Genomic DNA, 288358 nt, shown 5'->3' with positions numbered 1-288358 from the left:
CATGTGTGGCATTAGAACAGAATCGAATCTCGTCCAGCTGCAGCGCTGTAACCCCCTCTTAACACGGCAGCCGCTTGCCCAGACCAGACCACAGATGGGCCAAGGAGGTTTGTTTCCATCTCTGAAATTAGTGTCAAGTTGACCGACCCTATCAAACATGTTCATTCTTCTATTCCTCGGTGTGTATTAGGAGAGCTCCCTCTTCTCAGGGAAGCGTGTCATCCTCTCCTATCGTTTAATGCTGCCGAGTTTCAGAATAAAAGAGCACTTTTTTTAAGTGCTCTCAAAATATAACCCCAACCTCCATTCATACTCAAAGCCTAGATTGCTGGCTTATACTGCTTTGTGCATTCAAGTTGTTGTTGTACAGAAGTGAGGGACAGAGGACAGGCCCTAGCTACTTTGTTAGGCTTTTCGAGGTTGGTTCGGTTACAGTTTGATTCTAAAAAAATAATAACAGATTTTTCTTTAAAAAAAATTAACATTAAATGTTTGCATTATCAAATCAAATCAAATGTATTTATAAAGCCCTTCTTACATCAGCTGATATCTCAAAGTGCTGTACAGAAACCCAGCCTAAAACCCCAAACAGCAAGCAATGCAGGTGTAGAAGCACGGTGGCTAGGAAAAACTCCCTAGAAAGGCCAAAACCTAGGAAGAAACCTAGAGAGGAACCAGGATATGAGGGGTGGCCAGTCCTCTTCTGGCTGTGCCGGGTGGAGATTATAACAGAACATGGCCAAGATGTTCAAATGTTCATAAATGACCAGCATGGTCAAATAATAATAATCACAGTAGTTGTCAAGGGTGCAACATGTCAGCACCTCAGGAGTAAATGTCAATTGGCTTTTCATAGCCGATCATTGAGAGTATCTCTACCACTCATGCTGTCTCTAGAGAGTTGAAAACAGCAGGTCTGGGACAGGTACCATGTCCGGTGAACAGGTCAGGTCATAGCCGCAGGCAGAACAGTTGAAACTGGAGCAGCAGCACGGCCAGGTGGACTGGGGACAGCAAGGAGTCATCATGCCAGGTAGTCCTGAGGCATGGTCCTAGGGCTCAGGTCCTCCGAGAGAGAGAAAGAGAGAGCATACTTAAATTCACACAGGACACCGGATAAGACAGGCTCCGTAGACTAGACGGGCACATTGCGCACAGCTCCCGAGCATACTACTCGCCAATGTCCAGTCTCTTGACAACAAGGTAGACGAAATCCGAGCAAGGGTTGCCTTCCAGAGAGACAGAGACTGTAACGTTCTTTGTTTCACGGAAACATGGCTCACTCGAGACACGCTATCGGAGTCGGTACAGCCACCTGGTTTCTTCACGCATCGAGCCGACAGAAACAAACATCTCTCTGGTAAGAAGAAGTGCGGGGGTGTATGCCTTATGATTAACGAGACGTGGTGTGATCATAACAACATACAGGAACTCAAGTCCTTCTGTTCACCTGACTTAGAATTCCTCACAATCAAATGTCGACCGCATTATCTACCAAGAGAATTGTCTTCGATTATAATCACAGCCGCATATATTCCCCCCCAAGCAGACACATCGATGGCCCTGAAATAACTTCATTTGACTCTATATAAACTGGAAACCACATATCCTAAGGCTGCATTTAATGTAGCTGGGGATTTTAACAAGGCTAATCTGAAAATAAGGCTCCCTAAATTTTATCAGCATATCGATTGCGCGACCCGGGCTGGCAAAACCCTTGATCATTGTTCTTCTAACATCCGCTACACATACAAAGCCCGCCCCCTTTTGGAAAAGCTGACCACAACTCCATTTTGTTGCTCCCAGCCTATAGACAGAAACAAAAAACAAGAAGCACCCGTGCTCAGGTCTGTTCAACGCTGGTCCGACCAATCGGATTCCACACTTCAAGATTGCTTCGATCACATGGACTGGGATATGTTCCGCGTTGCGTCGAACAACAACATTGATGAAAACGCTGATTCGGTGAGCAAGTTTATTAGCAAGTGCATCGGTGATGTTGTACCCACAGCGTCTATTAAAACATTCCCCAACCAGAAACCGTTGATTGATGGCAGCATTCGCGCAAAACTGAATGTGCGAACCACTGCTTTTAATCAAGGCAAAGTGACCGGAAACATGACCGAATACAAACAGTGTAGCTATTCCCCCGCAAGGCAATCAAACAAGCTAAGCGTCAGTATAGAGTCAAAGTAAAGTCGCAATTCAATGGCTCAGACATGAGAGGCATGTGGCAGGGTCTACAGTCAATCACGAACTACAAAAGAAAAACCAGCCCGTCGCGGACCACAATGTCTTGCTCCCAGAAAAACTAAACAACTTCTTTGCTCGCTTTGAGGACAATACAGTGCCACTGACACGGCCCGCTACCAAAACCTGCGGGCTCTCCTTCACTGCAGCCAACGTGAGTAAAACATTTAAACGTGTTAACCCTCGCAAGGCTGCAGGCCCAGACGGCATCCCCAGCCGCGTCCTCAGAGCCCAGCCGCGTCCTTATCCCAGTCTGCTGTTCCCACATGCTTCAAGAGGGCCACCATTGTTCCTGTTCCCAAGAAAGCTAAGGTAACTGAGCAAAATGACTACCGCCCCGTAGCACTCACTTCAGTCATCATGTAGTGCTTTGAGAGATTAGTCAAGGACCATATCACCTCCACCCTACCTGACACCCTGACCCACTCCAATTTACTTACCACCCCAATAGGTCCACAGACGACGCAATCGCAATCACACTGCCCCAACCCATCTGGACAAGAGGAAAATCTATGTAAAAATGCTGTTCGTCGACTACAGCTCAGCATTTAACGCCATAGTACACTCCAAACTCATCATTAAGCTCGAGACCCTGAGTCTCGACCCCGCCCTGTGCAACTGGGTCCTAGACTTCCTGACGGGCCGCCCCCAGGTGGTGAGGGTAGGTAACAACATCTCCACCCCGCTGATCCTCAACACTGGGGCCCCACAAGGGTGCGTTCTCAGCCCTCTCCTGTACTCCCTGTTCACCCATGACTGCGTGGCCAAGCACGCCTCCAACTCAATCATCAAGTTTGCAGACGACACTACAGTGGTAGGCTTGATTACCAACAACGACGAGACGGCCTACAGGGAGGAGGTTAGGGCCCCCGGAGTGTGGTGTAAGGAAAATAACCTCACACTTAATGTCAACAAAACAAAGGAGATGATCCTGGACTTCAGGAAACAGCAGAGGGAGCAGCCCCCTATCCACATCGACGGGACAGCAGTGGAGAAGGTGGGAAGTTTTAAGTTCCTCGGCGTACACATCACGGACAAACTGAAATGGTCCACCCACACAGACAGTGTGGTGAAGAACGCGCAGCAGCGCCTCTTCAACCTCAGGAGGCTGAAGAAATTTGGCTTGTCACCAAAAACAGTCTTTTACTGATCGACTGACTGTCTCACCCGAGAGCATCCTGTAATGGTGTATCACCGCCTGGTATGGCAATTGCTCCGCCCACTACTGCAAGGCTCTCCAGAGGGTAGTGAGGTCTGCACAACGCATCACCGGGGGCAAACAACCTGCCCTCCAGGACACCTACACCACCCGATGTCACAGGAAGGCCAAAAAGATCATCAAGGACAACAACCACCCGAGCCACTGCCTGTTCACCCTGCTATCATCCAGAAGGCGAGGGCAGTACAGGTGCATCAAAGCGGGGACAGAGAGACTGAAAAACAGCTTCTTTCTGAAGGCCATCAGACTGTTAAACAGCCATCACTAACATTTAGGGGCCGCTGCCAACATACTGACTCAACTCTAGCCACTTTAATAATGGAAAATTTATGTAATAAATGTATCACTAGCCACTTTAAACAATGCCACTTTATATCATGTTTACTTACCCTACATTACTCATCCTATATGTATATACTGTACTCTATACCATCTACTGCATCTTGCCGTTCGGCCATCACTCATTCATATATTTTTATGTACATATTCTTATTCATTCCTTTACACTTGTGTGTATAAGGTAGTTGTTGTGAAATGGTTAGGTTAGATTATTTGTTAGATATTACTGCATGGTCGGAACTAGAAGCACAAGCATTTCGCTACACTCGTATTAACATCTGCTAACCATGTGTATGTGACAAATAAAATTTGATTTGATTTGAGAAATACTCCAGATATAAGAGACTAACCCTAGCCCCCCGACACATACTACTGCAGCATAAATACTGGAGGCTGAGACAGGAGGGGTCAGGAGACACTGTGGCCCCATCCGATGATACCCCCGGACAGGGCCAAACAGGCAGGATATAACCCCACCCACTTTGCCAAAGCACAGCCCCCACACCACTAGAGGGATATCTTCGACCACCAACTTCCATCCTGAGACAAGGCCGAGTATAGCCCACAAAGATCTCCGCCACGGCACAACCCAAGGGGGAATGGGGGGAATGCTGTAACAACACAGAATAAAACAAAACAGTCCCATGATGGTAGTGACAGCCCATTTACTGCTGATCACTTATTAACCACCATTTATTCACATTACTTTACTTTTATAAAATATTGCAGTTGTTGTGTATATTACATTGGTTTTATTTGATGACTTTGTTATTTCATCCAAGTCATCATCTCATCTCTATAGAGCTGCTGCCAATGCTGTCCGACAAAATCACTATTTTAGTAGTTCTTACTTTTATGACTGCATACTTTTATAACTGCTGAATACAAACTATCAATCACTTAGATCATGTATTTTCAGGAAGAGATGCCTTGCGTAGCAACTGCTGTATTCTGTCTCTTTTACGTAGTAGGCGTAAAAGAAACACACAAGTAGGCACGCAATCTATTATGGTCATTGTAGTTAATTACCACATTTCTGCGCTAAACTATGTACAATATTGGCCTGTTGGAAACTACAACTCCCTACTACTGTCACGTTCTGACCATAGTTCTTTTGTATTTTCTTTGTTTTAGTGTGGTCAGGGCGTGAGTTGGGTGGGTATAGTCTAGTTTTTCTGTTTCTATGTGGGGTTTCTTGTTTGGCCTGATATGGTTCTCAATCAGAGGCAGGTGTTAGTCATTGTCTCTGATTGGGAACCATATTTAGGTAGCCTGTTTTCTGTTGGGTTTTGTGGGTGGTTGTCTTCAGTCTTTGTGTGTCTGCACCAGATAGAACTGTTTCGGTTTTCACGTTTGTTGTTTTTGTATTTGTAGTGTTCAGTTTTGGATTTATTAAAATAAGATGAACACTAACCACGCTGCGCTTTGGTCCTCTCCTTCTTCCACCGAAGAAAACCGTTACAGAACCACCCACCAAAAAAAGGACCAAGCAGCGTGGTAACAGGCAGCAGCAGCAGGAGCAGCGGGCAAAATCTGAAGAGGAATGGACATGGGAGGACATTCTAAATGGCAAGGGATGTTATACATGGGAGGAGATTCTGGCTGGAAGGGATCGCCTGCCATGGGAACAGGTGGAGGCGCCAGGAGAGCGGAGGCAGCAGCTAAAGGGAACCGGCGTTACGAGGGAACACGGCTGGCAAGGAAGCCCGAGAGGCAGTCCCAAAAATGTCTTGGGGGGGAACACGGGGGGTGTGGAAGAGTCAGGAGTCAGACCTGAGCCAATTTCCCGTGCTTACCGTAAGGAGCCGAGGATGGAACCAGAGCAGTCGGCGAAGTTGAGGTGTGAGTCTGAGATTGTTGAGGAGTTATTGGACAAATTGGAGGAGAGTGAAAGGAGGGGAGATTATGAGATATTCGAGGAGTTGTTGATAAAATTGGAGGCGAGTGAAGAGAGAGAGCTGTTGGTTTGGCGTAGAATGCACGGCATTCGCCCATAGGAGCGTGTTAGCTGTCTGATGCCACATGTGTCAGTTCCTAGTACTTATCCTGAAACATGTGTTAAAGTTCCGGAACAATTGATGCCGGCTATAGACACCAGGTCTCCAGAGTACCTTCACAACCCGGGGTGCCCTATTCCTGCTCCCCGCACTCGCCCTGAGGTGCGTGTTCCCAGTCCGGTACCACCAGTTCCGGCACCACGCACCAGGCCTACAGTGCACCTCCAGACTCCAGTATGCCAAGTTCCTGCTCCCCGCACTCGCCCAGAGGTGCGTGTCCTCAGCCCGGTACCACCAGTTCCGGCACCACGCACCAGGCCTCCTGTGCGTTTCCAGAGTCCAGTACGCCCTGTTCCTCCTCCACGAACTCGCCCTAAAGTGCGTGTCCTCAGCCCGGTACCACCAGTGCCGGTACCATGCACCAGCCTTCCTGTGCGCCTCCAGGGTCCAGTATGCCCTGTTCCTGCTCCCCGCACTCGCCCAGAGGTGCGTGTCCCCAGCACGGTACCACCAGTTCCGGCACCACACACCAGGCCTACTGTGCGCCTCAGCAGGCCAGAGCTGCCCATCTGTCCAGCGCCGCCTGAGCTGCCCGTCTGTCCAGCGCCGCCTGAGCCGCCCGTCTGTCCAGCGCCGCCTGAGCCGCCCGTCTGTCCAGCGCCGCCTGAGCCGCCCATCTGTCCAGCGCCGCCTGAGCCGCCCGTCTGTCCAGCGCCGCCTGAGTCGCCCGTCTGTCCAGCGCCGCCTGAGCCGCCCGTCTGTCCAGCGCCGCCTGAGCCGCCCGTCTGTCCAGTGCCGCCTGAGCCGCCGTCTGTCTAGCGCCGCCTGAGCCACCCGTCTTTCCAGCGCCGCCTGAGCCGCCCATCTGTCCAGCGCCGTCTGAATAACCCGTCTGTGTTGAGCCGTCAGAGCCGCCCGCCAGTCAGGAGCCGCCAGAGCCGTCCGTCAGTCAGGAGCCGCCAGAGCCGCCCGCCAGTCAGGAGCCGCCAGAGCTGCCCGCCAGTCAGGAGCCGCCAGAGCCACCCGCCAGTCAGGAGCCGCCAGAGCCACCCGCCAGTCAGGAGCCGCGAGAGCCTACCGCCAGTCAAGAGCCGCCAGAGCCGCCCGCCAGTCAGGAGCTGCGAGAGCCGCCCGTCAGTCCGGAGCTGCCCCTCAGTCCTGAGTTACCCCTGAGTCCGGAGCTGTCCTTCAGTCCGGAATTGCCCTCAGTCCGGAGCTGCCCCTCAGTCCGGAGCTGCCCCTCAGTCCTGAGTTACCTCTCAGTCATGAGCTACCCCTCAGTCATGAGCTATCCCCTCAGTCATGAGCTATCCCCTCAGTCATGAGCTACCCCTCAGTCATGAGCTACCCCTCAGTCATGAGCTACCTCTCAGTCATGAGCTACCCCTCAATCATGAGCTACCTCTCAGTCCTGAGCTACCCCTCAGTCCTGAGCTGCCCCTCAGTCCAGAGGCACCCCTCAGTCCAGAGGCACTCCTCAGTCCAGTGGGGCCCTTTATTAGGGTTCCCAGGCCAAGGTCGGCGGCGAGGGTCGCCGCTCAAAGAACACTAAGAAAGCGGACAAAGACAATGGTGGAGTGGGGTCCACGTCCAGCTCCAGAGCCGCCACCGCGGACAGATGCCCACCCAGACCCTCCTCTATAGGTTCAGGTTTTGGTTTTGCGGCCGGAGTCCGCACCTTGGGGGGGGGGGGAGGGGGGTACTGTCACGTTCTGACCATAGTTCTTTTGCATTTTCTTTGTTTTAGTGTGGTCAGGGCGTGAGTTGGGTGGGTATAGTCTAGTTTTTCTGTTTCTATGTGGGGTTTCTTGTTTGGCCTGATATGGTTCTCAATCAGAGGCAGGTTTTAGTCACTGTCTCTGATTGGGAACCATATTTAGTTAGCCTGTTTCTGTTGGGTTTTGTGGGTGGTTGTCTTCAGTCTTTGTGTCTGCACCAGATAGAACTGTCTCGGTTTTCACGTTTGTTGTTTTTGTATTTGTAGTGTTCAGTTTTGGATTTATTCAAATAAGATGAACACTAACCACACTGCGCTTAGGTCCTCTCCTTCTTCCACCGAAGAAAACCGTTACAACTACGTCACACAGTTCAGGCTTGATCTGATTTATCTCAAGAGAAACTGCTAATGTGCGCATTGAGCTCACAGAAAATAATTGAACTGATGTTGGCCAATTACAACAACAAAAAATGAAGAGAAATAACTGACATTTCGGTTAATCACTCAGCACTAATGAGTCCAATAACAAGGCTTTATGTTTCCCCATGTCTTTATGGGCCTGACTGGGCCACAGCTGCATTTCATTACTGATCTATTAGTTCTATGTTATGCTCTCCAATCTCCTCCACTCCCTGTTCCCACACAAGATAAGTCCCCTCGCCTCTTAAGATCAAGATTAGAGGGCAATTCCACCACTTTTCAACGTCATATTCATTATCTCCAGCACCATACCCATGTTTACATATGACAACGCCGTGTTTCTATGATCCGTGGGTAAAAAGATAAGAAGAAAGGTCCAAAACAATGCTTCTCTGTGACATCACAGGGTAGGGTTAAATGTAAGAAAAACGGTGATTTTCAAAACCTGCAGCGACTTTCTAGAATGTTCTTGCTCCCACGTCATCGCATGTATCATCGTGTTTGAAAATCACTGTTTTTAAAATGTCATCGGGTAGAACTTTTTAACTTTATATTTTTTTCTACAAATGCACCGTTCTCAAATGTGTACACACTAGTATTGTGCTGGAGATTATGAATTTAGCTTGAAAAGTGGTGGAATGGCCCTTTAAAATCACCCAAAATTGGACTTCCACTTTTAACCCAAGACCCAACCCCTGTGAAAGGCATACGCAATATACAAACAGTGCCTTCGGAAAGTATTCAGACCCCTTGACTTTTTCCACATTTTGTTACTTTACCGCCTTATTCTAAAATTGATTAAATGAAAACATTTCCTCAGCAATCTGCTCACAATACAAAATGACAACTGAAATACCTTAACTTCATAGCAAAGGGTCTGAATACTTATGAAACTCGAAATTGAGCTCAGGTGCATCCTGTTTCCATTGATCATCCTTGAGATGTTTCTACAACTTGATTTGAGTCCACCTGTGGTAAATTCAATTGATTGGACATGATTTGGAAAGGCACACACCTGTCTATGTAAGGTCCCACATTTGACAGTGCATATCAGAGCAGAAACCAAGCCATGGTCGAAGGAATTGTCCGTAGAGCTCCGATACGGGATTGTGTCCAGGCACAGATCTGGGGAAGGGTATCCAAACATTTCTGCAGCATTGAAAGTCCCCAAGAAGACAGTGACCTCCATCATTCTTACATGGAAGAAGTTTGGAACCATCAAGACTCTTCCTAGAGCTGGCCACCCGGCCAAACTGAGCAATCGGGGGAGAAGGGCCTTGGCCAGGGTAGGGACCAAGAACCGGATGGTCACTCTGACAGAGCTCTAGAGTCGCTCTGTGGAGATGGGAGAACCTTCCAAAAGCACAACCATCTCTGCTGCACTCCACCAATCAGGCCTTTATGATAGAGTGGCCAAACGGAAACCACTCCTCAGTAAAAGGCACATGACAGCCCATTTGGAGTTTGCAAAAAGGCACCTAAAGACTCTCAGACCATGAGAAACAAGATTTTCTGGTCCGATGAAACCAAGATTGAACTCTTTGGCCTGAATGCCAAGCGTCACATCTGGTGAAAACCTGGCACCATCCCTACAGTGAAGCATTGTGGTGGCAGCATTATGCTGAGGAGATGTTTTTCAGCGGCAGGGACTGGGAGACTAGTTGGGATCGAGGCAAAGATGAAAAGAGCAAAGTACAGAGAGATCCTTGATGAAAACCTGCTCCAGAGCGCTCAGGACCTCAGACTGGAACGAAGGTTCACCTTCCAACAGGACAACAACCCTAAGCACACAGCCAAGACAACGCAGGAGTGGCTTCGGAACAAATCTCTGAATGTTCTTAAGTGGCCCAGCCAGAGCCTGGACTTGAACCTGATCGAACATCTCTGGAGAGACCTGAAAATAGCTGTGCAGCAACACTCCCCATCATACCTGACAGAGCTTGAGAGGATCTGCAGAGAAGAATGGGAGGATCTCCCCAAATACAGGTGTGCCAAGCTTGTAGCGTCATGCCCAAAAAGACTCAAGGCTGTAATCGCTGCCAAAGGTGCTTCAACAAAGTACTGAGTAAAGGGTCTGAATACTTATGTAAATGTGATATTTTTTATTCTTTATATAAATAAGCAAAAAAAAATTGAAAACCTTGTTGTCGCTTTGTCATTATGGGGTGTTGTGTGTAGATTGATGAGGGGGAAATATTATACCTTTTAGAATAAGGCTGTAACCTAACAAAGTGGGAAAAGTCCAGGGGTCTGAATATGGAGAGGTGCAGGGGGCTTCCACACTGGGTGCCAGGGGAGCTGCTGTTGTGGGGGGTTACGTGCCTAGCTCAAGGGCACAAAGGCAGGCAATTGCATCTAGGATTTGATACCAGCAACCCTCCGGTTGCCAGCTCACTTCTCGTCGGAACCCGGGATTCGAATTGGCAACCCTCCACTTGCTGGCTTGCCTCGCTAACCGCTAGGCTACCTGCCGCCCACTCACCACACATACATACACAGGCACGTACAAACACACATTTAAGAGAACACCCACACTTCAGAGCACAAAAAGTTCCGGTGCATTTTTTCAAACAGAGACGTACGCTCATATTCATGGCCTCTATGTGTCACTTAAAAATACATCCTCAAACTTATTTCCTTTTCATTTGGAAACACAGAATGTCACAATTGTTAATATCCTGCTCTCTCTGGTCGCCCAACGCACTCATCTGTCTCCCCAACCCCAGCAGATTCCCTGATGAGGGGGGCAGGGAGAGAGCCTGGGGGTGTGTGTCTCAAATGGCACCCTATTCCCTATGTAGTGCACTACTTTTGCCCAGGGCCCATAGGGATCTCTATAGGGAATAGGGTTCCATTTTGGACAGCTTAGATTAGCCTAGCTGTGGGGGTGTGTTATGTGTTGTCTGCTGCATAGACAGGGTTAGGGTTAGTGGCCCTGTAAGGCTGGAGCTCCCAGACATTGCTCTCTCATTGAACAGAGGTTTAGCCTGAGGGGGGAAATACTGGGTAGCCTCATGAGTTTAAGGACCAGATTAAGGCTTTGAATGTGTATAGAACACCCCCCTCCTCCTCTCTCTCACTCTTCCCACAGTGGATTCATGGGAACCTTCCCTGACCTATAATTTATGACTCTTTTGCATTTGAACACCACTGGGCTGGTGAGAGTCAAATGTTTCAATGCTTGGTACAAACCATGCAATAAATGCAAAGGGTTATTTATTAATTTATTCACCTGAATAAATGAATAAGTAAATAGTTTGTGTTGAAGTGGATGAACGAGTGTATGTGAGTCAGAGTGTATGTTTCCCCCGTGTGTCAGTTTTTCCCACTCCCCCCTCTTTCTTCTTCTTATTTCTTCTCCAGCAGCACACACTGTGGTTTCTCTCTCAGTTGGTTTTTTGGCAGCTTGTCCTGCCCGTTTCTGGCTCCAGCCCTCATTGTTTTCCATTCTGTGCGGCTGGATCTGCTGCCTCTCCCTGTGTTGCGTAACAGAGGAGTGAGTGAGGCGCTCCTGACTTCTCTCCTGAGTCCCGATGCTCCACCCTTCTGCCAAACTTTACACTTGCACACTGTCTCGCATGTATTTAGCAATAGTGGAAACTCACTCCAGCCAATGTTTACGGCAATCATATGCTTTTAAATCCACGATGGGGAGTGTGCATGTGCACACTTATGAAAAAGGGTGGAGGATTGTGACTAAGCCGCTGTGGTTCCTGGTGAGCTCAGCTCCGTGACTCCCTGAATGGGCGGCCTCTTATGTAAGCCAGGGAAGGGGTTGGTTTAGGATTTGTTGACATGTTCCCCTCAAATGAGAGAAGAGTCTGAAGTCAGAGGACAACTTGGTGAAGTGCTGCTGCACTTTTCAATTTTCGGTACAGAACCTGAAAGATAATTCTGAAATCTTGAACATGTTTGTCTGAATTCCTCAAAGCAGTCGGCAGGAATAGGTGCACTGTGGTAGGTGCACTGTGGGTCTGTGGTAGCTCTCATGTAGGCTATTCAGATAAAGCTTCAGTTGGATTTTGTTCCCAGGTTTTACCCTACAGTACTACAATGAGAGCGTCACAGGAACACAAGTGGACGGGATGTTTGACCTTCTGAGACCTGTGAGTCACATTCAAATGAGAATGGAGCCCTGTTATTGGTGAGTGACCATCTGAGCGGAAATAGCCCTACCCTGACTAAGGAAGTGACTGTGTCCTGAGTGTGTATGTTGTGTGTACTGTGTAAAGTATAGTCAGTGTATAGCCTGCGTGCCTTGATGTGTGCGTGTGCCTGGGTGCGTTTTTAGGTCATGTAGGATTGTGTGCACTGCAGTGCACGTGAGAAAGACTCAAGAGAATGGATTTGTCCGGCCTCACCTCTCACCTCTCATAAGTGACAGGTCAGCAGAATTCCCAAGCTGTGTGTGCACAGTGTGTGTCCGGCTGGAAGCCAATCCGACTCTGCGTGCCTTGGTCTTCAGTGAGAGTCAGAGGTGTTTTTTGCATAGCCGATCAAACAAGGAGAACAGGGCTGGGCCCTACTGCCCTCTCAGATCACCATCATTTCCATGGCTGTGGACCTCTGGCAGCCATACTGCCACGCTAAGGCTGCACCGTCTACAATAGAAACTATGAACTATTAAAATAAAACCCAGCATACAATAGGGGGATGTGGTCCAGAGGTTTTTAGTTGTTTTCAGCTGCTTTACAGCACATTACTAAGTCTACTGTAAAAGTCTACGGCATTCCTCTGCGGCTAAATGGGTATTTACCAGTGACCTTCTGAACAAATAGTATTAAACTTTAAGCCAATAAATCCACTTAGTTCTACAAACGGGCCCTTTTCCCTGTTTTATGTTGGTTGCACTGGAAAGAAACCCCTTTTTGTTCTCTCATTTGGCATCCAAACAGCAGATCAATACTGTTAATGCACTCCTTTAAGACTTCACTGACCAGCAACACTGTCATTGCTCCACAGAGAAAATAAACACGGAATCAACTTAAAGCCCAAAGTACTTAGGTAGAGTCGGTGTGTGTGTGTGTGTCTGTCTGTTTGTGTGTGCGTTCTTGTGTGTGTATTTGTGTGTGAGGGAATGCATCGGGTTTGCCTGTGGAATCCCTATGTTTACATGGACTTAGCCTTAACCACCACATCCTGCTCATTAGTGCGTGTGGTGGTACATAGCGCCACACAGCTCGGACCCAGGTGCTAAGCTATTGCTGGAGCAAACCCAGCATGCCTCACTCTGACTCTGACCAGTGATGAATGGGCCAAATATGAAATTATGAAAACGTGTGCTGAATATAGCCCTTCACCGCCATATTGTAACTGAAAGACTATCATGGTCATGCTATTATGGATGTTGAAAACCTGAATAAATGTATAAATTAATAGAATAAAATAACTTGGCCCACTAACGCTTTTAATTGCCCCCTCCCAAAAAATAAGAATAAAAAACAAAATTGGGGGGTGATTTTCATTTTTTTACGTAAATTCACTAGGAACTCGGAACTCAGCTCAAATGTATTTTTATTTAGGAAATCTATTCCGAAGTATTTCCACTCATAAATAGAGAGACATATGTGACCGTGTACCAATGTAACCAAGGTTTGAAATTATTATGTTTTTATGCTTCTTGCGTCAATTTGCAGAGTACAAATTATTTCTGGTTATGTTCCGCCCCCCCTTGACCATCCGCTCACAAAGAAAATCGTCCCGCGGCTGAATCTAGTTGGGAACCCCTATCCTATGGTTTTGGGTACAGCTAAAGAACCCTTTTAGGTTTTAATCTGGATACCAACTTTTTTCTAAGAGTGTAGAAATGCACAACCTGAGGGTGCTGCTGGCATTTAAGTGGTTCCTAGCAGGTTTCTGTTCCAATTGCTATTCGCACATTCACAAAACAGCCTGAAACTGACTCAATCGCCAGCAACAGTCCATTCATTTAAATTACATGGGCATCTTTTGAAAGTATAGTTGCCAACATATGGCTCCTCCTTTCAAAGACACTGACAAGCCATCGTCACCAGCAACACTGGGGCACACCTCTCTCTCAGTGAGACTGGCATTGTGTACACAGTGTCAAATGTCTGAGGGTTGCCTTTAACCCCACTAAGCTGTACTTCCTATGGATCTCCTTGGATAGATATTGAGTCTTGGGCATTAACTACAAGATCCTCCTTCTGACCTACAAAGCCCTTCACCACCTTGCCCCCGCTTACCTTTCCGACCTTCTTTTCCCCTTCCAACCCACACGCTCACTCAGTTCCCAGAGCAGGCCACCTTGTCATTCCCAGATCCAAGCTCCGGAGCTTCGGCGACAGGGCCTTCGCCAGGGTTGCTCCTAGGCTCTGGAACTCTCCCCCTCCGGCCATCCGTGACTCTGAGCCCTTCACCATCTTTCAGTCCCCCCTAAAGCCCCCCCCCCCCCCCCCCCCACACTCTCTCTCCCACACACACTCACTCTCACACACACACCCACAACACCTGTTCGCTCACTCATGTTTCTGTTTCGACCTGCTGTTAGTCTGGACTTGTTTAGATTTCTGCTTTTTGTTTAGTTTTTACAATTGTAAAGCGACTTTGGGTCTTTGAAAAGTACCACGTAGTATTATTATAATTTGATTGATGAACGTTTCGAAGGGCAAAGGGGCTTGATGCTGGCATCTGGACTAGAGGCTGAACAGAAGAGCCCGCGCCAGGCAGCCGTCTCTGCTTTGTGTGGCCCTCTCTGGCCCCCTCTCTCTCACTTTCTTTCTCTCTCTTCTGGGACAATGGAGCTGGAAGAAAAGAGTGTGTGCTCAGTGGAGAGGGAGAGAGAAAGAGCCCTGCCCCCACGAGCACAACTACCATCCATCTCACCCCTCTCACTATGAAGGGTATGAAGATTTAGTTATTTACATCTAGATGGCTTTTAGGATCATTTCTCAATGTATTTCTCACTAGTCTGAAATGTTCAGCGCCAAAATGTAACATCAAGGCAAGACCTACGTTCTACACACAATCTACTAACAATATAGGACATACAAATGCAATACAAAGAGGTGTGCGTCACAAAGGGTTGGAGACTGTGTCATCAATCGGTGTACCAACTAACCTAACCCAAATCTGGGTCAAAATGTGCCAGAGAAAGTCACCACATAGAACCAGCCAAACACCTATGTGCCCTGGTTAAAATGAGTGCACTAAATAGGGAATAGGGTGATACTGTCACGTTTACTCCCGCTCCCACTCCGCTGCTCGACACTATCGTTACACACACCTGCGACCCATGACCCTCCCCTGGACTCCATCACCTTCCTGATTACCTCCCCTATATCTGTCACCCCCCTTGATTCTTTCCTCAGGTGTTATTGTTTCACGTCTGTACGCTATTCGTGTTCCTTGTTTGTTCCATGTTCCTTTTATTTATTCAATGATTCACTCCCTGTACTTGCTTCCCGACTCCCAGCGTACACGTTACAGCAGCCTGTGTCCTCAACTCACTCCCAGCGTACACATTACAGCAGCCTGTGTCCTCAACTCACTCCCCGGTATATTTGCTAACAACAGAATGCTCAGCTGCAGTGATGGATCAATGGGCTCCAACTCTAATTGACAGCTAACTTAGTTAGAAATTGACAGATTGAGGCAGAGGGTGGAAATGGGCTGGAGGTGGCTAAAGAGTTTGTTTCATTTCATTTAATACCAGGTCAAATATAGTCTGGTTAGCAGACAATGGGTCAACATTGTTTGGCGAACAGAGAATGAATACGTGAATAAGAGAAGCAGTGCACACTAATGAACCATGGGCTCTATTTTAACAAACCTAAGGCAATGGTACATCTATGCGCTGGCTGTAGCGCTATATGTCCAATCAGAATTATGAGAACAATAACTGGCAGCGGCGCAAAAAGGTTGGGTTATGATGAATAAACAAGTTGTAGGTGTGATGAGGGCTTGGCCACTCACTGGCCAATCAACGCGTCCAATGGCTTAATACTGCATGCGTTTTTCTCAAGTTCTGTAGGTTATTGCCGGTTTTTGTGTTGTCATCAACTCTAATTCTTCTGGGGGCACGGAATATTTTCCTCCTAGTCCATTGTTGATTATACTACAATACAGTTTGTTAAATGTCATAGGCATAGCAACAGAAATAAAGGTCAACATTGTAATTGGCGTCAATAAGCCTAGCCTACATGTCAATCAATACACATCGCACTTCTCGTAAAATTAAAATACTAGGCTCCTGTAATTTGTATTGTATGTGTGAGACAGGTTCTTACTAAGCAAGATATATACTAGGCCTACATTTGGTACTGCATTATGGGACTGAAAATGTTAAATAAGTTTGGAGGAGTGCGTCTTCGGTAACTGGATGAGAGGCACTCTTTGGGGATTGGGATGGATACTTGACCAAGCAAATTAAAGTATGCAAGTAGGCATATGTGTGTATGTTTTAGGACGCGCAATATATTTTCAATTCAAGGCACTCTGACGGAAAAAAAAATGTAAACACTTTTTATAGATAGACTACTTTGCAAGGCCATGATAAAAAAATACACAATGCATTGCTGTTGAACCAGCCTTCGCTATAGTAGCCTAGTCCTAGGGTAGCCTATGGAGGGCTTGGTTTCTAATCATATGAAATGGAAAACAAGGAAACAGTTTTTTTTAAACCAGCAACAATATTTATAAATAGAGTGGGGTCAGAAGTGCAATATCTTAAATGACTTATCTTGTTCCATGGCACTGGGTGGCCTAGTCTTTACGCATAACAGTCGTATGTCTATACAAAATACTAGACTCCTGTCAATTGTATCGTTATCTATGTGAGAGGCAGATGATCATTATTTTTTATCCACTGTTGATATGGCATTATAGGAGGAGGGAATAATTTGGAGCTGGAAGTGTGTCACGTTCCTGACCTATTTCTGTTAGTTTGTTGTATGTGTTAGTTGGTCAGGACGTGAGTTTGGGTGGGCATTCTATGTTTTCTGTTTCTATGTTGGTTTATGGGTTGCCTGGTATGGCTCTTAATTAGAGGCAGGTGTTTGGCGTTCCTTTAATTGAGAGTCATATTTAGGTAGGTTGTTTCACAGTGTTCGTTGTGGGTGGTTGTCTCCTGTGTCAGTGTTTGTCGCACCATACGGGACTGTTCGGTTTGTTTTGTACATCGTCATTTTGTGTAGTCTATTTTTTTCCCTGTTCGTGCGTTCTTCGTGTTGAATGTAAGTTCGTCGTCCAGGTCTGTCTACTCCGTTTGTTATTTTGTTAATCATCCAAGTGTATTTCGTTTCGTGTTTTTTCCGTCTTGTTTATTAAAATTATGTATTCACAACCCGCTGCGCCTTGGTTCCATCACCACTCCTCCTTTTCGGTTGAAGAGGAGGAGGACCACCGTTACAAAGTGTGTCTATGGTAATCAGACAAGGTGCGTTCTTTGAAAATGGGGATGGGATAGCCTACTTCAACAAGTGAAATGCACTTATGTGAATAATTAAAAAAAGGGGGAAAACCTGAAATACTTCAAAGCACTCTCAGTAGACCATTTAAAACCTGTTTATTCATAGACTACCTGGCTAATGACCAGGCTAAAAAAACAATGCAATGCTGCTAAACCAGCCTTGATTAAGAAGAGGGTAGGTTATGCTTGTTTTTTAAATAAAATTAAACTAAATGGGGGGGAACCAAAAAAAATGTATGTTTCGAAATATGAGATTCACCGGCACAAAAGGCACATCTCTTGTTCCATGGGCACTTCGTCATGGCTGGATAGGCTGCGCTTCCGCTCTCAAAATCCATGCCATTATCGACTGCGTTACCGGTCGGTCTTAAAACTTCCCATTAGCGCTAAATGAAATGGTCAATTTTCATATATTAATTTTTTTCCTTCCTCGGCGCAAGCGAGCTGATGTTAGACAGGTAAATTGCCAAACTGGCATTAGGGCTGGAGAATGCCAGTGCACTCGTTTTTACATGACTAAATTGCAAACTAGCGTGCGTTTGACACTTGCTCCTCCTTAGCGCCAGACGAAAATAGAGGCCAATAAGTCTCTAAGTCCCAATGACATCAATGAACAATTTAGGCCTAAATCTAAATTGCACGTGCTTATCTCAACTCTGAATCTGGCACTATATGAGTATGAATAAAAACCCCAGACCGCATCTGGCCTGAGCAGTCAAACTCAGATGTGTGGACAAATCAAGACAGACCAGAGCACCCTAGACCAACAGTTTTATCAAGACAGAACAGAGCACACTAGACCAACAGTTTTATCAAGACAGAACAGAGCACACTAGACCAACCGTTTTATCAAGACAGACCAGAACACACTAGACCAACACAGTTTTATCAAGACAGACCAGAGCACACTAGACCAACACAGTTTTATCAAGACAGACCAGAGCACTCTAGACCAACACAGTTTTATCAAGACAGACCAGAGCACACTAGACCAACAGTTTTATCAAGACAGACCAGAGCACACTAGAACAACACAGTTTTATCAAGACAGACTAGAGCACACTAGACCAACACAGTTTTATCAAGACAGACCAGAGCACACTAGACCAACAGTTTTATCAAGACAGACCAGAGCACACTAGACCAACAGTTTTATCAAGACAGACCAGAGCACACTAGACCAACACAGTTTTATCAAGACAGACCAGAGCACACTAGACCAACACAGTTTTATCAAGACAGACCAGAGCACACTAGACCAGCACGGCTGGTTTCCTGTGGCTGTGCAAGAGGATATGATGGAGGAGTTATATCTGCTTGCCTACACACTGCTGCAAGATATGACTTCATTTGAGTGAGAACCATGCACTGCAGGAACACTAAATATGCGTCCAAATGGCCCCCTATTCCCTAAGGGCCCTGGTCAAAAGTAGTGCACTGCATAGGGAATATGGTGCCATTTGGGACAGAACCTAAAAGTGTTTGTAAAACTGTTGTTGGCTGTTTCATTAGTATGATGCTATTCGATACTTATTTTATCTCTGTTGTTACACAAGCTGTCTGCCCACCCTGACAGCTAGGCAATTGTTTGGAAATTAATAAATGTACTGAGGGATGGACTTTAACCACCCCTACCTTGTCACAAGACAACTGATTAGCTCAAACGCATTAAGAAGGAAAGACATTCCACAAATGAACTTTTAACAAGGCACACCTGTTAATTGAAATACATTCCAGGTGACTACCTCATGAAGCTGGTTGAGAGAATGCCAAGAGTGTGCAAAGCTGTCATCAAGGCAAAGGGTGGCTATTTGAAGAATCTCAAATATAAAATTTATTTTGCTTTGTTTAACACTTTTTTGGGTTAATACATGATTCTATATGTGTTTATTTTAGAGTTTTGATGTCTTCACTATTATTCTACAATGTGTATGTATGTATGTATGTATGTATGTATGTATGTATATCACAGGCGGCAGGTGGCGAGGGGAGAGGAAGAGGATGGCGGGACAACAACCTCAATATACTTTAAAATGACAAATATATTCATACAGTTTTTTGGCTGTGTCCAGCTCGCTAATAATCACTTAAATGAAAGCTAGACAGTCAGGGAGCATCGGAAATTCCCAAAACGATGGATAGAGGACTATCCATTTTGACAGCGAGGAAATACAACCAATTTTTAATACTGCCCTCGGGACCTCATTAAAGACCGAATTCGGCCCCCGGGGCCAAATGAGTTTGACACCCCTGATCTAAACCATCACAGCCAAACAACAACAAAGGCCCCCCCTTCTTCACTCTCTATTCTTCTTCCTCTGACTCCCTGATCCTCCTCCAAGTGTCTGCCGTGTGTATGTGTCGTCGACTGCACTATTGCCTGCATGTGCGTGCTCTCCTCTGCATTCCTTCCCGAGTGTGGCGTGGTAGTTTGTATGGTATGCTTGGTCGAACAAGAGGCCCAGTCACGGCTCCAGCTCCCAGGTGGCCAGCTGCCATTAACCACCAGCCCTCCTACCTGCCCATGCAGGCAGGCAGGCAGGCAGGCAGGCGGGCGGGCGGGCAGGCGGGCGGGCGGGCGGGCGGGCGGGCGGGCGGGCAGGCAGGCAGGCAGGCATTGGGTTGTTGGTATGTTCTTGCGTTCGCACTTGCCACCATAGCATAGTGTCAGTCCTGAGGGAGGTGTCTCTGTTTCCTTCTCTTTATGATCTAGCTGTTCTTCCTGTTTCCTCTATCCGGCTGCTGAAGGAGAAATGATGCACTGGATTTTGGCTCCATCCATACTAGGCTACACACGCTGCTGCTGACACAGTGTGGGGATTTGAATCTACTGAACCTCTTTTTCCTTTAAATAAAACATCTACATTCATGCCTCCTGCAGTTTTGATCTGTTTGAAAAAACTTTCTAAGGTCCATTTATTTAATCCTGTTGAATTTTGCTATGAAAGTGACCGTTTACAATGAACAATTCCATTGTACGATGACTCATATGTACTGCAGTCATAAACTTGGGCAGTTGGGTTATTACAATATTAGATCATAGCAGTAGATTTTCAGTTGGGAATTCTCTAACGACATTCATGTGACAAACATAAAGTGGACGAAGAGAAGGGCCTGTACCTTTTTTTTAACGGTCCGTTTTAGAACACTGTCAGGATGCTCTCTCTCTCTCTCTCTCTGTGCCAGCCCTTTATCCCCTTATGGAAAGTTGTGTGAAGTATGTAGGGCCTGGCTGATACAGTGGTTGCTTCTCAAATGGCACCCTATTCCCTATATAGTGCACTACTTTTGACCAAGGCCCATGCCCATATAGTGCACTACTTTTGACCAGAGCCCTGGTGAAATGTAGTGCACTATATAGGGAATAGGGTGCCATTTGGGACGTAGTCAGTGTTCAGCAGGCCCGTGTAAGCACAGCAACAGGAAAGGGGTCAGGAGGAGGAAGAGAAAGGCAGAGACTCTTGCTGGAACAAGAGAGCGAGCAAGATAGTAAAGGGGGATTCAGAGGGAACTTGTTTCGTAGTACTGCATTTGGTGAACAAAAGGAAAGACGATGAAGTTCAAAACTGAAATAGAAATTAAAGGTTTGAACTGTTGGTTTTGAACTGCTCTGATGTCATGGAATAAATAGGATGTGACTGTGTATGTCAAGGGCAGGTGGCATTCCACGCACCCCCCCCCCCCAAAAAAAAAACTTCAAACAAGAGCATTCAGCCATCCACAGGAGCACGTTCTCATTTTCAGCCCTGATGCCTTCCACTGCAGTATGGCTGGCCTGGAGTTCTGCACGGGGGGCTCATTGTGCTTGAAGAATGCCAGGGTCGAGAGTGACAGGGCTTCCCCAGCGAGGGAGCAGATGGCCTATCGGAGAGGCACAACAAAAGTGTCAACCACCGCCTCTACCTTAAGCCATTCACGGCCTACTTGTCTGCAGCGCAAGCCGACAACTGTGCCACAAAGCGCCCCGTTCCACGGTTCCGCCCAGCCCACTGCACAGGCCCATAGTCTGGCTCCCCGGCGGAAAGGGTCCGTCTTCTTTTTACACACACACAGCGAGTGTCGAATACAACCTGTCACGCTGCTGGCCGTTCTTCTGTCCTCCTCAACATTCTAGCTTAATGACGGGGGACAACCGGTTGCTCTTTTCTCTGCCGTCTGACTGGGTGTTTGGGCATCCAAGGTTTCCCCATCGGTGCTTCCTGTTGGGTTTAAATGAAGGGGTCAAGGGTCGTTAATGTTTTTCGGATAAGCAGTGTGATGTATTCTCACCCTGCTTTGTGTAGCCAGGGCTCTGTCCTCCTCTTCTCTTCCTTTCCACTCCTCTCCTCCCTCTTCAGTATGAATGAGCCCAGGACAGGATAGGCGTAGTGCTGCTTAAGTTTACTGCTGGAACACAGTGAACCCTGGGCCACTGTAACCTCTGACCCCTCTCTGTCTCTCAGGAAAAAGATTACTCTGGGCAAGATGTAAACAGTCTCTGAGGCTTTATCTGTTTCAGGAAACACTGGGGTTGATGTCATTTTTCATCAGTGTCACATTGTATTTCAAAATGTCCATAAATGTTTTACCTTAAGGATATGTTCTCTTTCGTTCTTTTTGGCTTGAACTTGATCTGACGCGAGATTTCTGTTTTGAAAGTTTAAATCTGACTCAATGAAGAACTCGGAGACATTGCTTTGTGGTGACTCTCCAAATAGCCTTGTCTGATGACTTCAACTCAACAGTCTTTAGAGTGGAGGATTATTTATTTTTTTAAAGAAGAGAAAATTGCTCAGAATTCCTGAGAACCAAAAATAAACATGTGACAGAATGAAGTCTGCTTTTAAAAAGGTCCCTTCGGCAGCTCAGTAGCAGTATGTCATGGAAGGAGGCTGAGTGGAGTGGGGGGATGGCCAAGCCAAGGAAGAAGGGGTGTTTAGATTTGGGGTGGGGCTCTAACCACAGTAGGCTCACACACAAGGCAGACTGTGTGTGTGGAACTGACCGAAGCCCCTCCCTCCTCTGTTTCCCTACAGATGAGTTGGGGAGAGAGAGAGAGAGAGCGAGCAGCTGTGTGAGTGTGTGAGAGAGAGAGGTGCTCAGTCCTGAAGAGATCACACAACGACATAGAGCCTAGCTAGCGCTGCTGAGACATAACCCATAGGAGTATGCAGAGTAGTATCTAAGTTTGTCCTGAGGACAGACACCACAACTGGTAAGATAACTTTACAGCTGGTGTGCGTACAATCGTTTTTTATGTGCTTTCATTTCATTTAACCTTATGTAATTTCATTTTGTTTTATTTAACATTGTCTTTATGTGATTTTATTTTGTTTAACCTGATGTGAGTTCATTTCCTATCATTTTTTTTTTTTACCAGGGAAGTCAGTTAACAACAAATTCCTTTTTCATTACAATGAAATACATCCTGTCTTGATTATCTCTCATCCTGATGTTTTGTCTTCTGCCCAGCAGATCAGAATGGGAAACACTGACAGCCAGTACAGCAGCTTTAACGTCCCTGGGAAATCAAAATCCTGCTCTCTGAAGTTCTACTCCACTAAAGAGGAGGCCCTGTCCCCCCATAGCTGGTGGAGGGGCAGCGAGGGGAGCGGCCAGGGATACAGAACCAGAAGCAAGGGAGGGAGGGTCTGCCTGCCCCAGCACAAGATCACTCACAACCAGCCTTATGGCTCTTCGAAACACTATGAGCACCACATCACTAAGGAGGGCAGGGGACTGGGGGGGCCCCCGGGAGCCAAGCTGAAGCCCATCTCTCCACAGAGGTGTGGCAGAGGGGACAGTTCCCAAGTGACCAGGAAAAACGTCTGTCGTACCGGTTACAGTTACCTGGAGAGTAGTGGGGAGAGTGTTAACGGTCTCAGGGCTATTGGACAGCGTACCCCCGAGAGGACTTCTCCGTGTGAGCACAGGGGTCCCCTAGAGAGCCGCAGCAGCCCCAAGGTGCTTCTCCATAAGGACGGCAGCATGCGTGTTGAGTTCACCAACGCCATGCGAATGTCGCTGGAGCCCCAGGATCTGTCAGGCCACAGCCACCCTGTGGTAGCCGCCCCAGAGCCCTCTCTGACTAAGACCAGCAAGGGCAGCTCCCTGAGCTCCGAGGGCTCCTGGTACGACTCTCCCTGGGGGAACCCCACGGAGCTCAACGACAATGTGTTCACCTGTAGTCAGACCGTAGCGCGGGACAACAGCAGCGGCTACACCACCTACTCCTCCACTCGCACCGAGGAGACGGGCTGTGGCTTCAACACCTTCTCGTCCGCCCACACTGAGGACATCTCCCCGGGGTTCAACCCCAGCCTCCTCTTCCAGACTGTGGATGGTAGGGGTCAATATACAAGCCGAGGGTTTAACAGCAACGGGTATAACACTTGCTCTTCGGGCCATACTGAGGACAGTGGCATCGGGGACTCCATGATCCTTCTACCGGAGAAGAGTCCGTTTAGCCTCATGTCCCCTCCTGTGTCCCTGTCTGACCTCTACTCTAACCCCAGCGTGGCGGCTGTCATCCCCACTGCTCAGTTCCAGGACGTCCCCCAGCAACGGGGGTCGCTTACTTCGTTACTGACCCTGGATGCGGTCATCCAGGAGGAAAGCTCGGGGTCGTACGACCAGCGCTACTCCTCTCACAGTCGCACGCTGCCATGCAGGAGGGTTACTGCCATGGTGGCCACCGAACCCTCCGCCATCGTGGTCGGTAACAGCAGGAAGGACAACCTGAAGAGCCGCATCAGGCGCCTCGGCGACTGGACGGGAAGTCTGAGCAGGAAGAAAAGGAGACTACAGGTGAGGAAAGATGGGATGGGAGGAGGGAAGGGTACACAGTGAAGGAGGGAAGACTGGGCATGTAGTGTAGACTCTTTATCATATGACGTGTCCCCAGTTGTCGAAGAGATGCGATAGGACTGCTCGCTGAGTCTGTGTGGTGGTAATCTCATTGTTTAGGTTGTTTTGGTCAACGTGATTGGCTGATGGCCGTTGGCTCTTAAATCCAGTCTGACAGCAGTGCCACATGAATGTCTCTCTGTCACACGTCAACCTATGGCCCCTAAATATCCTCAGACTTAACTGACAGACTGGATACTTGGAGATACTTTTGTAGCTTGTTCTGTAATAAACAAAATCAAGCCATTGGGATTAACACTACTATGAAAGGAAAAAGCACCACAAAATAAATTATTCTAACAATAGTTATAGTTAGAACATTTTCAGAACCTTATATAATTTTTACAGATATTATGTAAGACTATAGGCCAGTCTCCCTAAGACTTTGTGTAGAATTATATCATTTTTACATGGGATTTCAAAGATCGATGATGTCGGTTCAGAAAGGAAACCTTCCCCTCTGCTTTTGCCGCTGGAGAACATTACATTGGTATTTCATTACTTCCTAAAAGTTCAAACATGGTTACATTTCATTTCAATTGCGGTAACGTTCTCCAACTGGTTTGACGTTGGGATTTTCGAAAACAGTTCAGAGAACGTTAAGAAAATGTTTTCTTCTGTGGGAATTTCAGTTATATCGAGTACAGCCTTAACTGAATCGACAACAAAGACAGAATGCAATATGGCATTTTTATTAAATAGATTGGGGTAGGCCTTGTCTCTGGGAAATGCTCCTCGGAACCAGATGTGGATGACAGGTAACCCTTTGCTGGGTTAGCTGGCATCGACTAATTCCACGGATAGAAAACAGAAGATCCCGGTTTGAATCTCACTGACGCCGTGCCACATTTTAAAATTGAAATGTGTTTGCATGATTAATCCCTAAGCAAATTAATTTCCATGTGTTCTGTGTTTAGAGTTCAAAACAGTTAACCTAAGCTAGAAGTGTTATTAAAAGTCTTATTGAAACATGTTCTCGACATGTTATTTAATTACCTTCAAATAACCTAGAATTTCCGTTCTCAGAACGTTAATAAAACCTCCCAGGAAAATGTTCAGGGAACTATAGTAATACGTTCCCGAGACCTCCCTGCAACCCAGAACAGGCAAAATGTTCACTTCCTTTCTTAGAACTTTCCGTTTTACCAGTCAGGAAACGTATTGTTTTCACTCCCAGAACCAATGGGAAACCAAAAACGTACGTTCCCACAACTTCCAAGGAACCAAATGTGCTAGCTGGGTAGGCTCCTACTCCTATGAGCGATTCCAGCTAGCACAAGCCAAGGCCAAGTCGCAAGAATGTTTGCTCTAGATTGGTCTGTATAATATCCATGTCTTCTGTTACTCGTACCGGCAACATTCCAGGGTATGATTGTATTATATCATGTTAGAGTATCTCACAATACATCTCATATTTTGTCCTAATACAAACAGAAAATCATGGCATCCTGTCCAGGAAATGGTAAATCGAGAAATACATGAGAATATGGCTCTTCTGTGTCCCTGATATTACCATATTGTTAGACGATCATTCAACTTTACGGGTCTTTTTAAGGTCTAGCAAGCTATTTATTCATTTTTTCCCTCTCCAACCATCCTGCTCTGTCTCTCTCTCCCTAGGAGCCTTACGGTAGTGAGACCAGTGAGGGCTTTAGCAGTGGAGTGGACCCTGGGTTAGGTAACTCTAGCTCCCAGTTAACTGGTACACTGTGGAATCCCCTCCACACCCAGACCTACACCCACACCCAGGGCCAACAGTGCCACAGTGACGCTCTGCGTCAGAACGTCTACGAGAACTTCATGCAGGAGCTGGAGACGGGACGCTACAGTGGGCCGGAGCGGACTGAGCCCTCGGAGGAGGGAGAGGAGGAGGAGATGGGAGGAGGGGGGGGAATAGGAGAGGGAGAGCAGGGCGAGAGCAGTGGCAGTGGCTCCCTGGGTTCCCTGGAGCAGCTGGACCTGCTGTTTGAGAAGGAGCAGGGGGTGGTGCGCAGGGCCGGCTGGCTCTACTTCAAACCCATCCTCACCCTGCACAAGGACAGGAAGCTGGAGCTGGTGGCCCGTAGGAAGTGGAGGCAGTACTGGGTCACACTTAAAGGTAGGGCTCCCTCCTCCTTCTACCTACACTCGCTCTAAATAACCCGTGCTACATACAGCCAATAGGGGTTACGTCCCAAATGGCACCCTATTCCCTATATAGTGCACTTTTTTTGACCAGAATCCTAGAGCACTATAAAGGTAACAGGGTGCCATTTGTGGTGCATCTTAGGTCCCCCTTGGGAAAGAAGTCTTCTGACCATAATGGGAACACCTGGTTAAATAAAGGTTAACAGAACAGCATCTGCTACAACATGTATTTTGTTTTGTATACTGTACAGTGCATTCGGAGAGTATTCAGACTCCTTGACTTTTCCCACATTTTGTTACGTTACAGATTTACGTTACAGATTTAAAAATAGTTTTTTTGACATTTTTGCATATTTCGTACAAATAAAAAAATGGAAAGATCACATTAGCATAAGTGTTCAGACCCTTTACTCAGTACTTTGTTGAAGCACCTTTGGCAGCGATTACAGCCTCGAGTCTTCTTGGGTATGACGCTACAAGCTTGGCACACCTGTATTTGGGAAGTTTCTCTCATTCTTTTCTGCAGATCGTCTCAAGCTCCGTCAGGTTGTATGGGGAGCATCGTTGCAGAGCTATTTTCAGGTCTCTCCAGAGATGTTCGATCAGGTTGAGCCACTCTAGGACATTCAGAGACTTGTCCCGAAGCCAGTCCTGCGTTGTATTGGCTGTGTGCTTAGGGCCGTTGTCCTGTTGGAAGGTGAACCTTCGCCCCAGTCTGAGGTCCTGAGTGCTCTGGAGCAGGTTTTCATCAAGGATCTCTCTAAACTTTGCTCCGTTCATCTTTCCCTCGATCCTGACTACTCTCCCAGTCCCTGTCGCTGAAAAACATCCCCACAGCATGATGCTGCCACCACCATGCTTCACCATAGGTATGGTGCCAGGTTTCCTCCAGATGTGACGCTTGGAATTCAGGCCGAAGAGTTCAATCTTGGTTTAATCAGACCAGAGAATCTTGTTTATCATGGTCTGAGAGTCCTTTAGATGCCTTTTTGCAAACTCCAAATGGGCTGTCATGTGCCTGATTGGTAGAGTGCTGCAGAGAGGGTTGTCCTTCTGGAAGGTTCTTCCATCTCCACAGAGGAACTCTGGAGCTCTGTCAGAGGGACCATCAGGTTCTTGGTCACCTCCCGGACCAAGGCCCTTCTCCCCCCCCCTTCTATCATTTAAGAGTGATGGAGGCCACTGTCTTCTTGGGGACCTTCAATGCTGCAGATATTTTTTTGGTACCCTGCATCGATGCAATCCTGTCTGAGCTTTACGGACAATTCCTTTGACCCCTTGACTTGGTTTTTGCTCTGACATGCACTGTCAACTGTGGGACCTTACATAGACAGGTGTGTGCCTTTCCAAATCATGTCCAATCAATTGAATTTACCACAAGTGGACTCCAATAAAGTTGTAGAAACATCTCAAGGATGATCAATGGAAACAGGATGCACCTGAGCTCAATTTCGAGTCTCATAGCAAAGGGTCTGAATACTTATGTAAATAAGGTATTTTTGTTGTATATTTTTTATACATGTCCTGAAATTTCAAAATACTGTACCTGTTTTCGCTTTGTCATTATGGTGTCTTGTGTTTAGATTGATGAAAAATTGGGGGAAAGACAAGGGGTCTGAATACTTTCCCGAATGCACTGTATGTTCTGTAGGTAGTGCCCTTACAAGTCTATTGTTGACATTGAGTCATTGTCTCACAATATGCTTCTAGAGCTGTGTCTTAGCTAAAACCTCCTCGCATCCCTGGTGCATACAGGGTGTACCCTCCTGTTCTATGAGACCTATGGGAAAAGCAGCTGTCCCGAGCAGGAGCTGTCCCCGCGCTACGCCCTGCTGGCCGAGGACAGCATTGTCCAGGCCGTCCCCGAACACCCCAAGAAGGAGAACGTCTTCTGTCTGAGCAACGCCTACGGAGACGTCTATCTGTTCCAGGTACGTACTACCCTAGGCTCGCACACCAGGATTCTCAAGCTCGGAAGTACCCGTGTGTGCCTGTGGAATAGACTGGGGACGAGGCTAGTTCTACACAGACCGTTGTGCCGTTAACGGAGGCACTCGTCACGGAGGTCCTCATTCACCATTGTTGTTTGAGGTCGGCAGTACGTCGCCATTTCTGATGCAGTCTTTACAAATCGGAGACTGCAATACTGTAAGCGTGTCTCTTGTTTTGTTGTGTAGGTTGATATCTTTTTCGTTGAGTAAGAGGGAACATTCTAGGGTTTTCTGCTGTATGCCCTGCTCCTGCCTCATGGACCCCTTGTGATGGAGTTGTGTTTTTTCCCAACTCAGTCTGTTGCATTCTTTTTTAGAAGGGTTGTATATTTGAACGGCTCCATATGCTATGGGACAACCACAAGTATGGACTGGGCTGAACGTCTGCTTTTTAGGATGGAAATGTGCTGCTGTTTGGTAATGACTATATCGGTTATTGGTTATGTCCTGTCTGGATGCGTTGTCAGCTTAGGAGCTCTATTGTCATACGTTCTATAAAGGGGTCAAATGGTAGGGTTGGGAAAAGCATTCCTACTGGCTGGTCTGAGTAGACCAGTCGTGTATAGGTGCGCCCTAAATGGCATCCTATTCCCTATATAGTGCCCTATGGGCCCTGGTCAAAAGCTGTGTACTGTGTAGAGAATAGGGTTCCATTTGGCATGCTGTCCTGTGTGTCTGTTTGGCAGTAGGGTTTGTTGTCCTCTTTCTCCACATTTTGAGAGGGAAAGTGTTGTCTCTCTTTATAATGTTCTTCGCACTCAGTTTTACAATCGTTGAAAACACCTTCCTCCCAGAGAGTAACGTTCATTTGATTCATTCACCAAGTGTTTACTAGACGCACAAATCACACTGCAGGGCTGTATCTACCCAACTCACCATGGCAACGAGGGGGAAAATGAGGGGAGTGAAACTTTGTAGCGTAGTCACGAACATGTAAACGGGCTTTTGTCCGGCACTTAAGGATCCCTGGCGTCTGGGAAGAGAGAAAGAAAGATGGGAAATGAGAGCCATGTTCTCCTGCCCTTCCCCTGGCCTGGCACTGTGTCACCTGGCCCCATGTCCCCCCGCTCAACCGTGGCACTGTGTCATCTAGCCCTGTTCCTCCCCGCAGGCTGCCAATCAAACAGACCTGGAGAACTGGGTGACGGCCATCCACTCTGCCAGCGCCTCTCTCCTGGCTAAGAGACAGGGGAAGGAGGACACGGTGCGGTTGCTGAGGTGCCAGACCCGCGCCCTGCTGCAGAAGATAGACATGGACAGCAAGATGAAGAAGATGGCTGAGCTACAGCTGTCTGTCATCAGTGACCAAAGGAACAGGAAGGCCATCGAGAGCCAGGTGAGGCACTGAAATGGTCTAGTGGCTGTTTGTGTGTGTGAGTGAGTGTTTTTGTTTAGCTATCCTTGTGGGTCCCAAAAGTCCTCACAAGGATATTAAAACGAGGAAAATTCTGACAAATATATTTTAGGCATAGGGGTTAGGTTTAGTGTTACAATTAGGGCTTGCGTTAGAATTAAGGTCATGGTTAGGTTAAAGGGTTTTAAGGTTAAGGTTAGATTTAGGGTTAGGGAAAATAGGATTTTGAATGGGAATCAATTCTTTGGTCACCACAAGGATAACAATACAAAATGGTGTGTGTGTGTGTGTGTGTGTGTGTGTGTGTGTGTGTGTGTGTGTGTGTGTGTGTGTGTGTGTGTGTGTGTGTGTGTGTGTGTGTGTGTGTGTGTGTTGTTTTATAATACTTTTCTACATATTTTGTCATGAGGCTATGAGGAAAATGTTGCAGTTTTAAAGCTAATTTCCTGCTATTCTACACTTTTTGCCATGGGTCAGAGAGACCCGTAAAATTGGTTGGGGGCCCCCTAGAGGTCGGCAACCTCGTGCACGTGCCCTTCGTGCCAGTTCGGTAAAATGGCCGCGGTCTTAAGATCAAGGGCCACCCTTAGACTGAGCCATTCAAACAAGCAGTTAGTTAAATTGGCCTATTAGGTCATTAGTGTCTCAGCTCCAATGCAAACCAGACTATTCTATTCCTGTAGAACCATACATAATTTAACACCTGCATGACATCTTCTTGTTTCTGTCCATAGTCTGCGAGTTACAACCTCCATGTAATGGCAAAAATCATTACGATATAACAACCTTCCTTGTGGTTGTGGAACATATTGACATGAGCTTATATGTGTTGGCAGCATCATTTGTTGTAACTGGAGTTTTAAGCTTTCCGACCCAAGTTCCCTGCCACCATGACATTTTTATTCCAGATGTTCTCAGTCTAATAGACTAGTACCATCAACACATTCTATCCACTCCTCATAGAAGTCTGTTGTAATGGGAAACCCAGATGAGGGGGATATTTTATAGCGTAACAAACCAAATGCTGATGTGTTTACAGACAGCAGTGGTTCCCGGAGCAGCATTAGGGGTAGTTAGGTGTCCTTTCTTCTTAATGGCAGGACAGGAGGAGGGGGGAGGGGGGGGTCGGTCATCATGCCCAGTTTGTGGGGTAATCAGATGAGAGGGGGGGGGGGGGGGGGGGGGGTCAAACCCCCAGAGCCTCTACTGAGCTCTACAGCAGCTGGTCTCATCTCATCTCCAGGCCCACCGGCCACTTTGATGTCTGGCGGTCGGTCCCTCTGAAAGTGATACTAGCTCTCTCTGCCATTTGAAGTGAACCTCTTAAACCTCCTCTCTAGATTTAAATCCTCATCTCACAAACAATGACACTGTTATAACACATTCACCCTCTGTGAAGGAGAGAGAGAACGGGGGATTGAGAGAAGAGAGGGGAAATGAGCGCGAGAGAGAGATAAGGGTGATTAGATGTGATTATGTCGCTCCAATTAGACGTGCGGCTCGTTCTGTAGTTGGAGACGCCCTTCTGAATGAGAGGGTGGAGGCCATTCTGTCACCATGTCACCCTCACATAGAGGTGCTCTGGTATGGTCACATCACCAAAAAATTTAGGAAAGAAGGCGCTATCATGGCAAACTGTGTCAAACTTGGCCAAACTCTAAATGGCTCTGGCTGTGACGTGTGAGTCTGTTCCTGCCCTGCCTGGTCTCTCTTTGTCAATGAGAGGGTGGAGAGGCCATTCTGTGACCTTGAAGGTGACTGTAACCCTATGTACTGTGGTGTAACCCTGGCTGCCTGTCCTGTCTGTTTCTCCCCAGATCCAGCAGTGGGAGCAGAACCTGGAGAAGTTCCACATGGATCTGTTCCGGATGCGATGCTACCTGGCCAGCCTGCAGGGCAGTGAGCTCCCTAACCCCAAGAGTCTCCTGGCCGTGGCAGGACGCCCCTCTAAGACCGCCCTGGGACGCCTGGGGATCTTCTCTGTCTCCTCCTTCCATGCCCTGGTAAGGCTTTACATCCATATCCACCCTCAGCTTGGGACATTGGATTTCACACATTCTCTGGAACAGTTCCATTGATAACACCTTTATTTATCCCCGTAGGTGCAATTAATTAAGCAATGTTATTGAATGCCAACTATGTTTACTATGATAAGAAAACATCAGCGTGCTCTCTGGTCAGATTTGTAATACAGAGTCTTGGGCTCTTTAAAGTCTCTAACCACAGAAGTGATGTCTTTAATGTCTGTTCTCAGATCTGCACCCGTGACGAGGCGACCCTGCGGAGACGTTGCCGATCTTTTTCCAGAGGGGCTCGGAGTAAGAGGGGCCTCTTCTCCTCCCTCAAGGGTCTGGACAGCTTGACCAAACGCAGCAAGGAGAAGAGGGAGTCCGTGTCCCAGGTACTGTATAACCGCCCTAGAGCATCATTACAACCTTCCTACAACCTCCCTACAGCCTCCTACAAGCTTCCTACAACCTTCCCACAACCGCCCTACAACTTTCCTACAACTGCCCTACAAACTCCCTATAACAAAGTCCATACAACCGCCCTACAACCTTTCTACAACCTCCATACAACCACCCCCCTTAATTAGGTGAACTGAACCATCAACTGGGAAAAGATCTGTGCTGGTCGTTTGTCTTTTGCCTGTTCTCCTTTTAAACAGTCCTTTACAAGGGACCTCTTGGCTCCCAACCCAATGGCACGTTTCTGGAGCCCTTCTGTTTTAAACAGAGAGCATGTTTGATAAATCCATCAGAGAAAAAGAAGCGGGTTGGTTCGTGGAATGCGTTTTAAGCACTGTCTGACTCCTCACGAGCCGTGACCCATAAATTAGCCAGACGGAGGGAGTTGAACTTACAACATTTTCCAGCGGGAGGGAGACAGGGGGTTGCTCGTCGTGAAACTATCATTCCTCTATGTTGTTTGGGAACATTCCAAATAGAGGTGATGAGTGAGGCAGATGTTTTGTTTTCCCCGGTCAGGGGCAACCTGCAGAAATTCTCATCAGTCATTGAAGTCAAGTCAGTCTCTCTAACAGTCCCAGCCCCCAGTCCCAGTTCTGTCCCATCCACTGGCCCTGTCTTAGTCCCTACCCCTGTCCCAGAGCTAGCCCCAGACCCAGCCCCTATCCCAGCCCAAGCCCCACCCCCTGGCTCTGGCCCTGTCTCTGTCTCTGATTGATAAACAGCACTCAGAGAGTGGTCTATTTTGGGATGTTGATAGGATCTTTTATCCCTAGGACTTCAGTGAAGGACAAACCACACTGGGCCCCTCTGCTCTCCCATCATTGTTTAGTTCTGTCCAGTGTGACATTACATTAGACAGACTGGCTGTAATTGTATAATGGGATGGATAATAAGATAGACATGGTAAGCCCACGTCACCCCCCCTGACACATGCGCTGTGTTGACATTCTGAAAGATACATCGCACAGTCATAGTCACAGGCATGCCTGGCGTCTGCGTACTCACATGGCATATCCATGTGCTTAACAGCATACGTTGGTAATGCCCAGGGGTGTCTGGGTAATAATCGGAACCACCGCTGTAATACCACACATATACCATGGTTATACATATTATGTCTAATGTGAACCATCACTATCTAATATAATACACACATATACCATGACGGTCCATAGATCTCTGTACACAGGTCAAATGTAGTGCCCAAATACGTACATGATTCCCTCCTTACTCGTGGGGCAGATAGGGAGAGATTTCCGAGCAGTCAAGTTCTTTGTTATGAGCCTGAGTCAGAGAAAGTCTAATCTCCCTATAGAGAGGCCAGCTAGACCACTCAATGGAACAGAGATGGAACAGACATTACTGGAAGCCACATGTGGTTAATTGTTGCAAGCTGCAGCATGCCAGCAGCGACAAACAGATGGTCTGTGTAAACCACCGCGCCGTCCACTAAACGTCCTACAGCCCCACATTTACCGAAGGGACTCTACCCCCTTCTCCGCCAGCCCAGCAATGTATTTTTATTGTAGGGTGATTGGGGGTTTGTCACTTCAAGAGCCCTGTTACTGCTTCCAGAGAGCTGTGATGTCAAGGTGAGGAGTCAGTCAGTCAATCAGTGTCACTCAACCCCCTCTTCTGGAAACAGAATAGGTAAAGATGAAAAATGACTAAAATCATGCAACTATGCAGGTCTCAAGCATTTTGTGTGCATTTTGAGTTTGTTGTTGTTAAGTTCCAGTAAGCTGTTGGCATTTGTTGACATCGGCACGACCCCTTGTCTCTGTGGTGGTCCTGCCTGCCACTGGCGGTGGGCTGAGGGCGGTGGTATTGGTAGCGGTATCTCTGCTGAGGGCAGACTGGTATCTGGGTGGAGAGGAGACAGTCTCCATCCTCGCCAGCCTGATGAGAGCGGTTCCATCTGCCTCACTGCCAGGCCTGTAATTTCAGCATCACCAAACCCCTTATTTCTTCCCATGGATCCTCCAAGTCTTATTTCAGCCTCAATCTGGATCAGAATAGTATCAAAGCCTTTGGTTTTAGATAGATAGTTTTTAATTAAATGTATTACATTGTAAATATAGACTGAGTTAGTTCTTTTTACGGTGCATTTTTCTCCTGAGTCACTGAGTAGGCTTAATGTGCATGTGCTTTTTTTCCCATGTTGCAGGTTTTTGAAGGACAGAGTATTGGAGTGCCTGCTGGCCATATCCCCAACCACTGCACCTCAGAGGTACAGTAAGCACTTTGTCCGGATTTTTCCCCTTAACATGTTACCTCATAATTTCCTGCAACCAGTGGAAATATGGCTAATTTATCATAATTCACCAGGTAACTGCATTAAAATATTCTATTCAATAATAACTTTAGGTTGTCATGGATACATTTGTCAGCAGGGTTGGGTAGTAACCGATTACATGTAATCTGATTACAAAAAAAATACCTTTAGTCAGTTGTTACCAGTGAAAATATTGTAATCAGATTACAGATACTTTTGAAAAACTAGATGATTACTTCTTGGATTACTTTTAAATTCAGAAAGGATGATTGTGAGCGACAAAAATACATTATGACACCTTTCTGTTTTCTCAATGACGTTCAACTCCGCATTGAAAAAAGGCACACGTTTAAGTTTGTTCCACCTGAGCGAGTCTGACCACAAGTCAGAGACCAGTATGGCACACCAAATGCGTTTGATGGACCCTTTTTGTCTTCTTTTAATGCCTCTTAAGGGGAAAGTAATCCAAAATGAACTGAAAGTAATTAGATTATGTTACTGAGTTTGGGTAATCCCAAAAATTACGTTACTGATTACAATTTGACAGGTAACTAGTAACTGTAACATATTATATTTAGAAAGTAACCTACTCAATCCTGTTTGTCAGGCCTCGTCAAACTTTTCCTCTTTGTTGATGAAAGTCTCCTAAAACTGCCCCTAAATTTGCACTAGAACCAGGTGCTAGGGCGGGATACGTCCAAAATGGCACCCTATTCCCTATAGCGTGCACTATTTCTGAGGGCCCATGGTGACCAGAGCACTATATAGGGAATATATAGGGAATAGGGTGCCATTCGGGACGTACTCAAGGAGTATTGTAGTCAATCAATCTCAGCCTCAGACTAATCCTTTTATAGGGGAGAATGAGGGTGGGGGGATGGAGGTGGGGGTATTTCTATTCACACAGGGTCGGGGCTAGCACAGCTGTCTCAACGGCATGCTGATCTGATGACACTGCTCCATGCAAACAGGCAGGCGTGAGGCGGCCGAGCTCGAGGGTCCGGGGGCTGGGGAGGGTTAGGCCGACGGAGGGTCTTTATTCTCCCAGAATTCTATTGTCAACCGGTGTTAATCCCTCTGTACGGCCAGTGAATGGGGACACCTATCAGTGAATGGGGGACACCACCCGACCTCCCCTTTCACAGACCTGTTGCTATGTACTTTCACTGTCTTTTGACTTTAGTTCAATAGACCCGTACGTCAGCTGAGAGTGGGGGTTTTGTGGTGCTTTAATTAAACATCTTTGACTGATAGATTTTTAACAGATGTAATGAAAGTTGTCGTTTTTTGTCATAGTGTATAAATATTTGCATCATGGGGCAGACGTCCCAGAATACACAACTTTTCACAAACATTGCCAAGAGAGATGTTACATTCCTGACATAATTATTTAGTAACCTGTTTAATATAAGAACGTATTACCAGTTAAGAAACCGAAATAAACATCATTATTCTCCATCTTTGTCTAACAGAGATTGGACGCTCTTGCCAAAATGCAGTTGATAGCACCACCTGAAGGCAACCCTTGGTACAGCAGTTTGGAAACTCCCGTCTGTGTGAATATGCCTGACAGCCAAAGCGTTACTCTGCACATCAAACCTGATTTCCTCGTATCGGACATGCTATCTTTGGCCTGTAAGGTAAGCATACTGCATCTATCGCCTAATTATTAATACATTTAAACACTCTCCTAACTCATAACTCCCATGTCAGCATTTTGCCGTGAATTCTCCAGTGATTGGTTGTTAAAGGCAAAGCGGAAATGATAGAAGATTGCTGTAAGGGTGGTACGGAACAGATACTAGTTTAATTGCTCTTGATACCTCAATAATTCATGCTTTGCCTCCGTAGAAAGTTCTCGCACTGCATCCTTTTAGCTGATAGGGAACAGGTTCAGTCGGGGTATAACGTTAGCTAGCTACCGTAGCTGAAGGCACTGAAGATATCTGACACACTGAGGCTAAATGGCACGGTATTCCCTATATAGTGCACTACTTTTGACCAGAGGCCTAAGGGCACTAGTCAGGCTTTGGTTAAAAGTAGTGCACTAAGTAGGGAATAATGTGGCATTTGGGATGCATCCTCAGTGTGTCCTGGTCAAAAGTAGTGCACTGCATAGGGAATAGGGAGCCATTTGGGACGCACTCGGACTCATCCTCTTGGATCTTGTTCTAGGAGCGGCACCTGGACCCGAGCCAGCACTGCCTGCGTGTGAGGAGGCTGGTGGGTCAGGACACAGAGACCTTCTCCCCAGCGCCCACAGACCCACTACGAGACCTGGTGAGGCCCCGGCCGTATAGTACCTATGGGAAAACGCAGGATCCAATCACTGATACAAGCATTCATTGATTGATTTAGTCACTCGTACTATCTCTGAGTCAATACTGAGTCAACTTGCTACATTTCAAGATTCAACCATAATCCACCCATTATTTGAATATAAATTCAGTGATATCTGGCCTCTTTAGTAAGTACATTGAGGTATGTGATGAGTACTCTTTCAATCTTCTGTGTGCTTTTTCTGAACAGGTTCATGAAGAGCTTGAGGTCTTCCCACTCAATGTTTTCACCGTACAACTGTCCCGCCCTGACACAGCAGTAGACTTTGGTGAGTAGGAATCATGTGGAATGAGGATCGTGTGTCTGTGTGTGTGTGTGTGTGTGTGTTTGCAGGAAAGAGCACATTTACTCTTGGGTTGTGTTATTACAGTATAATATCATGTGTTACTCTGTTTTAACCTCTGATCTCTATCGCCTGTAGGCTTTGCTGTGACAGGCCATGTAGACGGAGGCAGGAAGAGCCATGTCTACTTGAGTGAGGTCAACCCAGGGGGACTGGCTTCCACTGAAGGTACCTCAATTCATCTTTCGAATACATTTGACATATCTACTTTGTATCAGAGACAGAAAAATACAGTATTGACGCATTTTACTTAAGAGTACATACAGTAGTGGTATGCCGGGACTGGACTAGTGGTAGTGTTGCCACACCCGGACCACGCATTTCCCCCTGGAGAAAGCGGTTCAATCCCTTGTTTCGCATCTCACTTTCTATGCTCTATCCATCCCATCTGTCCCATACATTTCCATCTATAAAAACGTACAGAAGGACATGGAGTCCCGTTCTAATATAAAAAGAGGCCATGGTGGTCAACACTTTGAGGAGATAACTGTCAGGTTGGTTGATGTCTCCTGTCCTTCCCTCAGGTCTGAGAGCGGGGGATGAGATCCTGGTTCTGAATGGGACCAGTGTGTCCAATCTGGACCTGGGGCTGATACACCTGATGTTCAACCACCAGATCCTCCACCTACTGCTCAGACGAGAGGAGCAAGTCCCTGGCGATCACACCTCTGTCTGGCCAGACTGTGACCCCTGGCAACCACCACCACCACCCAGCCACTGTGTCTGGCCTATAGGTAGAGACTACAACTTTGTATTTTCACCTTGTCTTGATACAGGCTACTTCCTAAAGGGCACAATCTTCCCTTTATAGTGCACTACTTCTGACTAGGGCCCATAGACCTCGGGTCAATTATAGTGCACTATATAGAGAATAGGATACCATCCCTTCCCATAGATACAATTCTTTAGACAAAAATAATATGTTGTGTTTTGGAAATTGCAGGTGTTGTTGAGTTACTAGATTATTTTTTTTAACCTGTTCCTAATTTCACATTACATTTGGTTTACTGTCTGGAGGGCATTGTGTTTTCTCACCGGGTATAAGTTTTATTTTCCCCCACTAGAGGGCCTCAGGCCGAAGTGTTCTCCAGCCTTTGTATCTTGTAGCACAGAGCCAGTGTGTCTGCCACATCATGTTGAGGGGAATGCCATCTTGCCCAGCCAATGCTGCAGGGTGTTTAGGCCTGGGTGGAGACATTAAAATGCCTCATGTTGAATCAATTAAGAAAATGAGAAGAGAGCTGGCATATTTCACTGGGCAGCACAGCACGGTTATTGTTTGGAATGGCCACATGCTATTTATAACACCGTGGGAGGACAATCAGCATTGTCTTGAGTACATTACGCAATATTGATTTAATGGTGTGTTTATGTGTGCGGTGTAAGGATGTGTGTGAGTGCATACGCGCGTGCATGTGTTTTTACTTTAAAAAGCATGACACTGTTATTCCTGTTGGTGTGATGCCAAGTAAGCTGTTCAAGACCCCGGGGAGAGGAGGCCAAATGAATTGCTCCTGCCTGCTGGGCTTGTAGTGGAGCCAGATCAATGGTGGTTGACACCAGTCAGACGGACTTAACCTGTAAAACTGCCTACAGTGGTCTAACCAGGACTTCTCTCTCAGCACCTGTAGATATATGTGTGTGTGTGTGTGGGGGGGGGGGGGGGGTTACTGTGTGTGTGTTTCCTTTACTCCATCTATTTGATCATACTGGCCTGTCTGCTTCTCTCTCAGATATGCCACCGCCCCAGGAGCTTCCAGAGAGCTCCGTAGCGTCTCCCTTTGGTGAGGTGTCACAACAGCCACGACCTGCCGATGAGACGGAGCAGCTCGGCCAGGTGAAATGGAGGGCTCTATTTTTCGGCTGGCACTAAGCCAGCGCAATTATTAAATGCTCGTTAGTAAAAATCGACCCGGCGCTCTGCCATTTTTAAACACGTCCACCGGGATTGGTAATTTACCTGTCGTCTTGTAATGAACTCATTTGCGCTGAGGTGGAAGGGGTGGCAATATCGGAGGTGTGTCCTTAAAAACGTGCGCCAAAAGTGCCAATTTCAGTATGCGCTGGTGGGGATATTTTAAGACCAACCGAAAGCTGGTTTTAGCGGTAACGTGGTTGGTTATGGCATGGATTTTGACAGCAGAAGCGCAGCTTATCCAGCCGTAAAATACAGTGCCTACAAGTGTAGGATCTAAATTTGAGCCAGTTTGCTACTACAGAAAAAAGAACAGGAAATGTGAATTATAATTAATGGACATTTTCTTGTAGGGGTTGATCCATTTTTCGTTAGGGCAAATCAAGTCTGACATTTTAAAGTGGAAATGACAAACTTTAGAACCCTTTTTAAACCTTGAATAGACTACACGTTATTATTTCCTGCTGTGCGGGAACATTTTCAACAACAACTGAGTGATCAAATGGAGATCCTACATCTGTATATGCGTATGGGACAAGAGAGATGTGCTTTTTGTGCCCATAGAACTTGCATTGTTGTTTTTTCCCATTTCGTTTAATTTGATTTAAAAAACCAAGCAAAGCCTCCCCTCCTCGTCTCAATGAAGGCTGTTTTGTTACCCTACCTAAGTCGGCTAGTCAAGACTAGTAGCGATAAAGGGTTTGGAGAGAACATCCCCTTTTGTTCTATACATTACTTTAGCCAGCTCCTGTCAGTACTTGGGATGTGCTTAAAACCCCTCATGTAGGCTACATGTCCATATGCTAATCATGGAATGAGAGATGAGCTGATACTGGTGACCCTATTGAGAAACATTTCAGTTATTTTCCTGTAAGAATATTTGTTTGTTTAGTTTGATTAAAAAACAAACCCTTAGTTGGCTACCCTTACCCTAGTGTAACGAATGCTGGTTCAACAGCAATGCGTCGGGTGAATTTCTTATCCTGGCCATGCGTTAGCCAAGTAGCCTATCAATCAAAGGTGTCTTAATGGTCCACTCGTGAGACTTTTGCCATCATGCTTTTGCGTGAACAATTCACATAGCCCTACCTGCAGTGAATACTCCCAAAGAGCGCCTCTTGTCTGGTCACCAAAGACTCACTCCACCAAACATATTCAAATGATTCAAACATATCCTAGGCTATATCTTGCTTATTGAGAACGTGCCTCACACATGCAATAAAATTTACGGGAGCCTAGTATTTTTTCTATTTGAGGAGAAGTGTGATGTAGAACTATACTCGTTAAAACCAATTTCAGCACTCCAAACATATTGAGCAAACACAGACTTTTTTGTTGTTGACTGTTATTAGGCTACTAGTAACTGCAGCCTCTGCTATTTAATAAACTGTAGTATCAACGCAAAAGCCTGTCAATAACCTACAGAACATGAGACAACGGCATGCAGTATTAAGCCATGAAATGCGTTGATTGGCCAATGAGTGGCCAAGCCCTCGTGACACCGCCAATGTATTTATTCATCTAAACCCAGCCCTTTCACACCACCACCAGCTACTGCGCTCATAATTCCCGCTGTGAAAACCGCAAAAAAAATATTTCTGACACATATTTCTGGCACCTGTGGTGCTTCCGCCAGAGATTTACCATTGCGTTAGGTTTGTGAAAATAGAGCCTGGAGTGTGTGTGTGTGGGTCGCGTACAGAGATTTGTCGATGTCATCGCAGCGTGCAGAGAAATACTTACGTTTCTAGCTCCAGCAGTGCAGTAATATCTATCAATGTGTGTGTGTGTGTCAGTGGAGGTTTCAGAGCAGTGAGTGGTGTGTTTGATCACGTGCCGTGTGTTGGCGATCAGGACATCTGCTAAAATGAGATGAGGTGCCAGGAGAGTACTGTCTCAGGTTCAAGCCCAGGTCATACACACCTGCAATGCCATGGCCTCACCAGGTGACAACAACACCATCACACAATATCAACTGGTATCAACAACTATTGGAAGTATGAAGGGACTCTTCTGGTAGAACAATGGCCTGAGAGAGAAGAGTCCCTCACTTCGGGAATTCATTCACATCAAATAACACTGCCTTAGGGGGTCGACGAATGGTGGCGATTCAACATGTAGAATCATTGTGTAATGGACAGAAAATGGCGGCCGATGTTGTGTGGTCAGAGGCGATAGAATGGCCACCCACTGCACATTACTGACATTTATATTGGTCTGTCATGTCCTTTAGATTTGAAGGCAATTGCTTCAAAGACAATATCCTCCATTACTCGAAGTCAATAAATCCCTTTCTCTGCTTTCACTTGAAATCCACTCGGCCAAATGTCTTTCCCAGCCAGCTAACGCCTCCCTCCCTGCCTCCTCCAAGGCTCCTAAAGCCCATAGACACTTCAAGCCTTGTCAGCACACATGACCCTGAGTAGACTGCTAATCCAATCCAGGCTTACTGCCTAAGTGTGTGTGACAGAGAGAGAGAGAGAGAGAGAGAGAGAGAGAGAGAGAGAGAGAGAGAGAGAGAGACAGTGAGAGAGAGACAGTAAGAGAGAGAGAGAGACACAGTGAGAGAGAGAGAGACACAGTGAGAGAGAGAGAGAGAGAGAGAGAGAGAGAGAGAGAGAGAGAGAGGTGTAGTACGACAAACTGCAGGCTTACTCCTTAAGTGTGTGTGGCAGAGAGAGTGACATAAATAAAGAGAGCGATAAAGAGAGGGAGAGTACGGGAATTTCCAGGGATTAATGGCTAACAGCAGAGGTCAGAATGCCCAGCCTGGCATGTAGCATGTAGCTTCTATCCAGCTCCACCAACAACAGCCAGAGGTTCACCCCGGGAAAGCAGCCCCGGGTGGCCCTGTCGACCAGGGCTATGTGCTGGGTGCTGCCCCAGGAGGATGAGGGTGAGGTGGAAGTGGGCGTGGGGGATTTCATCCCTGGGACTTTCACCCTGCCATCTCTCAGGCAGTCCCTGAAGGACAGGCTGGCCGGACTGCTGGACGAGGTGGCCTCCTGCGTAGCCTGCGAGCAGGCAGCCGACGGGATCACTCTGCTGGTAGTACTGTAGCCAGTGTACTGTGGTGTCCCTCTGTGTGGTGTTATTGTTGTACTGTACTCGCTCTGTGTTTGAGCTGCGCTGGTGATGCACGGGCGCTGTAACTAGTGTTGCTTTGATGTTGTTGCCTAGAAACAAGAGCTTTTTTGAATGCATTGTTTCTACTGCTGCCATCTTATTGTAGAGTATTGTTGTATAACATCTTATTGTAGAGTATTGTTGTATAACATCTTATTGTAGAGTATTGTTGTATAACATCTTATTGTAGAGTATTGTTGTATAACATCTTATTGTAGAGTATTGTTGTATAACATCTTATTGTAGAGTATTGTTGTATAACATCTTATTGTAGAGTATTGTTGTATAACATCTTATTGTATAAGATGCATAGGCTACACGCTCATGTGAGACACGCAGAGAGCAAACGTTACGGGAAGTTAATAAGCCCATAAATGTTAACGCTTCGAATCTTTTTCCCATTCTCTGTCCGACCTTGCTTCTAGTTCAGAGGGTATTTTAAAGCTGGATTGCAGCGCAGCACAATAGTCCTAACCAAGGGGATTTATTCGTGTGTCAGCACTTTATTATAGCCTGACAGGAGACGTTGTGATGGCAAATGAACAAAGCCATGGCGGGGGTTCCGATCTGTTTAATCTGCTATTGAGGGTCGCCTCGGCCCGTGTGTGTGTTCACCGCTGATTACTCCAACTTTCTTTGAGAGCGTGAAAGCGTACGTGGTGGGAGATTGCTTGTTCATAAACTTGACACCAGGTTATTCGTTTGATACCTCACTGTTAGGCGCTCTCTCTCATGTCTTGTGGAAAATTGTTGACAAAATAAGTATTTTCTAATTGAATCTTAATTGATTCATTTTGGCTGAATCATTATGGTAATAACACAAATATATAAAACTCCTAGATGATATGTGCATCCCAAATGACACCCTATTCCCAATAGTGTTCACTACTTTTGACCAGAGCCCTATGGCTTAAACCTGGGATGCATCTCAAATGGCACTCTATTCCATTTATAGTGTGCTGGTCAAAAGTAGTGCACTATATAGGGAATAGGTTGCCATTTGGGATGTAGACCCTGACCCTCTGCACTCTTTGCCTCTCCATAAATACAGAGGGCGTGGTTTGACACCCTTTTATACTACACAAGGGGTTGATGATTTAAACTGACTGATTATTAAAGGGGAATTTCATTCAAAAACGATATTTTGGTATTTTTTTCATTGGTCCACTGTTGATACAGTCCCAACATGTTTTGCATGTCAGTAGTCAATTTGTCAAGATATTGGACTTTTAAGAAGAAAAGTGTCTCCATCCACATCATCATGATGATGCAACGTGTCATAGGATGCAAAACAAAATATTGTGATATTCCCCTTTAAGATTAGGTGCTTGTTACAGTAGATTCCATTTGATATTCAGAGCTGAAATGAGAATATCTGCTAAACTCGTCTCTCTTCTGTTTCCCTCAGAATGTGGAGACGGTGTGTTCGCTGTACCAGACCTTCCCAGAGGGCCGTGTGGCGGTGGTGGTAGAGGGCCAGAGAAACCCCTATTCCATGGAGCCCCTCGGGCCACAGGTCCAGAAGCCCCCCTGCCCCAGACACATGTCTATCTCTGAGAGGCTCCGTAAGGTCATACAGGAACTGGTAGACACAGAGAAGTCCTACGTCAAGGTACATAGTTGGCCATATTTATGTTTTTTTTGGTCATATTTAAAATCCTTCCTATTTCATCATTCCATTGTAAATTGTACTTGTAATTCGGCGTGTTGCTGTCATTTGTACAATTATTTGTTAAATAATTTAAAATACATGAGCATCATCAAAGCGTCTCAGAGTAGGAGTACTGATCTAGGATCAGTTTTGCATTTGAAATGGTAATGAATGGACAGAGGGGGGGGGGATCTGATTTTATATCAGCAATCGTGCTCTGAGACAATGAATACGGGTCCTGATCACTCACATTCTGCTGCCTCATCGGAGAGAGCGCTGGAACGCCCTCTCCGGGGATTTCAAATTGATGGTCTCTCTTTATTAACGGTAATGAATGGTCTCTAAGTGCCTGTTTATTAATGATCTCTCGTAGCATTGAGTGTAATGTATGTTTACCACCTGCTACTCTAACGTCCATGTGTCAGGCTGAGGAGAATGAGGATTTCTCTGACAGCGATGGTGTAATAGTCTGATAGCGATGACGTCACAGTCTAATGACGTTTTCCCCTGTCTGTCCCTTAGGACCTGGGCTGTCTGTTTGACATTTACCTGACCCCTCTACAGAGTGAGACCTTCCTCAGCCACGACGAGGTAGAGCACGAAGGGGGCACTATGGAAAGACATACGTGTAAAATGTCTAAACACGTGTTAAATACGATAACATTGAATTCTGGCTTGTTAGCAAGCTGTATGCTAGTGTGACTGACCAGGGTTGGAACCCTGGTCTCAGGGAATAAAAAGTGGGTCAGATCTCAGACAATGCTAACCATCACATGAGCGTGTTTCCCAACCACCTCCGCTACATTGGCTGTAAACCTCTTCCCGTCTTCTATCCTGTACTTTTTGGGCATTTGAATTTTCTATTCACAGTAGATTAAAAAAAGGGTTTCTAAAAAATAAAGAATCTTCTGTCCACTGGGTCGTTTCTAATTGTTGTTCTCTCCTCCCTCCACTAGATGGAGTCTCTGTTTGGCAGTCTGCCTGAGATGCTGGACTTCCAGAGAGTGTTCCTACACACCCTGGAGGAGCGCATCGCCTCCTCCCCCAACTTCAGCTCTCTGGAGACCCCGGAACAGTTCAAGGTAGAGTCCCCATGAGTTTGGGGTTGCGTGCCAAATGGCACATTATTCCATTTACACAGTGTATAAAACATTAAGAACACCTTCCTAATATTCAGTCGCACCCTCCCACTTTTGCCCTCAGAACAGCCTCAATTCGTTGGCGCATGGACTCTACAAGGTGTCGAAAGCGTTCAACACGAATGCTGGCCCATGTTGACTCCAATGCTTCCCACAGTTGCCTGTAAGTTGGCTGGATGTCCTTTGGGTGGTGGACCATTCTTGACACACACAGGAAACTGTTGAGCGTGGAGAAAAAAAAACAGCAGCGTTGCAGTTCTTGTGCCTACTACCATACCTCGTTCAAACGCACTTAAATATTTTGTCTTACCCATTCACCCTCTGAATGGCATGCATACACAATCCATGTCTCAAATTGTCTCAAGGCTTGAAAATCCTTCTTTAAATCGGTCTCCTCCCCTTCATCTACACTGATTGAAGTGGATTTAACACGTGACATCAATAAGGTATCATAGCTTTCACCTCGATTCACCTGGTCAGTCTGTCATGGATAGAGCTGGTGTTCCTAATGTTTTGCATGCTCACGCCTGTGGTCATAAAAGTAGTGTCCTTTAATAGGGAATAGGGTTTCATTTGGGATGCGGCCTCGAGGTCTAGTGGAAAATCTTCAAGCTTTATCAACAGGATGTTACTTAACCTACTGACTGCAGAGTTAGTCAGCGGTAGGCCTATTTGATGTTCACAGGACGTGAATAGCAAGCATTCTCTCTTTCTCTCTCTCTGCATCCAGAAACTTCTCTTCTCGCTGGGTGGCTCCTTCCTCTACTATGCCGACCACTTCAAGCTCTACAGCGGCTTCTGTGCCAACCACATCAAAGTCCAGAAGGTTCTGGAACGAGGTAAGGCTGATGCCTACCTTATGTACAGTAGACCTGAATATCCCTGCTCAGTTAATCATTAAATGCCATCTGAAAAGCCAGTGCAAAAGGCAGCCAATCAATGCCTGCATCGAAGCCTGCTTTAAGTCCTCATTTCCTGTTTACAGCAAAGACGGACCGGGCTTTCAAGGAGTTCCTGGAAGCAAGGAACCCCACCAAGCAGCACTCTTCCACCCTGGAGTCGTACCTCATTAAGCCAGTCCAGAGGGTGCTCAAGTACCCACTGCTGCTCCGAGAGCTGGTCTCCCTCACTGACCCCGAAAGCGAGGAGCACAGCCACCTCACAGGTAGGACTATATATGTCATGGCTTATGTGTGAGCCCGCATAGACACACACACACACACACAAACACAGAGAAACCATAAGACCCACAGACAGCAGTCTTTCCAGGTTTGTCTGGTGTGTTAGGGGTGAGCTCTATTGACGTGCACCTCTCTGTGTGTCGACCCGTCTCCATCCATCAGAGGCCCTGAGAGCCATGGAGAAGGTGGCCAGCCACATCAATGAGATGCAGAAGATCTACGAGGACTACGGCACTGTGTTTGACCAGCTGGTGGCAGAGCAGAGTGGCCCTGAGAAAGAGGTACAGTCATCACCACCACACATAACAGCCAAATGAAACTATAGTAATATCTTCTCGATGATACGAATATTTGATTCTGTTAGTTCAAGTAATTGTATGAACGATATGAATGTACTGATTGTAGAGTGAGTTCATTGGAGGAAACCCCTCCACCACCAGCCTCCCGGACTAAGTGTCCTCCTCTCTCTTCTCCAGGTGACAGAGATCTCCATGGGGGAGTTCCTCATCCACTCCTCTTTAAAGTGGCTCAACCCTCTCCCCTCCCTGTGTCGCATGAGGAAAGACCCTGAGCTGACAGTGTTCGGTGAGTGGGGCTTTTTCCAATGACGAGTTCAATCAGAATTACTGGACAGGATGATGTCAATATTTGCTTCTTTATTACAACAATCAAGAACGGTCGGACTCAAATCGAGTCGCTCCTGCCTCTGTCCTCAGTTTTCACGAGAGCAGTGATCCTGGTGTACCGTGAGAGCAGCAAGATGAGGAAGAGGATGGTGAGTCTCACGTTGCTCAAACACACTTCTTCCGATAACGTTATGTTGTACAATGGATACCGCACAAGTTCTGATGCGCGTGTACATTTTGGCTTCTTTGTGCGCTACAGACCACGTCACGCTCCGACCTGGACCCCTTCAAGTTCCGCTGGCTCATCCCAGTGTCGGCAGTGCAGGTCCGCCTGGGGAACACAGCAGGGACAGAGAACCCTTGTGTCTGGGAGCTGGTCCACACCAAGTCTCAGGTGGAGGGGAGACCAGAGACCGTATTCCAGCTCTGCAGCAGGTGAGAGATTACATGAAACTGACCGCGATAATGGATGTTTTATCAATCATGAAAACTACAACAGATATACATTTGAATTAACGTAGCCTAGTTGACTTGATCTCATATATGGGTCTTTTCCAGTGGTTTGGAGAATAAGGCCAGTGTAGTGAAAGCTCTTCGCTCCCTTCGAGACTGCGCCCGGAGGCCTCTCCTACCAGAGACGGGTTCTAGAGAGCACCTAGGCTCCCTCCGCAGGACCCAGCCTGCACCTGTCCGAGACGGCTCCTGGAGAAGACAACAGCGCCAATCAGAGGCCGGGAGGACTGCAGGCCACCAGCACCACTCAGACGACAGCAGTGTGTCCAGCGGCGGCCCCTACCCTGGTCCAGGAGACACCCACACGGAGCCCCAGCTCCCCAGCCGCTCCTCCACGGGCCTCCCCAGTCTGGAAGGCACCACACTGGGCAAGAGGGCCTGGCTGTGCTCCCTGACCAGCACCCTGGAAGCCCAGCTCCAGAGACTCAACTTCACAGAAGAGGTCGGGCCGAGGAGCACGGGGACCCAGCAGGAGCACCTAAGACCCACACAGACCCACCCTGCTGTCCAGAAGAGGGTGAGCAGTCTGCATGGGGGCCAGGCGAGGCAGGATAATGACTCCCAGTGTGTGGACTTCAACGGCCTACTAGGGAGGGACTTCAGTGTGCAGAGCCTGAACTCTGTGGTCAACGAGGACTGCTTCTACGATACGGTGATGGGAATTCAGAAGGCTGCCATTCCAACACTATAGTGGCCGAGGGGAAACTTCACCCCAGAGAGCTGATGAACACCTGTCTAGGGTCTTATCACACTGACTACATTAGAGCCTGGTCAAGTTGCTATGGGCTAGAGGATGAATCTCTTTATCGTGCGTACTCTGACTCTGCTGAGTAGGCTTTGACCCGAAGAACTGAGCTCTGATCACAGTGACTTTGACTTGACCTCATCCGTTTAGCTCCTAGAAGAGGGAAGGCCTGAAGGTCAAAAACAGTTAGACACCGTCACAGTACATACTGTAAATGGATGCCCGTGGGACTCTCCTGTCTGTCCCATGTTTTGCTGCACTCTTTAAACTCTAAACACAGTTGCCTACGTTCAATAGCATTCCTTTCGCTTTTTCCCCCGCCTCTCGATTTCGCCTCGTTTGTAAATATAATGCAGGATCTCAATCGCGAGTATCTTTCTGTCTTCATGGCTTTTTTTGACAAAAGCAGTTGCTAGTTCAGGACTGGAATTGCTTGATAAAAAAAACGTCCGATCTGAGTATTTTATTTGAACCTGTTCCTATTTATATGTATCTCTATATTATTTTTGTTTGTGTGTTAATATCCACAGAAAAACGAAGCTGAGGTGTCACATTTCTATGTCATTTATCTTATGAAGTTAAAGCAAAGTCCCTTTTCAAGCTCTTTCATGTTTGAAGTGATTTGATGTATCACTATCAAGTTCTATCTGCACAAAGCTCAGTTCTGAGATGTTGAGCATCAACATTTCCCCATCCCTGATCGCAGAACTGTTGTGTAGCGAATTCTTCGTTCATATTTTATATATATATATACGCTAGTTTATCACCTTACATACAATCATTTGTAATTGACAACCCAGCATTGATGTGATTGGATTGCAGATAGAACCTTATAGCACCAAGTTAGTAGGTGTTTGTGCAAATTAGTACTTTCTGATGTAGTAGTTATTTTTTTGTTTTCTCAACGTGAAATGACTTTAAAGAAAATCGGACACATCTCAGATGTAAAGGACCACCTAAAGAGCATCTCTATGTGAATAACACATTGTTTGACCAAAATGTCAGCTGGGACTATAAGGTTCTAAGGTTACAAATTGTTGAAAGGTTTGTTATCTTTATTCCAATTTAGCTGAACTGTAATTTATTCTCTAATAAATGAATATTATTTTCATATACATGACATTGTACAGGTAAAGTTAAATGATGTAATATTTAATTATGATTTTTTAAATAAAGAAAAAACAGGCTCACAATGGAGTTGTTCTGATTGATAGATAGATGCTTTGTAATTACTGTAGCTTATTGGCTAATCAAGGTCTTATCCACTAGACACCAAATGGAAGAAAAGTGACTGAAACGGGGAGCAACGACCTGACCTTGACCAATAAGAAACTCATTTTTGTTGCAAAACGTTTTCTGTTGCAAAATGTTTTGCTACACTTTGCTACGCCACTAATATTTACTGGATGAGAGAATGCATTAGAAACTCTGAGTGGTACAGAAGAATAGCGTAAAGAAAGATGCAAAATATTCCTACACTTTCTTTCTTCCTCCTGCTGCTCCATCCATTAGCTAGAGGGAGGTAGAGCCCAAATTTAGACTTTTGAGCCCTGGACCAGAGCTAACCACAACAACCACAGCCACACCACAGAGACTGTGGGGCTATGGACCAGAGCTAGCCACAACAACCACACCACATCAGTGAAGGTGCAGCATCCTTTACCCGAGCCTCAGTGTTGTGTGTGTGTGTGTAACAGTATAACTTTAAACCCTCCCTTCGCCCCGACACGGGCGCGAACCAGGGACCTTCTGCACACATCAACAACGGTCGCCCACGAAGCATCGTTACCCATCGCGCCACAAAGGCCACGGCCCTTGCAGAGCAAGGGGCAACACTACTTCTAGGTTTCAGAGCAAGTGACGTAACTGATTGAAACGCTATTAGCGTGTACCCGCTAACTAGCTAGCCATTTCACATTCGTTACACTCACCCCCCTTTCAACCTCCTCCTTTTCCGCAGCAACCAGTGATCCGGGTCAACAGCATCAATGTAACAGTATAACTTTAGTACGTCCCCTCGCCCCGACACGGGCGCGAACCAGGGACCCTCTGCACACATCAACAACAGTCACCCACGAAGCATCATTACCCATCGCTCCACAAGGGCCGCGGCCTTTGTGGAGCGATGGGTAACGATGCTTCGTGGGCGACCGTTGTTGAACCAGGGACCTTCTGCACACATCAACAACGGTCGCCCACGAAGCATTGTTACCCATCGCTCCACAAAGGCCGCGGCCCTTGCAGAGCAAGGTGCAACACTACTTCTAGGTTTCAGAGCAAGTGACGTAACTGATTGAAACGCTATTAGCGCGTACCCGCTAACTAGCTAGCCATTTCACATTTGTTACGTGTGTGTGTGTGTGTGTGTGTGTGTGTGTGTGTGTGTGTGTGTGACTCACACAGACTCTTCCTCCTTCAGACAGTGGAGTTGAGGCTCTGGTGAACACAGACACTGTAGCTAGCTGGAGCAGGGAGAGATCCTTTTTTTTTATCCAGTCTATTAGCACCAACACAATGAGTCATAATTGCTGGCCCTCTTTCCAGGTCTTTTTGTTCACAGGTCTGCGGACAACGTTAATCAGGTGTAAGGGCGTCAGCCAGTCTTCGTCAAGTAAAATGGAGGAATGGAGGGAGTAGTAGAAATTAGAAGGGGAGGAGATTTATTTTCCTCTCAGTTGGTGCAGTTCTCTAAAGGGGGGAATGTCCTTGGTCAATTTAGCTACAGTCTTGGATCTGAAGGATGAGACACAGCATTCCTGGGCCAGACACAAAAGACAGACAGACATGCGGACGGACGGATAGACAGACAGGAGAATAGACATACACACACACACAACAAAGATGGAGACCACACACAAGAAACAAAGACACACACTCAGGAGATGGAGAGGTTTTAAGGTATGTGCGTAACAGATTGCTTTAAAGGGGAAACAGGAGGCTGTGTGTGATGGCAAGCCGGTTCAGTTCCTGTTGCCACAGTAACACCTTTTGTGAAGGGCCATAAACACAGCCCACTCCACACACACACACACACACACACACACATAAATTCAACATGAGCCTCCACCACTGAACATACTGCCACACTGCCGCCTGACAGCCTGAGGAGAGAAGGAACACACTTCAGAAGCGTGCCTACTGCTTACTCTTCACAAGAAAAAGGCCTCGGAAGAGAAGCTGTGTTGGAAGAGAAGTAAATGTTGGTCTCAGCAGTGGGTGGATTAAAGAAGGAGTGGATGACAGAGGAATGGGGAATGGCTGATTTTAGAACTATCTCTGGGGGCAGAGTGCAGGAGGACTGGAGGCTGGGCTCCACAGATAACACAGCCCACTGGCAGCAGCTCCTCTGAACTGAGAAACTGTTGAAGGCAGTGCCTGGTCCACCACCTCCTCCACTTTCTCCTCTCAAAACTCCCTCTGCCTGCCTACTACAGTATCACTATACTCTCTTGTCTGCCAGCCGCGTGCTCTTTTCTCTACCCAGACCAATAGAGGGGGATTGCCATTCCACAAAGACCACAGCAGCAGCGGCAGACCGACAGACAGGCAGGCAGGTGTGCTCTGCTCTCTGGCATGCTCCAACACAGCTGGGTCTCTTCAGCCATCAGTGGATCAGCCGACTCCTGCCTCCTGCCATTCATCCATGATATGACTGGGATCCTCCTGGGGCCTCCTGGATCTACAGCGCAAAGGGAAGGGAACTCTGCCGCTACCTCACCGAGGTGCATGAATTGAGGAGCAAACTGAAGTGAAAAGAGGAAATTCAGCAACTCTTGGAGGACAGAGAGAGAGAGAGAGAGAGAGAGAGAGAGAGAGAGAGAGAGAGAGAGAGAAGCAGAGAACAGGGAGACTAGCTTCACGAAAAGGCTTGGAATCTAGGAGCTCCACCACAGATGACCAGAGCGTTGGCATACTGGGATACTGTACTTGTGACCAGGATAGTTTTTTCTTTGTTCAAGACTCAACTAGCACTCGCTGACCTGACATACTCACATACACGTGTGTGTGTGTGTGTGTGTGTGTGTCTGCAAATCCCTCAGACACAGGGGAAACGTTCCATTGTGAGTTGTCCGACTGGATGGATAGAATAGCGGTAAGTGTTTCCTTCTTTCTTCTCTCGTCACGCGAGACTGATTACAACGCATTAGGTTGACTTCCGTTAGATAATACGGACCACATCTAGCGACAGTAATCTACAGTTGGACTGAGATATGTCTATGGATGACAGTTTGTGTACACTAGCACATCTGTTAGCAACTTGGACATGTCGAGTAACACCAGATAGATTTACACGATCCTCGTTCTAATAACTTTGTCGACAGCTTGTTCATTTGCACTTTCCATCGCAGCTCATGTACCTTCCTTATTATGGCTACTCCAATCAGGTCGCCGGAAATGGGTTCCATCTTTTCCCTCATCATTCCATTACTCCGATGTCATGGCAACGAATGACATTTTTCCAGAGAGATTATAATTTCTAAACACCTAGTTATTTAACCATCCACATTGACTGTATATGCTGTGCAAAAACAGTCAAATACCTTAGGAACCTGTCATTAATAATTTCATGGCGATGCCTCATTGGTGATAAAACACAGCGTCAACTCAACTGCTGGCAGGTAATAGTGAGGGCATTGCCTCTTGACTGTGGGAGTAAATAGGTTGTTTATATTCCTGTCTGTTTGATGATTTGGGGAGAGTTGATTCTTCCAGGCTGTAGTCAGTAGTCAGTATACTGGCTGCTCATACTCAAATATTTCAGTCTATGGAATGAACTCTCAACTCCGATATCCCATTTCACCTGGTGTTGAGGCTACTGCGATACGCTGATCAGGCTTAACGCCTTTAGTTCATCCTCATTACTTAAGACGTTACCTTTTCCCACTTCTCTTGCTGTGGAGTTTTGCTATTCCAACTTCATCTGAGACTGGGGTAGTGTGGCAATGAAAATGGAAAGCAACAAATAGCCTAGTTGCCTAGTATCACAAATTAACATTCTAACAGCACTCCAATGCAACATTTCTCATTGCTGGACAGCTTGTCATCCCAGCAAACATCAGTAAATTCGGTAATCATAAAGGGACTTGTAATAATATATATATTTTTAGGGCATTTTAGATCAGAAACAGCAGGGGAGACAGATTAGGAAGGGTGGGTACAAGGATTGAATCCCAGTCTCCAGGGTTGCATACATGTGCCTAGACCTCCAGACCATAGGGCCTGCACATGAAGTGATATCTAAGAAGAAAATACGTTTCTTGCATTTGTCTCTTAGCTAAAATACTTCAATAGGTCTTTGTTAGTCTCCTGCTCGTAACCTTTCCCTTTGGAAATAGATTTGCTGAATGAGCTCAACACAGTTGTATTTTTATGTGCTTGTATGAACAAGGCTTTAACAAGAGGGAACAACAAGCAGAACAGAAACCTGTAATTAATACCAGACTAGACGTGCAGTATCTTCATTACAAGCCTAGAAAAATGATTTGGCTATGTGACCAATTTCAACATTTCTTCTTTAAAAAATAAAATACTTCAAACAAGCAGGCAATGAAAACGTTGGAATCGTGCTCGCCATTTCACATTAATAATACTTTATTTTTATTTTAAAAGAATTCTGGGTAGGCCCCCCCTTCTACACCAACATTCCAGCATTCCAGAAATGTACCTCTGGCTTTGAATTTGTATTCCTCTTTGGAAGTGCCAACAGAATAACTGCCAACAGTCTGTCTCTGCCAAACCATAGTCCTCAGTTAGGCTCATCCTCCATCATGAAACATTATGAATCTTAGATGAGTACACAGTAATGAGAAATATTGGGAAGAGCAATAAGGAAGTGAACGTCATTTATAATAAGGGTTGCATGGAGAAAATGGACGGCCCTCCTGTCAGCAAAATATATATTTACATCAACACCCCCTGAAAGCTTGAAACAAAACAAGTGACCCTCCTCTATACCCAAAATAATAATTACAACAAAGTGGATAGCAGAGAACATGTCTACCATTTTCCCTCAGTCCTAGTATAGACCAGAGCCTTAGATACTGTATGCGGTTTTAGAAACTGTTCTTCGTCCTGCAAGCATTATATGGTAACACAATCATTTTGATAGCGCACAGGGCTGTGGGCCAGATGGTTAAGGGTTTGCAGACCACCGTGGACAAGAGTAGAGGGTGGAAAAATCTCCTTTATAGTAAAAGCATTGCACGAATCTATCATCGTATTTGCAGGTCCGAGAAAATTTTTACTTTTAGAAACATTTCATGCAAATCTATATAATTTTACATATTAGCAGAAACTACCACACAAATGACAGGCTAAGAATAGACAGAGAGATAGATCTATGTGTTCATCTGATCATATTTCTCCAATGCCAAAACGGCATGTCTTGTTTGCAACGAAACGGTCCCTGTTTGCAAATAATTACAGCTGAGACATTATACATTAGGAATCTGAGCGTGGTACTTTCGAAAGTAGGCCTACCGACGCAGAAAACTGTACGCTTCAAATGCTGGTTACGCTTCTTCCGTGGCTTAACCCAACGAGAGAAGGCCACGAGCGTTTCCCTAAAAAGCTGTCTTGGGTTTAAACATCTTCTATTGTACATTAAGTGAATAGCTTAATCAATTCATAGTGACAGAATTAGATTACTTCCCAAGTGTGTTTTTGTCTCCTCGGCTATAGAAGGTTGTAGCTCAGCCTCCGAATGTCAAAGAAACTAAACAATGATATTCCCATATGTATCGGAGCAACGTCTTTCTCTGGTGTTTTATAGCTTGTTCCTGGAATACAGCACTGTGGACCAAAGTACTGTTACAACAGGGGTGTAGGCATGTCTATACAGGCCCACCCACTGGGGAGCCAGGCCCACCCAATCAGATTGTGCAGAAATCCAAATATTATACATTTTTACTATATAAATCGGATGTTTTCTTTGCTTCAAAATCTTAAGCAAACAAGGGGTAGGGCTGTGCTTTTTGCCATTTTCTTTAATAAAAGGTAGGACTATGGCATACCCCCGCATACTGCCTCCATTCGACGGTTTGAACTTAACATCCCTTCACTCACACAGAGGTAGCCTGTTTAAACGAGTGGATGGTGGAATTCAACGACAAACCTGTGGATATTTCAGCCTATGGCCTAACATCATCTGTCAAACAGGTATGCCTACCTCTTGTTTCATAAACAGGAGGAAACACATGTAGGCTCCAACACAAAACCCTCTTGTTGTTAGTAAAGTCGAATTAAAATGAGGACGGTTTTAAAGTGTTATTGCCTATTCAAATTTGCCTACTTTCAGCGCCGTGAGCTGTTCATTTCATAAAGCTGGATCATTTCATTGAGACCACATTACAGATTCAGAGAATCAGAGATGAAGGGCGGCATCGGACACACCGATACACAGCCTAAAAGAAACTAACACTGATGCAGATAGACAAGAGCCATGCGTCCTCTGAAACACCACCCTGCCAAGCCGCACTGCTTCTTGACACACTGCTCGCTTAACCCAGAAGTCAGCCGCACCAATGTGTCGGAGGAAACACCGTACAACTGGTGACTGAAGTCAGCATGCACTGCGCCCAACCCGCCACAAGGAGTCGCTAGAGCACGATGGGACAAGAACATCCCGGCCGGCCAAAACCTCCCCTAAACCGGACGATGCTGGGCCAAATGGGTCTCCCCTTCGCGGCCGGCTGCGACACAGCCTGGGATCGAACCCGGGTCTGTAGTGATGCCTCAAGCACTACGATGAAGTGCCTTAGATCGCTGCGCCACTCGGGAGGCCCCATTCTGTACATTTTCATCCATCCCTAACAACATCTCCTCAGTACAACACATTACTACTGTCCCATAGGAATGATAGGAGTGAAAAGTAAACAAGCAAAAGTAAACAAGGAGTAGTAGAATGTTCCTTTCGAAAACTAGCCTACACATCAGCAGCTACTTCTCCACTTAGTGGAGGCCATGCAATAGACCTAGAATAACACTGCTCTACTGAGAGTTGCCTTGGTTCCCATCTCCCTCCTCACTGCATCCCAAATGACACCCTATTCACTTTCTAGTGCACTACTTTTGACCAGGGGTCTGGTCAAAGGCAGTGCGCTAGAAAGTGAATCGGGTGCCATTTGTGACGCAGCCCCTCCTCTTCCCACGCTCCCGTCTCAGCCCAGGCTAAACATGCATCAAATACACTACACTACACCCTCAAATGGCTAGGCTGGTAAAGGACTTTATAGTCTGCTCATATGGTCAATATCTATCAAAAAGAGTTTATTAAAAACATCCTATTACCACAGATATCACATAACATTAATGCGAATGTTCTGTTCACCTTGTAGCGGTGTTGCGTTAGTAGATGTTTACTTGTCCTTAAAGTTACTCTTGGTAAACTGCATGACCTTGCCTGCCTGCGTACTTAGTAACTCTTGGCAACATAATGGAGGAGAATTCCATACAGTATACTGCCTTGGGAAGAAACACATTTTAGATGACAACTCCAAATCCAAGTCTGTATTTTTGAGAAATGCAGTTCTTTCCAGTCTCATTGACTCATGTCATGTGCAATAATGAGACAACAGGCTAGAAGTAATTCCCAAGAGTACGAGTAATATTCATGTTACCTAAATAATTGTCTAAATTCTGGGTAGTAAAATAATGATGACAAAACATTATCTGGTCAGGTCTTAAAGAGCTCTTTATTACTTTTTTCCATTCATGACGCCCATATTTGGGTAGTAAAAGTCCATACAGTTTTTGTACAAAGGAATATGGCACACAGTAGTAGTGCGATGCATGCAGCCCGTAAAATTCACTACTGTTTTTCCTTTGACTTTCGGTAGACAGGCTCTGTATCAAGCCCAACTTCGGTGCCCGGAAGGAGAAGGGATAAATATATGGAACTGCATGCTTTTAATAGCCTGCCATGTCCTCTCACATCACACACACACACACACACACACACACACACACACACACACACACACACACACACACACACACACACACACACACAGGTTACAATTCTACAATTTTAATGACTTCAATGTGACTTTCTGTTTGAGGCAGGAGGCCCAAAGTTGGTCCTCCAACTAGAGTCTAAGCCGGGAGGGTTCTACTAAGCAAACATATGGAATTGTTTTAAGATACTCATACCAAGGATCATCTAGCTATTTGATTTGGAATTTTAGGACCCATTTATGTATCAAAAAAAAGATTTAAAAAAAGATTTGATGAAACATTGAATTTGGCCTTACTGCTATTAGCCTATAGAAACACATTGAAGAAATTATTCATACATGGAAAAACAAATAGTCCCAAAAAATGTATCGAAAGGAAGTTTGTTTTGAAGTGTCTGTCCAATATCTGAGAGATATAAGAAAGATGAGGAAATGATTTATGTACAGTTGAAGTCGAAAGTTTACATGCACCTTAGCCAAATACATTTCAACTCAGTTTTTCACAATTCCGGACATTTAATCAAAGTAAAAATGCCCTGTCTTAGGTCAGTTAGGATCACCACTTTATCTTAAGAATGTGAAATGTCAGAATAATAGTAGAGAGAATGATTTATTTCAGCTTTTATTTCTTTCATCACATTCCCAGTGGTTCAGAAGTTTACATTCACTCAATTAGTATTTGGTAGCATTGCCTTTAAATTATTTAACTTGGGTCAAACATTTCAGATAGCCTTCCACAAGCTTCTCACAATGAGTTGGCTAAATTTTGGGCCATTCCTCCTGATAATAATCTGTCTGTAAACAATTGTAGGAAAAATTACTTGTGTCATGCACAAAGTAGACGTCCTAACTGACTTGCCAAAAATATAGTTTGTTAACAAGAAATTTGTGGAGTGGTTGAAAAACAAGTTTTACTGACTCCAACCTAAGTGTATGTAAACCTCCGACTTCAACTGTATATTGTACACATATTTATCCCCTTTTTTAGACACTAAACTACTTTCATACATTTTTATTTTATTTTGTTTATTTATTACCCCTTTTTCGCTCCAATTTTCGTGATATTCAAATTGGTAGTTGACCTGCGGTCATTCACCTCCGGATGCTGCTATTCTTGGGAGTAGGGTGGTGGGATGTAGAGGAGCATTGTCCCATCAGGAATGGATGGGCGCATAAATAGAGCTAGGGGTCTCCTAATGAGGACTACAGCTGTGGTAATGATCACAGTGGCATTTACTCTCCACACTCCCTCCCTGCTACGGTACCTGTCATCACCGGTCTGGAACAGATAATGTAATGGGCTAATGGGAAGACTGGCTAAGGTCAAATGATCTCTTCTCTTCCAGTGATATTTTCCTATTTTTCAAATGAATGTAGTCTTTCTCTCCACACAGGACAGAGAAGTGAAGTGTGTGTGTGCGTGGGGGGGTATCTGATATGGGCCTGAGGAGAAGGTGGTACATTTATATTTCTTTGCTTCCCAAATGGCATCCTATTCCTTATGTAGTGCACTACATTTAGTCAAAGCCCTATGGGCAACCTTTATGTTCAGCCCTCTGGTAATGGCTCCTGTCGGGGCAGGTCTGCCACGATAGGGTACTTTCTTTTTGCTGTCACAGTGTGTGAATATATAGACACAGGATTACTATGAGGAAAGGTTGTGTAACTGTTGTTGGGATACTGCTGTGTGTGTTCGATCGCCACAAAAGGAGGGGGCTGTTCACAGTCTTATCTGTGCATTGCAGTCGGCCATAGTTCACGCGGTCACTTGAAGGGCGACACCTTCGTATCGGCTGCAGGGCAAAAGGACGAGGATGCAGGTCTTTGTCATCAGTCGGTTTCTATTGTGCTCTGAGTGACGATTGACGAAACACACAGAGCCACCACCAAGCGAGCACCAATGTCAAATCAAACCTCAAAACTCTCGGCTGTCTAAATGATATATTGAACCAATTAAAGGAACACCAACAAATCTTGAACTGCTCATTTCAGTCAGACATTCAAACATGCCGGGATGAAAAATATTAGCTTATTACGGTCTTTAATCACATTTTCTCAGGCTGCCCATTTGCTGAGAGGACATTAGCTTGATCTGAATCAATGACCTTCAGGTTAGTCTAGCCTAGTCTAGTTCTTTAACAACTCTCACACCACATTTCTCTCAGTCCACCACTCAGTTCTCCTTAGTGGTGCTGTAGCTCAGAGGTAACAAGGCTGTGTGGCGGGTACGTCTTTTATGGGACACTGAAAAGGATGGAATTGTATGTTCTGTTGCTAAGGAGATGGAAGGAGGAAGTGCGAATCGCTAAGCTGCTCACCCTATTTTATTGTTATGTTTTCTTTCTCTCTCTTTTGTGTCCAGACAACATTGAGAAGAGACTGACGCACCATGGCACGCTGTCCAAGACACACAAAAGGTAAGGATGGGGTTTTCTTCTCTCTCAAACACTGCATTACAGACAAACTATGCACTTATTCACTTTAGCAACACATTTACATTAGCATCAATGTCAGAACGTCACTAACATAAAGAAGACAGGGTAAAGAATTTAAGAAATGACACGTTATTTTACAAGAAATAGCTGATGCACGTTTCAATTAGAAATATTGTATATTCCATTTTTGTATAGAACCAGCATTTACCTGACAGCTGAAGTGAATTAAACTAGCTGCTTGATGTAAAATAATTAATAAATAAAAAAGTAACCTACTTTCAGAGGAAGGACACTGCAGCTTTAAATGCACATAATTGCGCCTTTAAATGAACACCACAAAACTTAGTCACACAAAGCCAGGGATGCAGAGTCAAAATGCAGGCAAACAGAAAGCACCCTCACACACGCTTCTCCCCTCAAAAGAAGGAGAAAGAAAGAGCAAAGCGCAGTCTCCTCTCCCCACATTACCAGCCCTTGTGCCTCATCCGTCTGATCGTCACGCTTGCTCGCTCAGTTCAATTCTCATTTCGCTTTTTATCACAGCCCACTGGAGCCTGCACTGAGGAATTATCTGCTGTCAGGACCCGCGCCTGCACCAGGGCGATAGGGAGAGACGGAGCCAAGGAGCCAGGCTCAGGCCACCGCAAGGTGAGGGTGCCGCCGTGCCGGAGAGGAGGAGACTCGCAACTCGCCGATGGCGTCCTCCGCCATGCAGATCCTCGCCTTTGCCCTGGCGCTACTGGGCGTCCTGGGCGCCACTGTGGCCACGCTGCTGCCCAACTGGAAGGTGAGTGCCGACGTGGGCTCCAACATCATGACTGCCATATCCCAGATGCAGGGGCTGTGGATGGACTGTACCTGGTACAGCACCGGCGTGTTCAGCTGCACCTTGAAGTACTCTGTTCTTTCACTGCCTGCCTACCTGCAGACCGCCCGGACCACAATGGTTCTGTCGTGCATGATGGCTTGCCTTGGCCTCTGTCTCGCTGCCCTGGGGCTCAAATGTACCCGCTGGGGGGGCAGTCACCGGGCAAAGGGGCACGCGGCCATCGGGGCGGGGGGTTGCTTCATCCTGGCTGGCATCCTCTGCTTGGTGCCCGCTTCCTGGTTCACCAACGAGGTCATCACCACCTTCCTGGACTCCAACGTACCCGAGAGCAGTAAATACGAACCTGGGGGCGCCGTGTACGTGACCTTTGTCTCTGCCGGCCTACTGCTGGCCGGTGGGGTCATCTTTTGTTTGTCGTGTCCCGGGAAAAGAGAGGGGCAGTTGGACTACACCTCGACATCCACCTCGACCACCTTTCCTGACAAACTACTGCAGCAGCAGATAAACCAGGAGCAAATAGAGCGCGACCAGCTCCAGCGTGACCTGATACTGCGGGAGCAACTGCAGCGGGGGCAGAAGGACTTTGAACAGCAGACGTCGCCTAATGAGCAGTCAAGCCGCGAGCAGCTACAATGGGGTGACAAAGGGCCCCAGGATGAGGCCCAAGCAGCTGACGAAATCCAGCAAGAGGAGCATCTACAGGAGAAGCTGCTACATGAGGACAAGGGAACGCAACAGTTCTACTCTCCATCCAGAGTCCCTCCAAAAGACGCCCGGGCTGGCTACAGCCTGCAGGACTATGTTTAATATGTTTTATCCCTAAACCCCGCTATTGTTAGTGGGGTGGAGGGAGAATCCTGAGGCCAATCTACTGGCTGCCTTTGTGAGAGGGAGAGAGTGGAGGAGAGAAAAAAGGGTGAGGAAGGTAATGACTTTGACAGCCTTATCGCCCCCTCTCATCTCTCTTGCTTCTGTAAGCGCAAGCAGTAAAGGTATTCCCAAAGTCTTGGAGAAAGGCAGCTTGTGGATCCAGAATCCTGGGGTAAATGCCTCCTTGACTGCTGCTGTGGTGGGCGGAAAGACACAAGGGTGGGGTAGAGGAGAGGTGTCATAAAAATGCACAAGTGCAGTACAAGTATTGTATAGCCTGTGACAAGTTCCTTTAAAAACGGACGCGGAGGCTTTTCCATACCAAAGGTTTCAATGAGAAAACAGTGCTGGTGATAATTAGCTGCTAACAATATGACATCGTTTGCATAGCAAGTTACCCACTGGGCACACACTGGTTGAATAAACATTGTTTCCATGTCATTTCAATGAAATTACGTTGAACCAACTTGGAATAGACGTTTAATTGAGTAGCGTCGATGTGTCTGAAAAACGAAGATGTTCTTTGCAAGCTTGCATCTCTTCGAGCCCCATTTGCTTTGTGAGATTAAAATAATCATCCTCCATCCTATTTTCAAAAGATAAACAGACTGATTGATATTCAGTCTTCTTGGCATGCTTGTTAAATAATGCAGCTCGTGAAATTATCCGTAGCTTGTTAAATAATGCAGTGGAATGGAGAGTAGTTACTAAAACATAACTACCAAAGCATGTGCCTAAAATGTGTTTGTAGAACTTCGACTGTTTGTAAAAGGAGAATTACAGAAGACTAAAGAAATGAAAAGGAACATCGGATACCCACCAATACCATACACACACCTCCAGTCCACCTTGGAGGGGAATAACGCACATGGCAGCAGGGCAGACTTAGTGATTTGGAGAGCTAAGGCAGAGGCCAGTCTGAGCCCCTGTCCTGTAGTTTTAACTGTAAAAATGTATTACCTTTTAATGTGCCATGAACACAACCAGTCATGATGTTGCCATCTGATTGTCAAACAAATCACATCAAAAGTAGGGTCCATTCGCACGTTCATCCAAAAATAATTCCAGCATCCGAACAGTGCGCAGTGCACCCACCAACTTTCCTTAAATTAGCAAGTGGCTAAAACGATCTCACCAGAGAAAGCATCCGAGCGAGCAAAACAGCACCCCTCTGTCTTACTATATGTAACCCATGTATCTGATGCTATCTGGACAAAAAGAGTATGACATGACATAATCTTTTTATCCAGGCAGAATCAGATAGTGTCGATAGAAAGACGACAACCCCTAGGATTTCTGCACATTTTATTGTGTTACAAAGTTGGATTATAATGGATGTAATTGTTGACAAAAAAAAATCAACACTAAATGCTGTGTAATGTTTTTTTTTAATGATTACATAAAATGTAAACACTAATATTTAGTGATTTTTCCTGTGCTTAGCTCCATCCCGTTTCTTTTCATCCTGAAAAACTCCCCAGATGTCAAGCATACCCATACCATGATGCAGTCACCACCATGCTTGAAAATAAGGAGGCAGTTACTCAGTGATGTGTTGTGTTGGATTTGCCCCAAACATAAGGTTATGCATTTAGGCCAAAACTTTCATTCCTTTGCCTCGTTTTTTTGGCAGTATTGCTGTAGTATTTTGTTGCACACATATGCATGTTTTGCAATATTTTTATTCTGTTTATTTGTATTCCTCTTTTCACTCTCATTTAGGTCATTATTGTGGAGTCACTACAGTGTTGTTGATCCATCCTCAGTTTTCTCCCATCACGGCCATCTACCAATCACTGCCCTTTCTAAATGAGGCTTTCCAAAAGCTCCCTGGTCTTTGTAGTTTAATCTGTGCTTGAAATTCAATAGACTGAGGGACCTTACAGATGTTGTATGTTTGGGGGACATAGGACGGGGTAGTCATTCAAAAATCATGCCAACCCCTATTATTTCACACAGAGTGAGTAAATATAAGTTCTGTGTTTTGTTAAGCCACATTTTACTTCTGAACTAATTAAGGTTTTTCCTAAACAAAGGGGGGTGAATACTAATGCAACGACTATATTTGAGTTATTTCATTTTGATTAATTTGTACAAAATGTGTAGAATTGTCTTTTCACGTTGACATTATGGAGTATTTTGTGTAGATCAATTGAACATTTTTAATTTTTTACAATTCAATGTATTTCAATCCCACTTTGTGATGCAACAAAATGTGAAAATACTTCAAGGAGGTGTAGACTTTCTATAGGCACTGTACATGGGCTACACATACATGTCCTCTGCCTTGACGATGATAGCAGTATTATCAGCAGCATCTGTCTTTTTACTAAAGAAATGCGTATTTGTATCCCCCTAGAGTCAAAGGGCCCAGTCTTGGTTTCTACTAAGCTAACATATGGAATTGTTTTAAGATGGTCATACCAAGGATAATTTATATATTTGATTTGGAATTTTAAAGACCCCTGTAGGTATTAAAATAAACTGCTTACTGCTACTAGCCAATAGAAACACATTGAATAACAGATTCATACATAGAAAAACAGATCGTAAAAAAAGTTTCAAAACGATTCCTAACTCCTAATATGGAGTTGCACAATCCATGTCTCAATTGTCTCAAGGCTTAAAAATCCTTCTTTAACCTGTCTCCTCCCCTTTATATACACTGATTGAAGTGGATTTAACTTTCATAGCTTTCACCTGGATTCACCTGGTCAAAATATGTAATGGAAAGAACAGGTGTTCTTGAATGTTTTTTTTTCACTCAGTGTATGTTTTGAAGTGTTTGTCCTATGTCTGAGAGATATAAGAAACATCAGAAAAAGAAAAAAATAGATTTACTGTGGAATTACCCGTAAACTTTTACGTGGAAATGCCCTGTTCACCTCCACCTCAAACCTCCTCCTGGTTTGACAAACACTGCTGTAGGTCGGCCACCTTCCACCACAGGAAGGCTGGCGGATCATAGACATTAAAACCAGTGGCGAATGTGGTGGATTGAGACGCAGCCCATGCAAAAAAACAAAAAAACATCTCTAGCTTAAACAGACAAAAAAATTTTTTGCCTTGAGCAGAGCTTGGGGGGGGGCTGAAAAAAGTATGTTAAAAAAAGTATATATATATTTTTTTTTATGCCCAGCGATGATGTTAGGCCTGAGGCAATTTCCTCTTCTGCCTAATGGTAAGTCCGCCAGTGCATGGCAGCGCAGGCTGTCGGAGATAATGATCCTCTTTGCTTTCCCATTATCGCCTCGCTACGGCTAGATGCACACTACTCATTTACTGCACACCCCCCTGAACACACACACACACACAAAAGATACACACACATACACTCTCGTCCTTACTCTCTCTGCCTCGCCCCCTAGCTCCCTCCCTCCCTCTCTAGCTGCGAGGCTAAAAGGATCTTGTACCCAATAATCTTTACGGCATGTGTCCTTCACAGAGGGTTCTAATCTACCTGGAACCGAAAAACGTTATCCTTTGGGGACGGACAACCCAAAAAAAACTTTTGGAACCATTTTTTTCTAAGATTGTGGGTCTAGATTGCAGTGTTGCTCTTGTTTTGGAAAAGAGACGTCATGGCAATAAAAATCCAGATTTTTTTGGTAGGTTTTTTGTGCCATTGTGTGTTTACCTCACTTGACAGGACATATGCTCTGTTTTTTCCCTACCTGTATGTGAGAGAACAAAAATAAATACAATGGCTCCACTGGGAAAAGGTTTCCTGATTTGAGAGGGTTTGTTTCACAAAGCTGACCCCCCCCCCCCCCAAAATACAAATATACAAATATCTAGGAAGACAAATATCTAGGCTCGATTTTAGAATAATACTTGATAATGCATGTGCTTTCACTTTTTAAACAGGGAATATTAACTATTTGATGAAATATGGTTTACATGTATTTTCCCTCTTTGAGAATGGTCTGCTTTATGATGATTAAGGGCATAACTTTGATGAGTGTGAATTTACTGTGGATATCAGGTTCTTATTAAAATAATGATTCCATGTGATTGTCAATCCACAAGTCATTTCAACTTTAGCGATTGTTAAGAATGTTTTTGATTGTTAATTGCTAAAAAAAATTGCAAAAAATAAATCAATGATTTGTTAAGCTGTCAACTTGTTCCGTAAAGGATGTCAGAGAGACCAATGCTTCCTACAATGAAGATGAAGGGGATGCACTTAACTCTAACAAAACATAATGACTGCAACATCCTCGTCTGCCTCTCTCGCTCAACACAATGTATGTGCATGGGCATAATGACCAGTGCAACAAAGCAAAAGCCCGTGTGTTTCCTTAAAGCAAAAAGCCTGTCACTGGGCAAAACAAATAAAGTTGTTGCTTTTTCTCTGTAAAAGAACAGAAATAAATACATACGTGAAGGGAGCAAATACTTAATTTTTTGACAACCAGATAAAAGGATGAGATTTCAATTTCAAATCTATGATCCTCTCCTTTCCAAGCAGTTTCAATAGCTTGACGCCCCCAGTTTCCACCATAAGAAAACATGCACATCATCAGATTCTGTCAAACTTGATCTTCCCTCCCTTTAATATGGCTCTTTGTTGTCTGTCCGTGCTCTGACTTCCAACACCTACAGATAATAGGAGCATGTGATGTGAGGCTAGTCAGGCGGTGGGCTCTGCTGGGACTGGGAGTCAGGCTTGTCCAAATGAAAATCTACATACTCGTACAGTGGGTTCACTCAGGCATCAAATCAGCTCAATGCACAAACAGCTGAGCACCATGTCACACACACACACACACACACACACACACACACACACACACACACACACACACACACACACACACACACACACACAGCGTTTATGGTTCTTCATCTCGCTTACTGCAATGCCCATCTAATTAACCAATTAGATTGATTTTGTGCCACAAGGTTGCTTTTCATTTTCCCCCCTAGATACCTTTCTTCTGTGTTGTTTTCTTATTATCTGCCAGCCCTATCACCTACAAACAATACTTAGGTGAAACCAAAGAGGCATTATTGTAATTTTCTTTGATAATAATTAAAGCAATTATTTAGGCATTTAAACCCCCCCCCCCAGAATTTTTTTCTCTCAATCCATATGACTAACACCGAGCACATCCAAAAAGTAGACAAACGTATGATTACACCTATGAGAAGACATCACCAGTTCATTCATCAATAACATCCCTTGGGATTTCACCACACATCTTAGTGTTCACAAGTCTACTAAACTAACACAATCACACAGATTTGAACACCAGCAGGACATTTTGTGGAAGCTCTACATAACAGCGAAGGCGTGAAACCAAATAACAGTTAGCCATTATCGACTGTTTTCGTGCATTGAAGTGAAAGCCCCAGTGGACAAGTTCCTCACAGTGAACAGGATTGAGGCAATGCAAGTTGCAACCACCACAACTCTACAGTGTCAGGAGAATTCTCTGTGAGGTCTGATGTTCCCACAGAAATAGAATTCTAGTTCTGTGGACGTTCCACTGTGACAGACAACAGCAATAACTGGGCAGTGCCCATGCATGCAATGTATCAAAGAAACAGTAAATAAACACATCTTAAATAAAAAAAAATGGATGTTCTTGCTGCCTACACTATGTCGGTATTTCATTCTCAAGGCAGTACATATAATATATATATTTTTTAAACTTACTGTAGCACTGTGGTATAATGAGATTCTGCTCACCCTTGGGGCATTACATGACGATGCCAACGTAGTGAATCCTTGCTCCTAAGCATTTGGTATCTTGAATGACCCCAACTAAAAGTGGAGGAATTAAGAAAAGCAAAAACATGTGAGTCAGCAAATTCTATAGGATTCAAATCGAAACGCATCTATAAAGTATAAGAAAACTTGATGGCCTATATACTTTACACCACCACTACACAAATATGTTTGCATATTTTTGTTTCTGTTCTTCATGAAGACATTCAATTGAGCAACTTCCATTTAGTGGGGATACTGGAAAACATCTTGGATTCTCGCTCACCAAGAACTCTTACGATTCACCGATTACATTTCCAATGCCCATCTTGACTATGGGGTTTCATTTGGGGATTAATTGCGACAGGAAACAACAAGCTCGAAAAGTCTAATAAATGCTACTCCAGTTAGTCCAGCCTGGCTACACCAAAACACCGAGGCTCAAAACCTTCCGATGGAATTACCGCTGTTCTGCAGATTCCCGTTGCATCACTCGTGGGTTGACGGCATGTTTACTGTCGTTTTCTCAGCGGTACATGTGAAAGTAGACCAACTGAAGGGGAAGATTCCAGGTGTTTGTGATGCTCGTCGTTAGGTGCGACGCAGACAGGGTGGCGTGAGTGGTGAAATAGAAGAGTCATTGTCTGATCTTTTGAGTTTTGATGTTGAGTCTTTGCCTGACAAAGTGATGTTAGGTTATTTAAGGTGTCCCTTATGAGCTTTTGTGCCAAATCAATTATGTTGTTACAGGTGTCAAGCTTATGGGCATGTGGCAGCAGTGTGAAGGAGGGAGGTTCCTAGGTGTGAGGAGTGTGCAGTAGTGCATGAGACAAAGGAATTTGTAGTATTGGGGAAACAAGCGGTATGTGTTAACTGTAGGGGTGCCCATGGGGCTGATTCGTGTGAGCAGTAGATCTGTGCCAGTACAGAGGGAAAGGCCAACGACTGATATATGCTTCAGTAAGATGGGCTTGTTAGCGTTCATTGCAATGGTTACCTCCTCACATAAAACGTTTTGTTGAATTGTTTAACTTTTTAAAAGGATTTTGGTCATATTTAAATAGCGCCAGGCTAACCAGCTAGCAAGTTATCGGTTTTGAATAGAGGAAACGTTTTGAGTCTTTGCAGTGGATACACATTGTCAGCGTGTTTCAAAGACTAGCAGAATGAACACTAACAACCCTGGTCCATGTGGTATCTTGAAACATAGAGCAACGTCAGATGTTTAGAGCTCAACCACAGCTGATCAACCACCAGCCTGGGCAGCTGCAGTGGGCGCTATGGATCTCCACTATCGTCTGGGCTTAATGTGCCCAGCCGGTAGTACACTCGTGTCCCCCCGGCGACCGGTTCATACTTAAAACATTATCCATTCATGCTGTAAAGGCTTCGATTGCCTCCTTAACTCGATTTAATGGCGAGAAGATGGAAAACAAATGGAAAAGACAAACCATCAAACAGGCATAGCGTCAATACAGGATTAAGATTGAATCCTACTACACTGGCTCTGACGCTCGTCGGATGTGGCAGGGCTTGAAAACTATTACGGACTACAAAGGGAAAACCAGCCGCGAGCTGCCCAGTGACGCGAGTCTACCAGACGAGCTAAATGCCTTTTATGATCGTTTCGAGGCAAGCAACACTGAAGAATGCACGAGAGCACCAGCTGTTCCGGACGACTGTGTGATAACGCTCTCGGTAGCCAATGTGAGCAAGTCCTTTAAACAGGTCAACATTGAAAGCCGCGGGGCCAGACTAATTATAACCAGGACGTGTACTCAAAGCACTCGTGGACCAACTGGCAAGTGTCTTCACTGACATTTTCAACCTCTCCCTGACCGAGTTTGTAATACCTACATGCTTCAAGCAGACCACCATAGTCCCTGTGCCCAAGGAAGAGAAGGTAACCTGCCTAAATGATTACTGCCCCGTAGCACTCATGTCGGTAGCCATGAAGTGCTTTGAAATGCTGGTCATGGCTCACATCTACAGCATTATCCCGGATACCCTAGATCCACTCCAATTCACATAACGCCCCAACAGATCCACAAATGACGCAATCGCACTCCACACTGCCCTTTCTCACCTGTACAAAAGGAACACCAATGTGAGAATGCTGTTCCTTGACTACAGCTCAGCGTTCAACACCATAGTGCCCACAAAGCTCATCAGTGAGCTAATGACCCAGGGACTAAACACCTCCCTCTGCAACTGGATCCTGGACTTCCTGACTGGCCACCCCCAGGTGGTAAGGGTAGGCAACAACACATCTGCCACGCTGATCCTCAACACTGGTGCCCCTCAGGGGTGTGTGCTTAGTCCCTTCCTGTACTCTTTGTTCACCCACGACTGCGTGGCCAAACACGACTCCGACACCATCATTAAGTTTGCTGATGACACAACAGTGGTAGGCCTGATTACCGACAACAATGAGACAGCCTATAGGGAGGTCAGAGACCTGGCAGTGTAGTGCCACGACAACAACCTCCCCCTCAATGTGAGCCAGATAAAGGAGCTGATCGTGGACTACAGGAAAAGGTGGGCCAAACAGGCCCCAATTAACATTGACAAGGCTATAGTGGAGCGGGTCAAGAGCGGGTCAAGTGTCCACATCACCAACGAACTATCATGTTCCAAACACACCAACACAGTCGTGAAGAGGGCACGACAACACCTTTTCCTCCCCAGGAGACTGGAAATATTTGTCATGGGTCCCAAGATCCCCTCCGCCATTTGTTTTTACAATGCTGCTACTCGCAGTTTATTATCTATGCGTAGTCACTTTACCCCTACCTACACGTATAAATTACCTCGACTAACCTGTACTCCCGCACATTAACTCGGTACCGGTACCCCCTGTATATAGCCTCGTTACTCTTATTTTATTGTGTTACTTATTATTTTTTACTTTAGTTTATTTGGTCAATATTTTCTTAACTCTTTCTTGAACTGCATTGTTGGTTAAGGGCTTGTAAGTACGAATGTCATGGTAAGGTCTACAACATCTGTTGTATTTGGCGTATGTGACAAATAAAGTTGGATTTGATTTGAAATATGCCTACTTTCTTTATGAAACGCCATTTCCACCAACTTGCTAAATGCTATTCCCGCATGTTGCATTTAGCCTTCAGCAAGTCAGGTTACAGCAGTCTGTTTTTTCCACCGCTACATAACAGGCGTAATATAAATCGGAACCCCTGGTCTGATAGTTTCAAAATACAAGTTGTGTTTACTGAACATAGTTTTAAACATATGTATTGGATTTGTTGGCATGAGCTCGGTTTACTAAACATGATTAACAGTTTTAATAAGAAAGATTCAACATTCGTGAAGTGAAATGATGAAGTTAAAACGAGATTTGGAGTAGAATACATGTATTTTTCATCATTGACCTCGCCCTGAATTTCCATGTTTTTCTGTTGTTGTCTTCTTTCTGTTGTTGTAGACACATTTTGTTGAGGTACATGATGAGAGAGACATTTGACCTTAAAGTCAGGAACCACTACCTAAAAGCTTGATTCATTCCAGACCTTCTGGCTGTGGGTGATCAGTGCAGTATGAACCACATTTCATTACATTTACATTTTAGTCATTTAGCAGACGCTCTTATCCAGAGAGACTTACAGTAGAGTGCATACATTCTATTACATTTTACATACTGAGACAAAGATATCCCTACCGGCCAAACCCTCCCTAACCCGAACGACGCTATGCCAATTGTGCGTCGCCCCACAGACCTCCCGGTTGCGGCCGGCTGCGACAGAGCCTGGGCGCGAACCCAACCCAGCCTGGGCGCGAACCCAGAAACTCTGGTGGCGCAGCTAGCACTGCGATGCAGTGCCCTAGACCACTGCGCCACCCGGGAGGTCATGTATACAGAGAAGAGAGTCGGTAAGGTCAACCTGTTGTATTCGCCACACGTGACAAATAAAATGTGATTTTACAGGACCTTGCGTCTAAATCCAAATAACTTGGCCGTTTGACAATAACATGCCCGTACCTCTGTCTGCTTTTGATTTCCCGCTCCTTCTTTCAGATTTTGATTTTGTAATGTTTGTATTATTAAACCCTCTGTGGGTGCCCTCCCCATTATGCTAATAATCAACTATTATTTTGGAACACTTTTTTTTTGGGGGGGGGGGGGGGGGGGGGGGTTGGCTCTGAAATGTTGTATACTTTTCTAAATACAGTTTATCTGCTTCTCTTGAGATAAGTTAAACATGGTGCCAGTGCCTCCCACTGGCTGAAGGGTGTGTGTACAGCCAGGGCTTATTGAGCGGGTCTGTTTCAGGCTGCAGGTGTCATTGATATGCCCTCCACAGAACTGAAGTTCGATCAAAACTGTGCCTGATCAGAATTACCAGGGTGTTCAGCCTGTTGCGCCTGCTCAGATTCTCTAGGCTACTACAATAAATGTTCACAACTGTATGGAGGTGAGAGCAAATTGTTTTCTTAAATCAAGGTTTGGTCATTGTTCTGTGGTTAGTGTAGTAGTGGCACCACAGATAGACAAGTTTCGAGCTCTGTGTCACATGATGACACTTAACTATGGGAGTGTAGTAATACATCTTCAGACACTGAGGTAGCTTTATGTCATGGTCAGCTAATCTAATTTGATTTGTAACACTAAGGGCCAGTTTCCCAGACATGGATTAAGCCTAGTCCTGGTCTAAAAAGCACTTTTCTCCATTGAAAGTGCTTTTTAGTCCAGAACTAGATTACTCGTCGTCTGTATCCGGAAAACCATCCCTCAAGCTTTAAAAAAAAAAAAAGTACAGCATCTTTGGGTGAGGGTGGAGAGGCATACTAATTTATTCTCTTTTCATCCCAGTGGTTTCACAACTCTGGGTGGTTATTGTGAGCAAGATGGCTGGAACAATCATGTTTTAGCGAGAACCGGAGTACACAACTGCACTCACAAGCAGCTCCGACGCCAGCTAACGAGTATTTGAAGACGAGGTACATATTTTAATGCCCAGTTGTCTTTTAGCAGAGTATATTATGATGATTGATGCAGATGCATTAATATATTATTTTAACCAGCGGAGAAAGTAAGCCAGTACAGTCCGGTATGGCGTCCTTGAAAAATAAATAGCGGGAGTGAGCCATATCGATAAAACGTGAGCCTATTACAATTAACACAAAATGCCAAGAAAACTATGCGTTCGAGATGATTTATTCTTGCTCACAGATAAAACTGAAGAAATGCAGAATTTACATGACTAAGAATTGCAAAACTCTCATTTAAAATACATAACACGTGACATGGATAGAATACAGGACACTTGAAACATTAAAGGACATTTTTCATGATTGAAATTGAAAATGTTAAAGTGTGATTGTTAAAAAGAGAATTTTAAGGAAAGCCATTTAAGAGCTAGAGTTATTATACAGTCTGATAGCAGTGGGTAGAGTGGTGTTTCACAGTCGGGTGTTGGCTGTCTGTTTAAAACTACCAGCACACAGCTTGGATACCCATGCATACCCTACAAGACATGCCACCATAGGTCTCTTCACAATCCCCAAGTCCAGAACAGACTACAGGAGGCACACAGTACTACACAGAGCCATGACTACATGGAACTCTATTCCACATCAGGTAACTGATGCAAGCAGTAGAATCAGATTTAACAAACAGATAGAAATACACCTTACGGAACAGCGGGGACTGTGAAGAGACACATGTACAGACACACGCATATGCACACACAAGCTAGCACACACACTCTACACACACGTACATTGTAATATTGTTGTATGGTGGTATTATATATTTTGTATTGTAGATATGTAGTAATGTTATATGATGTACTGTTTTATATTTTGTTTTATGTGTGAGTGTGGGCATTAAGAGAAGAGTAGCTGCTGCCTTGAAAGTAGCTAATCGTGATCCCTAATAAATACAAAACGCAATACTGACTGCACCACGTGTCACCACTGAGGTTAGAGTCTAGATAAAAACCAAGATATTTGGTTGTTGTTACCGCTGGTACTTCCTGTCCTCCTATGATTAGAGGTGCAGGTTGTGGAGGGTCTGTTGAAAAACAAAGCAGAATTTCCACAGACTTTTTACCCATTCAGGAGCATGTCTGCATACCCAGTGTCCAGAGTGTCACTGAAGACAACTTTTCGGGTGGACATGTGAATAAGAAACAGAAGGGCAGTAGTAGGGCTGGACTTTGGGAAGTAGGCATACTGATCCATGCACTCGGATAGAACGGTTGGCATGAGTTTTTTTTAATTTTAAGGCATGAAGTTAGAGAGATGGGCCTCCAGTCACTCGTTGACACTTTAGGTACGGGACACACATTGGCCATCTTCCAGGCAGCAGGAACAGTCCCCTGCCAGTAGGTGGTGTTAACAATGTGTGTGATGACAGGGGCTAGATCTTCTGCATGCTCTTTTAGTAGCCAGGCTGGAATACCATCAGGCCCACAAGCTTTACGTGGGCGGAGTCTGGTCAGAGCTTGCTTTATCTGGCCAATTCTGCACAGCTCAACCAGCCTTGTAGGCATGGTGAATGTCCATGCCTCAGCAAAGAAGCCATTCAAAACATCAGCCCCGTTGTCGTCCTCAATTCTCTCTACCTGTATTCTCCCTCCGGACGTTCTTTCGTCCCAGTTCTTTGTTAACAAAGTCCTATCATTCCTTAGGGTTTTTCCGTCTTTAGGTTCTGGATTTCAGTTTTGTAGTAGTTTTTCATTTGCTTCCCTGATAAGCATTTGCACTGTGTTTCTGTACGTTCTCCATTTCATTGTTTTCACCCCATCTGTTGAAAATCTTCTGTCTTTTCCTGATGGCAGCCTTTATTCATTCAGTCATCCAGGGCTTGTCCAGTGTTGCTGTTTCTTATTTCTGATTGGCATGCATACTGTACATCAAGTGGTTTGAATGCAGGAGTTTTAACATCTCCACCTTTGCATCACTGCTCTCCACCTCATATGGCGGTCCAGTCAGTACTGGCCATACACTCTTACTGACACTTGTGGGTGCTTCACGTGATGCATTGTTGTCTCTACCTTTTTGCCATTTGTGCTGTTGTCTGTGCCCAATAATGTTTGTATCATGTGCTGCTAACATGTTGCTGTCATGCTGTGTTGCTACCATGCTGTTGTCGTCGTCTTAGGTTTCTCTTTATGCAGTGTTGTCTCTCGTTGTGGTCTGTGTTTTGTCCTACATTTGTATTTTTAATCCCAGCCTCTGTCCCCGCAGGAGGTCTTTTGCCTCTTGTTAGGCCGTCATTGTAAATAAGAATTTGTTCTTAACTGACTTGCCTAGTTAAATATAAATATACACACACACACACACACGCCAAGGCCTCCTTTCTGTTCTTGGTTACCAGACGTCCGTTTTTCCACTGCACTGCGCTTCTCCCTCCTGATGTTGTATGGGGAGAACAGCAGACATTTGATCATCAGATCTGAGAGGAGCAAGTACAGTGAGGGTGTTATAGTGATTCTTCAGATTTGTAATGATCAGATCTAGGACGGATTAAAGTCTCCACACAGGATGAAAACCACTTGGGGAGAGGACATCCTGATCACATGGACAGAGTTGATGAGATAATCCACAGTGTTCTGCTGAAGTGTTTTCTCATTGCCATGAGTACTCCCACTTTCACAGTTGAAACTGAGTCCGGGTCGCTTAGGATGAAGCTGAAGCCACACACTCAAACGCCTCTTTCTCTAGGTCAGTTCTTCTCTTCGCCTGCACACTGTAATTCACATTCATCCCCTCTTTGGACCCGTCATTACTGAACAGCTGATAGTCTTGTATGAAAATATTTTAAATCTGGGATATTTTCGTGGACCCAAATTTCAGTGACACATCCAATGTCTGCATTTACTGATTGAAGAAGCAGTTTACATGTATTCACTTTGTTTATCAATGAACTTGAATTAAAACAGCACATTCGGAGACGGGGGCATTTTGGGATGTATTTGCGACATCACATACTTCAGTTAGAACTCTGCATTCACGTGTGCGGTTATAGTTTCGATGTAATTTAGATCTGCTACCTTCTATTGTCAGTATGTTCCTCAGGCTGCCCTTGCCAGCTGTAGTCCCTCTCCACCGCTTCTTGCGCGCATTATCCCGAAGCCCTGAAGTTTAAATCCGATATGCGGTTCATGTTTTTTGTAAATCCGTAGAGAATGCAATGAGTATTCCAAAATGTTTGTACAATCCATCGTTATCAGAGCCACGCTTAATCCATATAAATAGCAAGAAAAGTACGCAGTACTACAACAACAAAAAATACACTTCAAAATTTGCAACGCATGCTACTCTCGAGTGACTGCTTGGAAACGCTACCTAGAAGCTCCGTGGCAGATTGTTGAGCAAATGCAGTTCGTTTCCAGTTAGCTAGCTATGTGGGGCCACATTTGTTTAGGATATTACATCCTTATTTAACCGCAAAAAAATGCAAATTGACTTGAAACCGGGTGGTATACGCTCCAAATTGCGTTGAGGTTCGACGAGAACACTTACATTTTGCCAAGGCGGAGATGAGTGGCCGAGACCAAGACGCGCTGACAAGGCGGCACTGTTTGGATGCAGGAATATTTTTGTTTTTAGTGTACCAACGTGCGCGGGTAGCCTACAGTGATCGTTTGACAACGGTTAGATGAAAACATCATGACTGGTTGTGTTTATGCCACATTAAAAGGTTAAAAGTCATATGACAAATCTTAACTAGGTCTAGGATAGCTACTAGGCCCAGAGAGATCATATATGAAATTCATAAGGATTCTATAGGCCTATGTAATTCAATGATTACACCGAGGCTATTTAACATATCTTGATATATACACTGAACAGAAATATAAACGCAACATGCAACAATTTCAAAGATTTTTCTGAGTTACAGTTCATATAAGGAAATCAGTCAATTGAAATACATTCATTAGGCCCTAATCTATGGATTTCACATGACTGGGAATACAGATATGCGTCTGTTGGTCACAGATACCTTTAAAAAAAGGTTGAGTCGTGGAAAAAAAACAGTCCGTATCTGGTGTGACCACCATTTGACTCATGCAGCATGACACATCTCCTTAGCATAGAGTTGTGATCAGGCTGTTGATTGTGGCTTGTGGGATGTTGTCCCACTGTTCAATGGCTGTGCGAAGTTACTGGATATTGGCAGGAAATGGAACACACTGTCATATATCCCAACATGCTCAATGGGTGACATTTCTGGTGAGTTGCAGGCCATGGAACAATAGGGACATTTTCAGCTTCTACGAGTTATGTATAGATCCTTGTGACATGGACATGCATTATCATGCTGAAACATGAGGTGATGGCGGCAGATGAATGTCACGACAATGGGCCTTTTATTGTTCCCAGCACAAGGTGCACCTGGGTAATGATCATGCTGGTTAATCAGCTTCTTGGTATACCACACCTGTCAGGTGGATGGATTATCTTGGTATAGGAGAAATGCTCACTAACAGGGATGTAAACAAATGTGTGCAGTCAAAAGTTTGGACAAACCTACTCATTCAAGGGTTTTTCTTAATTTTTACTATTTTCTACATTGTAGAATAATAGTGAAGACAAACTATAAAATAATACATATGGAATCATGTAGTAACCAAAAAAGTGTAAATAAATCAAAATATTTTATATTTGAGTTTCTTAAAAGTAGCCACCCTTTGCCTTGATAACAGCTGTGCACACTCTTGGCATTCTTTCAACTAGCTTCACCTGGACTGCTTTTCCAACAGTCTTGATGGAGTTCCCACATATATTGAGCACTTGTTCACTGGTTTTCCTTCACTCTGCAGTCCAACTCATCCCAAACCATCTCAATTGGTTTGAGGTCAGGTGATTATGGAGGCCAGGTCATCTGATGCAGCACTCCATAATTCTCATTTTTGGTCAAATAGCCTATACACAGCCTGGAGGTGTGCTGGGTCATTGTCCTGTTGAAAACAAATGATAGTCCCACTAAGCGTAAACCAGATGGGATGGCTTATCGCTGCAGAATGCTGTGGTAGCCATGCTGGTTAAGTGTGCCTTGAATTCAAAATAAATCACAGACAGTGTCACCAGCAAAGCACCCCCACACCATCACACCTCCTCCTCCATGCTTCACGGTGGGAACCACACATGCGGAGATCATCCGTTCACCTACTCTGCATCTCACAAAGACACATTTTGACTCATCAGACCAAAGGACAGATTTCCACCGGTCTAATGTCCATTGCTTATGTTTCTTGACCCAAGCAAGTCTCTTCTGCTTGATGCCCAATTAGTAGTGATTTCTTTGCAGCAATTTGACCATGAAGGCCTGATTCACGCAGTCAGTTGATGTCGATATGTTTCTGTTACTTGAACTCTGAAGCATTTATTTGGACTGCAATTTCTGAGGCTGGTAACTCTAATTAACTTATCCTTTGCAGCAGAGGTAACTCTGGGTCTTCCTTTCCTGTGGCGGTCCTCATGATAGCCAGTTTCATCCAAGCGCTTGGTTTTTGCGACTGCACTTGAAGAAACTTTCAAAGTTCTTCAAATTTGACTGAACTTCATGTCTTAAAGTAATGGACTTTCGTTTCTCTTTGCTTATTTGAGCTGTTCTTGACATAATATGGACTTGGTCTTTTAACAAATATCTTCTGTAAACCACCCCTACCTTGTCACAACACAAATGATTGGCTCAAATGCATTAAGAAGGAAAGAAATTCCACAATTTAACTTTTATCAAGGCACACCTGTTAATTGAAATGCATTCCAGGTGACTACCTCATGAAGCTGGTTGAGAGAACGCCAAGAGTGTGCAAAGCTGTCATCAAGGCAAAGGGTAGCTACTTTGAAGAATCTCAAATATACAATATATTTTGATTTGTTTAACACTTTTTTGGTTACTACATGATTCCATATGTGTTATTTTATAGTTTTGATGTCTTCACTATTATTCTACAATGTAGAAAATAGTACAAATAATGAAAAACCCTTGAATGAGTAAGTGTGTCCAAACTTTTGACTGGTATTATATATATATATATATATATATATATATATATATATATATATATATATATATATATATATATAGTAGTGTCACTTATATTTCTTCAGGTCACTGTGCTGGATGGAACAGTAAATGTTTGAAAGTGTAAGATTTAACATCCAAAATTCATTAGACTGAATCGTGCATCTATACTGCCCTCTGGTGGGGATTGTATGTATACAACTTCCATAATCATTTTACACTGACTGTATATATATATATATATATATATATATATATATATATATATATATATATATATATATATGCAGGATTATTTGCATTTGTTGTATTGGTCCAGTCAGTTTAAAATAATTATGGAAGTTGTATACATACAATCCTCACCAGAGGGCAGTATAGATGCACGATTCAGTCTAATGAATTTTGGATGTTAAATCTTACACTTTCAAACATTTACTCTTCCATCCAGCACAGTGACCTGAAGAAGTATAAGTGACACTACCGTCTCCCTGGCAGCTTCCGGCAGCACATCTTTGACCACCTGGAGAATTGTTTCCAGGGAAAGTGGTTTGATGAAAAGGCCATCCTCATTGAGCTCTCAGAACCCCTCAGACAGGTAGGATGTCATAGCTCATTCCCTGGAAGCCACTGCTCCAAAACCGCCATAAAAAAGCCAGACAATGGTTTGCAACTGCACATGGGGACAAAGATCTTACTTTTTGGAGCAATGTCCTCTGGTCTGATGAAACAAAAATATAACTGTTTGGCCATAATGACCATCATTATGTTTGGAGGAAAAAGGGGGAGGCTTGCAAGCCGAAGAACACCTTCCCAACCGTGAAGCACGGGGGTGGCAGCATCATATTGTGGGGGTGCTTTGCTGCAGGAGGGACTGGTGCACTTCACAAAATAGATGGCATCATGAGGGAGGAAAATTATGTGGATATATTGAAGCAACATCTCAAGACATCAGTCAGGAAGTTAAAGCTTGGTCGCAATCCTATAGAAAATGTGTGGGCAGAACTGACAAAGCGTGTGCGAGCAAGGAGGCTTGCTCAGTTACACCAGCTCTGTCAGGAGGAATGGGCCAAAATTCACCCAACTTATTGTGGGAAGCTTGTGGAAGGCTACCCGAAATGTTTGACCCAAGTTAAACAATTTGAAGGCAATGCTACCAAATACTAATTGAGTATATGTAAACTTCTGACCCACTGGGAATTTGATGAAAGAAATAAAAGCTGAAATAAACCATTCTCTCTACTATTATTCTGACATTTCACATTCTTAAAATAAAGTAGTGACCCAACTGACCTAAGACAGGGAATATTTACTCAGACTAAATGTCTGGAATTGTGAAAAACTGAGTTTAAATGTATTTGGCTAAGGTGTATGTAAACTTCCGACTTCAACTGTAGGTCATAATGGCACAGGCTTAGTATGGTATTCCTCCCTGTCCCCTCTACTACTGCAGAGTCCCCCTGACAGTGACTGATCACTGCTCAAAGTGTTGAGATTATAAATGAAAGGCACTGAGGGATGCCTCAGCAGGGATGCACATGATAATCATAACTGATAAGATGTGCCAGATATTCAATCAGGAAGTTGGCTATAATATGTGTTTATACTCATGCTAAAATAGATGTCTAATTTGTTGTTTGTTCTAATTAGACAAATGGGATCGTTGCTGATGGCATAAGTAGTTGCATGGTCAAAAGCCATTTGTTTCCGTCTTTATTCTACAACATTTGTTTTGGGTTGGCAATCAAGGAATCTGAGGTGAATGTAGCATAAACAGATGCTGAAATATCCCAGGATTGTCATGCAAATTGTTAAAGGGATTTTGAGAATTACATCATAGTAATATGATTGTTCTTTCATGTTTATGTGAACAACACAATGTACATGCATGGTATGGTAATTACATTTAATTATAAAAAAAAACTTAAATGGCCTCCCAAGTGGCCGTGACTGGGAGACCCGTGAGGCGGCGCACAATTGGTCCAGCATCGTCCGGGTTAGGGGAGGGTTCGGTGTTTCCTCCGACACATTGGTGCGGCTGACTTCCGGGTTAAGCGAGCAGTGTGTCACGAAGCAGTGCGGCTTGGCGGGGTCGTGTTTCGGAGGGTGCATGGCTCTCGACCTTCGCCTCTCCCGAGTCGTACGGGAGTTGCAGCGATGGGACAAGACTGTAACTACCAATTGGATACCATGAAATTGGGGAGAAAAAGGGATTGAGGGACTCCCAACTGAGCCACATTTAGTGGATGAAAATATTTAAGATCAAAGTAGCTCACACCACCATTAATGAATGCTTATATTTAGGTTGCTCCATAGAAATGTTATTATGTTGCTGTGTAATTAAGACAGACTTGGTTTCAGCCATTGTTAGTGGCTGCTGCTCAAGGTTGATATTTATGCTAAATTCTTACTTGTTTTGTATTTTGACTGATGGAAACCCATTAGGTACCATCGTCTTTTCTTTTGTGGAATACATGACTTTACCCAGATGAGGACCCCATTCCATTCTTAGCAACGCTGGCACATCTCAACTACTGACCTGTCTTCTTGTTTGTCTCTGGTTTGGTCCGACCGCGCTCTGAGCTGTGCCTGGTGACGGATGCTAAGCACTCGGCCAACATGACGGCGCTGACTCTCTGCCTCCTCTACAGCCTGTCCATCCAGGCCTACTGGACCGCGCTGCAGAGGTCCCCTAAGCTGGAGGCCCACATCAGCCACGTGGCCCTCCAGCACCCCACATCCTGCTCCAACCTTCTCTGTGACAGTCACTAAGTCCTCCGTCTGTCCACACTGCAGCACCTGGTCTTAGTATACACATTTGACACAATTGAAAACTCTGTGTCGTACATTTCAAGGTGCATTTTGTTCTGCACATTTCCTCATAAATTGGTGTCTTGATCTGTTCACACTGCAGCACACAGCACACGCTTTTTTCATAGCAGGTGATGATGATGACGATTTTGGTTCAATACTGAATAACTCTCACTGTCCAGGCTTCCTTTAAATCAGTCCAAAATCGAAGTTGGTGTAAGGTTGGGGGGAAAAAAACGTGTTCTTTTGCTCCTGTGTATCTTTCTGGTGTATATACGCATATATTGCATTTGGATTACTGATACAGTGTTATGTGGGTTGCTAACTGGATTCATCCTGTGATTTCTTATTTTTTTTGTTTTTGATTATTATTTGTGTACTTGTTTGATATTTTCGCTGCATTGTCAGGAGCTAGTGACACAAGCATTTCGCTGTACCCACGATAACAACTGTGTACGCAACCAATAAACTGTGATTTGATCTGTTCTTGTTGCGTTGTGTCTCTCTTAGTTGGTGATACAGAGCCTGCTGTTTCTACCTCCACAGACACAGAACCATCTGTGGGATTCAAAGGTCCATCCTCAGGCCCTTTAAGGATGCCTCACCCATCCATATCCTGTAACTATCCTGCACTAACTACCTACTACACTACTGCACTAGATGCATCACAGACATCCCGTGGCCACGCCACAAACACCCAGAGAGACTATCCTCTAAGCCTTTTTCTCTTTGAAAATGTGGTTTGATCATTTAGTTCCGTTAACATGGCTTGCATTCCAGGGCAATTGTGCTAATAAAGGACAAAGTGGCACAGCAAATAGGAGTCCAGGGAAAACAGAGTGGAACACTTCTAATTAAAAATGTCTAAATGACTGGCAGGGCGGGGAAATGCAAGCATAAATGTCAGATGTTAAATGTGAATTGTACATAGCTAACAACATTCAAAGTTTGTTGAATGGAAATGTTACTTTGAGTTGTTGAGTAGTGTTAAACAGCTTTCAGCCGAGAAACACTGATACGTCTGTGCCCAAGAGTAGACTGACTCAAGTGACTCAGGCAATTTCCATTGTTTATTATGAAAATATATATTTTTTGTTACACACAATAAATAGTTTTTTTTATAAAAACATTCTTGCTTATAAACTATTAGTCCACCGATCAGTTAGTGGAAGTGCACCATTATGTAAAATGTTTTATCTTATTGTATTTATACTAATTGAATACCACAAATTATAAATGTTTTTATTTTATTTTACACATTTACCTGCTGAGATGGCTCATTGATTTTGAACCTCCTTTCCCCCTCTGAAGCCACATGCTGCTATTTTACAGCCGTACAGCCCATGTCCGTGACCCTGCGAAAATCGAATTAGCATAATAAAGTCTTCAGACAAAATCTATAGGTCATATCCCAGACTTAGTGAGAACAGTGTGTATAAGTCTGTGTCAATGCATCCCAAATGGCCCCCTTTATCCTTTATAGTGCTCTATGTTTCACAAGGGCCCAAAGGGCAATGGTCAAAAGTAGTGCACTACAGGTGTTGGATCTGAATTTGGCCAGTTTCTCAAGAAGGAAAATAATCCTACAGCAACCGGAAATGTGAATTATTGTGTGGATTATAATTAATGGACTTTTTTGTAGGGGTTGACACATTGTTTGTTAGGGCAAATCAAGTCTGACATTTATAAGTGGAAATTACAAACTTTAGAAGCCTTTTTTAAACTTCGAATACACTACACATTTGCATTTCCTGCTATGCAGGAAATTTCCTGCAGCAACAGTGTGATCAAATTAAGATCCTACATCTGTATATGGTGAACAGAGTGCCATTTGAGACGCAGCTTAAAGAGCGGTGAGCAGAGGGGGGAGGACGTCTCGTCGAGAGGTTGTTTTCCTTCCCAAGCATCCACAATCAACCACTACACGTGTATACATCTGTGGAACAGCTACATAGTACGCTACTTTTGACCAGAGTTTTATGGGCCCTGGTCAAAAGTAGTGCACTATAAAGAGAAGAGGGTGCCATTTGTAATGCCCAGCCCCGTTTCACTGTGTGCCAGGAGAAATTAACCCAGGTCTTGACTCGCCACTCTGCTGGCTAAATGATTAGAGGTGATCCCTAATGGATTGAAAGACCTGAATTGTCGGGACATAGGCTCAGTGTCTAGTGGCTCTGTGTCTAGTGTGAGAATGCTGTCCCTGACACTAAGGGGTTAGTCTCAAATGGTACCCTATTCCCTATATAGTGCCCTACTTTATGAGCCCTGGTCAAAAGTAGTGTCCTACATAGGGAATAGACTCAACCCATGACAAATTATAAACTTCACCCATTGTCCATTACAGTCCAGTCTATCAGTCTAATATTATAGTATTAAAGGGGGACTATGTCATAAACCCTCTAAGTTCCATAATGGGGCCAAAATGGCTACCATTTTGGTCAGGGAGAATCCAAAACCAGTCTAATTGGAATGAATGGCAGTAGAGGCATTTCCAGCTTTTACTTTTGCAGGAAAATAAAAGTACGACGTGATGTATCAGAAATTGTGCAATGGAATTATAGTCAACCTAAAATATTATTGTCATATAATTATAAATACAGTTTATACAGGTTTTATACAAATGTTGTTTATAAATAGCCTCTAGAATATATGTAAACAGACCATAAATATTTCAGATTTTGTTTTCTTGGAAAGCTGTGAGTGCTATTTATTATATGATACAATACCAGTACTAGTTGCATTTACAACTTGTCTAAGTCCTATCATCAACTGATTTGAGCCAGTATCATATAATATGGCTTTAGATAGTTTGAATGTAATTTTGGCATATTGGCAGTTAATAAAAAATAATAATAATTGGAATCACTCCTCTAAAACTGTTTGGCCAGCTAGCTAACACGCATACACTGCAGATAAACTCTTCACATTCATTGTTTAACACAATATATTATCACAGCACTGTCAAATCATGGTTGACCAATTCCCTGACCAACATGGCTGACCTTTGGACCATCATAAGTAGGTTCTAGTATTCTAATTCCTAATTCTATGGTCTACTGTCTGTGAGCATCATCACTTGACTCTTTCACATTGACCCTCTACCCCACAGCTACTTCTCGACCACCCAGACCCCTTTTATCACCCCACTTAAAGCATCCATGTGACAGCTGGCTTTTAATGAACAATTTCACAGATGTGCCTTAGGTTGGAGCTGGCAGGGACCCAAGCAGGAATTGGTCCCTGGGTCTGGGTCTCAAATGGCACCCAATTCTCTACATACAGTAGTGCACTCGAAATGGAATAGGGTGCCATTTGGGACGTAGCCACAATGAGACGAGTGACACTGATTGCGTTTCTCCAAATTAAACCTCACCTGACCTTGGCAGAGGTAAATCATTAGTTTCCCGTTGTAATCATCACACGGCCGCAATTATACTTCATTGGACCTCCATTTGCATTTAGACGTAGCTCAGGCCATGCCAAAAAGAAAATACACTTTGACAATGTCAGAGAAACTCAGGGACAGTGGTTCGCAAGCCAAAGGGATTGTGTGATTGGAGCATAGTTATACATACAGTACAGATAAGCAACTACAGAGCACATATTTTGTGTGCAACCCTTCTAAACAAGTCTACCTTATAACAACACTCTAATTCAAGAATATTCAAACATAGAGAGAGAGCATTTGAGTTTACATTACTTGAAATGCAGCCCATAACCGAGAAAAAAGATAATCAGGGAATTACTTGCATCATTAGTAATTAATTACTTTAGTAATAAGGTGTTCTTTCTTACTGGCAGCTGTCTTACTGAACTAAGGGGTTGCCTAGCAATCACCATTACACACTGGGTGACATCATTCATGGCTGAATCAATCCAATCTCTTTAATTAAAATTACCAAGCTGACCATGTAGCATTATTTCCATAAATGTGACCTTCAAACTAAGTCAGAAAACGTGTGCACAGTGAGGGGGTGTGTGAAATGTATCCAAGTCAGATTAGTATGGTGAAAACGTAAAATGCTGTGGTCTGCAAAATCATTGCTGAGATTCAATTTTACCACAGGGTAGGTACAATAGGCGTGACTTAATTTCCTCTGAAACACGCCAGCCATGCTGTAGTAGACAGGAGACAGTGAAGAACAAAGGACAAAGCAGCCTGAAGTAGAGCACATCATGGCTACAATACTGAAGCCAGCGGGTTTAAAATAATAATAATCTCCCTTTGTAGGTTGGAAATAGAACAATTGTGTGTAATAGTATTAGTAATCTACAGCAGTGGTCCCCAACCTTTTTTTCACAGGGCCTCCTTTTTCACATTTGAAAAATGTCACCCCCCCCCCCCTTTTTAGAATTGTTAATTGAGATACCCTATGTTAAATATAACACCAAAAGCTTGATTTTGTTTAATTTGAGGGTCCTAGGATTTTTCTTTGTTTTTAAGCTCATTTCCTACAAATCTCATGACATCTTTTAGGTAGGCTATTTAATAATGATCATAATAATAATAATAATGGATAAGGAAAGTAAACTCTAGACCTGATTTCCCCAAATGTTATTTAGCTACCAAATTGTTTTATTATAATTCATATGAACCCTTCATTTAATTATACATATTCTCTTTTACAGAAAGTGAATAGATCAAATGATAGCGACAGAGTCACACATTGTATAAAATTACTTCCCAGGCAAATTAGTTTTTTTTACTCCTCTACATTAGGTCAGCCTCAGATATCTCCATGTGCTTCAGAGTTGTGTCTTCCTCTGGCATTTTATAGCTTGTTTCTAGCCTAAAGCAACGCAGAGTTATGCGTCGTTATAGATCGGTTTATACAATTGCGAATTTGTAAACCCCTAGGTTGGGAAACCCTATTCTAGAGTAATTTAAGATACGTCCCATAGGGCTTTCTTCAGAAGTAGTGCATTATAGGGAATAGGGTGCTGTTTGGGATGCAGGTGGTGTAATTCCTTTGTTACATGGTTAGTGCTGAGTTGGCTACATCCCTGTTTCTGTTCTATGTACTTCAACCTTACATCATAATACATTTAGGGACTAATTGCATGCATAGACCCTGCCTTATTATGCATTAATGGAAATGATTATGCTTTCCACTATGAAAAGTCACTGTTCAGCTGTTGCTCATTAGATTTGTTCCATATGTTTCACAGATTTTTTGATGTTTGAAGCAATCGTATTATAAGCTGTTTTTGCTAATGTGCAAAGCATCGAACACAGGGTTGCCACAAAATGTTGTTGAATCATAGTGTTATAGTGGAACTATGCAGTGAGAGACCTATAATGTAACATTCTATATTATGAAATTATATTCTGTACTCTCATAATTTCAGCAATACATTGCGATTTGAGATCAATAAGTGTGATTTTCTCTTATCTCTACCTCCATCCACAAAGTATTTGCTGTCAGAGGTTTGAGAAGATGCCTTTGGTTGCTTACATTTATCCAGTGAAATAGGCATGAACTTGGATGGAAAATACACAGCCTGGTCTCATAGACTAGATGTAACATAGTACATGTAAATCCAGGACACTGCAATTAGTATATGTTACATTACGTATGGTTACACAAGACAGATGGTTACTTAAGGCGGGCGTATAATGCAAACGTCTAACAATCCAAAGATTGCGTATTCAAATCTTATCACGTACAACTTTATAATTTTAGCTAATTAGCAACTACATACTAATTTTTAGCTAATTTGAAATATCTTAGTGTGTTAGCTAACCCTAATCCTTTTAGCTAACCCTTGCCCTAACCCTAAACTTAACGCCTAGCATAACTAACGTTTGCAAAAACGATTTGGAATTTGTAACATGTTATTCGTTTTACAAATTCGTAACATATTGTACACTTTGCAAATTGGTAACGTATTGTACGAATTGCAATTCGTAACATATCATACAAAATGGATCAGTTTAACTGGAGGGGGTCAGTCTTCAAGAAACATTTGGGAATACAGTCATTCTTTTATACACTGCATGTTGAGTAACCTGAAGCCATCCTAGTAAACAAATCAATTATAAAACTGTTATTTGCTCCATCTTGAAATTTAACACATTGGTCTGGCCAGTGTCTGTATAGCAAGGTGTGTTTAAATGTGGCTCTTTTCACTGTGTGTGTCTCCAATGGCACCCTATTACGTATATAGTGCACTACTTTTGACCGGGCACTGGCCAAATGTAGTGCACTATCAAGGGAATATTCTTGCATTTGGCTCACAATTACTGTGTTAGAACAGCATTTTTCCTTTCTTGTACAAAAAATACAAGGCATGTGGTGTCAGTGTGTTACTGGGAGCTGTGCTGTACTGCTTTCTGGGGGTTTTCTTTCTGACCCACTTTCCCTGCTTGACTTGACTGGGCTGCTGCTGCCGTTGCTGGGGGAGGGCCCAGTCGATTCCCCTTGAACAGGCCATTGAGTCCCTCAAGTGAGTCAATCCCTCATCTGCACACAGACTAACAATTCGCTCATGTATATTCGCTCTCATTTAGGCCTACGTAGAAACACACAGACGTTCTCATAAGGCCTGTTTCCTTTTCTGTTGATCCTTTTCTTTCCATTCTTGTACTTTATTAATAACATAATAGCATATAGAAGAATGAGTACCGTTACAGTCAACAATTGTCCCACATATGAGATTAATTCAATCAGACAAACCTTAAAGAAAGCAGGAAAAACAATGGCTCAATTCATCACAAAAATAGGTCTGTGCCTCTCATACTCAAACACAGGCCTATTTCTAATTAATTGAATACATCTACTGTTGATTAAAGGGGTAATATGGGATTCAACGCGTTAACCCCTGCCACTCATTTTGGTAAACATTTAAATTCCACCTGGTATGATAGTGTGAAATACATTAGGATCCGTTCCTTGTTTTCCAATTCAGGCATTCAAATTGTGCATTTCAGTTTTGCAAAAACAAAATTTAAGAACGGGAAGCATAGAAATAGCTTACATAGAACAGATCTACCACTTCTTAGACTTGCTTTTAATGACAATGACAGAGCTATGACATATGTTTCTATGTGAATTGGTTGGGTCGTCAAAAAGTTACATATTGTAGCTTTAACTTGCATGTATTACCTTTGGTTGTGTTTATGCCACAAGAAGTCATGATGTTCAGATCATCAGATTCTCAAACAATCACTTGCCTTTTGGTAGGCTGTCATTGTAAATAATAATCTGTTCTTAACGGACTCGCCTAGTAAAATAATAGTTTAATAAAATAAATAAAATGGGCTCCTTTACTAGGCTACACGTGCACATTCATCCACTCACAAAATATTTCCAGCCTCTAAACAGTGGTGAATGGAAAGAGACATCTTGTACACCAAACACCAAAAAGTGTAATGACATTTGACGATTGGCACATTGCTTTTTGGCTCGTAGGTTGGTATACCACCCGTTTTCAAGTCCATTTTTCATGCCTTTGACATGTGGTAATTCTAAATAATGGTGTAATAGCTGACAGTTTTCTTGACATTTTGTTTTAATTATTGTGAAAGGCTCATGTCGAGAGCATCCTGACTGGTTGCATCACCGCCTGGTATGGCAACTGCTTGGCATCTGACCGTATGCTACAGAGGGTAGTGCGTACAGTCCAGTACATCACTGGGGCCAAGCTTCCTGCCATCCAGGACCTATATAATAGGCGGTGTCAGAGGAAAGCCAATAAAATTATCAGAGACTCCAGTCACCCAAGTCATAGACTGTTTTCTCTGCTACCGCACAGCAAGCGGTACAGGAGTGCCAGGTCTATGACCAAAAGGCTCCTTAACAGCTTCTACCCCAAAGCCATAAGACTGCTGAGCAATTAATCAAATGGCCACCGGAATATTTACATTGACCCCCCTTCCATTTGTTTTGTACACTGCGGCTACTCATTTTTACATTACATTTTAGTCATTTAGCAGACGCTCTTATCCAGAGCGACTTACAGTAGAGTGCATACATTTTATTACATTTTTACATACTGAGACAAGGATATCCCTAACGGCCAAACCCTCCCTAACCCAGACGACGCTATGCCAATTGTGCGTCGCCCCACGGACCTCCCGGTTGCTGCCGGCTGCGACAGAGCCTGGGCGCGAACCCATAGACTCTGGTGGCGCAGCTAGCACTGCGATGCAGTGCCCTAGACCACTGCGTCACCCGGGAGCCCGTTTAATACTTGCTGTTTAATATCTATGCAAAGTCACTTCACCCCTACCTACATGGACAAATTACCTCAACTAACCTGTACCCCCTCACACTGACTCAGTACCGGTACCCCCTGTACATAGCCTCTTTATTTTATTGTGTTACTTTTTACTTTCATTTGGTAAATATTTTCTTAACTCTTCTTGAACTGCACTGTTGGTTAAGGGCTTGTAAGTAAGCATTTCACGTGACAATAAAGTTGGATTTGATTTGATGTTTTACCAGTATGTCTTACCCTGATATGTATTTTGCCTTACTTTCACCCCTGTCCTTACAAGCATCTCCACCCACCCGTGACACCTGGCCATGCAAACCGAACTCCACCATTGGTCTCACGCGGGAAAGCATGCTCACGCGAGAGAAGGAACACCCACTTACACAGACAGGAACCTTGACCATTTTTTGAAATGGTAAACTGCTTGAGTAGACATCTTGATTTATCCACCATCGTTGTCTAGAGCCCTTGATTCTCAACGCTCGCTGTTTTCGCTGATGCCATGCTGGGCTAGGGGCTTCGGAGAGAAAAGGCATTTGCCTGTATCCGGGTTAGACATGGAAGGAAAAAAGTTTCATGTCTGTCTGAAAACGTATAACACGAGCTTGCTCTAACGGACGGTATTTATGCGGATATTCGATACTCTTGCGCTTTTTCATTTTACGCTAACGTCGTTTTCTTGTTAGCTAACGTTAGCTGTCTGGCTTCTTTTGTGTTCTGCTTTTCTTCCTCTTTTTTTCCATTAGCCAGTTAGCTTGCTAGCTCGACTGGACTTTATGCCTGAGATGTGGACTTGATCATGGCCGCACAAGTGGCAACAGCCCCAACATCAAATGGTAAGAAAAGGTCGAATTTAGCTAGTAGCTTGAGTCAAGATTTGAAATCTGGCAAGTCTGGAGTAGTTGGTGGAGCTGTGCTTGGGGTAGGAAATGGGACTAGCGTTCATGCTATGAATAATGTAGAACGCCATGAACTGAACCCGACCAGTAGAGCTCGAGCTTCTCCTGCAAACAACGACTCGAATCCACGTGAGAAGGAAAGTAGAAATTCTAGATCGGCGTCTTTTTCGACTTCAAATTCTAGCATGGAGACGGGAATGTTTGTGAGTCATAAAGTGAAAAATGTTGGTGGCGAAGATACTCAATCTCTCCACCACACACCTCCTCAGCAACAGCCATTCAACCAATTCATTCAGCACCAACAACGCCAAATTCAGAACAACAACCAGCAGTCGCTACATGGAGAAAGTGGAAACCGCCAACATGGAGGAAAAGGGAATGTTGTTTTAGTGAATACAGTCGAACGCCATCAGCAACAGGAAATGCTGAATAAAAATGAGGACGACCAACCGAGCAAAACGGAAGACCGGTTGGACAGCAGGTACGAGCATGCCAGTTCGGGACCAACGAATAACAACATCAACCCGTCCCAAAGTGGTACCAGCTCAGTTTCGGAGTTTAATAGTTATTATGGAAATGGTAAAGGAGGGCCTTGCTTTGATCAACATGGCGGACAACAAAGCCCTGGGTCTGGGATAATGCATTCGGTACAACAGAATATGGATCAAGTTCAACAAAACTCTCACGAAGGGTACCACAACAACCCGTACAACCACTACCCGACTTACCGACCTGGCTACGGTAATAGTGGATATGGGATGATGAGTCCCTCTCGGCAGGGGAACAACATGATGGGCCTAGGCAGCAACACGGCTGCTGCTAATCATAGCAAAGCTGCCATGGCCGCTGCCTCTTCTGGTGGTGCTAATGTTGGAGGGTTTCAGAGATTTCCAGGGCAAACTCAGCAACATCCTTCGGGGGCTACCCCAACTCTAAACCAGCTACTGACATCCCCGAGTCCTATGATGCGGGGCTATGGCGGTGGTTATCAAGATTACACTAATCCCTCTGCTCAACAACAACAACAATCAAGCATGGGGCTGACCAAAGACATAAACCCCCAATACGGTCCAGTTACACATGTTTGGGGAGGACAACAAAGAAATCACCCTGCCATGAGCCCTGGAAACAACGGACAAGGAAGCGGCAGATCACAGGTAAATTATAAATTCATATGTCACTTTTTACTAATTTGCCAAACTAACTAAGCTTTCCAGGCGGGTTTGTAGTTAACTAACGTTACATAGATAAACCAGCTAAATTAATGTAGCTATGGTCAGAGACAAGTTAGCGAACGTTATGCCAATTTGTCAGCCAGTGCGGCTAGGATGAAAGGTCTTCTCTGAGTCTGGCTGCATATTTGTGTAGCTACATTACAGTATCTAACATTCTACTGTATACAATATATAAGCATGCAGGCGGGGATAACATCCAGTCATTTTATGAATGCAGCAGCCATATGGGCAGTTAGCAAACTTATGTTTATGGTTGCTTGAAGTTGGCATTAAATGTGGCTTCTGGTTGGGGACCACAAAGTGATCCGTTTCAGTTAGTTTGCTTCCTAGTTTCTATAGTCTATGCTACAACATTTTTAAAACCACTTTAGCTATACATAGTTCCAAGTAAACTTATGCATTCGCATGCTGATTAATTTAAAAACATTTATTTGCAATTTAACTTGTGGACTTAAAAAAATATCGTCGACCCTTCCATCTAATGTTTAGCTTGCTTAAATACCGTGGCCCATTCTAACTAGCATTCAGACTTGCTAGCTAGCAAGGCTGACTATCTAGCTAACAGTCAGGTCAGGATGTGTGCAACTGCTGAGCTATTGAAGTAACGTTATCCATTTCAAATCTCAAAAAGCATATCAACGTATGTTGAACAAGCATAATTCTTACTAGCTAACGCTAGCATTCGTTTGTTGATATCCAGCGAACTATTATACACTCTAATTTGTTATATGCTAGCTATCGAATAGCCTGATAACATTTAGCTTTGTAACACTAGTTTGAGGGCCTCGCGTTGGCTAACTAGATATGCTCCTTGGCCCATATTGTGCATAAAGAGTTGCCAACGCCTTTAAGGAATATATTATGCTAGTAGCTAGCTATGTTCCCATGTTGCAATCAATTGGTTAGAGAGATTGCAAGGGCTGGTATCCAGCTAGCTCTTGATCATGACTTTCAGTTCCATTACGTAAGTCATTGGAGGAAGGCGTATTCTGTAGGGGGAATTTTATTAAGCGCTGTGACGCTTGGTCTGAACATTGACACGAATCGCCTACGGTTTTGGTAGCATAAGGACCTTAATCTTTCATATATTGACAAAGAATTATACATTACATTTATACACACCTTTTAGGGTTAGGGTTCATACATGGCCATATTTCCATTTTATAGCGCTTGCTTACAGGAAACTTAGACTACCTGTGCTAATTGGCTGTCTGAGTCTCCGAACACCTGTAAATGGAAGACAGACACCACAAATGTGTTGTCAGTGGACAATACTGTCGGCTGCAACTCTGTTAAAACGGTGTATAATATGTGTATTCTGCATTTATGAAATTATTTTGATGTGAAAGTAGAGGGATTTATGTTTCTAGAACAATACCGCAATTGTGAATCGATTCACATTTAACTTAGAGTATGACGCTGTTTTGGCTTCCAGCGCCAATTCGCACTTTAAACAGAACATGTAAGGTCCTTGGGCTAAGGAGTAGCGTTAGGCTCCTGTTGTCCAATATTGGGCTGGTATACAGCTTCAACTTCCGAGGGTACTTTGGAAGTTTGAGAAGTGGAGTGACATTTGACAGCTACTGCCTAGTTTACATAATATTGCATCTGATTGGTTCACACCATCTATCAAATGTGTGTATTTTCACTGCAGATGTAAATAGAGATGTCTACTGTGTTCTTGCCTAATTTCTTAATCCCTTCAGTAATGGTGTGGGGTAGGATTCAGGATTGTGTTCTGTTTACATTGTGTAATGAAATCTCTAACACTCTGGCTGCTTGCTTCATTTATCTAGTGATGTGATCCTGCTTTTTGGCAAGGATCCCATTATGTGGTCTCACCTCCCATAGTGGTTGAGCCCTGACCTTCACACATGCAGATTAGCCATGTGCCTGAGCCCGCCATCAGCCAGCTATTTACCTCAGCAGGAGCATGCACTAGTCAGGCCTGCCCTGTGACAACCTGCTCTATAAATCTGTTTCAAAGCATCGTTGTCTTATTGTAATGTGGCCATGCTTTCTTTCTGGGAAATGTTGGTGTTGTAGCTTAGTTTCCCCACTACTAATTTCTGCCTCACACCAGTGTAAAAGATACGTTTCAGATAGACGCTTCTTTGTGTATTTACCAGCTCATACCCGCTGTCTCCATCAGATTGAGATTCGGTCACTGACAAGCCTACAGTAAATGTCTAATTTGGAAGTTAATGCTCTTCAGAGGTATTGTAATTGAATCTTAAATTAGGCTTATTAAAGAGGACGTGCCCTGTTTTTCTAGCAGCTCGCTCTCATTCGGGCTTTGCGCACACAAACCTTGGAGCTTCAGAAGAAATACGGAGGGAGAGACACCGAAATAGCTTTGACGCTCGCTTTGGTCTTTGACCATGCTATCAAACGATCTAGTTATGGTATATTTTGACAAATCAAGTGGGTATATTTACAACAAAGATGCCGTTTGTGGATATAGGCCTATAGCAAGATGCTCGGCTAAATGCAGAGATTTAATGCCTATAATGTGCAGGATGGTTCTATTCATGACAAGCCTGGACGTCAGTGCGTTGGCCACTTCATTGTGGGTTAGAGAGGGTTCGTCCCATGACTTTGAGTCAGACAAACCTGACATTGGGTGTTCAAAACTATTTTTACACTGCTGGCATATTTATCATAGTTCTGTCCGAATTGCGCTGGTTATCGGAGGAGGTGGCCCTATTTTTTTTGTTTTGAAAAGGCTTTGTCTAAAATTTAGGGCTGTCCCAGACCAAAAAATGATCTTATTCAACCGAAAGTCACCTGTTCTTTCAACCAGTCGGTTGGTCAAAATTCTCAAATGTGTATTTCTCCATGAAGAGACACCCTATGTATTTTAATAAAATGAACTATATACGCATTGAGCTTGTCTGATGCTTTACGCGCATTGTTTAAAATAAGACACACATTACTTGAGGGAGCCAGAGATCAAGATAAACGTAACCCGACTATCCTCCTACTGGCGTTTGCAGATTCTGCGGTTACTCTCCTGAAGTTATCGGTAATAGGCTACACGAGGAGTCAGCAACCTTTTATCATGTGGCATGCCAATTTATTTTACAATTTCTACCAATCTGCGTGCCAGTTATGGTTTTCATATGCACATCTTCATGAAAAAGTTGAACTTACAAATATGTTATTATATCTCAATCATTGTCACGTGGCTAAACAAAATTCTATCCAAAACTAAATTAAAATGATACAAACCTAAAAAGTAACTTCCATTGCCAACTGTAAATAGCCTATAAAGCCAGCAAATAAAAACATTGCAGCCTGTGGGCAGAAAATATCCTAAAAGAAGTAATAGGCCAATGTGATTTATAGGATATCTTCAATGAACGTGAAACATTGTATCAACTATTAACTTGGATCTGGCCTGAAGCTCATGCTAGCAAACTTGCAACATTGAATAAAATATTCTGTGCCCTTAGTTTCCCACACCAGTAAGCTCAGGACAGACACAGCTGTAGACTATTTGCGCAACGGATAAGAAGTAATTGGGTAGGTCTATTTTATGACGTTTCCACTGGATCAGAGCATGACATTTGTCCTTTTTCACCACACAGAGTTGTTTTTCAAATACATTGAGGAACTATTGTCATTCTCAATGGATGTAAAAACAGACTTTGCTTGCTGTTTGACGTGAAGAAAACATTACTTTGTGAAGTTCCACAGCTTATTAGTGGTGGTGTGTTAAGCCAATCAGAAATACTATCAGATCCCCAAATTGGCACATTTTATATGCTTACATTTGTGCGCAGGCCAGGTAGCCTATAGGGCTACTTCTACTCTTGGCATTCTCTAAACCAGCTTCATTAGGAATGCTTTTCCAACAGTCTTGAAGGAGTTCCCACATATGCTGTGCACTTGTTGACTGCTTTTCCGTCACTGCGATCCAACTCATCCCAAACCATCTCAGTTGGGTTCGGGTGATTGTGGAAGCCAAGTTATCTGATGAAGCACTCCATCACTCTCCTTCTTGGTCAAATAGCCCATACACACTCTGGAGGTGTGTTTGTCCTGTTGAAAAACAAATGATAGTACCATTAAGTGAAAACCAGATGGGATGGCCTATCACTGCAGAATGCTGTGGTAGCCATGCTGGTTAAGTGTGCCTTGAATTCTAAATAAGTCACTGACTGTCATCAGCAAAGCACCAGCACACCACCTCCATGCTTCACGGTGGGAACCACACATACAGAGGTCATCTGTTCATCTACTCTGTGTCTCACAAAGACACGACGGTTGCAACCAAAAATCTAGACCCATCAGACCAAAGGACAGATTTCCACTGGTCTAATGTCCATTGCTTGTGTTTCTTGGCTCAAGAAAGTCTCTTCTTCTTATTGGTGTCCTTTAGTAGTGGTTTCTTTGCAGCAATTTGACCATGAAGGCCTGGCACACAGTACTACATGGAACTCTATTCCACATCAAGTAACTGACGCAAGCAGGAAAATTTGATTAAAAAAAAACACCTTATGGAACAGCGGGGACTGTGCAGCAACCCAAACATTGGCACAGACACATGCATGCACACACACGATAACATATGCACTATACATACACGTGGATCTAGTAATGTAGATATGTGGTGGAGTAGAGGCCTGAGGGCACACAGTGTGTTGTGAATGTATTGTAATGTTTTAAAATTGTATAAACTACCTTTATTTTGCTGAACCCCAGGAAGAGTAATGGGGATCCATAATAATTACAAATTCACGCAGTCTCCTCTGAACAGTTGATGTTGATATGTCTTTTGAACTCTGAAGCATCTGCACCATCGAGGGCATTCTGACTGGTTGTTTCATCGCCTGGTATGGCAACTGCTCGGCCTCCGACCACAAGGCACTGCAGAGGGTAGTGCTTTCTGCCATCCAGGAACTCTATAGCAGGTGGTGTCAGAGGAAGGTCCAAAAAATTGCCAAGGACTCCAGCCACCCTAGTCATAGACTGTTCTCTCTGCTACTGCACGGCAGGCGATTTATATATATATATATAAAAAAAGAAGGCTTACCAGCTTCTACCCCCCCAAGCTAATCACATGGCTACCCGGAATATTTGCATTGTCCCCACCCCAGCCCCCATTTTTATGCTGCTGCTACTGTTTATTATCCATGCATAGTCACTTTACCTCTACATACGAGTGCATATTACCTCACTTACCTTGACTAACCGGTGCCCCCGCACATTGAATTTGTACCGGAAACCCCTGCATATAGCCTCGCTACTGTTTATTTTATTGTTGCGCCTTAATTATTTGTTATTTAAACATTTTTCTTAACTGCGTTGATGGTTCAGGGCTTGTATTCGGCCATGTGACAAATAAAAATCGATTTGATTTATTTGGGCTGCAATCAAAGGCTGGTAACTCGAATGAACTTATCCTCTGCAGCAAAGCTAACTTTGTCTTCCTTTCCTGTGGCGGTCCTCATGAGAGCCAGTTTCATCATAGCTCCTGATGGTTTTTGTGACTGCACTTGAAGAAACTTTCAAAGAAACGTGTCTTACAGTAATGATTGGCTGTTTCTCTTTGCTTGTTTGAGCTATTCCTGCCATAATATGGACTTGAGTCTTTTACCAAATATGGCTATCTTCTGTATACCTACCCCTACCATGTCACAACACAACTGATTGGCTCAAACGCATTAAGAGGTAAAGAAATTCCACAAATGAACTTTTTACAAGGCACACCTGTTAATTGAAGTGCATTCCAGGTGACTACCTCATGAAGCTGGTTGAGAGAAAGCTAAGTGTGTGCAAAGCTCTCAAGGCAAAGAGTGGCTACTTTGAAGAATCTCATAAAATATATTTGATTTATTTAACACTTTTTTTTGGTTACTACATGGTTTCATGTGTTATTTCAGAGTTGATGTCTTCACTATTATTCTACAATGTAGAAAATAGTAAAATAAAGAAAAACCCTTGAATGAGTAGGTGTGTCAATTTCTGAATGGTACTGTGCTTATGTACATAACATAACAATCATACATAACATATACAGATGCCAGGGTGTATCTGGTGTGCTTTCTGGATTAAGAGCAAGCATATGCCATGGTAGATAGGCCAATAGAAGATAAAATGAGCTTCATTCTCTATTTCTTCGAGGTCACAATACGAGGTTTTGTCTCTTCCATTTCGCCACAATACCGACCTGTTTCAATATGCAGAGGCAATATCCCTGATCTTACCTGTGCACATAGCGATCTCTTGCTTTTAGGTAGGTTATACATAATATATCTCACACACATGAATTCACCCTTAATCAAACAAAAAGTTGTCAATTTGGGTTTATGATTAATCTCCTCTAATCATTTTTGAAATATTGCATTAAGTTGTTTTCTGATAATATCAATGTCTCCTTTGATTTGTTTTTTGTACAGATGTTCAGTCACGTTTGAAAAAGTCTGACATTTCAGTTGCCCAGGCTCCCCTATAGATCCCATTGAAAAATGTTATTTATTTAACTAGGCAGGTCAGTTAAGAACAAAATCTTATTTACAATGACAGCCTGGGAACAGTGGGATAACTGCCTTGTTCAGGGGCAGAACAACAGATTTTTTTTTTTTTACCTTGTCAGCTCGGGGATTCGATCTTGCAACCTTGCGGTTACTGGCCCAACACTCTAGGCTACCTGCCGCTACCTACCTTCTAGCTATTCTGGCAGTTGGCATATCCAACAGTCTATTCCAAAGTCTCACCAAACACGCCTTCCATCTCACCTCACAGGGTTCCCAACCCATGTCCCCAGTTATTGCAAGTGTAGGTTTCAAACTTGTGAACACCTAAAGTAACGTACTGCTCTGTTATGGACATGTTTGATTTTGAGATACCTCTTAGCACCCCGCACTCGTGCTGAATATTCCAGAACAGGACACACGCATCTCTGATACAGTTTGGAATACGTAGCATAACCAATATCTTTCAGTGTTTCTGTTTCTCCTATAACTCCCCGAAGAGCTCTACTTGCCGAGTCGTCTAGGGCACATGTTCATCAATAAAAATACCCAAATATTTATAATTACTAGTAAACTCAATGTTTTCACCAAAACAAAACTGAAAAACACTTCTCTTTAGTACGTGGTTTTCCAAAATGCTTTATCTGTGTTTTTGTCTGGTTGATCAAGAGTCTCCATCTTTTACACCAATTAACTATACAAATTAAACGTTTCTGCGGGTCTTGTTCAGTTTCTGCCATCAAAATAACATCAGCATATAATGATGAAATGCTATTTTACTCCAATATTTAACTGTTTAAATTATTTTGCCAAATAATGTATAAACATAGCGAACAAAGTCGGTGATAAGGCGGCTCCTTGTTTTACACCGGAGGGTGTGGGAAACCAATCTGTACCATATTCATTAACACGCACTCAAGCAATTGGTACTTTGTAAAGAGACTGGATTGCATGATACAATTTCCCATCAACCCCTGTCTTTAACAAACTATAGGCTAAAAGATCACTGAAACATGCTAAAGTAGGCTTTGTGTAATCTATGTCTGATTATTACAGACGGAGAAGATATGATCTATAGAGGCTCTGGATTTACCATACCAATTTTGTTCTTCCCCTAGAACGTTTTGATCCTCAAAAGGTAATTAGCCTTTTGTTGAGGATGGATGAATATAATTTTATAGACCGTACTTCATAAATGTATGCCTCTATAATTCAGTCACATTGTTTTGAAGATTTGAGAATGGAATTTACTATAGACTTATGGATGGCAGTGTACTGTAGTCAAAACAAATTTGGATTTTAAAACTTAATTAGGCAGTTCAATGTTTCACTTTCCCATTTTTATTTGCAGCGTCAATCACCTTAACTTCTGCCACAGAAAAGCTCCTTTAAGTATGGGTTACATACAGTGCCGTCGGAAGTTTTCAGACACCATTACTTTTTCCACATTTTGTTACGTTACAGCCTTATTCCAAAATGTATTCAATTGTTTTTTCCCCCTCATCACTCGACATACAATACCCCATAATAAAAAGCAAAAACATAAAAAAAAAAATACATTTTAGCAAATTTATTACAAATATAATTTGTTGGGGAATATCACTTACCTAAGTACTCAGTACTTTGTTGAAGCACCTTCACAGCATTGAGACTTCATGGGTATGATGCTACAAGCTTGGCATACCTGTATTTGGGGAGTTTCTCCCATTCTTCTCTGCAGATCCTCTCAAGCTCTGTCAGGTTGGATGGAGAGCGTTGCTGCACAGCTATTTTCAGTTCTCTCCAGAGATGTTCGATCAGGTTCAAGTCCAGGCTCTGGCTGGGCCACTCAAGGACATTCAGAGAGTTGTCCCGAAGCCACTCCTGTTTTTTCTTAGCTGTGTGTTTAGGGTTGTTGTCTTGTTGGAAGGTAAACCTGAGAGCTCTGGAGCAGGCTCCGTTCATCTTTTGCCTCGAGTTTGACTAGCCTCCCAGTCTCTGCTGCTGAAAAACTTCCCCACAGCATGATGATGCTGCCACCACCACGCTTCCCTATAGGGATGGTGCCATGTTTCCCCCAGATGTGATACTTGGCGTTCAGGCTATAGAGTTCAATCTTGGCTTCATCAGACCAGAGAATCTTGTTTCTCATGGTATGAGATTCTTTAGATGCCTTTTGGCAAGCTTCAAGCGGGCTACCATGGGCCTTTCCTGAAGAGTGGCTTCCATCTGTCCAGGGGTGCTGCAGAGATGGTTGTCCTTCTGGAAGTTTCTCCCATCTCCACATAGGAACTCTAGAGCTCTGTCAGAGTGACCATCATGTTCTTGGTCACCTCCATGACCAAGGCCCTTCTCCCCCGATTGCTCATTTTGTCTGGGCGTTCAGCTCTAGGAAGAGTCTTGGTGGTCCCAAACTTCTTCAATTTAAGAATGATTGAGGCCACTGTATTCTTAGGGACCTTCAATGCTGCAGAATTGTTTTTGCACCCTTTCCCAGATCTGTGCCTCGACACAATCCTGTCTCAGAGCTCTAACGGACAATTCCTTTGAGGTCATGGCTTTGTTTTTGCTCTGACATACACTGTCAACTGTGGCACCTTACATAGACAGGTGTGTGCCTTTCCAAATCATGTCCAATCAATGCTAATTTACCACCAGTGGACTCCAAGATGTAGAAACATCTCAAGGATGTTCAATGGAAACAGGATACACCTGTGCTCAGTTTTGAGTGTCATAGCAAAGGGTCTGAATACTTTGTAAAGGCATTTCTATTAATACATTTGCAGTTTTTGCTTTGTCATTATAGCGTGTTGTGTGTAGTTTGCTGAGGATTGATTTTATTTACGAATCCATTTTAGCATAAGACTGTAATGTAACAATGTGGAAAAAGTCAAGGGGTCTGAATACTTTCCGAATGCACTGTGTATTCAGTGGTGTAAAGTACTTTAAAAATACTTTGAAGTACTACATAAGTCGTTTTTGGGGGTTTCTGTACTTTACTTTACTAGTATTTTTACTTCACTACGTTCCTAAAGAAAATGATGTACTTTTTACTCCATACATGACACTTAAAAGTTCTAATTGCAATTTGAATGCTGAGCAGTACATGGAAAAAGGTCCAGTTCACACACTTCTCAAGAGAACGTCCCTGGTCATCCCTAACGCCTCTGATCTGGTGGACTCACTAAACATAAACGCTTCCTTTGTAAGTTGTGTTGGAGTGTGCCCTTGGCTGTCAAAAGTAATAAAAAAGGAAATTGTGCTGTCTGGTTTGTTAAATGTAAGGAATTTGACGTATAGCATTTACTTTACTTTTACTCAAGTATGAAAATGTAGTATTTTTTCCCACCACTACTTAAGTGCATTTCAAATCTGATACCTTTTAGACTTTTACTTGAGTTATTTTATATTAAGATCTCTTTATTTTTACTCAAGTATGAGAATTGTGTACTTTTTCCACCTCTGTGTTGTTCAGGCGGTTTTAACATTGTATTTTGCATTTTAGTTCTCAGGGAACATATGTCTTTATAAAATTCTTCCTCAAAATATGCCACATTTTTGTTACCTGAGAACAAACTAGCAAACCACTTCTCCCACTCCTTAAGTACCTGTGTAATATCAGAGTTCAAACCCCCCCCCTGCTATTCCCTGACTTTCATTGGAATTTTCTCATGTCGTGTTGGTCCTAACTTGTTTATTTGTCTCAAACTTGAGGATTCCTGTAACTGTGGCGGCAGGTAGCCTAATGGTTAGAGCGTTGGACTAGTAACCGAAAGTTTGCAAGATCGAATCCCCAAGCCGACAAGGTAAAAAAAATCTGTCGTTCTGCCCCTGAACAAGGCAGTTAACTCACTGTTCCTAGGCCTTCAATGAAAATAAGAATTTGTTCTTAACTGACTAAAGGTAGAAAATAAGTCTCTTCAAGGTGTAGTAACTGCCCTCTCTGATATCTCCGTTCGAATTGGCACAGTCAAACATGCTGGTTTTTCTTAAATTCCTTCCTAAAATGTTATCTTGTATTTCTATCTTTACACTGTACAAATAAGTATTCAGCTTTGTGTATGACATGCTGATCAGACCGATCGCGCGCCTACTCCCGCATGTTGATTTTTTTGTCCACCCACCCCAGACGCAATTGGGACACGGAGGTTGAAATATCAAAACGAAGTCTGAACCAACTATATTAATTTGGTGACAGGTCCAAAAAGCATTAAACATTGATGGCAATTTAGCTAGCTAGCTAATTTGTCCTAGGATATTGGGTTATTATTTTACCTGAAATGCACATGGTCATCCACTCTGACAATTAATCCACAGTTAAAAGGGTAAACCGATTTAGTTTCTAGTAATTTCTCCTCCTTCAGGCTTCTTCTTCTTTGGACTTTATATGGCGGTTGGCAACCAACTTTAAGGTGCATTACCACTACCGACTGCAGTGTGGACCTCAGTTCATCTTTCATTCACCCACGTGGGTATATGCTCCTCAAAAACCAATGAGGAGATTGGAGAGACGGGACTTGCAGCGCGTCAAGCGTCACAAATAGAACCAAGTTCTATTTTAGCGCCAGGCTACGCAAGAGGCGCACGAGCGGTGTGGGTGCAATGATTGAATAACATGTATGTGTACTTTTATTTTGTGATGCAAGCGGTGTGGTCAGCATTTTACTGACCATGGATCCCTTAACTAGTCATTCCAATAAGGCTTGTAATCTTTCCTGGACTTGGGTCTATTCTTTATTCTCATTTCTTCCCCCATTTCAGAGTATATAATATCAATTTTTTTCAAACCACACATCTAAATCAAATGTTGTTTCTTGGAATCTTTACAGGGTTTCGATGAGTTTCACCAGAGCTCTACATGCCATTTCAGAACATAGAAAGTCATTTTGCACTTTTCTTTAATTACATTTAAGCCTGTATCGTTTGCTCCGAATGATGCACAGTAATACCTGGCTGAGAAGGTTTGTGGCCAACCAGAAAATATCATGGATAAAAGAGTAATCAGGAAGTCTACTTTTTCTCTCCAGTTTAAGTCAAAACATCTGCATTCTTCAACCATCTGTGTAGGAGATGACACCTTAAATGCCAAACAAGTTTCTAGACAGACTGCGTAGTTACCCTCCACGACTATCACAGCTTTTCCTTTGACAGATACTGTATGAATGTACAGTTATCGTTTAAGGGGCATATCCTTCCATTAATTATACACATGTTAGAGTCCCGAAGGAATTCTAATAGGGTTTCCCCATGATGATTAACAAAGTAATCCAAAGCAACAGGCCATGTAATATCATCAATATCATTTATATAGTCATCTAACCTCCCAATTTGACTGTTAACGGGATTTCAGCTGTAAGAACTTAACGGGATTGATTTGACAACAGCCAGTGAAAGTGCAGGGCGCCAAATTCAAACAAATCTCATAATTAAATTTCTCAAACATACAGGTATTATACAACATTTTAAAGATAAACTTGTTGTTAATCCCACAACAGTGTCCAATTTCAAAAATGCTTACGACGAAAGCATACCATGCGATTTATATTAGGTCAGCTCCTAGTCACATAAAAACACAGCCATTTTTCTAGCCAAAGAGAGGAGTCACAAAAATCAGAAATAGAGAGAAAATTAATCACTAACCTTTGATTTTCATCAGATGGCACTCATAGGACTTCATTTTACACAATACATGTATGTTTTGTTCGATAAATTCATATTTATATCCAAAAATCTCAGTTTACATTGGCGCATTATGTTCAGTAATGTTTTGCTTCCAAAACATCTGGTGATTTTGCAGAGAGCCACATCAATTTACAGGAATACTCATCATAAATGTTAAGGAAAATACTAGTGTTATGCATGGAATTAAAGATATACTTCTCCTTAATGCAACCGCTGTGTCATATTTAAAAAAAGTTTTACAGCAAAAGCACACCATGGAATAATCTGAGTACAGCGCTCAGAGACCAAAACAAGCCATACGGATACCCGCCATGTTGTGGAGTCAACAGAAGTCAGAAACAGCATTAAATATTCACTTACCTTTGATGGTCTTCATCTGAATGCACTCCGAGGAATCCCAGTTCCACAATAAATGTTTGTTTTGTTCGATAAAGTCCATTTATGTCCAAATACCTCCTCAAAGTTCTATTACAGTTCGTAGAAACACGTCAAACGATGTATAGAATCAATCTTTAGGATGTTTTTATCATAAATCTTCAATAATGTTCAAACCCCTTAGTCAAACAGCTCTCATTTGCTCCCCCTTCACAGTAGAAGCCTGAAACAAGGTTCTAAAGACTGTTGACATCTAGTGGAAGCCCTAGGAAGTGCAATTGGACCAAATGTACACTATCTTGGATAGGCAAAGACTTGAAAACCTACAAACCTCAGATTTCCCACTTTCTGGTTGGATTTTTTCTCAGGTTGCTTTCTGCCATATGAGTTCTGTTATACTCACAGACATCATTCAAACAGTTTTAGAAACTTCAGAGGGTTTTCTATCCAAATCTACTAATAATATGGGCCTGAGTAGCAGGCAATTTACTCTGGGCAAGCTTTTTATCCGAATGTGAAAATAGCGCCCCCAGCCATAAGAAGTTATTAAGATCCCCACATATGTAAATAGCATCTGCTTCTGTATATAGGTATACTTGACTTAACAAATGACTATAGAAGGAGGGATGTATCTCTAACCCACGTAGACTGTTCAGGTGGAGAATAGCATGAACACACAACTTTACACACATTCCCACTCCCCCAGAACCCCTAGGGCTTTCACAATAGTTTTTCTGCTCTGTCCATACCATACATGTCCCTCTGGTTGATCTCGTTTCATGACCCGCCCACTTCCCGTGACGAAATAGTCCTTTCCTCCTGTTATTTCCCCCAGCAGCGTCTTGAAGAGCAGTTCTATAAGGCGATCGGTGTGGGACTTGGCTGATCGAAGGAAGACTTTGTCATGATCAGGATGGCCTCGCAAGCTTTTGTTTTTCCCATAACAGGGCTACTTTCTCCTCCACGGACAGAAACTCCACCTTCACAACCCCGGGACCTTTACCTCTCTCCCTCATCCTCTCAACTGCAATCACCTGTTTTGCAGCCTAGGCCAACCAATATCAACACGTTCACTTTGGAGATTAGGTCCTCTTTTTCATCAGCTGGCAGTCCTGCCACTATGATAGACCTGTTTGGGTCGAACTTTGATTTGGCGGTACCTATTCTAGGAATTCTACACAGGACTCCAGACGTCCAACTTCAAGAGCTATGCGGTCTTGTAGCTGCTTGTTATTTTTCTCCAGTTGAGTCAGCATAGCTGTATGATTATGCTGAATGGCTTTCTCCAAAGATGCACGTAAGCTGTCAACTTTACTATTCATTCCTTTTTCAATACCCACCTTCATTTTGTCAATCTTTTTTTCCATCTTTGTACCTAGGCTCCTTATCTCCATGAGATTATCCATGCTATTGGCACTTTCTTTGTTGATAAATTCGGCTCCATGCTTTTCTCACCACTGTGTAGATTTCTACCGGAGTCCGTATGTTTTAGCAGTTAAGTGTTTCTGTTATTGCCGTTCAAGGTAGATAACCAGCGAAGTTTATAGCTAGGCTAGCCAAATATTCCCCAAAAGTCTGTCAATTGACTCTTTCACCCTCACCGGATTCAGACTTCAGCTGCCTTCATTTACGGGCTGATCTTTGTTTTACACTTTGAACATTTTTGAATAATAAAAAAAAAGTTTTGAAGAGTTTGGTCCCATAAAGAAGCAGCAGTGTTTTTCACCGTATACACCGGAAGCACCCATGGAAGTGGGTTACATGTTTATTTTGCTTTCGACCGTATTAGAAGTGTTGTGTACTTGTTTGGTCTAAAAGGTGTAGGGTTTGGGTCTTTGGGATTAAAACTGATCCTGCAGTCAAGATCATGTTTAGTAGATGTTTTTCTTTTTCAACTGTTAGCCATTTGTGTTTACCATGCTGGATTCTGGGAAATGTAAATTTGATTGGTGTTTGCTTTGGTCTTTTTGTTTCTTAGTCCCAACAATAATTGATTTACTTTGGACGCTGCCAGGTGTACAGTAATTTTACAAAAGACAATGTTAGTGCAACATCCTCCACATGCTTTCATTGACGAGAATCCCTTCTGAGTTTTTTTTCCATTTTCCCCCCCCCAGAATAGGCTGTCTACCTTACCCGTGTGTGTTAACTCAGGGTGCCCAGGCATGACTGCTGACACTTAGACTGCTCGTTTAAAGTGGCCTCTCAGGCTTTCTCGATTTGCTCACAGTTTCTGTAAGTGGTGCTTCAATTGGCCTGAACTTGGCAGTGACATAAAAAGATTTGCTTGAATTTTTTTTTTTTTTTTTGGCACAGCTTGCCGAGTCTCTCGAGAATAACCTGACTCCCAAAGCACTTGACGGCACATTAGCCTGGATATCTTTACCAACCACTAGACCCATGTCTGCCAGTTGATGCCAGTTGATTGGGCTCTGCTGAAGTGATGGAGAGCGCTGATTTCATTGAGATATAAAAAAATACTTTTGTAGTTTGCAGGACATGGGGAATAGGTCTACTTCAATACTGGGCAGCTTTCATACTGGAATTTGAGTATTGATAGTCAGGATTGGACCATGTTGCTATCATTTTTCTTTGGCAAGTCCTAACCGAAAATTGCCAAAAATAAATTGTGTGTGTGTATATATGTGTGTGTGTGTGTGTGTGTATATATATATATATATATATATATATATATGTATATGTATATGTATATGTATATATATATGTATATGTGGTGAAGAGAAAAACGACAACACGCACCTTGTGGACCTAGGTGATGGAATACCCATTGGTGTCACTGTGGAGGGAACATGGCTGCCTTTTCAATGGGTTCATTTTAAATTGCCGGATGGGTGGCGTTTGCTCATTTTAGACCATTCCATAAACAAAATCTACACCCACACGGGACACGGGGCCTTGCAAAACGAACTCCACCAATACTACATTTGCATCCTACCATGACAGAAACCAAAAAGATGATTCCTTATTCTGCACCTGCAGGTAGTCTAGTGGTTAGAGCGTTGGACTAGTAACCGAAAGGTTGCAAGATCAAATCCCCAAGGTAAAAATCTGTTCTGCCCCTGAACAAGGCAGTTAACCCACTGTTCCTAGGCCATCATTGAAAATAAGATTTTGTTCTTAACTGACTTGCCTAGTTAAATCAAGGTAATATCAATGAAACCTCTGTCTCCTTTTGTGATATTATGGCACATAATAATCTGCACACTAATAAAGCAGATCACTGTTTGTGTCTGCATTTATTTCCTACGACAACTGAGAAACCAGGGCAGGATTAACTAGGGAATGTGAGCACCCCCTGTCCTGTAGTTGAGTATGGATGGAATGAAAGATTTGGGACAAGGACATCTGGAAATGTGAGCACATCGAAGTTAAGATTTTAGAAGTTGTGTAGTGTATGCCCAGTTTAAGAGAGACATTTTAAATTTGCAAGCTTTAACCTCAACTGTTAACTGTTTATAACACAAGCCCTACCATGTACCAACTCATCCTCTCTCTCTCTGTTAGGTGCCACCCATGGACGCCATGGCCATGAAGCGCTCTCAGCTCTACGGCATAGGCAACAACCCTTACTCCCAGCAACAACAGGGCGGGGGCGGGTCTTACCCTGGCCAGCCATACGGATCGCCTTCTCCTCACCGCTATCCAATGGGAATGCACGGGAGGGGTCAGGTGGGCATGAGTGGAATGCAGTATCCTCAACAGCAGCAGGTATGTTTCATTTAGTCATTTTACACCTACCTAAATATCTGTCCAGAGTAGGCTACTCTTCTGCAGTAGTTATCACATTACGCGTTCACTTTAACTAGAAACATCGGGACCCTTTTCATTGGTGACACCAGTAACTGAAAGGCAGAGGGCTCGTCAATCCCCAGCCTGCCCTTCCTATCACAACTGGCACAAGGCATGGGTCTGTAAATTAAGACAGTTGGGGAAACATTCCAGGTGAAGCTGGTTGAGAGAATGTCAAGCGAGTGCAAGGCTGTCAAGCAAAAGGTGGCTACTTTGAAGAATCTCCAATATAAATTTTTTTGATAACCCTTTTTTTTGCTTACTACATGATTCCAAATTTGTTATTTCATAGTTTTGACGTCTTCACTATTATTGTACAATGTAGAAAGTGGTAAAACATTTTTTTTAAACTTGAATGAGTAGTTGTGTCAAGTTTTGACTGGTAGTGTATATCTATCATAATATTTCCCCTGTTATTAGCCTTCCTCCTTTCTCTCTCGCTCTTGTTACTTTATTCCTTCCTCGCTTTCAACTGTTACTCTAAATGAAATAAGTTTCAATGTCCTTATTCTAATGACATCCTTGAATAAATAGGACTAGAATTAAACACAGAAGGCTTTCACTTCTCTTCACAAATATTGAATGGTTAGCCTATGGGTCTAACGAAATAACGGCTACCGCCATCGCGCGTTCGTTCTTCTTTCAAACTACCCTTGAGTTATATTGGCTGCTGTATTTAACATTCAACAAACAAGAGTTTGCGTCCCTCTTCGAATAGTCTATTGGTATAAGAAATGCGAAAATTAATGTCCAGCAAGCTATTCTAGTCTAGCTTTTCCTGCATGGGACTCTAAGAGCTAAGAAGCCTTTTCTAAGGAGAGATGCAAGCGGAGCACAGGTGTGTGTGAATATTGCGCAAGAGACAGAGGCTATGAGTTCGAAGCTTATTATGCATAATATGCATCCGTCATTAATTAGCTAAATATAAGGCTAATACTGGATAGCATTTGTTACCTTAGAGGTAGGCTAGGACATATATACATCTATCTCTCTCCGTTTATATATGAATATGTCTGTGTGTGGTATAGGGCTATATATTAATCTGGAACCGGATGATCTATTTTGCATGCAATTGGAATGGAATTGATGGAGAGAGAAAGACGGAGTGCTCACGCGTCCACTGATTTTAAAGCAGCTATATTCGAGGGATGGGCTGTTTTTGAAACTCTGCAGCTGCAATAAAAAAAAAAAATGCATCTTTACAACAAAATAATTAAGTTGACCCCCGAAAGCTAGATGGAGATGGGTCAATTTAGATGCACATTGGGGTTTTTAGATTACCGTAGTATAGACTATGCTGCCGCAAATGTAGGCCTACCTGTCACAAGAAATGAAGTTACCAGGATGAGAGAGGTCTACAGGCATTGTGAACTGCGCTCCGTACTGAGATGGGCTGTCTGTCTCCACCCTGAGCGTTGATGATTCATCATGCAGGGGGCGTAGAGGAGCCAGATTTAGACGGTCGCATATTTTCAGTTACATTTTCGCGCTATTCTCTTCATATTAATAATTTCTTATTATCATCCCGGGAAAAGGGAGTGGTTTTAGGCAGTAAATCTCGGTAAACGGTTTCCCGCCATTCAACCCTAATCTGTAAGGGTGTCCCAAATGGGACCATATTTCCTATGGCCCTAGTCAATAGTCGTGCACTATATAGGGAATGGTGTGCTATTTGGGACACAGCCCCTGTGCAGATGGACAGGGCTGTGAGTGATGGACAGGGCTGTGAGTGATGGACAGGGCTGTGAGTGATGGACAGGGCTGTGAGTGATGGACAGGGCTGTGAGTGATGGACAGGGCTGTGAGTGATGGACAGGGCTGTGAGTGATGGACAGGGCTGTGAGTGATGGACAAGGCTGTGAGTGATGGACAAGGCTGTGAGTGATGGACAGGGCTGTGAGTGAATGTGAGGGAGCTGTTGACATGCAGCATGGCTGTCAGAGCGTGGGCCAGGACAGGCTGGGTTGGGTCAGTCTATTCTGGGTGCGGAGTCAGACGACCCTGCTGCTATATTTAGCCCCCAGACTGCTGGGTTTGGCTCTAATGCTCCTCCAGAGATGGCCTGGCAGTGGCACTCCAATGGGACTAGGTTGCCGACGTAGCATGTGTAATGGCCATTAATAAGGACTTGGTCTCAGCAGTAATATTTATGTGTAGTACACACAATGCACACACACTCCCATGCGAGCTCTCACGCTCTACTCTCTCTTACACACACACACACACACACTGTTTATGCTATATCATCCTTTACTTGTTAGTGTTTTGCTGATTGAAGTAAAATGCCTGGACTTCGCTGCTGTTCTGTTTCACAATGGCCCCCATTTCATTCCTTCCGTTATCGATCCAACGCCAAGTGATGGGGGAAAAATTGTAATGAAAACCCATTTTGATATTAATGGATAATAGCTTACTATGCCCTCCACTTTGGCTGAAGGCAAGGGCTTTGCGTGACGAGCGTGCGCATACAGACATGCCCTCTGTCAGACTTTTTCCTGGCAGTCCGAGTCCGTGTGATGGTGGTAATACAGCATGACATCACGATCGGTCTTACTGTGTCCATTGCTGTCATCAGTCCTCATCACCATGCTGGTATCTCTGTCACTGAAGCTGTCAGAAACCACGATGACAGCAAATACAATCATTTTCCCTCTCTTAAAGGGCAATAAACCCCTCTGACTCATTGTACTGTATGTCAAAATGTGCACCTCTCTCACTCGGCAAGACTAACCTTGCTCTCCCGAACACCAGCCTCTCTACGTCCCTGACTTGAAAGTCTGGAAAGGCTGCTTTGATGTGTCAGCACGAAGCGATGATAATGAAGGGGCTCTGCCCTCAGACTTCAAGGCAACACCCTACGCTGGTTGGATATCCCCATTTCTAATTGTACGAATCATGATCTATTGTTTTACATAGGATTGCCCTTCCGCTTCCAGCCAGCCCTGCCGGCATAAGCAAGCACACACAGTGGCTAGCTAGCTAGCTAGCTAGAACAAACTGTTGGAGTTCGGACATTGTTTGCCGATTTAATATCATGAATAGGGCGCAAAAATCATCACACACATTTTCTAAACGTTATAACAACTTTTTTACACTAGGCAACTGCAACCTGTTAAACGTTATGCTCTTGTGGCTAGCAAGTAGCAACGAACGATTGCTAGTACAGCTAACATTAGCTAGCTTTGTTCAGCCCATAGACAGCCAGCCAGTTAATAAACTTTAGCTTGCTTGCTATCAACTTGAAATTGGCTAGCTAGTCAAATGTATGTTTTCTTTGTTAGCTAATTATAGGCTGAACATTTCCTTACCCCACTGAAGTTATTCATGTTCTTTATTGGCTGTCTTCTGAATACATAGTAGGGCAACGATATGAATCACCCATGCATTCCAGCTAGCTACTACTGTACTACCCATGTTCACTTCTGGCAAGTTTCCTCCCTGCCCCCTAATTTTGCAATGCATGAGCATGAAGTACACTAAAAATGAATAGATCATAGTCTGGCCCAAAAAGGTCAGAGTACAGCAAGTATGAGCAACAAAACCAAAAGAGATGAATCTTTCTAGTCAGCCTAAAATGTCTATCTAATGCAACATGTACAAATGTAAAGATAAAGAAGTGTGCAAAATGAACTATTTTGCAGGATAATATAATGCATGACGCGAACATGGAATGACTTTTTGAAGTGTGAAAATGTAGAGTGAAGGTGTCTTTCATGCATCTCGTCATGATGCCTGTGCTGAAGGGCAGGTGAGCAGGCATCTCCACAGACACCTACATGGGCTGCTGTTTAGTTAAACCACCTCTGCCACTACTCCTTGCAGTCCTTGAGGAACACCTTGTTTCCATAAAACACTGCTTAGACATTCCCTTCCTAAACCAGACTATATAGTCACGCTCGCTCTTTCTCACTTTCTCACCCTTCCCCTTTTCCACATTTTATGTTTCAGCCTTATTCTAAAATCGATTTAAATAAAAAAAATCCACATCAATCTAGACACTACCCCATAATGACAAAGTGAAAATCCTAGCAAATGTATAAAAAACAAATACCTTACTGACATAAGTATTCAGACCCTTTGCTAGGAGACTCTAAATTTAGCTCCGGTGCATCCTGTTTCCATTGATCATCCTTGATGTTTCTACAACTTGATTGGAGCCCACCTGTGGTAAGTTCAATTGATTGGACATGATTTGGAGAGGCACACACCTGTATATGTAAGGTCCCACAGTTGACAGTGCATATCAGAGCAGAAACCAAGCCATGAGGTCGAAGGAATTGTCCGTAGAGCTCCGAGACAGGATTGTGTTGAGGCACAGATCTGAGGAAGGATGCCAAAAAAATGTCTGCAGTATTGAAGGTCCCCAAGAGCACAATAGCCTCGATCATTCTTAACCACCAAGACTCTTCCTAGAGCTGGCCGCCCAGCCAAACTGAGCAATCGGGGGAGAAGGGCCTTGGTCATGGAGGTAAGCAAGAACCCGATGGTCACTCTGACAGAGCTCCAGAGTTCCTCTGCTGAGATGGTTGACCTTCTGGAAGGTTCTCTCATCTCTGCAGCACTCCACCAATCAGGCCTTTATTGTAGTGGCCAGACGGAAGCCACTCCTCAGTAAAAGGCACATAGCAGACCGCTTGGAGTTGGACAAAAGGCACCTAAAGGACTCTGAACATGAGAAACAAGATTCTCTGGTCTGCTGATCCTTGATGAAAACCTGCTCCAGAGCATTCAGGACCTCAGACTGGGGCAAAGGGTCACCTTCCAACAGGACAATGACCCTAAGCAAACAGCCAAGACAACGCAGGAATGGCTTAAGGACAAGTCTCAATGTCTTTGAGTGGCCCAGCCAGAACCCGGACTTGAACCCGATCGAACATCTCTGAGGAGACCTGAGCTACCAAAGATTCTACAATAAAGTACTGCGTAAAGGGTCTGAGTACTTATGTAAATGTGCTATTTCAGTTTTTTAAAATTTTTATAATACATTTGCAAAAATGTCAACATGTTTTTGCTTTGTCATTATGGGGTATTTTGTGTAGATTGTGGGGGGGACGGGACATTTAAACCATTTTAGAATACAGCTGTAACGTAACAAAATGTGGAAAAAGTCAAGGGGTCTGAATACCTAACAAATACACTCTATATACTTCCTGATGTCTGTCACTCAAATTGATGTTGCCGTATACCACTTTTGAACGTCATGTGCTCATCTTCCCTAACATCATCTCATCTTCTTTCAAATAATGCAGTTTTCCAAGCTTGCCGAAACTCTCCCAAAAGGCAGGTTTTCATTTTGAGCCTTGACCCCTACAGAGATACTGTTTGTACAGTCCTGACTGTTTTAAAAAGTAGGCTATAGATTCTTAATTCTCATTCAGAATAAATGTATAATTGGCAACAATATAATAAAAGGTTGTGCAGGGTTCCCGTAGTTTAATCCAGTAAAAGTTCACTGACAAAAATATACATGCAACAATTTCGAAGATTTTACTGAGTAACAGTTCATATAAGGAAATCAGTCAATGGAAATATATGCTTTAGGCCTTAATCTATGGCTTTCACATATGGAATACAGATATGCATATGTTTGTCACAGATACCTTTTTTTTTTTTAAGGTAGGGGCGTGGATCAGAGAACCAGTCAGTATCTGGTGTGACCCTCATTTGCCTCATGCAGCGTGACACATCTCCTTTGCATAAAGTTGATCAGGCTGTTGATTGTGGCCTGTGGAATGTTGTCCCACTCTTCAATGGCTGTGCGAAGTTGCTGGATATTGGCGGGAACTGGAACGCACTGTCATGCGTGTCGATCCAGAGCATCCCAAACATGCTCAATGGGTGACATGTCTGAGTATGCAGGCCATGGAAGAACTGGGACATTTTCAGCTTTCAGGAATTGTGTACAGAGCCTTGCGACATGACTGTGCATCATCATGCTGAAAACATGTGATGGCGGTGGCTGAATGGTACAACAATGGGCCGCAGGTTCTCATCACGCTATCTCTCTGCATTCAAATTGCCATCGATAAAATGCAATTGTGTTCGTTGTCCGTAGCTTATGCCTACCCATACCATAACCCCACTAGTTTTTGCAGAACTTCTTTGGTTGTGCAAACCCACAGTTTCATCAGCTGTCCGGGTGACTGGTCTCAGACAATCCCGCAAGTGAAGAGGCCGTATGTAGAGGTCCTGGGCTGGCGTAGGTACACGTGGTCTGATTTTTGAGGCCGTTTGGTCGTAGGAGGCAGTTTATGGTAGAGCAATGAACATTTAAATTCTCTGGCAACAGCTCTGGTGGACATTCTTGCATGCCAATTGCACATTTGCTCAACTTGAGATCTGTTTCATTGTGTTACAAAACTGCACATTTTAGCGGACTTTTATTTTCCCCAGCACGAGGTGCACCTGTGTAATGATCCTGCTGTTTAGTCCGCTTCTTTATGCCACACCTGTCAAGCGGCTGGATTATCTTGGCAAAGGAGAAATGCTCACTAACAGGGATGTAAACTGTTTTGTTTTTCACAAATTGTGAGTTTTGTTGTGCTTATGGAACATTTCTGCTATCTTTTATTTCAGCTCGTGAAACATGGGACCAACACTTTACATGCTGCGTTGTTATTGTTCAGTGTACTTTCTGTAGTGCCTCATTCAGCCCGTATGCTGCCTGTCACCCAGTCATTTATGATAGTTTTATCACTTTATTTGTTTTTAGGCCTGTCATGCAAACAACCATTGATTTATTTACTCATTATGTTTGTGCAAATACAAAACTTTTCAATCATTCACGTGTGTCATCTATAATTTCCATTTGGACATTACATGTATCCATCGCAGTGCCGTTCTATACCGTCGAAGTACAGTTCTAGGTCATTGTACATACCATTTGTCGGTCGTATGGACTTCATCCACAAAGATTACGATGATTTTTTTGAGCTGTATAGGACTGAGGCCAACACAGCTCTTGCGGTCTTCCCCAACCAGCGGCCGCATATACCCTCCCATATAGCATTCTTGTTTTCCGCCACTCTGAGACCCAGGGCTGTTGCCTCTCGGTTTTGGTCATCTGTCCGCCACAGCTTTTAGCGCGGACATGATTGTCAGAAGTGGAGGCTGTTTTCCTATCTTCTTGAAGATTAGAACTAGCTAGCTAGCTGGTAAATGAGGCTTTCCCTCAAAGACCGCCAATACATCCTGCCTTCCCACAAAGGCTCTATGCTTCAAGTTGCTCCTTTTAATCTCTAAATTGGTTGTTACTACCTCCTTTTTTAGAAAACTCTCAGTTTTTCTCTCCACTGTTTTTTTTAGTTAGCTAGCCTTTGGCTTGGCTTGTTTACCTCCAGTGAGGGCGTAGCAAATTGACGAGGGAGCATGGGTGGCGTTGCGCATGCAGATGGGGTGCATATGAGAACCAATCAAAAACTCACTGAATTTGAGCTAACCATCCCTTATACAAGCCGGAGTTAACAGACCAGTGTGTCATTTTACAAGGATAAGTTTGCTGTCAGCTGGCTACTGTAAGGAAGATGAGAGAATACAACAATTGTCTCTATCATATACCATATTGATACAGACTTAGTCGCACTGGATAAGAGTATCTGCTAAATTACCGAAAAGTAAATATTCACAACACCAGCTTTGAAAATGACAAAAATGACGTTGCCCAAAGAACCGCCATCACAACGATAGTAGAAAACTACCCATTACATCGTTAGAAATCGGCAGAATTTTCCTGTTTGCACTGAAGACTCTGTCAGTGTTGTCAGCTCTGCTTGCTTTTCCATCTCCAAGAGGGATGGAGCATGTAATGACTTTTATCTGCACCGGGCCCCAGATGGCCCTCAGACACCTTCTTTATTACCTCACGGATCCCGCCTGAAATTGGATGTTTCAACTGGTCAGATACCACCGGTACCCTGCTGTGCTGTTTTATAACGATTATGTTCCCCGCTCCCGTAGAACAAGTGGCCAAACGGGGGGGGAGAGAGGATGGCCGCCATGGAGAGGAGAGATGCAACAGAGCAGACAAGACCGTATTAGAGATGCCATTCAGAGATCAACTTTAATATTTCAAGATAATTAGGAATTGATTTTCCTCTGTCGATTATGCAGGCTGGCTTCCCTATTCAATGTGTGTCTTCCCTCACATCCTGCAGTCTTTGGTCTGTCCTAAATGGTACCCTATTTCCTTATAGTGAACTACTGTTTTGACCAGTACCCTATGGGCCCTGGTAGAAAATAAGTGCCATTTGGGACTGGTGTCATCAGTCCTTGCTTTTTGTGGGGGTCTGAAGGTGTTTCAGACCGTTTAAAAACCTGAGGATTAAGCATGCTGCATCTGCCAAAACTCTAGATGGCCATGCTGATTTGATTATAGATCATGCACACTTTAGCTAAGATGTCTTTGAGACTTACATTACCCTGTGTATGGCTTGGAATTGTAATGTCTCAGTAACCAACACTTAATTTAAGTAAAAGTCTTCCTAGTGCCTATCCTCTGTTTTTTTTTTGGTAGCTGTCAGTCTGTTCTTAGTAAATGACCCACATTGCGAGACGGTGGCACTGGCAGCAGCACCTGTTTTTTTTTAGGTCTAAGCCTACTGAAGTGATAGCAGGATTAAGCTATGCCTCCTCCATCTTTATACATATTGGTAATCAGCTGCATTCATTTAGTATTTAAACCACTAGAGTCGCATGGGCTTAATAAATAAAATCCCTGTTAAAAAATCTGTTTAGGCTAGACCAGTTTTTAAAAAAAATGTTTTATTTTTTTTAAACCTTGGATTTAAAAAATCCACCGCGTCCGCTGATGTCGCACTTCCACATCGACGGTGACAAGAGTTAGAGTGGTGTCTGTCAGACCATGAGACATCCCTAAAATCTGTCTTTTCACAACACAACAAACTATTATGACCCCTCTATGGAAAGATAAGACTCTCACAAACACGATGGTGTTCTCCATTTTGCTTTATGACACCCGCAAGCGTCTCAGGACTCGTCTGATCTGCCAACTTCTGTCTGTAGCGTCCAAACAGTTTGGGCAACACACTAATATGTCACCTCTGTATTAAGGTGAAACTCTCACGAACACGTACTGTACTTGTCGGTTGTTTTGCTCTAGGACTCCCACAGGCCGTGACTCGTCTGAATGTCCCCCGGTACCGGTTGAAAATATGTTTGGAAGTACAGTACATATGGAGATGGTTTAATACCAAAAATAAGGGTTTAAAACATAACAAATGTTTCCTGATCTTTCTCTTAGATATAGGACAGAATAACTTCCTTAGTCCCCCCCCCCAAAAAAAAACTATCTGTTATTCAATTGTATGGGCTAATAGCAGTAAGGCCAAATGCCATTTTTCATCAAATATTTTTTTTGGAGGGGGGTCTTTAAAATTCAAAATCAAATAGTAAAATGATCCTTGGTATGACCTTAAAACAATTCCATATAGCTCAATAGGAACCCCCCCGGGCTTAGACAGCTTTTATGGGTTTAAAATATCTGCTGAGGTGCACTTTGAAGATGCTAGTCCATATGAACAGTCCATATAAACTTTTCCTCTGCAAACAAAATGAGTAATGAATAGAAAAATCTGACAACCCCATAATAGAATAGTTAATCTATTTACCTAGTCGGCTTGTGTGTTCTAAATATTACTCTCGGGGCACATTTACATTGCGAGTGCCATAGGGAGGGAAATACGCATTCTGACACGCAGTCAATGCACAACCATCTTTGCAATCGTGGGGAAAACAGATTGTGATGCCCTCTATTAAAAAGAAAGGGTTCCCAGCTCGGAGAGGAGAGCGAGGCATGGAGAGCGGCAGCGAGCTAGGGGAGGTTGAGTTAGGCTCCCAGATATCAGTGTCTCGGTTCCAGAGTGATGAGCTCATGTGTGGAAAAACAGCCTCGCCGCCCTCAGAGCTTAAGGAGCTGACGGCTGGTTGGGCGATGAGCATTGCATACAGCTATTGGATTGTAAGACCGCTCATTGCTGCACTACAATACATGTATTTTATATGGGCCTTCTCGTCGGTGTACTCCCTTTCGCTGCAGTCGTATAACCACGTCTCTGGGACTGTGTCCCAAATGGCACCCTATTCCCTATATAGGGTACTTATTTTTACCATGGGCCCTGGTGAATAGTAAAACATCTCACTGTCAATGTCCACAACTCTGCGAGTCGTTTTCGAGCTATGTATCTGGGAGTTTTAGGCCTCTTATCGATCTGATCTAGTGAAATGCTGTTTTTTTTTAACAGAAGAAAATTATATCTACATAGTGTGGAGCTTAAAGGGCAATTCCATCACTTTATAACCTCATTCATTATCTCCAGCACAATACCAGTGTCTACATATGTGACGGCGACATATTTCTATATTTTGTAGTAAACAAAGTCATGCCCGATGACATTTAAAAACAATGATTTTCAAATACTGAGATTCGCGGTGATGTGGGGAGCAAGAAAATCCCCTCCCTCTGGCTAAAAACACACATCTACATATGTAGACACTGCTATGGTGCTGTAGATTATGAATGAGGAATTGCCTTTTAAGGTCAGGAAATGGAAATAACCCAGCTATATTTCATTGATTGCTCTTATGTGTGCCCCAAATGGCGCCCTATCCCTTTTTATAGGGCACTACTTTTGACCAGGACCCATAAGACTCTGGGCAAAAGTAGTGCACAATAAGGTATAGGGCGCAATTTAGGACACAGACACACATTCCTCTCAGGTTTCCTAGATCTGTGATATTTCCTATATTGACACGGCTAGTGTTGTTGTGCTCGGCTTTTGCATTGAATCATTTCATCACCTACACAGAAATGAAAATGAACGTCTTTCAAGCTGAATTCCGCCTCTAGCAGAAATGTTATGATTGTTCTTTTTTAAACTTATTTTCTAGATGGTATACTCTAGAATAGATATCTCTCTTGCTGTTCTGTACATTGATCAAAAACCGCGTTCTCATTTTCACCGCTGATGGTTTAGGCTTATTTTTCTTAAATAATAAAGACTTTGACACATTGCCGCCTAATGTAAGTGACTCCAGATGAGGCAGAGAGAGAGAGGGATGAGCCAATAACAGCTGTTCCCCAAAACGTCTTACATAAGACGTTCCCAACGACAGCGTGCAGTGAAAGGAAGGAGGGAGAGGCTGTTGGCTGCGTCCCAAATGACGCCCTATTCCCCTTTTATAATGCACTACTTTTGGGCCCTGGTTTAAAAGGAGTGCACTATAGGGAATACGGTGCCATTTGGGACGCAGCTGCTGTGTGTTTTATCGACGTCAACACAACAGTAATGTCCCAAGGCTCGTCACTTCTCACAGTGCTATTAGTCAACCCCAGAGTCAAGGTAAAGTACTTAGTTAGCGTACTTGGGACTGAGTGCAGATTTTTTTTAGGCTATAGGCCTACTTCACCAAGGTGATTGTGAGGGTAGTTAATCAAATTCAGTTCTGATATGAATCGGGATTGGTGTTCTTTATTGAACTCTGATAAGATGGCTTAGTGATAGTGACCTAAAGGCCTTTGGTCGAGAGCGACTCGTAGAGTTGTGGACATTGACAGTGAGATGTTTTAAGGAGTATTTCTATGATACCTGACTTGAGGTCTCCCTTACTGTGTCTCTCAGCAGATGGTAGCCCAGTATGGACAGCAGCATCAGGGGCAGCAGCAGCAGGGTGGGTACTGCCAGCCGCAGGGCCAGTCCCCGTACTTCAGCCCTCCCCAGCAACAGCCCACCACCCCCACACAGCCCCCCTACATGCAGCCACGCCCACCACCACCACAACAGGTAAGACTTCAACCCCCACAATGCCCTGCTCGTGAAGAAGTTGAGCAGCAGTTTTTGAGGACTTCGGTTTGGCAGACTTTTCGGAAGTGCTTACTGGTTAGTTCGTGTCCTTGATACCGGCGTGGGAGAGTGTAACCGAAGTAGTGTTCCCTCTATAAGCATGCATAATACACAAGTGGAGAGACCTTCCTTTTTGGAGCGTTGGGTCTCATTGTTTAGGGTTTCAAGTTCACTAGGATTGTCTGTTTTCGTTTGTTAGCTAATGGACCTGGATGGCCCCTATTTATTCTAGCTAAGTGAAAAAACGAAAAGAGCAATACATGAAACTAATTCTGCGCTGTAGTGTTCTCCAGAGATTAGAGTGGACTGGTATCTGTTCCATCTGCACTCCCTCTGTTCCATCTGCACTCCCTCTGTTCCATCTGCACTCCCTCTGTTCCATCTGCACTCCCTCTGTTCCATCTGCACTCCCTCTGTTCCATCTGCACTCCCTCTGTTCCATCCTCTCTCTAACTGCATCCCAAATGGCATCCTATTTCCTTTATAGTGCACGACTAGAAACCCTAGTGCGCTATGTATTGAGTAGGTTTCCATTTGAGATGCAGACCCTGTATCCAGTGGCTTTAATGAAGTCCACCCTCTCTGGTTGTTCTATTGAGTCAGCGATTTGGCTGCTCATGGTTTTGAGGTGGAGGCGGCAGGTCAGCCGCAGTGCTTTGCATTCAGCGGAGCAGAGTTACCGTTCAGGGAGTCCTTGGATGAAGGGGAAACCCTGACCCTTTTACCTGATTCACATAGGATTTGCGGTATGTTGCCTGAAAAAAAGTATTGGGCAATGTTTCTATGGTCCTCTTTCAAACAGCCAAGTTTGTACCACATTCTTCTTGGCATTTGCTTTTTATATAGCCATGGCTTAGCCACAACTGAGCAAGACATTCAACTTTGACCCCGTTGCAACCGTTGTCGTGGTAACCCGACCTGACAGCAAGCTCTAAATTCCTCAGACAGAAATGCACTCGTTTCAATTCTTCACATTCACAACAGTAAGTTTGCAGATCGCCAAAATTGTTAGTCATTATCTTGGAATGTGTTAATTTTCCTGTTATGGTGAATAAAACATTGGCTACAGTTTAACTCAAAATGTTGTCAGATATGTTCTGGTAAATATATGAGCTGGTTAGATAGCTAGACATTGTCTAGAAAGTTGCTTTTAGTTGCCTGGCTTACTAGATTGACATATCCTAAATAAATGTTTTAAAATGCTGGGTTTTTTGGTGCAAAGAAATAGAGCAGGTAATGTTGATATTTGGACCAGGCTGCTGCGATGTCATGCACACTACCGTTTTTGTGTGTTATACTTTTTCATAATGACAAGGACAAGTTTGATGTCGTACAAAACAAATGGAACGTTCATGATTTAATGCGTACCGAAGACCATAAGATGAAAGGCGATGTTTCAGGACCCCCTTTTAGGTGTTGGCGGAAATAAAAGTACAGGCTTTGTCACTTATGAAGAAAAGTTGTCGGAATGCCAAAGTTGATGGGGTTTTGTCTCCTGTTTTTGAAAGGGATATTGATGTAATACCTGGGGCTCATTTGATGAGAGAGCGCCTCTGAGAAGAAATACAAAGCGAGCAAGAGAAGAGGGAGGGAGTGTATAGTGGTGCTGGCTGGATGGAGTAATGAGAGATTGACCTTGAGTAAAATTCTCTGGGGTTTCCAGTGTGATATCGGAGGAGAGCGGTACACGCACTGCAGCGAGCTGCGCCGTCATATTGCTAAGCTTCTTTTTATTCCCACACCCCTAACTGTATCATTTTCATTTTCTCTTAGATGACGACAAGATTGATAGAGAAAAACATTTTCAATTTCTGTCCGCTCCCACTGTTTTTGACAGGGAGGATAGGGGAAATATGCAGGTGAAATGACTGTTGCCCTCGATTGCCACGGTTCCTGCTAAAACCTACAGACCCAAGATGGCCGCCAGCGTGTTTTTTTAGACCAGTGTTTATGGTGAAACTGGGGGTTGTAATGATGAAGCTCGGCTGCTAACAACAGTGTGCGTGAACTCTGTCAGGGGCCACCAAACAAGACGAGGGGGCGCTTCTAAGTTATCTCCTTATAGGATCCCTACACATTGTTCCAGCAGCCACAAATCCCAATCAGATTCTAGACCCTGTGCGAGTGATGAAGAGCTTATCAGTGGCAGTCTGTACTGAGCTCTGTGTGTTTCCCCCGTGACTCAGTCTCTCTCCTCCGACAGCCTTAATTAGCTTTGTGTGCGTGTTGCCTTTGTGAGACAATGAGTCAGCGGACACCCCGGGAAACGGGTGTGTGTTTGATACAATGAAGCTGGGAGAAAGGAAAAGAAAGAGGGGGGGAAGCTCCCCTCTCGGACATGGGTTTTCATTGATGAGGAGTGAGTGTGCACGCGTCCCTAATGTTACCCTATTCCCTATAAAGTGTAGGGCTCTGGTCAGAAGTAGTGCACTATATAGGGAATATGGTGTCATTTGGAACGCACACTGTGTGTTTGGTAACTGCAGCCTGGCTGTTGTGTCTTATCTCTGTGAAAAACGGTCTCTACTGAGGGGAGTGAGGGGAGTAGGAAAAATCCTCCATCAAGCTAGCTGCCAAGGTCCAAGCCTTCCCCGGTATTTCACTGAGAATATTAATGCTACTCTCAGACAAGCCAAGGAGCCTTTTATCAGCTGTGATGGAGCTGGACTGGAGGTTACATTACACTCTGCAGGAAATATGGTTTTGGCCTTAAAGATGGCTTTAAAGTAAAGTAGATTTTCTCCCTCAGCTCCATTTGACTAGATATACAGTGCATTCGGAAAGTATTCAGACCCCTTGACCTTTTCTACATTTTGTTACGTTACAGCCTTAATCTCAAATGGATTAAATAAAACAATTCCCTCATCCATCTACACACAATACCCCATAACGACAAAGCGAAAACAGGTGTAGATTTTAATCAAATCTATAAAAAATAAATAAAAACGACCTTTTATACTGAAGTATTCAGACCCTTTGCTATGAGACTCGGAATTGAGCTCAGGTGCATCCTGTTTAATTGTTCATCCTTGAGATGTTTCTACAACTTGATTGGAGTGTACCTGTGGTAAATTCAATTCATTGGACATGATTTGGAAAGGCACACACTTGTCTATATAAGGTCCCACAGTTAACAGTGCATGTCAGAGCAAAAACCAAGCCATGAGGTCGAAGGAATTGTCCTTAGAGCTCCGAGACAGAATTGTCTCGAGGCACAGATCTGGGGTATTGTGTGTAGAATGAGGGGGGGAAACAAATGTAATTCATTTTAGAATAAGGCTGTAACAAAAGGTAGAACAAGTCAAGGGGTCTGAATACTTTCCGAATGCGCTGTAGGCCTGTAGTTCACCAGAAGAGTCTTGAACCCGTTCAGGCAGCCCTTCTACTCTCATTGTCTGGGTCTCTATGGTAACAGCACAGCCTTTCAGACCGCTGCAACTTGACAAGTGTTTTCTTCTCAAACGATTCACTAGAATTAATTGGTGATTAAGTGTCAGCTCCTATTTATTTTTTTTATAAAAAATGCTCATCCTGCTAGAATATCAATTACCGGGGGATGTAAAATGACCAGCATTCACCAGGCAGGGCAGGCACACACTGGTCAGATGCAAATCTTTTTTTAAATAGGCAAACTTTTTTTAGAGCAATTAATTTTATTTTATTTTTTGGGCTTCTGCTTAAGAGACCGACTGCCTGGGTTTGGTAGTGCTCCAGTCCTCCCTGTCATAATAAGCAACAGAGGACATGGGAATTGTCTATAACCTAATCTATATTCCTTTAACTGTGAGGTCCGAGGGTATTGTCAGCAATAATCATATGCCCATAGAGTTTAATTCCACTGTTTGCACTGATACTGTGTGCCCTAGGAAGAAGCCCACTGTGGGCAGCCTACTCAGTACCATTGGCTCAAATGCAAATGTGACTGACATGTATGTCTTGGATCAGCCAATCAGAAAAGCACTAATAAATAAACAAGCAACCCAGAAAAAGTACAACAAAAATTCCATATTAGCATATACAGTTGAAGTCGGAAGTTTACATACACCTTGGCCAAATGCATTTAAACTCAGTTTTTCACAATTCCTGACATTTAATCCTAGTAAAGATTCCTTGTCCTAGGTCAGTTAGGATCACTACTTTATTTTAAGAATGTGAAATGTCAGAATAATAGTATTATTTCGGCTTTTATTTCTTTCATCACATTCCCAGTGGGTTTACATACCCTCAATTAGTATTTGGTAGCATTGCCTTTAAATTGTTTAATTTGGGTCAAACGTTTCGGGTAGCCTTCCACAAGCTTCCCACAATAAGTTGGGTGAATTTTGTCCCATTCCTCCTGACAGAGCTGGTGTAACTGAGTCATGTTTGTTGGCCTCCTTGCTCACACACGCTTTTTCAGTTCTGCCCACAAATGTTCTATAGGATTGTTGTCTGGTTTTTGTGATGGCCACTCCAGTATCTTGACTTTGTTGTCCTTGGTGGATGGTGTTCTTCAGCTTGCAAGCCTCCCTCTTTTTCCTCCAAACATAACGATGGTCATTATGGCCAAACAGTTCTATTTTTGTTTCATCAGACCAGAGGACATTTCTCCAAAAAGTACGATCTTTGTCCCCATGTGTATTTGCAAACCATTGTCTGGCTTTTTTATGGCGGTTTTGGAGCAGTGGCTTCTTCCTTGCTGAGCAGCCTTTCAGGTTATGTCGATATAGAACTCGTTTTACTGTGTATAAATATACTTTTGTACCTGTGTCATTTTTACCTAGAGTCTATTCTCATAGGTTGTTGCTATAGACCACAGAGTGATAAAAGTCAGTATTTTGATTATATTTGTGAAATGCTTGATAATGTATGTGATATCAATAGAGGTATATTTTCTGTGAGACCTAAATATTGACTGTTTATCATCAAGCTGTCCACTCAAAAAGAATCCTCAAGCTGTGACCGATGCCTGCAATCTGGTTCAGGTTCAAGTCAACCTACCAGGGTATTTACAAACAGAACAGGAACTAAATTATCCGCATGTCTTGACCACATTTAAAGCAGTATCCACACCCATCGGATGTAGTGATCATAATATAGTAACCATATCTAGAAAAAACAAAGTTCCAAAGACTGGACCTAAAATTGTGTATAAGCGATCATGCAAGAGGTTTTGCAATGATTCCTATGTCGAAGATGTGAGAAAAAAACTGCCTGATGCTGCACTTGAAGCATTCATTAAATCGCTTCTCCCGGTTACTGAAAGGCATGTGCCCATCAAGAAATCCCCATGGGTAGATGATGACTTGAAAAATTGTATGGCTGAGAGGGATGAGGCAAAGGGATTAGCAAATAAGTCTGACAACACAGCAGATTGGCAAACATACAGTAAACTGAAAGGTCACGTAACTAAACAAAAAGAAGAAACTATACTATGGAACAAAGATAAAGAATGTTAGTAAAAGGCTCTGGCGTACCTTAAATGATATTCTAGGCAAAAAAGCATTGAGACAGATGGCTTGTTCATAACAAAACGTTCTTTTTTTTTTTTACAAGATTAGCAAACTTAGACATGCCATACAAACAACAAATACTGAGCCTTCATATTCATGCATAACGGACCAAATAATGAAAGACGAGCGCTGTAGTTTTGAATTCTGCAAAGCTAGCATGGAAGAGGTGAAAACATCTATAAATAATAAACAAACCACCTGGTTCCGACAACCTGGATGTTAAATTGCTGAGGTTGGTAGTGAAATACATTGCGACTCCTGTAAGCATTTCAATGTAAGGTGCCACCTGTTGTAGCGGCGCATGTGACAAATAACATTTGAATTGATTCCTATTTGCCACATCTTCAATTTAAGCCTTGAAGACGGTGTGTGTGCCCTCAGGCCTGGAGGGAGGCAAAGGTCGTACCGTTGCCAAAGAATAGCAAAGCACTCATTAATTGTTCAAACAGCCAACCAATCAGCATCATACTGGTGCTTATCAAAATTTTGGGAAAAAATGTTTGACCAAATAGTGTTATTTTACAGAAACCAAATGAAGACTTTCAGCATTCTTATAGTGAAGGGCACTCAACATGAATGAAGAGCACTGACACCAATGACTGATTGGATGAAAGAAATTGATACGATTGTGGGAGCTGTTTTGTTAGACTTCAGTGCAGCTTTTGATATAATTCATCATAAACTGTTGCTGAAAAACATTGGTGTGATGGATTTACATCCACTACCGTATCATGGAGCAATGTAAATTGTCAACAAAAATTGTGACTAAAATATTCGGCAAAAAAACTATTTTTCAGTGGCGATTGACGGCACAATAACTGACTAAATAGACCAAGGGAAAAAACGAACTAAACCAGGGTGTACGCGGGTCCTTACATTAATTAATCTAAATGAAAGGCCTTAAATGTCTTATTGTCCTAAATTTAACCGGAGATGACTACAGTGTTTCAGCAATGTTGTGCAGCTGTTTAATTGTTGCCACCACGGCTCAAATTATAGCCTACCCCTTTTCAAGATGCTACAGCGCTTCTCATGTAGCCTACGACTCTGCGTGATGTACGTGTGCCACTGCAAGTCAGCTGTTGCCAGATTTAAAGCACAGCGAGTAATGTAGGCTACAAAATGGATAGCCAATTCTAAACATTGCTTGTAGCTTGGCTAGTTAGCTCACTCGTTAGCTAGCGAGTTAACCATTTAGCTATTGAAAGATTTGGTCAAACAACAAAGTGCATTATCTTCATAATTCCTCAAATGAAAGCGACTGCCCTGCCCATGTACCTGCTTCGCTGGGGCCTGCTGCAGTGATAATGAGCGAGCTGCCTTTCCCGCTGCGCTCCTGTAGAAAGTAATTTGATTCTAGCTATAAGAAAAACATGGCTTTCCTGTGTAATACGCGGGTCCTAAATATATTTATAAACTGGGTGGTTTGAGCTGTGAATGCTGATTTGCTGACAGCTGTGTTATATCAGACCGTATACCATGGGTATGACAAAACATGTATTTTTACTGCTCTGATTATGTTGGTAACCAGTTTATAATAGCAATAAGGCACCTCGGGGGGGTTTGTGATATATGGCTAATATTCCATGGATAAGGGCTGTGTCTAGGCAGTCCGCACTGCCTTGTGCGTAAGAACAGCCATAAGAGCATGCCAGTTGCACGCTCCCTCAACTTGAGACATCTGTGTTGTGTGACAAAACTGCACATTTTAGAGTGGCCTTTTATTGTCCTCAGCACCTGTGTAATGATCATGCTTGTTTTTTCAGCTTCTTGATATGCTACCCCTGTCAGGTGGCTGGATTATCTTGGCAAAGGAGAAATGCTCACTAACAGGGATGTAAACACATTTGTGCACACATTTTGAGAGAAATAAGCTTTTAGTGTGTATGGAACATTTCTGGTATTTATTTTTTGGGGGGACCAAAACTTTACATGTCGCGTTTTTATATTTTTGTTCAGTGTATATTTAGAGGTAGTGATCTAGCTAATGTTTTATTTTTTAAATGTTTTCTATAAATATGGGAATATTAGCATGGTTGTGGCGGACGCAGACCTCAATTGGTATTGAATTGCATTTCAAATGGTATTAAAAAGGTCTTACGTCTTAAATTCTAAACCAAAAGGATTTAATTTCAGTTGACTAAGACGAGACAATCATCTCTGTAAATATATCTGACACAGTGGACTGGACAAGAGTTTTTGGAGAGATTGAGCGCTTTTCAGTGATAAGCACAATTATTATTTGCAGCACAGATGCACAGTTCTGTTCAGTAGTGGGAAGGAAACTCCACACCTGGCACACACACCTACATCAGCTAGTGAGCTGCGGGGGAGCAAGCGCTGAGTGTGGGCAGACAGTTTCCCCTTCCGATTAGACCCATTGCGCAGGCGACCCTTCTCCGTAGCTAACCAGTCACCACCAGCCTTCTAATTAGCTGCCCTTTGCATGGTTAAACACACACTGTTATACTAAATTCAAAATAATAGCTGCATTGAGTTTAATAGTAAAACAACCGTCTCGCTATGTTTCTCTCCCTTGAGTATAGAAAAGTAGGCGGTCTTTGAATTTGTAGTCTCGCTTAATTCTGCACTGCATTTCATAGCCAGGTTCTGAAGCCAACGTAGCAAAGCCTCCCTTGTTTCCTCTGTGAAAACAGCTTGATTCTAGCCCTTACCATTCAAAAGATATGACCCATTAAAACTGACGCTACGTTTTCTTTCTTTCTATCATGCATTGAGAGACCGCATTTTTACATTCATGAAGCATATTGCGGGCTGTTCTATAACTAGGCTACTTGCGGACTGGGCCATAAACCATTTGTTTAGGCGACAACTTGTTCAATCATTTTACCACGCTAGCTATAGCTAACAACCCGGGGCGTGTTCAGCTGGACGTAACGATTTTGGAACATTCGGATAGAAATATGCTATGTAGAACAAATGTGTGTCTCTCTGACATGTTGATTTAAGGAATGACGTCTCTTCATGGACGTTCGAAAACGTTTTCCAGTATCCTATATGCAAACATTTGGTGGCACAGAAAGAAAGAAGGGACGGCAAGCAATTTATTGACTAAATCCCTCTTGCCACTACACTATCTGAATGGGTAAATCACTATATTTTGAGTTAATGTGGACCCAGTGACTCAGACTTGAGCACTTCGACCACGACTCGAACACTGGGACTTGGACTTCAGCCATATGTAGTTACTCTTGTCTCTGACTCGGACTTGAGCACAGGGGACTCGAGGTTGTGACTCAACTACATCACTGGGTGAAACAGTCATTACCCAGTGGGCATACACTGGTTGAATAAATGTTTCCAACCAGTGGAATAGACATTGAATTGACGTCTGCCCAGTGGGTAGCTCTCGTTCAGTCATTAGACACCAATGTGGCTGCGGTGCCTGTGGAATGTTGATGACAATGGCAATGACCGAGTGACGGAGGTGCAACCCATACTACTTTGCCAATACTTTGCTGCACCATCTGGTGATTGTGCTACCTCTTTCTTTCGCTCACTTGCTCTGTCTCTGTGTGTGTGTGTCTCTTTGCAAGATCTACAGTATTTAGGCTGGATTAGGTATTTACATGACGAGATAATTAATATATTCTTGTTTATGTCATATTTCTGCTGTTGGAAGACAATAGGATGTTATACAGACAAATATGCTGCTAGGACAAGGCTATGTATATTTGTGCACATGGAAGTGAGTGAACATTCAGATAGAAATATGCTATGTAGAACAAACGTGTGTCTCTCTATGTTGATTAAGGAATTACTTCTCTATTCAAAGATGGCGCCGAAGAAACATGGCTGACGTTTTACATTCTCCCAACCAATTGTGCTATTTTGTTAGTTTTTTGTGTGTTTTGTGTAACTTATTTTTTTTACTTATTATGTAGATAATGTTGCTGCTCTTATGATGAAAATAACTTCTGGATATCAGAACAGCGATTACTTGACGTGGACTGGAAGATTTTTTTTTTTTTGTCCAACGAGAAGGATATCCTGCTTTCACTGGAACAGGACCAGATCGACTCCTTTTGCGTGAAGAAAAGACGCACGAAAAAGGGCCGCAGATCAGGCAGCCTTCTGGGAATCCGTAGGCGAGCGAGTGAACTCCCACTGCCATCCATTTTTCTTGCTAACGTGCAATCATTGGAAAATAAAATTGATGGATGACCTACGATTTTAAGATTATCCTACCAATGGGACATCAAAAACTGTAACATCTTATGTTTCACCGAGTTGTGGCTGAAAGACGATACGGACAATATAGAGCTAGTGGGATTTTCCATGCATCGGCAGAACAGACGCTACCTCTGGTAGACGAGGGGTTGGGGTGTGTGTCTATTTGTCAATAACAGCTGGTGCGCAATGTCTAATATTAAAGAAGTCTCGCGGTATTACTCGCCTGAGCTAGAATGCCTTATGATAAGCTGTAGACCACACTATCTACCAAGAGAGTTGTCATCTATATTATTCGTAGCCGTCTATTTACCACCACAGAACGAAGCTGGCACTAAGACCGCTCTCAACCAACTCTATAAGGCCATAAGCAAAGAAGAAAATGCTCACCCAGAAGTGGTGCTCCAAGTGGCCGGGGACTTTAATGCAGGCAAACTTAAATCAGTTTTAGCAAATTTTTATCAGCATGTCACATGTGCAACCAGAAAAAAAAAATCCTAGACCACCTTTACTACACACACACAGATGCATACAAAACTCTCCCCTGCCCTCCATTTGGCAAATCTGACCATAATTCTATCCTCCTGATTCCTGCTTCGAAGCAAAAAAACTAAAGCAGGAAGTACCACTCGCTCAATACGGAAGTGGTCAGATGACGCAGATGCTACACTACAGGACTGTTTTGCTAGCACAGACTGGAATATGTTCCGGGATTCATCCAATGGCATTGAGGAATACACCACCCCAGTCATCGGCTTCATCAATAAGTGCATTGACGACGTCGTCCTCACAGGGACTGTACATACATATCCCAACTAGAAGCCATGGATTACAGGCAACATCCGCATCGAGCTAAAGGCTAGAGTTGCCGCTTTCAAGGAGCAGGAGATTAATCCGGATGCTTATTAGAAATCCCGCTATGCCCTCAGACGAACCATCAAACAAGCAAAGCTTCAATACAGGATTAAGATTGAATCCTACTACACTGGCTCTGACGCTCGTTGGATATGGCAGGGCTTGAAAACTGTTACGGATTACAAAGGGAAAACCAGACGCAAGCTGCCCAGTGACGCAAGCGTACCAGACGAGCTAAATGCCTTTTTATGTTCGCTTCGAGGCAAGCAACACCTGAAGCATGCACGAGAGCACCAGCTGTTCTGGATGACTGTGTGATAATGCTCTCTGTAGCCGATGTGAACAAAACCTTTAAACAGGTCAACATTCACAAAGCCGCTGGGCCAGACGGATTACCAGGGCGTGTACTCCGAGCATGCATAGACCAACTGGCAAGTGTCTTCACTGACATTTTCAACCTCTCCCTGACGAGTCTGTAATACCTTCATGTTTCAAGCAGACCATCATAGTCCCTGTGCCCAAGGAAGCGAAGGTAACCTGCCTAAATGATTACCGCCCCTTGGCACTCACGTCGGTAGCCTTGAAGTGCTTTGAAAGGCTGGTCATGGCTCACATCAACAGCATCGTCCCGGACACCCTAGACCCACTCCAATTCGCGTACCGCCCCAACAGATCCACATATGACGCAATCTCAATCGCACTCCACACTACCCTTTCTCACCGTGACAAAAGGAACACCTATGTGAGACTGCTGTTCATTGACTACAGCTCAGCGTTCAACACTATAGTGCCCACAAAGGTCATCACTAAGCTAAGGACTCTGGGACTAAATGCCTCCCTCTTCAACTGGATCCTGGATTTCCTGACGGGCCGCCCCAGGTGGTAAGAGTAGGCAACAACACGTCCACCACACTGATCCTTAACACTGGGGCCCCTCAGGGGTGTGTACTTACTCCCCTCCTGTATTCCCTATTCACCCACGACTGCATGGACAAACATGACTCCAGCACCATCATTAAGTATGCTGACGACAACAATGGTAGGCCTGATCACCAAAAACGATGAGACAGCCTATAGGGAGAACTGGCCAGGTGCCAGGACAACAACCTCTCCCTCAATGTGAGCAAGACAAAGGAGCTGATCGTGGACTAAAGGAAATGGCGGGCCGAACAGGCCCCCATTTAACATTGACACGGCTATAGCGGAGCTGGTCGAGAGTTTCAAGTTCCTTGGGGTCCACATCACCAACAAACTAACATGGTCCAAACATACCAAGACAGTTGTGAAGAAGGCACGACAAAACCTCTTCCCCCTCAGGAGACTGAATAGATTTGGCATGGGTCATCAGATCCTCAAAAGGTTCTACAGCTGCACCATCGAGAGCATCCTGACCGGTTGCATCACCACCTGGTTTGGCAACTGCTCGACATCTGACCGTAAGGCGCTACAGAGGGTAGTGCGTAAGGCCCCGTACATCGCTGGGGACAAGATTCCTGCCATCCAGGACCTATATACAATAGGCAATGTCAGAGGATAGCCCAAAAAATTGTCAGACTCCAGTCACCCGTCATAGATGGTTTTCTCTGATACCGCACGGCAAGCGGTACCGGAGCGCCAAGTCTAGGACTAAATGGCTTCTCAACAGCTTCTACCCCCAAGCCATAAGACTGCTGAACAATTAATAAAATCGCCACCAGACAATTTACTTTGACCCCTCTCCCTTTTGTACACTGCTGTTACTCGCTGTTTATTATCTATGCAAAGTCACTTCACCCCCACCTACATGTACAAATTACCTCAACTAGCCTGTACCCCTGCACACTGACTCGGTACCGGTGCCCCCTGTATATAGCCTCGTTATTCTTATTGTGTACTTTTTATTATTACTTTTTATTTTAGTCTACTTGGTAAATATTTTCTTAACACAACAGTGCAGTTCAAGAAGAGTTAAGGGCTTGTAAGTAAGCATTTCCCCGTAACGTCTACACTTGTTGTATTTGGCACAAGTGACAAAGTTTTTGATTTGTTTACTAGGTTAATGAGGCAATACAAATGTGATGACAAAAATTTGACAAATTAAAGGGCATTTAGTTGACTAAAATGTCCCATTTTTTTGGTTTTGTCATTTTGACAATAACTAGACTAAATCATATTCAATGACAAAAATGTAACTGATACTTAATGATATTTTAGTCAAAATGACTAAGACTAGGCTAAATCTAAAAAAGTGTGGTGTACCGGCTTGAGCCATTGTTTTCTGTTTTTACTACTGACCTTCCACTGACCTTGAATAACGCTTGTGTCTCTGTACACTGACGGCTCAACAGTATACACGTCAGCTATGACAGTAAAATAAATAACTGACGCCCTTAACATAGAGCTCCAGTCAGTTTTAGAATGGGTAACTAGCAATAGGCTGGTGCTAAATATTGCAAAAACGAAAAGAATTGTTTTTGAGATAAATCACTCGCTCAACCCTAAACCTCATCTAGATATATTTTTTTCAATAATGTGACGATTGAGAAAGTTGAGACTAAACTGCTGGGTGTAATTGTAGATGGCAAGCTGTCATGGTCAAAACATATAGACTCGATGTCTGCTAAAATGGGAAGAGGTCTGCCCATGATAAGGCGTCGCTTAAGGCGTCCAGTCCTACAGGTCCTAATTTTGTCGTACCTGGACTACTGCCCCGTTGTCCTTCTTTGCAGCATCTGACGACACGTGAAAATTTGCAGTTGGTCTAGACCAGAGCAGCACGTATTACACTTCGATGTACACGGGGAGCGAATGTCAGTAATATGCATGTCAATCTCTCCTGGCTCAAAGTTAAGGAGAGATTGACTGCGTCACTATTGGTCTTTTGTGTGAGCTGTTGAATGTACCGAACTGTCTGTTCAAGCTTTTGGCACACAGTTCGGGCACTCATTGGTACCACACAAGACATGCAACCAGAGGTCTCTTCAACCAGAGGCTGGGAAACACACATTATTAAATAAAGCCATGACTAAATAGATTTCTCTGCCACCCCAGGTAACTCAAGCTAGCAATAAAACAAGATAAACGAACACAATACGGCACGATGACGACGGGGACTGTGAAGACACAAACGTTTATGTATTTAGCATTGCATCATGTAGTAATATGTGATAGGTGGTTGTGATATGCGGTTGTCTCACCTGGCTATCTTGAGATGAATGCAGTAGCTGTGCGTAGCTCTGCTGAACGGCTAAACTGTAATGTAAATGTACTGCTACGTATTTTATTTCTTGTGTTTCCTATTTGGAACCCAGGAAGAGTAGCCGCTGCCTCTGCAGTAGCTAATTGGAGATCCTAATAACTACCAAATACTTACGAAAGGATCATGATTAAATGATGAACAGGGCGCTTGCTTATGACGTATTCTTGAGCACCCAGAGGACAGCTGTTTTGGGGAATAATGGCATGTGTATTTTACACTTCTTATTGCTCATTCATTTCTAATGTATGTCCCCTTTACCTCAAATGCATTAAGTGCCCGTCGGCCAGAGTTACTGCCACGATTGGCCATGGCTCGGCATTGCCGCTTTGATGAGCTTGCATCCCAACTGGCGCCCTATTCCCTACACGGGAGACTACTTTTGGCCAGAGCACTACGGGCCCTGCTCATAAGTAGTGCACTACGTCGGGAATAGGGTGCCATTTGGGATGCGCCCGTAGTCTGTGATGCTGTTGCCACAGGATGAATTCTGTTTAATTCCCTTACATCATGCATCCCTCGCCGTACTTCAAACAAATTCCCTCTGAACATATTTCATTACTGTTGCAGCCAAGCCTTTCAAAAGCAAAGGAATCATCTTTCATGTGTAAGCTATGAGTAATATCGCTCTCTGCCAGTCTGCCTGGTAAAGCTAAGAGCTTGTAGAATACTTCTGTGCATTTACACAGTACGAACATCTCAAATGATCGGGAAACATTAAAATAATGGAAACCACTGACACGGCTGAGTTTCATCTCTATTTTTTTCTATTATGCGTGTAAACCCCAAATCCAGCTTATGATGCATCTACAGCTGAAACCCATATTCATCCCCATATATGCAGAACTCCAGTAGACATGGGGGGGTAGAGTTGGCCTCTTGCTGGCTGCATACTTTCACTATGATGTGTTTCCCGCGCGTGCCTGTCCCAGACGCACTCGCACAGACACAATACACTGCCCGCTCCTCTCCTCTGGTCCTTCTTGCCTGTTAGTGTTCTTAATCATGCCAGAACAGCTGTTCCATACGATCGGCGTGTGAGCGAGCACTGATATCATCGGTGGTAACGCTGACCTGGCCGTGACCCAGCTATCACGGCACTCCACTTGAGTAAACGTCGCCAGCCAGCCCTCGTCTGTCTGTAAACATTTCACCAGGCTAACAGTCTCACGGCACTAGTTTGAACTGCACTTTTTCTCCTGACCCCATTTCAAACACACTCGGATTCTCGATGAACTGGCTGTGGGTTATTGAGTAGATGTAGTTTGTTTACACAAGCACATTTTCAGATGTATGCTAAGCATAGAAAGCACTCAGTCATACTTTCAATACTCCCCCCCCCTCCTGAGTATTTGCTTACCTCAGGAAATGGTGGGCTCTCGTTTGAGGAAATCCTACAAAGTAAATTAACCGCCGAAGATTTAATATCCGCTAAGTCACTGGGCGGCAGGCCAGCTCATATTAATCTGTATGATTTACATAAATAAAAAACTACAAATCATCCCTTCTCTGTTCCATGTTTAAGCTCTTTGGGATTAAAGGCAGTTTGTTTTGGTGGGTTGTAGTCACCTTCCTGGCTCAGACTACACTGCTTAACATTTTAACACAGCATTTACCATTTGAATCCAGTATTTACTCTTGATGGGGGGCGGGGAGCTCTACTTCCATATCGTGATCCCGTGTGGCTTAGTTGGTGAAGCATGGCGCTTGCCACGGTTGTAGGTTCTATTTCCACAGGGGCCCGGTATGAAACAAGTAAGAATGTATGCACTCACAGTAAGTCGCTCTGGATAAGAGTGTGTTAAACGGCTAAAATGTAAAAATGTGATATTTTTGACAATGTATTTCCATGGCTGATCCAAACTGGTTTTCTCATGGCTCTTTCCCTGTCTCTCTGCTGCAGACATATGGGTGAGCAATACGTTTCCCAAATCAAATCCCAGTATCAGATAGCACTACAATGCGTACAGAAAGTATTCACACCCCTTAACTTTTCCCACATTTTGTTGTGTGACAGCCTGAATTTAAAATGGATTGCATTTCAAATCTATCACTGACCTACACACAATACCCCATAATGTCAAAGTGGAATGTTTTATAGATTTTTTTCTCTCAAAATGAAAAGCTGAAATCTCTGAGTCAATAAGTATTCAACCCCTTTGTTATGGCAAGCCTAAATAAGTTCAGGAGCAAACATTTGCTGAACAAGTCACATAAGTCACATAAGTTGCATGGACTCTGTGTACAATAATGGTGTTTAGACTACCTCATCTGTTCCCCACACATACAATTACAGTATCTGTAAGGTCCCTCAGTTGAGCAGTGAATTTCAAACACAGATTCAACCACCAAGACCAGGGAGCTTTTCCAAAGCCTCGCAAACAAGGGCACCTATTGGTGGCTGGGTAAAAAAAGGAAACATTGACTATCCCATGGTGAAGTTATTAATCCCACTTTGGATGGTGTATCAATGCACCCAGTCACTACAAAGATACAGGCGTCCTTCCTACCTCCGTTGCCAGAGAGGAAGGAAGCTGACAGCTGACATGTCTTCCACATTTAACCCCAACCCTTCTGAATCAGAGGAAGGAAACCGCTCAGGGATTTCATCATGAGGCCAATGGTGACTTTAAAACAGAGTTTGAATGCCTGTGATAGAACTGATGGATCGATCAACATCATTGTAGTTACTCCACAAGACTAACCTAGTTGACAGTGAAAAGAAGGAAGCCTGTACAGAATAAAGATATTCCAAAAACATGCATCCTGTTTTCAACAAGGCACTAAAGTAATAATGCAAAAAAAGTGCCAAAGCAATTAACTTTGTCCTGAATACAATGTTATGTTTGGGGCAAATCCAATACAACAGAGTACCACTACATTTTTTTTCGAGCATAGTGGCTGCTGCATCATGTTATGGGTATGCTTTGTAATCGTTAAGGACTGGGGAGTTTTTCAGGATTAAAAAAATAAACAATGGTGCTAAGCACAGGCAACATCTTAGATGAAAACCTGGTTGTCTGCTTTCCACCAGACACTGGGAGATGAATTTACCTTCCAGCAGGACAATAACCTAAAACACAAGGCCAAATCTACACTGGAGTTGCTTACCAAAAAGACAGTGACTGTTCCTGAGTGGCCGAGTTAGTTTTGACTTAAATCTAAGACTAGAAAATGGTTGACTGGCAATGATCAACAACCTGTTTGACACAGTTTGAAGAATTTTGAAAAGAATAATGAGCAAATGTTTCGCAATCCAGGTGTGCTTAGACCTACCCAGTAAAGTCGCACGGCTGTAATCACTGCCGAAGGTGAATCTACAAAGTATTGACTCGCTGTGAAAATGGACATTTTTGTTTTTCATTTTCAGTAAATTGGCAACATTTCTAAAAACATGTTTCACTTTGTCATTATGGAGTATATTGTGTGTAGATGGTTGAGAGGGGAAAAAATATATTGAATCCATTTTGAATTCGGGCTGTAAAACAACTAAATGTGGAATAAGTCAAGGGGTATGAATACTTTCTGAAGGCACTGTACATATACACCGAACAAAAATATAAATGCAACATGTAAAGTGTTGGTCCCATGTTTCATGAGCTGAAATGAAAGATACCAGAAATGTTCCATACACCCACAAAGCTTATTTATCTCAAGTTTTGTGCACACATTTGTTTACATCCCTGTAAGTGAGCATTTCCCCTTTGCCAAGATAATCCATCCACCTGACAGGTGTGGCATGTCAAGAAGCTGATTAAACAGCAGGATCATTACACAGGTGTACCTTGTGCTGGGACAATAAAAGGCCACTCTAAAATGTGCAGTTTTGTCACAATACAATGCCACAGATGTCTCAAGTTTTGAGGGAGTGTACAATTTGAATGTTGACTGCAGGAATGTCCACCAGACCTGTTGCCAGAGAATTGAATGTTAATTTCTCTACCATAAGCTGCCTCCAACCGGCTTCACAACCGCAGACCACATGTAACCATGTTAGCCCAGGACCCCCAAATCCGGCTTCTTCACCTGTGGGATCGTATGAGACCAGCCACCCTGACAGCTGATGAAACTGAGGAGTATTTTTGTCTGTAATAAAGCCCTTTTGTGGGGAAAAACTAATTCTGATTGGCTAGGCCTGTCTCCCCAGTGGGAGGACCTGGCTCACAAGTGGGTGGGCCTATGCGCTCCCAGGCCCCACCAATAACTGCGCCACTGCCCAGTCATGTGAAATCCATAGATTAGGGGCTAATTTATTTATTTAATTTGATTGATTTCCTTATATGAACTGTAACTCAGTAAAATTGTTGCATTTTGCATTTATTTTTGTTCAGTATTGAATCGTGAGAAACTCAATACATGTCGTATTGGCACCTAAGTATCGTGATAATATATCATAAGGTCCCTGGCAATTCCCGGCCCTAGTATTTACCATTTTAAAACAGTATCATGATACTTGCAGCGTTAAAGCCAGTGATTTGTCTTTAGACATGCCCACACCCAGTTACAGGCTTTACACGGATCGTGCTGGAGACTATGGGATAGTGTGACCATCACTCTCTGCCTGTTCTTTGAGAGTGGCATGGATAACCCAGTGTGTGTCCTGCTTACCGAACCAGAGGAAGAAGCGTGATACATGCCTTCATAGGGAGGAGTGGAGTAGGGTGGGGGGGGGGCATTTGAAATGTCAGCAGAAATGGATTAGGCCAAAGTTTAATTTCTGTTTCACTTCTCCCTCTCCCTGCAAACCCTCAACTCTCGCTCTCTCTTTACCTTTTCTATCTTCTCCCTCCTCTTCTCTTTCTCACGCTCCGTCTCGCCGCCTCCCTATCTCCGATCTCGTCCCCCCTTCTCTGTCTGTATAGGATGTGTCACAGGAGGGCTATGGCAACAGGGGCCAGTCTGCTATGACCCCTGGGAAGCCCAACCATGAGGAGATGGGCCTCAGCCAGCAGGACAGACCTTCCAGTCTACCTGTAAGTCCACTTCACAGTATCTGGAAAAACACCAGAAAACCAGTCATACACACTGCAAAATCTGCTGTAATTCTGCTTCACAGCCACTGGAAACGCATCTTGCGAAGCACAGCGCCACAAAAGGTGCTCAATACTGAGGGAAAACCTACGCGCACACACACACACACACAATCTGTGTGTCAGCCCACCCATTGCATATTTATTGCAGGGCAGGAGCCATGTCCTTGACACTTGTCTGGGCTGACATGACCTTTTGGGTCCTTGCCACTGCTTTAACAAGACCACAAGGCTTCAACTGGGCCCAACATCAGGCTCAGTCTGTAAAACACCACTCTTCCCGCTGTCACTTATTACTGAGGCACGGGCCAGATTCCCCCACAGTGACTGGAAACCTGGACTAAGTCTTAAATGACACTCTATTTCCATATAAAGTGCACTACTTTTGAAAAGGGTCCCTCTGGTCAAAAGTAGTGCAGGATGTAGGGAATAGGGTGCCATTTGGGAAGCAGCCCTAGTTCAATGCCAGTCTCCCACTGAGGGCTGGTTCTCCGTGGCTTTTAAGCTGACTTTACTAACACAGGCCTCATTTCAGGCCTTATTTGCTTTCTCATGGAGGAGCTCAGCTCTCAGCCTTTTTCCTCTAACGTTACTCCTCTTTCCCTGCTGCAGTCTCTCCTCTGCGGCTCTCCAGTGCGCCACTGAGCTGTCGGCACGCCATTGGAGCACAGGAATGTCAGTCAGGGTGGGCCCACGGCTCTCTGAGCCAATCGGCGCTCTTCCTCGTCGCTCCCATGCACCCCCCCCCCCCCCCCTTCTGTGTCATAGAGCAGGACTTGTAGATTTTACTGTCCATTTCATAGCTAATGACCATGCTTAGCTGTTAATGTTTTGACTTGCACCAATAAGCATTGCTAGAATAGACCCCCCCCCCCCCTTTTCCTCTTTTGCTCCTGAGAGGGAAAAATCATTACGGAGGTCAACTTAAGAGTAATTTTAGCAACAAAAAAATGTACGGCCAGTCCGGGCTGCCGAGGCGTACGCAGGGAATCTCATCGCTGGATACGATTTCAAAGAGTAATTTGGATAGATTAGAGTGTGCTATCCTGTTTTGGTCTCATGATTCTCTTGGGCAACATTCAGGCAGGCTTTAGAGATGCCCTTCTTTCTCTGTGCTCTAAATAGAAAGCATGGGAGTCCAACTGTGTTGATGGCATATCGCCAGCCAGCTCTTTAAAGATCTCCAGCTGAGACACAGACTGGAGACACATCTGAGTATTTATTTATCATCTCACATCGGAGTCATGCACTTAGCGCCTGATAAACCTGTGTGTGTGTCTCAGTCAGTGTGTCTGTCTCTGTGTATGGATAGCTGATGGGTTAGCTGAGGACCGTAAGAGGCCTACCACTGAGTGTTGTAGACATGCTGCGTGACCTGCGGCTTTGGGCGGGCAGATGACATGCAGAGTGTGTGCAGGCAGAGTCCTTCTATTTATAAAGCACTCACTGTGTCATCACGGAACAATGGCATAGGGAACCCCGCCAGGGAATACAATTTCTAAGATTTACATTTTTTTTTACACTGACTGTCCACAGTTGCTTGCACGCTTGTCCTTGACTCTCACAGGTATTATATTACGGTAATATTCTTCAGAACTTAAAAAAAACATCTTATTCGTAACCCTGTCCACACTTTCATATTTGTCTGTCAGGGGTTCCCAACCTGCGGGCGCGCCCCCCATATGGGGCGGCAACGTTTGCTGGGGGGAGCGGGATTTTCCTTGATTTGACGGGCAAAACATTTGTTTTTGGTTTTTTACAACTCACGATTGTTTATACCTACAGTACCTGTCAAAAGTTTGGACACACCTACTCATTCCAGGGTTTTTCTTTATTTTTACTATTTTCTACATTGTAGAATAATAGTGAAGAGATCAAAACTAGGAAATAACACATATGGAATCATGTAGTAACCCCCCCCCCCCCCTCCCCTCCCCCAAATATATTTTTGTTTCTTCAAAGTAGCCACCCTTTGTCTTGATGACAGCTTTGGACACTCTTGGCATTATCCCAACCAGCTTCATGAGATAGTCACCTAGAATGCATTTCAATTAATTAACAGGTGTGCATCGTTAACAGGTAATTTGTGAAATTTCTTTCCTTAATGCGTTTGAGCCAATCAGTTGTGTTGTGACGAGGTAGGTGGTATACAGAAGATAGCCCTATTTGGTAAAAGACCAAGTCCATATTATGGTAAGAACAGCTCAAATAAGCGAAGCGAAACAACAGTCCATCATTACTTTAAGACATGAAGGTCAGTCAATACGGAACATTTCAAGAACTTAAAAAGTTTATTCAAGTGCAGTCGCAAAAACCATCAAGCGCTATGATGAAACTGGCTCTCACTCTTGGGAAGACGTGACTTTCCACATGGGAATATCTTTGGTTTGTCTCTAAGACATTCAGAAGCTGAGCTACGAAGAGTCAAAGAAATTGGACTTTGCTTGGGAAGCAATCTTCTACAATCTGTGACTCTGTCGCTATCAATTGATCGAATCACTTTCTGTAAAAGAGAATATGTATAATCAACTTGAGGGTTTATATAAATTATAATAATTATAAAACATATTTGGTAGCTCAACATTAAGGGAAATCAGGTTAAGACTTTATTTTCCTTATCTATTATTATCATTTAAATAACTTATCTAAAAGATGTCACGAGTCTTGTTAAACTATGTATAATCGCAGGAAATGAGCTTCAAAACAACATTTTCGTGTCACTCAAATAAAATTTATAAAGTAAGGCGGTGTTGTCTTTAATCGGTGGTGGAAAAAGTACCCAATTGTCATACTTGAGCAAAAGTATAGATACCTTTTAATAGAAAGTTACTCAAGTAAAAGTGAAAGTCAGCCAGTAAAATACTAGAGTAGAAGTCTAAAAGTATTCGGTTTTAAATATACTTAAGTATCAAAAGTAAATATAATTGCTAAAATATACTTAAGTATCAATAATTTAAAATTTCTTATTACCATTTTCTTTTTTAATTTATGTATGGATAGCCAGGGTCACACTCCAACACTCAGACATTATTTAGAAAATATGCATTTGTGTTTAGTGAGTCCACCAGGCCAGAGGCAGTAGGGATGACCACGTGTTCTCTTGATAAGATCTTGAATTTGACCATTTTCCTGTCCTGCTAAGCATTTAAATTTAACAAGTACTTTTGGTTGTCAGGGAAAATGTACGGAGTACAAAGTACAATGTTTTCTTTAGGAATGTAGCAAAGTAAAAAATATAAAAAGTAAAGTACAGATGCCTCCCCAAAAAATACTTAAGTAAAAATACTTTGAAGTACTACTTAAGTACTTTACACCACTGTCTTTGATATACAAAAACATTAGTCATTTTTTAAATGTGAATAAGGATGCCTTGGGGAACCCCTGGTCTATGACTACCAGAGGTCATTTTGTTGAAACTTGTTTGTACCAGACCTGCATGCTGTTACTTCCAATGCTTCTGCTGATTTCTCATTGGGTTGTCTATGTGAAAGCAAAACACACTGTCCTCCTCAGATATAGCAGTGATCCCACCCCCAGGGTAAGTGTAGTGTCTATAGTAGTGTCTATAGCTGTATCGTGGTAGCTCATCCTGTCACTGCCACAGGTCAGCCTTATTCCTTATATAGTGAACTATGTAAGGATAAAGCGCACCCTGTCACAGCTACCAGCAACCCAGCTGGGTCTTTAGTTAATCACCAGCTGCCAATCCAGGAGCCACAGGCCTTGTGATGGAGGAAGAAACGATCAAATTTCATGTCGCAATATTATTTCGGACGTTATGATATAGAGACTTTTGACTAAAAAGTATTGATTTGTAAAAAATGATATGTATATTGTATTTATTTATGCTAGGTAGCGTTAGCTACAGTAGCACTAGTCGGCTGTACCTCAGGTATTTTTCACCCTATAGCTTGTTCTCCATATTCTTTCTAAATAACGAGTCAACTTGTTTTCAGCACTTTTATTTCCATGACTTATGAAAACAACACGTTTTCTCATGCTCTCTCTTGTCTCTCTGCTGCAGAGCGTTCAGCAAGTATTCAGACTCCTTGACTTTTCCCACATTTTGTTACGTTAAAATAGATCAAATCGTTTTTCTTCCCTCATCAATCGACACACAATACCCCATAATGATAATGCAAAAACAGGTTTGTTGACATTTTTGCAAAATTGATTGAATTTATATTACATTTAAGTATTGATACCCTTCACCCAGCACTTTGTTGAAGAACATTTGGCAGCGACTACAGCCTTGCTTCTTCTTCGGTTGGCACACCTGTATTTGGGGCGTTTCTCCCATTCTTCTCTGTAGATCCTCTCAAGCTCTGTCAGGTTGGATGGGGAGCATCGCTGCACAGCTATTTTCAGGTCCCTTCAGAGATGTTTGATCGGTTTCAAGGCCGGGCTCTGGCTGGGCCACTCAAGGACATTGAGACTTGTCCCAAAGCCACTCCTGCGTTGTCTTGGCTGTTTGCTTAGGGTCGTTGTCCTGTTGGAAGGTGACTCTTTGCCTCAGTCTGAGGTCCTGAGCGCTCAAGGATCTCTGTTCTTTGCGCCGTTCATCTTTCCACCGATCCTATCTAGTCTCCCAGTCCCTGCCGCTGGAAAACATCCCCACAGCATGATGCTGCCACCACCATGCTTCACCGTAGGGATGATGCCAGGTTTCCTTCAGACGTGACGCTTGGCATTCAGGCTAAAGAGTTCAATCTTGGTTTCAACAGACCAGATAATCTTGTTTCTCATGGTCTGAGAGTCTTTAGGTGCATTTTGGCAAACTCCAAGCAGGCTGTCATGTGCCATTTACTGAGTAGTGACTTCCGTCTGGCCACTACCATAAAGGCCTGATTGGTGGAGTGCTGCAGAGATGGTTGTCCTTCTGGAAGGTTTTCCCATCTCCACAGAGGCGCAGTGACCATCGGATACTTGGTCACCTCCCTGACCAAGGCCCTTCTTCCCCGATTACTCAGTATGGCCGGGATGCCAGCTCTAGGAAGAGTCTTGGTAGTTCCAAACTCCTTCCATTTTAAGAATGATGGATACCACTGTGTTCTTGGGTACCTTCAATGCTGCTGAATGTTTTTAATACCCTTCCCCAGATCTGTGCTTCAACACAATTCTGTCTCGGAGCTTTACGGACAATTCCTTCAACCTCATGACTTGGTTTTTGCTCTGATATTCACTGCCAACTGTGGGACCTTATATAGACAGGTGTGTGCCTTTCCAAATCCTGTCCAATCAATTGAATTTACCACAGGTGGACTCCCAAGTTGGAAACAGGATGCATCTGAGCTCAATTATGAGTCTCATTGCCAAGGGTCTGAATGCGTATGTAAATAAAGTATTTCTGTTTTATTTTTAATAAATGTGCAAACATTTCTAAAAACTTGTTTGCTTTGTCATTTTGAGGTATTGTGTATGTGTGTTTGTATTGATGAGGAATTGTTTTTATTTAATCGATTTTAGAATAAGGCTGTAACAAATTGTGGAAAAAGTCCAGGGGTCTGAATACATTCCAAATGAACTGGATCATCAAATTGCAATAGAATCTCAGTTTAAAATCGCAATACATATAAAATAGTGAGAATCTAAATGCATATCGTATCGGGATAATATCGTCTTGTGAGGTCCCTGTCAATTCCCAGCCCTTTGCATCCTATTCCATATAATGTGCACTACTTTTGACGAAAGTAATGCACTGCATATAGAATAGTGTGCCATTTGGGACGCAGTACTGAAGCAACACTCGGCTGCCTGCCTGTACCTCAGCTCTCACTCGCTCTCCCTCTTCCTCTCTGCTCTGCCCGCTGCTGCCGCTGTTACCACTCCTCCTCAGGCTGCCTTTGAAGTTAACCGCCACTGGTGTTGCCATGGCGACAGGGCTGAGAAAACAGCCCCCTCAAAAATATGCATATTAAAGCAACTGATTGATGTACTAATCACATTATTCTTCATATGGTATTTGTTATTATTGACGTTGTCTCCCCCACCCCGATTTGCTTCTTTATATTTTTGTGTATTGCGGCATTTGAGCCCAAATGTGGTATATTATATAGTTTGAAGAACATTTTGCACTGCCAGTAAATCATCTGGGCCAGTGTATTTTATCAGTAAAACATTTCACCGCCTTCTAGTTTTCTTACTGTTGATCAGATTTTTATGTCATCAATATTCCCAATGGAAGTCTCTGATTGGATGCTGCTGACTTTGGACACAATGCAGAATATGATTGGTATTGGAGTTCCACAATGTTGATTTAAATTACCAGTTGAAACCGTTAAATTTAAAATCAACAATTTCTCTGGAAAGGGTTGAGGCGTGTGTTCCACTTGGATATTTATTTACAATCTGGTTTTAACCAGTGTTGCCACGCTCCCTCTTGTTTTTCAAGTGTCACACATTTTAATTGAAGAATTCCTGTGAAATGTCACATGATGTTAAACTCTCTCGGCAACTGGGGTTTCATCTGCATTTTCTTTTCAAGGCCTAATCAAATCCACCTCGTCCTTTCCGGCGCTGGTGTAAACAGGCCATGCTGGATGCTCCTTCGGGATCTGGGAGGGAGGCGGCAACTGCGAGGCTTTGAACAGCACCCTTAAATCTTTTCCAATCCCCCCCCCCCCCCAAAGGCACAGCATAGCGTGGGCTGATCTGGCCTCTCTGCTCTGGATGCATCCCAATATGGCACCCTATTCTCTATTTTGCGTGTTACTTTTGACCAGGACCCATAGTGCTTTGGTCAAAAGTAGTGCACTACGGAGGGAATATGGGGCCATTTGGAGGGCACTTTCTCAGCTCCCCTTAAAACAGCACTAATAGAGAGAAAACAACGACACACACACACAGCCCAGAAACATGGCTTTCTGTAAATATACAATAAAAGACAGCTTTGAGGATTTGGCGTGGTTGCTTCAAGTCTTAGGATGGTTGAAAAAATTGGTTTTATGTTGTTTTTACTCAATTCGGCCTCCGCGAATCATCTCAAGGTGAGTTGTGAGCAAACATAGTTGGTAGGTACAGTGCATTCGGAAAGTATTCAGACCCCTTCACTTTTTCCACATTTGTTTTACGTTACAGCCTTATTCTAAATTGGATTAAGTACACATTTTCCCTCATCAATCTACACACTACCCCATAATGACAAAGCAAAAACTATTTTACAAAATGTATTATGAAAAATACAAACTTATTTAGACCCTTTGCTATGAGACTCGAAATTGAGCTCAGGTGCATCGTGTTTCCGTTTCACCCTTGAGATGTTTCTACAACTTGATTGGAGTCCATCGGTGGTAAATTCAATTGATTGGACATGATTTGGAAAGGCACACACCGGTCAGAGCAGAAACCAAGCCATGAGGTTGAAGGAATTGTTGAGGCACAGATCTGGAGAAGGGTACCAAAACATTTCTGCAGCATTGGAAGTCCCCAAGAAGACAGTGTCCTCCATCATTCTTAAATGGAAGAAGTTTGGAACCACCAAGACTCTTCCTAGAGCTGGCCACCCAGCCAAACTAAGCAATCGGGGGAGAAGGGCCTTGGTCAGGGAGGTGACAAAGAATCCGATGGTCACTGTGAAAGAGCGCCTCTGTGGAGATGGGAGAACCTTCCAGAAGGACAACCATCTTTGCAGCACTCCACCAATTTAGTTCTTATGGTTGTTTGGCCAGACGGAAGTCACTCCTCAGTAAAAGGCACATGACAGCCCGCATGGAGTTTGCCAGAAGGCAACTAAATGACTCTGACTATAAGAAACAAGATTCCCTTGGTCTGATGAAACCAAGATTGAACTCTTTAGCCTGAATATCAAGCGTCACATCTGGAGGAAACCTGGCACCATCCATACGGGGAAGCATGGTGGTGGCAGCATCATGCTGTGGGGATGTTTTTCAGTGGCAGGGACTGGGAGACAAGTTGGGATCGAGGGAAGATGAACGGAGCAAAGTAAACAGAGATCCTTGATGAAAACCTGCTCCAGAGTGCTCAGGACCTCAGACCGGGGCAAAGGTTCGCCTTCCCACAGGACAACGACCCTAAGCACACAGCCAAGACAATGCAGGTTTGGCTTCGGGGCAAGTCTCTGAATGTCCTTGAGTGGCCCAGACTTGAACCTGATCTAACATCACTGGAGAGACCTGAGAATAGCTGTGCAGCGATGCTCCCCATCCAGCTTGAGAGGATCTGCAGAGAAGAATGGGAGAAACGCCCCAAGTACAAGTGTGCCAAGCGTGTAGCGTCATACCCAAGAAGACTTTAGGCTGTAATTGCTGCAAAAGGCGCTTCAACAAGTACTGAGGAAAGGGTCTGAATACTTAACTAAATGTAATTCTCTACACTATACTTGCTTGTTTTATCACAAACTGAAATTGGGCAAACTTTTTGAATTTTAGCAAACAGAAAATGGCAGTGATTTTCTGCATCTTTATTGATAAGAAGTGCCTAAATGTTAATGAATTACTGTTTTTAGGAGTGATCCCTGCTCAATCAAATACAATCCTTAGATGCGACAAAAATGTTCAGCTGCCCCTTTAAGGCATGTGCCGTTACCGTGGTAACTTGGGCACTAGCTTGTCTGTGAGGAAAAAAATCTGACTGTGATTCGAGTAGCAGGGAGTTGCAACAAACTCAAACTAACATTGAAAAATAAGTGTGTGAATAAAATGGTATAACTGGACAAGAAACACAAGGACAAATTCACACTTTAGTAGCCTTTCTTGTCAATTTGGCCTTCAGATAAAAAAAATGTTCCCAAATTCTCTGTGTGACCACCTGCCTAGGTGGCTGGTGAAATAGACATTCTCAACTGCCAATCTACCCGTCTTGGGCGGGTGTTAATTTCCACCCCTGGTTCCTACGTCATACTTCCCGGTCGTGTCCCATAATCTCTTGACTAGGCTTCAAGATTATATAAACAAATTCACGACAAGGTAATGTAAGATATATAAAATTGTATTTGTCTACAAATTTGCTCATACTCAATGCCTTTTAATTAAAATATTTGAAGCTGAAGAAGTAAGACACTTCGCCGACAGTGTTAGTATGCTGGATCGTGCCTGCTCGAGTTGAGGACTCACAGGAGGGTAAGAACCTGTTAATTACAGGCCATTTGTTTTATATGATTTTTTTTATACATATATTTATTTTTTACTAAACGTTGCCAACCAGTAAAAATAAATGAAAGACAGGCAGGCTGTCTCAAGTGAGACTTATACAGCTAGTGGGAATCAGTAGTTGTAGTTCATGTGTGTTCTAACTTTTTGACTTTGTGCTTCTTCTTGGCCATCAAATAATTATAAAACTGGCATATGGGAGGTAAATTCACTCGGAAACACGTATACATTTTAATATCTTACATTTCTTTGATGCAAATTTGAGATTCGTTCTTGGCCTACAAAACCAGGATCCAGGAAGTGTCACTTTGATACCGTATTAGAACTAGATACCGTACTACGCAGCACTGCTCTGGGCTATCAGACACATGCGGTAGGTAGGCTTTCAGACACCGAGCTCGGGCACCAAGCTCGAGCGCTGGACCACTGTGTGTGTGTCTGCGTGTCATAGTAGTGTCTGAGTTTTGCAAGTAGTACTGTGAGTTTGTTTCACAGCCTGACTGGTTTTCTTACCTCTCAGTGCTCTATTTTGCATGTGATAACAATAGACAGGTCATGAAGCGTTTACATACAGAGCTGTAACAATTGATGTTGCCGTTCACCTTACTAGAGAGTTACCATCAATGACCATGATGGAATAGATGTGCCACACCTTTTGGAGAAATAGTTGATTGGAACTAACAGAGCTGGATAGTGGATCTAGCCCACAACAAGAGTTACGACCATTGACACAAGACATGATGGAAGTGTCACGTGGGTGAGCTGCCAGTATAAAATATGCTTCAATCTGAAACGCTGACCATAAAATAGAACATGTTTCTAGGCAGCAACTGTCATTTTGGCTAGATTGCGGTGTCTACATAGCCACTTTAAACATGGCCGCTTTAGTTATAAGCCGGTGGCATTTTGCCCCACCAACCAATAACCTGCCTTTTTTGTTCAAGAAAAAGCCCCGTCCCATTCCTAGTATGATGAAGGATTATGGATCGTTTTATTTACTAGTGGTGTCTAAGTATAAACTAATGGTGGAAGAAATGTCTGGCAACAGCACCTGGTTCTCTATGGGAGGGAGCCGAGTGAGGCCAGATGGATCTAAGTGAATTACTCCTCTGTTTCCTTCTGGTTGTGTCCCAAATGGCACTACTTTTGATTAGGGAATAGGGTGCCATTTGGGACGCCGACACGGTGCTTCTCTGTTTTATGAAGGCAGGCAGCAGTAGCCACTAATCCAGTGGAGAGAGGGTACAGAGTGGCTTGTCTCACTGAGTGACTGATAGTCTCTCAGCACTAAGTGCATTTGCATCCTGCTAGGCCCTTCAGCCAACCTGAATGTCACCAGGCCTGCTTTATGCCTACTCTGGCCTCTTCATAAAGACAGACTGGTGGAAGCATGGGATGTAGCCCAGTATGTTCTCCAAATGGCACCCTATTCCCTATATATTGCACTACTTTTGACCAGGGCCCATAGGGACTATATTAGGGAACAGGAGGCCATTTGGAACAACGGCGTACAGCGCGAACTCCCAATGCCTCTCACAAAGTAGATGAGAAATAATGTTTCTTTCCCCTAATGGATCTGATGATCACTCCAGGCGAGCTTACAGTTAAGGATGACTAATCAATCTCCCATCTTAAGCTGACTTCGGAGAAATAGATGAAAGGGATAGAAGAGGCCTTTGAAGGCCCGTGATGAGAGATCAGCTGAAGAACTCGGAAGACTTCTCTCACCCAGTGAACAATGCACCAAACATGGGAGAAAGTGTAGCCTAAGCTGCTCTTATTCAGGGCACCTAACACTACGGGTACCGTTGAAGCCCGTCCCAAATGACACCTAATTCCCGCACTATACAGGAAATAGGACACCATTTGGGACACAGCCATGGGTGAAAGTGTATCCTATGCAGTACTTTATTCAGGACACCTGAATAACTACAGATTTGATTGATCAGAGTGTAACTAGCCAGAGGTTTTTCTGAAGCGGAGGTTCATCTGTGAGGATCTGCATTTTGAATGAGTCTTGCTAGCCACACGCATAGAAGCCACCAGTGTCCACCTTTTACACCATATTGACAAAACAGACTTACGTCTATGCGAGCTCACTTCAAAGGAAATGGCATAGAGGCCCAAATATTTTATGAGGGTAAACAGTGCACCAAAATGGCACACAGTTCCTTATATAGTCCAATACTTTTGATCAGGGGCAATAGTGCTCTGGTCAAAAGCAGTGCCCTATATAGGGAATAGGGTGCCATTTGGGATGCACCTGGCCCAGATGGAGATCAGTGGCGATGAGGGGAAACTACTGCCGAGTCTGAGTACGGAAGAGAACAGTGGTGGGGTGCTGGGATGGAAATGGTGACGCATTCAGCCCTCTAATGCTGTATTGCATTAGTGGATACTCAGACTGCTCTCAGGGGAGGCCTGTCGGGTTTTGACTAGCAGAAGTGACTTTTCATAGCAGGTTAGGGGAATTAACGTGGCAGGTTAGGAAAGGGGTTCGGGTTAGCTAAAATTGTCCCCAACACGACTCAAACATATCTAGCTTACAACCAGGTCTGCCTGCCCTGAGAACAGCCTTGGTTTCCACTAATGTGTTTCTGCTCCTCTTGTCTCATCAACCCTTGCTCTCTCTCGTTCTCTCTCTCGTTCTGTCTCTCGATCACTCTTTCATAAGCACACACTCCTACATCCATACTAGGAGTTTCTGCTGACGCGTTGCCCTTGTACGCCCTGTATCCTCCAGGTTTGTTTCTCCTCTCTCCCTCGTGTGTTCTGTTCTACGGCTCCTACAGTAAACACTCTTAGCCTTGGCTTTTGTGAACCCTGTACACTAGTGATGCGCAGGTTGACTCATAAGGGTTAACATATGGTTAAAATACGCAGTGTTCTTGACACCATAGGAGTTACTTGTCAATTAGGCTATTCTAAGAACATGTTGTAACTGCCAGGATTACAGTGGCTTGCGAAAATATTCACCCCCCTTGACGTTTTTCCTATTTTGTTGCCTTACAACAAGAATTTAAATAGATTTTGGGGGGGTTGTATAATTTGATTTACACAACATGCCTACCACTTTGAAGATGCAAAATATTTTTTGGTGTGAAACAAACAAGAAATAAGGCAAAAAAACAGAACTTGAGCGTGCATAACTATTCACCTCCCAAAAGTCAATACTTTGTAGAGACACCTTTTGCAACAATTACAGATGCAAGTCTCTTAGGGTATGTCTCTATTAGCTTGGTACATCTAGCCACTGGAATCTTTGCCCTTTCTTCAAGGGAAAACTGCTCCAGCTCCTTCAAGTTGGATGGGTTCCGCTGGTGTACAGCAATCTTTAAGTCATACCACAGATTCTCAATTGGATTGAGGTTTGGGCTTTGACTAGGCCATTCCAAGACATTTAAATGTTTCCCCTTAAACCACTCGATTGTTGCTTTAGCAGTATGCTTAGGGTCATTGTCCTGCTGGAAGGTGAACCTCTGTCCCAGTCTTCAAATCTCTGGAAGACTGAAACAGGTTTCCCCTCAAGAATTTCCCTGTATTTAGTGCCATCCATCATTCCTTAAATTCTGACCAGTTTCTCAGCCCCTCCCGATGAAAACATCCCCACAGTGAAGTATGGTGGTGGCAGCATCATGCTGTGGGGATGTTTTCATGGTGTTCTCTGTGAGATGAGAGGTGTTGGGTTTGCACCAGAAATAGCTTTTTTCTTGTCAAAAAGCTCAATTTTAGTCTCATCTGACCAGAGTACCTTCTTCCATATGTTTGGGGAGTCTCCCACATGCTTTTGTCAAACACCAAACGTGTTTGCTTATTTTTTTTCTTTAAGCAATGGCTTTTTTCTGGACACTCTTCCGTAAAGCCCAGCTCTGTGTGGAGTATATGGCTTAAAGTGGTTCTATGGACAGATATGGAGCTTTGCAGCTCCTTCAGTCTCTTTGTTGCCTCTGATTAATGCCCTCCTTGCCTGGTCTGTGAGTTTTGGCGGGTGGCCCTCTCTTGGCAGGTTTGTTGTGGTGCCATATTCTTTCCCTTTTTTAATAATGGATTTAATAGTGCTCCGTGGGATGTTAAAAGTTTTGGATATTTTTTTTATAACCCAACACTGATCTGTGCTTCTCCTCAACTTTGTCCCTGACCTGTTTGGATAGCTCCTTGGTCTTCATGGTGTCGCTTGCTTGGTGGTGTTGCAGACTCTTGGGCCTTTCAGAACAGGTGTATATATACTGAAATCATGTGACAGATCATTTGACACTTAGATTGCAAACAGGTGGACTTTAGTTAACTAATTATGTGACTTCTGAAGGTAATTGGTTGCACCAGATCTTATTTAGGGGCTTCATAGAAAATGGGGTGAATACATATGCACGCACCACTTTTAGACATTTTTAGATTTTTTTTCTCTCCATTTCACTTCACCAATTTAAACAATTTTGTGTATGTCCATGACATTAAATCCAAATACAAAATCTATTTAAATTACAGGTTGTAATGCAACAAAATAGGAAAAACACCAAGGGGGATGAATAATTGGTAACACTGGTAACTGGTAACACACACGGGTAATGCACACACCATGACTTTTCCAGGATTAACTAACTGGGCAAATAACATACTAACTGGTAATTAATACCAACAAATGTTTGCTGTAGCCTCGTTTTGATCTCAAAATGCATCTTGCGACTGCATGATTGAAAGACCGCTCGTGCCTGTCAATGCGGGCCTGTAATAATTCTGCTCCGATGCGCTCTGCAGAGATTGGGATCACAGTGTGAAACACATTGCATCCGGAGAACACTTTTGATCCAATTCTGGTCGTAGTAGCCTAGTTTGTTATTGTGATTTTTTGGGGGGGGGGCGTGATATTTTGTACTTGTCCATTCGGGCAACTTAAAACCTGCTGGTCCGACATGTATTTTTACTTGCCCCAGGCAAGAAGAACAAGCGTTAATGCTGAGCCCTGTCCAGCTCGCATCGGCCCTGATTTCTCCCATACGGCTTAATTTCTCCAGAATCACCAACGCCGCCCTGCAAACAGACGATTTTTGTGTGCACTGCGTTGTTCCTTTATCTCCTCAGTCTCCTCCCATAGACTTTTACAGCCCTGCCCTGCCCCTCCCAGAGCAGCGATGGCTGTGAAATGAGCTTTTATCACTGATACTGCTCACAGCCGTTCCAGTTCCATTCTAAAGCTGAGGTAAATGAGTAGCCATGGGCACCTATCCTAACACTGTCCTCTCTTCTCAGTCAGCCAGGTGTTCCCTATGGAGCCCAGACAAAATGGGCTCTTCTGTCTCCGACTCTGCCCCAAATGGTACCCGATCCCCTTTATAGTGCACTACTGGGCCCTGGTAAACAAAACAAAAAAGTGATGCACTATAAAGGGAATTGGGAGCCATTTAGGACACGGGCTCTGTTTGACACGTGTCTGTTCAGCGGGGGGAAATCTGCCAGTTCTGTCTGAATACGAGGCACGTTACCCCCCCCCCCCCCCCCCCCCCCCCCTGTAGGTGATCCCTCTGTCGTTTTGACACATCGCACATCACACCGCACACACACACACACAGGATGACAAGCGCCCCACGGGACATAGAGCCCTGCTGATGGAAGGGCAGGAGGCAGACAGTCACCCACAAGAGGGGATTACTGTCATACACTGTGTGTGTTAGAGGTACATGTGGGGTCCTGTCCACACTGCCCTTATTTGTCAGAAAGCAGCATGAGAGAGGCAGAGGAGAGGCAGCCCACCGACATGACAGGGCATGCATATCTTTGCCCGCATATCACATCCACTAATGACTATTGCTCTCTCATTCTGCCGGAGCAGACACTCAAACTGTGTGGTGTGTCTGTCTGTGAGAGAGAAATGGAGCAAAGGCTCTTACTGTCACACCCTTGAGCCAAGTGGCCCACGCGTTCTTCACTACATCACCCCACATCCAACCGTGCCACATTTAAACGGCTTAAGGAATTAAGGAACTATTACTGAACAAAAATGTAAACGCATTAATTTCAACTATTTTACGGAGTTACAGTTGATATAAGGAAATTTGTCAATTGAAATAAATTCATTAGGCCCTAATCTATGGATTTCACATGACTGGGCAGGGTCACAGCCATGGGTGGGCCTGGGAGAGCATAGGCCCACCCACTGGGGAGCCAGGCCCAGCCAATCAAGTTTCTGGCAACAGCTCTGGTGGACATTCCTGCGGTCAGCATGCCAAATGCACACTCCCTCAAAACTTGAGACATCTATGTCATTGTGTAGTGACAAATCTGCACATTTTAGTGGCCTTTTATTGTCCCCAGCACCTGTGTAATGATCATGCAGTTTAATCAGCTTCTTGATATGCCACCCCTGTCAGGTGGATGGATTATCTTGGCAAGGGAGAAATGCTCACTAACGGGGATGTAAACAGAAATATGCTTTTTGTGCGTTTAAGACATTTCTGGGATATTTTATTTCAGCTCATGAAACATGGGACAAACACTTTACATGTTGCGTTTATATTTTTGTTCAGTATTTATTATTATTGGTGATCAGAGATGCACCACTTGTCTGGTTAAATAGTGGCGACGAGAGGGACTTTTGCCAGTAAATGTAGATTTGTTTGAGCTGGTGGAGAAAGTATGTTTCTGTATTAAAGGGGTAGCCTTGTTCTTGCGACTCTGTGTTGTCCAGTAGGCCTTTGTCCTAGCTATTTTAAACATAGTGGGACAAAGTCTATACTGTCTAAGGGGAATCGTGTGTGTGTGTGTGTCCTGAAAGCGTAAGAGGGTCTAGGAAAATAAGGACATACATCATTAGCCATCTTTCTCTCTGACACACACACATATATATACACACACACACACACACACACACACACACACACACACGTTTGTTTTACTATCCTCGTGGGGACCAAACAATTGATTCCCATTCAAAATCCTATTTTCCCTAACCCCTGAACCTTAACCCCAACCCCCCCCCTAAAATAGCAATTTTCCTTATGGGGACCAGCTACACACGCATCAATCAGTGTAAATAATGAGTGAAACCTATGTGGCAGGTAGTTGGGAGTCTGCATGAGGTATTAGTGTGTATCTCAGCAGGAGAGAGGCTTAGTGAGCCTGGCTTTGGTTTCTAGCGCTAGCTCCATTAGCATGTGTCTGTAACCACGCAGAGCCGACATCACAACCACACAGCAACAACAGGGTTCCTTTTGCTGCCTCCCCGTCCTTAAACCTCTGCGGCCTGGGCTGCATCCCAAATAGCACCCTATTCCCTTTTCAAGTGCACTATATTTTAACTAGGCCCATAGGGCTCTGATCCAAGGTAATGCACTATATATTGAAGAGGGTGCCATTTGGGACTCATCCTTCGTTAAGGCCTAAGAAAAGACCACGAATAAAAGAGAGGCCCATTTACCTCCAGGAGGCTGACCACGTTTATTTTATTTGTATTATTTTATTATTTTATTTAAAAAGACTGGCTGATTTTAAATATATACGAGTGGGGGGGGGGGGGGGTATATTTCAAATTCCCTTTATTACGGGGATGATCCAACACGGCCGGCTATTAATTACACTACTCGCAAGTGTACACATTCCAATCAAACACACTCAAGGCACACGGATAATACTTCCCCTGCACCAGGGGCTGATGGCGATGCTGGTGCCTAAATAAGGAATGACACCCTGAACACCAGCGTTGTCAGAATACCCATACTTGCGTCCTAAAATAGGCCGTTTGAGAGTGCGCATTTTCTTTTTTAATAGTATGCGACATTTAGAAAATCCAGTGTAGTTCCATTGCCCCGATATCATACTCTTTTCGGCTTTGACAACAGCTGATCAGTTTAGATATGGGGTGTGCTACCGAAATCCACGAATAACGGGAAACGACGCAATCACACATGATGCGTTCTCAGTATGCGAAAATGGAGTATGTGCATTTTTTAAACTTGAGTATGGTTTAAATGCCAGGATGTTCTGCTCTTCTTCTAGTAGAAATCGATGCACACTTTTCCACACTGCAGATGCCGAGGTGGGCTGTGCGTTATAGGCCCTAGTTCTCTTCAAGTAGCCAAACAACGAAACTAGGCTACTTAATTGGTAATATGACGAATAGCGAAGCTTTTGCTGTGGTGTTTAATTGTAGGCCAAGTAGTTTGAAAAGTGTTTAATTGATATACAGTACCAGTCAAAAGTTTGGACAACTACTCATTCAAGGGTTTTTCTTTATTTTTTACATTGCAGAATAATAATGAAGACATAAACTATAAAATACCACATATGGAATCATGTAGTAACCAAAAAAGTGTTAAATGAACGAAAATATATTTTATATTTGAGATTCTTCAAAGTAGCCACCCTTTGCCTTGATGACAGCTTTGCATTCTTGCAACCAGCTTCACCTAGATCACTTTTCCAACAGTATTGAAGGAGTTCCCATATATGCTGAACACTTGTTGGCTGCTTTTCCTTCACTCTGCAGTCCAACTCATCCCATACCATATCAATTGTGTTGAAGTCGGGTGATTGTGGAGGCCAGGTCATCTGATGCAGCACTCCATCACTCTCCTTCTTGGTCAAATAGCCCTTACACAGCCTGGAGGTGTGTTGGGTCATTGTCCTACAGAAAAACAAATGATAGTCCCATTAAGCGCAAACCATATTGCTGCAGAATGCTGTGGTATCCATGCTTGAATTCAAAATAAATCACTGACTGTGTCACCAGCAAAGCACCATCTCTCCTCCTCCGTGCTTCACGGTGGGAACCACACATGTGGAGATCATCCGTTCACCTACTCTGTCTCACGAAGACACAGCGGATGGAACCAACAATCTCAAATTTGGACTCATCAGACCAAAGGACAGATTTCCACCGGTCTAATGTCCATTGCTCGTGTTTCTTGGCCCAAGCAAGTCTCTTCTTATTATTGGTGTCCATTTAGTAGTGTTTTCTTTGCAGCAATTTGACCATGAAGGCCTGATTTCATGCAGTCTCCTCTGAACAGTTGATGTTGGGATGTCTGTTACTTGAACACAACTGATTAGCTCAAATACATTAAGATGGAAAAAAATTCCACAAATTTACTTTTAATAAGGCACACCTGTTAATTGAAATGCATTCTAGGTGACTACCTTATTACTGCATTTCACTACACTCGCATTAACATATGCTAACCATGTGTATGTGACAAATAAAATTTGATTCGATTTTTTTTTTGGATACCTCATGAAGCTGGTTGCGAGAATGCCAAGCGTGTGCAAGCTGTCATCAAGGGCTGGCTACTTTTAAAGATTCTCAAATCTCAAATATATTTTGATTTAACCCATTTTTGGTTACTACATGATTCCGTATGTGTTATTTCATAGTTTTGATGTCTTCACTATTCTTCTACAATGTATAACATAGTAAAAAATCAAGACAACCACTTGAATGAGTAGGTGTGTCCAAAGGTTTGACTGGTACTGTATGTTTTAGACCTTTGGTTTCCCAAAATAAATACTGTATATGGAAATGGAACGAAAGGATCTGTTTCTGTCTTCAGTCCTTCATAAATAGGATAGATGGGCTCCGGTTTAGGTTGAATGTGATAGTCTGCCTATAACCAGCCTGAGTAAGCCTATAACTCCATTCCTCCTCTGTTCAGAGTTGAAAGACGTTCATTGAATTGGAAATGAGCTGTTATCCGGCTGGTTAATGCAACGCATGTCTGTTGAATTTGGGAAAAATCCACCCGCACTCGGCCCCGCCCCACTCACTCAGCCAATCAGGAGCCGCTACTGTGTTGCGGCCGTGGCACGCTTTACGCTTTTTCACTAAACGGTACATGTTAAATAGTATGTGATGATTAGTACATAGTATGCCATTTTAAGTATGTAGTACGCTAGTATGGGTAGTCGGACACGGCCACTGGGTTAACTGAAATTCAAAGGAATCCCTTATCGGGAAGAGCATCTACAATAACACCAGATCAGTCGTGTTACTAGTACACTGAGAGACAAATTATGGAATCCACTGTGTGTGTGATATAGTGGTTGCCACAATATTCACTAGCACCATCACCAGATTCTAGCAGCAGAGCCAATCAGGAGCTACAAAAGGCTTTAGGAGCCCCAGATTTGTGTAGGTTGGTGCTTTTTTGGGGGGACTTAGCCCCACACTAGGGTGTCGTCAGTGTTTTATGTTCATGTAAGCTCTAGTGTAATCGTGTTTCCATCAGGAGTGTGACACTAAAGACTTGGGGCGAACGGAATCAACAACCGCTGCATCATGAAGACTGTTGCTTTGTGAAGTCGTTATGTAAGTGCCAGCTGAAAAGTACCCAGGACTTTTCCTTGGCTCCAAGTTCGAGCAGGACCTCTGGAGCCAGGGCCCAGTGAGACACGGGTACCAGCCCACGTAGATGGAAATGCGACACGCACACACACACACGCACACACACACGCACACACACACACACACACACACACACACACACACACACACACACACACACACACACACACAGAGAGAGACAGGCAGTGCCTCTTGGTGTGTTTTTATTTGCCCACGCTGTTATCTTTCTCTATCCAGAGCCCATTTTGTGAAAACGGTAGGTTAAAGAAAGAGAAATATTTGTATTACAAAACAATAGAACTGACTAATGTTTACTTGTGGGAGAATAGGAGCGAGTGCAGCTCAAAGAGTGAGTTGGAGAGGAGCGAGAGCGAGAACCAACAGAGAATATGAGGCATAAGATGATTAAAAGGTCTAGTGGGGGCTTTGAGCCCAGAACTCGTTTCAGAGGCAGAAAAATGCACCGCAATAAATAAACCAGCAAGGCAAGGGGGAGGCTGCAGAGTTTGAAAGATTATAGCAGAGTAGAGCGGGAAGAGAACGCAAAAAGCCTGCAGTCTGTGATTTCCTTCGTCTCTCTGCTCTGTCTTCGTCTGCTGTTCATTAGCTACATCCTGCTCTCTGAAACAACCAGCCTCCCCCTCTGAAACAACCATCCTCCCCCTCTGAAACAACCAGCCTCCCCCTCTGAAACAACCAGCCTCCCCCTCCCTCTTTCCCATTCCTCAATGATTTTTGTTCTTTCTGCTGTTTCCATTCCCCTTTACACATACATTCATTTTCTCCCTTCTTTTTTTTCTCTTTTCCATCTTCTGAATTTTTTTCTCTCCTCTTTCAATGTCTGGGCTCCCGTCCTCTCCCCTGTGCCCGTGCTTTGATAGTGGGGCTATGGTATTTGGGGGAGTGAAGGGGAGTGTGGGAATGCAGGGTGTAAATTAGAATGCAGTGTGTGTGTGTTTCCCTACACACACACGCACGCACACACACACACTGCATTCTAATTTACTTGCAGGCTGAAAGGAGAGTGTTTCTCTTGAGCCCTACAATGTATCCTCTCGCTCTCATTTCTCCTCTCCTTTCTCTCCTTAGCGCCTTTGATTCTTCTCTCTCTCCTTCGTGCGCTGCGGCTCACTCCCCATAATTAGAATGCGCACAAGGGGGACGGAAAATGAGCGAGAGGAAAATGAGAGAGAGAGAGGGAGGAGGAAGGAAGACTAAAGCAGGCAGAGAGAGAGGTGGGGGTGTGTGCTGCCGAGGCAGGCAGAGCTGGGAGCTGGTTGGCTGAGCAGTTGGCAGGGGGTGGGGGATGGGCTGCCGCGCTGCCATTGGTTGGCCTGGGTCCCAGGGGCAGATGGGGGAGAGAGGATGGGAGTGCAGTGTTCCTCTCCTCTATACTGCTTTCCTCAGCTCTCTGCTCTCCTTCTTTCCTCCTCTCTTTGCTCTGCTCTCCTCTCTTCTGTGAGCTTCTACAGGGAGCCAAGCTCCGTTCAGCGACAGCTCATCAAGCCCGCCACAGCGCTGAGGTGGAAAAGCAGCACAGGGCCTGTCTGTTTTTACCCGCTGTGTGCGTACGTGAAGAATTAGAGGGAAAGACTCCCTCCCCACCATTTCTTGATCTTTATATCATTAGCACTCAAGGTGCTGTGCTGTTAGATCGTAGACTGCATTGTGAGATGAAACATTAGTTGTTGGAGGTAAGGTTGTGCACAGACTACTACAGGATTGAAGCAGTATTTCTATCCATTATTTAGCCTTAGAGGCATGGCTTGGTTTAAGCTGTATAGACATATACTGAAATGATCAATGACACAGCTTTAAATTTGGTATCAAATCAAAGTTTGTCACGTGCGCCGAATACAACAGGTGTAGGTAGACCTTACAGTGAAATGCTTACTTACAGGCTCTAACCAATAGTGCAAAAAAGGTATTAGGTGAACAATAGGTAAGTAAAGAAATAGAAACAACAGTAAAAAGACAATGAAAAATAACAGTAGCGAGGCTATATACAGTTGCAAGGCTACATACAGACACCGGTTAGTCGGGCTGATTGAGGTAGTATGTACATGTAGATATGGTTAAAGTGACTATGCATATATGATGAACAGAGAGTAGCAGTAGCGTAAAAGAGGGGTTGGCGGGTGGTGGGTGGCGGGACACAATGCAGATAGCCCAGTTAGCCAACTTATATTTCTCAGTAAAAGTAACCCTCCCACCCCAAGTCTCCTAAATGGTTATTTATATCGGGGAGATGCGGGACAACTAAGTACCCTCGCTTATGTGAATTAGAGTTTAGAGCAGTCTGACGAGGGTGAACGTTGATCACATTCGCGCCAGTATAAATTGCGTGTGGGGGGAGAATCTACCTCCGTTTACACACCGTATTCTCAGAATTTTTAAGACTGTCCCCTTCCGGACTCTTGACAGACAGGTGAGTCTGCCAATGAGATGTTGCCATGGGGTGAGACGACTCTCTACAGAGGGCCCATGCCATTGCACTGGAAAGTGAAGATTAAGATGTTTTTTTTGTTGTTTTTTTTAACCAGAGATCAGATTAGCGGGTCAGACACCCTATTTCCTATATAGTGCACTACTTTTGACCAGAGCCTATAGGTTTTTTTAACGTTTATTTAACTAGGCAAGTCAGTTAAGAACAAAATCTTATTTACAATGACGGCCTACACAATGACGGTACTAGTGCACTATGTTGGGAATAGGGTGCCGTTTGGGATGCAGGCTGTGTGTTCCGCCGTCAGCTTTATCTGTCTAGCACACGTTCTCACTCTCACACGCTCTCTCTAAAACCTAGGATGAGAAGTGTGTTCTCAAACCAGCTACTCTCTGTTCTACCTGCAGTCTATCCAACCCCCCACCCTCTCTTTCTTTTCTCATCTTTCTGCCCGTCTCTCTCTCTCTCTCTGTCTCATCTTTCTACCAATCTCATCTCTCAAAGCATCTGCTGAGCCAGTAGTTTCCATTTCAAAGCAAAGCCTCTTTCATTCAGAGCAGAAGTGATGCTCTTGAGGTGGAGTGTGTCCTCAACCCCCTCCTCTCTCTCACTCTCTCTCCCATTCTCTCTCACTCTTTCTCTAGCCCTTTTTCCTCACCGTACTGCGTCACCATGAGAATAAACCAAGAACAAAAGGTGTCCAGGGAGATTCCAGCTCTGGGTCAAATTAAACATCCAGTCCATTTCACAACATGGGTTGTATTCAATAGTGTACACCATAGCAAAATGTTTTGCAACAAGTTAAGTTCAGCTAGTCGCACCCAGTGTGTTGGTTTTCTTCCTTACGGTGTCTAATGAATACGGCCATGGGCTGCAAACGGAAATGTGTCCATGGGCAAAATGATCGAACATGAAGTCAACATACATGCTTGGTTTCCAGTAGTCAGGAACAATGTGGACCTGTTGGGTTGGTCCTGCTAGAGGAGTATCACTAGAATACAGTCACACGGGCTCGTCTCTTCATCCTCCTATAGTGGCTGGGTGTGTGGGGTGGTAGATTTATAGGTTCTGTGTGTGGCATATTATATCATAGTCTAGACCTTTTGATAAACGGAGGAATGGGCCATGATGGGGACTAGGGATGCGTCCCAAGTAGCGTCCTTTTCCCTATATAGTGCCCGAAATAGCCTAATCCCGATATAGTGCCTTGGTCAAAAGTGGGGCACTGAATCGGGAATAGGGTGCCATTTGGGACGCAGACTAGAATATGGGCAGTCATTGCACCTGCCTGTCTATCACCAGACTGGCACTAACCGTTGCCACTGCCGGTTACCACGGTGGCAGACAAAGGCGCCAGCTGGCTCCGTGCCAACTGCCGTGGCGGGATCAGGATCAGGCAGCCAGTGGTGACGTCTGCTGCTCCCTCCATCTCTCTCGCTCTCATTCTCTCTCGCTCTCTGTCTTGTCCCTCCCTCACGCATTGATTAGCAGGAGGAAGAGAGAGCGAAGGGAGAAGGCAATTATGCTGACTAAATTGTGCTTTTTTTTCATCTACGCCATCAAAGATAATGAAAGTCTTGGACAGGTTTCAAATTCGCCAGCGTGTTTTTATTTTTGTGTTCCTCGCTTTCTTCCTTTGTTCCAGATCGTATTGGTAAATCTATTCTACACAAACTCCCTTCTCCCTCAAACATTTCCCGCACCTCTATTCAAGCCAAATGAGGAATATATTGTTTTAATTGTACTGCTCAGCTATATTTGGTTTTTACACACGCGCCCAGCCTCAATCACACACAGGCACCCTTAGAGAAATCAGTGAGATTGCTGCTGTCCCCGTTCCCCACTATTTCTTAAACGCTATCATTAAGTCTCAATTATTTCCCAGCACAGCCCTGCATGTTTGTCGTCTGACTGCTACTCATGATTGCAAATGCTGATGCCTCTCTCCTCAACTCCTCCGAGAGAACTCCTTGGGATGGGTTCGTTTCATTCTATTGCTAGCAACTATTCCTTCCCCCAAGCCTCTCTTCTCTTTTCCTTATGACACCATCCCCATTCCTCATTGGTGGTTGGCTAATTCAGGCCCGGAGCCGATTGGCTCTAGCCTGCCCGCAATATCTCCACAGAGACCGGGGCATCCAGAGCCACGGTGATGGGCGCCGTCTGAAACGGTGACACCACAAAACGATGACACCACAAAAAGCCTCTGTTGGCTGTCAATATTTAATTGGGGATGAATGTGAGAGTTTTCCCCGGGGGGGTGTACGTGCGTGCGTTTTTTGTGTTGTGATGGCGGGAAAGAGAGTGACTCACTCATCACACTAACCCTTGGGCTAAATAGCAGACAGGATGAGAGGGGAGAAAGATAAGGCGTACCACAAGGTTCTATATCAGCCCCCTCTCAATTGATCCTTTTTTATTATGGTATTGCTAAGGCAGTGCTTATGGAGTATGCTTTGGAAGGTGCAGTCAGTGTGCATATGAACTGTTTTTTCAGCGTGCTGAAGACTGAGGAAGAACCTCATCCTCTCTCTTTCTCTCTGTCATCTGTTCACATCACATACACTAAAACACACAAAAGCTCGCTCTTGTTCACATTACCATTCTGCACCAGTGCTTGAGTTTGCTGTTTCTTCTGAACTCATCTAAAGTTATCCTCAGAAGAATAGCCAGTCAGTCCTCTTTTGAACATGGCATGACTGTGCCTCTTCCTCATCCCAGAGAGAGTGTGTGTGTGTGTGTGTGTCTGTCTGTGTGTGCGTGCCCTCCCCTCTAGAGGCTGTCTGTCTAATCCCCCATCCATCACTCCGCACAGAGGCACGTTCCCACCGTCTCCAGACACACACACACACACACACACAGCCTCCAGAGAGCGCTTATCAAACCTAATACGCCAGCGCTCCTTTCAGATTGTCAGATTTCACAGTAGGGGAGAGTCTGATTCCCCTCATCAGTCTTGTGAATGTCTCTGTGTGCGTACACACCACCGTTTTCTGCTCAGGGCTACCTCCACCACCGCTGCTGCCTCCTACTGCTTCTCAGGAGGCCCAATCAGGGACAATTTTGATAGGGGAGAGATCTAGGCGAGGCCCAGGCAGTCCCCCTGGCCTTCCTTGGCTTTCAGTATTTTCTCAATTGCATATTTTTCAAAGGCAAACTCTTTTCTTTCATCAAGCTGTATGGACAAAAGGCTGGAGGATGAAAAATAAGAAAATGGCGGCTGCTCTGGTGAATGTGTTCATGGTCATAGCTAGTTTACATCCCTGGTTTCATCTAGTCTGTCCCAAATGGCACCCTAATACCTTTTTATAGTGCACTACTTTTGACCAGGGTCCATAGGGCTCTGGTCAAAAGTAGGGCACTGTATAGGGAATAGGGTGCCATTTGGGAAGGCTTGTCTTTGATTATAAGTCCTTGGTCCTGGTGCGGCGTGTCCACATAGCCAGGGTATGAGTAGCGAGGACAGTAATGTTCTGGATGTACTTACTCCCCCACACTGCTGCCTGTGGTGATTCACAAGCGCACACACACACACACACACACACACACACACACACACACACACACACACACACACACACACACACACACACACACACACACACACACACACACACACACACACACACACACACACACACAGGCTGAGCCATTCTGAGTGCTGGGAAATCAGCAAGAAACAGATTTTCAGCAGCTAAACAAAATGGCAACTTCCTCTGCACTGTGGTACAAGTGTACTTAGCTCCTTTAAAGTTGAGTTGTAAGCGTTTCTGTAGCAAATTTAATGGTTCTCTGTTGTTGGTGTTTTCTTTTACATGGCTGCTGCCCAAACTCGAGGGTAACGCTGCATGGAAAGAGTGAACTGAGAGGAGCTGACTGCATGTGGGCGCTACTGCTGTGCCCGTCTCTCTCACTCTCTCTGCCCCAATGAGAACCCACATTCATTTCTTTATCCTTCCCCTATTTCACTGCAGAGTCTAGAGTGGAAAGGGGGATGAGGGAAGGGAGGAGGTAAAAGCCCGAAAGACCAATGAGGCTGAATAATTATATTCATCAATTTAGTAAGCCGAGGCCCATAACGAATGTGAATAATTATATCCATAAATCATGCAAGCGGCACAAGTCTTGAGGAATATGTAAACAGGTTTAAGTGGCCCTCCAATGCCTTTCAAACTTTGAAATAAAGGCTTTTTTGGAAATATGTAACCCATGCCGAAGAGAAGGCCTTGGCTGAGTTCTTTTGACCAGGGTTCTGGGCTAATTCCCAACCCCCCCATGCGTCTGACGCAATCCGCTTCTGTGATGGTGAAGTAGAAAGACTTTTGGAACACATTTGGAGCTTTTAGAGGAGTGCAAATGAGAGGAGAAGAATCCCGCTTCACAGTAAGGTGCATTCGAGTATAATTGGCTGACGTAGGCTAAGATTGATAGCAGAAGATATATTTTTTTATGCCGAGTTGGTCTTAACTGGTGTGTGTGTGTGTTAAGTTACTGATCATAGATTCTAAGTGGTTGTTATGGCCTCAGATTGTGTCATAATGAAAGGTCGTAGGTGAGAGCTGCCTGTCCGCCAAGCGCCAACTCTAGCTCTGAGCTGGGACTGTATTACCACTACACCGGCAGTCACAAGTCATGACCGCAGTCAAATTCCACGTGACGGTTTAGTCACAGTAATTAGGCTTCTCCAAGCTGCTGCTGCTCATTTGTAGCCTACCAAACTTGCTAACTGCCTGGTACTCAGTACTGTTGTTCCTATAATCACTATTGACATCAATGCAAATGTGTCAAATTAAATCAAACACTTCATGAGAGCCCATGAGCTCATGTTGCGCAACATTTCTAGAGTCTATGCAATTGCTTAATAGCCTCTATTAAAAAGAGGAGGATCCCATTAGCTTTCTGTAGGCTAGGCCTACTATATTTATTTCTCAACTTTTCTAATATTAAGTACATTGCTTTGCTTTCCAACAGGAGTATAGCCTACCTGGCATGAAAATGAACCAAGGGAAAAGCGTCCTCCATTCGCTATTTAAGTGTATAGATGTGTGTTTTATTCCCATGCTCCTGTTCTGAGACGGGTGCATGATAATGGTCCAAAACAAATGTCATTTTAGGACTAAGGAGGGGGGAGATACTGATCATCTATTATTGAGAAGAGAATTGGATTGGATTCAGCGTTTGTGTACCATGCCTCCTAGAGTTCTGAACCAGGAGTTTGATATCAGACCATTTCTTACATGAATATGTCACTTTGATTCGTCTTGCCTTCCAGGTCACCTACTTGGTCATTTTGTAAATATACACTATCGTTCAAAAGTTTGGGGGCACTTAGAAATGTCCTTGTTTTTGAAAGAAAAGCACTTTTTTTGTACATTAAAATAACATCAAATTGATCAGAAATATAGTGTAGACATTGTTAATGTTGTAAATGACTATTGTAGCTGGAAACGGCAGATTTTTTTTTATGGAATATCTACATAGGCGTACAGAGGCCCATTATCAGCAACCATCACTCCTGTGTTCCAATGGCACGCTGTGTTAGCTAATCCAAATGTATAATTGATCATTAGAAAACCCTTTTGCGATTATGTTAGCACAGCTGAAAACTGCTGATTTTAAAGAAGCAATAAAACTGTCCTTCTTTAGACTAGTTGAGTATCTGGAGCATCAGCATTTGTGGGATCGATTACAGGCTCAAAATGGCCAGAAACAAAGAACTTTCTTCTGAAACAGTCTATTCTTGTACTGAGAAAATGAAGGCTATTCTACTCGAGAAATTGCCAAGAAACTGAAGATCTCGTACAGTGCTGTGTACTACTCTGCAAACTGGCTCTAACCAGAATAGAAAGAGGAGTGGGAGGCCCCAGTGCACAACTGGGAAAGAGGGCAAGTACATTAGAGTGTCTAGTTTGAGAAACAAACTCCTCACAAGTCCTCAACTGGCAGCTTCATTAAATTGTACCCGCAAAACACCAGTCTCAACGTCAACAGCGAAGAGGTGACTCCGGGATGCTGGACAAATTAATCTGCTTTACAAGGGGTGTAGAGCCTAACTGGCATACATAGGTGGAGCGTGAGTGTCGAGTTTGGGGGAATATTTTCACCATAAAAAAGCACCTTTTTATAGTAAAGTATTACATGCATAATCACATTTCTGGTCACTTTTGAGAGTGGTGTTTTCCAGCTAATTTATTGCATTTTGGAACAGTCACGCTTATAGCCTACTGCCGTGTGCACATTTCCTGCGTTTATAATGTGAAGAAATAGCCTAATAGTTTATCAACATTTTAAGCTAAATGTTCTGAGCTGTTGCATCAGCCTCATTTCTTTTAACAGTTTTTTTTGTTGATGCGAGTGGTTGTATTAATTTGGGATCTATCGCATCCCACAGCCCTAGCACCGACTGCACAGTTTCCACAGGAATCGGTAGCTGAGTGGGAGGGGAGGCAAATGACTTGGTCCCATGCCACTTTGGAGGGCAACTCGTTGGCACTATTAGACTTTGGCTCCACTCCTGATAAGACATTGACGCCGTTGGCATGGCTTTCTCTTGGGTGTAATTTGGCCAAATTGGTCTAAATACCTGAGTTGTTTCTGCCCAGTTAGTTTTTCATAAAGTAGGGAATAGGGTGCCATTTGGAACAGACTGACAGTCTAGCCTGACTGCAGTGCTGAGAGAATATTTTCCACCATGCGCCCGCCTGCCTGGTTTTACGGTAACTCAATTGGGTAAAGCCTTCCTGGACTTCAAGAGAAATTTCCAACACTCCAATGTCTCTCCGTCTATGTTTGACATTATGTCAAGTCATCAAGTAATTGTTAAAGATTTGACTACCTACCGGTGGAGATTCTTAATTTGTATTTCAAGGTGTTCTTGACCTTAGCAGACTGGCTCGAAGTCAGAATTTCTCCTGGGTCATGTTAATGGAGAGCACATAACGGAGCACATTTTAAAAATGTTTTGCAACCGGAAACTAATTTGTTATTGGTCTCATCCAGGTAGTCGCTCACTCAGTTTTTTTTTTCTTTCTTCCTTTTGGTGTGTGTGAACACCACCCTGGCTTTCCCCTTGGTTTGCCTCACACTAACCTTCCTCTCTTGTCTCCTCATCTGTTCCAGGACCTGTCTGGCACCATAGATGATCTTCCTACGGGCACAGAGGTGGCCGTCAGTTCAGCGGTCAGCGCTTCGGGGTCCACCAGCAGCCAGGGCGAGCAGAGTAACCCGGCCCGGTCGCCTTTCTCACCCCACGTATCCCCGCGCCTCCCCGGCCTGCGCAGCGGACCCTCCCCCTCCCCCGTGGGATCACCCGTTGGCTCCAGCCAATCACGCTCCGGGCCAATCTCCCCCGCCAGCGTCCCAGGTATAGAACGAAACCCTGCACCTAGTTCTAGGAGTAACCTTCAAACACTATACCACATCTCACACACACACATATCACACTCCAGACAGGGAACAAGGGCCATTTTACCAGGCTTGATACACTAACTGAATTTGTAGTATTTCAGCCATTTCTATTTCAGAGAGCAGTTCTGAGACCTCCACAGTGGAACAGCTCTGGTTGTCATGACTGACACAACTGTGGAGGAAAAAGACCTCCTTTGTCTCATTACAGGCACTCCTTTCAGAACTTCTTTTGCATTAGCGACTCTATAGTAGTTAGTCACAGTGGAAGAGAGAAGTCTGGTTCCGTACAGGCAGCTGGGGAGGAGCTCTAGCCTCAGCTCCAAAACAAAGGCCTCAGTCATTAAAATAGTTTCTAAACTATGTTAGCAGTTCGGAGTCACTGTAATACAATTACTCTCCCACAGTGCAGCGCCTTGTTGCCCGTTTGACGCCAGGCTGGACTAGTTTAGGGAGATTTGTCCTTATTTGTGGCCAGAGTTACAGTTTATACCCCCGACCCTTTCTCTCTCGCTACTCTGGGTGGTGATAACGAGGTCGACGGGAGACTATTTAGTCATCTACACACACTACACACACACTCTCACCCCTACTGGGAGAGCCGTCAGCCATTAGCCCCCACACTGAGGTACCAACGGACTTGTGATCTCCTCTGCATCCCATCGCCACAGAAACTGCTGCACACGCACACATACTGTAGGGCTCATTAAAGGGATCCAGGCACACGGCTCCCAGGGAGAGGGGTTCGTTTTGCTGGACACACTGCTGCTCTTCAGGCCAACACACTAACACGACGGATATGGATGTGTGTGTGTGTGTGTCCCGCTGACGTTTGCTCCCCTCTTCTCCCAGGCACCCAGATGGCCCCCCAGACCCCTGGGAACATGTCTGATGTGGGCTCCCATTCCACCCTGAGCCAGTCCCCCATGTCTCAGGAGAGAGGTGAGATTTTCCTGCACATCACATCACCTTGGGAACCACGATCCTCCTCTCTCCAGGATATTTACCATGCGTGTGAACGATGAAGTCTGCGGAATCGGCGAAAACAAAGTCACATACGCTCGGATAAGTCAAAAGACGGGAGCTTTTTGGGCACGTCCACTTCATTTCATCGACGGTTTGATAAATGAGGTCCCCTCTTGTACACAATCTTGACCCTATGATGGAAATATTTGAACGGAATATGGGCACCTCAAGCTTTAGTCCCTCCCTAATGATGTATTCCAGTGAACCTATGTCCCTCCAGGAGTCATTTCCCTGCTCGGTCGCAGGTGTTTTCCATAGGATCATTAGTACAACAGATTAGCCATAGATCAGCCTCCCTTCAATGCCTCTAAACCACTGGGCTGCTGTCAGCACTGGGCCAGACCTCTGGCTGTGTCCCAAATGGCACCCATTCCCTATATAGTGCTATGATTTTGGGCTCTGGTCAAAAGTAATGCACTATGTAGGGAATAGTGTACCATTTAAGACGCAGATGTGGCTGTGTCTCTCAGCAGCGGCGGCCAATATGGTTGTCAGTGACGTCAGGCCATGTCAATGAGGCTGTCCAGCACTGGGGCTGGGGGGGTAGTAAAGATCCAAATCAAACCATATTTGTGAGTAGTAGTCAAAATAACACCTCACCAGCCAGATAGATAGAAGCTTTTTCTCACTGTCTGAAGGGGATCATTGTAACAGTGGTGGCATTAATACAAATGATCACTCACTCCAAGGCCCAAGCTCGGGGAGGGGCGTCAATTAAAATAGGTTTTGTGAGTGCTGTTGAAGCACAGGGAAGGGGAAAGTCATGTTTTTTCCCCTTTTGACCTCGTAGTGACTATGAATAAATTCTTAAAGGGATAGTTCACCCAAATTAATTGCTGTCTTACCGTGTCCATAGACTGATTACAGGGCAGGGTTTTCGTTAGGAAAGTTCGGCACCGGACATTTGGCCAGGAGCATTTTAATTCACAAACATTTAAGTCATTTACCGGGGACAAATGCATTGGTTGCGCAACCTGATTAGGGTGTCCACCCACAGAGCTCTGAATGCCAGGAATCACATTTACTCTGAACAAAAATATAAACGCAACATGTAAAGTGTTGGTTTCATGACCTGAAATAAAAGATCCCAGAAATATTAAATACACACAAAAACCTTACTTCTCTCAAATTTGTTTACATCCCTGTTAGTGAGCATTTCTCCTTTGCTAAACTAATCCATCCACCTGACAGGTGTGGCATATCAAGAAGCTGACTAAACAGCATGATTGTTACACAGGTGCACCTTGTGCTGGGGGCAATAAAAGACTACTTTAAAATGTGCAGTTTTGTCACAACACAATGCCACAGATGTCTCAAGTTTTTGGGGGAGCGTGCAACTGGCATGCCGATTGCAGTAATTGCGCTGTTGCAAGGGAATTGAATTTCTCTACCATAAGCCACCTCCAACGTAATTTTTGAGTATTTGGCAGTACGTCCAACCGGCCTCACAGCCGCAGACCACGTATAGGGCGTCATGTGGGCGAGCGGTTGGCTGATGTCAACGTTGTGAACAGAGTGCTGATGTGTACTTATTCACGGTCTTTGTCATTGGGTCAGTGCCACTTTTGTTTGTTTTGGGGTGACAATTTTATTTGTCTCCCCTTTTCATAGGCCCAGAGTAGTCTACCCTGTAATTTGTGTGAAAAAACATTCTGCTAATGTGTCCAGTCATTTGAAATGTAGTGGAATTGCATGAAATTTGTTTAAGAAAGGCCAACATTTTCCTGTGATATAGCCTGCTTACTGGATGCCACTACGTACTACATTGAACAGTCTTTTTTTGATTGAGTTATATTATTAGCCTAAATTATGACCATCTTTACATCGGTCTACGAATGTGAGGTGGCATGGAATGCTTTTTTTTATATATAAAGGTGCATTTTTATGCTGAAAATTAGCTTCCCAAACGTAAAACCCACGCGCCGCCTATGTTAGAATAACTGTTTCTTCACGTTATAAGCACAGCAATGCGCGGAAGGCAGTAGGCTACGCTAATTGTGTTATGTTTGTTCCATAATGCAACTAGTGGGAAAACACCATTTGTGAGGGGTGTCATGTGATAGAGATGAAAATATCAGTTGAAATTTAGAAAGGATATCTAAATGTGCGACATCTAGCATGGGTTGCTAATATGACTAGGATTGTGCCTTTGGTTACTGGACAATGGGGGGAAAAGGTTGATTTGGAAACCAAAAGAATATGAGCGAAAAAGGCTACTTGTTTCAATGGCATATGGGAGTCTTTCTAAAATAATTGCCTGCACGTTTGGTTAGATTTTGGCTAGGCTACTTTGAAGCAAGACATGCCTCAAAATAGTTAGTAAAACGTTCAGGTTTTAAACAATTAAGTATATGTTTTCAAAATGCATACTGCCTCCAGCTCATTGCAATGTGACAATCTGAAGCCTGCCTAGTTGCCAATGCACTTGAATGGCGAATGGGAAGCGTGCTTCAATTCACCAGTTGAGAATAAAAAGAATTGTAGGCCTAGCTCTTTTTAATTGTGACAATGTTCTTTTTCTTTTTTTACATTCGATTGCCTTTAGAATTTTTGTGCAGTGATTGGGCTTATTAAAGCACATGTTTCACTCCCGCAGCAACAAATCGCTGTTTGATGAGCTGTAGCAGCATTTCTCGTGCTACATCAACTGGTATTTCAATCAGTTAATAGGCTAAAATACATTTGAACATCTTGGCCATGTTCTGTTATAATCTCCACCCGGCACAGCCAGAAGAGGACTGGCCACCCCTCATAGCCTGGTTCCTCTCTAGGTTTCTTCCTAGGATCTGGCCTTTCTAGGGAGTTTTTCCTAGCCACCGTGCTTCTACACCTGCATTGCTTGCTGTTTGGGGATTTAGGCTGGGTTTCTGTACAGCACTTTGTGACATCAGCTGATGTAAGAAGGGCTTTATAAATAAATTTGATTATCTCGCAATGGGCAAAAAAATGTATCCTGGACAATTGACCGGCAGCAATTTTATTTATCGTCTTTTCATTTTTTTTTACGAAAAAGCTGGCTATTACCGGCTAACGGAAACACTGATACAGGGTAAGGAAACAATATGTAATTTGGGTAAACTATCCCTTGAAGTGGTAGTGAGGTACTGTATTCAAATGATTTTCTCACTACTATGCCCTTAGATGTGGTTTTGATCAAGCGAGATGAAAAGTTAAAATTTCAAACAGATGAGACCTTTTCTGCGGTGGCCGGGCGGATGTATTAGCTCTTGTGATATTTGTCGCCCTATTCAGATCAATTTAAATGTTTATTTGGTCGTTCGCTGTAGCAGTGCTTTTCAACAGACAAGGCTATGTGTTACCATTCAATTGAAGTGAGTTCACTTAAATTGAACAGACTTGCAACATTGACAATTGGGTTCTCATATCATTGAGTCTGTGAGAGATTATTAGAAATATCTATTTTTTAAGTGCCCCCATTCTAACCTTCCTTTAGTTCGGGTCTCAATTTGAATGCTTTTAAGATTATCTCCCTTTCCCTCCCTGCAGGGTTCCCACCTGCCATGCAGCGGAACACCCCAGGCCCTCAGCAGTTTGGCCCCCAGCAGTCGGGCCAGGGGCCCCCCGTGTCCCCTCGCCCCTCCCTGGGGGGCTCCATGCACCCGGGCTCCTATCAGCAGCAGCAGCAGGGGGGCCCTGGCCCCTCGTACGGATCCCAGACCAGCCAGTACGGCCCCCAAGGTAATATTCCGCTCCAGGGTGAAGTTTCCCCGAGGTACAAAACTAAGATCAGCTTCCCCACCCCCAATCCTAACCTTAACCATTTAGTAGGGGAAATGCAAAACAGACCTAGGATCAGCTTCCCCACCCCCAATCCTAACCTTAACCATTTAGTAGGGGAAATGCAAAACAGACCTAAGATCAGCATCTAGGGGCACTTCCCCACAAGGTAATACTTCCTCCGTGCTAGGGACTGATGAGTATGTCGGTGTCCAGTAAGACAGTCCAGCCCGTTTCTTCACCCTAGTCTGGCCTTTAGAAAGACTCAATCTTTACTTAACTTACTTTATTGTCCACTTGGGAAAAATGTGTTGCAGTGTGATGTACACATTTAAAATGGTGTTTAAGAAAAGGACAAGAACAATGCATACAGTAGACTAACGAATTCACAATACAAATTCCTAACAGTATGAGAGAAGAGCAGCCCGCTGGGGTTAGTGGGTGGATAAGGGGACACACTCTCGCCCCTGAAGCAGAAGGCTATATTTACATTTAGCTCTTATCCAGAGCGACTTACATAAGCAATTAGGGTTAAGTGCCTTGCTCAATGGCACATCAACAGATTTTTTTCATGTTATGTTGGGGATTTGAACCAGTGACCTTTCGGTAACCGGCCCAATGCTCTAACCACTAGGCTACCTGCCACCTAGTGGAATGGTGCCAGTGCTATGACTATCCTATGGCCCAACTCCAACACGTTTCTACAGGGTTGGAGAGAGCTGGGCTAAGTAAATCTCCAATCAACCTCCAAGTTCTCCATTCTCTACATATACTCTACTCTCCCTCCCCTCTCTGTGTGTGTCAGGGCTGGGGTAATGGAGGAGAGTTGTTCCATCTCTTTCTGTGTGGCTGGCTGTGCTATCCAGCAGACCTGGGTTCAAATACTATTTGAAATCATTTCAAATACTTTATCTGGGCTTGATTGAGCTTGCCTGGCTCAGTGGAACCAAATGAAATAGTCCCAAAACTCCAACCCCCTCCAACCTTGCACTCCAGTGGGGTTAAAGCAAATGCTCAAAGTATCTGAAAGATTTCAAATAGTATTTGAACCCAGGTCTAGTGTGTGGTGTTCAGAGGCAGACTCCAGGCCTAGCAGGGCAACAGAGCAGAGCAGTGGCGCACACACACAAGCAAGGACAATTAATCAGGCTTCTGGAGCGGGTGGGGGCGAGGACCAGAGCTATGAAAACACACACACATCGGCCACGCATTCATCATAAAGGCACAACGCATGAGATGGATTACCATAATGACCCAATGTGTGTGTGAGCCCCCGCTCCAGATGAGTACACACAACCCGGCACACACACACACACATTCGTTCTTGGGTTGGTTTTCTTCCTCAGCTGAAACAACAAGAGTAGCTTGATGAATGCTGCACAGCAGGCTTTCATCCAGTCAACCAAAGGGTTGTCGACACGCCGCATGTCTCCAGTAATTCAAATAACTAAATCCCAACGTCTCAAACCCTAAAGAAAGACTAAAACAGAGGCCCCCTTCACAACTATCTATAAGCATCTATGCAACAGCCCTGAGCAGTACAGATCCCTATGGGCGCTGGTCAAAAGTAGTGCATCTCATAGGGAATAGGGTTCTATTTGTGACTCCATAGACTGTTTCTGTGGACACTCAGGGAGGTGGAGGGGGGGTTACCTAGTCTCTGATCCGTGTCACACCCAAAGATGTATACAGTGAACAAAAATATAAACGCAACATGTAAAGTGTTGAAATACAAGATCCCAGAACTGTGCAAATGCACACGAAAAAAAGCTTATTTCTCTCAAATGTGTTGACATCCCTGTTATAGTGAGCATTTCTCATTTGCCAAGATAATCCATCCACCTGACAGGTGTGGCATATCAAGAAGCTGATTAAACAGCTTGATAATTACACAGGCACAACTCGTGCTGGGGACAACAAAAGGCCACTCTAAAATGTGCAGTTTTGTCACACAACGCAATGCCACAGATGTCTCAAGTTTTGAGGGAGCGAGCAATTCGCATGCTGACGGCAGGTATGTCCACCAGAGGTGTTGCCAGAGAATTTAATGTTCATTTCTCTACTATAAGCCGCCTCCAATGTTGTCTGAGAATTTGTCAGTACTTCCAACCGGCCTCACAACCTCAGACCACTATGGTGTCGTATGGGCGAGCGTCATCATTATGAACAGAGTGCTCCAAGGTGGGGTTATGGTATGGGCAGGCATAAGCTACGGACAATGAACACAACATTTTATCGATGCCGATTTGAATGCACAGAGACACCTTGACGGGATCCTGAGGCCCATTGTGGTGCCATTCATCCGCCGCCATCACCTCATGTTTCCGCATGATAATGCACAGCCCCATGTCACAAAGATCTGTACACAATTCCTGGAAGCTGAAAATGGCCCCGTTATTCCATAGCCTGTATACTCACTAGACATGTCACCCATTGAGCATGTTTGGGATGCTCTGGATCGACGTGTATGACAGTGTGTTCCAGTTTCCTCCAATATCTAGCAACTTCGCACAGCCATAAAAGAGGAGTGGGACAACATGCCACAGGCCACAATCAACAGCCTGATCAAAACTCTATGCAAAGGAGAAGTCGCGCTGCATAAATCAAATGGTGGTCATGCCAGATACTGACTGGTTTTCTGATCCACTCCCCTACTTAAAAAAAAAAAAGGTATCTGTGACCAACATATGAATATCTGTTTTCCCAGTTGTGAAAAAACTGTAACTCAGTAAACATCTTTAAAATTGTTGAATGTTGCATTTACGTTTTTGTTCAGTGTATAAGTCAAATTAAATAAAATTTTATTGGTCACATAGACATATTTAGCAGACGTTATTGCGGGTGTAGCGAAATGCTTGTGTTCCTAACTCCAACAATGCAGTAGTATCTAATATAGTATTGTCTAATGTGTGTGTGTATATATATATATATATATATATATATATATATATATATATATATATATATATACACTGCTCAAAAAAATAAAGGGAACACTTAAACAACACAATGTAACTCCAAGTCAATCACACTTCTGTGAAATCAAACTGTCCACTTAGGAAGCAACACTGATTGACAATAAATTTCACATGCTGTTGTGCAAATGGAATAGACAAGTGAGAACACCGCCAGCATTCAAAAGTGACCAAAACATCAGCCAGGAAGCATAGGAACTGAGAAGTGGTCTGTGGTCACCACCTGCAGAATCACTCCTGTTTTGGGGGGTGTCTTGCTAATTGCCTATAATTTCCACCTTTTGTCTATTCCATTTGCACAACAGCATGTGAAATGTATTGTCAATCAGTGTTGCTTCCTAAGTGGACAGTTTGATTTCACAGAAGTGTGATTGACTTGGAGTTACATTGTGTTGTTTAAGTGTTCCCTTTATTTTTTTGAGCAGTGTGTATATATAAATATATATTGTGTGTGTGTCTAATATTATAGATAGATAGAATATACACACACACACTAGAATAGATGACTGAAGCCACTGTGCCTCCATCTTGGCATTCCCCCATCATTGTAAAAAAGATTTAGGAAGATATAGAAATGCATTTATTGTCTACATTTACTTTTTACAACATGTATTATATTACAGACACCTTTATGCATACTTCTAAATTATGTCTGAGCTATAATAAAAATAAAGTTATGTTACTTTCCCCACGACAACAAAAACGACTTAAATACATGTCATTTTGTCCTTGAAATACTGTAGAATTCCATTAATTCCTATGGCGGACTGCGCCTTCTGGGGAGTGCCAATATGGCCGACCAGTGGTTTCACAGCTTCTCATTGACCAATACATAGCATCAGCAATCCAGGGTTTATAAACATCACTGGTCACACCCTCTGTTCCCCAGGGGGATTCTGGGTATAACATGACTCTACAGAGGAGCTGTCGCTGCCAGATCATTTCCATATACACTGAGTGTACAAATCATAGACTGACCAGGTGAATCCAGGTGAACGTTATGATCCCTTATTGATGGCATATGTTAAATCCACTTCAATCAGTGTAGATGAAGGGCAGGAGACAGGTTAAAGAAGGATTTTTAAGCCTTGAGACAATTGAGACATGGATTGTTTGTGTGCGCCATTCAGAGGGTGAATGGGCAAGACAAAGATTTAGGTACCAGGCGCATCAGTTTGAGTGTGTCAAGAACTGCAACACTGCAGGCTTTTTCATGCTTAACAGTTTGTCTGGCTGCCAGGACTCAGGCCTACATTTCCCCTCTCCTATCCTCTCATCCCCCTCTTCTGTTCTTCTCTCTTCTATCCCTTACCTCCCCTCCCTCTACGTCTCTTTCTCTCATCCTCCTCTTCTCTGCCTTTGAACAGAGTTCGTTATAGGGGCAGACCCAGAATAAGTCCAGGAAGAGCCAAAATGGCAGCTTTCCCTCCAACACCACGGCCGAGATAGTGTATTTGGAAGTCTCAAATGACAAAAGGAACTCTGTGTGTTTCCCCCCCCACTCTTGGGAAATACACTATAACAGATTGTGAAAGTAACCGGTCTGGCTGGAGTGGAGAACGTCCAGTGGAACAGAGGAACATGAGGCAATGCTCTGTTCACATTGTTTGCATCCCAAATAGCATCCTATTCCCAAATAGCATCCTATTCCCTATGTAGTGCACTACTTTTGACCAGGGCCCCTGCTTTTGAAAGTCTTAACTTCTTATGGCTGCAGGGGCAGTATTGAGTAGCTTGGATGAAAGGTGCACAGAGGTGCCCAGAGTAAACGGCCTGCTCCTCATTCATAGTTGCTAATATATGCATAGTATTACTAGTATTAGATAGAAAACACTCTGAAGTTTCTAAAACTGTTTGAATTATGACTGTGAGTATAACATAACTCATATGGCAGGCAAAAACCTGAGAAAACGGGAAGTGGGAATTCTGAGGCTGGTCGATTTTCAACCAAGATCCTATTGAAATCACAGCGAGATATGGATGAGTTTGCACTTCCTACGGCTTCCACTAGATGTCAACAGTCTGTAGAAACTTGTCTGATGCCTCTACTGTGAGGTGGGGCCGAATGAGAGGGGAATTAGTCAGGTCTGCCATGACCTGACCATGCTTTCACCATGCGCGTTCACATGAGAGAGCTCTATTCCATCGCTCATCTGAAGTCAATGTAATTCTCCGGTTGGAACGTTATTCAAGATTTATGTTAAAAACATTCTAAAGATTGATTCAATACATCGTTTGACATGTTTCTACGAACTGTTACGGAACTTTTGGACATTTCGTCAGCTTTTAGTGAACGCGCTTCCTGACGTTGGATTTGTTTACCAAACACGCTAACGAAAATAGCTATTTGGACATAAATGATGGACATTACCGAACCAAACTAACATTTCCTGTGGGAGTCCTGGGAGTGCATTTCGACGAAGATCAGCAAAGGTAAGTGAAGATTTATAATGCTTTTAATGAGTTTTGTTGACTGCACAATTTGGCGGGTAACTGTATGGCTTGCTTTTGTGGCTGAACACTGTTTTCAGATTATTGAATATTGTGTTTTGCCATAAAGCTTTTTGAAATCTGACACAGAGGTTGCATTAAGAACAAGTGTATCTTTAATTCTATGCAAAACATGTATCTTTCATCAAAGTTTATGATGAATATTTCTGTTATTTTACGTGGCTCTCTGCAATTTCTCCGGATATTTTGGAGGCATTTCTGAACATTGAACAAGACATATACAGTGGGGCAAAAAAGTATTTAGTCAGCCACCAATTGTGCAAGTTCTCCCACTTAAAAAGATGAGAGAGGCCTGTAATTTTCATCATAGGTACACTTCAACTATGACAGACAAAATGAGAAAAGAAAATCCAGAAAATCACATTGTAGGATTTTTAATGGATTTATTTGCAAATTATGGTGGAAAATAAGTATTTGGTCAATAACAAAAGTTTATCTCAATACTTTGTTATATACCCTTTGTTGGCAATGACAGAGGTCAAACGTTTTCTATAAGTCTTCACAAGGTTTTCACACACTGTTGCTGGTATTTTGGCCCATTCCTCCATGCAGATCTCCTCTAGAGCAGTGATGTTTTGGGGTTGTTCCTGGGCAACACGGACTTTCAACTCCCTCCAAAGATTTTCTATGGGGTTGATATCTGGAGACTGGCTAGGCCACTCCAGGACCTTGAAATGCTTCTTACGAAGCCACTCCTTCGTTGCCCGGGCGGTGTGTTTAGGATCATTGTCATGCTGAAAGACCCAGCCACGTTTCATCTTCAATGCCCTTGCTGATGGAAGGAGGTTTTCACTCAAAATCTCACGATACATGGCCCCATTCATTCTTTCCTTTACACGGATCAGTCGTCCTGGTCCCTTTGCAGAAAAACAGCCCCAAAGCATGATGTTTCCACCCCCATGCTTCACAGTATGTATGGTGTTCTTTATATGCAACTCAGCATTCTTTGTCCTCCAAACACGACGAGTTGAGTTTTTACCAAAAAGTTATATTTTGGTTTCATCTGACCATATGACATTCTCCCAATCTTCTTCTGGATCATCCAAATGCTCTCTAGCAAACTTCAGACGGGCCTGGACATGTACTGGCTTAAGCAGGGGGACACGTCTGGCACTGCAGGATTTGAGTCCCTGGCGGCGTAGTGTGTTACTGATGGTAGGCTTTGTTACTTTGGTCCCAGCTCTCTGCAGGTCATTCACTAGGTCCCCCCCGTGTGGTTCTGGGATTTTTGCTCACTGTTCTTGTGATCATTTTGACCCCACGGGGTGAGATCTTGCGTGGAGCCCCAGATCGAGGGAGATTATCAGTGGTCTTGTATGTCTTCCATTTCCTAATAATTGCACCCACAGTTGATTTCTTAAACCAAGCTGCTTACCTATTGCAGATTCAGTCTTCCCAGCCTGGTGCAGGTCTACAATTTTGTTTCTGGTGTCCTTTGACAGCTCTTTGGTCTTGGCCATAGTGGAGTTTGGAGTGTGACTGTTTGAGGTTGTGGACAGGTGTCTTTTATACTGATAACAAGTTCAAACAGGTGCCATTAATACAGGTAACGAGTGAAGGACAGAGGAGCCTCTTAAAGAAGAAGTTACAGGTCTGTGAGAGCCAGAAATCTTGTTTGTTTGTAGGTGACCAAATACCTATTTTCCACCATAATTTGCAAATAAATTCATTAAAAATCCTACAATGTGATTTTCTGGATTTTCTTTTCTCATTTTGTCTGTCATAGTTAAAGTGTACCTATGATGAAAATTACAGGCCTCTCTCATCTTTTTAAGTGGGAGAACTTGCACAAATGGTGGCTGACTAAATACTTTTTTGCCCCACTGTATGTATTGTGTAACATGAAGTCCTATGAGTGTCATCTGATGAAGATCATCAAAGGTTAGTGATTAATTTTATCTCTATTTGTGCTTTTTGTGACTCCTCTCTTTGGCTGGAAAAATGGCTGAATTTTTCTGTGAGTTGGTGGTGACCTAACATGATAGTTTGTGGTGCTTTCGCTGAAAAGCCTATTTGAAATCGGACACTTTGGTGGGATTAACAACAAGATGACTTTTAAAATGGTATAAAATACATGTATGTTTGAGGAATTTTAATTATGAGATTTCTGTTGTTTGATTTTGGCGCCCTGCACTTTCACTGGCTGTTGTCATATCATCCCGTTAACGGGATTGCAGCCATAAGAAGTTTCAACATAGATAGAAGAATGAAGTGTCTGTGAATCAAGCTGATGATTCTCAGTCCTGATGAGTTACTGTATTTCTCTGTCTCTAGGTAACTACCCCAGGCCCCCGAACTACGGCGGGGCTCCCAGTGCCAACTACAGCGGCCCCGGCCCTGGCATGAGCAACAGTTTGGGCATGAACGCCAGCAGCCCCATGCATGGCCAGGGCCCCGGACAGCCCTGTGGCTCCATGCCCGCTGGGCGAGGCTTGGGTCCGGGGGCCAGCGGGCGCCCCTACCCCTGTGCCACCACCAACACCATGGCCCCCACCTCTCCCAGCATGCCGCAGCCTGCCGGACAGGGTCAGGGCATGAGACCACCCCTGCCCAACGTTAATCGCAAGCCGGGCCACGAGGCAGGCCCCGGCCCCAACGCCATGCAGGGTCCAAACGCTGGTCCCAACCCCTCTGCCCAGGGCCGGTGAGTCAGGACAGGGGCCAGGGAGGGCCACAGAAGGGTTATACATGCTAATAGGGTGCGTCCCATATTACATACTACCCACTATATAGTGCACCATTTTTTTCCCCCCCAGGGCCCATATGGCTCTGGTAAAATGTAGTGCACTATATAGGGGATATTGTGCCATCTGGGATGAAACCAAGGGATATACTTACACTTAAGTTCCTCATGTTCACATTCACTCCTCCACACCCCGCATCCACCCATCTTTCACACACTAAGGTTATGAGGTGTGTACTAAAGAACGCTACAGACTTTTTCCTCATGTCTCTCTGTGAGTTTGGAAACCAAAGAGACTTCTTCTCCTTCCGTCCCTCACTCCAGGCCTCCCTACGCGCGCTCCCCTGCCTACCCCAGCCAGTCTTGGCCTGGGGTCCGTCCTCCCCTCTCTCCCTCACCCCATCCCCACCCACAAACCTCCCCACACCCTCAACCTCATCCCCAACACAGCCCCCATCCTCACCCTCAACCCCATCCCCATTATCACCCCAGAACCTCCCCACACCCCCATCCTCATCCCCAACACAGCCCCCATCCTCAACCCCATCCTCATTATCACCCCCAAACCTCCCCACACCCCCATCCTCACCCCCAACACAGCCCTCATCCTCGACCCCACCCACATCCTCGACCTCACCCTCAACCCCATCACTCTCCCTCCACCCATCCCCATCATCAGCCCCACCCTCACCCCCAAACCTCCCCACACCCCCATCCCCAACCCCATCACCCTCCCCACTCTCCTTCCTACCACCCCCAGGTCAGCAGTGCAAAGAGCCATATCCATCCCATGATGCAGCAGGCTGAGCAGTACGGGTAGGTGTCAGTGTCACGGCTGCAGTCTGTAATACAGACTCTGCATGCTGCTGTCCACTGGTCACTTCACTAACCTAACCCTGGGCTGCACTGTAGACACTTTCTCCTGCTCACTCAGACAGACTAACCCTGGGCTCCACTGAGGCTCTGCTGCACAGGAGTCCCACTCCTCAACTGTGGGTTGTGAGACTAACCTGGCCACTGTGGCCAGTAAACACGGGCATGTTTTCTCTCCTGCTACTGCATGGCTTCGTCAGAGACCAGCGGATGTAGACAGTACTTTATTTGTATGTCTTGCACCTTCGAAGAAATCCCTTGACAAATCAGAGAAAAAGGCCAAGCAAAATTATGACCCTGCAAAGTCAAAAATGAACAATGCTGATTAGAAATGCAGAACTTGATTGAAATAAAAACATGGGCAACGCAAAAGGATTGGATATACTACTAGCGAGACTGTCAGTGCTCCCTCTAATCTGCGCGCGTGTGTGGGGGCGCGCAGCTCCCCCGGGACTGCCGCACAGAAGAAATATCAGCCCATGCAGAGAAGCATGAGATTGAACTTTTCCCCCGTAGTTAACTATCAACGTTTCCCTTTACTGTGGGAATTGTGATAGAATCAACGCAATATTAGCCACTTTCAATACAACCTTCTGAAACAAAAGGAACTATGCAAGACTTAATATGTAAAACTAACTATGTAAGAGATGTTCTGGTAGGCAGAGGGCATCGGAGTAGGATTCTATTGCGTTGACAGGCACCACTCAGCCAGTACTCTACACACTAACCGGTGCGGCATAACCAATCAGAGCTGCGGTAGGCCTATATGTAAATAGACCATTGCCATATATGGATCTGTTTAGAACAAGAAGGCCCGCACACTGTTAAAAGCTCCCAATTCAACATTTCCATCCGAAACGGATCTTCATCAGGTCAAACACACCGAGGGTTCACATCCCACCTCACATGACCATTGCGGACATGGCACATGCAATAAACGTATGTATATCTCTAATAATGAAATAACAATGAGATGGGTGCATGTAATGGTTCCAGAACAAAATATATATTTGCAAAATGACCAAGTAGGTGACCTGGAAGGCAAGACGAATCAAAGTGACATATTCATGTAAGAAATGGTCTGATATCAAACTCCTGGTTCAGACCTCTAGGAGGCATGGTACACAAACGCTGAATCCAATACTGATCATCTATTATTGAGAAGAGAATTGTATCTCCGCCCGTCATTACATGTCCCACAAAAAATGTGATATACCTGATCAAATGTATTTGTGGTCTATGCTATGTAGGAAAAACGAAACGAGCTATAAAAACAAGGATAGCAAAACACAGGAGTAATATCAGGACCCTTGACCAGAGAAACGCTGTGGCGGAGCAATTCATGGAGGCTCGTCACATCAGCTCTTTGAGACACATTGGCATCGAACATGATGAGACTCCTATGAAGGGCGGAGATACTGAGCATCTATTATTGAGAAGAGAATTGGGTTGGATTCAGCGTTTGTGTACATACGTTTTTTTGCACCCACCATGCGTCATGTCCGCAATGGTCATGTGAGGTGAAATGTGTATATTCTGGGATGTGAACCCTCGGTGTGTTTGACCTGACGAAGATCCATTTTGGATCAAAACCGTTTGTCAATAAAGCGGTGAATTGGGAGCTTTAACAGTGCGAGGGCCTTCTTGTTCTATCCTAGTACTCTTTATTAGCCCAGCACATATGTTTTTAAGGTTGTGCGTATGACTGTGCCATTCACTTTGAACTGGACTGTTTACACAGCATGAGCGGTCGTAAGAAGATGCACTTGTTTTGAGATCCAAGCGAGAGCTGCATGTAGCCACGTGCACACATATTTGTTCATATCCTTTGCTAGTTAGTGAGTTATTAGCCCGGTTATAGATCATTTGTAGTCAGAAATGGGAGAGCCATTGCTTTCTACAAGAACACACAAGGTGTACATTTCTAGACATCTTTGAAAGCCAGTCGGGTAAACAGCTTTTTTTTGTCTTTAAGGGGCAGTGTTGTATTTTGAGACAGGCTTGAATAAGCTATGTAGCCAATAGGCAGAGGGCAGGATAATTTTCTGATTCTCTGTAATAATGGTCATGTGGTTTCTTGCATCAAACAACACAACAACATGTTCAGTCAACTCCTTGTCTGAAGGACAAGTGGATAAACGGGTTAATGTCAAGCCCTGCAAGTTTTTTTTTTTTTTCTCAAAGTCTCATGGAATGTAGGCCTACATTGAACACCACACATTGGCTGCTACTGTAGGCTGAACAATAGAACAGCTATTTCCGTGTTAACATATTGGGCGCTGCACTTTCTACATTTCTTTTGACTGTAGGCCACTCTGGTAGGCCTACATTATGATCAAATAGCCACAGTAGCCTTCTTGACCACTGTCTGAAACGGTAACTTAAAGTGGGTACAGCCTCAGTGTTCACAGTAAGCACGCGATGGAAGTTGCACAGACCTGACATTTGCTCAGTGCCTCCAAAACATTTGAGGGAACATTTCTGTCAAACAGAGCGAGAGAGGGAAGGTAAATCCAAGGTAGAGTTTTTTGGATTGTTAGCTCCGTTAGTTTAGTATTGATTTAATTGGTCATGTAGATGGTCTCATTATTAGCATCAGTGGGCTGGGGGAGGAATTAATGTTGGTATGGGGGTGGGAGAAGACAATGGTTGTATCCCAAATGACACCCTTTGGGCCCTGGTCAAAAGTAGTGCTCCATGTAGGGAATATGGTGCCATTTGGGACTGGTTGGGTATGGACGTGTTACTCCAGTAGAGGTCGGGGACATGACTCATTTAATTTCCCCTCTAAGGGAAATGAAGAGGGAGGAATCGAGGCGTGTGCTGTGTTTGAGTACTTCCCAATAATCTTTATTTTCTCCTGAAGTGTGCACTCATTCACTACTTCCCACAAATCTAAAAGTGTTGGATTTGTGTAGGCATGAGCTACAGGGAGTTTCCACTATATTTCTTATACCGGTAATTTCCCATTGAATCTGTGAAGGGAGGTGAACGAGTGCACACTTTGGGAGGAAGGCGACATTATTAGGATGCGCCCTCTGTGTGCCGCACAGGGAGCCTGGTGGTGGGTGGGAGCAGTGAATACAGGGGGTTTCTTCTCACTGCTCCCCAGCCTTTTGATGTGCATATTATTCCCCCCCCCCCAGGATTTAGTGTTGTAAATGTTCGCTCTCCTTCTGTTTTAACAGCGCGTTTTCTTTGTGGCGTTGAGAAAAGCTGCCGCGGGACTGCTTTTCATTACCGACATGCATTATTCATATTGTCTCTTGCTCACAACTAAAATCCCTCAATCTACCAATACTTCCCTCTGTCTGTCAGTTCAACTTGAATGCACTGTATAACAGCGGAGACTGGTGGCACTTTAAACCGGAGGACCGACTCATCGTAGTGGCTGAACCGGAATGAATAGGGTTTCCCTGTGTTTGATACGGTTCCTTTCATTCCATTCCAGACAAAACTGTGAGCTGTCCTCCGCTCACTAGCCTCCACTGATAGTTGAGTGTACTGTATGAATATAATGCCTTTGGTAATGATGTTATGTATTAAGGTGATGGTAAATGACTAATCCAAACTCTTGCTCTGGTTTTCAGGCAGGGAATGACCCCCATGCCGCACCACCCAGGCATGAACCCCATGGGCCCCGGCGGTGTGGGCCCCGGCCCCGGAGGTGTGGGCCCCGGTGGTGTCGGCCCCGGCGGTGTGGGCCCCGGCCCCGGAGGTGTGGGCCCCAGCCCTGGAGGCCTCTACAGCCAGCAGCCAGGGGCTAACACCTCTGGAAGGATTACCCCACAGGGGCCCCACCCGCTCTACAACGCACCCCCACCCTCAGGTATGCCACACTCTGTGACATACATTCTGACAAAGCAGCTAACTAATAGCCTGTTCCCAGATCTGTTTGTGTTGTATAGCCAACTCATATGATCATTCATGGCCATAGGAGTTGGCTGTAAAACACAAACAAACAGATCTGTGTCGAAGCTAGCTAACTAGCCCAATGTCCAATGTCTCTGTACATGTATACCAGACAGACAAGCCCCAGTATAACAGCGAACAAGAGCCTAACCCCCTTTCCCGTCACCACAGGGCCCATGCAGATGGGAGGAGAGGGGATGGTGGCTCCCCCTGACCCCAAACGGAGACCTCCAGAGCAGCACAGGGAGGGCAACACTCCTGCCCCTGCCGTCGAACCACCACCTAAACCCAAGGTACCAGCTACCGCTCTAACAGAGGCAGCCGCTTTTCCTCTCCGTCCCTTTTACACGTCCTCATTTCCTGCCAATACCTCTGAAAGCATGTCCTAATAATGCATGCGTTTGGATGAGGAACCTGAATGTGGCAAAGCGCAGCAAACACCGCATCTAACGAGGCAGCAGACAAAAAGGAACACAGAGAATTGAGAGAAACATTCTTGAGTCGTTGTGAGGATTTTCTATAGGAAGAAGCACTGACATCGGTTCACTTTCTCTATCTCTATCATAGTCTTCTTCTGTGCCCACTGGGAGAGTGGAATCCAAAATAAATACTCCTTTATAGCGGTGCCATTTTGATTTAAAAAAGGCTTTTCATGCTCTCTTTTCAGCATATTGTTCATCATTATTACCCCACTCATGACTGTATGAGTGAGTGTGTCTTTTTTGACTGATTTTGGATGTGTGACACAGACAGGCATACCAAAATAACCTGTCTCCAGTCAACTGCAAAGAACTTGTTACTGTTCTCAATGCTCTCTCTCACGGCTCCCATTTCTCTTGTCAGAGCTTCTTTTGGGGTTTTCCGTTTTTTTCTCTCTCGTTTCACCCCCCCTCCCTCCCTTGTTTCAAATTCCCCTCTCGCTGGTTTAGTTTGGTATTTGTACTCCTCTTAGTTCCAGACATAGTTGTGTGAATGTGAACAACTTTTTTTCTTCTCCTTCCCGCGTTCATTTGAGTCTGTTCACCTCATTACCGGCTGGTGAGAAAGGCCTTTTGATCACAACTGAAGATGTCTGTCAGCCCAGCTCGTCTGTGAGGAACGTCTGTTATTTCTGTTCTGTCTCGGTTCTAGTTAATGATCACTCCTCCTATATTTGCCTGGCTTTGTGCGTTTCTGCTGTCAGGGCAAAGACCGCAGCAGTAGCTAGCATGGCTTCATGCTTCAACTCGTGAGAACATAAGAGTACTAGTAATAACGGCTGTGGCCTTTGGTGCTAAAGCTCCTTGCCTGCTCCTGTTTGGCTGCCTGCCCTAGAATGCTGTTGCTCAAACCCGTCTGTATGGCTCCTCTCGCCGTGTAGTTTCCACCGTGTGGTTTTCCAGTTGTGTTGGAATATTTTGAAGCCAGTCAAACCTGCCTGAAAGACTCCAGGTGTGACTGGGAGAAGGGCCATCGGGGAGAGAAAGGGGGGGAACGCAGAGAAAGAGAGAGCGAGGCAGGCGAAAGGTTGCACACTGGCTCAGATTTCTCTGTGGGGTTTCTCCGTAGGGTAGTTACACAGGCTGCAGAGTGCTCGCTCACAGGATGCCTTTGAGGAACGGTTTTGCATGATTGTTTGACTTTGTTTTTGTGAGAAAGTGTATGAAAGTCAGACTGAAATCTCTCTCATCACGTGTGCGTGCGGCGTGTGTTTGCGCGTGTGTGTGTGCGTGTGTTTTTTGTTTTTGTCCCGTCTATTCCCCGTCGCAGGACCGCTACAGCTCCTCTCAGTGTTTGTCCCAGCCCCCCACCCCCTGTCCCCTGTCCCCCAGCCCTGCTAGTCTGTCCTCTTGTCACGGGGCGCAGGACAGCAGAGATATCATTAGCAGCCACCCTGCTGTCGCTGGGGCCTGGCCAAAGACCCCCACCAGCCCTGTAAGTGCCTCAAGCACTTTTACTCAGCTTGTTGTTTACATTTTTTACATTTTCTTGTGTGTCTTTGTTTTTTGACGCCTGAAATGTGATTGTGTTGTCGTAATTTGTGACCGAGACTTTCTTATTAAGACATTTATGCTATTGGAGCCGGACAAAGGATTCCCTTCTAAAGCTCTCTTTCCTCCTACCTCTTTCCCATACGATGCTGGTTACCTGGCAGTCCTGCTGCCCTACAATATCTCAAATTCTTCTCGTCACATGAAACGCTCTAGTTTGTATTGCGTATTATTGTTTGGATGATTGATTGTGTTAATGAGAATGTTTTCCAATCCCGTGAGTGGACCTGTGTCACATGTGACACATGCTCCGTTTCTGTTGACGGCCGTGGGACCTACCTGGCTGTATAGCTGCCAGCCAACTGGGTTTGAATGGAATATAATACAACAACAAAGTCTAATAATGTAAACCTGGATGTTGATCACATCAGTCTGTATGAAAGCGTCCATAACCAATGACAACAGTGGTAGCCCTGACTGACCTCCGTCCCTCTACTATATGCCCCACCCCTTTAGAAGCCCAGCCCGGCCACCATGACCAATGAGAAGATCCGCATCCTGTATGAGATGGGCGGGGAGCCCGAGAGGAGGATGTGGGTGGACCGCTACCTGGCCTTCATGGAGGAGAGGGGCACGCCCGTACCCATGCTGCCTGCCGTGGGCAAGAAGCCCCTGGACCTATGCCGCCTCTATCTGTCTGTCCGAGAGATAGGAGGCCTGGCTATGGTGAGTCTAAGTGGCTTCCCCTAGGTACAGATCTAGGATCAGCTTCCCCTCCCCCCAATCTGAACCGTTAGTGGGGAAAATGCTGGTTGATCACAGAAGGAACGATAGGCTGGAGACTTTAAACACTAGGCAGTCGGTGTGCATCTACACCTCCTCAAATTCGTATTTTCATCGGACAATCGCTATTTACGGCCGATGTCGCCCATCCATCCTAGTGCTACCAGGTCATATACGCTTTCATACCCAACTCTGGTTGCTCAGTCTCCTGTTGGCCATGCCCCCCTCCCACCCCCCTCCCTCTACAGGTGAACAAGAGTAAGAAGTGGAGGGAGCTGTCTACCCACCTCAACGTGGGCACGTCCAGCAGCTCCGCCAGCTCTCTGAAGAAGCAGTACATCCATTACCTGTTTGCCTTCGAGTGTAAAGTGGAGCGGGGAGAGGAGCCGCCGCTGGAGATACCGGGAGAAACCAAGAAACAGGCCCAGGCGCACCAGGCTAGGATCCAGCCGCCCTCACCAGGTGAGTAGAGCGATGGAGATATGTATATCGCGTGTTGTAATTCTGTTTAAATCCGTAAAGCAGTGGGCGTTGTCCAGGAGGTAGGCTCATGCCCAATGGGTCGTGCTGGCTCGGACAAGGCTTACTTGACTAGGAACTGTAGCCACGTCACTGAGCTGTGACCTGTTGCTTGTGACACAGACGGGTTGGCTGACAACGTCACGAAAATGATGGGCGCGCATCGATGTGGCCGGAAGTCCGTGCTGGTGTTATGCTTCTGAACGGCCAGATGGCTAGCAGCAGTGACCAGAAGCTGCCGTGTGGCGAATCGTAGGTGGCTCGTTTCAGCCAGTCGTATCTTGTTCTTGACACCGTGTCTTGTTTTGAGGTGTTTTGACTGATGCTAATATGGCTAAAACTGTAACGACGTATTTGAGAGACAACAAGTGCTCATGGTGAAAATGTATTTAATATTTTCAATTAACATTTGGAGACGAACTATAGTTTAAAACAGCCAACCCCATCTGTTTCGCCCCATAGTTGCGCACGTGTCCGTGTTTTGTTTCTAAACAACCAACCCGTCCAGGCAGTACAATACAGACCTGTAATAAGGCATTCATCTGCTATGCTATGTCCCACATGCAATGAGTTACCGCCCTTCACTCATTCCTCTGGAGATATAGGAACATTACAACAAGTCATTGTGTGTAACACCTGCTGTGCGTCCAAGCTGTGAAGGCTGTGTGTGTAGACGAGAGGGATAAGCTACTTGCGGCTGTGGTTGACAAATATGTACACCTGTCCATAGTCATCATACAAAGGCATGAACAGGAGAATATCCATACATCCACAGGCAGCCCCATACGGTGTGTCTAAACGAAGCACATCCTCTGCTCAGTCATCCGGCCCTCCATTTAATCCATCTCCATTCTCCCTGGGCTGGCTACTCCCTCCCTGCGTCCTCCCAGCACGTGGGTCTATTTCTGTCTGACAGGTGATTGTGTCAAACTGCGAGAGAGAGGGAGGGTGGGTGAGTGGGAGGAGAGCTGTCATACAGCCAGCTGTAGGATTCCCCCCCCCCCCTCAGGCGAGATGGTTGATGTCAGAGGGAGAGCGGGGAAAAAAAAGGGGGGGGGGGGGGAGAGGAAACACAGCTAAGACCGTGTGAGGAAGTGGGGGGGTAGAGCTGTCAAGCAGTGGGGGAATATCCCTTCCCCCTAGAGAAGATGAATAGGGGAGGGAGGAGTGTGGTGTGGCTGTCTGGGATATAAACAACAGTGACCTCCGTCTGACCTAGTTTCCCACAGACAGATGGACCAGTGAGGCAGCATTTTTTTTCTCTTTGTCTCTCTCTCCCTTGTTCTCGCTCTCTCCCCGCCTGATTATGGTGGGGTCATGTGGGTTCACACGCTCAGAGAGAGATGGCGTGTGGCTGAACCACTTCATTGTTTACTTTTGAAACACCTCTCATTTACAAACACATTTAAGGCCTGGCCAGCCAATTCTCTCTGCCTCTCTCTCTCTGCCTCATATTATTACAGACAGGTTTTTTTTTTTAATTTCCTGAATTGTAAAAAAAAAAAAAAAAACTGTCAGGTTTCTTTTATTCTGGTCTTGTATCGTTAATGAGAAGAACAGTCATTTTGATATAAGGAGATGCCAGAATGTAAAATTCTGAATTAATTGGATGCATCCCAAATGGCACCCTATTCCCTATATAGTGCACTACTTTTTGGGAAGCCAACGTTATTGCTAGACTAAGCAGTCGTCATACACAGCAGAGCCGGCTTGACGATCCATCTAGCCTGAATCAGAGCCTGAATCAGAGAGGTAACATTGTGCTGTATTGTACATGTATCATATATTTTTTTATTTAAGTACTCATATTTATCTCGTTAAATGTTGTTCTTCTCTGACATTGAGTTCGAAGCATCTTTCTTTCCCAAATGCCATATACACCCACAGATATAGATACATATCTCTACCTCTAGACGTGCGTTTTGTCCAGGGGGTGTCCTTGTACAAGCTGCCTCATGCTACAGAAACAGGAGATGGGCTCCTTCCCTCTGGGTCGTTCTGGTTTTGACGAGGCTTACTCATACTGTACACACAGGGGGTATAGAAAGTCACCACCCCCTTTCAAAATGTTCACCTTTTGTTGAAAACACATCAAATCCGACCTTTTCATTTTATTTACACACAGTAACCCACAATATTCATGAGACCTTTTTTTTTTATTCTCAGATTTTTATTTATTTATATAAAAACAGTAAAATAGCCTATTTGGATAAGTGAACACCCCCCCTGAGTTAATACTTGGAACCACCTTTTGCTTCAATTACAGCCATGAGTCTCTTTAAATACGTCTCTACTAACTTTGCACACCTAGACTGTGCTTTATTTGCCCATTCTTCTTTGCAAAATTGTTCAAGCTCAGTCAAATTGCATGGTGACAGCTCGTGGACTGCACTCTTCAAGTCATTCCACAGATTCTCGATGGGATTTACGTCAGGGCTCTGACTACGCCACTCAAGGACATTCACCTTCTTGTCCTTCAGCCACCGTACGATTGCTTTGGCGGTGTACTTTGGGTCATTGTCATGTGGAAACGTGAACCATCTTCCTATTTTCAACTTCCTGGCAGTGGGCTGCAGGTTCTCCTCAATCTGTCGGTATTTTGCACTGTTCATTTACCCTTCTATCCTGACAGGCGCTCCAGTCCCTGCCGAAGAGAAACACCCCCACAACAGCCGTGCTGCCACTGCTGTGCTTTACCACTAGGCGTGGTGTTCTTTACTGTAGGCGTGGTGTTCTTTACTGTAGGCGTGGTGTTCTTTACTGTCGGCGTGGTGTTCTTTACTGTCGGCGTGGTGTTCTTTACTGTCGGCGTGGTGTTCTTTACTGTCGGCGTGGTGTTCTTTACTGTCGGCGTGGTGTTCTTTACTGTCGGCGTGGTGTTCTTTACTGTAGGCGTGGTGTTCTTTACTGTAGGCGTGGTGTTCTTTACTGTAGACGTGGTGTTCTTTACTGTAGGCGTGGTGTTCTTTACTGTAGGCGTGGTGTTCTTTACTGTAGGCGTGGTGTTCTTTACTGTAGGCGTGGTGTTCTTTACTGTAGGCGTGGTGTTCTTTACTGTAGGCGTGGTGTTCTTTACTGTAGGCGTGGTGTTCTTTACTGTAGGCGTGGTGTTCTTTACTGTAGGCGTGGTGTTCTTTACTGTAGGCGTGGTGTTCTTTACTGTAGGCGTGGTGTTCTTTACTGTAGGCGTGGTGTTCTTTACTGTAGGCGTGGTGTTCTTTACTGTAGGCGTGGTGTTCTTTACTGCAGGCGTGGTGTTCTTTACTGCAGGCGTGGTGTTCTTTACTGCAGGCGTGGTGTTCTTTACTGCAGGCGTGGTGTTCTTTACTGCAGGCGTGGTGTTCTTTACTGCAGGCGTGGTGTTCTTTACTGCAGGCGTGGTGTTCTTTACTGCAGGCGTGGTGTTCTTTACTGCAGGCGTGGTGTTCTTTACTGCAGGCGTGGTGTTCTTTACTGCAGGCGTGGTGTTCTTTACTGCAGGCGTGGTGTTCTTTACTGCAGGCGTGGTGTTCTTTACTGCAGGCGTGGTGTTCTTTACTGCAGGCGTGGTGTTCTTTACTGCAGGCGTGGTGTTCTTTACTGCAGGCGTGGTGTTCTTTACTGCAGGCGTGGTGTTCTTTACTGCAGGCGTGGTGTTCTTTACTGCAGGCGTGGTGTTCTTTACTGCAGGCGTGGTGTTCTTTACTGCAGGCGTGGTGTTCTTTACTGCAGGCGTGGTGTTCTTTACTGCAGGCGTGGTGTTCTTTACTGCAGGCGTGGTGTTCTTTACTGCAGGCGTGGTGTTCTTTACTGCAGGCGTGGTGTTCTTTACTGCCGGCGTGGTGTTCTTTACTGCCGGCGTGGTGTTCTTTACTGCCGGCGTGGTGTTCTTTACTGCCGGCGTGGTGTTCTTTACTGCCGGCGTGGTGTTCTTTACTGCCGGCGTGGTGTTCTTTACTGTAGGCGTGGTGTTCTTTACTGTAGGCACGGTGTTCTTTACTGTAGGCACGGTGTTCTTTACTGTAGGCACGGTGTTCTTTACTGTAGGCACGGTGTTCTTTACTGTAGGCACGGTGTTCTTTACTGTAGGCGCGGTGTTCTTTACTGTAGGCACGGTGTTCTTTACTGTAGGCACGGTGTTCTTTACTGTAGGCACGGTGTTCTTTACTGTAGGCATGGTGTTCTTTACTGTAGGCATGGTGTTATTTGGGTGGAAAGATGTATTGGGTATTCGCCAAACATATCGTTTTGCGTTCAGGCCAAGAAGTTCAATTTTGGTCTCATCTGGCCACAGAACCTTTTGCCACTTGGCCTCAGAATCTACAATGTGCTTTTTGGCAAAGCTTCAAACAAGACTTGATGTGGCTTTTTTGGGGGAGTGTTTTTTTTTCTTGCCACCGTCCAATAGAGGCCAGATTTGTGGAGCGCTTGTGATATCGTGGTCACATGCACACACTGACCAGTCTTTGCCATTAAGGCCTGAAGCTCCTTCAAAGTCGCAATTGGTTTCTTAGCCTCTCTGATCAGTCTCCTCCTTGCCCGGTCATCCAGTTTGGAGGGAGGGCCTTATCTATGCAGGTTCTGGGTGGTGCCATACGCCTTCCACTTCTTAATAATGGTCTTACCTGTGCTCAGAGGGATAGACAAAATCATTTAATATCCATCCCCTGACTTGTGCCTTTCCGCTGCTTTATCTCGTAGATCATTTGAAAGTACCTTTCCGCCCATAGTGGATTCTTTGCTTTGAATTGCACTACCGAGCAGTGGAGTCCTCTATGAACAACTGCTTTTATTCTGAACTAATCAGTCATTACAATTGATCACAGATGGAAGCCAATTAGCTTGATTTGTGATCTGGAAGGTGGTTAGTTAAACCTCAGCAAGTTTGCAATTGCAATTCTGAGGGGGGGGGGGGGGTTGTTCACTTATCCAAATAAGATATTTTACGGTTTTACTTTCAAATACATTTTTAGAGTTTTTATATATATATTTTTCCACTTGGATATTGTGGGTTACTGTGTGTAAATAAAGGGGGAAAAGTCACATTTGATGTGTTTTCATTTCAGGCTGTAAGGCAACAAAAGGTGAACATTTTGAAAGGGGGTGGTGACTTTCTATACCCAATGTACAGCAGGTAGCCTAATGGTTAGAGCGTTGGGCCAGTAACCGAAAGGTTGTTAGATCGAATCCCCCGAGCTGACAAGGTAAATAAATCTGTCGTTCTGCCCCTAAACAAGGCAGTTAACCCACTGTTCCTAGGCCGTCATTGTAAATAAGGATTTGTTCTTTAACTGACTTGCCTGGTTAAATAAAAATAAAATATGCTGTTTGGCTGTGTCTTTTCCCTCTTGTCTCTTGAGCTAACTCAGGCTCCCTGTCGGGCCCCCATGTTTGTTGTATAATTTTGTCAATATTTCTTAAATACAAAAAGTGTTCAGTATCTTACTCCATTAGCCGGCTGTTACATTTACCACAACTGTATTTTTTGGACCTTTTTTAACAATTTTGACTAACATTGCTAATTTCCCCCCCAGCCAACTCCGGCTCCCTGCAGGGCCCCAATACCCCCCAGTCTACAGGCAGCAGCTCCATGAGTGAGATGCCAGAGGGTATGAAGCGCCCCACCCCAGCCACCACACCCCACGGACACATGACCCCACAGCCAGGAAACAGGTAGAGGCCAGGGCCCGGGGGCCACTTAGTGTTGTAGGGATGTCTGTGTTTCTGTGTGTGTGTGACTTAGTCTTACTGTGTACACACATGGATACCCTTTGTATCATCCTTTCTTGTCCTCCTCACCCCTCCTGTATGTGTCTGCCTCAGGAACAGTGGTGGTATCCGTGTCCAGGATCCCTTCTCAGAGATCAGTGACCCTGCCTTCCACAAGCGAGGGCCCATGCCCTCTGGCGCCCCCTACCAGCAGAGTGGCAGTAGTTCAGACCCCTCCATGAGGATGCAGTACGACGCCAACAAGGACCTCTATGGAGGGCCCCAGAAAGGTGAGTGGCCCAGGCGATCTTAAAACACGTAGCATAACACAGTGCACTCATACACTGGTGTTATCCCCATTGCTTGTGTGCACTGCATATTAGATGAAAATCTACATCTTAGTTAAAATTCACGTATTGTCTGAATAGGATATGGTCTGGTACTTTTTAAATTCTCCATGTAGGTTTAAATGTCTTTTTCGTCCTTGTTTTTGGTAAGGCCATCAGATCCGATGTAAAAACACTCTGTAGGGATGATTGTTTCCTTAGACTAAGTTGCCACCCAGTGGTCAACTGATGTACTACACACCCTTGCCTCGGATAACGCCTGACATGAATGCCGATGACATCTGAATCGCCTGTATTTGCCAAGTGCATTTACACGTACCAAGCAATTTGACCTGGTGACAGGGTGCTGACTTACTGTTGACACGTACTCTACATCCAGTATATACAATACCATGTCTATTCTCCCTCCACAGGGCCAGGGGGCAGTGAGTCCTATGGACCAGGTCAGATGCCCAGCGGTGCCGTGCAGGATATGTACCCCCGTGGTGCTCCCTCAGGAGCCATGCCAGGGATGGGCCCCGGCCCGCGGCCACAGTACCCCTACGGGCCTGGCTACGACAGAAGGTGGGTATTCTACTAACCATAGTAGATGCATCGCTGGGTGTTATACCTGTAGGAAAAGGGGTGTTTCGTGCTCAAACAACTGAAGTCGAGGTGCCACCTTCAGATCAAAAGTTGAGGCATGGCACTCTATTATAGAAATATATTATTCATTGTAAATCACGAGTCATAAACATTGCACGACGTTTCAGTCAGAGACATTGATCAGACAGTTATATAAATGCCAAAAATAATTGTTTCCTCCTACCTTCCAGACCAGACCATGTGATGGGTCCAGAGGGGGGTATGGCTCCCCCTGGGGGTCAGAACAATATGGGACCTTCCAGCGGTGACCCCAGCATGTACTCTGCCAACAGATACCCTCAGCAGAGGTAAGACGTTCAGCAAGGCTAATGGTGATCATCAGTTTAGCATTGCGCCGAAACACGCCCTTGTCCCCATCTCTCTGTGTTCTAACTGGTGTCATCCTCTTCCACCACAGACCACATGGACATGAGAGTTACGGGCAGCAGCAATACCCTCACGGCCCCATGCCCTACGGCGCTCACCAGCCTGGAATGTATCCACAGCAACAGGTCAGTCCCAGCCTCCCGTTCCTAGAGGGCATTGTGCTTAAGCTACTGAATCTATGGGAAGTGACCTGGGAAAATAGACTAACTTAGCCATTTCAATGCAAAGTGAAGTTTAAACTCAACTCGATTAGCGGTCTACTAAGAAATGGTCAGCACATCATGCAGGGGTGAAAGTAAGGTCCGTACCGGTAAAACTTGAGCCCTATCAGAATAATTACAACTAAATGTCAAGAAAACTGTCTAGTACAGCATGATTTAAAAACAAACAAAAGACGGGGCCCTGATGCGTGCGGAGATACAATATATTGATTAGTCTCTGACATTCTGAAGCTGAGCTGTGGCCTTCAATATTGTTTAAGACCAAAAAAAATGTAGCTTTTCACTTTCTGAAAAGAGATGTTTAAACCCAGGCAGGTTTCAGGAAAGAACTTCAGGTGTTGGGTTAAGCAACGGATTAATAGCCAGCAAGCTTACATTTTTTAAATTAATAGAGACATTGCCGATTTTATCAGTGTAATCAGATTGAATATATTAAGATCTGTTATTGACATTGAACTGATTTCTATAACCTACTAACCAGATGTGTTTGCCTATGAATAGGGAATTGAGTTTCTATTCTGTTCTGTTCTGCCATCTATTAGCTGAGAAAAAAATTGCCACAATGCCAAACCTATTTCCGACCCCTGCTGCACACCATTCTAGTTTAACGGGGATAGGAGTTTTTTTGTCTCGCCTAGGGCGGCAGAACATCCAGGGCCAGGCCTGTTAAATATGCCCATAAATGTTTTTGGTGAACGCACGTGCACACACAGATGTCCCATACCAGGAAGAAATGAAATCTTTCGCCCCTCACATGTCTTGTTGCTAGTGATCTTAGGCTTGTGTGCGCGGCTGCTCGGGCCATCAAAATCCATTTCATGAAGCTCCCGGGTGAAAAGTTAATGTGTTGACGTTGCTTCCAGAGGCAGTTTGGAACTCTGTAGTGAGTGTTGCAACCGAGGACAGATGTGCTTCAGCACTCTCCGGAGCCATTCTGTGAGCGTGTGTGGCCCACAACTTCCCGACTGAGCCGTGGTTGCTCTAGATGTTTCCACTTCACAATAGCAGCCCTAGCAGGGCAGAAATTTGACGAACTGACTTGTTGGAAAGCTGGCATCCTATGACAGTGCCACGTTGAAAGTCACTGAGCTCTTTAGTAAGTCCATTCTACTGCCAATGTTTGTCTATGGAGATTGCATGGCTGTGTACTCGATTTTGTACACCTGTCAGCAATGGCTGTGGCTGAAATAGCCAAATCCACTAATTTGAAGGGGTGTATCCGTGTGTGTACATATATACAGTGTATTCGGGAAGTATTCAGACCCCTTCCCCTTTTCCACATTTTGTTACGTTACAGCCTCTGTTTGTTTACATACGATATCCCCTCCTATTAGTGAAAAGTATAAGTGTTCTATAGCTATAAAGCGTAGGGGGTAGGTGAGCCATGGTTTTATTACAAATGGCAGCCTTATGTTCTACGATGCATAGTTGCTATGCTTGTTTAGTTTGACCAATATAAGCAGCCCCGCTGACGCATTTGAGCATGTATATGATATTTGTGGTGCTACAATTTAAAAAGTTAGTATTGCTCGTACTGTCACATTGTACACAGTGGCCACACTTGTAATTGCCATTGGGCGAGCCCGAGAGCCAAGTGTCATGCTTCTTGGGTAGCTGCATGCTGTGCGTAACGGAATCGGCTAGATTGCGCGCACGGCGGGGGAAAACATGTGAGCGGGCAATGCTGTGACTTCTCCTCGATTTGGATCACTTCTGAGGATGTTGCAGTGTTTCAATACAATGGATTTGACTTGACCGGGCGTCCTGGTTTCTGTTAGTGCCAGTGAGTAGGCGTTGACGTTCAGTCTCTCTAGCACGGGTATAGGCCTGTTCAATGACACTCTTAACATACCTGCGTGTCAGGAACCTGGTGCGCATAATCATTAGCTTTGCCGGTATGTTCCGCGTAGACCGGGTGGTTACTGTCTGGGGGTAAAAGTGTATTCCTACTCTGTGACTTGTGGAAGATGGTATATTCCAATCTGTTGTCTTTATTTTTGTGAATTGTAAGATCCAAGAAGTCTATTTTCTCCCGATTTTCTCTCTGCTGTGAATTTATATATACACTGCTGTTCAAAAGTTTGGGGTCACTTAGAAATGTCCTTGATTTTGAAAATAAAGCAATTTTTTTGTTCATTAAAATAACATCAAATTGATCAGAAATACAGTGTAGACATTGTTAATGTTGTAAATTACTATTGTAGCTGGAAACGACAGATTTTTTTAAATGGAATATGTACATAGGCGTACAGAGGCCAATTATCAGCAACCATCACTCCTGTGTTCCAATGGCACGTTGTGTTAGCTAATCCAAGTTTATAATTTTAAAAGTCGAATTGATCATTAGAAAACCTTTTATAATTATGTTAGCACAGCGGAAAACTTTTTTACTGATTAATGAAGCAATAAAACTGTCCTTCTTTAGACTAGTTGAGTATCTGGAGCATCAGCATTTATTGGGTTCGATTACAGGCTCAAAATGGCCAGAAACAAAGAACTTTCTTCTGAAACTCGTCAGACTATTCTTGTTTTTAGAAAGGAAGGCTATTCCATGTGAGAAATTGCCAAGAAACGGAAGATCTCGTACAACACTGTGTACTACTCCCTTCACAGAATAGCGCAAACTGTCTCTAACCAGAATAGAAAGAGCAGTGGGAGGCCCCGGTGCACAACTGAGCAAGAAGACAAGTACATTAGAGTATCTAGTTTGAGAAACAAACTCCTCACAAGTCCTCAACTGGCAGCTTCATTAAATAGTACCCGCAAAACACCAGTCTCAACGTCAACAGCGAAGAGGCGACTCCGAAATGCTGGCCAGTTTCCATGCTACAATATTCATTTACAACATTAACAATGTCTACACTGTATTTCTGATCAATTTGATGTTATTTTAATGGATAGCATATATATATATATATATATATATATATTTTTTTTTTAAACAAGGGAATTTCTAAGTGACCCCAAATTTTTGAACGGTAATGTGTGTGTGTGTGTGTGTGTGTGTGTGTGAGGTACGCCTGCAAATTAAAAATCATTTTTGCAATACAATGATTACAGTATCTAACGTGTAATGTTCTATGTTCCCACTCAGGGCTATAAGAGGCCAGTAGGACCAGAGGTTATGTACGGTCCCCCTGCTAAGCGCCATGAGGGTGAGGCCTACGGCATGCAGCAGTATGGAGGGCAGCAGCCAGGCATGTACAGCCAGTACGGAGGGAATTACATGGGGCCAGAGCGCAGGCCCATGCAGGGCCAGTACCCTTACCCCTACAGCCGAGACCGCATGGGGGCCACCCAGGGGCCACAGCAACACGCCATGATGAGTGGAGGTCCCCCTGCTTCTTCCGGAGCCTCTGCAGAGGGCCCACAGGTCAACATGTGGCACCCCAGGACAGACATGGGCTACCCCGGGTCTTACCGTGGCCAACTGGGCCAGGGGCCCCCTTACCCTGGTTTGGGCCGGGGCCCGGGGGATGACCCAGAGGGAAGGAGCTCCCCAGATGGGCAGTGGCCCCCCGGACCTCCAGGCCAGCACCAGCCCCCGTATCCACCCCACTCCTCCTCTGCCTCCTCCATGCCCCCAATGGCATCCAGACAGCCCCCCTCCTCCTACCAATCCAACCCCGCCATGGCCAACCACATCTCTAGAGCCCCCAGCCCCTCGCCCTTCCCCCGGCCCATGGGGGGATCTGGACCCCTGTCCCCCAACAATGGGGGCCCCTACATGGCATCTCTGAAGAAGGCAGGGATGCCCGGATCCATGCCAGGCTCACTCGGCGGCGGAGGGATGTCAGGGCAGGGCATTCTACCTCTCCACAGAGATATCAGCTTCCCCGTGGGGTCAGTGGAGGCCACCCTGCCCAAACTCAAGGCCCGACGCAGACTTACCTCCAAGGAGACCGGTAGGAGAATGAATTTAGAGAATGAAGCATACTAACTAAATGTATAATGGCTGCTTCCCAAATAGCACCTTATTCCCGTTATGATGCTTTACTTTTCACCACAGCCTTATGGGCCCTGGTCAAAAGTATTGCACTATATAGGGCAAAGCTGGGCGATATGGACAAAAATCCATATCGTGATAAATTGCCTAAATTGATGTAATAAAGATTAATAGAACTATATGTTTATAACAATATGCACCACGTTTATTTTCATCCTTTAAACTACCACGACTAGTTTGACTGTTGTAAGCCGTCAATTGTCTCATTAACTGTCACCCATATTAGTAAATTTTATTAATTTATACTTGACATTTCTCTAGTATAGGCTACTTATCATAATGAACGATATCAGCAAAATGCCTGTGATAAGTGATCGGTGTCGATTTCTTTTTCTTTTATAGTCCCAGCTCTAATATCAGTCGCTCCCCTCCGACCTCTGTACTTTGACCTCTTACCCACAGGAACTCCGGAGGCGTGGCGCGTGATGATGTCCCTTAAGTCAGGTCTGCTGGCGGAGAGCACGTGGGCCCTGGACACCATCAACATCCTGCTGTATGACGACAACACCGTGTCCTCCTTCACCCTCGCACAGGTGAGACGGTGCTACACAAACCATAGCCATACAATGTCCAAGGATATCCATTATCCATGAGACTGGTTTAAACCAATGATATTCCCTCCGATATCTATACTAATACCATGTCGAATACAGGCCCACAACATGGCCTCATTCTAAGTGGTGTGGATATTAGACAACCTGCACCCCCTTCACATTGACTCGGTACCGGGTACCCCCTGTATAAAGCCTCTTTATTGCTATTTTGTGTTACTTTTTATTTTATTTTTTACTTCAGTTTATTTAGCAAATATTTTCTTAACTCCATTTCTTGAGCTGCACTGTTGGTTAAGGGCTTGGAAGTAAGCATTTCACGGTAAGGTCTACATCTGTTGTATTCGGCGTATGTGACAAATATAATTTGATTTGACCATGACTGGATGAAGGACAAATGACCAAGCTATTGTCTCTGGTCTTTCACACAATCATTTCAGAATGCACCCAACTGATATGTTGTTCCCTGTGTTATCCCAGTTGCCTGGCTTCCTGGAGCTGATAGTGGAGTACTTCCGCCGGTGCCTGATCTCCATCTTTGGGATCCTGGATGAGTATGAGGTGGGCACAGAGGGACAGAGGACGCTGCTAGGACCAATCGCAGACCAGGAGGAAGAGCCTGCCGTTCCAGAGCTCGGCAGCCAATTATGCGAAGAGCAGAGGGATAGCAGGCCAGAAGAGGCGGGGATAGAGAAGCCCACAGCCAACGGCAGCACAGAGGCGGTGGTCTCAGAGGAAAAGACGGAGGAGCCTGTCGAGGTGACTGTGAAAGAGGAGAAGGTAGAAGTGGAAGAATCTGAGTTGGGGGCAACCACGGAGCAGTCTGAGCCTCCCCAGCCCGAGGGGCCCCCAGAGCCGAGGCCCAAACAGGCCAGTAAGTACGACAAGCTGCCTGTGAAGGTGGAGGAGAAGAGTGCGGAGGAGGACCAGGTGGAGGAGCGCCAGGGACTCAGCCTGCCCAGGGGCTTCAACTCCGGCCTGCTGCACTGGAAGGCTGGAGGGGGGGACTCCACGGCCCACATCCAGACACACTTCGAGAAACGCAGCAAAGAGACGGACAGCAAGCATACAGAGAGGGTAGGAGAGCAGGAGGAGGAGAGGAAGGTGGAAGAAGGGGCCGTTGTAGAGAAGACCATGACTGATACAGCCACCGTGGACGATATGCTGAGTGCCCGACCAGGCTCTCGGTCTCTGTCAGAGAGGAACGATCTTACTGGGACGTTCTCCTTTGTAGGAGGGGCGCAGACCCAAAGCCCTATCTTGACCCTGCTGGAGGACGAGCCTCGCTGCTGGGACGAGGCGCCCCTCTCCACGGCCGAACCCTGGCAGGACGCCCTGGCCCGCCGCTGTGTCTGCGTCTCCAACATCGTCCGCGGCCTCTCCTTCATCCCAGGGAACGACAACGACATGTCCCGCCACCCGGGCCTGGTGCTGATCCTGGGGCGGCTGGTCCTTCTGCATCACCTGCACCCCCAGAGGAGGAGGACGCAACCCAGCTACCAGAGAGAGGAGGAGCAGGGCCGGGCCTGCAGCAAGGACGAGTGGTGGTGGGACTGTTTGTCAGCCCTCAGGGAGAACACTCTGGTCACCCTGGCTAACATCTCAGGTCAACTAGACCTGTCCCTCTACCCAGAGAGCATCTGTCTGCCCATCCTGGACGGGCTGCTCCACTGGATGGTGTGTCCCTCTGCCGAGGCCCAGGACCCCTTCACCACGGCGGGCTGCTCCTCCTCCCTCACCCCCCAGAGATTGGTGCTGGAGTGCCTGTGCAAGCTGAGCATCCAGGACAACAACGTGGACCTCCTGCTGGCCACGCCACCGTTCAGTCGTCAGGAGAAGCTCTACGCCACCCTGGTGCGCCACGTGGGTGAGCGGAAGTCCCAGGTGTGCCGGGAGATGGCGGTGGCTGTGCTCTCTAACCTAGCGCAGGGGGACCCGACGGCGGCGCGTGCCATCGCTCTGCAGAAGGGCAGCGTGGGAACACTCATCGGCTTCCTGGAGGACTGCGTGGCCATGGCCCAGCACCAGCAGGGACCCCACAGCCTGCTACACCCAGCACCAATCCCCCACGCCGAACCACCCAGCGTTAACATGATGTGCAGGGCCGCTAAAGCTCTGCTGGCCATGGCCAAGGTGAAGGAGAACCGGCCAGAGTTTGTTCTCTACGAGAGCAGGCTACTGGATAGCTCTCTGTCCTCTGTGCTGAGCTCGGCCGTGGCGGCCATCATGTGTGAAGTACTGTTTAAGATTGGACGCTCCTCGTGACAGCCACAGGCAAAGACACAGAGGGAGGGGGGGGGGTGCTTGGTCTGACCACCAGGCTACAGTGAACACGAACATGGGTGTGCGTGGTATAATATTTTTATTTAAATAAAACACAATGTTTTTACATACAAATAAATATATAGAATATATATAGCTCCTATGCCCCATTCACAACCTTCATTTGGGATTTTTAAATCATTTTAATACAAATATTTAATACTTTGTATTTTACATTTTTATCTATTATTTTTATTTGTCGGTTCGTTTTTGTTTTAACCAAAGTTGGCACCCGATGATAGAGAACGTACTTTAGTTTTGGGGTCTCTTGCTCTTAAAAAATGTTTGGTAATTATCCGTGGCTGTTTGTCTGTGTGGGATCTTTCCGATGGTTGTTTTCTGCAGGAAGAAGCAGACTTATTTAAATTGTGAATCATGTTGTAGATAGACCTCTTATGTATTAATGTAAAGAAAAAAAACACTGACTTAACTCTGAATATACAGATCATCGTGTATCATGTTCTGGGGGGGGGGGGAGTATATCGTGCAAAAGGTTTAAGATCCACTTTAGCCGCCATCCACATAGCTGATGTTTTGACGGTGGAACTGCGTTAGAGCTGTCAAATCAGCAGCATACCACCCTGCATCCCACTGCTGGCTTGCCTCTGAAGCTAAGCAGGGTTGGTCCTTGGATGGGAGACTAGATGCTGCTGGAGGTCCAGTAGGAGGCACCCTTTCCTCTGGTCTAAAAAACAATTTCCCAATGCTGTGATTGGAAAGGGGGATACCTAGTCAGTTGTACAACTGAATGCATTCAACCCAACCCCTCTGAATCAGAGAGGTGCGGGGGGCTGCCATAATCAACATTGCCCTGTGTAGGTTGTGACGTTAAACGGGTGTCCTAACTCTCTGTGGTCACTAAAGATCCCCTGGCACTTATCGTAAGAGTAGGGGTGTTAACCCAGGTGTCCTGGCTAAATTCCCAATCTGGCCCTCATACCGTCATGGCCACCTAATCCTCAGCTTCCAATTGGCTCATTCATTCCCCAGGTCGTTGCTGTAAATGAGAATTTGTTCCGTCTACTTACCTGGTAAAATGATGGTTAGTTAAAATAAAAATATAGAAGCAGTTCCTGGCATTATACTTAAAGTGAACATTGCCATTGGCTGCATGGAGTCGCATTAAGAAAAATCCCACACAGCCTTGTTTACAAGTTTGAACACTGGAATGTGAGATGTAATCTACACCTCGATTATGGGTGATAGAACTCCTCGTTATTTCGTTTGAATGATTTTTAAGTCGACGGGTGTGGCTTCGTGACAATAACCACAAGAGCGGCTGCTCACCAATTTGACAGCACCGACACAGTTCCATCTCCGACACCGCTAAAACACGAGCTATACGGGTGTCGGCTATCGCTGGTTAACGCTTGATCAGATTGCATTTAGGCCTTAGTAGGCTTGTTTGGGGGAGATTATGAAATGTGAAGTACATTTGACCATAGGCAACTGACCATAAGCATTGCATAATTTTACAATACCAGTATATGAGTCACCCTGTTCAACTGACTTCCTGGTAACCATAGCAACAGACAGGTAAACTCTCAAACCCACAGTACAGTACTTCCCTCAGTCTTATTTTTTCCTTTTATATATATATATAAGCCCATTTGTATATAGAAGTTGTATATTCAGACAGCCCTATTTGGTATCTTCTCCTAGAGAAGTGATGGTAGTTGATCATTATAATGGATGTTATGATTACTTTGTATTTGAATAATGGATATTTAGTGACTCTTCAACTGGAGGTCAGTCATTTTATGTATTTAAAAGAATTGTGTTGACTGACTGACACAGGTCTCTTGACATATAGGGATGATTTCAGTCTGACAGACTAGTTTTGACACACTTATTTAGATTGTACAGTCAGCTAACTAATAGATCACAATGGGCAGAACTGTATTCCGGAATTGAATTGTTTAAAAAAAATCATGTCCGATTGACAGTTAGCTTAACATTCGATGAACATTTGTTTATTCAGTAAAATGTTTATACTATATGTTCCACATGTTAAGAATAAATGTACATGAAATCTGGTTGAGCACTGTGAAGGGTGTTTGACTCTTTTGTCCAGAGATTGTAAACTGGATAATCGTGGCAGAATGAATATGGCCAAACGTTTTAAATTCACTTCCATTGTCCAAGAGTTGCAGAATCTCCTCTACAAAGGATCACAACCAACCACGTAAAGAAATGCATGCATTCATGACTAAGTCGCTTTGGATAAAAGCGTCTGCTAAATGACATGTTCTGTTACATAACTGCAGATAAGTACAGTAGTTTATTTAGCATAGCGGGCAAGGAATGATCATATGCACGACAGAAATAACACTTTAATGAAGTCCTCATACACGGAGAAGTGTCAGGTCAGCTGTAACATCAAATGTTGGCATGACGCGCTCTTTCAACTTTGTGTGTGAAAACATCAGGGGCGGCAGTCACACGCACATTTATGACGACGCACACGTATTTCTACGGCTAGCCAGGACAGTTTAAAATAGTTCAGGTCTGTTCTCGCTTTGATACTTGTCTTTCATGGGAATAGCTGACGGCAAACACTTAAATCGGTGTTACATTGGATGATGGTTCAATCTGTTTTAAGTGAAACCAGGCAGGTGCCTCGTCTTCGCAAACACATTTAGCTTTTTTAGTTTCATATAACAAAAATAGAAGTGTCAATTATATCACGATGGCCTATGAAGAAACCCAAACATCCACAGAGATTACTTTTTCAATCTTTTGGCCTTAATTTGAGTTCTGTTCACCATGCTTGGAATACAATATTAGAAAGCAGTTGCTGCCTAGGAATACTGTGCTGGTCTGTTTGTGCTATCATGTTAAGTTGTCACTCATTGGCATGACAAAAACATTTTGTTTGACAACGAGCAATGGAGTTGGCAAGAGCACACAGACTGGCACTAAGCCGAACTCCTATACTAGTACAAGACAGTCCTGCGCTCCTGTGATCTTAATATTTAAGATTATCCAAGGGAGCTTAACCGTGATGCCTCAATCCAGTAGTTTAGTTCATGATTTCTCTTCCACACAAGGAGTACTCTTCATGGACTTCAGATGAGCATCGGTGAATGAGCCCAGTAACCTGCAAGTACAGCCAGTGGATGCCAAGCTCCTCAAGTTCCTTTCCTTGTCAACACAGTGACCAACAGCCCATGCCACAGTAATTGTTGTTTAAATCACAGTGGTTTATTAAGGCTGCCCTGAACCAGACAGGGAGAATGTCAGCTAGATCTGAAGATGGAGTCCCATTCCTCCGAGTTGGCCGGTCCTTCCTCGTTTTTGGGAATAGCTGGGAACACAGACTGCATCTTCTGCCTGAACTCTGTTAGCTGTGAAGATGAAGTGGAGGTTTGTTGAGCAGTACATGCATGGACTTTATTTGTTGTACATTTACTGAGTGTTAGCTAAAAGGTGTCATGCTTTTCCGATGGAATTTTAAGGGCAAGACAATGAGATGGTTTGAGTTGATTAATACGTACACTATGGACCCCCATGGCTTTCCAGACCGCGACACCGAGCAGGCCCACTCCACACCAGGCGTAGAGAGAGCCCCACCCCAGGGCACGGAGAGCCAGGGACGCCCCAGTCTCCGGTACTGCAGCAGTGGCCATTGTTCCCTTGAGAGAACACATACACACTCGAGGTCACATTGAGGTACACAAGAGTTGCTCTACACATGGTTCCAAACTTAAGGTTACTTTCATAACCCCGGTTCTCTGATGAGTGAGCTTTATCACCAACTCGAAGGACCTATCAAAAGCGTCTGTTGGAGACAGATGGGTAGAATGACACTTCCTTATAAGGAGCCTCTCTCCCACTGCCTTCTGGTCATGTTTCTCTTGCGACCAGGGGAATGCGGTGCTACATCTCACTCATTATCAGACAACCGGAGTTACTTGTTTCAGTGTATCACTATGGGGATATGGCTGCAAAACATGCTCTTCGAAGCCTGGGTAGTCCCAAACCTCAGACGCCGAAACGGAGTATGCACCAAGAAGAAGCAGGGGGGGGGGGGTCCAATACATAGCTCACAAAATCTCAGTTTAATGAGGGTCCAAAAACAATACCCAATAGGTTAACTCCTATAAGAGAGTGCCCTTGCAGTCACTCGTCATTATAAAACAATACATGATCTGGCAGGATAGAGTCGAAGAGAAAAGGACCAACCCTCTTTCGAGTGTAGTTGCCCAATGAACGAAGAGCACAACGCCCTTGCCTGAGATCTCGTTCAATCCAAGTAGACGCGCAATGCGGGTACTGGACAACGGCTGGGCCATCCTTCTGGGGAAGGCGACAGGTGAAAACCACAGACTATGGTGCGACAATGAGAATGTCGACAGGGGCCAGCGGATGGGGTTAGGTACATTAACCTGGAAACCCTCTGGGCAGACTGCGGGCGCAAACAGTTGCTGGTAGAGTTCAGTCTGCTTAGGGTTACGCCACTGGCAGTAAAGCGAAAGACTGAGGAATATTTCATCTCCACGCTTCTCAGCGGCTAGTACCAGCACAAGACAGGTCCCAGGACTAGCTAAAGACTTATAGACTGGGCGTAAGTGACAGTGGATAAACTGTACAACTGTCAGGGCCTTGGCAGGCCGAGAAAGCGGCTAGAGGACATTAACGACACCTTCACTCCATCCCAAAAAGTCCTACAAGGCGCATTGGACCATGGAAAACAGAGTGTAAGAAGGAACAATCTGTTTAGTCATACCACTTCTCCAAGAAAAACTAAAAAGCAAAGGAATAAACGTTTTGGCCTAAATGCAAAGCTTTATGCTTGGTGCAAACACCCCATCCCTGAGTACCGTAACTGCCTCCTTATTTTCAAGCATGGTGGTGGCTGCCTCGTGGTATGCTTGACATCGTCAAAGACTGGGGAGTTCTTCAGGATAAAAATAAACGGGATGGAGCTAAGAACAGGCAAAATCCAAGAGGAAAACCAGCTTCAGACTGCTTTAAAGCAGACACAGGGAGAGGATTTCACCTTTCAGCAGGACAATAACCTACACTGGTTGCTTACCAAGAAGACAGGGAATGTTCCTGAGATTTTAAATCCATGGGAAGACTTAAATTGCTGTCTAGCCATGATACCCAACACCATGACAAAGCTTGAAGAAAAAAAATAAAAATAATTGTTCAAAGCTCTTAGAAGACTCACAGCCCTAATCGCTGCCAAAAGGTGTTTCTAACATGGGGTGAATTCTTAGCTAATCAAGGTATATTAGTATTTTCATTCATTTAAAAAACGATATCCACATTTTTATTCCACTTCGACAGAGTATTTTGTGATGATCAAAAAATATATATAATTTTTTTTTTATCCAACTTTGTAACAAAATCAAAAGGGGGTGAATACTTATGATACCCACTGTACATGAGTTGTACACATGGGCCCAAAGTGAGCAGAAAACAACATTTTAAAGAGGTGAAAACTGTTAGCCACCCTGCGAACGGGATTTTATCTAACTGAAAGAGAAACTCTAAACCTACCCTGGAAGAGGAGCTGTAGTTCAAGTTACGTCTCAAATAGCACCCTATTCCTTATATAGTGCACTACCTTTAACCAGGCTTCTGGTCAAAAGTAGTGCACTATGTAGGGTAAAGTGTACCATTTGGGATGCATTATACGACTGAAGAAGCAGTTTAGGAAACAGACGCAGTCACTAATATTATTACCTCTTAATGTAATTATTGTCCATGTGGCCTGCTCATTAGATGAGCTATTATTAGAGTTTGGCGAGACTCACTGTAGCTCTTCCTAGATGGTTAAAAGGTGTCTGAAGAGATTTGATTTGGTGTAGGCTAGTCAGTGTCCATCAACATCAGCTGCCTATCCCTAGTGTTGCATATAATGTTACCAACTGTCTGATTCTTTACGAGTTGTTTTGCTCTGATGGATATGAGCGGTCTTGTGAGTGTGCTACAAACATGTCTTATGGAGTTAATTCGGAAATTAGTGACCACTCTCCTCAAAACCAGCCATAAGTCATAACAGCATGAAATCTACATATGCAAGTTGCCAGATTCATGTGCGAGATACCAGAGGTAGCCCTGGTTCCATGATAAACAAGCCTTGGTATCTGCTCTTTACAGTGCCGCCATTAACATAAGTGACATGTTAACCGTCTAGCAATCTCGGCAGGTCCTGGACAATCTCTACAGTCCATCTCTGCTCTGTTCTCTGTGAAAGAAGCACTCCAGCCAGCCACTGTGACCTCACAACCACATACCTCTCACAAAGCACTAAATCTAATTTGACCACTTTGCAAGGCATATTTGGCTGAGATTGATGTTTACAAAGATGGCCCTATGGGCTTAAAAATAGACTTAAAAATCCAACAAAGGTACCACTATGCTGCTGGGCCAAGTATATCTTCATAACTAATATCAGCTCAGAACTTGTGACTGTCCCAAATGGCACCCTATTCCCGAAATAGTGCACTACTTTGTCCAGAGCCCTGGGCCTGTATTCACAAAGCATCTCAGAAAAGTTCCTAGGAATCCTGTTAAAGCCTGTTTTAAGACAACAACAAAAATCTCTCAGCTCAAAGTAAAGTTTCTCAGCTGGTAATCAGACAGTTTGAGGTACCACAAAGGAAAGATCGTGATTGGTTATTCCCCATAATTTGCAACAATCACGATGAGGCATCGCCAGCTGTGAACTCTATAGACCCCTTTCCAGTACACAACACACTGACGAGCGCGACTCTTGCTGGCAGTAAGAAAGCCATCTCCATCTGCACCCATTCAACATAGCCTAGATTTACATTTCTTTACTTAAACAAAATAACTTTTGAGTTCTCATACACTTACAATGTTTAGATTTCTGCTTTAAGTTGCTAAGATTATATTTGTTTGTGATCTTTGCAAAATAACTATTTTGGATGTAGCAATTGTTAGCTAGAATGCTAACACTCATTGATATAGGCTGTATCAAAAGCTAGCCAACGAGATTTTACTGGTTGAAGCTGAAGTGTTTAAGTATAATGCAGTTGATTTGCGGTGATGACACAAACATTATATTAAGCAGGACTAGGGCGGTCACAAAATTTCGTCAGCCAGTGATTGTCAGGCAAATAACTGTTAATTAGCGGTCAATTACCGTGAGACCAACAAACACATTTAGCTTCGACACAAGCCACTGATGCAGACCTTTGGAACATCTACATTTTAAAAAGTCTAACAAATCCATGTAATATAACCTACACCTCCACAATAAATCCATGCTTTATTTTAGACAAGTTTAAAGAGGCATGATATGAAGAAAATGTAGTCTATTTCAGAAGAATAGCATACTGAGTTGTCCTTATGTTAGGTCCTGATGTGGCTGTGGGCTACACTAGTTCATTTAGCAGACAAAATTGGCTTAGAATTCCGTGACATTATTTTAAAGTATAAAGAATAAAATTGAACAAAGCTGAATGAAAGGATATGTTCTCCAAACGATTTGAGGGAGTGCGCACACGAAGCTACTCTGAGCGGTTAACAAATAAATAGGTACTCCTATATGCTTAATTTAGAGTTATTAATGTAACTTTAGTTGTTCTACAAACGTTGGGCTATATATTTGGATGTTTAATACACTGTAAGGCTGCATGATGAGACTAATGATGATTTGAAAAAAACTTGCTTGAAAGGCATGAGCTCTGCTTTGTTTTTTTGAGTAGGCTGTAAATATTTCAATGGTCTCTCATTCACAACTTGACAAGCATGTGATAATGCCTTGAATTTTACGGCGGCATCCCCTTTGTGGCTGTAATGCTCAATTTAGAGTGGACCATCATCATGCACCCGTCTTGAAACAGGGGCAGTGGGAAAAAAATAGATCTTTGCATCTAAATAGTGAATGGAGGACGCTTTTCCTGTGGGTTATTTTCATGCCAGCCAGGTTGGTTATACTCCTGTTGTAAAGATAAACAATGTGCTTAATATTAGGACATTTTATAAATAAAATAAATATAGTAGGCCTTGTCTATAGAAAGCTAATGGGACCCTCTTTTTAGTAGAGGCCATCACTCTGTTTTCTCACTCAATTGCATAGCCTATAGAAATGTTGCGCAACATGAGCTCATGAAGTGTTTGATTAGATTTTTGATTACATTTGCATTGATGTCAGGTGATTAGAGGGACAATAGAGTGCTGAGTACCAGGCAGTTAGCAAGTTTGGTAGGCTACTAATGATCAGCAGCAACATCAGAGCTTAGAAGCCTAATTACCGTGACTAAACGGTCACGTGGAATTTGACTGCCTTCATGACTCGTGACCGCCGGTGTGGCGATAATTTGGTCACAGCAACAGCCCTAAGCAGGACATTCATACGAGCCTTAAAATACAATTGTAATCCAAAAGTAGTGTGAAATGCACTCATAGCAACATGTAAATGGAGCCTTGTTTTGCTGCGTTCTGTAAGAACTCCCTCCCCCTTGTTCTGCCACCAACTTGAGTGCATCGCCCCAGTGTGGAAATCTTTGTAAACACAGAAAGGGGTCTATACAGCATGCTTCAGACCACGACAGTGAATGTGAGCATACATCAAATGTTGTAATGGTAAAACTTTGTATAAAATTTTTGCCTGACAGGATCTTAATTATTGCCATGCATAGCCTTTTTTTAATCACATGTTTATGGTTGTTAAGTGTAATTTGCACAATATTACCGTTATCAACACACTCATCGTCACTCCCGTTTAACAACTAAATTGCTTTGGCACGGTAGGCATCAAGTCACTTGCCAATAATGTTGCATACAACGTTGACAGGCCATCATTTTCATCGAACACTATCAAAGTTAACATAAGCACAATAGATGCCTTCAATTGCACAATTTATAGGCATGCCCAATTAAGAGATATTTTTAACAACGTGATGTTGCATTCCAAATGGATAACTTGAAATAACATGATCTAGCTAATTAAATAATCCAAAGAAAATCACATATTTATTAGCCTAGTGGTTATAAGTATTTAGGCATGTCATGTAAAATACGTCTTGTGAAATTTTCAAGAGATACTACTGTTACATGTAAGTCTAGATTATTTATGGATTGATAAAATATTAACTCAAAAGCAATTGCATGTGACAGGAACCACTGACTCACTACAATTTTCTATTATCAAGACACCTGCTGGTAACTTAACTGGTTAGGACAGCTTATTGGGTGTCCTAAATACACTAACTGTTCGATTCCCCAAGCAGACTAGGCGAAAGATCTGTTGATGTGCCCTTGAGCAAGGCATTTAACCCTGATTGCTCCTGTAAGTCACTCTGGATAAGAGTGTCTGCTAAATTACCAAAATGTAAACATTATCCCACCAATGTAGAAATGTTGTAGGAACAGCAGTTACAGGGTAAGCACACTTGCTACCAATTGTGCTGTGCCATAAAGCTACAGTTGTGTTTGCCTTGCATACATGGAGGTCATGGAATGCAATTAATGCCATACATTTCAGACATTGTCATTATGTAGCCCAGCCCTATATAATATCACTTCGTCAAGGCTAACATGAATGTAACTTAACCTGTATGTAATGGAATGCTGTAGCTATATCAAATCATAGCTACCTTGCTAAACCAGCCTGGACTCTTTTTCTTGGCCAAGGCTAACGTGGAGCCGAATCCTGCTATCATCCCAGCAGATGCGACAGTCGTCAGGAAAGCTGCACCTGAAAAAGGTTGATGGGACGTTGGTTATGGGTCTCAAAAAAGTATCAGGTGAGTAATAATCAACTATACTAGCTACTGTACTAGCTAGCCAATAATTCAATAATTTGCAGTGAGTCTGTCAGGGTCAAGCTAATGTAGCTAACAGCAGCAATACAAAAACCGAATTATCTGTGCAAACAGTGAAACAATTGTTAAATAAGCAGTCGCTTGCCTTTCATTAGCTGTAGTTTGTCGTCGTTATCTGTCACAATTGCAGTAGTGACATTCAAACTCGTGTTTTCTTTCTCAGCTGTCATTTTGTAAAAAGGCAAGCCTCTGTCCGTCACCTAAAGAAATCCGGTGGAAACATGCTAGGAACATTTAATTCGTTTTCGACATTCTGTCTTGAAAATCTAAGCCATTTTAGGGCTACCGAATCAATACATCGTGTTATGATTCAGTACTGTGCATTTGAACGTGGGAATGTATATTTCCATTTGAGAGTTAAATACAAATACTGGCACAACGATACCCATGGCACTACGTCAGCGGTGTAAAGTACTTAAGTAAAAAATACTTTAGGGTTACTTAAGTAGTTTTTTGGGGTATTTACACTTTGCTTTACTATTTATATTTTTGTTAACTTTTGCTTCACTACATTTCTAAAGAAAATAAATGTACTATTTACGCCATACATTAACACCCAAAAGTACTCATTACATTTACAATGCTTAGCAGAACAGGAAAATTGTCAAATTCACGGACTTAATCACGAGAACATGCCTGGTCACCCCTAACAATTACTGCCTCTGACCGGTCTGACTCACTTAGCACAAATGCTTCGTTTGTAAATATGTCTGAGTGTTAGAGCGTGCCTCTGGCTCTACGTAAATAAATAAAAAACAAGAAAATGGTGCCGTCTCGGTGTCTTAATGTAAGAAATTTTAAATAATTTCTACGTTTACTTTTGATTCTTAAGCACATTTTATATTTAAAACCAAATACTTTTAGACTTCTACTCAAGTAGTATTTTACTGGGTGACTTTCACTTTTGCTTGAGTCATTTTCTATGAAGGTATCTTTACTTTTACTCAAGTATCACGATTGGGTACTTATTCCACCACTGCACTACTTGCGTGCGCTCGTATCTATCCACTAACGTGTGCGCACATGTGTTTGTTGGAGCTGCATAACATTATAGGCAGCGGCATCCTGAGGCTGGGCGGGCTGACCTTTTAGTGATACAAATGTCCCAGCTTTCAAACCATGAACACAAAAATGCGCTCCACAAGAAACTATGATATTGTACCATAATAATTGGGAGGATGTGAGATGTATCAAAGCATCCTGCTGGACACGGCTAACCCAATACCTGTAGCGTCTATTCATGAAAGTGCAGTATTATGCTTTATGTAGCCCCTAACAGTTTGTGGGCACCGTTTGTCGCCATTATAGTGCAATTAATGTATGGTTTAGTGTTGTGTTGTGTTGTGTAGTGGCTTTGCTGGCATGCATCCCACTGGTTTTGGAAACCATAAGGAATGTATACTTCTTATCAGCAATAAGTCATTTTCAAAAACAAAAGGTTAAATTAAAGATGCAGTCCGGGATCTTAAGCAATTACAAATTCGAATCATATTGTATGAATTGTAATTCGTAACAAATATAAATTGCCTCTCCCCCCCTCCCAAATATAAATATATATATAAACTCAGCAAAAAAAGAAACGTCCTCTCACTGTCAACTGCGTTTATTTTCAGCAAACTTAATTAACATGTGTAAATATTTGTATAAACATAACAAGATTCTACAACTGAGACATAAACTGAACAAGTTCCACAGACATGTGACCAACATAAATTGAATAATGTGTCCCTGAACAAAGGGGGGTCAAAATCAAAAGTAACAGTCAGTATCTGGTGTGGCCACCAGCTGCATTAAGTACTGCAGTGCGTTTTCATTAAGTACTGCATCTCCTCTTCATGGACTGCACCAGATTATCCAGTTCTTGCTGTGAGATGTTACCCCACTCTTCCACCAAGGCACCTGCAAGTTCCCGGACATTTCTGGGGGTAATGGCCTTAGCCCTCACCCTCCGATCAAACAGGTCCCAGACGTGCTCAATGGGATTGAGATCTTCACTGGCCATGGCAGAACACTGACATTCCTGTCTTGCAGGAAATCACGCACAGAACGAGCAGTATGGCTGATGGCATTGTCATGCTGGAGGGTCATGTCAGGATGAGCTTGCAGGAAGGGTACCACATGAGGGAGGAGGATGTCTTCCCTGTAACGCACAGCGTTGAGATTGCCTGCAATGACAACAAGCTCAGTCCGATGCCGCTGTGACACACCGCCCCAGACCATGACTGACCCTCGGTGTAACGCTCATTCCTTCGACGATAAACGCAAATCCGACCATCACCCCTGGTGAGACAAAACCAGTCATTAAAGAGCACTTTTTGCCAGTCCTATCTGGTCCTGTGACAGTGGGTTTGTGCCCATAGGCGACTTTGTTGCCGGTGATGTCTGGTGAGGACCTGCCGTACAACAGGCCTACAAGCCCTCAGTCCAGCATCTCTCAGCATATTGCGGACAGTCTGAGCACTGATGTTGTTGTTGCCATCCTGTACCTGTCCCGCATGTGTGATGTTTGGATGTACTGATCCTGTGCAGGTGTTGTTACATGTGGTCTGCCACTGCGAGGACGATCAGCTGTCCGTCCTGTCTCCCTGTAGCACTGTCTTAGGCGTCTCATAGTACGGGCATTGCAATTTATTGCCCTGGCCACATCTGCAGTCCTCAAGCCTCCTTGCAGCATGTTTAAGGCACATTCACGCATATGAGCAGGGACCCTGGGCATCTCTCTCTTTTTCAGAGTCAGTAGAAAGGCCTATTTAGTGTCCTAAGTTTTCACAACTGTAACCATAATTGCCTACCGTCTGTAAGCTGTTAGTGTCTTAATGACCGTTCCACAGGTGCATGTTCATTAATTGTTTATGGTTCATTGAACAAGCATGGGAAAGAGTGTTTAAACTCTTTACAATGAAGATATTTTGATTTTTACGAATTATCTTTGAAAGACATGGTCCTGAAAAAGGGATGTTTCTTTTTTTGCTGAGTTTATATATTTTTATTTTTATTATTTATTATTATTATTTTTTTTTTGCAAGACAGAGCTAATAAGCATAACGCAAGGAAGTGTAGCGAAAGTGTAGTTCGTAGGCTGGAGGCACACATAGCCTTATGGATCTGTGCAAACCTACTAGAGTAAGTGTATATTTTTAGTATGAAAGATTGTTTCTGATAAGTTCTATGTTTTGTAAACCCTATTCCAAGTGATTTTCTGCCAGGTCTCATAGATTACACGTAACATAGTAAACGTAAATCCGGGGAATGTAAATCCGTAACTTCAGGATTCTCAAATTAGTATGTTATGTTTGGTATGGTAACATAAGACAGGTTACTTAAGGCAAAAATGAAAGGAGGGTGGTCGGGGTGGATGAGTAGGAATATAACGCAAACTTCTATCAACCCGATGGTTGCATGTTTAAGTCTCATCATGGACAACTTTAGCATTTTAGCTAATTAGCAACGTTGCAACTACTTGCTACTTTTTACCAACTTTGCAACTACTTAGAATGTTAGCTAACCCTTTCCCTAACCTTAACCCCTTGCCTAGTTAACATTAGCCAACTAGCTAACGTAAGCCACAACAAATTGTAATTCGTAACATATACGAATTGTAATTCGGAAAATATCATATGAAATGGTTGATGGACATCCACAAATGAAAACATACGAAACATATTCTTCCGACCTTAACACAAGACCTCATCTTGGTGTAACGGTTAAGGTGTTGGCTTGACAGTCGCTGGACCTGGGTTTCAAATAAAAATGTAAAATAAAATAAAATGTTATTTGTCACATGCGCCGAATACAACAGTGAAATGCTTACTTACAAGCCCTTAACCAACAATGCAGTTTAAGAAAAAAATTAAAAAGATAAGTGATTAAAAAAAATCATTAAAGAGCAGCAGTAAATAACAATAGCAGGACTATATTTTTATAATTTTTTTATTTTACCTTTATTTAACTAGGCAAGTCAGTTAAGAACAAAATCTTATTTTCAATGACGGCCTAGGAACAACGGTGGGTTAACTGCCTTGTTCAGGGGCAGAACGACAGATGTTTACCTTGTCGGCCCTGAACAAGGCATTTAACCCACTGTTCCTAGACCGTCATTGTAAATAAGAATTTGTTCTTAACTGACTTGCCAAGTTAAATAAAGCTAAAATAAAATTTTAAATAAAAAAAAAACATTGGCAGCAGTCGTTATAATCATGTATTGCTACCACTGTATCAAAGGTATTATTTAAGTGAGTTTCAGATATAGTCAGAATATGAATGTCATCTGTTACAAGCAAGTTATTGACTTCATGGACCTTGTTTCTCAGGCTGCATATGTTAATATGAACTATTTTAAGCATTTTTCTGGGTTGCTTGATTGTTTTTAATGCTTTACTGGGAAGCTCATCAGAAGTAGACTTGCTCATATTATTTATATTGGAGCTGGGCACACCACCTCAGTGCCAACAGTGTAACTCTGGTTCATAGGTTCATGATTACTGCATACAATAGCTGTAGGATAAACAGAGGTATTCGGTGCAATTAGGGTCAGTCGGAAGCAGCCTTGTGATGTCTTGATAATGCTGAAGCTTTAGCATCAACCTTTGAAGTCGCTTCGGGACAGACAGAAGAGGTTTTTTGAAGATAACCTCAAGCGGCTTGTGATCAGTTTGCACCGTGATAAAGTCCCCACCATGAAGTTATTGATCAAAGCGGTCACAGGCAAACACTATGGCTAGGCACTCCTTTTCAATTTGGGAATATCCTTGCTCCTTGGGTCTCAATGTCCTTGAAGCAAATGCAATGGGCATTTCATTGTAGGGTCACTTCTTCAGAGAGGTCATAGTACCTCAGTATTGATTGGTTGCTTACCAATTTCTTGATTTGCTCCAATGCATTATCACATTGAGGAAGTCATGCCCGCAGCACATTCTTTATTGGTCAGCCAACCCAATGGCTCACATACGTCAGACATAGGAGGTAAGAATTTGGCTAAGTAATTTACAAAACCAAGCAGTCGATGCAATGCTTTTGCGTCTGTAGATGGCGGCATTTGCTGTACTGCCTCCACCTTCTCTGGGGTCTGGCTTCAGGCCTTAAGCTGTCAAAATATGTCCCATGTATGTAATACTTGTGAACCTGAGCTTAACTTTGTCTTTATCTGCACACTTTAGGAAACTTGTTATTTTTTCCACAGAATTTGCATACAACCCCATGTGCTGGGCATTTGGCTCTTGCGTGTGTTGATCCACAGTACATGCACCCATCTTTAGTATTTTTCCATCTTGCATCACTGTCCGATGAATGTTTCCATTTTTTTATCAACATGGTCTCTGTATTTGTTCTGAGTGGCATAATTGACAGATTCTGCCTGTTCAGGGACCGTGTTCTTTTTTAAAAATTGGATCTGCGTCTGTTCGCTTGCTTTGCATTTATCTATGGCTTTAGACGGCGTAAGTTGTGGTTCGCGCAGCATACTCGTACTCTGTTATCTTTACACCCAATCACACGTCTGTCTCTGATCATTTTGTCTGTCATTGATTCTAAATAACATGAATCAGACAATTGACGCAGCCTCACAACATATTTACCAGGCGTCTCTGCTTGAGTTTGTTCACGTGTTAAAAATAAATCTTTCATAAATCACATTACGAGTGGGTTCAAAATGTCTTTGTAAAACGTCAAGGATATTCGTTGAAGCATATGGCACTCTCTTCCAATAATACTAAGCAGTGTTGCCACTCGCACATGCAGGTCTTTTTTTAATCAGGTCTTTAAAAAAAAAAATCTAAGCCGTAGTGATTTCATGATTCTCCCACTGATCACGGAAAAACAATTTGACTGAGAGACATTGCAGGCTCTTTGTCCTCGCTCAGCTGTCCCACTTGCGTTTTTTTGACAGAGATTACATTGTCCACATACCTTATCCTATTTTCCATATTCATACCACTTCTGACACCATGTTATTATGTATATGGTAATAACTCATGTCGGAGAGTGTGGTAAAATGCTAGCATAATCCTTTACTCAGGTATTATAAATTACAGGTCACACATCCTAATCAGATACTCATAATGCACCTGTTTATATATCCTAGATAGGTGCCTCACTAGCGCCATCTCTGGGTTGGCATTATGCCCATTATCTTAACAACTATGTTACCTCTACCAGCGACAACAATTAACGTTTACTATGTTACCTCTACCAGCTGAGTCCAGGTTGGATTATTGATGTTTCTAAATGTTGAAACAGAGCTTCGGGATTGTAGTTTACATGGTCCCACCAGTAAAGGGTGTTTATAGCTGAGAACCTTTGTGATTTGCATAATGCCTTGTTTAATGCCTTGGGTTCTCGAGAGCAAGGGCACGACGTTATTGCGCTGGCGGCTTGCAAGAAAAGCCGTGCCACCACTTCTAGGAAATCTAATCGGTGCTATTCTGCAGTAAAATCCTCGTCTTTCATTTGTCGGATATCCTCGTTGGAGAATTGCATTTTTCTACACTTTGAGTGGCTAAAAGCATGTGAAAAGCATTCTTCTCTTTTTAAGGACACTCGAAGGACGTTTTATGACTGGGTTTCTTCTCGCTCCCTCCAGATTTGTGATTTGCATTGTGTTTACATAAGTCTGGCCACTTGACAGTAACATCGGTCGCCTAGGGTGGCTACAGACAGTTAGTTAGGTTTTTTTTTTTTACACAATGGAAGTATTATTCAAACAATTGAGGCAATGATGTTTCTTTTCTCAGACAAAGTGGCATATCTGATCAAATTCAGGAGGATGCAAGGCCGAAAAGGAAACGTAATTTAAAAAGTAGGCTATGTTTTATTATTTGAATAAACGATCATCGTGATGTTTATTCTTATCCCACTAACCTGAGTACTGGAAATGTATTGTTCAGTAACGGAACTTTTCTTGCTCTGACAGCATTGCATCACCCCTGTGGCAAAGGAGTATCTCTGGAACAAGCACGGAGCACATCTTTACCCCCCATTTATCAGCTACCCCATTGATTCTTTGTATTGTTGTAAAAGGTGCACTATTTACAGATGTATGTCGGACTTGATGAGCCCGTGCGGGAATGCCAGTATAATCAGATCTGCACGCGTAACTCGTTACCTATGGAGACCTTAGGGCACAAAAAGAAGAAGAATCCCCGAAGGAAGTGGCAGGTCTTTCCCGGTCGAAATAGATTCTACTGTAATGGAAGGGTCATGATGGCGAGGCAGACCGGGGTCTTCTACCTAACCCTAGTCCTCATCATGGTCACCAGCGGGCTTTTCTTCGCGTTCGAGTAAGTTTAAATTACACACTACAGTTGCTCATGCAAGACCTTAACGTAATTCACTGGTTATGCACTGAGCACATTTGTGAGCAAGGGGTGTGCTATGTAACCGCAGTCAATTTGTTTTTAATTTCGATATTCGGAGTTCATTCGTCAATAGCTCTCCGACGCAAGGTCGTATGATGATTATAATTATATAACTAGAATCAGATTATGGTAGAGAGCAAGGTACACCATTTGTTTTTACCGATGGTCGAACTCTTCCATTAACAGAGCCGAAATATGCCATTTCTGGCGCTCAGGTGCTTTAGGGACCGTCGTAAAAGTGCAATATTGGTTCAATTCCAATTCAAGAGGGTTAGCCCTATATCAACATTACACATTGCATAGTGCCTCGAGTCGCTAAAGGGCCCAAAATGTTTATTAGTTACCTCTAACTACTAAGGTTGCTATATTCTATCTATCTACAAAGATACCAGGTGAAATTCAGATGTAAAGCCACATAATGAGGTCACTGACCCCCCCCCCCCCCCCCATCCATGCTACATTCATTAGAATTTCAGTTAACCACCCTGATTTTTACCTGAACTTTTCCTGATATTTTCAATAGCTCAATGTCCATATGAGTTACAAATATACAGACAAGTATGTTGGGTTCCTTGATCTCTTATCAAATGTACACCTCACAATTGATTTTCCAAAAATGTTCGCCTAGTACATCTGTGGTTATTAATTAACGTACAGATCTAATTTACAATAGCTTCCAGTCCAAATGACCTACAGTGCCTTCGGAAAGTATTCAGACCCCTTGACCTTTTCCACATTTTCTTACGTTACAGCCTTATTCTAAAATGGATCAAATAAAATAAAAAATGTGCAGCAATCTACAAACTATACCCCATAATGACAAAGCAAAAACTGTTTTTTAGATTTTTTTCAAATTTATTAAAAATAAAAACTGAAATACCTTATTTACATACAGTACCAGTGAAAAGTTTGGACACACCTACTAATTTTCTCTATTTTTACTATTTTCTACATTGTAGAATAATAGTGAAAACAACAAAACTATGAAATAACACATGGAATCATGTAGTAACCAAAAAAGTGTTAAACAAATCAAAATATATTTAAGATTTTAGATTCTTCAAAGTAGCCACCTTGTGCCTTGATGACAGCTTTGCACACTCTTGGCATTCTAACGCGAAAAAACACAGTTGGTTAGGAAACTGTAAAACGGCAGCCATCTTATCCGGCGCCAACCTTGTAGCGTCATACCCAAGAAAACTTGAGGCTGTAATCGTTGCTAAAGGTGCTTCAATAAAGTACTGAGTAAAGCGTCTGAATACTTATGTTAATGTGATATTTCAGTTGTTTTTTTTATTAGCAAAAATGTCTAAACTGTTTTTGCTTTGTCATTATGGGGTATTTTGTGTAGATTGATGAGGGGGGGAAACAATTTCATTTTAGAATAAGGCTGTAACGTAACAAAATGTGGAAAAGGTGTGGGGTCTGAATACTTTCCGAATGCACCGTATGCAGTACATCTAAATCCACTTGATGTTAGGTCAATGACATCCCTCCTTCATAGTACACTCATTAGAATTGCCATTTTTCATTTAACTGAAAATACATGAATATTTCCTGTCCATATGAGCTACAGATCTACAGACAAGTGTGGTGGGTTCCTTAACCTCTCTTATCAAAGGTACACCTTTATTTTCTTAAAATTCAACGTTTGATGTTCTGAAAAATACAATATACTCTACACTGAGCGTTTTATAAAAATATTTGAGACTGGAGAACACATTGGGAGGGATCTTAGACCTTTCCTCCAAACAGAATCTTTCTAGATCCTTGATATCCTTTGTATGTGCTTATGGACTGCCCTGTTCAATTCAAACCACTGGTTTTTAATGGGGTTCAAGTCAGGAGACTGAGATGGCCATTTCAAAATGTAGATTTTTTTTGTGGTGAATTTACCATATGTTTGTAGATTTTTATGTGTGCTTGGGGTTATTGTTTTGCTGGAAGATCTACTTGAGATCAAGTTTCAGCATCCTGGTCCTTGGTAAAGTTCATGCCGTTGACCAGTGTAAGTAAAATAGCCCCTTAACATCAAAGATCCGCAACCATATTTTACAGTTTCTCAACGCCAAAGAGCTCTATTTTCATGTCATCGGACCATAGCACCCATTCCATGTGCCAATGTTGTTTATCAAACTCCAGGCGGTGCTATGGTCAGATTTTTTGTGTGTGTTTAACTCAATTACTTCGATCAATAGTGAGCTCACCCGTGATGTGATGAATTGTGAATAGTAATTGCTATTCGGTCATTCATATTATGGTTTATGTCAGCCGAGAGTTATCTAAATATGACAGCTTGTGTTACGTCAATCTTTCCTCAGCGCTAGGACTAATGTTGCCTATATTTTCAGGTTTGGATGATTGTGTTATGCAGTCGCTACTTCTGCGACTGTCTAAACATTGTATTCAAAAATAAACCGGTCACATTCAGGACATAACCTTGTAAGGACTGTGTTTGTGCAGAATGTTTCTGTTAAAAACTGTGTGGCCAGCTCAAAACTGTTGCGTCAATCGAAACTGGACATTCTAAATAAGCATTCTAATCACTCCGGTTTGAGCGTACGTTTCAGGGATCACTGTAGATTGATCACATCCGTGTGCTGGTACGTGTCAAATGGTTAAACCAACTTTGTTTTCCCCACAACAATTTACTTTTTAAAATAGGAACTTGTTTATTTTTTATGGATTTTATGTGAAAAAATACATGCTCAAAAAACATAAATAGGCCTATGATCTTTCTCACTTTACTGTAGCCTACTTGTATGACCCAGAGAGCTAAAATCACTGGGAGCAAAGTCTCTCATGTCCCTAATTCATGATACAGCAAAAATGATTCCCAATTTAAAGTTTCTAAATAAATATTTAATGTCATAATTATAAATGTTAATGTAACACATTAACAGGAAGCAGGTGCAGAAGGTGATTTTAATAATAAGAAACATGAAGATAATCAAAATTGTAGTAGCGTACTGAACGTAAACAAAACCACTACTGTCTGAAGACTGAGGCTAATGAGGCCTAAATACAGGGAGAATAATCAGGTTGATGATGAGGTCCAGGTGTGCGTAACAATGGGGAGCAGGTGTGCACAATGATGGTTGCCAGGTGTGCGTAATGTGGGTTGCCAGGACCGGTGGTTAGTAGACCGGCGACGTTGAGCGCAGGAGCGCGTGAGTAGACATGACAGTACCCCGCCTCCTGACGCACGGCCCCAGCCGCAGGAGAACGCCGGCCAGGGGGACGCCCCAATGGCAAGGAGTGGGCTGGTCCGGACGGCGGAGGTGGAAATCCCGGACGATGTTGGGATCCAGGATGTCTTCCACCGGGACCCAACAGCGCTCCTCTGGACCATACCCCTTCCAGTCCAGGTACTGGATCTGACCCCCACGACGTCAGGAGTCCAGGAGGGACCTGACGGCATAGGCGGGGCTCCCATCAATATCTAGGGGGCGGTGGATGGGTGTCGCGGAGGACCAAACCTCTGCGCACCTGAACAACTCATCCACCGCAGGAGCTTCGGTCTGGCTCGGGGTCCATGGAGCCAGGACTGGCTGATATCCCAGGACACACTGGAAGGGGGTCAGCCCGGTGGAGGATTGAAGCTGTGAATTTTGGCCGTACTCTGCCCAGGGAAGGAACCGGGCCCACTCCCCCTGGCAGTGACTCCTAAGGAACCTCCCCAGCTCCTGGTTCATCCTCTCTACCTGCCCGTTAGACTGAGGCCGGTACCCGGATGTGAGGTTGATCGTGACCCCCAGCTTCTCCATGAAGGCTTTCCATACCCGTGATGTGAATTTCGGGGATACGGTCGAAGACGATGTCCTCTGGATAACCATAGTGCCGGAAGACCTACTGGAACAGTGCCTCAGCAACCTGGAGAGCGTTAGGGAGACCAATAAGAGGGATAAAATGGCAGGATCTCGAGAATCTGTACTCAACAACCATAATAGTAGTGAAACCATCAGAACAGGGGAGATCAGTGACAAAATTAATGGACAGATGAGACCAAGGCCGCTGAGGCATGGGAAGGGGCAGGAGTTTCCCTGGAACGTGCCGGAGAGATTTAGTTTGGGCACATGTGGAGCAGGAGTTGACATAGCGAGCGATGTCCTGCGCCAAGGTGGGCCACCAGTACTTTCCAGAGATAGATTGAATAGTGCGGGGATGGGGGCCTCCCGGGTGGCGCAGTGGTCTAGGGCACTGCATCGCAGTGCTAACTGCGCCACCAGAGTCTCTGGGTTCGCACCCAGGCTCTGTCGCAGCCGGCCGCGACCGGGAGGTCCGTGGGGCGACGCACAATTGGCATAGCGTCGTCCGGGGTAGGGAGGGTTTGGCCGGTAGGGATATCCTTGTCTCATCACGCTCCAGCGACTCCTGTGGCGGGCCGGGCGCAGTGCGCGCCAACCAAGGGGGCCAGGTACACGGTGTTTCCTCCGACACATTGGTGCGGCTGGCTTCCGGGTTGGAGACGCGCTGTGTTAAGAAGCAGTACGGCTGGTTGGGTTGTGCTTCGGAGGACGCATGGCTTTCGACCTTCGTCTCTCCCGAGCCCGTACGGGAGTTGTAGCGATGAGACAAGGTAGTAATTACTAGCGATTGGATACCACGAAAAATTGGGGAGAAAATGGGATAAAAATTTAATTTAAAAAAAAATAAAAAATAAAGAATAGTGCGGGGATACTTGGGTGTCCAGTGATGAGAGATGTGTACCTGGGCGATAAATCAATATCAATAATTACAGAGGTAATTGCGTCCCTCAATAACGATATAAAAACGTTTAGATACATTTTCGATAATGTTGATATAGAATAATTCAGTACAGCAGTCCATTTCACCACTGTGACGCAGCAGGGACGTGAGGAGAAGTGACAATATGCATGTGGAGAGGTATACGCCAACTAACAACCACTTAGCACCTCGAGACTGAGTAGCCACTATTAACTATGAAAAATGTGTGATTTACATTTCTCTCACACCACACTGCCTAAACTCTACACCGAGTGTAGGGGAAAAGTTGAGGAACAGCTCAAGACAGATTTTAAGTATGTTGCTACTACTACCGATCTGTGGTCTAGTCTCACGTCAGAGCCTTATATAGCCTCACGATCCACTATATTGACAAAGAGTGGAATCTTCAAAATAAATTCCTTCAAACATCATACTTTCCCGACGACCACATGGGTGAAGCTATAGCAGAGTGGCTCATTGACGCTCTCGCCTCCTGGGGACTCAGTCAAGACAGACAGGTCTGCATTACAACGGATAGTGGTGCGAACGTGGTGAAGGGCGCTCAAATCAACAAATGGACGCGACTGGAATGTTTTGGATATCGCACTTGGCCATTGGTAAGTAACCTTGTCAATTGTGTATATTGAAGTGATTGGTTAGATGAAACTAAATGTGAATTTTTTTATCAACTGATTAAGTTAAATATTACATTTGTACATAACTAAGGGGATTATTGTGATTACATTTTTTTATTAAAATCTTTTGATTTCTCTTAGAGAGAGTGGGTAGAGACAAATGGGTGGATCGAGCAATTGGAGTGTGTAAGAAGGCGGTAGGTGCCTTTTCCTATTGGTGGAAAAAGGCGACCTGGCAGTTGGTCAAAAAGAACACCACCTACCCCAGCACAAGTTGGTGACAGAGTCGCCTACCCGGTGGGGATCACGTCAAAAGATGGTGCAAAGAGTACTGGAGCAGGAGAAAGCCATTTCACAGGTCTTGTCCAGTGACCAGAAGACCCGGCACTTAGCTCCCACCTATACTGATATAGATGTTCTTGAGTCCATCATCCAGACATTGACCCCACTCCTAGAATTCAGATGCTCTGTCTGGTGAGTCTTATGTCAGTGTGTCTTACCTGAAGCCAGTACTAAACCTGTTCAATACAGAGGTCATGAAACCTGATGGTGAAACAGAGCTCACCCAAGCCATCAAAACGATAGTCATGAACTATCTGAATGAGACATATGATGACCTAGCCACAGATGACCTCCTGGCCTCGTTGGTTGACCATCGGTTTAAAACACATTACATCAAAGAGGAGAAGGTGGGCCACATGAAAGAAAGAGCTGTCTCAGAGATGGTTAATGAGGAACATGAAAACCCAAGCCCAGCACAGGGAGACGTTGCTGCTGCTTCACAACTGCCAGCTAAAAAGAGAAAGTGATTGGGCAGTTTTTTCAAAAAGCCGTGCTCCATCACCACAGGTCTTACTGAAATCCAGCTGGTAGAAAAGGAACTCAGCTGCTACCTTCAGTCTCCTGATGCTGACAGTGAAACCAATCCACTGGACTGGTGGAAGATCCACCAAAAACACTTTCCCAAAGTCAGCCACCTGGCAAAGCGCTACCTGTGCATTCCTGTGACCAGCTCCCCCTCAGAGCGTGTTTTTAGCACAGGTGGCAACATAGTGACCTGCCATAGGGCAGCTTTAAAGCCAGAGACTGTAGACAGACTTGTCTTTCTTGCAAGACAGCATCTACCCCAACTTCAACTGTGATGTGCCATTAGGCTAACAGTTATAATGCATATTGACTTGCACAAATTTTTTTTTTAATGTATTTGTTGTTCACAACTTGTAAGGGTTTATAGCTTTAAAAAAAGTGGAGTTAATGTTATTTGTGAGTTATTCTACTTCTGACAATAAATAAGACACATTAAAGCGTTTGGTTTGTTCAGGCATTCTTGAGTCTGAAGCAGATATGCACCTTTTAAACATTATCTGATTAATATTGTGATAATTATCGTTATCGAATGAAAAATATATATATATATATCGTGATAATTTATTTGCCATATCGCCCAGCCCTACGCCCAGGGCAACATCTGATCCCTTATCCCTGTGGGAACACGGGTTCTCTCTCCAGAGCCTGGCGAATGTCCACATCTACGTCCCAAAGCACAGGGGCAACAACTCGGAAGGGCAGAATGATGGGTGCACTCAGGACAGAAACATCTCCCAAATCGTAGAGATGGGACAGGGCATCGGCTTTGATATACTTTGAACCTGGGCGATATGACAAGGTGAAGTCGAATCTAGTGAAGAAAAGGGCCCACCTTGCTTGGCGCTGTTTCAGCCGCCTCGCTGTCCGTATGTACTCCAGGTTCCGATGGTCGGTGAGGATGAGAAATGGGTCCTTGGCGCCCTTCAGCCAGTGTCTCCACTCCTCAAATGCCAACTTCACCGCCAAGAGCTCCCAGTCGCCGAAGTCATAGTTCCTCTATGCAGGAGACAGTTTATTAGTAGTATGCACATGGATACAATTTCTGTGGGTTACCTTGACGTTGGGACAGGACGGCCCCCACGCCCACTTCTGAAGTGTCTGCCTCCACCTCGAAGGGCAGTGTAGGATCTGGGTGTTTCAGCAAAAGGGCAGAGGTGTAACGCCCCTTCAGAATACGGAAGGCCTCATTGACTGCAGGACTTCACCAACTTACGGGGACCACCCTTGAGGTGGGAGGAGAGGCGATGGAGCTCAAGTTCCTAATGAAGCGGCGGTAGAAGTTGGCAAACCCCAAAAACTGTTGTAGTCCCTTTATGGTGGTTGGGACCGGCCATGGCCTGACTCCATCAACCTTCCTCTCCTCCATCATAACTCCCTATGGACTGATCCTAAGAAGGAGACAGCGGCCTGATGGAACTGGCACTTCTCCGCTTTCACATACAGGTGATTCTCCAGGAGGCGTTCCAGGACTACTTTGACGTTGGCGACGTGATCCTCCAAGGTGGCCGAGTAGACCAGGATGTCATTGATAGACACAACCACCTCCTGGCACCCAAGCATGTCCCGGGACACCTCGTTAACGAATGCCTGGAACACCGACGGAGCGTTGGCTAATCCATAAGGCATCACCAAGTACTCATAGTGCCCAGACATTGTGCTGAATGCCGTTTTCCATTCATTCCCTCCCGGATGCGGTTCAGATTGTAGGCACTCTGTGGGTCCAATTTGGTATTGAAAGAAACGGGCCCGCTGAGCTGTTCGATCGTGGCCAGCACCAACGGGAGAGGGTAGCGGTACTTGGTGGTGATGGAATTGACAGCAGAGTCATTGGCGGCAGAGAGCTGGAAGGAAAGGCTGAATGCAGTGTACATAAATGTTAAGTCAGCCAGACTCGTAGTCATCCTCTGTGATCCTTTCTCACGCGTCGAAGGTCTGTGAAACATTTTCGTAGATCTCTGAGCTTCCTTTTGATTCAAATTGTTTTAATATACATATTTAAACAATACAAAGCATACACCTACAAATGACAACAGACGCAATCAAACATCCACAAAATCACCCCTGCCCAGACCCACCTGCTTACACCCCCATCCATCTCCAGCACCCGTGTCACTCTCCGCCACACGGCCTCAAACTGCGGTGTTTTGTTTCTCTCTGTCGCCCATGCACTTTCAACATTTAGATAATAAAACATTTGACTTTTCCATTGGGTTAACGACGGAGCATTGGTTGATTTCCAGTTTTGAAGTATACGTTTTTTTCAAGATGATTGAGGAGAAGAGGATCGTCCAACCCATCGATCTCTAAGCTTCTGCAGCTTCCAAAGGGTCATTTTTAAAGGTTGATATAATTGCAGTCAAAACGGGTTCCAATTAAGAACCTTTTTGGATTTGCTTAGTGTATCAGCCTGAAAAGCCTGCAATTCAATAGCCTACTCATTGAGTGCTAAAATGTCACAAATATAAGGCAATTAAATCACATATACACAGATGTCTTCAATTAGAATTGTTCATGACAGCTTGTAAAGGCTCGATGTTATCACATGCAAATTCATTCATTTGACATCAATGGTAATATGCAGAGATTTTCCTGTCTCTCTCCCCATCCCCCACCTTTCCCTCTGTGGTCTTTCATTCCTCCCACATTCCATACCAAAACATGGCACCGTAGTGTTCCCGTTTCCGTAGTAACAGTTTCCTCTTGAGCTCTTTGTGTCCTGTCGAACCAACAGCTTGCAAGGCAACCGGAGGAGAGTCACTGATTAGTCCCAGTTTGATTTGGGTTGTGTCCCAGTTTGATTTGGGTTTTATCCTGTTCCCTATATAGTGCACTACTTTCGACCAACGCCTATTTTGTTGCATTACAACCTGTAAATTAAATGGATTTTTATTTGGATTTCATGTAATGGACAAAATAGACAAAATAGTCCATATTGGTGAAGTGAAATGAAAATAATGTTGTTTCAAAAAAATTGCGCGTGCATATGTATTCACCCCCTTTTCTATGAAGCCCCTAAATAAGATCTGGTGCAACCAATTACCTTCAGAAGTCACATAATTGGTTAAATAAAGTCCACCTGTGTGCAATCTAAGTGTCAAATAATCTGTCACATGATCTCAGTATATATACACCTGTTCTGAAAGGCCCCAGAGTCTGCAACACCACTAAGCAAGGGGCACCATGAAGACCAAGGAGCTCTCCAAACAGGTCAGGGACAAAGTTGTAGAGAAGTACAGATCAGGGTTTGGTTATAAAAAAATATCAGAAACTTTGAACATCCCACAGAGCACCATTAAATCCATTATAAAACAATGGAAAGAATATGGCACCACAACAAACCTGCCAAGAGAGGGCCGCCCACCAAAACTCACAGACCAGGCAAGGAGGGCATTAATCAATCAGAGAGGCAACAAAGAAACCAAATATAACCCTGAAGGAGCTGCAAAGCTCCACAGCGGCGATTGGAGTATCTGTCCATAGGACCACTTTAAGCCCTACACTCCACAGAGCTGGGCTTTACAGAAGAGTGGCCAGAAAAGCCATTGCTTAAAGAAAAAAATAAGCAAACACATTTGGTGTTCGCCAAAAGGCATGTGGGAGTCTCCCAAAATGTATGGAAAAAGGGACTCTGGTCAGAGGAGACTAAAATGTAGCTTTTTGGCCATCAAGGAAAACGCTATGTCTGGCGCAAACCCAACACCTCATCACCCCGAGAACACCATCCATGCTGTGGGGATGTTTTTCATCGGCAGGGACTGGGAAACTGATCAGAATTGAAGCAATGATGGATGGTGCTAAATGCAGGGAAATTCTTGAGGGAAACCTGTTTCAGTCTTCCAGAGATTTGAGACTGGGATGGAGGTTCACCTTCCAGCAGGACAATGGCCCTAAGCATACTGTTAAAGCAACACTCGAGTGGTTTAAGGGAAACATTTAAATGTATTGGAATGGCCTAGTCAAAGCCCAGACCTCAATCCAATTGAGAATCTGTGGTATGACTTAAAGATTTCTGTACACCAGCAGAACCCATCCAACTTGAAGGAGCTGGAGCAGTTTTGCCTTAAAGAATGGGCAAAAATCCCAGTGGCTAGATGTGCCAAGCTTATAGAGACATACCCCAAGAGACTTGCAGCTGTAATTGCTGCAAAAGTTGTCTCTACAAAGTATTAAGGGGGGTGAATAGTTATGCACGTTCAAGTTTTCAGTTTTTTTGTCTTATTTCTTATTTGTTTCACAATAAAAAAATATTTTGCATCTTCAAAGTGGTAGGCATGTTGTGTAAATCAAATGATACAAACCCCCCAAAAATCTATTTTAATTCCAGGTTGTAAGGCAACAAAACAGAAAAAATGCCAAGGGGTTGAATACTTTCGCAAGCCACTGTACATAGCGAATAGGGTGACATTTGGGATTGCAGGCAGCCTTGGTTTCTGTTGGTTGTGTTTGACTCAAGGATAAGACTAAAGTCATTACAATCCTCTAGCCTGAGTGAAGAGCCAAAACATTCATCCATTTATAGTCCAACATGCTCTGGGATTTGCCTGGGAAACATAGCACAAATGGTCAAATGAATATGTCGTGATTCAACCACGGAATGGATCAACTGCTGGTTAACGTTTGCATGTTGTTTAGGGATTTTTGCATAGAGCATCAGAAAATGAAATGATATACTTTGAATGAATGTTTTCACTTCTCCTCTTCTCAAGGCTGAGAAACATTCATTTGATTCATGGGGATACATTTATAATAATAGGGCCCAGAACACCATTGCCTGAAATTTGGGGCCAAGAAAATACTGTCCTTGTGTATTTGTAAGCTTTCGTTCAGACTATCTTTCCAGTACAGTATCTAAGACTGTCCATATTCCATTGTCTGTATACCAAGGGCACAGTCCTTTACAAAGGCAGTGGGATAGAGAAGTGCAGCTATATACTGTAGATTGAAAGACTCGCTACCATGTCCCAACCCAACCTTTCCCTCCACGATCTGCCAGATTCACCAAGCCCTCTGACAATTATCCCCGTTTTGGGTAAAATGCCAACAACAACATTGGGAAAGGGAAACAGGGATACCTAGTCAGTTGTACAACTGAATGCCTTCAACTGAAATGTGTCTTCCGCATTTAACCCAACCCCTCTGAATCAGAGAGTTGCGGGGGGGCTGCCATAATTGACATCCCCGTCTTCTTGGTTGATAACCTCCCTCTTAGAAGGACAAAAAAAAAGGAAGGACTAAGCTACTACTTGGAAACTTTCTGCAGCTATTTCCAATCCAAATGATGACGAACCGATAAGGTCTCTGGGTTTCGGTCTAATTCAATTCCAGTGTAACCGCCTCACAGAGCTAAAGTGGCAGCTATACTGCTCTCATATCAGTCAACACTGACTATGCAGCAGTAAGTGGATAAAAGCATGATATTTCACTTCATGACTACCTCCATTTAAGATTTAATATAGTTTTAGAGGTGCCCCTCTACCCTCACTGCCTAGGCTATAACCTGAAACCAATGAATCAAACCTGAGCTCAACATAACCTCCCCCCCATGAAATGATGGAGAGCTCAATGTCTGATATTGGAACAACCCATAGAGCACTTTATTAAGGGAAACTACATGGGGCTATTTCATAAGAGATTTGGATATTGTACCCACTAAAATATGAATGGACATTCAATCCTCGTTCTAATCAAATCGTTGTGTAATAGATAATACTCAAATCTAATTTAGGAAGGAACATTCCAAATCTTTCCAAACGTTTATGTTATGGGCTACGTCCCAAATGGCACACTACTTACTACACAGTGCAGTACTTTTGACCAAGATGCCATTTGGGACGCATCCATGATCTGAGAATGATTGAAGTCTTGTGAGAGGAGCCATAGTGGAGTATTTGATGGATCTCCCCACCAAGCCAAGAATAACAGGATCTGGGGCTGTTCTTACTAACCCCTAGGACCAGTCGCTCTGTCCTCTTACTCAGTCTTGCAGACAGAGGTAAAGTTCTTCATGGTAAGGTTGCCTAAGAATATGGATCATCAGTACTAATGGATGTTTTAAGCATATTGACCAGAGTGCTGAAGGTAAGATATTAGTGATGTGGGAAAAATTGATACAGCAGTATAATTTTTTACGATATCGATTTATATGACAGTGTTGATTCAAAAAATTTAATAAAAAAAGTTTATTTATTTCACTAAGATGTTACCGTTAAAGGGGCAATCTGCAGTTGCTACATCCATTTTTTTAGACCTTTAAATTGATGATATATACCAGTTGATTCTTGAAGGATATAACTTAGATGCCTATGAGCTTAGTTCAACTGTCCTACCCCATCAGAACCCAAAATATAAGCTTGTTGTTGTCTTTGTAAACTAGGTATTATAAACAAACACTATATAATTTTGATATCATGGATGGTCAGTCCTTGTATCCATAACTGTCCATGAGTTTGAGAATGGTTACATTTCTCTAGCCCCATCCCTCAGTGTTCTACCAAAATAGTGGCTTAGAGACTGCTTTTGTTATTGTTTGAACTGCAGATTTCCACTTTAAAAATGGTGAGCTAATATGTTTTGAGTGCTTATCTCCATGACTGATCAAACTCATTTTCTCTACAGGAGAAATATAGTGACCAATGTTTGGAACAGTGAATTGCATTTAAATTGCCATATCGAATCGTAATACATATAGAATCTAGGGCTGTTCCCAGACCAAAATGTTGTCTGTTCTTTCAACCAATCAATTGGTCGAAATTGTACCATTTTCTATATATATATATAGACACACCCTATGTGTTTTAATAAAATCAACTATATGCACTGAGCTTGATGCTTTAAGTGCACTGTTTGAATAAATTATTAAGACACACAAATGACTCGAGGGAGCCAGAGATCAAGATAACCCCAAGGGAAAAAACTGTTCCTGACCCTCCTGCTCCTGCTGGCCTTCACAGATTTTGCCATTATGCTGGTAATAGGCTACACCAGGGGTCGGAAAGCTTTTTCATGGGGAGTGCTAATGTAACAGATGTGAAATGGCTAGCTAGTTAGCGGTGGTGCGCGCTAATAGCCTTTCAAACGGTGACGTCACCTGCTCTGAGACCTTGAAGTAGTGGTTCCCCTTGCTCTGCAAGGGCCGAGGCTTTTGTGGAGCGATGGGTAACGATGCTTCGTGGGTGACTGTTGTTGATGTGTGCAGAAGGTCCCTGGTTCGCGCCCGGGTCGGGGAGAGGGGACGGACTAAAGTAATACTGTTACACTAACATGACAATTTATCCGTTTTTTTTTCACATACACAATTTATCTTACAATAATTTCTAACCGATCTAACCGATCTGCATGCCAGTTCTGATTTTCATATACACATTTTCGTGGAACATTTCAATTATAATAATGTATTTTTGTTCTATTGCCAACTAGGTAAAAAATAGCCTACATAAAGCCAACAAATAAAAACATTGTAGGTAGAGAATATATCATGATTTAATAAATATAGGCCTTAATCACATTGGCTACACATGGAGGTTTGTTCATGTTCTTTCAATCACATTCATCTCTCTACTCGAACTTGAAACATATCAACTATTAAACTGCAAGTTCATATCAACTATCAACTGGGTCCGGCCCTCAGGTCGCTCTAGCAAACTTGAAACATTGTATCAACTATTCTGGGCCCTCAGTTTACCCCTGCAGTGAGCTCCAGACAGACACCGCTGTATTTGCAGAACTTCACAAGGGATAAGAAAGTAGCGTGATCAGGTATTTTATGACGTTTTCACTGCATGATATTTTCCCCTTTCACACCGAGGCTTGGTGGTTATAAGGGAGAGAGCTGGTAATAATTGTCAAATACATTGAGGAGCTATTGTATATCATTCTCAATGGATGTAAAAACAGACTTGGCTTACTTGCTGTTTGAGGTGAAGAAAAAATACTTTGAGAAGCTCCACAGCTCATTAGCAGTGGTGAGTTAAGACAATCAGAAATACTATCCGACATCCCCAAACGTATACATTTGCGTTCAGGCCAGGTAGCCTAAGCGTACTTCCATGCGTAATCAGTTGCGCGTCTTTACTCAACATTGACAGGAGCGCTCCAAACAAAAGACAATTAATAAATTGACAACAAGTATATGGAATGAAATAAACCAAAACTTGTTTCTTACAAGTGTAGCATAGGTTGTGAGCTCTGCAAACAACATGTCCACTCCGACAATGAAAACGGTAAACGACTGTATGCATTAACAGAAATGACTGTAACCAAACAAACATTGTAGATGAGAAAATACGATAATTAACGGTAAATGTATTACTGGTGATATATGTAAAGAGGAATTGATAGTCACTAACAATAAAAGTTATAATAATAATTCACACAATTAAGTTATGAAACAATGGATGTGCACAAACTGGCCTGAGAGAGACGCGCCTTGTGCAGAGTGATGGGCCGAGCCATCCCCTGCGGCCTCCGCAATGGATTAGTCCACCAGATGCATCATAGTCTTGCATTCCGGCGGATATCATTCATTTTCAATGGAGCAGTCCACAACACTACGTTGGGGGTGCCTCACTAGGCTGCGTTCTCTATACCACATGCATTCAATATTTTCAACTTGTGTGTTGCTTTACCGTGCGGTGGTACAAACGGAAGTACACACAGACTCCCAACTACCTAGCTTTTAGAGAGTTGAAAAGCGAAGTACATGTGCCTCAGGTGCATAAAATGCGGGCTAGACATTCGACAAAACGCATGCATCTGGTGGACATCGGGCATGACATATTTCTGATAAATTTGCGACCGCAAACTAAATAAAATCTCCGTCAACTAACAGCATATCGACCAAACAATAGACCAGTCGACTAAATTGGGTCAGCCCTAATAGAATCGCAATACAAATCGTATCTGCATCTAAGCATCGTGATAATATCGTTATCGGGGGCATCCTGGTAACTCCCAACCCTACAAGATATGGAGTGTACTATTTGCATTAGAACTGAATACACAGCAGACAGCCAGTGACTGTTGTTGTAGGAGGCCATTCCATTTGAATGGAAAAATGCATATAAGGCCATAACATATTTATGGAAAGCGCCCAGTCCAGGGGGTGTACTTGTAGCCTACATAATGCTACCTCACGCTATAAACAGGAGATTGGCCTACAGTGCAGGAGCTTTTCTGGCTCACACAAGGCTTACTTTTACTTTAGATATTTTTTAAATTGCACAGAAGGTCATGCCCTTTGTATGGGAAAATTCACATAGCGCCATACCATTGCCACATGGACAGAATGTGCTACTAGATACCCAGACAGCAGCAGGCTTTGAGAAGAAAAGAAGGGAGCCTCTGTTCAAATCTATAAATAATGTGAAAATAAACATGAGGGCGTACCTTTCATTTCATGGCTTTGTCACAGATGCCAGTCGAGTAAGATGCTTGGAAATTGTTTTTCTTCTCAGCCCTAGGCCAGTAGATTTCAGTCAGTGGATCCATTCCAAATGGCCCCATATTCCCGATATCCTCCTGAGACCAGAAAAAAAAAATTGGGATACACTTTTCTTTTTTTTTTACATAAGTGTTTGGGGTGAAAAACAACATTTTACAAAGAAAAAAGTTAGAAAATATTGTTATTTATCTTTTATTGTATGTGCAAAATTGTCCTCTGTAGTGGTCATTAGGATGTAAACATGAAAACATTTACGTTAAAGCACAGAGTTTCTAAACCCAGAGGCGCAACATAGCTAGACTTCCGGGAACGCTTGCAGAACAGGCGAGACAGACGGGGTTTGAGAAGTCAATGAGAGAAGTGAACAATTCTTCTTAAGTTGTTCATTTTCTTAAACTAAAGGCACAACCTAGATTTGAACCAATGTCTTAAAAGTAGTTGAACATGTTATTACTCCAACCTCATGAAAGTGACACACTGACACGTTTTCATTTTCATCAAAAACAACTTTATATCGAAGGAGTGTGTGTAATTAATAATTAGACACACTTCTTTTCAAATTTTTATAATATATGCTCATTTTGATGGCAGACATTTTTTTTTAAGAACCAAGAAGATAACTTTGTCAAGGTCACACCCACACACATCTCACTGAATACTGTGGCTTATATGGCCTCAGAGATACTGACCAAGAACTGACGTTTAACTAGAGAAGACAAAAATTAAATGCTGGGTCTCAGGAGGATAAAATTGTGCACTACTTTTCACCAGAGCCCTATGGGGTGTGTTGAATTGTGCCACTGAAAAACAGGCTATTCATTTTCACTTTCCAGGAAGGCCATTACTCATTGGCCCTGGCCCTCTTGTTTTGTCACTTAATGAAGTCAGATACAAAGGACATGACAGTAGTGCTTTAATGTGATTGCACTAACCAACATCTGTTCATGAACAAAACACTGGGATTGGTATAATTGAGTTAGCTAATCAAATAATTACTGTCTGTGCGTGTCTGTTTGTGTGTGTGTGCGTGCATGTCTGTTTGTCCTAATAGCTTATTAGTTGTAAACATTCCACCCACTCAAATACAGAGAACACACTAAGAACAGCTACCAATTAGGCCTATGTGATTTTACATTCTTAAAACTTTCTTTTTATCTTCTCCCGTGCAGCTGTCCGTTCCTGGCGTCCAACCTGACCCCAGCCATCCCAGTGATCGGAGGGGTGTTGTTTCTCTTTGTGCTGGGGATGCTCTTCAGGGCCAGCTTCAGTGACCCGGGGGTCCTGCCCCGCGCCACGCCCGACGAGGCTGCCGACCTGGAGAGACAAATAGGTAACTATGGAGACAACCGTTTCCTGACGGTCCAGAGTCCAGGGGATGGTTTCCCAAATGGCACCCTATTCTCTATATAGTGTATGTGTGTAGTATACTACTTTTGACCAGAGGTGGGTTTTGGTCAAAAGTAGTCCAAGGTCCTGGTCAAAAGTAGTGCACTATGTAGGGAATAGGGTGCATTTTGGGACTTGGACCAGGCAGAACTCTGCACTCAGAGTCTCTGATGCTGTTTCTTCTCCTTGTTTGTGTTCAGCTAATGAGGCAGATAGATTTGAGGTCAATGTGAACTTCGCCCAACCACTGTCAAACGGGTTGGATCGAGCCAATCACATGTGGCCTCTAAACGCCTTTGGTGTCTGTGTTCACATGTGAGATGATAAAGTATTCAGTGTTGTTTATGTTTGGAGATGACATCAGCTTTGAGAGGCGCTTTGCCCTGAGCACCAATGGCATGTTGTTCAAACAGTCTGACTAAGGGCCTCGTTTTAGAGTGCAATCTCGAAAATATCTCATCAGAGTGTCAAATAGCACCATATTCTCTGTATAGTGTACTACCTTAGACCTTGGCTCATAGTGCTCTGGTTAAAAGTAGTGCAATATGTAGGGAATAGCGTGCCATTTGGAACGCAACCCTCTATCACAGGAGCAAGCCACTAGTTCCGTTTTGTTATGAGATGTCCAATCCAATGCGTACCAAGAAGAATCAGTCAGTGATTTTCAACGAGCGAAATCTGTGCTATACAGACAGAACAATCTGGATGTATTTTTGGAACTCTGTTTTTTTCCTGTCAATACAGCATTCCAGAACTGACTTGTCCATCACAAAATATCCAGTACTAAGAGAATGACCAAATTTGGGCGTTGTTTGCTCTGTTTATCTAACTCCAGCCTTCTCAGAGCAGGAGAGAAAGCGTCTCTCGTGGGTTGCGTCACAAATGGCCCCCTATTCCCCGTGTAGTGCACTACCATAGGGCTCCAGTCAAAAGTAGTGCACTATATAGGGATTGGGGTGCCATTTGGGACACGCGCCTATGTCTCACCACATCAACAGTGTTTTATACAGCCATTGAGGAAGGGTAGAAGTAATTCACTGTTATATTTACTTAATTCGGTTGTGGGCGGTCACAATGTGATGCATTAGAAATAGCATCCATACATCCTCTAGTAGAGGATCTGGAGGTTCAGTACTGTATAGTCAACTCTACAAACAACGAAAATGGTACTAATTGCCATCAAACTCATACCTCTAAACAATACCTAGAATTACATTTCGTTTATTAAACGTTGATGAAAAGGGATATTACAGGCCTGCACTGAAAAAGCGGTGAACTTTTGGAGAAGTAGTCTCGTCCTATTGTCTGTTTCACAACCTTCCCTAGCTCTTGCGACCTCTAGACTCCTTCAAAACGACGTTCTCCCCCTCTCGTTGTCTTTGTCGCTCCCTCTCTTCACGTCTCGCTCACAACAAATGCTTGCTTTCGAGCAGCTCAATACGTTTTCAATTCTAAGCTGCTTTATTTGCTGCCTCCCAAAACTCACTTGCAGTCAAACACATCCTTCTGTCTGGTATCTGCTTTATCTCTCTCTTGCACTGTGTGTGTATTTGTGTGTGTGTGTGTTTTTCTCCTCTCCTTTATATATATATAATCTCATCATTCCTGCACTGTCTTCCAGCAGAAGTCTTGTTGTTAAATGCATTCACAATCCTCTGTGTATAAGAACAGCATCTGAAGTGACAGCAAGTGATCTCCTTCCCTTTCCGCAATATACATAATGTATGCTCCGTTCCAACGCAACTGCCGTCACCACCACTGTCAATGTCTGGTTTTTCATGTACCCAAAGTCGTGGTTAAATATTTAGGCTAAATCTCAGTCCCACAGATGTTCGCCACATTGACGCATGGTGTTGCCTGAAACTTTGATCCAAAGTTACTTTACAGCCTCTTTAAAATCTTTATAGTTAACTTTATACACTCAGTTTATATTAAACAATAAACCAGTGGCACAGTGCGATGAAATGTTACAAGGAGACGCGCACAGTGTATGAAAATGGCACAGTGTATGAAAATCCTTGTCCAAGGAAGGCGGTGATGCTGAGTGATGGCAATGGAACCCTGTTTAAAGTATACTACTTTTTAAATGAAGCCATACAGAGATGGCTACATATTTTCAATTTCCCCCTCCAGGAAAAAGCAGAACAGATGTGTAAGTGATAAACGGAGATGTTCTGTACATTACCTTGGAAATAATGGACGACATAGGAGGATAAGGCAAAGCCAAGTAATAGAGATAATATATATAGTAATAATGAACTGTACTTCAAATCAAAGTTTATCTGTTACGTACTATACAACAGGTGTAGTAGCCCTTACAGTGAAATGCTTACTTACAGGCTCTAACCAATAGTGCAAAAAAGCTATTAGGTGAGCAATAGGTAAGTAAAGAAATAGAAACAACAGTAAAAAGACAGTGAAAAATAACAGTAGCGAGGCTATAAACAGTAGCGAGGCTATAACAGTAGCAAGGCTACATACAGACACCGGTTAGTCGGGCTGATTGAGGTAGTGTCACGATCGTGTGGCGGATTAACGGACCAAAATGCAGCTTTTGGAAAATAAGCCATCTTCTTTTATTATAACACGAAGATGAACACGACACGAAACACTTTAACAAAACTATACAAAACAACAAAACGACCGTGAAGCTACAAACGTTGTGCACATACAAACAGGCTACAAACGTTCTTACATAGACAATTACCCACAATCAATGAGAGCCTATGGCTACCCTAAATAAGGCTCCCAATCAGAGACAACCGAAATCAGCTGTCTCTAATTGGGAACTCATTCAGGTAACCATAGACTCTCCTAGATAACTAACCAACATAGACACCTCTAGACATATACACTCAACACAAAACCATCTACTACACCCCATAACCCCTTTACCAAATAAACACCCAAAACCAACAAAACATAAACATTCCCCATGTCACACCCTGACCTAACTAAAATAATAAAGAAAACAAAGAATAATAAGGCCAGGGCGTGACATAACCCCCCCCTTGAGGCGCGAACTCCGGGCGCACCATACACAGTCTAGGGGAGGGTCTGGGTGGGCTCCCCTCCACGGTGGCGGCTCCGGCTCTGGTCGTAGTCCCCACGTCACCACAGTACCTAACCACCTCCTAGGCTTCCTCCAAACGACCCCCCTCCACATTAACCCCATTGCATTAAAGGGGAGTTCCGGACTAAGGGACAGCTCCGGACTAAGGACCAGTACCAGGGTAAGGGGCAGTACCAGGGTCAGGGGCAGTACCAGGATAAGGGGCCCTACCAGGGTAAGGGGCAGCACCAGGGTAAGGGGCAGCACCAGGGTAAGGGGCAGCACCAGGGTAAGGGGCAGCACCAGGGTAAGGGGCAGCTCCAGGGTAAGGGGCAGCTCCGGACTGAGGAATGGCAGCTCCGGACTGAGGGACTGCAGCTCCGGACTGAGGGACTGCAGCTCCGGACTGAGGGACGGCCCATGGCTGGCTGACAGATCTGGCTGCTCATGGCTGGCTGACGGATCTGGCTGCTCATGGCTGGCTGACGGATCTGGCTGCTCATGGCTAGCTGACGGATCTGGCTGCTCATGGCTAGCTGACGGATCTGGCTGCTCATGGCTAGCTGACGGATCTGGCTGCTCATGGCTAGCTGACGGATCTGGCTGCTCATGGCTAGCTGACGGATCTGGCTGCTCATGGCTAGCTGACGGATCTGGCTGCTCATGGCTAGCTGACGGATCTGGCTGCTCATGGCTAGCTGACGGATCTGGCTGCTCATGGCTAGCTGACGGATCTGGCTGCTCATGGCTAGCTGACGGATCTGGCTGCTCATGGCTAGCTGACGGATCTGGCTGCTCATGGCTAGCTGACGGATCTGGCTGCTCATGGCTAGCTGACTGATCTGGCTGATCCTGTCTGGTTGGCGGCTCTGGCAGATCCTGTCTGGTTGGCGGCTCTGGCAGATCCTGTCTGGTTGGCGGCACTGGCAGATCCTGTCTGACGGACGGCTCTAGCGGCTCCTGTCTGGCTGGCGGCTCTAGCGGCTCCTGTCTGGCGGACGGCTCTAGCGGCTCCTGTCTGGCGGACGGCTCAGTGGGCTCATGGCAGACGGGCGGCTTTGCAGGCTCATGGCAGACGGGCGGCTTTGCAGGCTCATTGCAGACGGATGGCTCAGATGGCGCTAGGGAGACGGATGGCTCAGATGGCGCTGGGGAGACGGGCAGTTCAGTCATTGCTGTGCAGACGGCAGACTCCTGCCGGCTGAGGCGCACAGTAGGCCTGGTGCGTGGTGCCGGGACTGGTGGCACCGGGCTGGGGACACGCATCTCAGGGCTAGTGCGGGGAGCAGGAACAGGGCATACTGGACCCTGGGGACGCACATTAGGCCTAGTGCGTGGGGCCGGAACTGGTGGTACCGGACTGGGGACACGCATCTCAGGGCTAATGCGGGGAGCAGCAACAGGATGCACAGGACTCTGGAGACGCACAAGAGGCTTAGTGCGTGGTGCCGGAATTGGTGATACCGGGCTGGAGACACGCACCATAGGACGAGTGCGTGGAGGAGGAACAGGGCTCTGGAGACACACTGGAAGCCTGTTACGTGGTGTAGGCACTGGTGGCACTGAACTGGGGCGGGGAGGTGGCGCCGGAAATACCGGACCGTGCAGGCGTATTGGCTCCCTTGAGCATTGAGCCTGACCAACCTTACCTGGTTGAATGCTCCCCGTTGCCCGACCAGTGCGGGGAGGTGGAATAACCCGCACCGGGCTATGTAGGCGAACCGGGGACACCATGCGTAAGGCTGGTGCCATGTAAACCGGCCCGAGGAGACGCACTGGTGGCCAGATATGTAGGGCCGGCTTCATGACATCCGGCTCAATACTCAATCTAGCCCTGCCAGTGCGGGGAGGTGGAATAACCCGCACCGGGCTATGCACACGTACAGGAGACACCGTGCGCTCTACTGCGTAACACGGTGTCTGCCCGTACTCTCGCTCTCCACGGTAATTACAGGGAGTAGGCGCAGGTTTCCTACCTGACTTCGCCACTCTCCCTTTAAGCCCCCCCCAAAGAAATTTTTTGGGTTTTCCCACAGGCTTCCTACCGCTTCGTCGTGCTGCCTCCATTCGCCGGTATCCCTCCTCGCACTGCGCCAGAGAATCCCAGGCGGGCTCCGGCACTCTCCCTGGGTTGATCGCCCACCTGTCGATCTCCTCCCACGTAGTGTAACCCAGATCCTTTGTAGGTTCCTTTTCCTGCCTCCGAGCTAGCTCCTCATATCGCCGCCTCTCTGCTTTCGCTGCCTCCAGCTCAGCTTTGGGGCGGTTATATTCTCCTGGTACCTCCCGGTCTAAAATTTCCTCCCATGTCCATAAATCCTTGTATTGCTCCTGTTGCCGCTGGTCATGCCGCATGGTCCTAAGGTGGGTAATTCTGTCATGATCGTGTGGCGGATTAACGGACCAAAATGCAGCTTTTGGAAAATAAGCCATCTTCTTTTATTATAACACGAAGATGAACACGACACGAAACACTTTAACAAAACTATACAAAACAACCGTGAAGCTACAAACGTTGTGCACATACAAACAGGCTACAAACGTTCTTACATAGACAATTACCCACAATCAATGAGAGCCTATGGCTACCCTAAATAAGGCTCCCAATCAGAGACAACCGAAATCAGCTGTCTCTAATTGGGAACTCATTCAGGTAACCATAGACTCTCCTAGATAACTAACCAACATAGACACCTCTAGACATATACACTCAACACAAAACCATCTACTACACCCCATAACCCCTTTACCAAATAAACACCCAAAACCAACAAAACATAAACATTCCCCATGTCACACCCTGACCTAACTAAAATAATAAAGAAAACAAAGAATAATAAGGCCAGGGCGTGACAGGTAGTATGTAGATATGGTTAAAGTGTCTATGCATATAGGATGAACAGAGAGTAGCAGTAGCGTAAAGAGGGGTTGGCGGGTGGTGGGTGGCGGGACACAATGCAGATAGCCCGGTTAGCCAATATGCGGGAGCACTGGTTGGTCGGGCCAATTGAGGTAGTATGTACATATGTACATGAATGTATAGTTAAAGTGACTGTGCATATATGATAAACAGAGAGTAGCAGCAGCGTTAAAGAGGGGTTGGGGGGGCCACACAATGCAAATAGTCCGGGTAGCCAGTTGATTACCTGTTCAGAAGACTTATGGCTTGGAGGTAAAACTGTTGAGAAGACTTTTTGTCCTAGACTTGGCACTCCGGTACCGCTTGCCATGAGGTAGTAGAGAGAACAGTCTATGACTGGGGTGGCTGGGGTCTTTGACAATTTTTAGGGACTTCCTCTGACACCGCCTGGTGTAGAGGTCCTGGATGGCAGGCAGCTTAGCCTCAGTGATGTACTAGGCCGTACACACTACCCTCTGTAGTGCCTTGCGTTCGGAGGCAGAGCAGTTGCCATACCAGGCAGTGATGCAACCAGTCAGGATGCTCTCGATGTTGCAGCTGGAGAACCTTTTGAGAATCTTAGGACCCATGCCAAATCTTTTTAGTTTTCTGAGGGGGAATAGGCTTTGTCGTGCCCTCTTCACGACTGTCTTGGTGTGTTTGGACCATTCTAGTTTGTTGGTGATGTGGACACCAAGGAACTTGAAGCCCTCAACCTCCTCCACTACAGCCCCGTCGATGAGAATGGGGGCGTACTCGGTCCTCCTTTTCCTGTAGTCCACAATCATCTCCTTAGTCTTGGTTACGTTGAGGGATAGGTTGTTATTCTGGCACCACCCGGTCAGGTCTCTGATTCCTATAGGCTGTCTCGTCGTTGTCGGTGATCAGGCCTACCACTGTTGTGTCGTCTGCAAACTTAATGATGGTGTTGGAGTCGTGCCTGGCCATGCAGTCGTGGGTGAACAGGGAGTACAGGAGGGGACTGAGCACACACCCCTGGGGGGGCTCCAGTGTTGAAGATCAGCGTGGCGGATGTATTACTGCCTACCCTCACCACCTGGGGGCAGCCTGTCAGGAAGTCCAGAATCCAGTTGCAGAGGGAAGTGTTTAGTCCCAGGATCCTTAGCTTAGTGATGAGCTTTGAGGGTACTATGGTGTTGAATGCTGAGTTGTAGTCAATGAGTTGTAGCATTCTCACATAGGTGTTCCTTTTGTCCAGGTGGGAAAGGGCAGTGTGGAGTGCAAGATATTGCATCATCTGTGGATCTGTTTTTTGCGGTATGCAAATTGGAGTGGGTCTAGGGTTTCTGTGATAATGGTGTTGATGTGAGCCATTACCAGCCTTTCAAAGCACTTCATGGCTACGGACGTGAGTGCTAGAAGTCTGTAGTCATTTAGGCAGGTTGCCTTTGTCTTCTTGGGCACAGGGACTATGGTGGTCTGCTTGAAACATGTTGGTATTACAAACTCAATCAGGGACATGTTGAAAATGTCAGTGAAGACACCTGCCAGTTGGTCAGCACTTTCCCGGAGCACACGTCCTCAGCACTTGCCCGGAGCACACGTCCTGGTAATCCATCTGGCCCTGCAGCCTTGTGTATGTTGACCTGTTTAAAGGTCTTACTCACGTCAGCTATGGAGAGCGTGATCACACAGTCGTCCGGAACAGTTGATGCTCTCATGCATGCCTCAGTGTTGCTTGCCTCGAAGCGAGCATAGAAATGATTTAGCTCGTCTGGTAGGCTCCTGTCACTGGGCAGCTCGCGGCTGTGCTTCCCTTTGCAGTCTGTAATAGTTTGCAAGATCTGCCACATAAGAAGAGCATCGGAACCGGTGTAGTATGATTCAATCTTAGCCCTGTATTGACGCTTTGCCTGTTTGATGGTTCGTCGCAGGACATAGCAGGATTTCTTGTAAGCTTCCAGGTTAGAGTCCCGCACCTTGAAGCGGCAGCTCTGCCCTTTAGCTCAGTGCGAATGTTGCCTGTAATCCATGGCTTCTGGTTGTGGTATGTACGTATAGTCACTGTGGGGACGACGTCCTCGATGCACTTATTGATAAAGACAGTGACTGATGTGGTGTCGGAAGAATCCTGATGCCATCGGAAGAATCCCGGAACATGTTCCAGTCTGTGATAGCAAAACAGTCCTGTAATTTAGCATCTGCTTCATCTGAACACTTTTTTATAGACTGTCACTGGTGCTTCCTGCTTCAATTTTAGCTTGTAAGCAGGAATCAGGAGGATAGGGTTGTGGTCGGATTTACCAAATGGAGGGCGAGGGAGAGCTTTGTATGCGTCTCTGTGTGTGGAGTACAGGTGATCTATAATTTCTTTCCCCTCTGGTTGCACATTTAACATGTTGATAGAAATTTGGTAGAACTGATTTAAGTTTCCCTGCATTAAAGTCTCTGGCCACTAGGCGCGCCGCCTCTGGGTGAGTGGTTTCCTGTTTGCTTATTTCCTTATACACCTGACTGAGTCTTAGTGCCAGCATCTGTCTGTGGTGGTAAATAAACAGCTACGAAAAGTATAGCTGAATACTCTCTCGGCAAGTAGTGTGGGCTGCAATTTATCACAATATACTCTACTTCAGGCGAGCAAAATCTAGAGACTTCCTCAGATTTCGTGCACCAGCTGTTGTTTACAAATCTGCACAGACCGCCCCCCGTCGTCTTACCGGAGTGTGCTGTTCTATCTTGCCGGTGCAGCGTATATCCCGCTAGCTGAATATCCATGTCGTTATTCAGCCACGATTCCGTGAAACATAGGATATTACAGTTTTTGATGTCCCGTTGGTAGGATATTCGATATTCGATCGTACCTCGTCTAATTTATTGTCCAATGATTTGACGTTGGCGAGTAGTATTGACGGTAATGGCAGCTTTCCCACTCGCCTTCTGCGGGTCCTCACGAGGCATCCCGCTCTGTGTCCCCTGTACCTGCGTTTCTTCCTCTTGCAAATAACGGGGATGTTGGCCTTGTCGGTTGTTTGGAGAATGTCCTGTGTGTCTTGCTTGTTGAAGAAAAAGTCTTTGTCTAATCTGAGGTGAGTGATCGCTGTCCTGATATCCAGAAGCTCCTTTTTTGCCGTAAGATATGTTTGCAGAAACATTATGTACAAAATAAGTTACAAATAACGCAAAAAAATAAATAAATAGCACAATGGATTGGGCGCCCGTAAAACTGCTGCCATTTCTTCCGGCACCTTTTTATCAATTGATAACACTGTATTTACAAATATAAAGTGGGTAGTGGAATCAATAATTTATATTAGAACAGCATGTTTGTTCGAGACCCAATACTCGCCAGATTGTAACAGAGTGAAAAGTCAGTAGCTCGGGTAACTGGAGTTCTTGACGATCTTTCGGGCCTTCCTCAGTATTGGGCCGTCTGCACCATCCTCATGAGAGCCAGTTTCATCATAGGGCTTGGTTTTTGCGACTGCACTTTCAAAGTTATTGACATTTTCCGGATTGACTGATCTATATGTCTTAAAGTAATGATGGACTTTTGTCTCTCTTTGCTTATTTGAGCTGTTCTTGCCATAATATGGACTTAGTATTTAACCAAATAGTGCTTGAATGAGTAGGAGGGTCCAAACTTTTGACTGGTACTGTGTATATATATATATATATATATATATATATATATATATATATATATATACAGAGGGGAGAACAAGTATTTGATACACTGCCGATTTTGCAGGTTTTCCTACATACAAAGCATGTAGAGGTCTGTAATTTTTATCATAGGTACACTTCAATTGTGAGAGACGGAATCTAAAACAAAAATCCAGAAAATCACATTATATGATTTTTAAGTAATTAATTTGCATTTTATTGCATGACATAAGTATTTGATACATCAGAAAAGCAGAACTTAATATTTGGTGCAGAAACTTTTGTTTGCAATTACAGAGATCATACATTTCCTGTAGTTCTTGACCAGGTTTGCACACACTGCAGCAGGGATTTCAATACGGTGCTGTCATCCTGTCCCCTTTGCAGAAAAGCATCCCCAAAGAATGATGTTTCCACCTCCATGCTTCACGGTTGGGATGGTGTTCTTGGGGCTGTACTCATCCTTCTTCTTCCTCCAAACACGGCGAGTGGAGTTTAGACCAAAAAGCTCTATTTTTGTCTCATCAGACCACATGACCTTCTCCCATTCCTCCTCTGGATCATCCAGATGGTCATTGGCAAACTTCAGACAGGCCTGGACATACGCTGGCTTGAGCAGGGGAACCTTGCGTGCGCTGCAGGATTTTAATCCATGACGGCGTAGTGTGTTACTAATGGTTTTCTTTGAGACTGTGATCCCAGCTCTCTTCAGGTCATTGACCAGGTCCTGCCGTGTAGTTCTGGGCTGATCCCTCTCCTTCCTCATGATCATTGATGCCCCACGAGGTGAGATCTTGCATGAAGCCCCAGACCGAGGGTGATTGACCGTCATCTTGAACTTCTTCCATTTTCTAATAATTGCGCCAATTGTTGCCTTCTCACCAAGCTGTTTGCCTATTGTCCTGTAGCCCATCCCAGCCTTGTGCAGGTCTACAATTTTATCCCTGATGTCCTTACACAGCTTTCTGGTCTTGGCCATTGTGGAGAGGTTGGAGTCTGTTTGATTGAGTGAATGGACAGGTGTCTTTTATACAGGTAACAAGTTCAAACAGGTGCAGTTAATACAGGTAATGATTTATTTTGATTTTCACATGTTGTCAAGCAAAGAGGCACTGAGTTTAAAGTTAGGCCTTGAAATACATCCACAGGTACACCTCCAATTGACTCAAATGATGTCAATTAGCCTATCAGAAGCTTCTAAAGCCATGACATAATTTTCTAGAATTTTACAAGCTGTTTAAAGGCACAGTCAACTTAATGTATGTAAACTTCTGACCCACTGGAATTGTTATACAATGAATTATAAGTGAAATAATCTGTCTGTAAACAATTGTTGGAAAAATTACTTGTGTCAATCACAAAGTACATGACCTAACCGAATTGCCAAAACTATAGTTTGTTAACAAGAAATTTGTGGAGTGGTTGAAAACGAGTTATAATGACTCCAACCTAAGTGTATGTAAACTTCCGACTTCAACTGTGTGTATATATATATATATAACTCAGCAAAAAAATAAACGTCCTCTCAATGTCAACTGCGTTTATTTTCAACAAACTTAACATGTGTAAGTATTTGTATGAACATAACAAGATTCAACAACTGAGACATAAACTGAACAAGTTCCACAGACATGTAACTAACAGAAATGGAATAATGTGTCCCTGAAAAGGGTGGGTCAAAATTAAAAGAAACAGTCAGTATCTGGTGTGGCCACCAGCTGCATTAAGTACTGCAGTGCTTTTCCTCCTCATGGACTGAACCAGATTTTCCAGTTCTTGCTGTGAGATGTTACCCCACTCTTCCACCAAGGCACCTGCAAGTTCCCGGACATTTCTGTGAAGAATGGCCCTAGCCCTCACCCTCCGATCCAACAGGTCCCAGACGTGCTCAATGAGATTGAGATCCGGGCTCTTCGCTGGCCATGGCAGAACACTGACATTCCTGTCTTGCAGGAAATCACGCACAGAACGAGCAGTATGGCTGGTGGCATTGTCATGCTGGAGGTTCATGTCAGGATGAGCCTGCAGGAAGGGTACATGAGGGAGGAGGATATCTTTCCTGTAATGCACAGCTTTGAGATTGTCTGCAATGACAACAAGCTCAGTCCGATGATGCTGTGACACACCGCCCCAGACCATGACGGACCCTCCACCTCCAAATCGATCCCGCTCCAGAGTACAGGCCTCGGTGTAACGCTCATTCCTTCGATGATAAACGTGAATCCAACCATCACCCCTGGTGAGACAAAACCGCGACTCATCAGTGAAGAGCACTTTTTGCCAGTCCTGTCTGGTCCAACGATGGTGGGTTTGTCCCCATAGGCGACGTTGTTGCCTTTGATGTCTGGTGAGGACCTGCCTTACAACAGATCTACGAGCCCTCAGCATCTCTCAGCCTATTGCGGACAGTCTGAGCACTGATGGAGGGATTGTGCGTTCCTGGTGTAACTCGGGCAGTTGTTGATGTCGTCCTGTACCTGTCCCGCAGGTGTGATGTTTGGATGTACCGATCCTGTGCAGGTGTTGTTACACGTGTTCTGCCACTGCGAGGACGATCAGCTGTCCGTCCTTTCTCCCTGTAGCGCTGTCTTAGGTGTCTCACAGTACGAACATTGCAATTTATTGCCCTGGCCACAAATGCTGATGCTCCAGATACTCAACTAGTCTAAAGAAGGCCAGTTTAATTGCTTCTTTAATTAGCACAACAGTTTTCAGCTGTGCTAACATAATTGCAAAAGAGTTTTCTAATGAGAAATTAGCCTTTTAAAATGATAAACTTGGATTAGCTAACACAACGTGCCATTGGAACACAGGAGTGATGGTTGCTGATAATGGGCCTCTGTGCGCCTATGTAGATATTCCATTAAAAATCAGCCGTTTCCAGCTACAATAGTCATTTTCAACATTAACAATGTCTACACTGTTTCTGATCAATTTGATGTTATTTTAATGGACATAAAAAAATTATTTTCTTTCAAAAACAAGGACATTTCTAAGTGACCCCAAACGTTTGAACAGTAGTGTATGTGTATATATACACTGCTCAAAAAAATAAAGGGAACACTTAAACAACACAATGTAACTCCAAGTCAATCACACTTCTGTGAAATCAAACTGTCCACTTAGGAAGCAACACTGATTGACAATACATTTCACATGCTGTTGTGCAAATGGAATAGACAAAAGGTGGAAATTATAGGCAATTAGCAAGACACCCCCCCTAAAGGAGTGATTCTGCAGGTGGTGACCACAGACCACTTCTCAGTTCCTATGCTTCCTGGCTGATGTTTTGGTCACTTTTGAATGCTGGCGGTGCTCTCACTCTAGTGGTAGCATGAGACGGAGTCTACAACCCACACAAGTGACTCAGGTAGTGCAGTTCATCCAGGATGGCACATCAATGCGAGCTGTGGCAAAAAGGTTTGCTGTGTCTGTCAGCGTAGTGTCCAGAGCATGGAGGCGCTACCAGGAGACAGGCCAGTACATCAGGAGACGTGGAGGAGGCCATAGGAGGGCAACAACCCAGCAGCAGGACCGCTACCTCCGCCTTTGTGCAAGGAGGTGCACTGCCAGCGCACTGCAAAATGACCTCCAGCAGGCCACAAATGTGCATGTGTCAGCATATGGTCTCACAAGGGGTCTGAGGATCTCATCTCGGTACCTAATGGCAGTCAGGCTACCTCTGGCGAGCACATGGAGGGCTGTGCGGCCCCACAAAGAAATGCCACCCCACACCATGACTGACCCATCGCCAAACCGGTCATGCTGGAGGATGTTGCAGGCAGCAGAACGTTCTCCACGGCGTCGCCAGACTCTGTCACGTCTGTCACATGTGCTCATGTGCTCAATGTGAACCTGCTTTCATCTGTGAAGAGCACAGGGCGCCAGTGGCGAATTTGCCAATCTTGGTGTTCTCTGGCAAATGCCAAACGTCCTGCACGGTGTTGGGCTGTAAGCACAACCCCCACCTGTGGACGTCGGGCCCTCATACCACCCTCATGGAGTCTGTTTCTGACCATTTGAGCAGACACATGCACATTTATGGCCTGCTGGAGGTCATTTTGCAGGGCTCTGGCAGTGCACCTCCTTGCACAAAGGCGGAGGTAGCGGTCCTGCTGCTGGGTTGTTGCCCTCCTACTGCCTCCTCCACGTCTCCTGATGTACTGGCCTGTCTCCTGGTAGCGCCTCCATGCTCTGGACACTACGCTGACAGACACAGCAAACCTTTTTGCCACAGCTCGCATTGATGTGCCATCCTGGATGAACTGCACTACCTGAGCCACTTGTGTGGGTTGTAGACTCCGTCTCATGCTACCACTAGAGTGAGAGCACCGCCAGCATTCAAAAGTGAGCAAAACATCAGCCAGGAAGCATAGGAACTGAGAAGTGGTCTGTGGTCACCACCTGCAGAATCACTCCTTTTTTGGGGGTGTCTTGCTAATTGCCTATAATTTCCACCTTTTGTCTATTCCATTTGCACAACAGCATGTGAAATTTATTGTCAATCAGTGTTGCTTCCTAAGTGGACAGTTTGATTTCACAGAAGTGTGATTGACTTGGAGTTACATTGTGTTGTTTAAGTGTTCCCTTTATTTTTTTGAGCAGTGTATATATATATATATATATATGTGTGTGTGTGTGTGTGTGTGTGTGTGTGTGTGTGTGTGTGTGTGTGTGTGTATGTATATATATATATATATATATATATATATATATATATATATATATATATATATGGTCAATTACATTTACAGTACCTTACCTTATTAGTATTATTATGTAGTATTCTTTTTTGGGGCTCCCGAGTGGCGCAGCGGTCTAAAGCACTGCATCTCAGTGCTAGAGGCGTTACTACAGACCCTGGTTTGATTCCAGGCTGTATCACAACCGGCCGTGATTGGGAGTCACAAAGAGCGGCGCACTATTGGCTCAGCGTTGTCCTCGTTAGGGTTTGGCCGGTGTAGGCCGTCATTGTAAATAAGAATTTGTTCTTAACTGACTTGCCTAAATAAATAAAGGTTAAATAAAATAAAATAACATTTAAAAAAGTCCTCCTGTCACGGGAGTAGGGAATTAAGTGATGCTGAGTGAGCGATATGCAGAGGTGTTGCCCCCCCCATCTCCAAACTTGAGGAGCAGGCCGTGTGTGTGTGTGCATGTGAGTGTTTGCTTGTGAGTCTGTGTGTGTATGTGTCTCTGAGTGGAGTGCTAGGTCCTGCTGAACAGATGAATAATGTAATGCCAAGTAAACATCGTGCCCCAGCGGCCCGGCGCTGTAAAATGCATCAGTGAGGAAGCCAGTAAAATGTGCTGACTGATATATCAAGCTCCGAAAGCCTATGTAATCAAATCCAATCGAATCCAATTCTATTTGTCACATGCGCCGTATACAACAGGTGTAGACCTTACAGTGAAATGCTTACTTACAAGCCCTTAACCAACAATGCAATTTTTTTTAAATACCTAAAAAAAAATAAGATATTAAAGTAACAAATAATTAAAGTTAGCAGTAAAATAACAGGAGCGAAGCTATATGTACCGGTTATAGTCGTTAATTTCTTTACTATCAAATGAGGAAAGACAAACTTATCACACAAGTCAGAGTTATACCTCAACTAAATCTTTAATCACTTATTGATAAGGGAGCAGGTCAATACAACGCACACATATAAAGTGAATCGATTGAGTCCTCTACAATAATGTTGGCTGGCCAACGATTCACGCTCAAATGATTCGTTGAGAGCCCCGAGACAAAGTACAAAGGTATTTTATAGCCAATATACACCCCTTTCAACCTACATGATGAACAACAGATGTATAGAATGGGTCACAAGGTTAAGATTTGTATGAAAGACAACCTGTAATTCATAGCAGACAGTATCTGCTGTGTCAACAGTTTTCATTGTGTAGAGACCAGTGTCTGGCCCTCCGACTCTAAACTGGAACCATCTCTCCCTGGTACGGTATAGAACAGAATCATTAACTCATGCTTTGGATTGCTCTTTAGGTTTTATCACCTAAAAGACATCGTAAATCTCCTGTCAGTGTTATCTACTGAGGCCCGTCCTCAGTAGAACACACACACACAATAGTTATAAGAATCCTCTATTCTGTTGCATAAAACAACCATTTGATGCAATAAAAGTATTATAACATAATCTTGCAATTTTCCACCATACGGTGCAGAGTCAATGTGCAGGGGCACCGGTTAGTCGAGGTAATTGAGGTAATATGTACATGTAGGTATAGTTATTAAAGTGACTATGCATAGATAATAACAGAGAGTAGCATCAGCGTAAAAGGGGGGGGGGGGGGTGCACAGTCTGAGTAGCCATTTGATTAGATGTTCAGGAGTCTTATGGCTTGGGGGTAGAAGCTGTTTAGAAGCCCCTGAAATGTGATGGCGTGACTTGCTTTGTTTATCACAGGGAAATAAAAACAGAGCCTGAAATTTGCCCAAACTCCCCCTTGGATACAGGAACTCGTAACGGACTGGCTGTGCTTTAGGAATGAGATACAGCTCTGAGGCTGTACTGAATATCCACCATAGGAGAACAAAGGAATATGCTTCCCTTGTGAACTAAATCTGACTTGCTCTTGTTTGGTCCTCCTCAGATGCGGCTAACGGCCCCAGTGGTCCAGGGTACAGGCCGCCCCCGAGGACCAGAGAGGTGGTCATCAACGGGCAGACGGTGAAGCTCAAGTACTGCTTCACCTGCAAGATCTTCAGGCCCCCACGGGCCTCGCACTGCAGCCTGTGTGACAACTGTGTGGGTGAGTACTGTAGTCCTGAAACTAATAGGAGAAGCTAACTGACTCGATGGCTGCTCCATATGCATGACTTTTAAACCACCTACTCTCTCCCATCTCTCCCTTTCTCTTGCCACTGTTGTATTTCCCTTTTCTATCTGCTTCTCTCTTCTTTACTTCTCTATTCCACTCTTTCCCTTCCCTCTGTCCGACCACTTTTCTATTTCCCTTTGTCTAAACGTACCTTTTCTCTCTCTCTCTCTCTCTCTCTCTCTCTCTCTCTCTCTCTCCTCTATCCTCTCTCCTCTCCTCTCTCTCTCTCTCCTCTCTCCTCTCTCTCTCTCTCTCTCTCTCTCTCTCTCTCTCTCTCTCTCTCTCTCTCTCTCTCTCTCTCTCTGCAGAGCGTTTTGATCACCACTGTCCCTGGGTGGGGAACTGTGTGGGCAAGAGGAACTACCGTTTCTTCTACCTCTTCATCCTCTCCCTCTCCTTCCTCACTGTATTCATATTTGCCTTCGTCATCACACACGTCATCCTGAGTGAGTATAATACCCGCCAGAGACTGAAACACACACACACACACACACACACACACACACAAAGCGGTGATGCCCTGAAATACACACAACGCTGTTTTTCCCCAAACAATGTCCCCCAGGTGCCCAGAACATACGGATTGTTATCCAGAAAATATCATCAATGACAAGATGAGTGAATGCATAACACTGGTATTTCTCTCACACGTTATCAAAGTTTTTTTTCCCCCCTAGCCTTCTCTAATTGTAACTCTAATTATCCTTACCCCATACACAGCGGTTGAGCAGACGGTTACCCACAACCAGGTTTTCAGGTGTATTTCACCGTCAGCAGTATCCACCCATAAACAAAAGGGCCGCTAGCCCTGAGCAGCACTACCTCCTAGTGCACTTCATCTCGCTCAGCACCACCTCCCACTTCCCCTCCGCCCTTCTACCTCTTCCCCTCTTCAGAAAACTACCCCCCCCCCCCCCCTCTCCCTGCTTCCCAGCGCCAGTGGAGGCCGGCTGTCAGGAAAGCTGCTGACGCGGCTGGTCTCTCTCTCTATGGGGGAGAGAGGGAGCGGTGTTCGTGGTGCTTTACTGTACACACAGATCAATCAGGCAGAACAGAAGCAGGCCAGGGGTCGTATGTATCAAGCCTCTCAGAGTAAGAGTGCTGACCCAGGATCAGGTCCCCCCCCCCTATGTAATCTCATCTAAAAGGATAAACTGATCCTAAATCAGCACTCCTACTCTGAGATACACTGAGTTTTATACATACGGCCCCAGGGGTTTGCACAGTGCAACCCCAGTCTGGGGACCACCACCACCCACTGTGCAGAGAGAGAGAGGCAATGAACACATGTCCTGGCTTTACTTACCTGTTTCTTTCTTAGCCATTTCCACAAATGGCTTTTCTACAGGCGATAACGATTGGATTTAGGTTTAATCTGTATCAGTCATCAGCATTCGGTCCATTGATTACCGTGACTAACAGCGTCAGTCTTACGGGTTGTGGGTATTGATTTTGGTTAGTTCTTATTTTTAGTGTTTCTGTGTGTAGCCTAGAGATGGGGTTTGGGGAGCTTCTTCTGAACCATTAGCTGTCAGTGATTGTCTGCATTCCAAATGGGCCCTGGTTAAAAGTAGTGCACTATAGGATAGGGTGCCATTTGAGATGCACATATTCCCTGCTGAACCACAGTAGAGGTGTTTTGATCAAGACTAGAGTTCCTGGTAGAAAATCCTTGACCGATTTTAGCCTATTGACCCTTCACATTTAGGCCTGACTTAAACCTATTTTGGTACAGTCAGTGTGACTAGCATCAGTTACAGTTGAAGTCGGAAGTTTACATACGCTTAAGTTGGAGTCATTAAAACTTGTTTTTTAACCACTCCAAAAATGTCTTGTTAACAAACTATAGTTTTGGCAAGTCGGTGAGGACATCTACTTTGTGCATGACACAAGTAATTTTTCCAACAATTGTTTACAGACAGATTATTTCACTTATAATTCACTCTATCACAATTCCAGTGGGTCAGAAGTTTACATACACTAAGTTGACTGTGCCTTTAAACAGCTTGGAAAATTCCAGAAAATGATGTCATGGCTTTAGAAGCTTCTGATAGGCTAATTGACATTAATTGAGTCAATTGGAGGTGTACCTGTGGATGTATTTCAAGGCCTACCTTCAAACACAGTGCCTCTTTGCTTGACATCATGGGAAAATCAAAAGAAATCAGCCAAGACCTGATCAGCCAAAAATGGTAGACCTCCACAAGTCTGGTTCATCCTTGGGAGAAATTTCCCAATGCCTGAAGGTACCACATTCATCATTACAAACAATAGTACGCAAGTATAAACACCATGGGACCACGGCAGCCATCATACCGCTCAGGAAGGAGACGCATTCTGTCTCCTAGAGATGAACGTACCTTGGTGCGAAAAGTGCAAATCAATTCCAGAACAACAGAAAAGGACCTTGTGAAGATGCTGGAGGAAACAGGTATAAAAGTATCTATATCCACAGTAAAACAAGTCCTATATCGACATAACCTGAAAGGCCGCTCAGCAAGGAAGAAGCCACTGCTCCAAAACCGCCATAAAAAAAGCCAGACTACGGTTTGCAACTGTACATGGGGACAAAGATCATACTTTTTGGAGAAATGTCCTCTGGTCTGATGAAATAAAAATAGAACTGTTTGGCCATAATGACCATTGTTATGTTTGGAGGAAAAGGGGGGAGGCTTGCAAACCGAAGAACACCATCCCAAACGTGAAGCACGGGGGTGGCAGCATCATGTTGTGGGGGTGCTTTGCTGCAGGAGGGACTGGTGCACTTCACAAAATAGATGGCATCATGAGGAAAGGAAAATGATGTGGATATATTGAAGCAACATCTCAAGACATCAGTCAGGAAGTTAAAGCTTGGTCGCAAATGGGTCTTCCAAATGGACAATGCCCCCAAGAATACTTCCAGTTGTGGCAAATGGCTTAAGGACAACAGTCAAGCTATTGGAGTGGCCATCACAAAGCCCTGACCTCAATCCCATAGAAAATGTGTGGGCAGAACTGAAAAAGCATGTGCGAGCAAGGATGCCTACTAACCTGACTCAGTTACACCAGCTCTGTCAGGAGGAATGGCCAAAATTCACCGAAACTTATTGTGGGAAGCTTGTGGAAGGCTACCCGAAACGTTTGACCCAAGTTAAACAATTTAAAGGCAATGCTACCAAATACTAATTGTGTGTATGTAAACTTCTGACCCACTGGGAATGTGATGAAAGAAATAAAAGTTGAAATAAATAATTATCTCTGCTATTATTCTGACCTTTCACATTCTTAAAATAAGTTTGGTGATCCAAACTGACCTAAGACAGAGAATCTTTACTAGGATTAAATGTCAGGAATTGTGAAAAACTAAGTTTAAATGTATTTGGCTAAGGTGCATGTAAACTTCCGACTTCAACTGTACGTAGACATGTTTTTTTCCAGACATGAGAAGTACAGACATTGACAGGCGTTTGAGTCGGAGGCAGAATAATCTCCTTCGGAGCATACAGCTTCTTGTCCTACTCTGGGTGCTGTGAAGCAGCTCTGAGATATTCCGTCACCGGGACTGAGAAACTCTAATTCAGTGGGAAGTAATGCTGTGTATGTACTGACTAGCTCATCATCGTGGTGCTCAGCGGACCTTTGGATGTTCCCCTCCTTTACGTAACAAACCCCCGTCGTTTCTCTGCTCTCTCTGCTCTCCGCAGGATCCAACCGGGCAGGCTTCCTCAGCGCACTCAAAGACAGCCCTGCCAGATATCTTTTTTACTGGGGGAGAGTGTGTATGTGTATGTGTGCACAGTTAGATGTTGGACTTCTTTATTTATGTTTATATACTCGCCCTTCAAGTGGAAGGAGATAGCAGAGAACATCATTAGCATGATCTCTGAATGGCAGATAACACTGCCCTTATCTCCCTCTTCCCAACTGTGGGAGTCATCTCGAGGTTATCACTCACACACACTCACTTTCACACACCCACTAACACACACTCAGAAGCAATAAACACCATTTGAGAGGGTAAATTCTGCACTGTAAATTGTAGTGCAGGATTTGGTTTGATTTGAGGGGAGTGCTAGATGCCGGCATTTCATTTCCATTAGGGAGCAGCCAGATGCACTGCCTCTGTTTCCATTAGTCCCCATCCAGCCACCCCGCTGCTTTTCTGAGAATCATGCACCTGTCACGCATCATTTGGGCCTTGATCACACACACACACACACACACACACACACACACACACACACACACACACACACACACAGACACACACACACACACACACACACACAGACACAGACAGAGAGGCAGGCCCCCAGTCAGCCTGCAGAAAGGCAATGGATCTGACACGCACACAATCAGATGGCTGAAATACACTAAATAAATGATAGGGAGAGCGAGTCATTGACGTGCCTTGTGTGTGGCACGTGCGTTGGGTTAGATGTGTTTGTATGCATTGACCGTGTATGTTAGTCGATTGGCTGGTATGTATCCACTTTGCCTGGAGTCATTCGGGACATTATAGAGGACATGTAGCCGTACCACATGTTTAGAGAATTGCCGAGGAAATCAATGGCCCCAACACAATATTCTGGTAGTCCGTGCCACTATGTCCAACTCCGTGCATTAGCACGGTCAAGTGCAAGAGCTCTCTCCATCTCTCACCCACATTTAGATGCTGTTCATGTCAACTTGGTCTAATTGATTGATGCACGCATTTTATATTTACATTTGATTCATTTAGCTCTTACCCAAAGCGACTTACAGTTAGTGCATTCATCTTGATATAGCTACGTAGGTGGGACAACCACATATCACAGTCATAGTAATAAAACATTTTCTCAAAGTAACTATCAGAAAAGTCAGAGCTGGTATGGGGGAAAAAGTGTGAGTGTTAGTTCACGAAATGATTTTATTTATTTATTTTGGGGAGAGGTGTGAGGAAGGGGTCTGAGGGGTGGCGCTGTGGGATTATTTAAGATACTCTTGGAAGAGGTAGGGTTTCAGAAGTTTTTATAAGATGGACAGGGACTCTGCTGTCCTAGTTTCAGGGGGAATCTTGCTCCACCACTAGGGTGCTAGGACAGAGAAGAGCTTTGACTGGGCATGCATGCGGTTTTGCGTTGCCACGACAACGCATAGGTTGTTATGGTGATGGTGGTCTCTCTTCCTTGACTGTTTGTCTCACTGTGCTGGAGGTGCTGGTGTGTTTCTTCTCGGTGTGGTCCATTGTGGGTCTGTCGGGCTTCCACACCTACCTGATCAGCTCCAATCAGACCACCAATGAGGATGTGAGTACGAACACAAACAAGCACACAGATGTACGTACACACAAAGAAAAACACACACACACCACATCTCTTCCCCCTCTATCAGTCTTTGACTTTGACTGCTGATAACAATTCTGTCTTGCATTAAGGGTCATTTCATATTTGGGCTTCCATGTAAAAAGTCGCTGGCATGATTGTTTTCACTTACTCTGCTGAGGTTCTGGTAGATTGAACACTCCAGAATCCTCCCTAATCCTTCTTAACTGTCTCCTCTGGTCTGACTGATTTCTCTTCACTTTTTCAGTTTTCTCCTCAATTCATTAGCCTCGGTTGGAGAACGAGGTAGCTGCAGTGTTCTCCTTCCTTTGCACTGATTGGTCGTGTTCCCTCTCCAGATTAAAGGCTCGTGGTCGAACAAACGGGCGAAGGACAACTACAATCCCTACAGCTACGGGAACATCCTGACCAACTGCTGTGCTGCCCTCTGTGGTCCTCTTCCACCCAGGTGAGTTGTTCTCTGCCAGGGCCAAGCTAACAGCAAGGCTGGGTTCGTGTTCAGTTGGGAGAAAAAGTTTTGAAACAGGGAGGTACTTGCTGAAACGTGTCAAATGTTGAACTCAGCCTTTTGTTTTCCATTGCAAAACGTTTTTGCTATGGTGTGCACAAGAGTTGTGGACTCGAGTCACATGACTTGGACTCGAGTCACAAAATGGATGACTTGAAACTCGACTTTCTAGAGAATAAAATAACTTGAGGCTTGACTTGGACTTTGACTTGAGACTGATGACTTTAAATGATCTCGCCAGGTTTTGAGCACAGAGTCTACGTGGATTACTTTACATGCAGTCAGAGACAGTAGCCGCAGCATCGCCCTTGGCTAGTAAAACGCCCTCTGATTCGACAAGCAAACTGTCAATCAACACAGGTCGAGTGAGCTTGCAAACGGATTGCTTATTTGCTGTACAGCTATAGGTTCGGGTGCAGCGCAAACATCAAATTGTAGGGAGAGAGGATTGCCATAATAAATAAATATGCAACTCCAAAAATTGTTTGGTGATTATTAACCATTTCATTTGCAAGCTCACCAGCAATGGGGCAACCATTTCTAGCATAGGTCTGCTGGTCTTTTGAAAGGTAAAAATAGCTCTAAAGTTATGTCGGAAGTTCCGTGTGTCTGTGCCATTAGAAGTGCACATAGAAATAGTGCACATAGAAATAGTGCAAATAGAAATAGGGTACATGGCCTGCGCTCCATAAGAGAAAATGATTGTTCCATGTATGCATGGTGTTTAAATGTCAGTAATAATCATTAAGTCTTGATTAAGACGAATGTACCAATGTAACAATGGATGTGGAAATGGTCTTTTACATTGTAGAACCAGCTGATTGGTTGGAATTGCCAATTGGGTAATTGTGTGGTCCGGGGGGGCCAAGTGCTTATATTATGCAGGCCTACCTGTTTGAGCTCCTGTTAGACAGATTCGATGTGGTTTCTCAAGGGGAGGCTGTGCAGTCTTGCCCTCTACCTGTGTCAATTCAGATAGGACAGGTCCAAGGAAAAATCCACCCAAAAACACAAATCATCCACGTATGATGGAAAATGCATCATACGGGGATGATTTATGTATTTTGAATGTTACATATCTTGAACACTTGATTGCTGACATGCAAAACATTTTGGTACTATGTCAACAATCGACTAATGAAACAAATACCAAAAGATCATTTTTGGGTGGAGTTTTCCTTTAAGCCTGATACAGAGGCTATTTCTTTTTGGCTGTTGTCCGTGTATATTTGGTAAATCTACTTGTATATTTAGTATGATAGGACTCTTTCGCGATTGGATAACCAAAGTCCCTATTTTAAAATGACATGGGCTAATCAAAATGTGTTGTTGACAAAATAATGAAAAGGGCTGTCTGGTAGCCTCAATAAACAGACAGAGATTTGTAGTTGAACAAGTCGTTTCATGTATAGATTTTTACTTGACTTGAGACTTGACTTAAAGAACTTGACTCGACTTGCTCTTGGAATGCACAACTTGGACTTGACTTAAGTCTTGACCCGTTCTACTTGGGACTCGACTTGTGACTTGAGACTTGCTTGTGACTCTAATAATAGCAACTTGGTCCCACCTCTGGAATGCACTAATGAGCACACACCCTGCACTGAGGATGCTCACCAGTCACGACTGTAGTTATAAGGGATTTTAGATACAGCTCTCAATCTCTCCCTCCTTCTCCTCTCCCCTCCTCCACTCCTCTCCCGTTCTGCATTAGTCAGCACCGACAGAAGGAGCTCCACTTATGAGAATCGCACAGCCTCCCACTGTTTTTAAATAAGCAGCACTTTCAATCAAGATATCCATCAGCGCACGCAGGAATAATTACTGTACACTCTGTCTCTGCCGTCTTTCGAGGGAACTTGAACTAGCTTTGTCTTACACGTTATTGGGGATGAGCTCCGCACAGTGTCTGCGTCCCTAACAGCAACCTATTCCCTATGTAGTGCGCTGTATAGGAAATAGGGTGCCATTTGGAACGCGTCCATTGTTAGCGTCCTCAAAGCATATCGCTGGTCATGACGTTTAGCGTAAATGGCCTGGCTAGAGGAGATAATGTCGTCCAGCCAGTAATTAATCGATTAACATCCCATCATGCTTAGGGTCAAGCCATAATGCTAGGCAAGCCATTATTTTGGCTACCATGGCTATGCCCCTATAGGATGACAATGCCCTCATCCACAGGGCACGAGTGCCACTGAATGGTCTGATTAGGATGAAAACGATGTAAACCAAATGTCATGGCCATCTGTCACCAGATCTCAACTAAATTAAAGACTTGTGGGAGATTCTGGGGTGGCGTCTGAGACAGTGTTTTCCACCACCATCAACAAAGCACCAAATTATTAAATTTCTCATGGAAGAATGGTGTCGCATCCCTTCAATAGAGTACCAGAATCTGTGCCAAGGTGCATTGAAGCTGTTCTGGCTCGTGGTGGCCCAATGCCCTATTACGACACTTCATGCTCATGTTTCTTTTATTTTGGCATTTACCTGTACATTGGGTTGGATCCTCTGGGAATTTCACACATCATTAACCCGTTTGCCGTTACCTCAAGGGAATGTGTTGGGAATGGTTCTCCATCTGGAAACAGGTGGCTGCAGTCTGCTCTGTGTGTGGGTATGCATGGCGGGATGGGGCCTGGAGGCTTCTCACACACGCTCAAACAGACACACAGCCATTTTTGCGGGCACACGCACACCCAAACAAACTCACACATGCTCTTGCCGACACACACACACTTCAAGACCTCATGTCCCCTGTCTTCTCTTCCTAGTCTTATTGACAGAAGAGGCTTCATCCAGTCAGACACACCCCAGCCTGTGTCACACTCCAATGGAAGCAGCATGTACGCCTCCACCCAGCTTCACACTCACATGGTAGGTTGTGTGTGTGGTTCTTTATGCATTCTGTAAAGAGATGTTTAGTGTTTGACAGGACTGAGTTGGCACTTCAGTATTTATATCTACTGAGAAACGCTTTGAAATACATTTTTCGCCTGAAATGACATACCCAAATCTAACTGCCTGTAGTTCTGGACCTGAAGCAAGGATATGCATATTATTGATACCATTTGATAGGAAACATGTGAAGTTTGTGGAAATGTTAAATTAATGTAGAAGAATATAACACATTAGATCTGGTAAAAGATAATACAAAGAAAAAAACGATGCGTTTTTTTGTATTTTTTTGTGTGCCATCTTTGAAATGCAAGAGAAAGGCCATAATGTATTATTCTAGTCAGGTGCCATTTAGATTTCGGCCACTAGCAGTGTATGTGCAAAGTTTTCGACTGATCCAATGAACCATTGCATTTCTATTCCAAATGTTGTATCAAGACTGCCCAAACGTGCCTAATTGGTTTATTAATACATTTTCAAGTTCATAACTGTGCACTCTCCTCAAACAATAGCATGGCAAACAATAGCATGGTAGTCTTTCACTGGAATCGCCATTGTAAATTGCACAGTGCAGTTAGATTAACAAGAATTTAAGCTTTCTGCCCATATGAGATGTGTCTATGTCCTGGGAAATGTTCTTGTTACTTACAATCTCATGCTAATCACATTAGCCTACGTTAGCTCGGCCGTCCCGCGGGGGACCCACCGATCCTGTAGATGTTTAATACTGCATGTCAGTAACTCACTCAAGGCCTCTCGCTTACAAAGGACAAATTGAACCAGGCTTTGATGTTATTACAGGCCAACAGAGAGCAGTAATCTGTCTATATCCATGTCATTATTGGGCTCTGAACTTCTTTCTTTCTCTTTCTGCCTCTATCCTTCTCTCTCTCGCGCGCGCGCGCTTTTACTTCTCTCTCTCTCTTTCTTGCTCGCTCTCTGCCGGTGGCCGCCGTGGGCTTCACCCTCTGATCCAGAGAGCAGTATTTAATAGTAAATGAACACAGCTCATGTGTTTTGTATTCATTAATTCAACGGGGTGTAGCTTCTCACTTCTCACTCTGCTTTTAAGTGTGATGGATGAGGAACTCCTATCACCCTCACTCTGAATATATCCATGTTTTAAATCACCGGTACTCTGCTTAATAATGCTGAATATAATTCCCCAAACGTCGGTGGATCCTCTCCCTGCATTGCTTTTCAAATAGGTGTTTTATATCTCAAGCAGAATAATCATAGTCTTCTGGATGGTTCCTCATTTGCATACAGCCTTGTTTGAAGCTGGCAGCTGTGAGAACAAGTAACTTTGGCCATACGCCCGTGGAGAGATTATGAAAATGTTCAAACATTTTTTACTAAAATAATCAATTTTGGGCAATCTCAAAATGTGTCGAGTTGTTTGAGTTGAAGTAGTGAGTTTAATGAGGTGTTGAGTTGATTTGACATGCTAATGTATCTGTAGTCATTGCATGTTTTATGTAAGACTTGTTAACTTCACGTTGTCTTTCTTCTTTCCTCCTCTTTCTGCTTTGTCTGTTAACCTTTTTATTTGTGTGTATTTCCACTCCCCCTATAATTTCCTTCCTTCATTTCCTGTCTCTCATCAAAAACATATAATTCTCCTACCGTTTCTTTTCCCCCTTCTCTCATCTTCATCTATCTCTCCATTTCACTTTCCCTGTCTCCTCAGTGTGACCAAGAGCACTGCATTCAGAGCACCAAATTCGTTTTGCAGGCTGCCGCCACCCCCCTGCTCCATAGCAACCCCGTCATGATTGGTGGAGGGGGACCCCCTTTCCCTGGGAAGAGTTCCTTGGTGGTCCCCTGTGCCTCCCTGGTCCCCAGCCAGCCCTCCCTGCCCTCCATGCCCGGGCTGAGCTGTACAGGGGACATGTTGACTCTGAGGGACCCAGACACCCACTGCCACCACCACCACTTTGCCAGCCCTGAGGAGACTCCCTCGCCCTCTGGCCCTATGCCTCTGACTTTGCCCTGCGCTGCCCACATGACCCACGGGGGACACATCTACCCGGCCCAGCTCTACGACCCTGCCAGCCAGGACTCTCTGCACGAGGACTCTGTCAGGGGCCTGGTCAAACTCAGCTCTGTCTGAGACTGGGCCCCACTGCTATTTCCCCCTGGAACCACTACCCAGACTCTGTAAGCGTGCCAAATGGCACCCTATTCCCTATGTAATGCACTACTTTTGATCAGAGCCCATGAACGCTGGTAAAAAGTAGTGCACTATATAGGGAATAGGTTGCCATTTGGGACGTAGCTTCTCCCCTCTCTATCTCTCCCTCCCGCCACACTCAGGACCAAAGCCATATTTCCCCTAACATTCCACCCGAGCCCTCCCTCCATCCCACCCAGATTTGCGCCCCCACCTGTTGAGTTAAGCTATTCTAGTGCCAAACAGACAGACCCTCAGTCTCCACTGCACCCGACCAGGACCAAAGTCACACTTCTGACTCCCACTTCCTCTTCACAGTAGTATAGCTGGTGCTCTACCAGGTGTCTACCAGGCCTGGATGCAGGTTCAGCCTTCTGCCAAATGTTCATGACTGGTGCTTTATTCTCCAATGACACGTAGAGGAAATCACCTACCTAGACGAGGCTGTGTCATTGTCCGAAAATGAGACTGAATCTCTCTTCTCTCTCTCAGCTAAAACCTACCTAGGCAGTTGCCATTTTGGTTTGCTGACATCCGAGGACACACACAGCGTGATACTTCCCTGGTTCTTCAGGACTGTTGATTAGCTGGAAAGACATGAATCCGGACTAAATACAGGACTTGTTTATAGTTTTCCATGTGTGTTGTGTGTCCTGAGTGGTGACACTCTTTTATACAGTAGTAATGGACACAGCCAATAAGTGTTAGCCCTGGCCACAGGTGATGTCACTTCCTGTTTGAGATTGTGTCAACACTGTACGTGGTAATCGGTGGTGTTCATTAGTCAGTCCTGGTGTCTGTGTGACGCTAGTCGCATTACATTTTTGTTTTGTTCAAATGTGATGCCAATAGTGCACTACTTTTGACCAAGACCTATAGGGCTCTGGCAAAAGTAGTGCACTATATAGGGAATAGGTTGCCATTTGGGATGTAGATAATATGTAATATGATGACTGTGCCAAGAAATTCTCATTGACTTCCAGCTTTATACATTAATGCCTGTGGATAATTAATAAATTCACATATTTTTATGTACGAGAGTGGATTTATTTATTCAACCAGCCGGTGTGCAGTCACTTGGCAGAAGGGCAACACAATACCCAATACCCTTTTCAGTGAATACCCTTTGCAGACGGAAATTAGCTGCTAGCTAAATCTGGTACAAATTTTGACAAAATTCCCTGGTTTTCCAGACGTCACAGTCGGAAGATTACCAGAATCAGGAGGAATATGCAGGAAATCCGGATACCTCCAACCAGGATTTCAGGAAAACCTGGGAATTTAGGGAAAGTAACTGGCATTTTGCAACTGTAATCTGTTGACCAAAACTGATTTGGAGTAGACAATGCCTTTCCAACAGCTTCTTCTGTACCATGCTACCAAGTGTATGATTATGTATCATGCTCTCTCACAAGTGTATGACTGAATGCTTGCAGGCCAGTTCAAGGCCGGCCCTAGCCTTTTCGGGGACCAAAGTAAGAATTGGTTGGGAGACCACCAGAGTTTTTAGTTTTAAAGTATATTTCCTGCAATTCTACTCATGTTGCCATGGTGTGGAGAAATATTTTAGCAGTTTTAAAGTCATTTCCCGCGATTCCCCTGGCGACCGCTTATATCACTTATGCCCTCAGCCGGCCCTGAGTCAGCTGACGGCAGTGACTGATATCTTATTTACATTGTGTAGGTCCTGGTAGGTCTACATGGCAAATCCAGCTGTGAGGGATCAGATGCCGGCTGGATGGTTAGTGAGATAATGATGTGAATGCTATTTTAGGGCTGATAGAGGCTATATACTGCTCTCTAGTGGATACACTGAGGACTGAAATTAATTTGCCCTCAGACTTATCATCTGAACTGAAAGCACTGTAGCTTGGTCCCAAATCTGTTGGTGCTCTTGCCATTGCTCATTGTCAAGACAAACGGTGCTAAGCAGTTGGCATGATAGCACAAACAGACTGGCACTCAGTCTGTAGTCAAAGAGAATACACAACGCACAATCAATAAAGGATAGGTTAAGTTTCCATTTATTCTTGCTCACAGATCAAATGCAGAATTGACATTACTAAGAATGGCAAAACACTCATTTAAAACACATAACACATAACACGTCACATGAATAGAATACAGGACACTTGAAACATTAAAGGACATTTTTCATGATGGAAATTGAAAATGTTAAAGTGTGATTGTTAAAAAGAGAATTTTAAGGAAAGCCATTTAAGAGCTAGAGTTATTATACAGTCTGATAGCAGTGGGTACAGTGGTGTTTCACAGGCGGATCATACGGGCAGTTATACAGGACAGTTATACAGGACAGTTCATGGCTGTTTCTCAGGAGCCTGGTGGTACATTTACCACTTTTTGGAGGGAACAGGTCATTCACTGGGTGGTCAAGAGTGTGCAAGTCCTTCACCAGGTGCGCAATCACTTGGCAGAAATGCAACACAATACCCATTACCCTTTTCAGTGAATACCCTTTGCAGACGGAAATTAGCTGCTAGCTAAATCTGGTACAAATGTTGACAAAATTCCCTGGTTTTCCAGACGTCACAGTCGGAAGATTACCAGAATCAGGAGGAATATGCAGGAAATCCGGATACCTCCAACCAGGAGTTCAGGAAAACCTGGGAATTTAGGGAAAGTTACTGGCATTTTGCAACTGTAATCTGTTGACCAAAACTGATTTGGAGTAGAAAATGCCTTTCCAACAGCTTCTTCTGTACCATGCTACCAAGTGTATGACTATGTATCATGCTCTCTCACAAGTGCATGACTGAATGCTTGCAGGCCAGTTCAAGGCCGGCCCTAGCCTTTTTGGGGACCTAAGCGTGATTTGGTTTGGAGACCACCAGAGTTTTTAGTTTCAAAGTACATTTCCTGCAATTCTACACATGTTCTTTTGGACATTTAATTCATTTGATCATTTAAAACAAGGTAGACATACAAAATGATGCACTTGATTAAGAATCATTGAGGATAAACAAAAAGTATACAACATTTCCATTGGGGAGTAGAGAAGATGGTGCAGTTTTAAAGGAAGCGTGCACTGCAGCCTGTTGTCGCCTGCTCTGCAGTGACGGGAGCTGTGGTTGCACTGCTCCACCTCTGGAGGTGATCCTCAAGGCCCTCTGCACCCTGTCTAGTTGGGCCGGCTGCTTTTTACTGCATCCAACTAACAGCACTCCACTGTATTCCAGAGAAGGCCTGACCAGTGAGGTGTATACTGTGACCAGATATTCGTTGGGTCGGCCATTTCTGACAAGGACAGTCAAAAAGTGTTGGCGTTTTGAGGCCTTGACTGCGCCACATGTGTCACCACTGAGGTTAGAGTCGAGATCAAAACCAAGATATTTGGTTGTTGTTACCGCTGGTACTTCCTGTCCTCCTATGATTAGAGGTGCAGGTTGTGGAGGGTCTGTTGAAAAACATAGCAGAATTTCCACAGACTTTTTACCCATTCGGGAGCATGTAGTTGGATGGGGCCCACTCTTCCAGCTGCTTTGCCTCCAAGCCCATGGAAGTGTCCTCTTGGATGCTGGTTAATGGTATGGCTCGGGACAGCCCTACATCGTCTGCATACCCAGTGTCCAGAGTGTCACTGAAGACAACTTTTCGGGTGGACATGTGAAGGAGAAACAGATGTGGTGAAACCACACACCATTGTGGCATACCAGCGGTGACCTCTGACCAAGGCCTAAATGTGCCATTTGCCATCACTCTCTGCCTTCTTTCCGGTGGTGTAGCTGTGAAGCCAGGCTAGTAAACCTTGGACACAGTTCAATGTCAGACAGATTTTGCCTGATCTACTCGATCAATGGAGTCTGTAGCTGTCAGGCAGGAGTGTGTAGCTTTCACAAGGGCGGTAGTAGTGCTGGATTAAAGACTCACTGTAAAACAATATCCCACCTATAAATACAGGAATGTACACATACAAGGGTAAAAAATAGTGATTTTTTATACACTTCATTGAGTAAGCCATTCAAGGAGTAGGTCTGATGGTGCCCTCTAATATCATCAACCTCGCTCCTAGCTTGCAGGAACAGTACAGCCCAACAGTGGAGGTGTCATAATACCCATAAAATCTAGCGGTCAAACAGGGAAATGGTTCCAATCAATTTTCCACCATTCATTTTTCCCATAGGGAATTTTTGAACCACTTTAAATAAGGTCTGTGTTTCGTGCAGGCTTACCCTGACGTGACGTTTTGATAACCATGTACATTTCAGTGGTGGAAAAAATACCCAACTGTCATACTTGAGTAAAGGTATGACTCAAGTAAAAGTGAAAGTCACACAGTAAAATACTACTTGAGTAAAAGTCTAAAAGTATTTGGTTTTAAATGTACCTACGTATCAAAAGTAAATGTAATTGCTAAAATATACTTAAGTATCAAAAGTAAAAGTATAAATCATTTACAAACCCTTATATTAAGGAAACCAGACGGTACCATTTTCTATTTTTCTTTTTAATTTATGGATAGCTAGTGGCACACTCCAACACTCAGACATCATTTACAAACTAAGCATGTGTGTTAAGTGAGTCGACCAGATCAGAGGCAGTAGGGATGACCAGGGATGTTCTCTGTTTAGTGAGTCTGTCAGATCAGAGGCAGTAGGGATGACCAGGGATGTTCTCTGTTTAGTGAGTCTGTCAGATCAGAGGCAGTAGGGATGACCAGGGATGTTCTCTGTTTAGTGAGTCTGTCAGATCAGAGGCAGTAGGGATGACCAGGGATGTTCTCTGTTTAGTGAGTTTGCCAGATCAGAGACAGAGGGATGACCAGGGATGTTCTCTTGATAAGTGCGTGAATTGCACCATTTTCCTGTCCTGCTTTAAATTCAAAATGTAACGAATACTTTTGGGTTTCAGGGAAAATGTATGGAGTAAAAGGTACATTATTTTCTTTAGGAATGTAGTGAAGTAAAAGTTGTCAAAAATATAAATAGGTAAGTACAGATACCAGAAAAAAACGACTTAAGTAGTACTTTAAATATTTTTACTTAAGTACTTTATACCACTGGTAAATCTCTCTCAAACAAGGTGACTTTAATAAATATTTTCGGCTCTATTTACACTCAGATTCAAAAATGCTAATTAGTATCAAAGTAGGCATCATGCAAGACTACAAATCCCAGCAAGCTCCTGCATGTCATCTCCAGCTGACATCTTTGCTAACACCTAGTGTTCATTTAAAACTTGCACAGTTCACAGAATTGTCCATTTAAAGAAATGTACTACATTTAGCTAACATTAGACAGTTAATCCAGAGATTGTTACCTTTGTCTCGATTCGTCAGTCTCGTCCAGACCTTCATTGCATTTGTAGTTATTTATGATGATAGCTAATTAGCATTTCATTTGTGGGGGGAGGGGGGGGGGTAAATACAGTTATTTACAGCTATAAAAACATCACGCCAGGGTAAGTCTACACAAAACACAGCCCTCATTTGAAGTGTTTCTTAAAATCACCTATGGGATAAATGATTGGAATCATTTCTGTTTGAACACTAGGTTTTATGAGTATTATGACTCATTCTGTGGTACCACACACACACACCCCTACACCTAGACCTTTTGAGATGTGCCTTTTGTTAAGTAAATCAGGTGATAAACTAAGTAAAAACGAGACTGGAGTGCAACTTTAATTTGTTCATTTATTATGGTCACACATCTTTATACATACTTGAGTCATTTCCTATGGTAAAGCTTGTCGGCTTTTGCTTACAGTTGTTCTTGGTTGATATTCAAATATAAAACTTCAGTTTTGGGGACGGAAATTACTCAACACAGGTGGCATATGCACAAAATCCACCTTTAAAATGATAGCTCAGGAATATCTGTGTGGAAACTTGCATAAGAAAGTTGATGACTACCCAACTTTTTGTTAAAGAGGCTCCCTGATAAATTGTATATTTGCGCAGATATTGCTTATAGCAGACCTGCGCTCTGGAAATAGGTATGTAATGTGTATGATCAATTCTCTGATCTAATTCCTTTGTTACATAGTGGTTAAGTTGCTATATAAGCCATGGTTAAGTTGCTATATAAGCCATGGCTAAGTTGCTATATAAGCCATGGTTAAGTTGCTATATAAGCCATTTATGCCCATGGCATAAAATATTTTGCCGTAGAGTCTAGAAAATTAGATAAACTGCTAATAGGAAAGCTTTCACATTCCAGTGATGAAAAGGTTAAACGGCTAAAGCACGAGCTTAAATAACAAGCGTTAATAAATGAAAGTATTGCTATTCTGATGCGTTAGGACGAAAATGATTATTACAAAACTGATCATAGTGATACTATCGCAATATCCACCTGATCACCCTGCCCATGTTGCCTCAAATGAATAAAAAGGTGTTTCTGTTTACCTACCCGTTTGTCACGTTACCCATACCTGCTTCCACAGATAATTTGCTAATTACATTCAACCTGCCCCAAAATGAATAGATAGGTTGTCAGATACTTAGTTTGTAGTCCGTTAACGTACTGAGAGAGAGTTCCAAATTAAAACCGGACCATGCACATAGGAGGAATATCAAGGATACAAATGGGTAGACGACATGCAGTGGAAGATGCTGTTCAGCGAAGCTATACGAGTCCCTGGCTGAGGAGGCTATGGCCCATTCTCCATGCTTCTCCCAAAATGCACACGTTCTTGCATGGCTTTTACAATGGTGGATACTTCCTCCAGCCAATGCTTACACCCAATCCTTTTAAATCCATGACGGGGCGTGTGAAAGGTCTGCTACTGCTACTACATTTCTGGGAAAGGGTTGTGAATCGTGGCGTAGCCAGAGCTGGAGGTCATTCTAAGCGTGACTGGGGTCAGATCTTGGAGGTTAGCTGTGTGTCCCAATAATATCTGCTTAAAAGCATTGGAATGATGAAGGCATAGGCTAGCTAGAGAACGTGAACCGTTAATCTCATGCCGGTCATTTCCTTTCAAATCAGTGAAGGAATGTGAACAAAAGCACACTTTGGGAGGAAGGAGAGACAATTGGGACATAAAACAGATCTTGGAGGTCAGGGGTCACCACAGCTTGATATCCAGCAGCTCCAGGTCTCCCAGGATCTCCAGCTCAGTAATGCGGCTCAGGTCCTGGACACGGTGCTTATAGTCCAGTTGGTGGACCCCGTTCACCGCTACCTTGAACTGGTGGGCCTCACACAGGATGATCATCTAGAACGAGGCAACAAACGGGAGAGGGTATGAGGGGTAGAATCAGATGTAGTATTCAGACATGGTCTTGCATCAGGCAGCATCAGTCCTACATAATGGAATGAAAGTCATGCTATCTGACATAAGACAATGGGATTCAGAATGATTCAGTATAACGCTGTATCTTTCCATTGTTGGGCCTTGCTGTGAATTAATGCAGATAATGGCATTCAAAAATGATTCCAGGCAGACAATAAAACTGTTTCAGACCAAAATTCTCTGTCTTAAGACTATTGATATGAAAGATGACAACTTCAAGGCCAAGAAACCCGAAAGAGGTACTGGCGTTTCCCCAGACATTCCAAGTGTATCCAGGGTCGTATTCACTAGACACCAAACAGAAGAAAACGAACAGAAACAGAGGGACTACCTGAACTTCACCAATAAGAAACTCGCTAAATGTTTTCTGTTGCCTAACGTTTTTATAATGAACACATCCCAGTGGAGTACAGCGGGAGAGGGTGGGGAAGGGTTACCTCAAAGTACTCCCCAGGGGAGAAGGGGAAGCTGGGCAGGGTGTTCTCCTCGGGGCCCCAGCACTCGGACAGGTAGGAGTTCCGGATGAACACGGCGGCCTTCATACGGGGGTTCAGGTGGAGCGCTATGTCCTCTGTGTTACCGACTCTCAGGTTCACCAAGAAGCTACAGGTTAAATACAAAAGTCAATGTAGCAGTGAATGACAAAACACTCCATGTCATCATTGAACGGTTCAGAGAATTTGTGGATAAAGAATGGTGTGGAATTTGAACAGAGTAATGTGAATTCTATTTTAGATTTGGACAATCCTTTCATGTCCCCTAGCCTGCTACATACATACCTGTGTGGGTACAGGCTGGTCTGTCCTTTGATTGTGATGGTGTGTCCTACACTCAACCCCTTGGTCAGTTTGCCCCTGAAGGGCAGACTCTGCAACGATCACAAATGACTTCTGTCAGCAGGTCACACAAATAAATAGCACAGTTCGTGTCAGACGAGTAAAGTATTCAAATGGTGCATCGCAAAACAGACTTGGTACAGAGTAACATGTGATGAACCTTAGGTAGTACCAGAGCGTTGTATTGCAAATATAAGGCTCTAGGTAGTACAGTACATGGCACCAAATCTTCCAGACTCTGATGACCGTGACGCTGTGAAAAATTACAGGTACATCACAGTCCCTCAGAGCCTGCTGTAATGCTATTGGGAGATTTTTCCATGTCTGGAATAAGATAACTTCCAAAGGCCCAGTTGTTGTGGCACCAGTGGGCTGAATTTGATTAGAAATGTAAAAAAAATAAGTGTTTTAAAAAACGAGTTGACAAATGTTGTTCTAATCAAATGTGTGATGTATTACATCGGCAGCACAGCTGCTTCATATCACAATCATATATGATGTAATAACAACTTACCAAGTCATCTGACATTGAAAGCACTTCCTGTCAGAAAGAAAGTAGAGGTTTTGCTCTCATTAGAGGCAAAGCATACTTGACTTGAATTTAATGTTATACATGTTGGCATAAAGAGTCCATGCAGTGTGTTAAACAATCCCATCGCTTGGAGTCAAAAAGACTCCCTTCCAAAAGCACCACAACCGCGTTAGCAGTCTTAGCAACGATAGATTTCCTTACATTGGCTTGTGGGCCTCTGTTGTTCACAACACCAGGTGGAGGTGGACCGGAGTTCTACAATTTGAAGTGACAAAACAAACTTTTTACACCCATGGGTCCACAACAGGTCAAAGTGTTGTTCAGAACTTAAATCTCCGGCATGGGCATGTAAGTCTTCTGTAGAATTCAACTTGAGGTGCATAACATATGGCTGGAGGCCTTGAAAGCATAAAGCCAGTTCGGCTATAGCTAGATAATATGAAATGTTTCATACCATCTGACATTTAATAATGAAGTTAGAATGAGTTACTTACAGAGGCGGGGAAGAAGCCGATGGCCTGAACCTTGACCTTTCCAGAAATGGCCAGTGTGTCCACCTTATCCAGGTCCAGTCTGTGGTTATACTGCAGTACATGAGCACCGTTCACTGCCACCTAGAGGGGGAGATAACAGTGAGACAAACAGTGGGAGAATCCTCCAAAGCAGAGGTGTCAAACTCATTCCATGGAGAGTCTAGTGTCTGTGGGTTTTTGTTTTTTTCCTTTCAATTAAGACCTAGACAACCAGGTGACAAGTTCTTTACCATACTAAACAAAAATATAAAACACAACATTGAAAGTGTTGGCCCCATGTTTCATGAGCTGAAATAAAAGATCCCAGACATTTTCCATACTCACAAAAAGCGTATCTCTCTCTAAAATCGTGTGCACAAATGTGTTTACATCCATGTGAGTGAGCAGTTCTCCTTTGCCAAGATAATCCATCCACTTGACAGGTGTGGCATATCAAGAAACTGATTAAACAGCATGATCAATACACAGGTGCACCTTGTGCTGTGGACAATAAAAGGCCACTCTAAAACGTGCAGTTTTGCCACACAACGTCTCAAGTTGAGGGACCATGCAATTGGCATGCTGACTGCACAAAATGTCCAACAGAGCTGCTGCCAGAGAATTTAATGTTCATTTCTCTACCATATGCCACCTCCAATATAATTTGGCAATACGTCTAACTGGCCTCACAACCACGAGTAACCACGTCAGCCCAGGACTTCCACATCTGGCTTCTGCACCTGTGGGATCGTCTTATGGACGAGGGGTTTCTGAGGAGTATTTCTGTCTGTAATAAAGCCATTTTGTGGGGAAAAACTCATTTTGATTGGCTGGGCCTGGCTCCCTAGTGGGTGGGCCTATGCCCTCCCAGCCCCACCCATGGCTGCGCCCCTGCCCAGTCATGTGAAATCCATAGATTAGGGCCTAATTTACTTATTTCAAATTGACTGATTTCCTTCTATGAACAGTAACTCAGTAAAATCTTAGAAATTGTTGCATGTTGCATTTATATTTTTGTTCAGTATAATTAGTGATCACAACTCATCAAGTACAAGGGAGGAGCGAAAACCCACAGACAGTCAGCCCTCCGTGTAATGAGTTTGACACATGCTCTAAAGGCTTCCATAGTCTCTCTGCTCTAACATAAGCAACATGTTAAATCTTGGTTACCAAGTAACGAGCTGATTCCTAAGAGGAGCAGCAGGATGGCTAGTTAGCTTGCCAGGGTCATATTCACTAGGCAAATGGAAGAAAGCAGACTGAAAAAGGGAGGGACAAGGACTATAAGACCTTGTCCATTGAGAAACACGTTTTAGTTTTCCATTGTAAAACGTTTTGCTACATTTTGCTAAGGTGTGCTCTACACTATGAATGTGTCCTAGGTAGCTACAGAAGAGCCCACTCTGTTGCTCAGTTATCTACATGGAGGATATTTCCAGATCTGATATAGAAAACCTGACAGCTTGTACAACGCGGTAAAAAGCCACAAATGAATTCAGTGATACACAGTGCATTCGGAAAGTATTCAGACCCATTGACTTTTTTCACATTTTGTTACATTACAGCCTTATTCTAAAATTGAGTAAATTGTTTTTCCCCCCTCATCAATCTACACACAATACCCCATAATGACAAAGCAAAAACTGGTTTAGAAATGTTTGCTAATTTATAAAAAAAAGTATTGAAATATCACATTTACATAAGTATTCAGACCTTTTACTCAGTACTTTGCTGAAGCACCTTTGGTAGTGATTACAGCATCGAGTCTTCTTGGGTATGACACTACAAGCTAGGCACACCTGTATTTAGGGAGTTTATCCCATTCTTCTCTGCAGATCCTCTCAAGCTATGTCAGGTTGGATGGGGAGCGTCGCTGAACAGCTATTTTCAGGTCTATCCAGAGATGCTTGATCGGGTTCAAGTCCGGGCTCTGGCTGGGCACCTCAAGGACATTCAGAGACTTGTCCCAAAGCCACTCCTGCGTTGTCTGGCTGTGTGCTTAGGGTCATTGTGCCGGTGGAAGGAAAACCTTCGCCCCAGTCTGAGGTCCTGAGCGCTCTGGAGCAGGTTTTCATCAAGGATCTCTGTACTTTGCTTTGTTCATCTTTCACTCGATCCGGACTAGTCTCCCAGTCCCTGCCGCTGAAAAACATCCCCACAGCATGATGCTGCCACCACTATGCTTCACCATAGGGATGGTGCCAGGTTTCCTCCAGACATTCAGGCCAAAGAGTTCAATCTTGGTTTCATCAGACCAGAAAATCATGGTCTGAGTCCTTTAGGTGCCTTTAAGGTAAACTCCAAGCGGGCTGTCATGTGCATTTTACTGAGGAGTGGCTTCCGTCTGGCCACTCTACCATAAAGGCCTGATTGATGGAGTGCTGCAGAGATGGTTGTCCTTCTGGAAGGTTTTCCCATCTCCACAGAGGAACTCTGAAGCGCTGTCAAAGTGACCATCGGGTTCTTGGTCACCTTCCTGACCAAGGCCCTTCTCCCCCAATTGCTCAGTTTGGCCGGACGGCCAGCTCTAGGAAGAGTCTTGGTGGTTTAACCTTCTTCCATTTAAGAATAATGGAGGCCACTGTCTTCTTGGGGACCTTCAACGCTGCATGTATTTTTTGGTACCCTTCCCCAGATCTGTGCATTGAAACAATCCTGTCTCGGAGCTCTACGGACAATTCCATCGACTTCATGACTTTGTTTTTGCTCTGACATGCACTGTCAACTGTGGGACCTTAGACAGGTGTGTGCCTTTCCAAAACATGTCAAAAAATTGAATTTATCACAGGTGGACTCCAATCAAGTTGTAGAACATCTCAAGGATGATCAATGGAAACAGGATGCACCTGAGCTCAATTTCGAGTCTCATAGCAAAGGGTCTGAATACTTATGTAAATAAGGCTTTCTGTTTTTTATTTTTAATATATTTGCAAACATTTCTAAAAAACTGTTTTTGCTTTGTCATTATGGGGTATTGTGAGTAGATAATTGATTAAGATATTTTTATATTTTTATTTTATACATTTTAGAATAAGGCTATAATATAACAAAATGTGGAAAAAGGGAAGGGTTCTGAATACTTTCCGAATGCACTGTATTTGGCTTTTACCTTAGACATAAGAACATAAGAAACCTTCTGAAGCCAACCTCAACCACTAAGGGAAGTGAAAAATATATTATGCTGAATTATTAACACGTCCTGCAGGCAAAACTGACTTAGCACGTTCCCCCATGCTTAATATACAACCACCGGACTGAACAGCGACACAAAAAACAAGGAAATGAAAGTGAATCTTTGAGTCACAGGCCATGTCCCAAATGTCACCCTGTTCCCTATATAGTGAACTCGTTTTGATCAGGGCCCTATGAGCTCTTGTCAAAAGTAGTGCACTAAATAGGGAATATGGTGCCATTTGGGACGTAACCACAGGCTTATGCCTGGGACAGGGAAAGGAAGTGATCACGAGGAAAAAGTTTATTTCAAGAGTCTCCCTTTCTCTACATGAAAAGTATGTTGCATGTTGAAAACACTCAAAAAGGCAAAAAAGCACCTACACCTATTCCCACAGAACCACGAGTCAGTCTTTTCAATTAACAACATTGTTATGAATAATTATGGACCTGAACATTGATCCAGGGCAAAGGCTATATAGATCAGGGGGATCTGGGGCTGTATGTATCAAGAGTAGGAGTGCTGATCTAGGAACAGGTCCCCATAGTCCATTTAATCTTATTAACTGTGATTAGTAATACGCTGAACAAATCCTAGATCAGCACCGCTACTACGAGACGCTTTACGAGTATGGGCTTAAAGGCATCTAATCTGATCACTAGTTATCCTGACCTTAAACTCGTCTTTCTGCACCAGGACGATCATCTCAAAGGTTGACCCCAGTGTGAAAGCGTTCTTATACAGGATCTCCTCCTTGCCCCAGCTCTCTCTCTCCAGTGTGTTGCACACGATGCAGGGAGATCTCTTAAAGCGAGGGTTGAAATGGAAGGCTATGTCCGCTCTGGGCTTTGTGCTGTTCCCACGGGTGAAGTCCACCTGAAACCTGGACACGCACACACAGCGGTAGTTTGCTATAAAGCGACTTCATCAACATCCATAGAATGTGATTTCATATGACTGCATGTCTAGAGACACGTGACAGTAATGTGATGTCATTCTTGAGATGTGTGTGTAGTGTAACCCCATACCTCTCACAATCACTGGGAACAGTGCCTTGAATGAGCACCATCTCCCCAGGCTGTAAACCTCCCAGGATCGTCCCAGCAAAGGGAATGGTCTGTCAGTAGAGTAGAAAGTGTTTATTGATACCAAAATAGTCAGACTAGGTTGTTGTTTGAATGCATGAAATGAGAATTTATGTTAAACTGAAACACTCATACTATGACATATTCTACAAAACTAAAGTGAAAGTATGACCTGATGCGGCATTCAAGACAACATGGAAACTCTGAACCTCCGAATTAAAATGTACTTGCATGTTTTGCATTGAGCTTCCTACTGGTTGAATCTGATACTTTCCAAGTTGGAAACACTGAGCTTATTTCCCAGTTGTCTTGAACATGGCATGAGCTCCATGAACTAGTTCCTGCTGTCAAAAACATTGCACGCACGCGCCTGACCTACATAGACACTTCAGAAAGGTACAGTACTTGTGAGACTGTTCGTGTACCAAACGTCATCAAACCATGTTTTACAACTTCATATCAACCTGATAAATGATGAAAGAGGCATCGCTTGTATAACTGACGTTAGCTGTTAGCTAGCTAACTGACAGAGCTGAATTCAATATTATCTCGCTTTAGTTGATGTATGAGCAAGTGCAAGAATGATTCACAATATTTTTTAAAGTCTTTTCAAAGCATCTCACCGGATTCAGAACAGTTTGTTTCGGGTTCGTGATCGACATAGTTGAGTGGTTCAGCAAAAAGCGTTCAAATGGGCCCAAGAATGCCAACGTCCCGAGCTTTTCATTAACCGTCGGGTTACTTCCTCATACGATGTAAAAACAAACGGCTTTCAGCCAATGACATTCAACGCCCCGCCTTCGCTATGTGACAGCTGGGGTCGAGGCACTGCAGCCTCATCGTTCAAAACAGTTTTCAGATTGTGCATTTCATTACATTTTCTTTCATGCAGCACAATTTTTTTGGGGGGGCCTTAGTCCATATGTATTTATAGACGGGTTGGTTGTTTAGCAACAAACGACGCGCGCAAAAGCATGGGGCAAAACATGAGGTTGGCTTAGATGTAAACTATATCTTCTTCAATGTTTATTGAAAACAAATAAGTTTGAACAATGACCACGTCTCTCAAATACATAGTTAGCTAGTGAATTTGAGCCATATTAGCATTGACATTAAAGCAGTCAAAACAAGACCGTATTAATAACAAGATGAACTAAACTGAAATGAGCCATTTACGATTACGCACGTGGAAATATGCCATGCTTGCTAGCAATCTGGCCATCCAAAATCAAAACAGGCGGACTTCTGACAAATGGAAGCGCTCAGCTTTCTTGGCGTTTTCAGCCAACCCATCCATTGTACGATTTGTTTAAAATAAATGTTGGAATTCTGTTTAGTAGCCTACTTACACTGCTCAAATTTGGTGAAATGCCAGTGTTCCTTGCCACTTTATGAAATGCCAGCAATGGAAAAAGTACTTAATTGTCATACTTTAGTAAAAGTAGACACCTTAATAGAAAATGACTCAGTTAAATGTGTCAGCCAGGGAAAATACTTAGCGTTTTAAATGCACAGTAGTGGTGGAAAAAAATACTTAAATGCCGAAGAGTAATAGTAACAAAAGGAAATGCTATACCTAAAATTCCAAACCAGATGGCACAATTGTTTTGGAACACAGTATTTTACTAAAGTACTACAAGTCAAGCTTTGGGGTATCTGTACTTGACCTTTGTACATTCCTAAAGAACTTTACTCCATACATTTTCCACGACACCCAGAAGTTACATTTTGAATGCATAGCAGGATAAAAATGGTCCATTCACACACTTAACACCACTGGTCATCCGTAGCTACTGCCTCTGATCCGGCACTCAAACACACATGCTTTGTAAATTGTCTTATGGCGTGATCCATAATAGAATGGTGCCAACTGGTTTGCTTAATAAGGAATTTGAAATGTATTTTTGCAATTAATTGTTGATACTTAAGTACATCAAATATATAATTTCTCTAGTGTTTTACTGGGTGACTTTCACTAGTCATTTTTTATAAAAAGGTATCTTTACTTTTACTCAAGTATGACAATTGAGTACATTTCCCCCAGTGGCACACTCAAATATAATTTCAGAATGCAGTTGAAGTCCGCCAGATCAGTCAATAAGGATGACAAAACGTTCTATTGATGGGTGTGAAATGGGACCATATTGCTGTCCTGCCTGAGCATTCAAAATGTAATTTATTTTGGGCCAGGGAAAATTAGTAAAAAGTCTTGTCTTTAGAATTCAGTGGAGTTCACTTGAAGTTATTCAAGTACAGATACAACACTAAACCAATATTAGCTACTCCTAATGAACACAAATGTAATTACAGGGGTCAGATGAGTTGACTCTGCAGTATTACCATCTGTAAACTAACAAGAAAACAGTGGGCTAAAATAATTATAACAGCTGCTGCATGTTCAATTTGTACATTTTATTACAAAACAGAAACAGATAAAAACAATTAAAAAAGCTACTATACAAATACATCATAAAACCAGACATGTACTGAGATGAGGTGGGTTGTGAATGGTAATGTGTATGGTGATGTCTGTGGACCCGACAATTAAGACTTAGTCTGCATCCCAAAACCAGGACCCATGGGAGCTTTGGTCAAAAGCAGTGGGAATGGATGATGGGAGCTACAATGAGGTGGTCCAGTAACATGTAGCTAGGCCCATGTCCTCTTCAAGTGTTGAAAGTGTCAATGTCTCAAGAGCTTTAGAAGTCAGCATCCAGCCGGAAGGTGTTGTCTGTGGTGCCAGACATCACACCCATCCTCTGGTACTCCCCTACCCGCTTCTCAAAGAAGTTAGTCTTGCCCTCCAGTGAGATGTTCTCCATGAAGTCAAATGGATTCTCCACTCTGTAGATCTAAAATGGAAGAGTTAGTGGAAAGTTTGTTAAATGCTTCCGTTTGAGGCAAACCCAAATTAAATACTGTACATCTGCCATTGTGCAAAGTTTTTCCAGACTTACAGTAGTGAGCTCCTACATTTTACATGTCCATGCTTTTACTATAGCTTTACAGGCAAGACTCAGTCAGGCGTCTATATCGTGTTGGCACTCCTCGTCAGCAGACCACATGCCCACTGAGCTGAGAACTTGCACCAACACTCAGCTCCCATTATCAGCTGAGGTACGTACCCCTGCGCTTTTCATCATTGCTAGCCCATTTCAGATTTAATTTCAAAACAAAGTGCATGGACCCATGGAAAGTTAGAACTAAAACATGGAGTTTTATTGGATTGAAACCCTCCATGTCAAAGGACACATTTGTCTCAAGGGACAAGGGAAGATTATCAATTGGTTTACCCCAACTCAGTCCTCTCCTCCCTCCCTTTTGAGAAAGGGCAAAGAGGAAACAAATGGGCTTGTATGAAATATGACTCATACTCCAGTCATGCATCAGGCAAATTACATTTACAGGGGTGGAATCTTTAAATAAGTGTGAAGTGAGAAACTAATTTAAATAGTCGTGCGAGACATTTTATAGATAAAAGGATTAGGGTAGTTTTCAAATGTGTATGCTTTTCAGCAGATTCAAAGGGGGTGTGGCAGATCTCAAAACTCTCCCGCGAATGACTCTGTAGAATACTTGTTTCCTCAGCAGGAGAGGACACTCCATTCACATACCGTCTAATTGACACGCAAACACTTATCAGTTTCCAGGAAGAGAGGACAGTCTTTAGCCCAAGCACAAGGTGTGCTTCTAAAATGGCACCCAATTCCCTACATAGCACACTACATTTGTATTTATTTTACCTTTATTTAACCAGGCAAGTCAGTTAAGAGCAAATTCTTATTTTCAATGACAGGAACAGTGGATTAACTGCCTTGTTCAGGGGCAGAACGACAGATTTTTGCTTCGTCAGTTAGGGGATTTGATCTCGCAACATTTCAGTTACTAGCCCAACGCTCTAACCACTAGGCTACCCTGCCGCCCCATACAGAGACTAGGGTACCATGAGGGGACAAAACCATAATCTCACCTTGTCAAAGCCCAGCTCCAGCATCAGCCTGTCAGCGACAAACTCAATGTACTGAGTCATCAAGTCACAGTTCATACCAATCAGCTTTACAGGCAGGGCTTTTGTCAGGAACTCCTGAAATGTGAACTAAAATTAACAATCAGACCATAAAAAAAGTATTTATAAGCAGAGTACAAAAAGCCAATGTCCCAAATGGCACCTTAGTGCACTACTTTACAAGGGCCCATAGATCTGATAAAAAGTAGTGCAGTATAGGTCAAAAGGTGTTATTTGGGCCTTTGCCCAGGAGTAGATTTAAAGGCCAAGTGCAGTCAAATTAGATTTTCCTGTGTTTAATATACACCGAGTTTGGAATAACTGAAAACGATACCCTTTTAGTGTAGTCATTTTAAAAGACTGGAATGTCAGCCTTTTTTGGTGGAATGGAGTTTTGGCCAGCCCAGTGAAGTCACCAGGCAGTAAATTAGTTAGACCAATAAGAAAGACTACCAAACCTGCCAACAGCTAGTTTTCCCCCTCAGACCACTCCCAGCAAAATCTCTGCTTTAAAAATTGCTGTTTGCTAATAAGCCATGCATTTCTTTGACAATTTAAATTGAAAATCACAGTTAGGTACTTAATTGTTTCCCAGAAATGATTTAATAGAAAAACATCTGCATTGGACTTTCAATCTGGGTCAGGGAAACATGTCCTTAATTTTTAATCAACATACCTGCTCAATCTCCACTGCATTCCTGATCAGATTGGTGACAGTCTCCTTTGAGGGCTTATTCACCAGGTGCTTGAACATGAGGCAGGCGAAGTCACAGTGCAGGCCCTGGATTCATATGGAACTAGCTAGTAAGATAATGTCAACTACTTGTTGCTTTTTCAGTGAAACAAGCACATGAAAGGTATCCAACGTCATGCAGGTTTGTAACCAAATAGTTGTAATGATTTCATTTCAATTAGGTTAGCATGCTGGGATCATAGGTAAATCAATGTAATAAAAACACCCACCTCATCTCTGCTGATGAGCTCGTTGGAGAAGGTTAGGCCCGGCATCAGCCCCCTCTTCTTTAGCCAGAAAATGGCAGCAAAAGAGCCAGAAAAGAAGATCCCCTCAACAGCTGCAAAGGCAACCACACGCTCACCTGGAATACAAACATAGCCCATTACCAACTGACCACCCAATCACGTGCAGGTTGTTAGAGAAAAAGATATGTACATACCAAATTGAGCACTTTTGTTGCCGATCCAATTCAGGGCCCAATCCGCCTTCCTCTTCACACAAGGGAGGGTTTCAATGGCATTGAAGAGGTAGTCCCTGTATGACAAAGAAAAGTATATTAGGGAACATTGTCACAAAAAGTTGAAGGCTGCACTATAAAATGCTTCGACTTAAAAAAGTTAAGTGTAGAAATCACTCTGCCATTTTCTGGTTGCTAAGAACACTAAGTTCTACTAATTTCAGGTTATGTGGCAAAACACACAAAGTACAGTATCATTGTACTTTCAAACTATTTTCAGTTTTGAAGCTGTGTACAAAACTGAAAATAAAAGATTACAATTGTAACGGGAAGCATAGAAATAGTGCACATAGAACAGAACTGCTTACTCACTTTAAATTTCCTGATCCGTAACTCATTCCTATGCAAATTTGGTCTGGTAACCCTAAAAGCTACATATTGCAGGTGGGTCTTGAATGAAGGGCTTTGGTGGTGTATATGTTATCTTCATGAGGCACAGTCTGGCATCTATATCATGTTGGGACCCCACCCAGTCAGCAGACAACATGCCCACTGAGCCAAGAACCGGCAGCTACACTCAGTTCCCATTAAAAGCTGAGGTACATACACCTGCGCTTCTCACCACTGCCAGAAAATACAAAACTTCCCTGCACTACTAACTAAGAGCTTGACTGACAAGAGTCTAACCTCTCTTTGGGGTCTTTGATGTAGGTGTCAATGAGCAGGCTGTACATCTCAGAGTGGATGTTCTCCATGGCGATCTGGAAACCATAAAAGCATCTTGCTTCTGTCACCTGGACTTCCTGTGTAAAGCGCTCCACCTAGTAGAGAAACAGGAAATTAGATCAGTGATTTCTTGACAGTGTGGATCGCTAAATATTGATTGTTGTATTGTACACACAAGCAATTTACCAGGTTCTCGTTGACAATGCCATCGCTAGCAGCGAAGAAAGCCAATATGTGAGAGATGAAGTATCTCTCCTCATCCTTCAGAGACTCCCAGTGTTGTGTATCTTTGGACAGATCAACCTGGAAAACAAGATGATAAATAAAATCTCATGAACCAACTCACATATCATTTACTTATGCCAACACCACTAATGATGCAGCAAATTGGACATACCTCCTCTGCAGTCCAGAAAGAAGCTTCTGCCTTCTTATACATCTGCCAGATGTCATGATACTTGATAGGGAAAATGACAAACCGGCGTGGATTTTCCTTCAGGAGGGGCTCTTCTTCCGCATTGAATTTCTCGACATCTTTAGGCTAACAGAAAGTATAAAAAAAAAAAATAATAATAATAATAATAATTAATCTCATTACTGGTAAAAATGTTGCCCAGGTAAAACAAACATTCCTCAATGGTTAGAATAGCCGAATGTGCTTATAATTTAAGAGGAAATACATGCATGTAATAAGACAAGGCATACCAGTTTATTTAGAATGTCAAGATTCTCCACAACCCAACGTTAGACGGTTGAGTTATGCTATGTAACATTAGTTAGCAGTAACTAGCTAGTGACGTGTTCAAGACAAAGGCTTTCGTGACATGGACGGAATGGAAGGCTACTGGCTAGCAATTGACGTTTGCCTTATGAAACACTTGAGTAGCCAGCGTGTGTAACTACTGCTAACCATTCAAACATATGCTTGCCTTACTTGAGTTCCTCGACTGCTAGCTTACATTTGACATAGGCGACATCATGATTTGATGACTCGGCAGCTAGCTAGAATAGGCGACATTATTTGCGGAAAATGAACACCTCAGACACATTCTAGTTAATTACCAGGTTAACATTAATTGCGCATGTCGATGAGCTACAAAATGAGCACTGCATAAACTGACAATTTCAAGCAAAAGTAGCCATTGTTCACGCACCTCAGAATCTGCAAAGATTTTGCGCGCGGTTTTCGAGGCCTGAATCCGGGTCATGTTCAGGCTGGGAGGCTGCATTGGGAGGAATTACACGTTATCTTTGGCAAATTAAATAATCAAGGAAGCCAGTTAGTTAATTTACATTCAATTGATTAATGTGCAGGACAGAAAGTAAGACGTGACAGATTAACGTTGCCTAGTTAGGTTACTAACCAGTTGAGGCGAATTTGCCTAACCACCTTTTAAATTAAACCACCGACATCAAAAATAACTAGATAAAAATAAATATAGTTACGTCGATTTAAAACTTACCGTGTTTTCCTTGTCAACGAGTGAAATGTTGTCCATTTGAGTGGTGATAGCGTTTTCATTTTTCTTGGCGAGTGGTGAGCGAGTTACAAACATTTTTAATGACACACGAGTTATACAACAGAAACAATTTGAGGATAAGTTAAACGTCAGTAAAATTGCAAAAATATATATATTCACAACTATCTACAGTACACTTTCCTTGACTAGATCAACGCCACAATTACATGTAAACGACTCGAGTTCCCCCTATTTATTGAAATTCTGGCGATCGATTCCAAGCAGGCAATAGAATCAAAGCTTTTGTTGGTATTTAAATTTCTAAGAGAGTGCAACCAATCAGATTGCACTTTTCTCACGCGTCATTTTAAAGATTGCGGGAAAACTGTTGATACTGTCACAAAACCAAGAAAGGAAGAAGTTACAAAATGTCAGGAAAGGCGCGCTAAAGTGAAACAATAGAGCTATGCCATTAGTTATAAAAAAAAAATCTTTGACTATACTATGTTTTTAAAACGTTGAATTACAAAACATAATGTCATATATAAAGTTAGAAATGTGTAGAAAAATGCGACAAAACAGCAAGTAAAACAAGTTTACTAGCAAGCTGGATGGCTAACTAGCTAACTAACAAGATTTTCAGCAAACTTAACATGTGTAAATATTTGTATGAACATAACAAGATTCAACAACTGAGACATAAACTGAACAAGTTCCACAGACATGTGACCAACATAAATTGAATAATGTGTCCCTGAACAAAAGGGGAGTCAAAATCAAAAGTAACAGTCAGTATCTGGTGTGGCTACCAGCTGCATTAAGTACTGCACTGCATCTCCTCCTCATGGACTGAACCAGATTTGCCAGTTCTTGCTGTGAGATGTTACCCCACTCTTCCACCAAGGCACCGGCAAGTTCCCGGACATTTCTGGGGGGAATGGCCCTAGCCCTCACTTCTACGATCAAACAAGTCCCAGACGTGCTCAATGTAATTGAGATCCAGGCTCTTCGCTGGCCATGGCAGAACACTGACATTCCTGTCTTGCAGGAAATCACGCACAGAATGAGCAGTATGGCGGGTGGCATTGTCATGCTGGAGGGTCCTGTCAGGATGAGCCTGCAGGAAGGGTACCACATGAGGGAGGATGTCTTCCCTGTAACGCACAGCGTTGAGATTGCCTGCAATGACAACAAGCTCAGTCCGATGATGCTGTGACACACCGCCCCAGACCACCTCCAAATCGATCCCGCTCCAGAGTACAGGCCTCGGTGTAACGCTCATTCCTTCAATGATAAACGTGATTCCGACCATCACCCCTGGTGAGACAAAACCGCGACTCGTCAGTGAAGAGCACTTTTTGCCAGTCCTGTCTGGTCCAACGATGGTGGGTTTGTGCCTATAGGCGACGTTGTTGCCGGTGATGTCTGGTGAAGACCTGCCTTACAACAGCCTACAAGCCCTCATTCCAGCCTCTCTCAGCCTATTGCGGACAGTCTGAGCACTGATAGAGGGATTGTGCGTTCCTGGTGTAACTCGGGCAGTTGTTATTGCCGTCCTGTACCTGTCCCACAGGTGTGATGTTCGGATGTACCGATCCTGTGCAGGTGTTGTTACACGTGGTCTGCCACTGTGAGGACGATCAGCTGTCCGTCCTGTCTCCCTGTAGCGCTGTCTTAGGCGTCTCACAGTACGGACATTGCAATTTATTGCCCAAGCTACATCTGCAGTCCTCATGCCTCCATGCAGCATGCCTAAATCACGTTCACGTAGATGAGCAGGGACCCTGGGCATCTTTCTTTTGGTGTTTTTCAGAGTCAGTAGAAAGGCCTCTTAGTGTCCTAAGTTGTCATAACTGTGACCTTAATTCCCTACCTCCTGGAAGCTGTTAGTGTCTTAACGACCGCTCCACAGGTGCATGTTCGTTAATTGTTTATGGTTCATTGAACAATCATGGTAAACAGTGTTTAAACCCTTTACAATGAAGATCTGTGAAGATATTTGGATTTTGACAAATTATCTTTGAAAGATAATTGAAAGGGTTCTGAAAAAGGGACGTTGCTTTTTTTTGCTGAGTTCATGGGATAGCTATTTCATAACACTAGTTAGCTAACTTGCTTGCAACTTTGATTAAATTGTCATTATAGAATAGGCTAAAACAGCACACAAGTTGTGTTTATCTTCCTGCCTACTGATGTAATCCATTCTGTTGACTTGGCCAGCTGGCTTGTTTAGCAAACCTACATTTTAATTAGTCGACAAATAAATGGCTGTAGTTAGCTAGTTTTGTTATGTATCAAAATTGGTAGCTTGTAACAGGGAAATGTTTGTTTACAGTACATGGCAGACAAAAGACAACTTTCCCAAGTTGCTGATACTTTGTAATTCCTTTGCTGATATTTTAAGCACAAAGCACCCACCCCCATTTATTTTGGTGTCATATTCATGTACTTATTTCGACACTGCTCGTTTGTTTTGTCAGCTGCTGCTGGGCGCAAAAGAGTCAAAAGTAGACAATGCTGTCAAGATAGTGAAGTTGGCCAAAGTCCTGTTGGAATTAATCTATCTATCTACCATCTATTGATTGGGAGGGAAGGTTGCTCTGAAAACTAAGATTGTAAGGACTGGGTGTCGGAGTGCGAAGTCAAACGCAGGAAACAGAGGGTGAAATAACAAATGTTCCTTTGAATGAACACTGAGAAACTTAAGCCACCCTTCTAATACACTGGGTGCTCACATAAAACTACCCCAGACACGGGGGGAATGAAAGCAGTCCAGTAACCACGTAGTTCAAAACAAACACCACGCTTACCAACTAACAATCCCGCACAAAGAACCAGGCGGGCCGGCTGACTGACAAGCCCAACTAATTACCAACAAATGAAAACAGGTGTAACCAATAAACACATAAGGAGGCGGAGAAAAGGATCAGTGGCAGCTAATAGGCCGGTGACGACGACCGCCGAGCGCCACCCGAACGGGAAGGAGAGCCTGCCTCGGTCGGAGTCGTGACAAAGATAAAGACTTGTTATTTGTCTTACCACTGTTTACTTTATTGAAATACATATATGCAGTTCGACTTTGATAGTGATAGCATTTATTTCTAATAAAATGGTGCTGTTGAACAGAATTGTTTTTTTTTCCGGCTGTGTATGTGTTTACCTCATAGAAAAAACAAAGACTGAAATAATTATGCAAACGCATTCTCAACCGCTATATAACCTCGGTTATCCCCCTTTGTGAATGAAAGGACAAACTAACTTCAATCTTCGCCATGTAACAGATAGGATAATGGGACAGTTCGGAGTACAACGCATTTCTCATCCTTGGATTGAGGTACGTTTCCCGAGACATACAGTGAGCTCCAAAAGTATAGGGATAGTGAAATGTGTTGTTTTGGCTCTGTGCTCCAGGCCTTTGGATTTGAAATGATACAATGACTATGAGGTTAAAGTGCAGACTATAAACTCTAATTTGAGGGTATTTCAACCCACATCAATATCGGGTGAACCGTTTAGAAATTATAGCACATTTTGTACAGGACCGAGTTTGGGAAACCCTGTTTTAGGGGACCAAAAGTGTTGGGACAAATTCACTATTGTATAGTGTTTTGTCACAAATTCCTAGCACCAATGATTACATC

The 288358-nt window shown here is 44.0% G+C and overlaps 7 protein-coding genes, 1 long non-coding RNA gene and 2 other non-coding genes across 19 annotated transcripts; 5 read left to right on the top strand and 5 right to left on the bottom strand.

The window, feature by feature from the left end:
- Positions 1-11748: 11748 nt before the first annotated feature.
- On the top strand, positions 11749-49247 carry LOC129824931 (rho guanine nucleotide exchange factor TIAM2-like). Of its 2 annotated transcripts, XM_055884503.1 has the most exons (25): positions 11749-12086; positions 22388-22566; positions 22827-24158; positions 25878-26355; positions 28140-28315; positions 29487-29711; positions 31547-31732; positions 31984-32130; positions 34368-34430; positions 35948-36115; positions 36651-36755; positions 37005-37083; positions 37237-37326; positions 37683-37892; positions 38892-38995; positions 43608-43811; positions 44373-44441; positions 44807-44932; positions 45720-45828; positions 45975-46154; positions 46333-46451; positions 46647-46755; positions 46887-46945; positions 47056-47231; positions 47355-49247. In XM_055884503.1, the coding sequence occupies exons 3-25, from the start codon at positions 22833-22835 to the stop codon at positions 47998-48000; spliced, it is 5154 nt and encodes a 1717-aa protein (XP_055740478.1). In that variant the 5' UTR covers positions 11749-12086; positions 22388-22566; positions 22827-22832; the 3' UTR covers positions 48001-49247. The 2 variants fall into 2 exon arrangements, with proteins under 2 accessions (XP_055740478.1, XP_055740479.1); XM_055884504.1 differs by lacking the exon at positions 22388-22566.
- Positions 49248-51110: 1863 nt separating this feature from the next.
- LOC129824930 (claudin-20-like) lies at positions 51111-65265 on the top strand. The gene is made up of 3 exons (XM_055884502.1): positions 51111-52147; positions 59371-59425; positions 59987-65265. The coding sequence occupies exon 3, from the start codon at positions 60138-60140 to the stop codon at positions 61077-61079; it is 942 nt and encodes a 313-aa protein (XP_055740477.1). The 5' UTR covers positions 51111-52147; positions 59371-59425; positions 59987-60137; the 3' UTR covers positions 61080-65265.
- A 6426-nt stretch (positions 65266-71691) lies between these two features.
- LOC129824929 (uncharacterized) lies at positions 71692-81148 on the top strand. Its single transcript, XR_008754809.1, has 2 exons — positions 71692-71814; positions 80435-81148. It is a non-coding gene; the product is annotated as an uncharacterized LOC129824929 (long non-coding RNA).
- An 8083-nt stretch (positions 81149-89231) lies between these two features.
- arid1b (AT rich interactive domain 1B (SWI1-like)) lies at positions 89232-204473 on the top strand. 7 transcript variants are annotated; one of them, XM_055884493.1, is made up of 23 exons: positions 89232-90935; positions 107054-107257; positions 118975-119136; positions 137832-137942; positions 167002-167245; positions 168139-168228; positions 171820-172011; positions 179811-180180; positions 180544-181035; positions 184683-184738; positions 184811-184921; positions 185176-185297; positions 186754-186918; positions 187491-187700; positions 188006-188219; positions 193790-193928; positions 194079-194254; positions 194725-194875; positions 195127-195243; positions 195354-195447; positions 198638-199448; positions 199952-200082; positions 200581-204473. In XM_055884493.1, exons 1-23 carry the CDS (start codon positions 89679-89681, stop codon positions 202363-202365), a joined length of 7404 nt encoding a protein of 2467 aa, XP_055740468.1. In that variant the 5' UTR covers positions 89232-89678; the 3' UTR covers positions 202366-204473. The 7 variants fall into 7 exon arrangements, with proteins under 7 accessions (XP_055740468.1, XP_055740467.1, XP_055740463.1 ...); XM_055884492.1 differs by lacking the exons at positions 180544-181035; positions 186754-186918 and having other exon boundaries at positions 89237-89715; positions 184683-184921; XM_055884488.1 differs by lacking the exons at positions 180544-181035; positions 186754-186918 and having other exon boundaries at positions 89237-90935; positions 118978-119136; positions 184683-184921.
- A 264-nt stretch (positions 204474-204737) lies between these two features.
- tmem242 (transmembrane protein 242) lies at positions 204738-219164 on the bottom strand. The gene is made up of 6 exons (XM_055884501.1): positions 219084-219164; positions 215902-215961; positions 212314-212428; positions 212001-212101; positions 205920-206057; positions 204738-205769 (listed from the first exon to the last, which is right to left on the bottom strand). Exons 1-6 carry the CDS (start codon positions 219141-219143, stop codon positions 205662-205664), a joined length of 582 nt encoding a protein of 193 aa, XP_055740476.1. The 5' UTR covers positions 219144-219164; the 3' UTR covers positions 204738-205661.
- Positions 219165-219257: 93 nt separating this feature from the next.
- LOC129824925 (palmitoyltransferase ZDHHC14-like) lies at positions 219258-264969 on the top strand. 2 transcript variants are annotated; one of them, XM_055884496.1, is made up of 9 exons: positions 219258-219502; positions 236419-236579; positions 252826-252984; positions 253362-253499; positions 256740-256788; positions 258221-258323; positions 258698-258807; positions 261642-261744; positions 263501-264969. In XM_055884496.1, the coding sequence occupies exons 1-9, from the start codon at positions 219258-219260 to the stop codon at positions 263876-263878; spliced, it is 1446 nt and encodes a 481-aa protein (XP_055740471.1). In that variant the 3' UTR covers positions 263879-264969. The 2 variants fall into 2 exon arrangements, with proteins under 2 accessions (XP_055740471.1, XP_055740470.1); XM_055884495.1 differs by having other exon boundaries at positions 263456-264969.
- A 4608-nt stretch (positions 264970-269577) lies between these two features.
- Positions 269578-278091, bottom strand: lgals8a (galectin 8a). Its single transcript, XM_055884500.1, has 9 exons — positions 277956-278091; positions 277276-277364; positions 276920-277130; positions 273058-273177; positions 272765-272818; positions 272546-272572; positions 271975-272063; positions 271633-271798; positions 269578-271117 (listed from the first exon to the last, which is right to left on the bottom strand). Exons 1-9 carry the CDS (start codon positions 277992-277994, stop codon positions 270968-270970), a joined length of 945 nt encoding a protein of 314 aa, XP_055740475.1. The 5' UTR covers positions 277995-278091; the 3' UTR covers positions 269578-270967.
- A 1638-nt stretch (positions 278092-279729) lies between these two features.
- LOC129824926 (ribonucleoside-diphosphate reductase subunit M2) lies at positions 279730-285030 on the bottom strand. 2 transcript variants are annotated; one of them, XM_055884497.1, is made up of 10 exons: positions 284721-285030; positions 284412-284480; positions 283655-283798; positions 283444-283560; positions 283219-283352; positions 282514-282608; positions 282302-282435; positions 282015-282119; positions 281303-281428; positions 279730-280184 (listed from the first exon to the last, which is right to left on the bottom strand). In XM_055884497.1, exons 1-10 carry the CDS (start codon positions 284811-284813, stop codon positions 280032-280034), a joined length of 1170 nt encoding a protein of 389 aa, XP_055740472.1. In that variant the 5' UTR covers positions 284814-285030; the 3' UTR covers positions 279730-280031. The 2 variants fall into 2 exon arrangements, with proteins under 2 accessions (XP_055740472.1, XP_055740473.1); XM_055884498.1 differs by having other exon boundaries at positions 281303-281416; positions 284721-285029.
- On the bottom strand, positions 280343-280481 carry LOC129825738 (small nucleolar RNA SNORD94). Its single transcript, XR_008754938.1, has one exon. It is a non-coding gene; the product is annotated as a small nucleolar RNA SNORD94 (small nucleolar RNA).
- Positions 283022-283162, bottom strand: LOC129825739 (small nucleolar RNA SNORD94). The gene has a single exon (XR_008754939.1). It is a non-coding gene; the product is annotated as a small nucleolar RNA SNORD94 (small nucleolar RNA).
- Positions 285031-288358: the final 3328 nt, after the last annotated feature.

Source organism: Salvelinus fontinalis, chromosome 27 (assembly GCF_029448725.1).
Source record: "Salvelinus fontinalis isolate EN_2023a chromosome 27, ASM2944872v1, whole genome shotgun sequence".
In the NCBI taxonomy this organism is placed as follows: domain Eukaryota; kingdom Metazoa; phylum Chordata; class Actinopteri; order Salmoniformes; family Salmonidae; genus Salvelinus; species Salvelinus fontinalis.
The sequence above is the reverse complement of the archived record's forward strand: the minus strand, read 5'-3'. Positions and strand labels throughout refer to the sequence as shown.

Coding starts and splice junctions, on each gene's coding strand:
- LOC129824931 (XM_055884504.1), top strand. CDS start 22,833: ATGGGAAACACTGACAGCCAGTACAGCAGCTTTAACGTCCCTGGGAAA. Junction 24,159..25,877: donor GGAAGAAAAGGAGACTACAG/GTGAGGAAAGAT, acceptor CTCTCTCCCTAG/GAGCCTTACGGTAGTGAGAC. Junction 45,829..45,974: donor CCAGAAGGTTCTGGAACGAG/GTAAGGCTGATG, acceptor TCCTGTTTACAG/CAAAGACGGACCGGGCTTTC.
- LOC129824930 (XM_055884502.1), top strand. CDS start 60,138: ATGGCGTCCTCCGCCATGCAGATCCTCGCCTTTGCCCTGGCGCTACTG.
- arid1b (XM_055884493.1), top strand. CDS start 89,679: ATGGCCGCACAAGTGGCAACAGCCCCAACATCAAATGGTAAGAAAAGG. Junction 119,137..137,831: donor GCCCACCACCACCACAACAG/GTAAGACTTCAA, acceptor CTGTCTGTATAG/GATGTGTCACAGGAGGGCTA. Junction 194,876..195,126: donor GGGCCTGGCTACGACAGAAG/GTGGGTATTCTA, acceptor CCTACCTTCCAG/ACCAGACCATGTGATGGGTC.
- tmem242 (XM_055884501.1), bottom strand. CDS start 219,143: ATGCAATGCTGTCAGAGCAAGAAAAGTTCCGTTACTGAACAATACATT. Junction 215,962..219,083: donor AATACATTTCCAGTACTCAG/GTTAGTGGGATA, acceptor TTTGAAACCCAG/GTCCAGCGACTGTCAAGCCA. Junction 212,429..215,901: donor AGATGAGGTCTTGTGTTAAG/GTCGGAAGAATA, acceptor GGATTTCTTTAG/GTGACGGACAGAGGCTTGCC.
- LOC129824925 (XM_055884495.1), top strand. CDS start 219,258: ATGTATGTCGGACTTGATGAGCCCGTGCGGGAATGCCAGTATAATCAG. Junction 256,789..258,220: donor CTCAAAGACAGCCCTGCCAG/ATATCTTTTTTA, acceptor TGTTTGTCTCAC/TGTGCTGGAGGTGCTGGTGT. Junction 258,324..258,697: donor ATCAGACCACCAATGAGGAT/GTGAGTACGAAC, acceptor TTCCCTCTCCAG/ATTAAAGGCTCGTGGTCGAA.
- lgals8a (XM_055884500.1), bottom strand. CDS start 277,994: ATGTCGATCACGAACCCGAAACAAACTGTTCTGAATCCG. Junction 277,365..277,955: donor AACAAACTGTTCTGAATCCG/GTGAGATGCTTT, acceptor CTCTACTGACAG/ACCATTCCCTTTGCTGGGAC. Junction 271,118..271,632: donor CCCCTGGGGAGTACTTTGAG/GTAACCCTTCCC, acceptor GCCTCGTTCTAG/ATGATCATCCTGTGTGAGGC.
- LOC129824926 (XM_055884497.1), bottom strand. CDS start 284,813: ATGTTTGTAACTCGCTCACCACTCGCCAAGAAAAATGAAAACGCTATC. Junction 283,799..284,411: donor AAATCTTTGCAGATTCTGAG/GTGCGTGAACAA, acceptor ACTTTCTGTTAG/CCTAAAGATGTCGAGAAATT. Junction 281,429..282,014: donor ATGCAGTGGAGATTGAGCAG/GTATGTTGATTA, acceptor TGTTAATTTTAG/TTCACATTTCAGGAGTTCCT.